The following is a 210000-nucleotide window of genomic DNA, read 5'->3' on the forward strand; positions in this document are numbered from 1 at the left end:
AACACCTCAGTATTTGGAGGTAAGTTGTAGTGGTTTTCCGTAGACTCTGGAATTTGCACATCTGGTCCCCAGTTGGCAGTGCTGTCTGGAGAGGTTGAGGGGTGTAGTCTTGCTGTAGGAAGTAGTCACTAGTGGTTGGGGCTTTGAGGTTTCAAAATGTGATACTACCCCCAATTTTCTCTCTCACTGCTATCATGGACCTCTCTGGAACCAGAAGCCAAAATAAACTCTTTTCATTCAATTGTCTTGGTCACAGTGTTTTATCACAGCAACAGAAAAATGACCAATACACATGTGCTTTTTTTTTCCTTGTTTTTTTTCCCCTATGCCTCTTTGTGAGCTCCTTCAGTGGAGGGATATTACAGGAATTCTTTCCCTGAAGAGATGTAAACAACTGTCTACTCTGGCCTTAGAGAATACAAATGACAAACCAAAGTATGAACCAACCAGAGTCCAGCTGGTTGAACCTTTGAGTTTACTGGGCTTATTTACAGAGCATGGGTGATAAGTTACAGGAGTGTGGGTGACCCCAAAGCAGCCACACGACTAAAACATCTCACCCTGGTACTGATGATGATGTCCTTTTAGCCATAAAATGGGGTCCTCGTGTCAGTTAATCTTTTTACAGTATGTTCTAGTACCTTCAGAGATCACAAGACCAAAAGCAGAGCTATGTGCAGCTGGCTGGGAGGTGCAGGAGAAAGTGGTTAGGGATTGGTAAGGGTCCAGGGACTCTCCCCACCAGCCCTCTTACACTGGGAATGTCAACAGTCTCCTGCAAGCACTCATGGATGCTCTGATGAAGATACTGTCTGCTGTGCTGACAGAACAAGTGTCCAACAAGAGGCCAGCGTCATGCAGGAATCCTAAAATCAGCATAACCTGAGAGCATGAACAGGTGAGCAGGTCAGGGCACCAGCCAAGCACTGCAGGAACCATAGGGACAAGAAACATCCGTTCAACTGTCCTCCTTGCCAGCCATGGAAAGACAGGCTACAGGGGAATTTTTGCCTCTAGGAGTTGGTCCCAAGAGGATAGAGTCATTCTGCCTTTAAATTAAGAAACAGGAGACAGCAAGGTGGAAATTTACAAGTGCACCTCTTTAAAGGGTTCAGTGCTCATCTGGGCTGCTGTCTGGGGATGAGCCCAGGGAATGCGGCTTTCTCTCCCTCTCTTCTCTTTCTCTGAGACAGGGCCTCACTCTGTAGGCCAAACATCTCTCAAACTCATGGCGGTCCTCCTGCCTCAGCCTGAGTTCTGGGATTACAAGTGTGAACCACCAGTCATCGATTTTGAATTTCACCCACCCTGGGTTTTTGTTTGTTTTGTTTTTAGTTTTGAAACCTGGTCTTGTTATACAACCTTACCAGACCTTGAGCCCACTATGTAACCAAAGCTAAACTTGACCTTACAGAAACACCCGAGTTCCTTAAGTGCTGGAACTACAAGTGTGTATTTATAAGCCCAGCTGTGTGTGCTTCTCTCAAGCATGGGTTTGTCTTATGGATAAAAGCTGCTGTGAGACCCTGTGTGGCTCAGGCTCTTCTGGTGTGTAGAGAAGGATTAGCTCTGCAGGGTGTAAGGAGAAGCAAGGGGGGACCACTTTGCTCCTTCTTGGCTTCTGTACCCCCTTTGGGGGTGCACATAGGGGCCAGGTCCTGTGCTTAGCCCCACAGCAAGACGTCCCACAAGCTTCAGCTCAAACAAGGTAAGGTCTCCTTTCAAGGATGAAGCTAGGCATTTTTTTTCTAGGTCTCCAGATTTCTTCTCCCTATAGCTGCCTCCTACCCCAGTTAAGAATAGAGGGGCCAAGAACCCACGCTTAGGACTAGATTCTGTTGTCCCATCTTCTTGAGGTTTAGTCTAATGGCCTGAAGGGATGGGCTGTGTATTTCTGACCACTTACTAGAGGCACTTTGAAATTAAGAGAAAGAGAGGAAGCAAAGATCCAGGTAACTTTCTGAGGTTTCCTTGCAAGCTTCTCTAGAGAGGCTGGGCCTGTAGCCGAGAGAACCTGTAGCTGGTCATTGTGGAAGCAGAAGGCTTGAGATGGACGTGGAATGTGGCTATAGGCCTTGTGAAGCTTACTAGTGACTGTCAACTTGACAGTCTGGAATCCCTTAGGAGACAAAGCTCTGGGTATGTCTGTCTGTCAGGGAGATCAGGTTAACTGAACTGGGAAGGTCACCCTAAGTGTGGACTGTACCATGTCATGGGCTGGGGTCCTGGGCTAAATAAAAAAGAGAAAGTTCCTGACTGAGGGTGCAATGTGACCAGCCACCTCAACCTTCTGACTCCAGGGCTTCTCCACCATGATGGACTCTATCCTCAAACCATGAGCCAAAGTAAACCCTTCCTTCTTAAATGGCGTTCATCAGGTACTTGTCATAGCAACAAGACAAGTAACCAATGGAATGCTCAACCTCATTCAAAGATTCCACAATCTCCCCAAACACAGCACCAGCAGGGGACCAAAAGTTTCACTGTTTGAGTCTACAAGGTCATTTCATATTCAAACCATAGCATTTCCCTTCATCCTTAATGGGCTTTTCTAGATCTATTCTAATGTTAGAAAAGTGATGGCAGCAGGTGGCTTTGTAATTCAAATGACATGGAAATGATATGGTCACCAAGCAGATGACAGTATGTGGCCATCTCAGGAGCGGTGCTGATCCTGGCCAGTCTTAGGTGGCTCAGCTGTGATACAGCTTTGCAGGTCCATCAGCTTCCAGCCACCTTGCAGCCTAAACCATTTTCCCTTTGCTTGTCTAGCTTGCCTCGTTTTTTATACTGATGTTTGCCTGTAGCCTGAGGCGGTTGTCCCTTTCTAGCGACCATTAAACTCTTCTTGTTCTTTTATTTCTCTGCTTTTAAGGCTTCCACCACCTTCTGCCTGGAAATCTTTTGTTCATTTAGCAAGACCCAGGCTTAGGGGTTGTCAAAACATCTCCGGGGTTAAAAGCACTTGTTGCTAAGACTCAGGACTTTGACTTTCATCTCTGAGACTCACAGGATAGAGAAAACTAGTTCTCACAAGAACTGATTGTCTCTGAACTCCACACTCATGCCATGGCACATGTGTACCCACATATATACATGTATGCACACTAAAAATAAATAAGTAGATAGATGGACAGGCAGGCAGGCAGACAGACAGACAGACAGAGTCCTGGGTCAAGGCAGTCTCCACAGTCCTAGGCACCAGCACTGATGTTAGCCATCTTGGAATCTGGCAGAAATATCCCTTCTCACAGATGAGCAGATTCTCATGTACAGGGCTGAGTGGCTGTTGCACATATAGCTAACACCCATGGAAAGGCTTGGGTAAGCTTACATGCTTCTCACTCCTCACAAGAGCCTCACACACCACAAAACAACAACAAAACCCAAACACTTCCCGTTTCTGCCACCCATCACACCTTAGGAGTGCAAGGATTATAGTAGTATGTTTCTGTGCCCAGCTTCGCATGGGTTCTGGGGATTTGAACGGAGGTCCTCATGCTTGTGTGCAAGTGCTTTATCCACAGAGCTACCTCCACAGCCTCTTCAGACAAGGTCTTTCATTGGTCCGGAACCTTTCCAATTAGACTAGACTGGCCAGTCAGCAAGCCTTAGGGATCCTCCTGTCTCTGCCTCCCCAGCTCTGAGATGACAAAGTTATACCATCATGTTTAGTTTTTTATTTTTAAGTGTGTATGAGTGTTTGCCCACATGATTTGTATAAACCATGTAGATACAGAATCCACAGAAATCAGAAGAGAGAGTCAAATCCTCTGGAACTGGAATTACAGACAGCTATGAGCTGCCATGTGGTTGCTGGGAATTGAGACCAGGCCATCTGGAAGAGCAGCCAGTGCTCTTAACCACTGAGCCATCTCTCCAGTCCCAATGCTCAGCTTCTTACATGGATGCTGGAGACTGAACTCAAATCTTCGAGTTTACATGGGAAACACTATTTACTGAACAGCACAAAGAACTCAGAATTCAACTAACTTCCTTGTAAACTGACCAGGCATACACGCCATGAAAACTAGAACATTTTATCCTGGAAAGAGGTGGGAGGCTCCTAATACTCAGAAAGTTCCAGATGCTGATCATGCTGTACCAAGATTAAATAAGATCTCAGTAAGCGCTGGGGAGAAGAGATGCCTTTGTGAAACTACCTGCAACCCGTGCTCTAGGAAGGAAGAGCTTTAAGTCATTGGTTCACCAAGCTAGACTTGGATGGAAAGGGTTTCTTCGATCTTACCCTTACTGAGATGATGCTTTACTTAGAGTAAACAAACGTTTTGCTCATGTTTCCCCGGAAAAAGTCACAACAGAGGCAGGAGGACGACCCCACAGAAGTGGATGCACCTGGCTGTGATTCATGGTTAGAGTGGACTTCAGAACCCTTTGGGAAGATTATTGATAATATAGCTAGAAGAATGGCTGTCTTAGTCAGCTGATTATGGAGAAAAGATGTCCAGGTGGGAATACTGTGTCCTATGACCCCGACTCTGTGGGAGAGGACATTAAGAATAGGAAGTGGTTCTCCCAGCTCTCAAGTTTTTCAGCCACCTCCTAGGACCACCTGCATTTGCTGTTGAGCACCTCAGAGAATGTTTGTTTCTGCAGGATGCCACGGTGTTGAGCCTGCCCCTTGTAAGGCTCCTTCCTCCCACTCTACACCCACCATTGTCCCCTAGCCTCCTCTGGACAACGTTTCTAAAGAAGAGGGAAAAAGGGTCACTGATTAGAAATCAGAAATCATGGTCCTGCAGATAACAAGTCGGGGGGGCTTCTAGCGCCACCTGGCGGTCAAGGTGCGCGAGTCTCCGTCTCCCTCCCCCACTCCCTGAAGAAGGAAGGGATTCAGAGGCCAGGCTAGGGCAGCCAGGATGGTGATGAGGTTTCCAGCTCTTGAGGCTCCAGCCAGCCTACCCTCACCTCTTCGCCTTTTCTGTCTTTGTATCTATCTTCGTCACCAGGTCTCAATTTCACCTCCTGCCTCCTTTAAAATGCCTTCTATTGATCTTGTGTTTCTCTTTCCCCTGCCCTGGCCTCACTCCCACAGCAAGAAGGGGCACTGTTCTTCACTGGTGGCACTCTGACTCCCTTCTTTTTCAAGACATGGAGGTTGTCCATGTGGCCAGAGTATCCCCAGAGCTGAGTGAGAGTCCTCCAGAAACTGTTGGCTGTGTGGCCCACTGGGCTCCTGGAGCATCAGGCTGCAATGGATAGCCTTCAAAATGGTGGCTGTTTGCAGCTGCTCAGGCACTGATGGTAAGTATCCCTTTTCTGAGTCTCTGGGGATTAGTGGACAGAGACATAACTGTCCTTGAGAGTACAACACTGACCATCTGAGCCACGTACCCTGTTTCCATCAGCACCTGTCCCACACCCTTCAACTCTCTATTTCCAGGGCACTTTCAAGTGTCTACAAGGACCTGGCATCTCAGGGGGACAAGCCAGAGAAACATGAAGGACAATGCCAGAGCAGAGAGGGGAGCCAGGCCATGTGGGAGTGAGCAATAGGGTGTGCACATATGTGTGGCTGAGGTAGGTGAGGGGTCTCCCACATGCCTGTGCAACTGTGGTACGTGATTAGTCCTCATATACTGTGTAGGTATTGTACATAAAGGGGCCATATATGTATGCATGTATGCAGTTCATGTACATGTATGAGTATGGATATAGGCACAAAAGTATGTGTTGTGAATACAGACAAATGTAGTGGAGCATGAGTGTACAGTTGTGTGAATGTGTGGTATGTGTGTGGTTATGTAGCACACACATATCTGTTTTGTGTGCACATACATGAATGTGCAGTCCATAATGGGCGTATGTGGGCACATAGGCATGCAGTTCTCAGAGTGTAGTTGTTTGTATGTGTGTAGGTGTAAGTGTGTAGGTGTACGTGCACACATGTATAGGTGGGGGGTGGTTCTGATTCAGTGTATGGGACTCTTTTTTTTTTCCAGAGGAAAACTTGGCTAATGACACCCACCTACCAAGAGAGTGGTAGGCACTGAACCCAGGTGCTATGAGGACTCACAAAGCAATAACACAGCAATCGTGTGTGTGTGTGTGTGTGTGTGTGTGTGTGTGTGCTGGCATCACACCATGACTGTCCCAAATACTGTTAAGTAATTGTCCCTCAGGGGAATGGTTACCCCACCTGGGTGGACTAAAGGGGGTCACTTCAGATGTTGATAGAAGTACTTTTGGTGCATGATAAGTTAGGAAGGGTAGTTACCTGAAAATAGATGTGGAATGTAAAATGTGCAACCCACCCCTGAGATGAGGGGAAACAAAGTTCCACCGATACAATGAGGACTATGTCTTAGTTATTTTTATTCTTGAGACAAAATGCCATGACCAAGGCAACTTATAAAAGGAAGCATCTAATTTGGCTCACTGTTTCACAGGGTTACAGTCCATGACGGTGGAGCAAAGAAACAGCTAAGAGCTCACATTTTGATCATAACCATGAGGCAGGGAGAGAGGATTGAGTCTTCAAAACCTGTTCCCAGTGACATATCTCCTCCACTACACCGGCACTTCCTAATCCTTCCCAAACTGTTCTACCAACTGGAGATCAAGTATCCAAATACAGGAAGGAACCTCTGGGAGCCATTCTATTTTAAACCACCACATCTGGAGAAGGAAGTTTGGGACTGCTCAGCAGGTGGCAGGAGTGGATGGGAGTACTGGGGATCACAGAAGTGTCCAGGTCTCAGTCTCTACTGAAAGTCTTCCAGATTTGAGCGTGTTGGGAAGGGGGCCAGAGCCAACATACCACTTACAGTAGACACAATAGAAAATGAACACCAAAACAAGAAGGAGAAAACAGAGGTTAGGCAGCCAGCCAAGAAGACAAACAGAAAACAACTGTGCTTATAAATACCTACAATAGATGCTCATTTAAATGGTTAGGCATGGAGCTAGCAAGATGGTTTAGTGGTTAAGAGCACTGTTTGTTCTTCTAGAGGACCTGGGTTCAGGTTCCAGCACCCATACCAACTGTAATTCCAGTTCCAGGGGATCTGATGCCCTCCTGTAACCTCTGTGGGCAATGGACACGCTTACATACATTCAGGCAAAACATCCAAACGTATTAAAGGAAATACATATATTTTAAATGTTGGGTGTGGGCTGGCTCACAGCCACAGATAGCTCATCAGGTAAACAAGCTTGCTGGCAAACCTGACAGCCTGAATTTGACTAGAACCCATGTGGTTGAAGGAGAGACTTGACTCTTGCAGATCATTGTTTGACCTCAGCAGATAAGCCATGACATGAGTGAGTGTGTGTGTGTGTGTGTGTGTGTGTGTGTACACAGAAAGACACACAGGTACACACAAAATGTAATAACATTTTTTTCTAAAATATTAAGCCAGATGTGGTACTGTGTACCAGTAACCCTGGTCAAAGGAGCAGAATTGTGAATTCAAAACCATCTGGACTATATTGTGAGCCCCTGTCTCAACAAAATAAACAAATGTGGACACCGTCCCAGTCCCAAACCATAAATAAACTGAAAGTGAAAACTCAGCACGTATAGAGAAAGGAAAGGACGAGTGTTACAGACATTTTATTACTTATGCCAATAAATGTGCAACTATTGAAATGATCAATTTGTAGGTCAGAATATTTGGAGTCAGAACAAGTTCATTCACTAAACTCATTCCCAAATGTTCTGTGAGGTCATCCTAGGAGCCAGGCCAACCAGAGTAGGGACAGGGAGTAGATAAACATGGACCCCTGCCCCTGAGCCTCCAACTTTGTAACAAGACCCAGAGAGGCAGACAGCCAGGCTGAAGGTGACTGAGAGAGTGGAGGGTAGTGACTTTTGCCCAACATTGACAAGGTGGGGGGCTGACAATAGGCTCAGTGAATAGTCAAGTTGTATATTTGTCCAAATGTGAACATAGTGTCCCTAAAGCTGCAGACAGCTCTCTCGGTCCTGGCTCCTGCACAGTCTCAGACTAGACGGGGAAGCGCATATAGACATACACAGATATGTACACAGACAATCCACTGGTCACACACACATACACACACACACAACATACACAGAGATACACAGAGAGTCCACATGTCACACTCACACCTAGACACACATTTACACAGCTCAGTCTCACACACAAGCCCAAAGAAACACAGACATATAGACATAGACATGCATACACACATACACATAGACTTGCATACAGACAGCCTATATGTCACACATCCATAGACACACACACACACACACACACACACTCACTCACACCAAGAAAGAAATACACCAAAAGAGAAAGCCACAGGACAATACCTCAGAGGAGGCAGACACAAAGACTCCAAGAAAGTTCACTCTTCAGTATATGTTAGTCCCTGTGCCACATACCCAGGAGGTGTCCCTGTCCCATGGCTATCTCCTATGACCTGTCCCCAGCCCCTCCCAAGATAAATGGTTTTCCAGGTTTGGAACTGTGGATTCTCTACACTTGTGGAAACGCTCAGAGCTGCCTTTGTGCTTCCTAAATAAGACACTAGGAACGGGAGGATGAAAATAGCAGCTAGTCCTGGTGGGAAGCGGGTTATCTCGGCGCGAGGGCGGCAACAGTAGGAAGTCTATTATTGCACCCAGCTCGGCGCACAGAGCGGAAAGTGCATCAGGAATAGAAATCACTGCCTTAGCAGCCCAGGATGTGGCTGAGAGCCCCCTCGCCCCCAACAATGATCCCTGACTTCTCCCATGTCAGATGGACAGGACATTCCTTATGTCTGAAATGAAACACAAAGGAGAATTTGGAGAGATTCAACATGTTCAGTTCCAAGTTTTTGGCCCATGGCTGAGGCATTTTTCTCTGCTTTTGGTTATGAATTAAATTCTCTCAGACTGTCACGATTTCTGTGCAGTTCTCTGACACATCCCTTGCTGGGTTTACTCACGGGTGTTTGATATTTAGGAGGTATTATGAACATCGTCTCCACTTAACCATGGTTTGATGCTGGCATGAGAACAATTTGGTTTGGTTTTGTTCTAGCTTTGGTTTGAGTCCAGTTTCTGTTGCTGAGGTGGCTGCTGGCTTGTTTGTTTTTGCTTTAGACATAATCTAACTAGTTGAGGATGACCTGTACCTCCAAGTATTGAGAGGACATGTGTACAACACCCGACATGGCTCACAACTCATTTCTTGGACTGTTTTTTTTTTTTTTCTTTTTTCTTAGTAGTTCCTGCATATGTATGTATGGTAGGTCTGTGTGTCTGCATGTGTGCTGGTGTATATGTGTATGACTGTGTGTCCATGTGACAGCCCAAGGCTGATGTCAGGAGTCTTCCTTGAGCTTGCTTCTGTCTTCTCTTTGAATTCTTAGATTTGACTAGTCTTCTCACTAGCCAGCTTGCTCCGGGAATCCCGTCTCTGCCTTCCAAGGCTGTAGTTATAATAGGGGGGTTGCTGTGCTTCTTTCCCACTTGTGTGGCTTCTGGGGATCCGAACTCTAGTCCTCTCACATGAATGGAAAGTGCTTTACCTGCTGAGTCCTCTTCTCAGCTTACATTAATTTTTTTTTTAAAAAAAGAATTATTTATTTTTTTATGTCTACTGTAGCTGTCTTCAGACACACTAGAAGAGGGCATCAGATCCCATTACAGATGGTTGTGAGCCACCATGTGGTTGCTGGGAATTGAACTCAGGAGCTCTGGAGGAGCAGTCAGTGCTCTTAACCTCTGAGCTACCTCGCCATCCCCCTTACATTAATTTTTTAGTGAAGCAAAATACATCCGATGTTAAATGTTCCACCTTAACAATTGTACATGCATACACAGCTTGGCAGCAATAAGTTCCTCACTCTATTGTGTGGCTGTTCCTCTCCAGACCTTCTACTTCTCAAACTAAAACTACCTCCTCTGTGTTGATTTCACAGTTTGCCTCAGCCAGTGTCCCAAGGAGCCATGGACCAACTGCTTGCATAGAAATTCAGTTTCTCATAGCTTTAGAGACTGAAAGTCAGAGATGAGGGTGTCACAGGGCAGATTCCTCCAAGGTATAGAGATATCCTGGTTTGAGATAGTATCTTCTGTCTTTATGTGGTTGTCCTCTGGCTGTGTGTGCCCTGAAATGCCTTCTGTTCATGTGTCTGTCTGTTTCTGTGTACACACATTCACATGTGTGGGTACAGTCATATATGTGGAGGTCAGAGAACAGCCTTGGATACAAGCCTTGCATCCTATCTTGTCACTTATTCTCTGTTGTATACAGTAGGCTAGTCAGTCTGCATACAGTCTTCCAGGGTATTCTTGTATCTCTGCCTCCCATCCTGCCATGGAGCACTGGGATTACAGATGCATGCTCCCACACCCAGCTTTATGTGAGTTCTGGGGATTTAAATTCAAGTTCTTATGCTTGTATGGCAAGCACTTAACCCACTGAGCCATCTCCCCCAGCCTCTTCTTCTTAAATGTGTTTTATTAGCATAGAACAATTGTGCAATTATGCATAAGTGGATTTTGTTGACATTCATGTATATAACTTACTTTGATCATAGTCATCTCTCACTGTTGTCTATTGCCCCTCCCCCACTCCCACCAGTTCCCTTCCTATTCACAACTAATACATCTTCTACTTTCATATCTTTATTTTTTTCCTGGTGACCCAGTGAGTTTCATTAGGGTGGATTATAGGAGAATGCGCACCTTGAAATCCTTTTCTTCTAAGGACCCTAGTTCTATGGGTCAGGACCAATCCTGGTGACTTCTCTAAAACTTTGTTACTCCCTACCTGGCCCCATCATAGGGTCACAGTGTGCAATACTGGGGCTGGAGGCTGGATTCTCCATGTGTCCAACTGTGTCTCATGTGAGGGTAGCACTCTGCTTTTTCTCTGTGTTCTCCAGAGTCCAGGGTTTAAGGCAGTTTCCCACAAGCCCGAGCTCCATTCATAATGTCAAGGATGGCTTGTGTGACTCACCAGGGTGCTTGAAGACATTTTCTCTGTTCTTAGTTGGCTGCTTTTTAAAAAAATTATTATGAATGAATGTTAGGTCTTATTGAAAACATTACCAGCATCTATTGAGAAAAGCCAACAGTTTCTTCCTTCTTTCTGTTCACATGCAGGCTTTGCTGATGAGTCCTCCAAAGGTCCTTTGTCCCTGGTATCCCATGTACTGTAAATCCCAGGCACATGTTCACTTGCTGTCTTCTCTGAAGTTCATCTGCCGTATCACAATTATCACTTCAGTTTTGCTAAAGTGATGGGCTTCTGGGCCCCCTTTAGGGCTCAAGCAAGGTTGGGGTTTCTCCCATGGGCACAGAGATATAGAGAGGAAGTGATGGGTCTAGGGCTGGGTTTCCTGGAAGTTCTTACATAAATTAGAACAGCAACATGGGTGCCAGTCACTTAAAACCTCCCTTGGATGACAGTGGCAGCTGCCATGAGCCATACTGCAGATCTAAGACCTATGGGGGGGGGGGCCACCTTTAGATGCCCAGTAGGGTATATAAGTCACCTAGTGAGTGAAGGAAGTATCTCCTACTTGTGATCAGAGGACCCGTCCCATGCTGATGTCAGCTCTCCCCATGTTAATCTGGGCAATTCTGGTGAAGATTCAGGACCCAAGTAGTAGAATCAGACACATTGACCCCAAGGTTCTGGCAAAGAACCCAAAACTCCTATATCAGAACAACCAGGGCAGAAAACTTACAAGGGAGGCTTGACAAAGTGGCTCAGCAGGGAAAGGCACCTTTTGTCAAGCCTGATGGCCTGTGTTCAATCCCCAGGGTCCATATGATGGAGGGAAAGAACAGATTTCCATGTTGTTCTTTGACTTCCACATCCATGCCATGCCACACACGCATACGTGCACATGCAAATACAATACAATAAAATTAGAGACAGAAAAACTTGAAAAGGAACCAGATGGCACAGACTGGGAAACTTGCTGCAAACCTCTGGGAAGGATGCATCCCAGATGTTTATGACAAGGAAATGCTCCCAGTCACAAACAGAGATATGTTAAAATAACCCTCTGCCTTCAAAAGAGAGTGCAGACCTAATCCAGAGGGTGCTAGGCTATGAGGCTGTGTGGGGCAGGCAGGGCCCTCAGGAGCAGATGCTCTGCACGCTGGGCATCAAGAGGTGCTAGGAAGAGGATGATACTTTGAATCTGTGACAGATTCTTCCATGAGAAGGATGAGAAGGGAAAACACTGCTTTTAAGTGGATGCTTGTGCAGGTCAGACACTGCTCTGGTCTCAGCCTCTCTCTCAGATTGTCCTTCTGATCCAAACTTTTACAAATGTCTGTCTGTCTATCTATCTATCTATCTATCTATCTATCTATCTATCTATCTATCTATCTATCCATCTATCTATCCATCTATTTTTCTATTCATCCATCCATCTATTCATATGCATGTATCTGTATGAGTTTATGCATACCACTTGCACACAGGTGCTCATGGAGGTCATCAGAGAGCGTCAGCTCCCCTGGAACTGGAATTGTAGGAGGTTGCAAGCCACCCTGTGGGTGCTGGGAACTGAACCCAGGTCCTCTGCAAGACCAGAAAGTACGCTTAAGCCACTTTCTGCACACTGAGCCATCTCTCCAGCCCCCAAATAAATCTTGCTTATTGATTAAATATGAGTTTCCAGGGGAGACTGGACCCAGGATGGTAAAGATAACAACTCTGCTCTGTAGGTAAAAACAGTTTGATGCTTCCATAGGACATATAATCTTCCTGTGTGCCTGAGTTCTGAAGACTGAAAACCCACACAAGCAGTGGGCTGGGATACTTTTGTTTTGTTTGTTTGTTTGTTTTTTGTAATAGTTCTCTCTTTCCTTCTCCTTCTGTCTCTCTTCCTCCTCAACACACACACACACACACACACACACACACACACACACACACACACACACATCATAGAGACTCACTTGGTAATACCTATCAGTCTCCAATCTGTAATTCTCCTGTCTCAGCCTTCTCATGCTGGGATCACAGACATAGGGTATCATACCAGTTTAATAGTTGAGGGAAGATCATCCATGCTCGACACAGGTGGAATCATTTTTCTATGCTTGGTTGACCTTTGGGTGCAGGGTGTGCCTGCAGAGGTGGACAACAGTCACGTGTGTCTCCTTGACTCTGGAGAGCTAGACCTTTTATTTATTTTTCTTCAAAATGTCAGGTATAATTCTTAGGTCATGGAATTATGCTCCAAACTTAATTAAGGATATTCATTACGGGGCCAGTGAGATAGGTAAAGGTACTTGTCACTAAGCCTGATGCCTGAGTGTGGCCTCCAGAACTCACATGGTGAACAGAAAGAACCAACTCCTACAAGATGTTCTCTGATCTCCACGTGTGCACCAGGTAGAACCATGCGAGCATGCACACTATAAATTATTAATACATGTAATTTTTAAATTATTTAAAAGATTTATCATTTTTTAACTCACTCAAGGCGTGATGATGTGAGTCTTTAATTCCAGCACTTAGGTGGATCTCTGTGAATTTAAGGCCGACCTAATGTATGTAGTGAGTTCAGGGCCATAGCTGAGACTTTGTCAATTAAATCAACACACACTGATGCCAGTGGCAGGTCTGCCATTTAACTATCTTGAAAACATTAGCTGTTGCCAGTTTGATGACAGTTACCAAAAAGTACCGTTAACCTCCAAAACTCTGTCACTGGCTGGCTTCTAGCCAGCCTCAGCACACACTCTCCAGAGCCTTTCAGAGGACCCTTCCTCACCCTCTTCTTTAAGGAGAAAACCAGCGAGGAACCTTCTCAGTAGATCTCCCTCGCTCTTAACATCTTTGATTGGGGCACAGGGCCTGACCCAGATTCTGCCTTTCTGCCTTGTAGTAAATAAATTTGCTTTTGTTTTTGTCTTTTTTTTTTTTTTTTTTCAGAATAGGATTGCAGATGTTTCTATAGTCTTCGGGAATCTCTCCTACAAACCCTATCCCCTTCACACCACTCTCCACAGCATTTCAAACTCATCCTGCTTCTCCTACTCATGGGGTTCCAAAGCCTAGGCCTGGATTCTTCCTGTCTGTGCATATAGGCACAGATGTGTGGCCCTGTTGGGGTCTCAGTGAGTGCCAGGCAGTAATATCCCAGCCAAGGCATAGACAAGGGCTCAATGTGGGACGACACCACACCCATTTGGAAAGAGGCATCTATAATTCCTCGTACATAGGGTCAGCTGATGGCAGAAAAAAAATTGCTTCAGATGCATTAGGGCCCAGGAGAACTCGGTCCTCGCCAAGCAGGGCTGGCCAGGGTCCAAGAAGACCCCTCTACAGGCAGGCAGGGGCTGTTTGCAGTTCCTTCTGTGGCAGGTGGTCCAATCTGAGTGGATCTCCAGGAAAGCCAGGGATGGGGGGCACTCACACTCTGTTCTCTGGAAAGCAGCCTCTCATCCCAGCTCTGTGAGGCCCTGGGACCCTGGCTGGTGGATCAGCTGCTCCATGTAGTCTCCACCCCCTTTCTCATTAGAATGCAGATGAGGGACCTTCAGGTTGATGATGGATGATGTATATCAGGCCCCAGGCTGACAGCACAAAGCCCCAGTCCCGGTGGTGGCCTGCACCTGCTCCGTCTGGTCTGACACTGGGAGATAGGCTGCCTGCTGTGGGGGCAGGCTCAGTGTCCAGCTGCTGGCCTTCTTTCCCTTTGTCTCTCATTCACAGGCTGTGGGCTTCTACTCCTCAGGGGAGGGGTCTGGCCAGGAAGATGGGGTCTGATCAAGAACTGGGTGGCAAGGTTTTTCTAGTAGAATCACTTGCCTCTAACCTTCATGACCTGCCCTGCAGCAGCCTCTATGTTCTTTGGGTCAGTGGTTTTGGCTTCTATAATCTTCTGCCTTGTTCCTTGTCTCCCTATTGGTCTGGGAGCTCCCAGGACATTTTAAGATCCTGGCAGGCCAGTCTGTCACTCACACCCAGGGTAAAACTGACCATCTGTTTTCCTCCTGCACTGACCCACAGCCTCTGGAAAGAAAGGTTCTGTCCCAAGAGGGCAATAACTCCCAGGCAGCTCCAGGATGACCATGGTAGCATTGCTGCACTAACTTGGAAGGAAGGTCTAGGAAGCTGGAGAAAGGGACCTCTCATAGCCCCTGGGCCCGTGGGAGCAGATATCACCTTAAGCCTCAGTCTGAAGTCATGGAGAGCTTCAGAACCCCCTCTGTCATGGTTGCTATGCATCCTCTCCCTTTGCAGAAAGCAAGTGTGATGTTGTTAGTCAGGGCTCTGCCAGGGTTCAACTTAGGCCTTCACCTGGGTGTAACAGACCTAGTTAGAGCATCTGCTCCTTAGGGTGGCTCTTTCATAGCCAACAACACTCAGCTTGATATTGGGCTCACATCCTTCTGGCTTCTGGAAAGGTCCATGGCCTGGGTGTTCCTTAGCATAGGGCTTCCAGGATCATGTTTTTCCAACCCACATATGTTATTCTGGACCCAGCCTCATTCTTCACTCCTTGGGAAAGGGCCACTACTCTCACAGGCATAACAGGTTTGGGCCCCTATCCAGGAATCGGGGTCCCTTGCTTTTATAATCATTTGGGTGGACACCATAGGGTTGTACGAGTTGGAGTGGGCTATGTAGAGGTCCAGAAGATCCACTTATGTCCAGTCCACAGCCTCTATGAGGGCATCTGAATGACAGAAGGACCTTTGATCATCCACATGTTTTTATGTTGGTGTTTTGGAGACAGTGTCTGGGCCCACACGCTGGCGTGGCAAGCATTTTACTGACTGAGCCACTTTCCAGCTGTATTAGTTAATTTTCTGTCACTGTGATAAAGCACCATGGCCAAAAGCAACTTATAGAAGAGTTTATTTTGGATAATCGAGTGGGGGGAGCTACGGATGACACCATCCTGGATTAGGATGGCCCTGGTACAATGTGCTAATAAAAGAGATCAGAGAGGAATGGACAAAAAGAAGTGGGGCCATGAGAATTCAGAGACAGGCTGAAGTGAAGCAGATACAGTCAAGGAATACCAAGGGGAGACAGGAAAGACACTGCCCAGGCTCAGATGCATCTTTCGTGCCTCTGGCCCTGGGCCAGGAGCAGTTGGAATAGTTTCTCAACCTCTCAATCTCTCTCTCTCTCTCTCTCTCTCTCTCTCTCTCTCTCTCTCTCTCTCTGTGTGTGTGTGTGTTCTCTCTCCTCTATGTGTGTGTGCCTGTGTTGCTGTCATGTATGCTCTCTGTGTATGCACATGCACACACACTCATGAGTATTACTGTTTGTTTGTAAATGCTCATGTGCGTGTGAATACACGTTGAAGGTCGCAGGTTAACTTTGAGTATTTTTCCTCAGGCCCTGTGTGCCTTATTTTTTGAGACTTGGCCTGGGACCTGCCAATTAGGCTATGTGGGCTGGTGAGAGAGCCTGGGGATCTTCCTGTCTCTATATCCCCAGTACAAAGCACTTTGATCATCCACATGTTTTTATGTTGGTGTTTTGGAGACGGTGTCTGGGCCCACACGCTGGCGTGGCAAGCATTTTACTGACTGAGCCACTTTCCAGCTGTATTAGTTAATTTTCTGTCACTGTGATAAAGCACCATGGCCAAAAGCAACTTATAGAAGAGTTTATTTTGGGTTACCGGTCTAGAGGGAAAGTGCATAATGGCAGAGGAGGCTTGGCAGCAGGAAGCTGAGAGATCCATCTTCAACCACATGCAAAAAGCAGAAAAAGTAAACTGGAAGTGGGAGTGAGATTTTAAAGTCTCTGAGCCCGCCCCCAGTGACACACTTCTTAGAGCAAGAGTCCACCTCCTAAAGGTTCCATAAATTCCCAAACAACTTCATGAGCTGGAGCCATGTTTTCAAATACTGAGCTATGGGGGACTTTTCTCACTCTAACCCCCATACCAGCCAAGGTTGCTTCTGTCTTATTTTGAGCCCTTATCCTATGAACATAGCACTTTGAAACTCAGGAGGCATGATGGGAACCCTTGCCCGCTTGCACCTGTGCACAAGGCTCTTCTCCAGCAGTGACACTGATGTTTCTGGGGTTCCTCCCATGGGATTCAGAAGAATGCTGGCTTAGGCAAGCTGGTGACCAGGTACATGAGGTCTGAACAGTTGTCCAGTCCCTCCTGTGTTCTGATGAGGCGGTCTGCCCACATCACAGGTAAAATGTGTGAGGAGCCGCATTCGCCATTAAAAGATGGTGCAGGCTTCTGCTTCCTGGTTCTTCACGGAAGCTTTACTTGAGAATGCGCCTGCGCATGGCGCGAAAACCGAGTATGACAATTGGATGAGAGATTTGAGCCAATGAGGGATCTGCACGTCTCCCAAAGCTCTATTTAAGCAGCGGGCTTTCTGAGCTCGGTGTCCTTCCCCTTTTCACCATCTTGAAGAGCTGTTCAATAAATGCTGTCAGAAGAATCCTGAGTGTGGCATTCTCCTTATCGGCGAGGCTGTGCGCTACAAAAATGTAATCAGACTTTCAGAGGAGGCTCTGACACATGCACGCTACAGCATGGATGGACCTAGGTGAACAGGCACAACAAAATAAGCCATAAACAAAAGACTCAAGAATCTACTCACAGGATGTCCTCAAAGTCACAGAAACAGAAGCAGAAAGTAGGACGGGCTCCTAGGGGCTGGGGAGGGGTGGGAAGAAAATGTTTCATGGGGACAGAATTTCACTTGGAAGGATGGAAAGTTCAGAGGTGGATGGTAAAGGACGCTTTGTGCTGTTGATCTGTGTACTTGAAAATGGCTGAGAAATTTTATCTGTATTTGACTAATTTTTATTTCATGTATGGGCAAGGCATGAGTGTCTGGTGCCTGTGGAGGCCAGAAGAGAACATCAGATCCTCTGGAACTGGAGTTACAGATGGTTGGGAGCTGTCATGTGGGTTCTGGGAACTGAACCAAGGTCCTTTGCAGAAAAGAGAAAGTTCTTTTAAGTGCTGAACTCCAGCCTCTATTTTTTAATTTTTATTATATTTATTTATTTTATGCCTGTGTGTATGTGCATGAAAAGAAAAACACGGAGTACATGTGGAGGTAAGAGGTCAGCTTGTGAGAGTTTACCTCTCCTCTACCATGTTGGTCCCAGGGATTGAACTCAGGTTCTCAAGCTTAGTGGTAGGTACCTCTATCCCCTGAGTCATATATTACCAGTCACTAAGGAGGCTTTTGATCTGGTATCTAGGATGTTCTTCAGCTCCTCTAGGATGAAGCACTGAGCAGGAGGGTATGTGCCTCAGTGACTTCACCAGAAATACTGGCATTCCATTGGTTGTAATGGTTTCTTCTCATTTTAAGGAAAGCCAGTGATCAGTTGTGGTGTCATGCCTGCAATCCCAGCCTTGGGAAGCAGAGACAGGAGAATCATGAGTTTGAGGTCATCCTTTACTTAGTGAATTGAAGTCAAGCCAGGGCTACATGACGTTTTGCCCCCCCAACTCCAAAGGAAAGAAAGGAAGGAAGAAAGGAAGGAAGAAAAAGAAAGAAAAGATAGAAGAAAGGGGGGAAGGAGAAGAAAGAAAGGAAGAAAGAAAAAGATGAGAAGGAAGAGGAGGATAGACAGAAAGGAAAACCAATGCACTCAATGGAAAGCCAGGGAATCTCTATCTGTTACCGGGACCCTCTTTCTTCTGTAAACAATAACGGGTGATGCAACAAGAAGCCAGTGCAGTAATCGCGCAGGAGTGTGAATGCACCACAAATGCACTTCTTCCTAGAAACACCACCCTCAGAGGCCCCTTTTCAGGCATCAAGTGGATTTTCTGCTTAATACCCAGTGCTGAGGTGCACATGGAAAGCATCAGTGAGGAGGGAGGTTGGCAGCTGGCAGAGTTATCCATACAGTTTGGATCTGAGCGCTGCAGCTCAGGAAGCAGAACATGACTAGGAAACATGACACACACACTCTCTGCAGCTGTTCAGATGTGTACCCCAGCCCTTCTCCTTTGCTCCCCAGGCTGCATCAGGTCCCCACCTGACCCATTTCCTGGAATCTTTTCTACTCCATTAGAAAGCGCTGTGAGGGATGGGGTGGAGGATTGTGCCTGTGCAGATCCACCAGCCCTGAGAACTCTTTCCTTTGGCTTTCAGACAAGTCCCTGGGTCCCTCTAGGTCAGCATCTTCCTCCATAGTCTCTCTGTTCAGTAAGACACATATTACCCGGACACATATTACCTGAGCCCCATCTCTCTCACCTATGTCCCTGGGAATAATGGAAAACATCTTGCAGGGCTATTTGTTGAATGAGGCAATGTAGGTAAACCTGTTTGAGACTTCTGTTCACAGCATACAGTTAGATCCACAAATGTCAAACTAAAGTGATGGGTCCTTCACATCCTGGCATTTATGCTGGTGACAAAGAGATGTGTTCAAATTAATTTAACAGATGAAATGACTACAGAGTGTGTAGAGAGGGGTCTGGAGAGTTAGGTGGGGCTCACTGAGAAACTAGCTTGCTGCAGGGTCCCGATCCCTTACTGGGAGCCTACGGCTTTGGGTTCAGCCCAGAAGACCCTGCTTAGAGGGTATGGACCCAGCCCAAGGCTCCCCTTCTGGGATTGGCTGAAAGAAGGCACATGGGAGAACTGGGATGGCATGGGAAGACAGTCAAGTCAGTAGTGGAGTCAGGGTGGGGTGGGACAGGGCTGCTCAGTATGCTTTATGCCTAGACTTTAAGGTATCAGGACAGGGAGATGCTGTGAGTCCTCAGAACACAGGGCTTGGGAGGTCAGCAAGAAGTACAGGGGTAGGCTCAGGTAGTCCTTCTGAATGGGAAGAGTGATTGCACGAGAACCTGATGCTCGTGTTGCATACTGCACACAGTCTGAGAATGGCCACAACACCACTCTTAGTTCTAGTATCCTCCTGAAGTCAGTACTGCCCATCAAGAGATGGTGACTACCACCCGTGAGCCTTTGAGCATCGTGTAAAAAGATTTCAAATCGACTGACAGCCCCAAACAACTTCTGGAGACAATGTGAGGCAGAGGAAATGATTCAACTTTTGCCTGTGGTATTTGGTTAAGTGTATTGTTAAATACAGTTAAACCCCTGTCAGTGATAAACCTTCATTTTAAACATTATTTTTAATGTTTATCTTTAAATAATTAAGATGTAAGGGGCTGGGTGATTTGGCTACCTAGTTGTTAGACCCTTCCTGGAGACCCTAGTTCCTTTGAGCAGAAACTATCAACAAAGTGTCAAGGCTGGACTGTTCCTGTGGTAGTCTGGGTGCTTGGAAACTACTGCTTTGAGGAAGCTGCATAGCAACCACAGCTGCTTGCTGCTGAAACACAACTCAGGCTCCAGAAGATACCATCCCAGCTATGGACAAGACTTGCTTATTTTAGACTTTTCCCATTACAAACCTCTCTAGGATCCACCTTCATCCAGGCCAGAGGAGAACCACTTCCAGCTGCCCAGCAAGAAGGTCTGTGATTGTTGTAAACACAACTTTATTTGTAGGAAGGATACGCTATGCTTGGTGCAAAGATCTTTGCCACATTCTCTTCTGTCCCTAGATATACAAGCAAGATGACTGGCTCACTTCTCTAGTCTTGTAGGAGACACCCTCAAGTGCTATCCCATGGTTTTGCAACATTAGTCACTGTCCTAGTTTACTTTCTAATGCTGTGATAAAAACCATAACCAAAGTAACTTGGGGGAGGGAAGGATTTATTTCACCTTGCAGGTTACAGTCTATCATCAAAGGATAAAGCAGGAATTTAGAGGCAGGAACTGTATGTAGTAGAGGCTGTGGAGACATGCTGGCTACGGGCTTGCTCTCTGTGGCTTGCTTAGCCTGCTTTCTTTCACAAAACGCAGCATCACTTGACCAAGAGTGAGTCTACCGGCAGTGATCTAGGCCCTCCTACATCAATGAAGAAAACGCCCCCACAGACTTGCCTAACCTGCCAATATGATGGAGGCAACTCTTCAATTGGTGTTTGCTCTTCCTAGAATCTAGGACCTAGATGACCCTAGCTTGTGTCAAGTGGATAAAAGCTAACAAGCACCGGCATAATATAAGGTGTCACTGGAGAGGACTTCTCTTACTGACTTTTGATCTTTATCATTGGTAGAGTTGGAGATTCTGGTAACATGGGGAGACAAGGGCGGCGCCTTTTGAAATGGCAGCAGCAGGGCAGTAACAATGGTGAAGGTGGCGGCTGTTATCCTGGTGGTGGGAGTGACAGTGGTGGAACAGAAATGAGAAGGTGCCTGAAGAGTTCCAAATTGCAGAGCAAATTATGGGTGGCAGGGGCCGGGGAAGGAGAGGCAGCAAAGGTGAGGCATGGCAGAAGTGGAAGGGGAAGGGAAGAAGGGAAGGAGGGAGGGAGACACACAGGCAGGCAGGCAGGCAGACAGACAGACAGAGAGACAGACATAGACAGAGAGACAGAAACAGAGAAAGCATACATTGAGTTGATTCAGCCGATAAAGGTGCTTGCTATCTTGGGACCCTTGTGGTGGAAGGAAGCAACTGGTTTCTAAGAATTGTCCTCTGACTTCCACATGTATGTTATGATACATATTCCAGCATGTGCATCCAAAAAAAAAAAAAGAGCAAAATATTTAAAGTTTTATTTTATTATTGTATGCATATGTGTGCATTCTTGAGTGTATGTTTATATACAGTGTGCAGCAGGAGCCCATGGGGGGGGGGGCAGAAGAGTGCGAAGCAGAACTGAAGTTACAAGTAATTACACACTGCCTGATGTGGGTGCTGGGAGCTTAACCCCAGTCCTCTGCAAGAGCAGCAGTTGCTCATAACTCCTGAGTCGTCTCTCCAGCCCCTGAAATTTATTTTAAAAGAAAGGCGAAGCTGAAGATGAGAAACTAGCTTTGGTTGCTAGGAAAATGTTCCAGGGACCTGCTAAGCCACAGGGGCCAACCAAAGGCCTCAGACCCCATAGGCCCAAGAGCTGTAACTCTGCTGCTATTAACAGTGGAAGGATTCCTCCCTTCCTTCATTCTGTCTTCTTGTTTATTCTCTCTAGGGCTGACACCTGTAACACTGACCACTGTGGCAGCTCAGGGTCACCTATAGGTCATTTAAGGTCAACACTAGGCCTGCTTCTGCCTTCTGCAACTCACTGCTACTGCTCATTGAAGATGGAGGTTGGGGATTATATAGCTGCTAAGTGCTGGGGCCACTGAAGGTCAAAGTGCAGAGTAATTAGACTGTGTACTAAGAGCACTAAGTCTCTGGCTTCTAAAACTTTGAACAGTAAGCCTTCAGTTCTCAGGACTTGAGTTGTACACTTGGGTATTTTGCCAGCCCACCCTAGGTCTTGGGCACTCAGGAGCCAGGGATTGCCTGCATTAGAGGAGTTTTTCTTTACCTGCCCACCAATTTCTATTCTTAAGGACTCCAGGCAAATGATTAAAGGTGCAGTATGAGAACACACTTTCCTATGACAGGGCCAGCCCTTTGTCTCCCAGTTGGGCCTGCTGGGCCAATCTTCATACCCTTAGCGTCATAAACAAGTTTTTTGTGCCACTATTTGGGAGATCTGCTTCACAGCATGGCCGACTAGATTTTGAAGACACACACTCACAAATAACCATTGGCCACTTCCTGCCACAGTGCCCTCTCCACAACACTTCATTCTGGGTCCCCTGTGCTGGGACTGTCTAGCCAGTTAGGACTAAGGTCCTAAACTGCACTTCATCCTGATTTTAGGGTCTGTCTTGCTGTCCAGGAAACCAGATTCTGAGTTTAAGAGAGACTGTTTTGTGTTTGTTTGTTGTTTTTAAAATTTATGTATTCACTTTACATTCCACTATCAACCCCCTCCTCCCAATACCCCCTCATGTAGATTCCATTCCCCTCCCCTTCTCTCCTGCTCTCTCTCTTTCTGTCTCTCTCTCTGTCTCTCTCTGTCTCTCTGTCTCTCTGTCTCTCTCTCTCTCTCTCTCTCTCTCTCTCTCTCTCTCTCTCTCTCACACACACACACACACACACACAGAGTGGACACATCAAGTCACTGCAGGACTAGGCACATCTTCTCTCACCGAGGCCAGACAAGACAGCCCAGTTAGGGCAACAGGATTCACAGGCGTGTAACAGATTCAAGGGCAGAACCTGCGCCAGTTGTTGGAGACCAGCATGAAGAGCAAGCTGCACATCTGCTGACATGTGTGTGGCGGGGGACGAGGTCCAGCCCATACTCAGTTCTTTGGTTGGTGGTTCAGTCTCTGGGATGCCCCAAGGGTCCAGGTTTAACTGATTCTGTTGGTCTTCTTGTGGAGTCCCTGTCCTCTTCGGGTCCCTTAATCCTTCCCTCAACTCTTCCACAAGACTCCCTGAGCTCCATCTATTGTTTGGCTGTGGGTCTCTGTATCTCTTTCCATTGGTTGCTGGGTGGAGTCTCAGAGGACAGTTATGCTAGGATCCTGTCTGCAAGCATAACAGAGTATCATTAATAGTGTCAGGGATGGTGCTTGCCCATGGGATGAGTCTCAGTTTGGTCCAGTCATTGGTTGGCCATTCTCTCCATCCCTGCTTTATCTTTGTCTCTGCATATCTTGTAGCCAGGACACATTTTGGGTTGAAGGTTTTGTGGGTGGTTTGCTGATCTTATCCCTCTACTGGGAATCCTGCCTGGCTACAGGAAGTGGCCACTTCAGGATTGATATCCCCCACTGCTAGGAGTTCTCAGCTAGTCACCCTTATAGGCACGCTGGGGCCTCCCCTCATCTCAAGTCTCTGGCATGTCCTAGAGATTGCTCCCCACCCTGCCCCCCACCCCGATAATTTCCCTTCAAGAGAGGTTTGTTTGTTTGCTTTAGTTTTAGTTTTTGAAATCAGGGGTGGGACAGGGGAATCTTTTCCCCCTTGTGGTGGTCGTTGGTTCTTAATTGGGAGCAGCTGACTAGCTCACTGTGCATCCCAGCCTTGGCTCTACACACACCCCAGCCTTGAGGAACCTTGTGAAGAATTAACTGGCTTATTTTATGGAAACTGAGGCACCAATAGGCATGACGGTCCAAGCCTCATAGCCAAAGATAGACAGTAATGAAGTGGCTATTACACCCTAGGCCCAGCCTCCACAACAGGCTTTTTGCCAGGAGACATAATCTGCAGGGTGAGGAGGTAGGATGTCAGTAACACCTGTCTCCTGAGATCTGCTGTGAGCTCAGAAATCCTGTGGCCCCAGGAGTCCCTATGGGCACCTGATGGGCAGCTCCTCTATTCCCATGCCTGTTCTTTGCTGTATCCCTGGACCCCCTGACTAGTCACTGGCAGGCACCCATATGCAGCAATGTCTGCAGCTCTCAACTATGGGTGGATGGCAAAGCTATGCAGAAATCTACAATCAATAGGAGTCATAGTGTCAGTTACAGTGGTGAATGAATGCCCCTAACACTAGGCCACACCAGCTTCATAGGGAAATGGAGTGGCCTCTGAAAAGTGTCAGCTCCTAGCAACTTCAGAGAGCTCTCAACCAATAGGGGGTTGAGCCATTCCTGCCTCTACACACAGCTGATGCCAGCAGAGATGACCTGGCTTCAAGCCCAGCACAGCGATTAGGAAAACACAATTCTTAATATCCGATATGTTTTAATGAAAATAAAATGCTCTCAATTTTCCTTCTGGTCTGCTGTTTGTCTTTGTCGAAGGGAGATCAGATGTTTTTGCTGCTTCTAGTCACTGAGGCTGAAAGACTCAGGGAAATGGGCTGTGGGAAATCAAAATAGGCAGAACTTCCAAGGAGCACTGGATTCTTATCTGGAGAGTGGCCTGAGGTCACCAGGCTGGGGTAGGAAGGGTGGCAAGAACCTAGTCTGTCACAAAGACAAAGTCTGGCACAACCAACAACAACCTTGGGCTTAGAATTGTGCAGTACAACCATGCATGCAGTCAAAGCAGGTGTGCAGGACAGTTGAGCTGTGGCTTAGTAGTGTGACTCCAGACTACAGCTTCGAGTTCCTCTTCCTGTGCCACACTGGGAGAAGCTACCTGAGACCTCTTCTCCTTATAGCCATGACAGAAGCACAAAGGTCTGTCAGGTGCAAGTCTGTGATCACTCTGTGTACACTACACTAACCAAGCAGGTCTGTTGGTTATGTCAGCACTGGTCCAGAGCTGGTTCTGTGAGGGGGCCTTGGGGAAAGCCAGCATCCCTTCCACAGGCCTGCATCTGGGCCCTGGGTTTGCAAGGATCTAGACACGATTGCTTAGGAGGTACTCACAGTGTGCTTGGCATCTACCCCAACACTGGAACATTCCAGTCCTGGGGAAGGACTGGAGAAAGGCTCAGAGAATAGGGGGCTCAGAGTGAGTTGAGGAGAGACTAAGTGGTGATCATGGATGTACAGAGGCAAGCAGCTGTAAAGATACGGAGGCACTGTGCAGATCCAAGGCTTCCCAGGGGGTCAAAGAGGGATGGTGGCCTCAACAATGAGTAAATCCCTGATCTTTGCTCTTAAGGTGAAGATGGCGGGTAGACCCTAGAGGATGTGGGAGACCCTCAACTGGCTTGCTGTTGCCATTATACCTGAATGAATACTGAATACCACTGAGGAGTTGAGGGGCAATGAGTTCTGAGCAGAAGGTGGGACAAGGGTGGAGAGGAAAGTTCAAACCCTAGGGAACTGAGGGCCAGCGACACCCTCTCCCTGAGTATCAGGGTACCCGCAGTTACCCTTTGCAAAGAGAGCCCTGTAAGACCAGTACCCTTATAACCACCTGGACCACAGCTTCTCTGCAGAGGTCCCATATCTGAGAGGGCGGCCTGTGGTTTCCATATGAAACCCCACAACCGTACCCAGCCATAAAAGGTTTGATGTCGTGGTGGACAGAGATGAACCACCCATGTTGGAACCATTCCAGGGAACTGAGGCGGGTGCACCTAGCTTCAGGGATGTGGTGGGACTACAGCTCACAACTCGAATTTGTTTCTACCTTGGACCTTGCGGAAAGGAGTCAGGAAGACAGGGCTCTGTGGCTTCTTCATAGAAGATGTTGGAGGTCCAAGGACCACACTGCTGGAGAGAAACAGGATTCACATTCCTCCATGTTTGAGCAGGTATGGGGCAGTGTGATGCACTCTGTAGCCATGACAACCATAGGCAGCCCCTTACCCTTCTGCATCACTTGGGAAATGGTCAGGTCAAGACCAAGAGGACCGCCGTACTAGAGGTTCCTGAGAAAGGCAGGAAAGCAACCTTTATTAAATGCAAATTTCATGAGAGACATTAAATTTGCAAAAAAAAAAAAAAAATGAAACTCACCAATTATTTGGGTATAGAGAATTGACATCCAGGGTTACCTAGCAATAAAAGAGGTGTGCAGGAAATTGACTCAGTGTGCTGAGATGTTGACTTTCTCACCGTTCACCAGGAATGTGATGCTCTTCTTCCCTAGCAGCCGAGGAACGAGGCGGAAGAAGCCTTGATGTACACCCCCAAACTCTGAAAAGCAAACAGCAGTAATAATAAAAACTAAATTGAAACCATAAATAGTCTCATTACAGGCAAGAGCAGGCGGGATGAGAATGCAAGGCAGGGGCACCTCTCCTGGCTGGGACCTCACCCCTGCCTCAGAAAGCATCTCATTAAATGAGACAATACAAAAAGGGTCAAGCTAAAAAAAAAAAAAAAAAAAAAAAAAAAAAAAAAAAAAAATCCACGGTGGCAGAAGGTACAGCTTACTGTTCCATCTTGATTCAACCGTTACCAATGGGCTGGGAAGACTCCATGCAGAGAGCATGCTGCTCAATTGCCTCGGACACAGTTTCTCTGGGCATCAATTCTTTGCGGCTTGCTCCCGAGGAGTGGAGGGAAGAGGAAATAAGCATGCTCCTGGCAACTGCAGTACTTGCATTTACTGCATTTGCTTAGTACTGCCACTGCAAACCTCCTTCCTCTCTCCTCCTTCCTGGGTGTGGGTGCACACTCCCAGCCTGCCTTCCACTGTGCTTTGCCATACTGTACGCACAACACAGTAAGGAGCCAGGATGAGGGCCCCCTGGTGCTGTCTCCTAGGGAATGCATTCAGGAGCCTGGGTTGTTTCCCAGGAAATGGATTAATGCTCTAAACCGATCCAGGAAGCCTTGGAAACAATGTCTCCTTTCCTTGTTCTCCATAATCCTGCCTCTGGCTCTGGCTTTTGGAGCCCCGGCTGTGTGTGTGGGGGGGGGGGGGGGGGGGGGCAGACTCTGTACAACATCCCATGTGCCAGACAGTAAAGGAGGTAAGACACAAAAGCCCCGATTTTAAGATTCGCCCCTCCAGCCTGCTTTCGATTCTTTAAAGCGTGGGAAACTGCACACAGCACACAGTATCTGTGGTCCTTCTCAGAGGTATCCACACCTCGGTCTCTTATCCACATTTGGAGTGCTGTGCAACCCTTCCCAAGGCCAGGGCTGTGTTTGCTTAGCCTCATTTCCCTCGTGGACAAATGTGAATGGAATAGCAGGCAGCGTGGAGGAACCACTGAAGGTAAGTGGAGGCACGACTTTCTAACTGCACCCGGTGTGGCCCTGCAGGTTGGCTGCCTAACATTCCAAAGTCCCACAAATGTATCAGCCCCCTCCCAAGTCCAGGCCGCACGGCTGAATTTCTGTAAAAGCAGTCCCCAAGTAGTGGCCTTTGTCCTGGGACCTATACATCTTGGTCTTGGTCTTGGGTTATCTAGCCCCATTGCATTCCCTAGATCAGCCCAGGCTAACTAGAAGCAGGCCTGGTCTGCAGGCATCCTGAGTCCCTTCTTGTTTCTTGGTCTCCCTCCTAGCTGTTCCCCTAAATGCTCTGTAGCTCTCTCCCTGGGCAGGCAGAAACAGGCATGGCAGCATATGTCTGTAATCCCAGCGCTTGGAAGGCCAAGAAAGAAGGATTATGGCAAACTTGAGGCCAGCCTGGGCTACATAAGTGAATTTAAGGCCAGTTTAGATATAGTACATAGAAAGAGCCTGGCTCGGAACAAAACCAAAAAGAAGCAGGTGGAGAAGGCTGAGGAACTAAAGTGGGACCTCAGGCTAGTGCTCTGGGACCATCCAGACACTAAGTGGGCTAACAGGAAAAACATTTTTTAAACGATGTGTAGTATAGTTTCTTTCTGGCCCAATGACCTAACTTACTAAAATTAGTTTAAAACATTAACTGGGCATTCCTGGACAAAAGCCCTACAGGTTCCCATGATTTCTTACCACGTATCACTGGCATCAATTTGCTGACACTCTGTTAAGGATTTTTGTTACTAGGTCCTTGGTTTCCACTTCCTTCTTTGTTTATTTGTTTGTTTGGTTTGTTTGGGTTTTTTTTTTTTTTACCTGTCTTTATCCGGTGTTGGTCCTGAGTTATGTTAAGCAATTCTGAAAGTACTGGTGTAGTGGGAGGCTGATCTGCCAGAGGGGCCTCTTGGTTTGCATAAGGAGTTCCCTTTGGAACTCTGGAGCAGGTCAGTTTGCTCAGAAGCACCAGACTGTCACATCTCCTGTCCCCAAGATACAATGAGACAAAGGGTCCGCACTAGCCATGGTCACAATGCCTCTTAGCCGACCATTGTCCTTCAGTGTCAGACCTACTAAACCTGGATGCTTGCAGACTGGCCAAAGAGTTTGTGTTTGTGATTTTACAAAGATGGGGACAGGGGATGTGGCAGCTGTTATAAAGCTGTAGAATCTGAGGATTTCTGGGACAGATTTGGCTGGGACCTGGGCTCCAGGTGGTCCTGGCGATGGAGATTCACTAGGCTATTGAACCAAAGCTGTAGGTGGGGTGGGGACACAGCTGCTCCTGGAGGGAGGGCTGCACATCCAAGGGAAGAGATACCACACCTGACCCTGGTGACCTGCTGATTGGTGCTAGTTAGATGAACACACAAAAATGGGCATCCAGAGAGAGGGGAAGAGACAAAGAGGTAGGCTGTAGACTGCAGGTAGGGAGAAAGCAGAGGCTTGAATATAAAAGTTTTAGGAACCAGATGAAGATAGCCACAGACCAAATGCTGCCAAAGAAAGGTGGGAAGGTAGGCAGGGCAACCAGGTGACAGGTAGCAGGTACAGGAATGCACCTGACATCTCTTTTCTTCTCTTATGTGGATCATTGGCCAGTACTTGGGCACCAATGCTCTACTGATCGCCCCTGGCCAAATCCCATTGAATACTCCACTCCAACGTCCCAAATACTCTTACATGCAGCTGAGAAACCACCACTGCCCCTAGTGGTGTGGGCATCGGCCTCAGGAGCTCCCTCTGTGACTGCCTGTGTGTCCCCATAAACAGAAGACAGTACTGCTCATTCTAGAACAACACTTAGTACCTAGTGACCCTAAATCTACCACTTCTAATGCTCAGACCTGCTCTTTGGAGGAGAAGCTGTTCCGAAGGCTAGTTCTTTCTTACATTGGAAATATGAACAGACCACAATGTCCTCACTCTCCATTGACCTTCCCAGATAGTGCTGGAAAGAGTGGGGACCTCCTTAAGTTCACACTGTGACACCTAGGCTGAGTAAGGGCAAGCAGGTGGCTGAAGGTGAAGGTGACACTTCATACCCAGGGATTTGTTTACCTAGCACATTGCTGACTGACATAGCTTCCACTGAGGTACACCTGGCCCCCCTCTCTCCTCTTCCACCACCTTCCACAGCACATCTTAAGGAAACACAAGGGTTTCATGCAAGAAAAAAGAGGGTCCCTGTAGGTCTGACTGCCTCCACCACCGGCCTTAAGGCCATACTCTTCTCAGAGGCTTCTCTGGACCTTAAGTACCATGAATCCCTTGGCTTACTGCGTCTCCTGAATATAGAAGGGTCTGCAGCTAACGTCTTGGAGGCACCAGAGAGCCTGCTGCAGAGTACCTCTGCTAGAGTTCATTGATCCTGCTGTACTGGTGTCTAAAACGCTGTCCCCTTCTTCCCACGGGAACTGAAACAACGGGTGGAGAATGGTGGCTTCCAGGGCACTTTGGGCATTGCAGTGTACAGCTCTCTCGCCTGGCATAAAACATTATCCCTCATATGCAGATCACTACTTGTATTCGGATCTCTAGCCTTCACATAGCACCCACGCTAAAAGCAGCTCCCCAATCTAAAAGCAGTTTCTCCACCCCGCCTGCAGAACCCGGCCTGCATGCCATATCTTCACCACTGCTCAATATCCCCACCCTGCAGGGAGCACCTGTGCCTGGTGACCAGCACTCCAAATCGACTGCAGCACCCTGCAACGATCCACTGGCCCTGTTTTATATGAAAAACGCTCGCGAGGCGCGGAAAACTCCTTCCAAAACCCAGGGGTGTAGGGAGAAACCCCTAGACCAAGGCGACCACATGTACGTCTTCTCAAGGCCTGCTGCCTGCACCGCCCGGTATTCGTTTTAATGGCAAGGCACCAGGCAGCTAAAGCACGGTCCGAAGGCTCCTGGTCCTGGCCTGGACTCCCCTTCGCCCCCGCCCCAAAGACAGACACCCCAATCTCGCTTTTCCTGGCCCAGCGGCCCAGCGCGCTCTTAGAGACTGGCGGGGCGGTCCAGGCGGACGGCGCTGATTGGGCCATGCCTCTGATTGACAGCTGCAAGCACCAGTTGTCACGGTAGCTGCAGCCGGCAGCGCTCGCTCGGGCTCGGCTCGGGCTCGGCGGCACTCGAAGCGGCTCGGCTGCTCGTCTGGGCTCGGCTGAGTGGCTCGGTTCGGTTGCTCGGCGGGGCTCGGCTGCACGGCCGCGGACGGGCGTGCGCTGGGGGGCGCGGGGCGCGGACCTCGGAGGTGGCGGCGGAAGCCTGGTGCCCCCGCCCGCCGGGTCCTCTCCTCAGAGAGGCAGAGAGGCATCCCCGTGGCGCGGCTTCGCACGGGTGCGGCGGGCGCGGCGTGGGGGGCGGCGGGGACGCGGGGCAGCGCGGCCCGCCCGGGGGCGCCGCGGGCCGGGTCAGCGCGGACGGCGCTCGGCGGACTCGGACGCACGGCTGGCCGGCCCCTCCCTGCCCGCGCGCCCGGGCGCCCACTCGCCGGCGCAGGGCCCGGGAGCGATGACATCGACGGGGAAGGACGGCGGCGGGGCGCAGCACGCGCAGTATGTGGGGCCCTACCGGCTGGAGAAGACGCTGGGCAAGGGGCAGACAGGTGCGTGCGCGCCGGCGGCTGGGGGCGCGGGCGGGGCCGGGGTGCAGGGCGGGCGCGCGGCCGTGGGGCCGGGGAGACCGTGCTGGCCGGCCGGGTGGGGCCGAGGGAGGCCGCAGAGCAGGGATGCTGCAGGCTGGGCCCGGCGGCCGCGAACAATGGGCGGCGGTGCGCCGGCGTCCGCCGCACTCCTGGGTCCCGCGGAGCCTCTCAACCCACCGGTTGCGGAGGGCGGGCGCAGCCCAAGGACATGCAGCTCGGCCTGGAGCGCACGGCGACTGGGGCAGCTTGGGCTGGGCCTGGCGGCTCCCGGCAGTCCCGCTGCAGGTGCGCGGCCCGGGGCCCGCATTGTGCGCCCGAGCGAGCGCCGGGCCCATTGTGCCGCGGGAGGAGGGGGACGAGCGGGCGCCCATCTGCCGTCTGCCGCGTTAATAGGCGTGCTGCCTGAGCAGCTGCGTCCCGGCCGCATGACCCCCACCTCCAGGCAGCGGCCACCGCCCGGCAGGTCCTGGCCTGGCTTTTCTAACCTGGACCTCCTATTCTGGTGGGGGTGACAGCTCAGGGACCTAAGGAAAGCTGGACAGCGCCTTCTTCTGCACCCAGTCTCAAGCAAACCTGAGCGGCTGCGACATTGGGCTTCCCTGGGGAGGTAGAGGGTGATGGTTCCTGGGCTCGGGCCATACATCACCGCCTGGCGGTTGAAACAGACCTGGGCCTACAGCAGAAATGAACCTCCCCAAGAGTCCTCACTGTTTTCCCTGGGCAGGTTCCATTTCTGAACAGCTTTCCCATAGACCAGCAGTGAACTCGATTACCTTACATTTGGCCAGCTTTCTGGGGCGGGCTAGGTTTAGTCAGCCCCCTCATCTGGTCAGCGAGGCACATTCACACAGTCGTCTTTGTGGGAGGCTGGGACTCAGCCATTTTCTTTCTTCTCTCAGGACTGGCCTGTCTTCCGGCTGCCCAAAGGTCCGATTGGCACTGCCCACATCTCCTTTTCCTTTGGAAAAAGTTCCCCAGAGCCAGTGCAGGCTGGGGAGTGAAGAACAGTGGGAAGGTGCAGTGTGGTTCAGGTGGGGGTTTGGGAGCCTTCTACAAGCACCCCTGGGGCTTCAGGGAGGCAGTGGTAGAAGGTGATTTTGAGAAGATGGGCCAGGCTGAGTTCCCTTGGAGGCTCGTAACTGTAATGTCACCGAGCCAAAGGCGGATTTTTTTTTTAAGCCCCAGGGCTACATCTTCCTACCCTGGAGTCAACCCCTGAGCTGAGCAGTCAACACCAAGGCACTGAGCAAGGGGCTCGGGACTGAGAGGAAGGCATAGGCAGTTGGTGTTCTCTTGAGTTCTGGATGTGCATGTTTCCTGGGATGGGCAACTGTAGTTTGTGAGGGAAGAGCCTGGAGCAGCAGAATGCAGGAGGCAGTGAAATAATCTAATTATCCTACAAATAAAACGCTGTTATAAGAAGCCCTGGGTGTGTAAGTGATGAGAGCAGTGAATGATGCATGGTGCCTTGTGGACTCTGGGTAGGGGCTGGTCTCCTTGTTTTCTCTGTGGCATTACATGGTCGTATAGTTAATGACACAGTGACAGTGGATGATATAGAAGGACCCTAGCAATCATGCTCCTGGGCCTTTGGATGCACCCTCTCTCCAGACTGCTGACTGTCAGAGGGGTGCAGATGTGCAGCTCAGGAGACTGTTCATCCTGTGTGTCTTCCCCCTCTACTATTGAAGGGTCATTCTGGTGGATGTAGGTAGATCCTGACTGTATTTGCTGGGCCTGGCCACTTAGCACCAGATGTCAGCAGAATTGCTGTATCTTAACCTTATGTGTTACACCAGAATCAGACAGAGGCAGACTTCTTGCCAGGAAAGCTTGATGAGGGAGTGTAGGCCAGACCTCTGTCCACTTGCTGCCCTGCTGACATGCTGATCTGAGGGCTTCTGCTGGCATGACCACATGTCTTTGGAATACACACACACACAGATGGCTTTCGGTTCCTACCCACCTGCTCATTTCAACAATAACCCTTGTTCCATTTTGCTTGTGTCTGTCTACCCACATATAAGCTGCTTCCTTGGGGCTGTGGATGGGCATAGTCTGGTGGCAGTGAGCCTTGTGGAGTAGTGTAAACCCATCACCTGTGGGAAGGTGGACCTCAAGCTGTTGCTTCCATAGAGTTAGATGGGGTAGGAGGTCTGTGGCTTCTCTATGCTTTCTAGAGCATCCAATGTTCTTGGATTACCCATTGGGCAGTATCTCACCTTGCATGAGTTGTTTGGACCCAGTGAGTTTCTCTTATCACTTTTGCTGGTGTTTGGCCTCTGCTTCTGGCTGCTGTGGCTGTGGTCATGCAGTCTTGGCTCTTCCCTGTGTGTGCCTGTAAGGCTACTCTTAGAGGCCTTGAGTATGTCCTTTGATGATTTGTCCACCTGCATCCAGGTGCTGAGTGACACTTGGAAGACTGGCCAACAGAGGCTGTTCAGGAGTTGGTGGCTCACCATGGCCAAGTGTTCCTGGGCTGGGCTGGGCTGGGAATTCACTGGCAAAGGCTCCAGCAGAACTTTCCCCTGATCTGAGATGTGTTTTTTTTTCCAGTTTCCTCCAGACTTGGCCTCTGCAGAGATGGGAGACAATCCCTACCTTTGAAGGCACCCCTAGAGAGCGAATTGGGAAGAGGAATGGGAGATGTTTCAAAACTAGGTGGTGTCAGGACCAGAGGGGAGGGTTGAATAGGTTCTGTAGCCTCACTGCTCTGCCTGTCAGCAGCAGAGCAGGGCACTTTTCTGTCCATGCTGGAACTCTGCCTTTGTGGGCACACAGCCCAGGAGGGCCAAAGGACCCTGTCTTTGTTAGGATTTCTATAGTTGTGCTAAAACACCATAACCAAAATGAACTTGGGGAGCGAAGAGTTCTTTCAGCTTACACATCGCAGTCCATCTTAGAAGGAAGTCATGGCAGGAACTTAAGGCAAGGAAGGAATCTGGAAGCAGGAACTGAGGCAGGGGGCTTGGAGGAATGCTGCTTGCTAACTTGCTCTCATGATTTGTTCAGCCTGCTTTCTCATGCAACTCCAGGACTACCTACCCAAGAGGTACCACTCACAATGGAATGGGTCCTCCTGAATCAATCATTAATCATGACAATGTGCTGTAGGCTTGTCTACAGGCCAATCTGGTGGGGTCATTTTTTCCTCAATTGATCTTCTCTTCCCAAATGACTCTAGCCTGTGTTGATATAAAAGAAGAAGAGGAGGAGGAGGAGGAGGAGGAGGAGGAGGAGGAGGAGGAGGAGGAGGAGGAGAAAAGAAAAGAAAAGAAAAGAAAAGAAAAGAAAAGAAAAGAAAAGAACCTACCAGCATAGATCTACTATAGGGGTGATGACAGGGCCCACTACTCTGCTAGAAGTGGTCAGTCAGGCCAAAAGAAGGGGATGAAGGGGCAGGACAGCCTTCCATCTTAATTGACTGGGCTCACAGGTCAGTGGATGGGCTGCCACAGCGAGAGACGAATCATCCATTTCACACTTCCACGCGGCCACTAAGAGGTTGGACAAGAGCTCTGATGACTGCCAGGCTGCAGATGAATGAATCATGGGGTAGAAGCCTGTGAGGGTGAGACAGGTGGGATGAGGGAGAGATGGTAAGAGAGACAGGCAATTGGGGAGATGGGTCAAGGAGATTCAGGTGAGGTGAAGAGTCCAGTCATGGAGAGACAAGACAGAGGAGAGACGGGCAAGGGAGAAGTGTGGAGGGGCAGATCAGAGGACAGGCGAAAGAAGAAAAAAAGATGAGAGAAGAAAGAGACGAGAGAAAAGTGACTGGGAAGAGATGGGTGAGAAAGGAGACAGGTGTAGAGGAAGACAGGTGAGAAGCATGTAGCACATGTGTGGCTGTGCGTGAGAAGGGAGACAGGTGTAGAGGAAGACAGGTGAGAAGCATGTAGCACACGTGTGGCTGTGCAAGACCTGGGACGTTGGCGCTCATGGGTGGAGAGCGACAGAATGAGCAGAAGCAGGAGGGAAGGTGGCTGTTAGACCAGGAAGCTTTGTGACTGTCAGGAAGGAAGTAGCAAGTGTCTTCTGTTTCAGTCCCTGTAGACAGGCCAGGCTGGTGAGGCGCTGAGTCAGAAACTGCGTGGGGCCAAGGCCCAGAGCCCCTAACATGTGTGAAAGGGCCTGGTGGCCTCCGCGGCAATGAAGGTGGGTGGCATGCAGTGTCTGGTGATCACTACTCACCACGCTCCTCTGGTCCCTGCTGTGAGTCCCTCATGGGATTACACAGCTGTCTTCCCACATCTGGCTCTGGCCATCTGACCTAGTTGTACAGGTGAGGGTGCTGTGGCGTCAAGCCTCTGTTAGAGTTGTGCTTTCAGGGAACGGAGAAAATGATTTGCTGCCTGCCCAGGGCCTCGTTCAGAGCTCATGTCAGGTGACATGCAGATATCCTGCCTCTCTTCTGCCCTTTTCTGCTTCTCTCCATGGCTAAGCCTGGGCACTGCCAGCCCTCCTCCCACAGTTCACACTTGCTCAGGAGTTCCTATTCTCTCCCAGAGCTGTTTCTGCAGGCAGTAGGGCACAGAGGCTAGGGAAGAGGAGGTGTGCTTAAAGAATAAGTGTTCTTGATAGAAGTGGGGGACCCCAGGACTCCATCCTGTCCCAGCCCATTGAGGTGGCTCAGAATGCATCTGTGTCCCTGTGCACATGGGTCTCTCTGCCTTGTTATAAGCAGTGATGAAGACCAGGGAGGCCTTGTCATGAATCCATGAACTTCCCGCCATGGAATGGGGGTGTGCATGCATTGGAAAGGAGAAAGGATGTTCACTCAGGTGTGGTATGTGCCCACATAGAGCCTCCCTTGGTGTGCCCACTGGCCTGACCTATATGGACTTTGCCCAGGGCCTGACTACACATCAGAGCCTTGGTGTAATAGGTCTACTATGCAGGGCAAGCTTCCAGAGTGGGCTATGTCTAGGCCTCTGCCCTGCCATAAGGAGGACACAAGGGAGAACTGCATCTAGAAGCAGTGGAGTGAGCTATTCTGCACACCTGCATTGAAGTAGGTTCAGGGCTAGCCCTTACAGTGGCTCAAAGCAGAATCAGCTCTTGCAGCTGCTCCCCAGGTTTTGTTTCTGACAGATCATCAGGCAGTCTCAGAGCTGAATGTCACTTGGCTATCCATAGCCACTGTAGCAGTGTGTGGTGGTGGGCTGAGGCTCTGTGGGGTGCCAGGTCCCACCATGTCCCTGTCTTCCTGAGATAGCCAGAGCCTTTCCTTTCTCTGAAAGTGGTCAGATATTGTCTGTGTCAACTAGTATATAGACGCCCCCTTAACTTGCTGTGCACTGCTCTCTTCCCTGGCTAGTGACATGAATAGTAGTGTAAGGCTGGCAAGGCCTTACCATCCCCTGTTAGAAGCACCAGACAGACCTACTCCTGGACACAGCCTGACAAGTGTGTCCTGACCATCTGCCCTAGATTCTTCCCTGCTGTTTATGGAGTGGGCCAGGGGAGAGCATTCATTTTCACCCCTTCCTATCTTGGTACCCAGTTTCTATGTCACACAGAGGACAGTGGGTTCTCCCGAGGACAGCCACCAGTTATCACTAAGGGTGGTGCAAGTCACTAGGAAGTCTAGTTGTCTGACCTCTGGCAAAGTGTTGCGGAGGACACCTTCACAATGACCTAGTTGGGTATTTCTTTTGTAGTGTCCCTAGGGTAGGTTAACACCTGGTTGTGCAGGCTGTCCTTTGTGGGCCAGGCCTGGGAGTCCTGTGCCCACTTGGAACCTAGTGGAGGCAAGGCTATGCTGCTGAATGGGGTTTTCTTGGGACTTTGTGAAGCCCCAAACTGAATGTCTGGTAGGAGAAAGTAAGCTTTATGTCATGGCCCTTCTTGGGAATACTGTGGAAGAGATATGGACTTCTCTGTTTGATGGGGCTCCTTGTTTTGTCCTACTCCGTAGGGAGTTCATAGGTCCACGAGAGAGCCTCCTGTCCTGAAGAAGTAAGACCTGAGCACACCTGCATGGTAGCTAATGTGCCCAGCAACTCAGGTCCCAGCCTAACATGACCAGGCTGCCCACAGGCCTCCATCAGGCCTTGCCTAGAGATGCCGTTGAGTCAGGCTGCCCAGGGTTCTGAACAGGATGGAGGCTGGGCCTCGGCTGCAGCTTCAGGGACAAAGCAGGGATTGTGCCAGGGTGGCCACCACTCAGGGCCCAGCCCGCTTGGTCCAGGCCTTGTTCTGTTGCCTCTGAAGGGCCAGTGTTCTGAATCCCAGCAGCTGGGAGCCAGCCCCGCCTGCTGGACAATATCCTGAAAGTCCATCTGTTTGATAAGAAACCTCCCCATTTTTGAGGGTGGCTTCTGGCATGCTGGTCATAGCCTGGGTCTGGGATCTTGCCCCAGGGATAGTTTGACAGCATCTTCCTGAGTGACTGATCAGTTCATGTAGAGTGGAGTAGTGCCCTCACTTCCTAACTGTATGGAAGGACATAGCTACCTTCTCTGGGTAGACACAGCATCCTTGTGAACCTGACTAGGGATGAATGGATAATTTTGGGCCCCGTGGTTCTGGGAGGGCTAGAAGAGGGCACAGAGTTGGTCTTGGGGCCAGTGGGACTCCAAGGTTCCTCAGAGGGGCTCTGGCATAGAAATTCTTTAGCTTTCTTGGGGACAGAAGTGCTGTAGGAACATTCACACTGTCATTGCCCACAGAACAGAGCTGACCTTTCTGGCCTTTGAGCAGAGGCTTGAGAGCAGCCTGGACAGCTGCCTCAGGGCTCGTGACGCAAGTGGGGCAGCTACACGTCAGCTGAGGCTCAGAGCCGTGGGCGGTTTGCGCAGGGAGACTGTGAATGTGCCCGTTGAGGAACGGCTGGGCCTGGGAGTCCCAGTCACCCTAGCTGCCTACAGCCCGTGCAAAGGTGACAGTATCAGGGTGGGAGTTGGGGAGAAAGTGTCCAGTGAGCCCTCAGTGCTCATGTTTCAGCAGGGCTGCTAGATGGAGTCACATGGCTATGGGTGCCTGAGAACCTGTTCCAGGAACCTGTGGCCAGAGTGAAACCAGCTTCGTAGGATTACTACTGCATGGGCTAGCTTTCTACAAGCTCTCCTGGGCTCTTGGGCGCCTGGATGCTAGTTTTCTCAGCACAGGGCCTTTATCCTGGACTGAGAGTTTCCTCGACCTGACCAGAAGTCCTTGCCCGAGGAAGGTATTGGCCAGAGTGGCTATCTTGAGGATTATTGATGCTGGGGTTGGGATGGCTGTCTTTAAGATAGAGTTGTTCATGTTCTGGGCCTGGAGTCCATTGGCCAGGTAAGGGTTTGTTCAGCTTCTTGTTGTGTAGCCAGGTGAAGTCCCTCCCTCAGGTCAGTGAGCTTCAGGACCCACCCTCAACCTTATTCTCAAACATAGCCGCTGGTTTGTCTTGGTGTTATCAGCTAGCCCTTGGCATAGCCTAGGTGCTGAGGATACGTATACTCAGTGTGGCCCAAATACACAGAATGCCAACCCTTCTCATTTTAGACCATATTGAGGGACACAGAGTTTTGCTGGCTTTTGGGAGCAGCTAGATCTCATACACACAATCATCAAGCCAGGTTTCTGGCCTTTGGAGTCACATTGTGCCATCTTCCATTGGACTTTTGAGGTTGTAGGCATGACCCCTCTGACCTGGTTCCCACCAAAGGCAAATCATCCCACTAGGAGCTGGGTAAGCCCCATCCCATGGTACAGCAAGTAGTGTTTGCAACTGTCTGGAGGCTCTGGGGTCATGGCTGTCCTACGGCATAGTTTGTGTACCATGTCTCTGGGTAGGTCTATCTCTACAAGTAGAGACCAGAGTGCAATAGGGAATTCCCTCTTCTCCATGTCTTAGTTTCCCCATCTACATGTCAGTGGGGGCATGAAACTGAGTTGATGCCAGGGGAATACTCTTACATGAGACTGAGCTGTACCTCCTGCTGTGCCCAGCGACAACCATGGAATCAGGCTAAGAGGCCTGAGGCATGAAGAGAAACCCTTCTACTTGCTCACCCCTTCCACCAAGGGAATTTTCCTGGAGCTCTTGTTTGTGTAGCAGGCAGTGAGAGGCGATAGGATTGCGGTCACCTTTACTAAACAAGAGGATGCTACATGGGCCCAGCCTCTTGAGGCTCAGAATGGCACCTCTATCATTTTCACAGTCTCTGGACTAGTGAGTGGGCTGAATCTGTCTCTAGTCACGTGCTCATAGAGCCTCAAGCAAATCCCTGGGTTCCTACTGAATTGAGTGCACCCCACTCTGGCTCTGGCTTCAACCTGGTGGGCATGGAGGAAGGGGACTTATGGCAGTAAGCCAGCTGTGGGTCTCCAGCTTAAAGAACATCCTCCCAGACTCAGCCCTGGGGGATTTCTGTGGATTGTGGGCTGTTATGGAAACTGTGTGCCCAGTGCTGAGTCTGACCTGGATTATGGCATTTCCAGATAGGATGTAGAGGAGTCTCTGAATCACAGCACTCCCTCCCTGACATGCTCAGCTCCAGCCATCAGCACTGTTCACCCAGTTTTGCTTCAACTCTATTTATTTGGAAACAAATCCTACCTGGTAATAAACAAAAAAGACAGTGACTCTGCAGATCCCAGAGCTGTTACCAACCCATAGATAACTCTGACTTCTAGAGCAAAAGCTGATCCAGTACTGAGAGTGAAGAGCTTTCCTGGGCCTGGACCTCTTCCACTGGCTGCCTCCATCTGCTGATCTGTTACTTAGAAAGCCTGGATAGGGTGGGCCTCTCAAGGGAGAGTATTGGGATTGGCCTAGACCCTGCCATCTGTCCTGAGCCTTTCAGCAGCTGAGGGTAGAGGTGGGGCTAGAAGGATGGCATCCCGGCTCAGGTCACGTCTCAGACTCCTGTGGAATTGTATGTCAGAGTTGCTTCTCAGAGCGAACTTTCTTGTATTCCAGGCAGGGCAGCAGTCTCCCTCCCTGCCCAAATGGCTCCTGATACAGCTTCCACCCCTAGGGAGGAGGACTTCCGTCCAGTCAGAGTGTGAAGGTTTTGTGAGAATCTCTAGGTATACTACATTTCCAGCAGATAGACAGTGGAGTGAGTACAGTAGGCATAGAGTTCAGTTAAGTGAATCAGCTTGCCCAGGCTTCTTGCTCCAAACCCCACATCCTAGCACCTCTCTTAATGGAGCTCCTATTCTAACACACTAACTTATGACCTCTGTGTGGCCTCAGAGGCTGTGCTAGGAGCTGGGAACCAGTGAGCAATGACAGGCATTGTCACATCGCCTGACATCTAGCAGATGCTGGGAAACTGGCATGGGGAGGATCCCTGGAGAATATGTGTGTTTCCATTGGAGTTGGATCTGCTGTTGTAGAGGATAAGCTTAGTGCCTATGAGCTGGGGTTCATTCTAGAACACAAGAATCTTGGGTATGCATGCAACCGTAGCAACTTAGAAGAGTATACCTTTCTTAGGCTTGAAAGTCCTTGGAACTATTACCCTGTAAAGTAGTCCCAGACCCATGCCCACTCTGAACTGAGAGCCCTTGTCTGATGGGTGCCAACATCTAGTGACCCCCTGCCCACCCTATTTTATGGAGAGAGCCTTTGGCAAGCCCAAGTGGTGCAGAGGCCTCAAGTCCCCGTGTCCTTCTTGGGGGAGAGTCTCAGACAGGAGACCCTGTCTAAATCAAGCCTTTGCTCCTGGCTAGCTGGGAGCTGTCCAGCAAGACTGTCCTGAAGTCCTCAACTTCTGCCAGGTGAGGCTAGGAGAAGGGTGCTTCTGATAGCTGCTGGCCCTCAGTCTCCAGCTTTAGCTGTACCAAGCTATGTGAAGAACTCAGAGGTCTTTGGTGAATTTCCATATTTGTCTCCCAGGTATAGTTGGGTTTTGTGATGGCCTAGGGTCGCTGTTAGGACATGAACCTGGCTATGGGCTAGTGGAAACTTATGCACACTGGGCCTCATGTTGCTGATCCTGACCTGGCCTACATACTCAAGGGTGCTAGGTGCAGGCCTCCAACTGACTCTGGAGGAAAATGTTTCTCATTGATACAGACTCTAACATTGACCTCTTGGTGGTAGATCCTCCCATGAGTGGCTCTGACAGCAGAAGTATGAAGACATGGCCTTTCATGTGGGTATCTTAGGATATGGACAGACCTCTTACTGTTGATGCAGCCTTTCCTGTCCTCACTCCTTGGTTCCCCTTGTTTCATAGTTCTAAGGGTGGGTGGCATTCAGGAATGTGATAGCTTTGGGTAGCTGTTGTGGCATGAACTGGGGAGAGGCTGGCTATAGGCCAGGCTGATCCCTGCACCCTACCCCTAGGAGGTGAGAGGTTGCTGATGCTCACCTCTGGCTTCTCAAACCTTCATTTCCTCAGGGCTTGATTCTAGGCCAACCCTGCTGGTTCCCTAAACACAGAGTCCATCTTTCCTGTCCCCCCCTCGGGCTAACTGGGAGATGGTAATGACTGGAAATAGTGATGTTTGGAATAAGGAGAGGCCTTGGCGGCTCTGAAGAGGCTACTAGCTAGAAGATTAGTGTGGGAATAGCTGCTGGGGTATTTAAAAGGAAGCAGGCTCATCTCAGATTGGAGGATTGTGGGTACCAAACCCCAAATCTCAGAGGATTTACAGCTAGCTATTAGTGTCACCAACAGTATATAGCAGATGCCACAGGATGATAAGGTAGGCATAGCTCTGTCCAGTGAGTGAGCTCACAAGTCCAGTGTCCTGTCCCATTCCTGAAAGGACACATTGAGGACCATCCCAGTCCGCAAGTTGAAACACTATTCAATGACATCAGGACCCAATGTCTCTGGGGGAAAGAGGTCATGCTACAGGCCTGGCATAGGCCCTTGGTAGTCCCATTGTCCCATAGAGCTTGGCCTACTGTCCTAGACACACAAGCACATACAGGCAGTATGTTTGCAGCAGTACCCTGGCCCAACCTCTCTCTTGTGTCACATGCACTCCCTGATACACACTTCTGGGGCCTATGCACTATCTGATATACCCTAGTAGCATCTGGAGGAGAGGAACACAGCACCTGATTAGGTCAGTTTGGGGTCAGCATCAGTTGTTCTCAGGCCCAAGAAGGCAGGCTGATGGCTGTCACCCCTGGTTACATTGTCTTTGGCTCATAGGCCACTGTGGGGACCTCTGCCTTGGATCTTTTGGTGTGGTACTGGGGTGACAGTCTCATCAGGGAGAATTCTTGTGGGTCCTGAGATGATGGGGTGCCACTTTCCATAGTACAGAATTGCTGGTGTGTCATGTGCTGATCTGATATTTGTGAAGCTGGTCTCTTGCTGGTAGATCCCTGGATTGGGTGGAGGTATCTCTACAAGGGAATGCCAGTCTCCAGGCCCACTTTTGTTGCCAAGTCTGGGTTTGGCTGCCCAGTGTGGTTTGACCTACTCTCCAGGTGGAAACTTCCAGAGCTAGTGCTCTTCCCCAGCCCTTCAGAAGCACCTGCATTTCCTATAGCATTTCCAGCCAAGCTTCAGCTACCCTGGGAGCTGAATGCCTGGGAGGCATGCCAGGGTCAGATGGTTTGCCTCCTGATTTCCAGTATCCCAAAGCCTTCGGGGCTATGGGACCTGAGGTACCAGGGTCAGCTCTTTTGGGCAGACCTCACTTCTCCATGCCCACTCCTTTCTCTGTCTCCTCTTGCCAGCTCTGTTCCCATCCACAATGCCATACACTCCCTGACCCTTTCTCCTCTGTCACAGCTTCTCCTTGGGGGCTCCTTCCTAGAGCCATGGTCTTCATAGTTGATATACAAGGACATATATAGCCAGATGGCCCTACCTGGAACCCAGGAGTCAGAAGTGGGAATAGAGACCCCACTGCACAGTACCAGGCCTTCTGACTTCAAGTTCTGGTATCCATTGGGGACTGGAATGAAGGCAGGCAGAGCTTTGGGACAAGGCAACCCCCATCCTGAGTGCCAGCCTGAAGAGGAAGAGGTGGCTGAGGCAGACCAATTCCAGGTTTCTCAGTTGGACAGTAGCTCAATGGTACTTAGAGACAGATGCTGCTGTTTGGAAGCACCAGGGTGTGGGCCGGCAAGCTCTGCTTCTCTCCTCTCCCTGTCCTTCCTGCCTGCTGCCCACTAAGCAGATTCTATTATTACCTTACTGCAGATTACTGGCCTCCTGCTTGAGGATGGATGGGCAGGCACTGGCACAGGGGTGGAGCCAGTGTTTCTGTCCCTGACAGCAGGTGACTGCAGGGTTCAGTGTGATTCCCCTCTCTGACTGGGGCCTCCCATTGGCATGATAGACTAGGCATGGGTCCATCTGTCTGTCTATCTGATTATCTGAGCAGCATTTCCCCTTGGGGCTGCGGAGTGGGGTCCCTGAACTGTGTATGATTCCTCCAGGAAGGTTGCTTCCCTGGGCATGAGAATAGAACTGGCCAGACTGCTTTCTTTTCCTTGGCTATAAGAACACATAGGCTACAGCTGGACTCCTCAGTTTTCTCTTAGTTAAAGCTTCTGTCCTAGTTGCTCACTGCAGTGGATTCCTACAACAGGGTTGGTGCAGGGCAGGCATGGGGTCCCACTTGCATGGAGAGAGCAGATTTGCCTATGCTGGCCTATTGGTGCTCATAGCTGCCAATTATAATGGGCAACTGTGTCCCTAAAAGACTAAGGATGGATGTCTTTTCTACCATTGAATTCTTCAAGGTGATATTGGGGCTCTGCCGGTAAAAAGGTCCAGATACCTACCAGATCACCACATGCCTATGGAGGATGTTGCTAAGGGGATGTTGCTAACTGATGGTGGTTGTGAAAGTGGAATTGGGACATCACTGGGTCTTTCAAGTTGTCCCTAGTACTGGCTGTGTTTCTGGGAGGATATTGGGGTGGCCCATTGCTGGACTGTCAGAGGCCCCAAGTGAGAAGACTCCAGGATGCCCAGATGGGAAGCCTGGAGCTTTTCTGCTTTGGGATGGGATTTGAGGGTGCATGCAGATCTACAGGCCTGTATCACAGTGTGCAGGTGTGTGTGTGTGTGTGTGTGTGTGAGTGTGCAGGTGTGTGTGTGTGTGTGTGTGTGTGTGTGTGCGCGCGTGCGCATATACCCACATTTGTATAGGGCTGGTGTGTCTGTGAAGGTCTGAACTCCCATGTCTGCTTGTGTGTGGGATGATAGAGACTCCCTAGGGCTTCCCAAGGAAGGCATCCCCAACCTCATCACCATGGCAACTTCATTGCCCATCCCTTGGGCACTGAAGGGGTGGGGCCTGGCAGGTACAAAGCAGGAGATAGCAACTACAGGATTCAGAGTTTGGCCAGCACATGGGAGCATGGGAGCATGGGAGCATGGGAGCATGGGAGCATGGGAGCATGGGAGCATGGGAGCATGGGAGCATGGGAGCATGGGAGCATGGGAGCATGGGAGCATGGGAGCATGGGAGCATGGGAGCATGGGAGCATGGGAGCAGGTGTCTGTCTGGACCTCACAGTTAGGTCTACAGGCTGTAGTGGCTCCTTCCATGTCCCCACCTTCCTGGAGCCCCACACTGTAATCTTGTCATCTCTGCCCTGCCCTGCCCTGCCTGTACCTCAGAAGCTGGACAGCTGCTGGTCAGAGCACTGCCACTAGCTGTGTCTCCTTTGCATACCATGGTATGCATCCAGAAGGTGGGGAAGATGTTGGGGTGCCCCAACCTCATGGAAGCCAGTGGGAATTCCTAGTGTTGGATCTCTAGGTGTTGGTGTCAGCCCCTTTTCACCTTTCCACCTTTATTCTAAGCATGCCTTCCAGGACAGTGCTACTCCCTCAGAACCTTCTCCTTCTGGGGTCTCCAGACCTGTCACTCTGAAAGTGGCTCAGTGGCCTAATCACCTGCTTCCATTCCCTAGGTCCTGCACCAGAGGAGGTAGGAAGAGCAAGGCTTCCTTAACTAGGACACCAGCTTAGACAAATGGTTCCCTCAATTGAATTACCAAACAGATAAGGGATTCATCAAAAATACCTCATTGGGATAATTTTACAGTATTGAATTGCAGAGACCAGTTAATAGAAATGTAATGTGATCACCTAGCACTGCAGGGATTGGAGTGGGGGGTCCCCACTCTCCTCTACGGATATGTCTCAGTAAGAAGGGAGTTCCCAGAACTGGCTGAGGCTCCAGCACAGATATTGGGAGTATCCTGCTAGGTTCCTTGCACGCCGTATAAATTTCAGCACTTGTGGCCCCAGATAAGGGAGCTAGGGGAAGGCTGTCCTACACACGGGACTATAAGATGTCCATTGTGCTCCCTAGGGGAGGCTGGGGCCTCCTGTGTGGGGTCTTGGACAACTCTTCCTGCTGGTGGGCTTCTCGGGATATAACTGTCAGCTAACGCCTTGCTGGGACTCTAGCTGTGGGTGGGGCTTCACTGACATCACACCAAGGTTGTCTCTGAGATGCCTCTTCAGGGGCTGGGGCAGCAGCTACCAGGCTGTGATGACCAAGAGAAAAGGATTTTTTTTTTTTTTTTTTTTTTTTTTTTTTTTTTTTTTTTTTTTTTTTTTTTTTTTTTTTTGCTGTAGGTACTTGGATCCTCTCCCTCCACGAATGGAAGACATGGGACTATCCCAAGGCCCCATCCCTCACTGTGGGGTATTCATGGTAGATCTTGGAGTGTGCCAGAGACCTGGGCCCTTTGGCTGTAGAGTCCATCTCAGGATCCTTCTAACATAGCCTCCCAAACCCTCTACTCCTAGGACACCCAGCCTGGAACCTGTTCCCTCTTGCTAGCATGGAGAATCTGTGATACTCACTTCACGGCCTTGGGATCATAGCTCTAGCCTAGCTTCCCCTAAGCCTACCCCTCAGTGGGACTTACAGTCTGCTACAGGAGCACTTCCTCTAGTACTTGGTCCCCATTCCTGTACATGTTTATGCTCTGCCCTTGGGGAGGTCACCCATCCATCCTCAATCCTGGCTTTAAGGGGTTGGAGTTCAGTGCCTATGCCACATGCCATTTTTAACACTAGGGACCTGGTCACCAGGGCATAGATAGCTATTGAAACAACTTTAGAGGACTCATGTCTTCCTTGTCTCTTAGCTTGAATAAATCCTTCCTGCCAGACCTATGAGTGCTAAGCCAGTTAGCAAGGTTGGGGGGTTGGGTCTCAGGCAGAGACACCCACGTCACCAGTCCAGTATTGGCTCTAAATCTACCTGCAGACATTAACCTGGCCACAGAGTTAGGGCCAAGTCAAATCACTTCACCTGCCTCCCATGCTGATCCTGGGAACAAGGCAACCTTTGGGTGAGCTAGACTGGTCACCCAGCCCCTAGGGAGGTGTCCCTGCCAAGGCTATAGGTATAGTATCAGGGTTTTCCTTATTCCTCTGTCCCTTTATGTCTTCATTGACATAAAGGTTTCCCCTTTCTCAGGAAGTTGTCCCTTAGCCTGAGGAACTGACATGGTCTTGGTACATTCCAAACACTCTAGGCTCCTGTTATGGCCGTGCTGGCAGATGAGGACAGTTTCTCCAGGATTGCCTGGTCCTTTATTGGCATGGCACGTGGAGCCCCTTAGCTCAGTTGTCCAGTCATCAATGTCTCCTTGGAGAATCACTTGTCATACCCTGAAGGGTACTGGTGATACCCCTAGTGAGCCAGAGCTCTTTGGATACAACAGGCCTCATATCTGCATTCATACTAGCCTGTCACTCTGGGATGCATTTGGATTGTAGAAGTCACTTAGTTGATGTCAGGGTCAGTGTGGTGTCCCAAGGGCTGGGGTAATAATGTACCATGTGAACGGATTCATGAGGTTGCAGAAGGCAGATCATGACAGTGATGGAAGTGGGCCATGGTTGCGGAGAACACAAGGACACTTTGGGGGTGAAGGCTATATAGGCTCTCCTGATTGGCTGATGACTTAGCACATGTGTGCTGAATCCAAGACCAAATAAATGTTTGAAATTCTTGTAGCTGTTGTCAGTCAAGTCTACTGAGATTGCTATAGGATGTCACTGAGGTGGGAATGCTGGACAGCAAGTGTCAGGGGACCCATTGACAATTCAAAACAGAAGATAGGAACTGTGAAGGCCCTGGGGATGGGTCCATATCCCTTTCCCAACTTGCCACTTATTTTTTTATGTGGCCCTTCTGTCATGCAGCCTAGTTTCTAAGGCTCAGGTATCTTATAGTAGGAATGTCCTAGCATTCTGCTCTGTGGAGTGGGAAGAACTTCAGATGGTGCTGAGAAGACCTCCATGCAGCACACTGGACAGCCAGTCTCAGGCGGCCTCTTCTGATGGCTGCTCTGGGTCCTGGGCAGCTCTGAGTCCCCAGTTTTAAGCAAAGGTGGGTGCTGGGTGCTGGATGTCTCTTCTGCTCTTTGGGCCCTTGGAAATTTTGTGGGTAGTAGACACAGAAAGAAGAAGCCATATTCTCTGACTCTGGAGGCTGGTTACCCACACAGGAATAATCCACGGACCCTAGCCAGGATGTCCTTGTGCACCCCTTCTTTGGACTGTCAGCAAGTGAGGGCAGAGCAAGGAAGCTGGCTCAGTGACCAGGGAAGTGACTGGGGCACAGTTGGGGTCAGAACCTAGCCCCAACTAAAGGAGGCAAGAAGTAAAGTGAGACTTGGATGCTCCTGTCTTATCTGCTCCTGTCACCATGGCAACAGATGGAGGTTTGAAAGAAAAGAAGGAGGACTCTATATAAGGTGACTGAGGTTTGGAAGTAGGGATCTTTCAAAGATCATTCAAGGGGGAGGGTTATAGCATCAGACCCTCTTCCCAGGCCATTGATCCCCAAGACTTGTGAGTGGGCTTTGGAATATGGCCAAGTCTCCTTTTTAAGACCCCTCAGCCTGGCTGCTGTGGTAGAATGGCAGATTGGATGGGAAGGGTTTCATGTCCCCAGCTGAATATCTGATGGGTTGAAGTAAACAGCAGGAGGGAGAGCTGGACGTTGGACATGGCTCTGTCTCCCCCAACATGAAGCCAGGGAAAAGACCTTGATGGGACACCAATCTCACCACATTGATGGGCATGCCCAAGATGTCCTTGAACCCTTTCTCCCCTCTTCCCCAGAGGGCTTTCTGGTCTGACCTGGCAGGTAGAACTAGGCTATGGAGTTCCACCTGGCTGCACTCTCAGGCTCAGCCTTCACTCAGTACTCTGATCTCTTCAAAGGCAGTCTGAGAGTAGGTCTGTAGGTTCAGCAACCCTGTGTGGGACATTAAAGCCTGTGCTAGTTCATATTGGTTCATGAGGAGATAAGAGAGGAACTTGGCTTTCTTAGTAGGCCTAGGCAAACGCCTGTGAAAACAGTGGAGACTTTCCCCATGGGGAGGAGAGCCGCCTTAGCCAGCTGTTGCATTCCCATACTGTGGGAGCTTGGCACTTGGGCTGAGGCCTTGGGCCTGCATCACCCACTGTGGGGGAGATTATCATTGACTATAAGCCTGGCCTTGGTACCCAGGAACAACTTGCCAACCTGGCCTGGCTTTAGGAACCCCTACCCGCCTTTCCTCAGGAGTGCAGCCTTTAGTCCTCAGGAAGCCAACCCTGCTGCAGCTTCCCGCCCCATGGCAAGGGAGTAGTCACCTCAGTGACCTCAGTCAGTACTTAGGCAGGTGGGAGGGAATAAAGAGGAAGGGGCTGGTGTAGGTGGGAAGTCCTTTCCTCAGTTGGAGACAACGGTAGGGATCCCAGGGAAAAGGGGGCAACTGAGAACTACAGGAAACTCAAAAGCCTTGAGAACACAGTAGGTTTCCTGTAGTTCTAAGTTGCCCCCTTTTCCCTTTTGGTGGCATTGTTTACTTTTTATAAGCTTGATTTTATAAACTCCATTTTCATGCAAGTGTCCCCTGCTCCATTGCCTGTGTTGGAAGGCCTCTTAGGTGCAATCTCCTTCCTGTAGCTTTTCTGTGACTTGATGGGTAAAATGCCTCTGTGGCCACTCCTGGCCAAAAGTGACATTCTCTCCTATCTGTTCAAAGCCTATGGCAGCCTGTCCCTGGAGGCCTGGTACTCAGTATCTAAGTTCCCCAAGGCTGCCTTTGGGCATTGGGGATGACTCATGGCTTGACCCCTTCCTGGGCCTCTTTCTTATGAGCTCCTAGCCACCTTTCAGTGGGGGGTGAGATGAACAAGTTCAGAGTTACTGGCACTTCAAATGTGGAGTCTTCATATTTGATGTTAACCGCTAGGAAAGGAAAGCAGGAGACGCTCCCCACTTCCAACAAGGCTGGAGGGACTTAGGTTCTTCTAGACCAGGTAATAATAGAACCAAGTTCCCAGTCCTCCTTGTCCTTCCCTGGGATGCATAAATGACTTCACTCTGTCTGGTAAGAGACTTGGGATACAGGATAGCAAGGTCACTTGAGGATGATGCTCTCTCCTTCTACATCCCTTCCCTTTCTGGGTCAGAGACTCCTTTAGTGGGCACTGACCTGGGGCTACATTTGCAGAACAGGAGGTACCAGCCCCCTATTTGTGTGAAAGGCAGGGGAGGGTCGGGTGCACAGAGGCAGCCAAAGGGCTGCAGGCATGTGAAATATTTCAGGGCTTAATTAATTTAATTTGAGAGATTCCTTTTTGGAGTGTGAACAGTTGTCTCCCCAGAGGCGTGCGCCTTCCCTGGTGCACTGGTGGGCGTCCTCAGGATCTTTGTGGAGGAGATTTGCCTGTACCCTGTCGTTAGCTTCCCCCAGCATTGGGGAATCCTGACTACAGCCATGCCTTGGAAACATGAATGCCTGAGCTGTGGGGGTGAAGGCTGAGACGTGAGTGGCTGGGGAGGCCACTGCAGCACCCACAGCTGTGTGCTGCTGAGAACACGAACACTTTGATGTCTGCAACTTCAAAGTCTCCACAACCCAGCTGAGGGAGAAGCATGCTCCCAGCCAGTCTGCCTTTAAAGCTACCCACTGGGTCTGAGCATCCCCAACCCGGGAGCCAAATCCCCTCCCCTGTGTGTGCCCCTAGGCATTCTGATTCCTCTGCCCACCAGCCTTGATTTCCAGCCTGATGGGATCAGAATCAGAATCAGGAGAAAAAGGGCCAGTCAGGGCTTGGGGGAAGGAAATCCAAGGGCCTTTCTGGGTCAGAAGCCAGGATCTCTCTCCAGAGCATTCTCAACAGGCCAAGGGAGAATCAGCTTCTAAAGATCTGGAACCTGAAGCCCCACCAGACTTGGGCTCTGGAGGCTTAGAGGCTTCTGGTGACTTGGGAACACTGGCAACCAGCTTCCAAGGACACCCACCCCCCGAGCTAAGCTCCGAGCAAGACTGCTCTCCCAAGCTGCTCAGCTTTGTGTGGTAGGAGGCCCCTCCACCTGGCAGTTGCACTGGGCTGTGTTGTTGGTAGCTGCCGGGGTGCCAAAGAGCTCTCATGACCCCAAGATTCTTGAGACTCTTATGTTCCCCGTCCCTGGACTATCTTGCCCAGTGTGGTTGACTATAGATAGACAGCATGATCCCCTCTGGCTTCTCTCAGTTTGATTATCCATTCGTTCAGGCATGATAGACACCCTGAGCTTGGACTGAGAGGTAATGCTCGTGACACCACCCAGCTGGAAGCCTTGACTGCTGGCGCTGGTGTAGGAGAATGCAGCCTGAAGCCTTGTGAACCCAGATTCCAGACCATGTGACCCCAGGCCTTGAGTCCGATTCCCCTTCTAAGAAAAAGAGCAGAGACTTGTGATTACTGAGGAAGGCGGATATGAGCCTCATTCTGGTCATACAGTGGCCTTGCCAGGACACCTGCTCAAACTATTCTGTCCTCTATGCCCAAGGATGCTGATGGACCCCAGTGCCTCTGGCCAGTATAGGTTGTGTTTGCTGGTGGCAGTTATGGTGCAATGAGCAAGGAGGTCTTTGTGAACAAACCTTTGTGGAGACATGACAAGTCTGTGATGAAGAACATTCCTGTGTGTGTGAGCTGAAATGTCATGTGTTAGCTCCTTGGGCCTCCAGACAGAAGTCAATATGAGAGGATGTGTAATCTCACACTGCAGGGTGGTAGTCTCTGAGGTTATGGGAAATTCCTTCTGGCTTCTTTTCAGTGTTGGGGGATTGCTGGTAGTCTTTGGTACCCCTAGATCCAGCTGACCTCACACTGGGATATTTAACTGATTAATCACATGCAAAGGCCCTTTACAAAGTAGGTCATCATCTATTCCCTATGTGTCCCATTTGAGGCTTGGCGCCCAAGATGGGTGTAGGTATCAGCAATAAATACATGACAACTCCGTCTATACTAAATCTATCACCTCCATACCGCTGGGTTGCCTCCCACCCTGGGTTCCCCAGCACTAGGGGAGTCTCAGTGTAGGTCAAGAGTAGGGAGGATTAGGTGGGGAGGAGGTACTTCTGGGGGTAGCCTCCAGCTCACCCTCAGGACACTGCCTTCCAAGGAGGTAATGGAGGAGCCATGGAGTCTTCTCCTGAGATGTGGTAGGATGGGGAGCCCATTGACTAGAGTGGGAATCCAGCAGTGGGAACTTTGCCAGCATGTAAACAGAGAGAGGGATACAGAATCCCCAGAATCTGAGACTTCTTGGTATCTAGCAAGGGCAAGAAATAGCTAAGACCCTGCTGCCTTGCCCTTCTCCAGTGTCCATGCTGACTGCCTGCATCCCTCTTCCTCTGCCCACTACCCTTGGCCCTCTGTCCTGGCCTGAGAAGCCCAAGCTTTGGACCTGCTGGGATTAGCAAGCAGTGTGCACCCTTGCTACACTGGGGGTGCTTTGGCTATGGGACTTTCATCAGGAAGGATTCCGGGGTTATGGTCAGGGCTAGGGATGTGATATGGAGCTAAGCAGGCTGATGCCTTTGAGTCTTGCCTTCTGTTGCTCAAGAAGAGCTCAGCCTTGTCCTCCTCAGCCTGAGAAGGGGAGGAGGTGAAGCAATTTAGCGATCACATGGTAAGTGGGATTGGATCTGGCCAAGGTACTGCTGCATAGGTAACCCCTATGCCTGTCTGTCTGTCCTAGCATCTTCTGGAGGCCTTTAGGGACTGAGCATTCAAATCACTGTTGTATGACTTGTTGAATGGCCTAGGGAGGCAAGCACCATCATCTTCTGATTTTTAGTGTCAGGAACTTGGGGTAGCTTAGCAGTGGCTTGGCTTAGCAGTGGCTTGGCTTAGCTATGGTTATGGCTTAGTACTGGCCTTGGCTTAGCTGCAGTCCCAGCTTGACTGCAGTCATGGCTTAGCTGTGGCCCCGCCTTGGCTCTGATCCTAGCTTAGCTGTGGACCTGCTTTAGCTATAGTCCTTGCTCATGGACTGATGAGGTTTAGCTGGGATGCTTTTGGGAGATGAAGGCCACTCCCTCCATTGTTCAGGGTCAGAGAGCTGCTGTACAAAAACTTCATTCCTTTGCAGGAGGCTTTTCACAGAGCGTCACCCTAACAGTGCCCATGTTTCTGGGTCAGGAAAGGGGCCTGTATAGAGTGTGGCTCCAACAGGCTGGCTTGTGGGGGCCTTGGGGAAGTCTTCTGGAACAGTGACTGAGAAGTTGGAAGAGCTAATGCCAGGAAAGTTAGCCCACAGGGCAGTTGTGGCTACTATGCCCAAGGGTCCTGCCTCCTCATCCTGTCTTACCAGCATGGTGAACCAGGAACTAGACAGTTGCTGCCTCCTGGCCTTTCTCCCCAATTCTGGGGTCAGCTGTTTTTTAGGAACTCATGGGAACCCAACCAGCTTTGTGCACCAGTGGTCTCCGGCCTCCCCTTACCTCTTGCCCCCCCCGCCCCCGTGTGTGTGTGTGTGTGTGTGTGTGTGTGCGCGCGCGCGCGCGCGCACGCGCGCGCATGCATTTGTTGGGGATGTGATCTGTAGTGACAGCTGAAACCACTGTAAGGCTATTGATGGCAGCTCTCTGGGCAGAGCTTGCAAAGTTCTGTTAGGACATTAAAGGACAGCTGTGGGTTGGCAGGTATGGTTTTATCTACTCTCTGCTCTCAATGAGACTCTGTGTCTGATGTAGAACATATGCCCCCTTGTGGCGAGGGTGGGGAACTCCGTTTCTCAGGTGTCTGCCCTGCATCTTACCAGATACTTCCTCAAGGACTATCCTGCTGCTATCATGGGCAGTCTGGCCAGGGCAAGTTGGGCTCTGAGTTGTGCTCTATTTTCCCAGGATGGGGCCACCTCCTGCCAAGCCCACACAGGCTGGCTGTGAGTCCCATCTGTCACCTCAGTGAAATGGGAGCCACTGCCCCTTCACACACCCACAGTGCTGCCTACAGAGAACTGGAAGAAAATAGGTCATTGTGTGCTACAGTGGTTGCCCTGGAAGCTGAGCCATCCAGGGTAGAGGCAGGAGTCTTTGGATAAGATACACTTGGTTCTAAAAGCAGACTGGTCACTTATGGGGGAAGTACGGGTTACCCTTGAAGCATTTTTGAGCACTAGTCTCAAGCCAGGTGCCCCCTGCTGGGCTCAACAGGAACTGGGGGGGGGTGCTCATCAGCTGACTGTGGCCAGTATTCAGGTGCATCCTTCCTGGTGATAAGCCTTCCTTCTCAAAAGCCACAGAGGAGGCTGCTGCCAGCCACTCACACACTGCACCCAAGCACTAGCTGACTGTGCAGGACCCTGCCCCGCAAAGATGCCACAGGCCAAGCCCCAATGCCCCAGCCTACTGCATTCAGCACCAAGGACAGCAGTCCCAGCGCAGATACAGCATCTCAGGCATGGCCTGCTCTTTCCATCCTCTGTTTTAGTACTGCGTCTGACCACTGGCACTCTGCCCTAGGCAGAACTGACTCCCTTCCATTCTCTGGACCAACTCTGGATAGGACATGAGTTGGAAAAAAACAAATGGGTCCCGAGGGTGACCTCTAGGCAGATGAGCAACCTCATGGGCAGTAGTGGCAGGGCAGATGCACATAAATATGTACAGACAGGTCACAAATGAAATGACCCTCATACCCGGATATTCCTGAATTCCAGTGGAGAGCTGAGCACACCATGATAAGGCTCAGGAGAGGCCAAGGAGGAGCCTAGGCAGATTATCCACTGAACTCTCTGTGAGGACTGGAAAGGGGTGAACCTAAGAGTGGTTGGCTAGAGATGGCTTAGGAGAGGATACGTGGTCCAGGTCTCATTGGACCTGGCTCTTGGGAGCCCCTGACTAAGGTGCTGCCTTTCCTTTGTCTTGGTTTCATAGTTGTGGGACAGGGCTCATGGGGACAACCTAATTTAGGCAGCTACTACAACATTGCTGGCTTCTGTATAACCATTCCCAACCTGAGTACCACTGAACAGGGTTCTAAGAAGTCTCTATCATGTGGAGTGACCTGGGAGTCTGTGGGAGTCGTTCCTCTCTGTCCAGCCTGGTTTTGGACCATGACAGCAAGTGGCCCACATGCATATGCATCTGTTACACTTGGGAATTTAGATTCTGGGCTTCATGAACTCTGGGTTCCCATCTGCACAGGGTAGGCAGTATTGTAACTTAGTCAGGACTGTACTGAGGTCTATATGCAGTGAACACATAGGGCCTGTCTGCTTGTCGTGTATTGGCAGGAGGGGAGGTAGAGGGAATGAGTGGGAAGGCCTGGGATGACTGTGTAGGAAGGGTTGGTGGTCACTGTTCCTCTCAGGATGCTGCAGATAGGCCATATCTTGGCTTTGTAAGAAGAGTGACTTGGAGAGACTAGTGTCCTTCATTGAGGGGAGCTGGGGCTGGTGAGCTTAGTCCTGAGCATGGATCAGTTGAGGGCTTGGTACACCAGGAGACCCTGGGACACTGGAGGCCATTTTCAGGTCCTGAAAAATGTGAGTGCAAGTGGATATAGCCCACACCTCCCTGTTAAGAATCCTGGGGGTGTCCACATTCTTGGGAGGTGGCACTGGGTGATGTGGGACACCCTGGCCAGGTGCGGAAAGACCGAGGGAAGGAACTGGCAACAGGAGGTTATACATGGATTGCGGTCTCCCAATTGACCTGATGCATCTGCAGAAACATTGTGCTTGGAATCCAGTGGGGTGTCTGGTGCAGCCCCGAGTTCTGTCTGATAATCACTTTGAGCCGGACAACAGCTGTGAGACATGCAAGCATATGCTGCCTCTATGGCTGGTGCTCTCACCCAAGTGGACACTCGGTGTATCTCAGGATAGGACATCTCTGGAGTGCCACCTCTACTCCTCCAATCCATGCTCATGGCCTGTGGTGCTGGGGGCTACAAAAGGCCCTCCTCAATGCTGGTATTGTCACCTAACTAGGGTATACTGCCCAAACCACAGAACAGCACCAGACCATCCTGTGTGTTGTCAATGGACAGTGGGAACAGAGCTTTCTGACCTTTGCACTCATGATCCCAGGGCTCAAAGAACCCCAGCTAGGGTGTTCAGAGGTTATTACCTCTAAGATAGGCCAGCAATGGCAAGCAGGAGGGAAGAGGCACTGGCTCCTAGTCTGTGTCTAGTGCCCAAGGGCACTTGGTCATCAGCCAAGGACTCCTGCAAGTTCACAGGGAGCCAAATCTGCCTCTCAGGTGGTGGCTCTGTCCTCTTGCATCCCCACTGCCCAAAGTTATCCCTGGGGTATCCTTGGAGATCACCTGGCTTGATCCAGTTAGGCTTACTCCTTCCTCTTCCTGACTGAGGCAGTAATCCCTTGGGGTCACTAGTGTCCACAGGGCAGAGCAGTGTGCTAAGCTACTACACCACACCCCCTAGAAAGTGCCCAGCCCACATGGCACTACCTGCCCCAGTTCTGTTTAGCTGGGTGGAGGACAGGTGTTATTTGGAAGGTCATTCTGTTGCTCTCACTCTGGTATGCTATTCAGTCTCTACCTCTAGTGAGGGTCAGTATTGCTCAGAATCCAGATATCCTATGCTCTCTGGGCAGGTGAGTGTCCAGTCAGCACCAGCCTGATGCCTGAGTTAGCCAGCTATAGTTGCTCACCTGCCTACCACCTCTGATTTTCTAGTCAGGCTCAGAAGCTCCAGTGCTTGTAGGTGGGAGTAGCCCTGGAAGGGCCTGGTACTGTCACACTCATGTAAGTCACCTCCGGGAGCATGGGGGCTCTCCTTAGAGGCGTAGAAGCCCCAGTACCTTTGAGCCTGCTGCTGCCCCATACAGAAGCAGTACACAGTTGGAGCTGGTGGCTCCTCATGCTTCCAGCTCAGCCCCGCCCTGGCAGGGCCCCATGTAATTATCTGTGACATGGTATACTTTCCCCTTCTATGTGAGGCTGCATCTGTGTGAAGACAATAATTAGAGATAAAATCACAATTGGAAAATAAGCCCCAACGAGTTAGAGGGCTGGGTAATAAGGGGTGACAGTGGGCTTCCCGCCAGAAAGCCGCCTGTCCCTGAGGCTGCAGGGCAAGTCGCAGGTCTCCATAGGGCACACTCTCCACTCCCTGTCAAACAGAATAGGCAGAATCAGAGGACCCCCATTGTGCCCTATTCCTGAGGCAGGATCCCATTTTATCGCATGGAGTAGGGAAGGAGTGGCTTAGACTATTAGGAGAACTTTACCAAGGAGAAGTATTGCCATGCTGGGCTATGTAAGGTATGTAGGAGTGTTCAAGGTATGTTGATGGGAAATGGGCCATCTGTGCATACCAGAAACAAGTGGCAGAAGGTGAAGGGAGGGGTTCAAGTGGCTCCCTTGCACTTTAGCCATGCTGTGTCTAGAGCCACTCATTTCCTTGAACAGGGGTCATGATCCTCTATTCCCAGGAAGCCTCTAGAGAAGGCTTGTGCTCATGGTCCCTTGTTCTGGTGGCCCTCTGTCTTCTTGGCTTTTTAGAAGCCAGATAGGTAGATGTCATAACCCCAGTTTCCCCTCACCTCTAAGGTGGGGCACAAGGCAATGCCTGATACACAGCTATGCTACAGACTTTGGAAGTCACACTGGATGGAGAGGACAGCATTGTCTTCTGAATATTTGATGTCTGGGAAATTGTCCCATTGCTACTTGTAGCCTACCCCATTTTCGTACCATTTACTCTCAGTTCCTGAGGCAGGACATTTTTTCTATGTGCCTTTTATGCCTGAGACCATGTACAGCCTGCAGAGTACACATGAGAATGAATACATACATGCATGTGGGACTGAGTGGGGAGTATGTGTACACATTCATGAGAGGGTGAGTGCATGGGGCATGCACATAGGTGAGATGTGTTTTGATGTATGTGCACATACATGTGAGGTTGAATGTGTATGTCACTGGTTTGTGAGAGTGAGTACCTAGGCCTGCAGATAGTATGTGAATGGATATGCATATGTGCATCGTGGGGATATGGGTATGCACACAGCCATATAAAGGTGAGTATGACTAAAGTGTGAACATAAGAGAGGACATGAGACATGTACCATCTCTGCCAGGGCCCTGCATGTCCTGGGAGGTCAGTCAGCAAGCAGCTTGTGGTTTGGCTGCACTGTTGGTTTAATGGCTACAAGGTATGCTTGCCTGCTGAACTGTGATGACATATGGAACTCTTCATGTTCCTGCCAAGGAACTCCAGTGTTCCTTGTTCCTCACGTGCTGAGACATACAGTCAGCTGAAAGGCTGGGCCTTCCTGCCTGGAACACATTTGAGGATGCTCGCCATGCCTCTTCCTACTTGCCAGCCCTGCTCTTATGCCATCCCTGGGAAGAACCTGGGCTTTTGCTCTTTGGAATCTCTTGAGGGGACACATTGTTTCTGGGTGCTCTCATCCTTATGTAACTGGATCTTATAGGTGTGTAGGAGCCCCTCCTCCTGGACCAGAGGCTCCTATCACTTGTCATTCTGTCCTTCCCCATTTATTTTGTACCTACAGTCTCATAAACTGGATGGTTTTACCAACTCCTGTGAGCCATCTGACCAAGTGCAGATGAACTGGTGTCTTAGTGCCAATGCCACAACCCATGTGGTTACTGAATTATGGATTGTAGATTACCAGTACCCTTGCCCTCCTGGCTAGTTCTCTTTTTCCTGGTCTGAGCAGGAATCACAACATTCATGCTGCATCAAAGACAGCCAGCAAGAGGTACCAGTGCCTGTGCCAGGCCTCAAAGATTGCTTCTCTGGCTAAGATGCCCCACCATGGCTACATCTCAGCTGGGGCTCTCACATGGCAGGCAGCCTGGACTTTCCTCATCATGAAAACTCAGTTTTGCACTTAGTTACCCAGGTCCCAGCTCCAACTGGGTTCTGAAACCACATCTCTCTTGTGATCTTAATCAAAATGTGCACTGTCTTCCCACACATTTATCTCCTTTATGTTCATTTTTTTGGCCAATTTGTATAATACTGTCATTTGCATGTATATGTACATACACATACACACATGTCTGTGTATGTTTGTGTGAGAGTGTGTACATGCATGTATGTGTTTTCTTTTTGAGCTACAATATCTCTTTGATTTACTTGGTGAATGGATCTTTTGTGGAGGAGGGAAGTAATGTCCCATGTGGGAAATGCTTCTTTTAGTCCCACTCCACTTTTCCACTGATTTTGCCCTGCACTGTTCTCGTGTCTTCTGTTGTGCCTCATTCTGCTGGGACAATATCTGGGCCCACCCTGAGTTGGAAAGAGCAGTGTCTGCCTCATGGCTAGTGATCTTGGGCTAGCTTTGCTTCCTGCTTGTCATCATGGATCCCAGAGAGGACCTCTGCTACCTCCTCCAGCCTGCCTAGCACCCATATGCTTCATGATGGACACTAGAGCCTCCTCCAGCTTCAGGCACCAGCCTCAAGCTAGACTCCTCCATGTGGGGCGTGTTCAGGGGCTGGGAATAAGAGGGTGCTGGGGTACAGAAGACAACCCTTGTAGAGGTCTGCAGCTGAAGGGTCTTGAGTAAGATTGTGTGGGAGGGCAGAGGGGCTCTGGACCCAGAGCATGTTGCTTCTTCAACTGGAGATGCACTTGGCTTGGAGGAAGGGCTCTGGTTACCTGGGAGAGGGGCAAGGGTAAGTGAAGACCTCATGTTTCAGGAGGGATCTGGTTTTGGTGCAGCAAGCCACTCTTCCATGGACCCATTCTGATCAGTGAGCAAGGTGGTTATTGGCCAGGGTCTGAATAGCTTGGGAACTGCAAGTCAAGATGCAGAGCTCCCAAGTGAGGATGAGGTCCCTGCTATCTAGGGTGGTATCTTGGGGTTTTATTGCTCTGAAGAGACATGATGATCAAGGCAATTCTTATAAAATTTAATTGAGGCTGCCTCACAGTTTCAGAAGTTTAGTCCATTATCATTGTGGTGGAAAGCATGGCAGCATGCAGGCAGACTCAGTACTAGAGGAGCCAAGAGTTCTACATCTTGATCCGGAGGCAACCAGGAGAAGTCTGTCTCCTACAGGCAGCCAGGAGGAGGGTCTTGTCTACACTGGGAGGAGCCTAAACATAGGAGCCTAAACATAAAACCCACCTCCACAGTGATACACTTCCTTCAACAAGGCCACATGACTCCCCATGGGCCAAGCATTCAAACACATGAGTCTATGGGGGCCAAACATATTCAGACCACCATAGGTGGTCATGATATAGTGCTGGGGCTGAGTCTGGACTCTCTTCTACAGGCTTGGTAAAGCTGGGAATCCACTGTGTCACCTGCCAGAAGGTCGCCATCAAAATCGTCAACCGTGAGAAGCTCAGTGAGTCGGTGCTGATGAAGGTGAGGCAGTGGGCTGAGGTTGGAAGGGTCACCACCTGGAGGGATGGATACACGGGACTAACATGGATAGCCTCTCTCCTACCTCTAACCCCAGTTGAACCCATGAAGTCCTGTCTATTCCTGCTGGAGTAATACCAGCATGGCTTCTGGTATATTCCATCCTCAGGAAGGGTCCCATGTGCCTTGACCCTGCTAGCCTGGGGAACAGGCCCACAATGGACAGTGGTGTTACTGCGACCAACATGGTCTGATTAGAATAAGGAAGTGCCCCTGACCTCTGAGAACCTTCTTGTCAGGACCAGGCTGCCCTGAAGAGGGATGGATAGGCTCCAGCTCCTGATGTGATGAAACTCAGAGACTTAAGTGGGTGGCAACTGTACGGAAGATAACAGCTTGGGTGAAGTGGAGAACTTTTGGCACTGGTGGACTGACCAGTTTTGAACTGGAGACAGATTGGCTGGATATATTCCATGGTACAGTGTCCCTGAGATATAGGGTAGGCTTTTAGTACTGTGGGCATTGTACTAAATGGGACCATATGTGGGTAACATATGGGCCAACAATGGAAAGGGCTTCTCTGGAGGAAGATCTGGAGTCTAGGGCAGTAGTAGTTATTCCCCCCCAATACTGACCCCTACTGAGTATGAGTAGTCCCTCTGTGGGACTACATCAGTCTCTCAAGTCCCACTGCCCAATAAGGCCCAGTCTCAGTGACACCATATGGGAAGAGGGTAGAGCTATGGCTTTGGGGCTTTAGGGACAGAGAGACCTATGAATGGTTAGTACCTACCACAGAATAGTGGCTTCTCCTTGCCAGTACCTGTGGGGCCAAGGTGGCTATGAACAAAGCTAGGTTCATCAGAGTTCTAGACTTAAACTCAAAAACAGACCTGGGGATGGAGGGGGAACTAGAACAGACTCCATATTTCCTTTCAAGAATGGTGATAGCCTGTAGCCTGTAGAAGAGGAGCCTGTGCTCTTGCATAGGACTGTCACACAGTTCCATACCCTGCATGTTCACATGCAGCCCCTACACATGTACACAGAGCAGCAAGCACACTCACCTCTAGCTCTATCCTGGTCCCTACTGCCAACTCATGCAGAACTCCCGCCCAAAGCATTTGTCCTGACATTGCCTCTTCCCTGGCCTCCTGGGACAGTGAGGTCCAAGCTGCAGATATCCCTTCTATGCAGCTCAGCCTCAAATGCAGTGCCACAACCATAGAGACAATGCAGGTAGCCTATGCAAGGCCTGTCTGGGTGGGCTGGGATTGGCTGCAGGCAGTGACATGGTTTCTCTGCAGGTGGAGCGAGAGATTGCCATCTTGAAGCTCATCGAGCATCCACATGTACTGAAGCTGCATGACGTCTATGAAAACAAAAAATATTTGTAGGTATTGCTGGGCCTGGAGAGCGGGGGAGGCCGGGTGGGGGCTGTAGAGGCCCAGGCCACACTTTGGGGAGCTGGCTGTGTTAGTGTTGCCATCCAGCTGAGGGGCTCTCAGACCTGTGGCTGGTGTTCCTGGGGATCTCCAGGCTGTTAACTTGAGGCCAAGAAAAGAAAGGGCTTCCTGGAATAAGATCTGGAGTCTAGGGCAGTAGTACTTGTTTCCTCCTAATACTGACCCCTACTGAGTAGTCCCTCTGTGGGACTACATCAGTCTCTCAACTCCCACTGCCCAATAAGACCAAGGCTCAGAGAGACAGTCTGGAAAGAGGTTAGATCTATAGCTTTCCAGGGCCATTAGGAGGCCAGGGAGTGGGGTCATGAGTGAGGTAGCTTGGTCACTGCCTAGAGGGCAAGTCTGGCTGCTGTATTAGTTACTGTGACCAAATATCTGACAGGAAACAGCTTGAAGGAAGAGTCGATTTTTGCCCTTTTGAGAGCCAAGGATGTGTGGTGGGAGTAGGGATCAATGAGTGAGGCACCAGCCTCCATGAGTCTGGGGGGCTGGGCATTGATAATCCTAGACCTCTGCGATGGTCAGAAGAGAACTGGGGAGGGGCTCTACTGAGGCAGTGCTGTGTCCTCTCCCACTGGATCCCCACTGTTGGTCCCAGTGTGGTTCCTCTGTAGGATCTGCTTTGGCTCCCTAATTTTTACTAGATCCCACAAGGCTTAATCACTGGGCTTGGGACCCCAGGTCAGCTGACTACTGTCAGTAGGATTCAACCCAGCCTGGATCTCTGGATAGTACTACTGATCCCTGTTACCAAATGAGATGGCTCCTGACTATGTCACTAGCTGCCCTTTGTTCTTTCTCAGAGGCCTTACCTATCTTGAGCAAGTTTGTTCAGTCTGAGCTCATCAGACTGTAGCCTACATATCCCCTTGGTCACCCACCACTTGAGTCCTATTATACAGCTGAGTTCCCAGGGGGGCTGCACTTCCCCTATAAACCAGTCCCCTCCGGTTCTGCTGTATAGCAAAGACCCTAAGGGACTGATGTAAAACTGGGCAGGAACGAGATGGCAGGCTCTGCTGGATCAGCTTCACTCCATTCTGTGGTTTCTTGACTCACTGCCCAGCTACAGGGGGTTCATATGATCTTCACTGGGACCTAACTGCCTGGTGTGAGAGCCACTAGGAGCCACAGCAGGTGGGCCCTCTTTGGGGCCTTACTCTGGGTCCTGTATGAGGCTTCTCTGGCAGTCATGATGTTGGCACTGATGTCTCCTGCCCCATTCCACAGATACCTGGTGCTAGAACATGTGTCTGGGGGAGAGCTGTTCGACTACCTGGTGAAGAAGGGCCGGCTGACTCCCAAGGAGGCCCGCAAGTTCTTCCGGCAGATCATCTCTGCACTGGACTTCTGTCACAGCCACTCCATATGGTGCGAGCCAGGCCAGGCTGGGTCAGGCCTGCATCTCAAGGGTGGTGGGCTTCTTATGGGCTTTGTCTAGGCCTTGAAAGGCAACCAGGAGCCCATGTTGGCTTCATCCCTGTCAAGGGCAGGACGACACCACATCCCTGTCACCAAGGCCAGGAAGACCACTTAGTGTTAGCTGCCTCTATATTGTATGCTTAGGTTGTTACAGGCCTGCCCCTGTGACAGGAGTTTGGAAAAGGGAGCAGTCTTCATCAGCGTGGGAGTGGGTGCCGGCTGCATTTAGGCTCATCTGGCCCTTACTCCCCAGCCATAGAGACTTGAAGCCAGAGAACCTGCTGCTGGATGAGAGGAACAACATCCGGATTGCAGACTTTGGCATGGCATCCCTGCAGGTGGGAGACAGCCTGTTGGAGACGAGCTGCGGGTGAGTGAGTAGTGCCCCACAGGCCCATGACATGGCCCTGGGGGTATAGATACCATAGCCACTTCTGCCCAGACTGGACAAGCTTTGAGACTGGTGGCCTGTGGCTGAAAAGCTATAGGACATTCAAGCCCAGGTAGTTGCTCTCGCAGCACTAGGGCTAGACTGAGGGCAGAAGGCAGGACTTCTGTCCTGATAGTAGCATATGGAGATGCTTTGTTTGGCATAAGCATCTTCTTTCCATGGTGGGAGTCAGGAGACTGTTTCATTGAGCCTTCTCTCCTGGGTCTGAATAGATGGGCAGCCAGGTCTAAGTAAAGCAGTCCCCAGGCTCCAGACCTCCATCCCTATCAGAAAAGAATAGGGCATTTAGGTTGTGAGGACTTAGTCTCAAAACCATTCAGCCTCCTGGAGCCAGCCCAGCAGTAGGCTTAGGTTGTCACAGGCCTGCCCCTGTGACAGGAGTTTGGAAAATGGAGCAGTCTTCATCAGCGTGGGAGTAGGAAAGTGGGTGTTGGCTGCATTTAGGTTCATCTGGTCCTAAATAAATTCATCAGTGCCCATGCAGGCTTCCTAGGGCAGAGCTCTTGTGGAGAAAGCCTTAGGGAGGGTATAAGGGTCTGGGCTGTGTACCCAGGCCTCCTGCCCCCTGACCTTCTGTTTTTCCCTTAGATCTCCACACTATGCCTGTCCGGAAGTGATTCGGGTAAGCAACCACTGGGGTCCCTGTGGTGGAAGGGCCCCTCATCCTGTACCACTGGGCTAGACACAGCTCAGCTGCCTTCCCTCAGACCCACTCCCCCACTAGATACCCCTACCCTGCACACTGCCAACATCAGGCATTGCCCTCCTCCCACAGGGCGAGAAGTATGATGGCCGCAAGGCAGATGTGTGGAGCTGTGGTGTGATCCTGTTCGCCTTGCTGGTGGTGAGCCCCACCCGCCTCACCTTTCTGTTCCATTCCCCTCTCTCTCCACATCTTCTCCCCCTTCCCTCCTCTTCTGCTGCGACCCATGATGAGTGCTGTCCTGCCTACCCACAGGGGGCCCTGCCTTTTGATGATGACAACCTGCGGCAGTTGCTGGAGAAGGTCAAGCGTGGTGTGTTCCACATGCCACACTTTATCCCGCCAGACTGCCAGAGTCTCCTGCGTGGCATGATTGAGGTGGACGCAGCTCGGCGCCTCACGGTGCGTCCTGTCCGCCCCTCTGCTCTACTCAGAACTCGAGTGCCCATGGGGAGCCAGTCCCTTGTGCATTTTTGTTGTCCCTTCACACCATCTCCTGGACCTGTCCTCCTCAGACAGTCCTGTACTGGTGGAATCTTAAGCATCCATCTCTGGCACTTGCTCCCGGGCACTTTAGGGGGAAAATGTCCCTAAGGGTGGGGCTTCCAACCTGTGTCTGAGTGTGTGCTGTAGACATAGCACATGCATATCGATGTGAGTCTGTGTTGTACCAGATGGATAAGCTCAAGTGTGGGTCTGTGTATGCTACCATGTGTGCCCAAGTATGTGTGGGGAGAGTATGTACCCAACTGTGGGAAAAATTACACAACTGAGCAACATGTGTGTGGTACCTATGCATATGTGTGTGTGTGTGTGTGTGTGTGTGTGTGTGTGTCTCAGAGGCTGTGGCCAGCTGCTATGAGGAATAGTATATGCTCAGCTTGGGAAGCATGTCCTCAGCTGTGTGTAGGGGGAGTCCTCGGGTGTGTCTCACCTATACACAGCAGTATGTGGATGCAGATGTGCATAGTGTGTGTGTGTGGCTGTACACAGCTGCATGTCAGTACCTCTGTGTGTGTGTGTGTGTGAGAGAGAGAGAGAGAGAGAGAGAGAGAGAGAGAGAGACAGAGAGAGAGAGACAGAGAGAGAGACAGAGAGAGAGAGACAGAGAGAGAGACAGAGAGAGACAGAGAGAGATCTGTACATAACTGTGCATAGGGGCCCTGTGCCCAAATCTTAGGGGTACAAGTATAGTAGGTAGCAGCCCCGAACCTACGAGTGCTTGGCTCAGGTGAGTCCTGGAGGGTTTGCCCTCCTTTGCTGCCATCTTGCCCCTCTGCCATCCTTGTGGTATGCCTCTTGGCAATGTGAGCCTCACAGCTCCATCAGTGTGGGGTAGACAAAGGTGTGAGGGAAGCCCCAGCAGCTTGTTTTGAGCACACAGCATCTGCCCATGTAAAAGAAGCAAGATGCCTGGTGGGCTGGCCTTTTCTAGAAGAGGTATCATCTGCTCTCTCCCACAAAGCAAGTTATCCCTGTCTCTGAGTAAGGATTGGAGAGAAAGATGTAATGGGTTACCCCAGCCTCCTGCCCGCACCTGCACCCAGCCCCTCCCAGCCGCCTGGCTTTGCTTCCTGGACTGGTTCCTCACATAAAGCCCTCTGATCTATGAGGGTCCAATCAGGCAGGACAGGTGCCCCCAGGGCGCTGCTTGCTTCCTTGCCTCTCTTTTCCGTGGACCCATGTCCCCCAGCCTCTCCTTCCCTGGCTTTATTTCCTTTGCATCTGGGGTCGGGGCAGGAGTAGGGGTGCTGGCCTGGGCCTCTGAGAATGCAGCCCCTGCCCTGCCTTCTCCTATTCTCCCACTCTGGCCCCCTACCTCCTAACGTGGGCTCCCCCTGGTACTAACCCCCTGTTTCTCTTTCCTTGTAGCTAGAGCACATTCAGAAACACATATGGTATATGTAAGTAGCTTCTCTGCCCACTAACGCCTGCTTTGCCTGTTGCTGTGGCCTGCAGGGCCTGCTAGGAAGGGGGGAGGGTGCCAGCCAGCTCTGGGCTGCCCTAGCCTCACTCTCCACCTCCCTGAGCGGCTGTTGCAGGATGCAGGAGGTTTGCAGGGCAGGGTGCAGGGACAGCATCAGGACTTGGGCTAATGTAAGGGTGGTTCTCCCACCCTCCTGGCCACCTCAGGGTGGGTGGAATGGTTTCAAGATGGGCCAGAAATGAGTGACTGCTGCTGGGTGCCCTGTCCTCCACAGAGGTGGCAAGAATGAGCCAGAGCCAGAACAGCCCATCCCACGAAAGGTGCAGATCCGCTCACTGCCCAGCCTGGAAGACATTGACCCTGATGTGCTGGACAGCATGCACTCACTGGGCTGCTTCCGAGACCGCAACAAGCTGCTGCAGGACCTGCTATCTGAGGAGTATGTTGGGGTTGGGTAGGGGTGCTTTAGTCACTAGGCTCCATGTCCCAAGGTCTAGCTGCTGTAGGGGGCATCCTTGTTGGTTCCTGTGGATCCTCTAAGGTAGGTGGCCATAGCCAGAGTAGAGTCCCTGCAAGGCCATCATCAGGTACCCCATGTCACCAAATATCCATCCTTAGCACCTCTTACCTGCTGCAGGGAGAATCAGGAAAAGATGATTTATTTCCTCCTCTTGGACCGGAAAGAACGGTACCCCAGCCATGAGGATGAGGACCTGCCCCCCAGGAATGAGATAGGTACAAAACTTCCACCCTACCCCATCTCCCGTTTCTGGCTCTTACCCCAGTCTGACCCCAGTCTTCACACAGACCCTCCCCGGAAGCGCGTGGACTCCCCAATGCTGAACCGGCATGGCAAGCGGCGACCTGAGCGCAAGTCCATGGAAGTGCTCAGTGTGACAGATGGTGGCTCCCCAGTACCTGCACGGAGAGCCATAGAGATGGCCCAGCATGGCCAGAGGTATGTGCCTGCCCTGAGGGCCCAAGCCTCTCCTGTTGCCCAGGCCAGGGCAGCATCAGGTTCTTAGCCTACTGCTCTTAGTCTGGCCTTGCTTGTCTCTGCCCACTCTCCCTGGGATCTGGACTGAGGCCCCTGGACTGGGCTGGCGTTCAGTATGCTAAGCATGTTGGCTGGCTGCATGGGCTGAGCTGGGCTGCACTGAACTGAGCTGACTGAGCTGGGCGGGGTAGGGGGACTTGACTGGATTGGGCTGGGTTGGGCTAAGCTGGATGGTACTTAACTGACTTGGGGTTGGCTGGACTTGACTAGTTGTACTGGGCTGAGCTGTGCTGGCTGGACAGAACTGGAGTGGACTGGGGTGAGCTGGAATGGACTAGACTGAGCTGTGCCGGCCTGGATTAACCTAGGCTTGGCTAGACTGAACTATTCTTGTGTGGTCTGGCTGGACTGTCCTAGATTAAACTGGGCTGGATGATCTTATCTGGGCTAGCTCTACTTATCTAGCTGCACTAGACTGGAATGAACTGGTCTGTGCTGAGCTTGCCTGGACTGAGCTGGTACGGCCTGGACTTTATAAACTGGGCTGTCCTGGGCTGGGCTAACTTGGGCAGGACTGAACTAGACTGGACTGGACCAAATAAAACTAGGCTGAACTGAAGTAGGAAGGACTGGACTAGGCTGGGCTGAGCTATGCCTGGCTGCTCTGTTCTTGGTTGAGCTGGGCTGTGTTATGGTGCAGCTGTGTTCAGAGCCCCTTGCTCATCAGGCTTGTCCCTCCCTGGTGCTTGGCTATCTTTGATCTGGATTGAGCTGGACTATGGTATGGTACAGCTTTGTTCAGAGACCCCTGCCCAGCAAGCTCACCCATCCCTGGTGCTTGGGCATCTCCAGGTGTCCAGTAGCAGTACTGTGGGCAAGATGTACAATTCAGGAGAGTGCTGAGTAGGACACTTAGAACCTGCAAAGCCTGCCCTGGCAGAGTGGAGCTCCCTAACAGGCAAGGGTCTTGGTCATCTGTAAACAGACCTGAGCTGGGAGATCCCACAGGCCTTGCCAGCAGTCAGCATTGTACTCTGCACACAGCACCCACTACCCATTCTTCCTGCTGGGAGCTTGGGTGCCAAAGCCAGCTAGGTCTGCCCCTGAATTTGTCAGTAACTGGAAGCCATGTCATGGCTAGGTAGTCATCAAGATAGCATTTCCTCTGCCTTGACTTTTAGTGTGCTGATATTTCAGACCTACTAGATCCTCCCCATGGATCCAGGCTAGCTCATATTTCAGCCTCAAAGTTTCACTCCTTGAGAAACTTCTAACTTTCTAGCAAGCCATGGCTCACAATCCCTTGGCCTCTGGCAACAAGGTAGGACAGCAAGGGTCCCTCTTAGCCATGTTACCTAACCCTTCTCCTGGATTCTGCTTCTTGTGGCTATGCTTCACCTCAGCAGAACTCTCCCAGTAGCTCTAGTATACACCATGTACTCAAGAGATGGTTTGCTTTCCTTGGCCTCTCTTGAATCCCAAAGGGTAGCGAAGGATCCGTGCTCAGCTCTGAGCTTTCTGGCTTTTCATCCAGCTTCTAGGCCAAGGTACTGCAGGGTGGGCCCATCTGTGGGATAGTGGCTGTCTCCAGGGAATCTGGAAGGCACTTTGTCCTAGCACATCTAGCCTACTTCTGCTCTGGTTTTGCCACTTGACACTGAGCTCTGATGGGACCACTGGTGGGGACAAGGGATTCTGTGGCTGGTGGTGAGTCTAGACATCTCTAAGCTTGGCTACCTCCCTACCTGGAAGGTCACCCAGGGCAGGCTGTGCTGTGGCTTCTGTCCCCTTCCTCTCTCTTCATCTCTGTACCCTGGCCTGGGGTTGGTGGGCCATGCTTGGAGGGCTTGCTTGGTGTGGCCAGGCAGCACATGGCCCAGCAGCTGACCTGCATGCGTGTGGCCAGGGCAGTAACTCTCTTTTCTCGCTTTGTTCCTGCTGTAGTAAAGCAGTGTTCAGTAAAAGCCTGGATATCGCTGAAGCCCATCCCCAATTCAGCAAAGAAGACAGGTATACACCCTGCCCATCCAATTCGTCCTCCCAGCCCTAGATGCAGGACTCCTGCCTGAGCCGGGCAGACAGAGGCGGGCCTGGAGGCAGTGCTTACTGACAGACACTTTCACCTCTCCTTTCTGGAAATGGAACTACCTAGGAGTTCAGGGGAAAGAACCTGGCCTGGGCAGCTATAAGGATGCAAGGAGGGGTGGGGTTGCTGGGGCAAGGCCCATGGCCAGCCCAAGCCAGAGGCCCACATACTCAAGGCTTGCATAGGCCCAGGGTGGTAACCCTGCACCCTGCACAGACCTGTCTTATGGCTGCAGACCTGCCACCTCCTGCCATTCTTTTATCCAGATGGCTGTCTAGTTTAGATGAAGTGGCTAATATGTCCTATGCCCCTGGCAGGTGGCAGTAGGCCAGTAACAGCTGTTGCCCACTTGTGTTGCTGATTGGCTGGACCACATCCTGTTGAGCTGCATACTGCCCCTACCTGCTTGTGCCCCTTCCTGCTTGCCTCTTGCCTACTTGGCTTCCCTCAGGGCTGGGGTCATCTTTCCTACTTTGGACAAATTGAAGCTCAGTTCCAGCATGCTAGACAGAGAGGTTGATGTGGCTTCCATGCTTAGGTCTCAGCTTCCCTTCTTCTTCCCTTGTGCCCAGCAATGTGTTCCTGTCTGGCATGGTGGGATCAAAGGTCTAGTCTAGGCTTCACTGCTTGTGGCTGTGTCCCCTCTCTCCTGGCTCCTGGTATCCTCCCCATCTCCATCTTCTCAGGGACTGGCTCCTAGCTGTACGCCTGGACCTTTGTTTCAGTGGGGAGCCCTGGTACCACTCTAAGGCATGCTGCCTTGGCCACGGGTCTCCATTGTTCTTCAGGTTCCTTTAGCAGTAAGTGGAAAAACTTGGAAGTCATGGACACAGGGCTCTGGTTACAGGTGTTCTAGGAGCTGGCAAGGAGCCAGATATTGGCTTGCCTAGGTAGAACCAGAAACCCCTTGTCTGTAGTCTAGTTAGTGGTGGGTAGGCCAAGGTAGTGCAAGCTGGTCTAATGCTCTTTCATCCTCTTTTGTCCTGTGGCTGCACCCTACCCCCATTTTTCCCCATTGTAGAATGGCAGGTCCCATAGCCAGGGGTGAATCTGTGTTTTTGTGTCCATTCTCATGGTGAGCTGGATGGAAAGCCTGCTCTCTGATCTGCAGGGCAGCTAGCTGTTCATCATGGTGTAATGGACACACAGGGCTAGTACCTGCTCCCAGCTACTTGCAGGCTCAGTCTTCAGCCCAGTGGACAGTAGTGGGTTAAGATGAAGGCTGTGGGCTGGCCCTGGGCTTCTCTTGTAAGTAGCTGTGTCTATGAAAGGACTGGGCAAGCACCCATGTGTGAACCATATACTAAACACTGGCAGGTACAGCCCTGGAGAGGCAGGAAACAGTGCCAGGGTCATGGAATGCACGAGGTTGGATCTAGCTCACAGGACTCCCCCACAGCGTGTCCTTGCATCTCTGTCCACAGTGTCTGTGGACTTCTGTTGAGAGCCCCTTAGTACCTTTTCCTGTGCCTTGTCTGGGGTTGACACAGCTCCTCTGTGTATGAAGGAGCCCCAGGGACCCTAGATACATACTGGGTGGTAACAGCCAAGGTCAGCAGGATGGCCCTGGACACAGCTCTGCCTCTAGAGACCTTCCTGGGCATGGTAGAAGCCTTGGAGCGCCGGGTCAGGACCCCAGGCTTACTGGAAAGGCCAGCTAGGGGACGGGAGCCTGGAGCCCTCTCCTGCTGAACTGACAGACGCTCTGCTTTGTCCCCCAGATCTCGATCCATCAGTGGTGCCTCCTCAGGCCTGTCTACAAGCCCACTCAGCAGTCCTCGGGTGAGTGACTACCCCTCCTAAGCCTTAGGTTACAGGGCTAGCCTCAGGAAATAAAAAGGGATCACAGAGTGCCCAGGGGTGGGGAGCAGGGCCTCCACAGACTGGGAAAAAGCCCCATCTCTGCTTTGCACAGAGGCCTCCTTTGTGGGCACCCTCCTGGCTGCTGCTCTGCTGCTGGGCTCTGGCTAACTGCATGTTCTTTTGTTTTGTGTTGTCCGTTTTCTTGTATGTCACTTGTTTTGTTTTTGTTGTTGTTGTTTTGGTTTTACTTTTTATTTTTTGTGGCAAACCTTTCCCTTGTCTGTCCCCTCCCTCTGGTCCTGCTTGGGTTTCCTGCTTGAATGCTATTGCTGATCCTGGTTGCTATGTGTGCATGTGGGTGGGGTGGGCATGGGCTCCACTTCGCGGCCACCCCTCCTGACGTCACTCTGCGTCACTGTAGCCTGTTAGGAAGTTTGTCCTGCCCCCTCTGCCCCCTGAGCTCCCCTATGTGGCTTGTCCCCTGGCCACCTCCTCGGAGCCTGAAGCTTGTCGGAGCACCTCTCGGCCAGGACACATCCTCTCTCCACAGGCCGCCCTGCGGCCCAACCCCAAGACTCAGACCTTGCCGTGCAAGGCCAAGCTGACAGACAAGCCGCTGCAGGGCACCAAGTCCAACCCGCTCCCAGCCTGCACCCAGACCCAGCCTCCTGGAGCCAGCCTTGGCACTCCACTGGCCCTGTCCCCTGGGCCACCCACCCTGCCGGCCCCTGCCCAGCTCCTGCCAACTGGGACTGAACCAAACACCAAATCTGTCCCCACCATACAGGTGACCCCTCACCCCTCACCAAGGGGTAGTCCCCTTCCTACCCCCAAAGGGACGCCTGTCCACACGCCAAAGGAGAGCCCAGCTGGCACACCCAACCCCACACCACCATCCAGCCCTAGTGTTGGAGGAGTGCCCTGGCGGACACGACTCAACTCCATCAAGAACAGCTTCCTGGGCTCACCTCGCTTCCACCGCAGGAAACTGCAAGGTTAGCACTGATGTGGGGCTGGGTAGGTGGTGGAATCTGCATAGGGGGTCTTGTACTGCTCAGATGGAACATGCCAACAGCTGGCATCTGTGGGCCTCTCCACAAGCACTGGCCTCCCAGTCTAGCCTGTACCCTCTTGTCCCAGAATTTTTCTATCATCTTTTAGGCAGCAGCTATGTTCAGCAAGGCCTGTTGGGTACTCAGGAAGCCTACGGGTCTTGGGCTGTGCTGGGGCCTGGAAAAACACAATGGGGTTTCAGCACCAGAGTATGGACAGCACCATGAGTAGGGGTGGGGGCTGACAGTCATGGTCCTGAGACTCAGACCTGCAGCACTTACCATCCTTGCCTTTGTCCTTTCCTGTGCACAGTTCCCACGCCAGAGGAGATGTCCAACCTGACCCCAGAATCCTCTCCAGAGTAAGTGGCTTTGCTTGAACTGGTGAGAGAGGGACCTAGGATCTTTGCCATCAAGCAGGGAATAATCACCTGAGGGCTTTTGGTCCCTGGCCTGAACCTCTTGGGCCTGACCCTGCCCATGAGTCTTTCTGAACTTTAGGTACTGTCCACATGAGAAATGCTAGTAGTGGGAACATGTCCTAACTCTGCTCAGAGGACTTTCGAGTTGGCTGGGGACAAGTGGGTGTGCTCTGGGTTTCCCTGGAGTCTAAGGGATGACAGGGAGGGTTTGGACATGAGGAGAAACAGGGTTGTATTGAGAAGGAAGGACAGCTACAAGATACAGGGTCCAGGGAGAGCACCAGGGTTATTGGCAGAAGCCTGAAAAAGACAGTGTACCCCTAGCCTTTAGCTGGAGGGAAGGGAATGTAGGGCCCAGTGTACCCACCCTACAGACAGAGTACCTGTATAGTGTGGCTTCTCTGTATCTTTCACAGTGGCCTTTCAGTAGTTACTTCCTTGGTAGCTACTGGAGTGAAAGTAGGAAAATGTATGACTGGGGTAGGGGTTAGGGGAAAGCACTGGCAAAGACCATTATATCATTGTAGCTGTGTGACCTCACACAGTGGCCAGACAAGAGGAAAGGCCTCGGCTGGATTGGCAGCTCTCAGTAAGGACCTGTGGGCAGTTGCTTGCTCTGTGCTAGCAACTAACAGTAGCAGAGGTACTTGCTGTGCTTTTTGTCCAGGTGGAAGTCAGAGGCCTAAGCTCACCATTGGCTATCCTAAGGCTCTGGGAGCACAGGACCATTTTTGACTAGATTAGGCCTTTATGTTGCTCTGTTAAAAGGGTTTGGAGATCTCTTTATATATTTTAGAAAAGTAGGAAATTTGTGACCATAGCTTGAGAAAGACCTTTGGCTTCCACCACCTCCTCCTTGATCAAGACTGTACTCCCCAAGCCCTGCATACTGGCCCAGGAAAGCTCTGCACCCTCATCTTCTATCATGAGCTTCTCATTGGCCATAACCTCCACAGAACCATAACCAGGAAAGAGAGGTAGCTCAGTAACTGGCTCCCTTGGTTGTCCATTGTCAGGCCAGCTGGCTAGAAGCCATGGGAACTATAGCAGTCTGTAGAGTTCACCACCCTCCTTTCTCTCTAGTGCCTTCAGCCGGTTAGCTAGGGCCCATCAAGCTGAACATTTTTTGTCTACTGACCTAGGCCCTTCTCTCATGTACCTTTATGGCTCACACCAAAAATTCTGTGTGCCCAGGCTACTACCAGGGCCCGGCAATATGGATACCAGAGCTCTAGCATGGGCTGTGTTACCCTGCACCACACAATCTCCTCTCATTATCCAGCTTCTTTCAGCCTTGGCCATGTCTCACATGCTGTACCAGCCAAGCTTGCACTTGTGATTTTCAGCCAGAAACTCTGTTTTCTAGAACCAGTTGTCTGCTTCAAAATATCTTGAACACTGCTGGTCTCCAGGTTCAGGCATGGGCTTTGGGTACAGGTGGGACAAGGGCCTATACCGGGGCCTATACACACAGCACTGGACAGAGCTGACAACATGAGCACAGAAGGGCTGGGGTCTGTCTGTCACAGAGGCAAAAGAACCATCCCAGACATGAATAAGAAGGGGGAAGTCACAACCATGAAGCCCTTCACATAGCCTAGATTAACAGTGCCTTCATGCTGCCCAGCAGATACTCTCATTCATGCTGGCCACATGCCAACCCTATCCCTGAACACCACTGTGGCTGCTGTCCCACTTCCCTCAGTTTCTAGCCTGAGTCCCTGGTACAGGGATGCATCTGACTGAGGGGCTGGCTGTGGCCCACTGTACTTACACCAAGCAGCTAGGAGTCTGCCTGGCCATGTTGACTAGGAGCTTCCATGAAACAGCCTGCAGCTTAGCCTCCCCTAGGGTCTCTGGAACAGACATCTAGCTATGACTTCACTGGGCATTCTGCTTTGTGGTCCCCAGGGCTAGGAAAGAATCTACCAATTGCCAAGCTATCATGGAAAGGAAACTAGCCCTGTAGTTGGGCTGGGCTAGGGTATCTGCAGCTATTTGGGAATCCTGTCAGCAAAGTGGCAACAACTCCAGCTATGAAGAAGTCTAGAAGGAAATGGGTGGGACCCCACAAGTGAGGCTGGGAAGCCTGATATCTGCCTTCTATCCCCTTGGACTAGCAGAAGATTATACTTAAGAGTAAAGTACCCACACCTCAGGAGATGGTGTATGCAGCGATTGCGTTGCAGTGGAGCTGGGGTTGTACTTGTGTAAGCTGGCCAGACAGCTGAGGCCAGCTAGGCAGCATGAGTAGTGACCAAGCATGATGTCAAGCTTTCATGGGAAGAAAACTAGTCTTGTAGTTGGGTGGGCAGGGTGTGCCAGACCTGGATGAGGCTGTGGCTGTTGGAGCTCTGGGCAGGCCCTTCCCTAACCTGAGGGTCTACCAGGGATCTTAAAAGCTAAGGTATGGAGTCACATAATCTTTACTTGATATCAGAGAGCCCCACCAGACTCTGTAGCATGTATAAGCTTCTGAGAGTCTGGGGATATTTCTTCCAGGAAGGTATAGAGTGAGCTTGCCCAAAATGTAGGGACTGAAATAGAGGCTGAGACTTAGATACTCTCTTCTGTCCCCTGTCCTACACAGTGGACTGTCTAGCAAGTGCCACTCAGATATCCTGTGGGAATCAAGGACTTGTAGTTGGGTATATGGTAAAGTAAAATTAATTGTTAAGGACATAGGATGGGGATTAGGGTTGTAGGGTGAAAGTTGGGGTAAGGTGTTCATGTTACAGACATGGGGTATGGGTTAGTGACATGGGGTTCATGCTGGGGATATAGGTATAGGTGTATGGATGTTGTGGTAAGGTTAGGGGTTATGGTTAGGGTTAAGCCTTTTGGTTCATTGTTACAATAAGAGTTCAGTTAGGTTTTATCTTGTTTGTGAGGCAAGTTTAGAGTTGGGGATTGCCCTTAGTGTTGAACTGTGGAGTTAGGGGAGTGTGTGTGGTCAGGTTACCATAAAGGCCGCATGGCTGGTCTGGGATGTGGGAACACTGCTCTGTAGTAAGGGCTCTACAGTCCCAGCCCCTATGGAGATAACAGAAGTGGACCAGGCATCATATTCCCATCATGACAGCCTCTGCTCTGTCTAGGCTGGCCAAGAAATCGTGGTTTGGAAACTTCATCAACCTGGAGAAGGAAGAACAGATCTTTGTGGTGATCAAGGACAAGCCCCTGAGCTCCATCAAGGCTGACATCGTTCATGCCTTCCTGTCGGTGAGGCCATGGCAGAGCCAGGTGGACACTTGCATCCATGAGCCCAGCCTCCAGGCAGACCACAGGACCTCTCCTTCACACAGACTGTGTAACCCCTCCAGGCAGACCACAGGACCTTTCATTCACACAGACTGTGTACACCTAACCCACCCTTTTGTTCTTCTGCCTGGACCACCACTGTCTACCTAGGCCTGCATCCTGCTGGGAGCTGCCTGTGGCTGGGGTGTACTGGTTGCCAGGTGAAACCTCCCCAGACTGAGGGTGAAATACAGGTGGCCACATGAATTAAGAAGAGTCTGTGACCCTGAGGGTTCTGATAACACCCACTTAATGGCTTGAAGGCCAGAGTCTATTTCCTATGCTATGTCATTATTTGAAATCTTTGACTTCCTGTGGGCCCCCAGCTTGCCTGTAGAGGCTGATGTTCTCAGAGTGTGGAGGCATCTCTAGGTCCAGAGAAGCAGAAAGGCACATAAAGACTGGAGATGAGATTTTACAGCCAGGATATGAACTCCCAGAGTCCTCTCAGAATTGACCCTATCCCTTGTGACTCTTGTGTAGGATTGCCTTATGCTGGCCAGGCATCTCTGGGACTTTCCTCAGCATGTGCCTCCCACCCAGGGCCTCAGTGGTGACTTTGAGTCATCTCTCTCATGAGTATTTATTTGAAGGTACCTGCTCCAGGGTGTCGTTGCCTCATTAGACATTCTGTCTTGGAGTCCTTTAAGTTTCCTAGCTGAAGGATTTCCTTGGTGCCCTGGGGACAGCTGAGAATGTCTGTTAGAAGCTTCAGACCAGGGAAGGCCACTTCTGATAGAGTGGTTGTATTTGAGATTGGCCAGACTCTGGGCCTCCTTAGCATTCCTAACCTTTGATGTGAGCCTGTCTCCTCACTCCCATTGAATCCATCCCTTCACAAGGCCCCTGGGTTACCAGATCAGCCTGGGCCTCCCATCTACTTCCCCATGCTGGCTAGTCCTGTAAGCTAAGGTGACCCTATCTAACTGCTTTCGTTTTGCTCTTGCTACTGTCACATCAATATGACCAGAGTTCAGTGCTGTGAATTCACACATCTCATAGCTTCCCTGGTCACTGCTGTGATTCTCCTTCATTCCTGCCCCTGACTCAGGATTGTAAGGCCATCTAGCCCTTCCAGTTTAGGGTTTTTCTAGCGTGTACCCTGGCTGGCTGAGCAAGGGGGCTCTGAAGTAAGTTTCTTGCCAACTGTTAGTTTTCTGTGTCATGCTTGGTTCTTAAGACTGGAGATGGTTTGGAGGGCTGGGTTTGTGTCTGGTGCCCACATAGTGCTGGCATTTCTGATGACACCTCTGCAGAAGGCCAGGAGTGGGCTAGTGGGCCTGCTGGTAGGCTGCTCTCACGTCCAACCTGTACACACTGCAGATCCCCAGCCTCAGCCACAGCGTTATTTCCCAGACGAGCTTCAGGGCTGAATACAAGGCCACAGGGGGCCCAGCAGTGTTCCAGAAGCCGGTCAAGTTCCAGGTGGACATTACCTACACTGAGGGTGGAGAGGCCCAGAAGGAGAATGGCATCTACTCAGTCACATTCACTTTACTCTCAGGTAAGCCAGCCGACTTGGTGACTGTGTTTCACTCTCACTGGTGCTTGCAGTGTCCTGACAGCCAGTCTTCCCCCAGGCCCCAGTCGCCGCTTCAAGAGGGTGGTGGAGACCATCCAGGCCCAGCTGCTGAGCACACATGAACAGCCCTCAGCCCAGCACCTGTCAGGTGAGGCAGGGGTTCAGCACAGCGCCTGTGGCTAGTGCTGCTTGGATGGGAGGTATGAGAGCTGACATGGTCTCCTACTCTGACGGATGCCCACCTCCCTGCCCCGAGCAGTGCTGCACCCCTCAGGGAGCAGGGCCCCTCCCCGGGCATGGTGGGCTGCATCACACTGAAAGGCGCCTCTTGTCCACCGTAGAACCACCCCCGCCAGCGCCAGGACTAAGCTGGGGTGCTGGGCTTAAGGGCCAGAAGGTGGCCACCAGCTACGAGAGTAGCCTCTGACGCTGGCAGGTAAGGTGTCCGGCCTGCTGCCGGGGAGGGGAGGGGCTGCGGGCAGGGCCTCCTGCAAGAGCCAGTCTTGTCCTAAGAGGGGCACCCTGTGCCCACTCATCTGGCCTGGCTCCAGACAGGCCTATAGGGTCAGCACCTAGGCAGCTAGACACGAGGGCAGCCTGAGCAGGCTCTGGGAGTAGGGCCCAAGGCCCTGATCCTTGGGGCTCCCCTTGTAGCACCCTACAAGGGCTGGGGCTGCCTTCCTCCATGCCATTGACCACCAAAGTTCTGCCTTAAGCAGGATGGGGTCTGAGGCTTTAGTCCCAGTAGGGTGCTCAAGAAAGGTACCTGGGCTGCTGGTATTTATGGGAGGAAGCAGTACCTGTGTGTCTGGCCCTATGCATAGGTACATACATGGGATCCATCCGTATGTCAGAGCAACAGCTAGGATATAGTCTATATAGCAATGGGACAGGCTGACAGTATATGGAATGGGACTGCTTAGGCACTTGAGAAGTCTAGAAGAGATGGGGTGTGGCTCATGGCCACATCTTTGAGCCCTATACCCAACATACTGTCTCCACAGCTGGGGCTGTTAGGGTCACTTGTGTTTATGTAGGTCCTTCCCACCTGTTCTTCATCCCATTCCATCCTCATTTCATTGCCTGTAGATGTGCTCTCACCATGGGCCTCATCATCCCCTGGCAGGTGGGGCTGGAGCTCTCAGCAGCCCTGGGCTCATCCAGCTACCCTACTCTTCTTGGAAGAAAGTGAACAAGCAGGGCCAGGTGCCCCTGGGGGCACTGTACTTCTACCTTTCCTTTCTGGGGCTTTAGGCCTCCATCTTGGAAAGAGGAAAACAGGATGGGGAACAGCAGCAGTAGTGGAAAACTGAGGACAAGGAATTACAGGCAGAGGCAGAGGCAGGCCAGGACTATTAATGCAAGTAAAGCCAAGGTCTCTAGCACACTGCTGGGGTTCTGCTCATGGTGACCAATCAGACACTGCAGCCCTCCTGTACTCCCGAATATTGGACAGCTCTCCATGCCCTATCCTATGAATTGGTCTATCATTCCCCTCACCCAGTGCCATGTCCCAGGCATTGCAGGAAATATGGTGGGTGTGGCCTGTACACAGGATCCACCCACCAGTTCTACTCAGTCAACCTTGTCAGTGCTGGAGCCTACCCTTCAGACTGTTGGGCATCCACCCATTCTGGGATCTCAGCCTGTCCCCCTGATCCCCTCCCATTGTATCCCTGTGTCCTGGGCCCAATGAGCTTGGCTCCAAAGACCCTGCTGGAGGTAGGCAGAAGTATGGACTTCCAGGATACCTGAGGCCATCCAGACAGGGATCCTACTCAGGGAGAGGAGTCTGGGCGCCTCCCATGAGTAGGCCCATTGGACATGCCCCACCCAGGTCTCCTGATGCCAGCAGGCCCAGCATAGTGGGAGAGACAGGGGTATATGGAAGCCAGTGGGTAATGAGGTACAGGCACAGTACATGTGGCCTGTTAAAACTATGCCAAAGCAAGAGTGTCCAGCCCAGGGAAGACAGGCCTACCAGGAAACAAGGTCAATCCAGGCTTCTGGCTTTGGCTATTCGAGGGTGACCTTTCACTATCTACCTTGCCCTCACCCAGCTGTAGTCATAGGCTTCTTCTGACTTAGACCCTAGCTCTCAGCTCTGCCCCTTCCAAACTCTAACTTCCCTGGGCCTGCCTGTGACTCTACAAATTCAGCTCCTTTTTCAGCCAGTTAATATTCTTGGGCCCTGCCTACTCCTAGCCCTTCTCCTCTATATGAGCTCCAACCCCTCTGGACTCTGTCCACTCCTGGATCCAGCTTTCTCAGGACCCTGCCCCCTTCCCATCCTGGCTGGCTACAGGTTGCCAGCTAGCCCCATGTAGCAGGTGGGCAACCTGTTCACTCTCTCCCTCCCTCTTTCCATTCTGTGCTCCAGACACCACTAACTGTATGGAAGTGATGACGGGGCGGCTTTCCAAATGTGGTAAGAACTCCTCATGCTCACTTGGCCCCTAGCTTGCCACCTCCACTGTGTGCCCCCACAGCCTACCCTGACCAGTGCTATCCCTGGGCTGTCCTGGGTCCCCTGTGTCTGCACAGGCATTGGACTACCCACCACCCCTGGGCCCCATCTTCTGCCAAGTAGTCTTAACCACTCACTTCCTGCTCCCCATTTCTACAGTCAAGATAGGTAAAGGAAGGACTAAAATTCTCAGAGCAGGAAAAGGTCCTTGTGCTCAAAGCCAATAAAGGTTCTACATGTAGCACTGCCCTGGAGGGCAAGGTGGACACCTGTCTATAGACCATGCCAGTCAGAAGAGGAGAGGGACGCAGCACTGGGCTTAGACTGAGGTCAGGTGAGGGAACAGAATTGAACTATCCAATTGGCCCAGCTGGGTAGTAAGCACAGGCCCAGGAGGGTGGAGGGTCACCCATTACATCTGCCCTCTGGGACCAGAAATCCAGCTCTGGCTGCCTGTCCCCAGCTCCCTGCCTGTCTACCCACCATTAATCCTGTCTGTCTGCTGCTGAACTGTCTGTGCTAGCCAGGGCAGGCGTCTCCCTGTATGCTGCTGGTCACTGGCTCTGGCCACCCTTTCCAAGAGCAATCATTACCCATAAAGCAGCAGCCAACCCCAGGGTCCGGCAACTCAGGCCTCATCTTTCTATTGTTCTTTCTACACCTCGGGTTGGCCAGCTCATGTGACCCTGACACTTGGGAAGGGAGGCTCAGGACTTTTGGGGCCACACTGGGTGAGGGAGGAATCTCACTACCTGTCCTGGGCCCCAGTTCTCAGAAGCCCCCCCTCAGGTCCCATACCACTTTGGAGGTATGGAGGTCCAAGGGTCTATCCCACAGCAGCAGCCCCTCCCACTGCATTGCTCCTGGCACTAGGGACCCCACTGGCCACCTGCCCACCCTGCTTGCTACCTGCCTGTCCTTGCTCTGCCATTCCATCTGACTTCATCTCGTTGGGTTTTTCTTTTTCTTGTCAAGGCTCCTTCGTTCATTTGTTTGTTCTTTCTCTCCTTTTCTCCCTGTCTCCCCTTGCCCCCCCTCTTTTTCTTTTCTCTCTTTTTGTCTTCTGTTCTGTGTACCCAGGCACCCCATTGAGTAACTTCTTTGACGTAATTAAACAACTTTTTTCAGACGAGAAGAACGGGCAGGCGGCCCAGGCCCCCAGCACACCCGCCAAGCGGAGTGCCCACGGCCCCCTGGGTGACTCCGCGGCCGCTGGCCCTGGAGGGGACACCGAGTACCCGATGGGCAAGGACATGGCCAAGATGGGGCCGCCCGCCGCCCGCCGTGAGCAGCCTTAGACACTAGTCCCTCCCCAGCACAGCACAGCACAGCACAACACAGCACTGACTGTGGCCTTCTACCGCCCTGTGTGGACCAGGCCCCACCTGCCTGCCCAGACCTTGTCTCAAGCCTGGGAGGAAAGGAGAGTGGCCAGGGCGCGGCCCGCAGGCTGGGCTGCTGGGCTTGCTCTCTTTTCTCTCTTGCGGTCTCTGTCTCTGCCTGTCTCTGACAGCATCGCTTGTTTCCGCTCTGATACCAGGAATTATCCCGAAAAGTTAACATGTCACCTCCACGAGGCCATCCTCTGTGCTGCGTGTGGACACTGGCTGACCGAAGGCAGCTGCTGCGGATCACCCTCCTCCTCCTCCTGCTGCTGCTGCTGCTACTGCTGCTGCTGCTGGGCAGAGAGGCTAGCCCACTGTCCACCATCTCTGCCTGTTCCCTGGCAGCTCCGCATGGCCCAAGGGAGGAGGGCCTGCCGCCCATGGGATTCCTCTTCTAGCCCAGCCACCCTGGATTCCCAGTGACCAGATCCTCAGCAGGGACAACCTGTCCACCATCTTCCAGGGTAGGGGACCATGGTGGGTGAAACAGTGGGAATAGATTGTCCTCCACGCCGCATCTGGAGGCCTCCTGGGCCACTCACCTCGCCTTTTCCACACGTTGGCCTCACCAGGGCCACCTCCTGTCATCTGCATCCATTGCTCCACCTTGCCAGGCTGCAGAGCTCCAGCTGTGGTGGTTCTCATGGGCTGAAGTGGAGATAAAAGACCTGGGTGCTCCAACGCTGCCAGGGAGCTGGGCTGAGACCAGTATTATTTATTTGCTGTTTTAATTTATTGAGTTTCTTTATGTCTCTGTTCTCTGTTCAGGGAAGGGGGGAGTAGCAGCAGCACCCCCCTGCCATCTGTCTGTCTGTTTGTTCTGTCTTTCTGACTTGGGCAGGGTGGGTCCAGAGCCCAGGTTCCCTCTGAGGACAGAGCCGTTGTGGGGCTGGGGACAGTGGGGAGCCAGCCAGTGGATGCAGCACTGGCAAGCTACTGTAAACTTTAAAAGAATTCCTGCAAGATATTTTTATAAACTTTCTTTTCTTGGTTGTTTTTGGAAAAGGGTGTGGGGTGGGGCCGCTGGGGCAGAGCTAGATTTGTGTTTCGGCTCCTTGCTCTTGGCTATTTCTATACACATATACATATATATATATATATATATATTTAAAGAACGATGTGGTTAGCTCTGTCCCGGGTTGTTTTATTATTACTTAGCAGCAGCTCCAGTTCCACACGAGGGCTCAGGGTATAGGGCGTCAGCCTGCACTGGTCAGCTGTGCCTGCTACCCAGAAGCACTGCCCAGTACTTCTCTGCTGCACCAGGCTGAGGGTGATCTTGGTTTGGTGTCTGATTGAGAAGGGGTAGAAGGCCCCGAGCTGGCACCCTACTCACACACAGGATGGCAGCGGTACCTCGGGTTTTTTTTTTTTTTTTAAATTAAAATTTTAAAAGTTTAAAAAAAAAAAATCAAAGCCAGAAATGGAGTTAGCAGAGTGCTCTGCAGTGGGTTCCTCTTGGAGGTGGCGAGGGCAATGGGCCCACACCACTGCCTGCTGCCCACCAAAGCCCACCTCACTTCCCTCATCTCCAGCTTTTGTCTGTGTTCCGTTCTGTCTGGCTGAGCCAGTCCCTCCCAGCTGGCCCAAGGTGCCCGGCGTAGCAGCAGGAGGGGCTGGAGGCAGGTTTCATGCATGCCTTTGCTCTTCCCCTCATGTACAGATTTTAATGCTTCTATTACATGCAACCACCACAGCTGGGATTTCTATACATAGGACAAAATCAAACACCTGTAACAACAGCAAAGCCACGCAGTACAAGTGGGAAGGGGCATATCTACGGTGTCAGGATACTGAAAGCAATACCTCTCGTTAGCCTTCCTCTTTTGTACTTTGGACACATGCGGATTCGCAGACATCACAAAAATGGACAAGCCCCATCTGGTGTAACCCCTGTCAAATAACTGTGAGCAACTGCAGTTCTGGAACAATAAATTCCTTCCATAAAGACACATGATGCAAGGTTTCCGTCCGGGCCGGCCGGGTATGGGAAATGGCACAGGATATCCAGAAGTGGCTCTTGTCACCAACTGTACCTGTCTGGGCTGTGCTAAGGGAAGAGGTCTACCCTGGATGAGGATCCATGTGTTAGGGTCAGTTAATCAGGCTGGGGTGTGTTTCTCTAGGCAGTCTTTCACCAGGAGTGGGCTGCTCATGAGAACCAGGGCTAAAGAAAGAACAGTCTAGAGACCCTGGCTCGGAGAGAGCTCTGCTAAGATAAGAATGAGTGTGCTGTTTTCTTCATGGCAGTTCTATCACCCCAGATATGCTTGGGGTCACCTAGCACTTGGACTTTCTCCAGAAGAGTCCCTACTATACTACATGACTAGCCAGGGCTGCCATGGCCTTATCAGTACCTCTTTGCTGCTATTACATGGAAGATAAGCCTAGGACAGATCTAGTATTATATCTTGAATGCCCAAGAGTCTGAGGCTGAACAATCCTTAGGAGTCTGATCAAAGTGCCCAGTCTGTGAAGCTGTGCATTTGGCACAGGTGCCACACTGCTTGGTGGCAGTGCTCTACTAGATGGCACATTGACAGTGGGAGGGTGATGGTTCTCTATGGTGAATACTGACTTGCATTGTGGGAGTTCACAGAACCCCTGGCCTCTGCATAGTAGATGCCAGCTGTCTTCTACCAGTTGGAGCAGCCAGGTGCTGACTGACACTACCATGTGTCTCCTGAGAGTAGCCTCAAATGCAGTCCTGCTCTGGAGCTAAAGCCTAGCTAACACAATCTTGCCAGAGAAGCCTAAGAGCCTTTTCTTGCCTAGCTTCGTTGTGAGCTAAGGGGGGTAGCTCTGCAGACTCAAGCTCAAAACAAGAGGCAATGCGCTAGGGTTACCCTTTGCTAAATTCTAAATGTCACTGTGCCCTCCAGGAAGTGGGATACCCAGAAGGCACTTAGCGTGGACAAGGGACCAAGCTCCTATTTCAGCTTTTCAGTTAACTGCAGCTTGAAATACAGGTTTAGGCAAGGATTTGGTCCAAAGGTGCCTGATTATCTGGGTCTGGGGCTCAGGATGCTAAGATATCTTCCTGTAGTCCTGCATCTGCTTTGCTGAGTACAGCAACCCACCCACTCCCACCCTGTCTGCCTCCAGCTGGCCCACTGGCTATTTAGTCTACAATCAGGCTTAGTGGACACTAAGGAGACCAGCTTACTTCACAGACTCAGCAGCGTCCCACCTGCACACTACTGCACCCCCAGGGCTCAAAAGGGATCCATCCACAATCCCACTCCTGACACTAAGCTATCTTGACTGTACATAAGTCAAAGCAATCTCAGCCTCTGTTATTCATATAAAACATAAACAGGAAGAGATGATGTACCAGACATCATTGCTGTGCTGTTCACACTGAGTATTAAACCCAGTGGTCTGCACATTAGTCTAATGCAATGAGGACTACTAAAAAATAAGTCCTCTAGAGGCTAGGAATAAACCTGATTGGCCTAGCAGTAAGTATGTGGGCAGGAACAGAGGGATACTCTAATGGATGCTTCTTACCCTGGGGGGGGGGGGGGGGTAAAGCACAGTCTGGTACGTTCAGATGCTAAAAAACTCAACCTCTACCATGGTAAGCCATCCCAGGCCTCATGTTACCTTTCTGAGAGCAGAATGGCACACTTCCTTGGAGGGTGGTGCCTTAAAACCCTTCGGGTCAGCTTTAGGGTTGGCCCTTGTATACCCCTACCAACACCTTAATTCTGGCTATGGACAGCCAACCTGGCTGATGGATCCTTGCCAAGTGTCTCATTCTCCCAAGGCTCAATGCCTATCCTCCGCTGACACCACTATCCACTAGCCCAAGCCTCCTGGTGAAGTTTAATATTAAAAAAAAAAAAAAAAAAAAAAAAAAAGGCAGAGGATGGCTGTGGTCACCAAGGGTGTGGAACCCTCAGAAAGATGAGGGAGGAGTGTTCCTACCTGGGGAGGCCATCCTGGAGCTCCTGAGGTTCCTGAGGCCCCACTATCCCTTTGCTCATAGCCTCACTCCTGCCTTCCAAACAGAAGCTCCAGGCTGTGTTGTTGTTTTTAGTCCTACTGGCTGCTGCCTCACCCACTGTTATGGACATTGTCCACTAAGGACCTGGGTCACTTCCATGTCCATATCAGCTATTACAACCTTCATTCTACCTGTAACTTTATGTCCTGTCAGTGCTAAGTAACATTAACAGCTTCCAGAGTGTGGACCTGGACATGTTTGATATGAGAGGCATTACTCTATCTCAGTCTGCCCATGGACCCCATCCCATATGTAAAATACTCATCCCCCCAAAAAATCCCAAAGTCTCAACATAGCATAATATCAAGCCAGGCCTCATACCACACCTTGTTAGCTCAGAAGCCTCAAATTGCATCCTCCAAGTCAAAGAAGGTGTGATCCATCATAGAAGTACTCTTTCTACACTGGTAGGCCAATGAGCCAGACAAGGTCATATGCTTCCAGCCACAGGACCAATAGGAAGCCAGTGGCAGGCATCCTCTATGGCTCAGGGAATCTAGCCCTGTGCCCTGCCCTGTTTGTAGGAAAAGTAGCATTCACCACTGCTCTAGTTAGCTTTCCACCTGAAACCTCCCTGGCTCAATATTGTTTTGTTTCATCCTACCTCAGGGCTTCTGGTGAGATGCACTGTTCTCAAGAGCCTTATCCAACTCCTCTATCTCTCAAAGGATTCAATCCCTAAGACAAAAGCCTTGGCTACAAGTCCTTCACACATAATCTATGCTCTACTTCCAGCTTGTAGTTAGCTGAAAAAGGTAACTGCTGAACAGGCCAGGCTAATCTTTCTGCCTTGCTAAGGTCCAAATAAAGGACTGCACAGGTTCATCTGGTCTCTTATCTCTGGAGCACATTTTCCTGGCAGCAAAACTTTGTCATTCATACAACCTGCGTGCTCCCCAGTCATTAAGTGTTAGCTCCCTGATGGTCTATAGATCTTCATGGACCTACTCCATGTACAGACAAGAACACCACTGCAGGGACAAGGAGCCAGTAAGGAGCCATTCACATGGTGGGGAGCATGCACAACTGCATGTATACCTTGGCACATAGAAGCTGGGCCCCAGCACACAGCCTGGCAGGTGGTAGCCCTAACTAAGTATCTACCCCTACATGGATGGCTTTCTGAGCTCTGATACCACCATATGCTTAGAGGTCCTACCACTCTTTCCTATGAGACCAAACATACCAGATGCAGCAGCAGCAGTAGCAGTAGCAGTAGCAGTAGCAGCAGCACCACCACCACCACCCCTAACCACCAAGGAGAGGTGGAGACATACCACTTCACTTAGATTGTCTCAGGCTCCAAACAGGAGCTCGAGCTAGAAATCCATCTTCCCAGCAGCTAGCCATGGCCTCTGCACTGGGCACCCTCCCCTCTACTAGGTGGCCAGACTATGGTAGCTGTTCTCTGAGGGGTTCTGCCTAGAATCCAGCTCCCTGTACTTGGGAGCTGAGAAGGCAGTATTGCTGAACTAAGCTGTCCCTTTGCTAGATATCTGTAACTTTGTTCCTGCTGTCCCTTGCTCCCAGGACTCCCCACTGGCACCTCTAGCCAGCTGAGGTCCCACCACAGGCTCCTATAGCAGTCCCAGACATACAGTTCCACAGGCATCCTTGGCTTCTACTTAAGGGAAGAGGCTCAGGCAGTCTGGTGGGTTCCAGTCCCAGGAACTGAGACAAAAAGTTTAGAGTTGGCCCAGGGAGGGTTTTGTTTGTTTGACAAGAGTTCTCTGTATAGCCCTAGGCTGGCCTCAAACTCACAATCTTCTGTCTCAGTTTCAGAAGGACTCCTATGTATTCAGAAGGAGCAGTAAGACCAGGCTGAGAAGACTCCATGTACCCTGGAATTTTCTAGTAAATTAGACAGGGGCAAATGGCCACGGAGAATGTCAGAAGGCAGGTAGGGTTGGCCCAGGTGTTAACAGAAAAGCCTCCAGCCCCAAATTCATCCTCACAGGGGCATCTGATGGTACAGTAAGTTAAAGGGGGTGTGTGGGGGGTGCAGTAGTCACAAATGCATTGTACAGGATAAGCCAGAAGGCCAGGCAAACACCAAACCTTCTAGGAGGGTCCCAAAATTTAAAGGGAACCTATCAGGGAATGCTGAGCATCCCAGGATCAACCACCAGAGCCTCTGGTGCCAGCTGGATGGCATAGCAAGAAGGTTGCTAGGATCCAAAGATCTGAGTTTGCTCTCTGTGAAGACCAAGCCATAACCATGTCTCATTCCATTCTTTCCCGGCTTGGGCACCAGGCCATCTCCAGGCTTGGGCTTAGGTCCCATTCCCACCTAAGCAGCAGGTTGCCTGCTCTTAGGCTCCCAATGTTGAGCCAATTCTACAGGTCTGAAGACCTCCATCTTCACTCAAGGAGGTAGAGCCAGTGAAGATAAGATTAAGGTGCTGCACCCTTCCCTAGGAACCCTAGGTTCCCAGGAACCTCAGGGAAGATTCAGAACAATATGAAACAAAAGGCTGAGAGGACACAGGCTCTGACCTGAGAGAATTTTTATTATGTCTGAACAGATGAACTAAAGCAGATTCTGCCTTTCACTGACAGCCCTGTCTCCACACAGGGCCTCAGCCAGGTCCTGGGCTGCCCTGGCCCCTACGCACAAATGGGGCCTCCTTGGGCACTGAGGAGGCAGCAAGAAGGGGTAATAGGAGCAAGCAGCAGGTGTTGGCCATCCTGGGTCACCCCAGGCAGGCCTCTCTACCCCAGGGACTCTGAGCCAAGATCCAGGCAAGGGCTAGGGAGGAAAGCTGCAGGGCAGGCCTCTGTAAAAGCCCATCCCCAAAGCACAGCAGAACTCCAGATCTGCAGGGCAAGCCCCGTAAGAGGGAGACACCTCTCACAAGGTGCTCCTTTCATAGCCGCAGAGCCTCCCCCCCCTGGGGGGGGGGGGGGCAAGAGCCACATGGAAGACCCAAGAAAGGAAAACCCCACAGAAGAAAAATCAAAACATCAGTCCAATAAATGTTTGTTGAATGAATGACTGACTCCAAAGGCTCTTCACTACAAACAGCACTCATCCATCCAACAGGGAAGTCAGGAAACACGCCTTGACTCCAGCGGCATCCATGGAGCCCACACTCTGAGCAGCCCGGGGCCCTCAGACCTTGCCACCAGCACGCCTGGGCATGTGTGCGCACACACAGACACACAGTTGTCTTTTTGCACATGTGCACCCATCTGGCCCTGGAGACTCATCTCTCCTTCACGTGGTTCTGTGCTCCAGAAGCTCCACTGCTGGCCCCATCCCCAGTGGCACTACTGTTACCCGGGCTGCTGCACAGCACCTCAGTGAGGTCGTCCATGACAGCCGTTTCTTTGGGGTCAAGCAGGTTGAACTCTCTGGCAAAGAGGATGAAATGCACGTACAGTGTGTTCAAGTGTCCATGCAGCTCAAGGGCCAGGGTCTCCTTGAAGTGGGCCCAGTAGATGTGGCCCAACACGTGAAACAGATACTTGCAGATCTTCTTCACCAAGGACTCGAAGGAGCTGGGGAATTCTCTGCCTAGGGGGAGGCCACATGTCACAGACCTGCAAGGAGGCCAGACTCCTACAACTAGGCTTCTCTGGATGGGCCTCAAGAGCTCACAATTACTACCACTCCTCCACAGAGTTCCCAGCAACCTGTCCCCCAGAGTGGCATCTGCCCAGAGTAACAGGTGCTGGCTGAGCCATGCTGGGTCACCTGCACAGCAAAGAGTATGTGGTGGGCACTCAGGCTCCGTGCGCTTCTTCCAGCAGACACCCAGGGTATCTGTAGACCAGGTAGGGAGTAGTAACAAGTACATGGGAATCCCTATAAGCCAGTGCTGGCCCCTTTACTGTTCAGGATGAGTTTTTAGCCCCCATCAGGACCTTCACAGGTCTGCAAATACCAACCCCAGGAAGATGGACTGTGATGGCCTCATTGTGCAGAGCTGGTAGCAGAGCCAAAGGAGGCCAAGTGGTGGGCCTTAGAGTGTATGTGGGCATTTGTCCCCACATGGGCAGAACTCTGCATGGGAACCTTCTTCCCTCCTTAGCCCAGGTCCCCTGCATGGAGCAGGAGCTAGAATCATAAAACTATAGCCCTTCTAGACCCCACTTGCAATCATACCTACCCCAGAGACACTCTAGCCCAGTGCTAAAGAACTCGCTGTTTTTGCATAAGGATTTGAGTGCAAGCTACAAAAGACATACCGTATTTTGTGGGGAACACATCTTCATCAGTTACCAGCTTCTGCACAGAGCTCATGACAAAGTCAACATACTGGGGGGCGGTGCACTTGACCTTCTTCCCCCGCTCGTCATACCAGTAGTATTGTCTGTAGGGACAGAGATTTTGGTCAGGGTGTCAACCCTGCCAAATACCCGCCCCAGTATAGGCTCCCACACATACAACAAAAATTCAAAGGCAGTGGGAGCTGGGTGTGGTGAGCTATATACAACTGTTCCAATGGGACAAAGTGTTCAGAACAGCATCTGAGGAGAGTAAGGGCCTCATGTACAGGTAGCCCAATGTGACACATTCATTTTACCTACTTCTGAAGATTTTATTTCTTTTAAATACCTTATATAATCAATTGGGTACAGGTTATCTGTCTAGGAGGTAGCCTGAGACTAGTCAGAGCCTAGAACCTTGGTAGTATCCTATTCCCAGAATTAGAAGCCACACTCTTCCCCTGGGGAATAGATGCCTGCGGTCAAGTGACTTGACCCCTAGAGGCCCACCCCAAACTCTTTAGCCTATGTATGAAGTAGCCAGTTCTTGTGATTGCCAGTTCTGAAAGACCAGCATCAAGGATGGGGAGATACTAGATGTATAGAGCTCCTGGGTCTTAACCATGTACAGTATCACAGTTACTCTGTGTCTGTCAAAAGGAGCAAGTGCTGCCCTTAATGCACTGCCTGCTGCTCCCTTAGGCATCTCCTTGGGAGATCTTAGATAAAGCAATCATGGGGCCTCTCACAAACCTCTAGTATCTGGACATGCTGTGGCGATGTCACACCACATAGGTATTCTAGACTTAGGGCACAGTATGCTCCCCAAGTTCCTGCTGAGGGCCTGTGATTTTTTTTTTCCAATTGTGGACAATTATGGACCATGCTGTTACATTTGTACCCATTGGGGGATTGGGGGTGTTCTATGTTAACACAAGTTTTCAGTCTCTAAAGCAAAGCCAAGGATAGATTATGGTCACAGCGGGTCTGTGCATCATTTCATAAAAACATGTCAAAGTTATCCTGTATGCTGTCCCACCTGTATCTCACTAGCATGCCATGTGCTCCCCAGTACCTAGTGTTCTGCAGTACCAATGTGGGCTTCATTTTTCTTTAAAACCCCAGTGTTATCTTTATAGTGGCTCACTGCCATACTGTCACTGCAGCAACTGGTCCTTCCCCATTCTTGTTGGTCAAGTCACTGCTTGCATGCTGCTGCACTGAGTTCTCTGTATGTTCTGGATACTAGTTCTTGTGCAACACGTGCCTTCCAGAGGTTTCCACGTAGTTTGTGTTTGTTCTTTCATCTCACAGTTATCTTTCTTAGAGAAGAAGTTCTGAATCGTAAAGTCCAGTTGGCTGAGTTATGCTCATCAGTGAGCCACTCCTTTTGTGTAATGTCCATCAGCCTAGTACTAGGTCACGAAGATCTCCTCCTGTCCCCTAAAGCCACTGTATTTTCCCATTTCTGTATCAGGTGCAAGACTTAAGGTACTTTTCCTTTTATAGAAGCAGTTGTTGGGAAACAAAATCAAACCATCCTTTTCTGCTCTCAGTTTCATTGGCCACTTCATCAGAAATCAAAGGACTGTGCTTCAGGACTTCCTTCTGGACTGCTCTAACCCACAACTTCTGTCTCACATTTGGCCAATACCACACTTCTTGTCATTATGTTTAACAGTACATCTTCAAACTGTGGCCTCTTCCAGCTGTACTGTTGTTGTGGCTACTCCTGCTACCCATTCGATGTAATAGCTCTGATGGAGTTTTTAACTGAGAACATACTAAACCACAGATTCACTCAGTGTAGATTTATATGTTAAGCTGTTTTCTTCAATCCATGAACACAGTGTGGCTATTTGTGTGCTGTCTTTGACTCTCCTCTATCCTAGGTGTCTGTGAAACAGACCCTGTGAATGTTGTTTATAACTAAACATTTTGTTGCCTCTAGAGCTATTGTAAATGGTTCTGATTTATTAGTTAGGTTTTCAATCACACAGTTAGCACACAAACCTTTGACGGTTTCTGTGTGCTGATCTTGCAGAATTTTATTTTGTTGTTGGACTCCTTCAGCATTTCACAGTTACATTTCTGTAAAGAGGGATAGCTGATTTTTTTCTTTTCTGATAAGGACTTTTCCTCCCTCTCCCTTGTAAGTTTTCTTCTCCAAAGAACAGCTGATTTCATGCTAGCTGTGTAACACTTAGAGAGGATCCTGCAGTTTCCTAACTACCTCTGGAACATCTGTTAGGAGTCATAGGGAACTGTCACACTCTCTTATGTTCATAATTCCTACCTCTGTTTCATCTTTGTGTCTTGCTAAGGCTTTATCAACTTTATTGTTCTTTCAAAGCAAGCACATATTTCCCTTAACAATTTCTGGAACTCAACGTGAGTGACTTCCACTTGTTTTATTGTTTCCTTTCTTATGTCTACTTAGGTTGGTTTTACTCTTGCTCTGTCTGAGGTCTCCATCTAAAATGTGTACTTGGATTGTAAACTGCTCTCACCAGCTTGCTGTAACTACGGACTTCTTCTTTTTCTCCCCCCCCCCTTTCTTTCTCCCCCATTTTCTTAGGCAGGTTTTCTCTGTAGTCAGGACTGGCCTCAAATTCACAGCAATTCTCCTGCCTCAACTTCCCAAATGTTGGGATTACAGATGTGAACCACCAACTACTACTTGGCTGTATCTCACAAACTTTGAAACTTTTCATTTCTACTTATGTTTAGTTCAACAAGCTTCTCATTGCCCTTGAGATTATTTTCCCCTGTGCTGGTTCCAAAGTGTTTGAAAATTTGTTATTTCTCTGACACTGATTCCCAGTCTAACTCCGTGATGATCGGATAAATTACTTACTGTGACTTCAACTATGTAAAGGTTGTCAAGGGCTCTTCTGGGAGCTGGGACAGCATCTTGTTTGGTGAGCACTCCTTGTGAAGTTGAAAATAAGGTCCATTTTGCTACTGGGATGGAATGTCCTTAACGGGCACCTCAGCCTCTTTCCCCTTCCCCTTCCCCCTGCAGCTGCTGGTTTGCTCTGTGAAGCGCTGCCATCTGGCACACAGGCACTGAGGAACACCACTGGCCTTATGAACAGCTCTTCCCAATTCACTACTTCCTTCTGCAACCTGGCTGATTCTGAGTCTCTGTTGCTATGAACACAGCTACTTCAGCTTTCAGTTAGTAGTGTTTCCTAGGTTAGTCATTTTTCTGCTGTTAACTTTCCCACTTTATAGCATTTAAAGTGCCACTGGGAGCCAGGAGCAGGTAGGCAGGGTATACCTGTGATAATCAGCTACCTGGCAGATAAAGACAGGAAGGTGGGTGCCAGCTCTAGGTCAGCTTGGACAACATGGCAGAATTCTGTCTCTTCTTTTTTGTTTTTTAAAGATTTACTTTATGAGTACATGGTCGCTGTCTTCCGACACACCAGAAGAGGGCATCAGATCCCATTACAGATGGTCGTGAGCCACCATGCAGTTGCTGGGAATTGAACTCAGGACATCTGGAAGGGCATTCAGTGCTCTTAACCACTGAGCCATCTCTCCAGCCCGCAGAATTCTGTCTCTTATAACTTTAAACAGGGCAGGCCATATGGCTTGGCAGCAAAGCACATGTTAGCATGCATAACGCTCAGAGCTTCAGCATAAATCAATCAGTCAACCAACCTATCAATCAAAGTAAACACTTTGGTGTATCTAAGTCCCTAAGACCCCTAAAATGGATCCTTACAAGGTCATGGTATTAGTAAGTGGGCTTCTGGAGGTGATTAGGCCACAAGGGCAGTACTCCCTTGACCAGTATTCATGCCTTTCAAAAAGAGCTGCTGAAATGAACCAAAAAGCTCTCTCAGATTCCAAACTTGGATCTCAACTTGCAGTCTGTGAGAAATATACCAGTGCTGTTCAGAAGCCTCCATCATGGGCATTACGGCAGTCCAGACAGACAACAGTTGAGTGTGTTTCTCATAGGGAAGCTCAGATTTAGTTCTATAAGAATATTTTCATAAAAATCTCTTGGAAACTCTCATGTTCACATTGTGGCAGTCACTGCTGTATTTATAGCCCCATTGTTGGTTTTCTGCTTGTTCTGGTTTTTTAGTCTTTATGCTTCTATGGTCTTGCTGTATTTGGGACTATATCCTCCCCACCTTTTTTAAACTATTCCATTTCAATTTACCCATTATGGTTCTGACCGTATGTTTTTGTGTCATTTTTAAAATTGCTTAAAGAATTTCAAAGAACATATTTGGCTCTTCACGCTCAAGACTTCACTCTGAGTTTGGCATCAGCTGAGGAAAGTCAGTCAGCAACAGGAAGTAGGCACCTCTCCCCTCTCATCACCAGTGCTCACATGTCCCTTCTCTGAACCCTGACAATGTGTCAGATCATAATCCATTCACTCTTAAACTACTTCTGAGAGCTCCAAAGAAGAGTCTGTGTTTCTCATGTTGCTGTGACTCTTATTTTGTGCTGTCACACAGCTGAAGAATTGGTTGGAACTCTCCTGTAGTAAGTAGGTCAGACAGCTTGCAGTGGTCCACTCAATTGTGCTCCTAAAGGGCATGGCTGCTGGGTGTGGAATGTGGAGTAATACTTTTTCCCTGTAGCACCTGAGACACGAGGGTGCTTCCCCATGGCTCACAGCTCTGCCCTGGATACCATGGGGCCTTACAATGCTTGGCATCTGTGCTTTTTCACAGATCAATCCCTAAGGGTTCACTCAGCTCTACCAATGTAAAGGGATGTCTCTGGGGGACCTCTTTGGACATGTTTCTAAATATATCTTGGCCCCCTGGATCCCAGTGCTGGCTTTTTGAGGTTATCCTGCAGAAGCTGCAAGGATGGAAATGAGACCTAACCTAGTGCAGACCCTCCCTAACCTAGGCAAACCTCCAGGGCTGGTGTATAGAAAGGAGTTCTGTGGATTCCTTACTAACCCCCTTTTTCTTTTAAACTAGTTTTGAGTTTCCCTTGGTTGCACATGACTCCTGCAAGGGGATTATAGTAGAAATTATTAAGTGATACCATAAAGTGAGTGAAAGGCTTAGATGCCCAGGCTCTCCAGCACACACCATATGCAGATCTATACAACACTAGCACCTATGCTCTTGAGAAAGCTTCTCCCAAACAAAGTCAGCACTCAAAGGCATATGGGAGAAGCCAGAGAGGGTGCCATGCTGTTTGACGTTGTCTAGACTGTGCACACACTCTCAAATGCCACCTCAAAACCTGTCATGGTTCCTTCAGGGGCCATACCTCTGTCCTACACCCAAGCTTGTTTCCAAAAGCCTACCCACTTTCTCTGGAAATGCTTAGATGATACTTGACCTTCCTGGAGGAACAGAGCCAGCGCTCTGTTCCCCCTACATTGACAGAAACTGAGCTGTGACCACTACAGCTATATGAGCAGACCTAGCTAGCTGAGGCAGAAAGACTCCTGTCACCTGCTCTATCAGGACTTACAATGGACTCATTTTTTGTCTGGGGAGAACTACATCTACACGGAGGACTGCTTGAGTGTACACTATACTACACTACACTACACACACACACACACACACACACACACTTCCACGCACCCATAGAATCTTGATGACAAGGAGCCATCATGAAGATCTTTCATCTCCTTGGCCACATCCAGCCTTCTGCCTGCACCAGCATGGTCACTTCTATCATCAACTCAGTGCTGCTGGCAAACATGTGCCACTCAATGGCAGTGAGGGTCCTTGGAGCCCCTGAAAATATCTGCATACTATAGCTCTGAATGTACACATAATACATCAGAAGACAGCTGTCAGCACTAGACCTGTTCAGAAGTCCCCAGCTCCTTAGGACACTGGGCACTCTCCAGGCTCAGGGACCATGTAGTCATAGCCTGCCTTTGGCCTCTGATGGCACCCAGCAGACACTCAAACTGAGCACCTGGCCTCTCTGGTACAGAAAGACTTTGCTTAGCCCGAGATTGTTCAGGGAATCCAGGTAAAAATGTAGTCTGAGAAACTAGAAGCCCAAACAGCAAGGTCAACCACAGCCCATCCCACACTCCCAACAGGTGCTATGGCCAGGCTGTTACTCACGTGTTGCACACAGCCATTGTCTGACACGTCTCTCCTGTGCAAAATTCTGAGATTGTGCTATACTGCAGGTTGATGTGGTGAAAAAATGTTGTTGCTGGAAGAGAAGCAAAGAGCCTGGTGAGTAATCTTCCCTGCTCCAGCTGGGGTGACAGGGAGTTCATCTGAGTTCAGCCTGTCCATTACCACTGCTCTAGGGGTACTTGGACATGGGAGACGCTCCCTGCCCTGCGCTGCTGTGCCCGCCTCCCCACCCGCACGCACTGTTGCTGGCCAGCCACTCGTTGAGGTCGATCTCCCGGGGCAGCACTACCAGCTCCTTGAATTCAAAGTCAGTGATCCTGGACTTGGTGTGCTCCGGCTCCAGGTACACCTTCTTCTCCTCTGCAGCAGGTTTCTTGCCGTTTGGCTTAGCTTTAGACTTCCTGCCAAGAAAGAAAGGATGGCATGGTCATCATGTGTCCCGCTTGGGCCTAAACCACAGGGTTCTAAGCAAGGATTCTTGCACACTGGGATAATTAAGTCAGATGCAGGCAAGGAGAGGGGCCACCAAAGGCCAGACTTCTCTGGGCAATTGGGTGGCTATGCTACCACAGGCCAATCCGAATGGTTATGACTCTATAGAGATCCTGATGGATAACGCTGTGGACCTGTGCTGTGACACATGTGTGACAGCAGGGGGCAGCACTTGATGCCTGAAACATAAACCTCTTTCAAAAAGCTTAAGTAAGTTCTGAGGGCCTAAAAGAGTACATAAAGTTCTGAGGATGTAAAAGCTTAAAGTTCTGAAGGTCTAAGAAAGTGAGTTAAGGTAATAAAAAAAAAATTATGATTTCTTTTCCCTTCTATGCTATTGTTATACTAAGATGTCAAAGGTTCAGGAAACCTCTACTCAATGGTTTAACTCATGTGGTAGGGTCTGAAATTGCTTACCAGCAGGTTGTCAAAAGGAAATACTTATCCCTATAACACCCATATCCATTTCTAAGACACCTGTCCCCTATGCTTACTTTCTCTATGATCAAACTAGAGATTACTGTCAATGCTGGCAAGAGACTTATTAGCTTTATAAGAGACATGGTGCATATTCCAGGAAAGTGTTCTGCCTTTTATGCAGAATGGGGGATCTTTATATCCTAATTAAGGACCCATGGCAGACCAGATAGCAGACAAGGTCACTGGTAAACCTTACTATAGCATTTTTCACAGCCACCCATCAGGCACAGTCAAAATACAGAGGGTACACATCCCACTCTCTCAACCCTTAGGCATAGACACAGTAGAAGAAGTGGTCCGCAGCTCCTCAGAGGTCCTAACTGCTAATATTACCCCGTTTAAATGATATTAATCCCACCTTCCTGTTACATCATCTTGTTTTAGACTGTACCTCCACACATCAGCTATTGAATAATGTTCTGCCTGACTGCTTTGAACAATGTTGGTTGTGTGTCCTTCTTGAGTCAAACTTAAGTCCACCATTTGTGGCCTTGTCCATTGGCTTATTAAAACTCTCTCACCTAGCTGCTCATTAATTGCTCTAAACTAAGTATCACTACCACCCTTCTCTCTCCCACAAATCTCCCCACCCCCTCTCTCTTCAGTATCACGAACTCTTTTAATTCCTTAGAAACATGCTTTGGGGGCACATTGGATTCTGCAGACTACAACATACCTCTGTACAATACCCAGCCGCTGTGTACAAACATTCACAATGCCTCAAATCTCTTCAGCATTCAAGTTTACTGTTGCCTATCCACTGGCTGGTCTGGGACTTGTGCTCTGGTATTCCTTTTTCCAAAACTACAGATGGTACTCAGTGAAGAGCCCTTGCCAGTTCCCATCACAGGAGTGATTCAGGTCCTACCCTTTCTTGCAGCCCTGGGCATAACCACTGAGTGGTGGGACTGACCAATTCTCCAGCTATTTGCCAGCAGTCTTCCTCTAAGTTCATCCAGGATCTCCAACAGGTGACTCAGACCATCCTCACCCTCCAGGGCCAAACACACTCACTGGCTGCCACAGTGCTGCAAGATCAGCGAGGATCAGATCTACTGACAGCAGAGAGAGGTTTCCCCAGGGAGGAAAGTTGCTTTTATGTCAGCTAGTTGGGTAGAGTAAAACATGAGACCCAACAACCCCAGACAGATCTCTAAAACATAAGAAGCAGCTTCATGCCTCTGGCCAGTGGATCACTGAGAGTCCAGTATGGAATTAAACACTTCTCACCCTTCTCACCCCACCTCCTTTTCTTAACACTATTGTCACATCCTGCCTTATGAACATCTTGTCTAGATTTTTTCAACAACGGATCCAAGATTTCTAACCAGACTTTTAATCAGCTGCTCTTACAGGACTACTGGCTCCTAGCTAGGAAGACAGAGGCCTGCAACTCCTGACTCGTACCCTGACACTGAAGATCAAACTTGCCCTAAAAACTTCAATGCCCCATTCAACAGGAAGTAGTCTAATGATTACATCACTCCTTTCTTGACCCTGATTGTTTAGCAATAGTAAACAAAAAAGAGAGAATGTAAACCCCTAAAGGGGCTCAAGTTGCCAGGCCCGATCCCTGAGAATCTCCAACTGACAGGCTTTGCTCACAGAACACTCTAATGGCCATAATGGCCTAACCCAGCCCCTAGAGACACAGGTGGCCAAGCTCAGGGCTTAAAATTCTGCCAATCCCTGAGCTCACCCTAAGTTCAGGACATGAAATCTCACCATTTCCTGTCCTGGAAATCCATACCCTGGGGAGCTCCACCTCCAAAAAGCCCTGTATCAGCAGTTCTCAACCCTCCTAATGCTGTAACCCTTTAATACAGTTCCCCAACCATAAAATAACGTCATTGCTACTTTACAACTATTACTTCATAACTATAATTTTGCTACTGTTATGAACTGTAATGTAAATATTTGATAGTAACCCCTGTGGTTGCAACCCACAGGTTAAGAACCACTACTTTATATAAAGCCTGCCTCCTGCTCAGTTTTTTGCTGCTTCTCATCTGAGCAGATGCACTCACCCTTTGGTTTCTTCCCCCAATAAATCTCTTGTGTGAGGTTTGTTGTGTGGTGTGACTTTGTGGTATTCCTTGGCTCCCAACTGCCAGGATACCTTCCCCCTCAGAGCTGTAATACTTGCACAAGGACATTCCTGAGCAGAGGCCGGCCCCACAGGCCACACCAAGGCTCTTCCTTCCAGGCAGGCCAGTTCAGAAAGGTACACAGCTACCATGAAAGCTTCAGAGGAAGGACCACCCATGGGAGGTACCAAGTTGCCAACCCACAGAGGGCACCCCAAGAACTATCTTCCCCAGTAGAGAGCTAGCTCGTCCTTTATGTTTTGCTAATGTGCTCTACCACCAAGCAGCATACTCTCACTGGAGTGTAAGAGCACCTGACCAGGGTATATCACTCCCACCTTGTTATCCTTTGTGGAGTGAATGCAAGAGAAAACAACCCCTAAGGTTCTGCCTCAGCAGGCAGACTCCCCCTTCTAGTTCCCACATAAAGGCAGAGGCAATAAGAGAACCCAGGCTCCTCATACTCCAGATTGCACAGGACTGTTTGCTAAGTTTCTACCTTGTTTTGAAACATTTTTTTAAAAATAAAATTATGTTGTTCTGTTAACAGAAAGTGAGCTTATTAAGTGTATTTTAAACATCAAATATATGTCTTTAAAATGTATTGTTTTCACTTGAATAGAGATCCTAAATTTATGGAGCAGCATACCCCAATCTCACACATGCTCAATTCCTCCAGTCCAGGTACTCCTCAAACACTGGTGGCAGCACTGAGCCTTTGGTTCTTGGAGAACAAGCTTCTAGGCAGCCACTGAGATGAGATGTGACCCTTATGAGACCTACAATGCCCAACTGCCAGCGATTACCTGGCTTGAGTTTTCTGTGAGGTGCTAGCTCACCAGAACAAATGATTCTGCTGAAGTCTCTGTCAAGTAGTTAAGTCTGTAAGTGGTTAGAAAGATCTGTTGACCTGAAGTGTCCCTGGTAAGCTCCTTGAAGTAGTCAAGTGAAGTAGTCTACAGATGTTCCTGGCTGGGCATGTCAGACCAGCACACTGCATAGCAGCCCCTTGTAGGCACTGACCACACAATGCTAAACAAAGAAGCCTCTACCAATCTCTGAACTGCTGGCATCCACAGGTCTGACATGGTCAGGCTTCAGGATGAGGGTACTGGGTGAGAAGTCTGAGAAGCACAAAGAATGTTCCCATAGCAAAGCTGAGTCTTGTCCTCACATAATCAAATTAATTCTTCAGTAGTGAACTTTCTGACTTTTAAAATATAAGAGGTAAATTAATACTGGCATGAAGCCTTGTGACCAGAAAAGGATGTTTTCTGATCAGAAACTCTTAATATGACATTCTGTGAGAAGTGCTGGACAGTTGGAGGTCCAAGGAAAGAAACACAGTTTGGCCTTTTCTAGTAAGGCAACCAATTGCAAGGAGCACCAGCTATTCAGAGCCTACAAAAGACCAGGAGAGTGAGGAAAGGAGCAGATCCAGCAGAGGGGTCCTCTGTTCAGAAGCAGTCTCCTTGTACCAATCCTGCTCCATGGGGGTGAGAAACAGCTAGACCACCCAGCAGGGAAGAACAGTATATTAAAGGAATGACTTCTAGGGTCTTGGAATCCTTGCAATCAGGAGGATGGAAGTGGTGGGGCAGGAGGTAGTCTTTGACTCAGATTCTCACCATGCCCTCTCCAGGTTTCTAGACATGCCCTGCCTGTCTAGAAAAAGCAAAATGTAGGCTCTCAGGCCAGAGTACCAGCTAGATACCTGTCTTTTTGTCCTGAGAACATAGGCAATTGTGCCAGCTACTATGCATGGCATCAGGAGGCAGCCTGGCTTGGCTCTGAGTCCTGTGTTCCACAGCTCTGAGAGGCTACATGGGGGTAAGGGTGAAAGGTCTTTCTGACTGTGACCTATTTTTTCCTTTCTTGTGCTTTAAAAGGTTGCTGATGGTTTATTTAAGAGAAAGAGGATAGAAGAATGTTCCCTGAATGCCAGGGAAATGTTTTCCTTTCGGCTTCTCATGGCAGAGCTTAGCCTTAAAAGGCAATGTGTGCTTGTCTTCCAAGGCAGGGCCAAAAGCAGCCAAACCAGGCAGAGGACAGGGTAGGGTTCAACCCAGCCTTTAGGCTCCTGGCACATCTCAGGCTCTACGAGAAACAGCACGGAAATCTGTTAGGGCTAAAGCACAGGTGTGGATGTACCATATAGAAAAAGAACACTTTAAGGCCTTCTGGCATGAACCCAGCAGTGTAGGCTTTAGCCTCTCTAGGAGTTGTAGATAAGTTCCAGGAGGGACTCTGCCAATGACTTTGGGACACATCCACTACAGAGCAGGAAGCTAGTAAGGGCCAAGCTGCCAAGCCATTTCCATGTTCTGTGGCTTGGGATGTTCACCTGCAAGCTAAAGGAAGTAAAGACAGGACAACTAGGAAGGTGGCTGGTAGGAACCAGCCATCACCATGAGTCCTGAGCACAGTTGAGGACCCATTCAAGGAGGGTATCCTATGAACAGCATCCTACTCTTACTCCCACTCATAGTTACAAGGGAGGAGATAGTTCCTCTGGGCAGAAGCTACTCCCCAACTACTCCCCAACCTAGTGGGGACAGGAGTTCCCTGTAAGGCCTGTCTCCCTCTATAATGGGCCACAGGAGCTTAGGGTAAAGTCAAAAGGCAGCAAGTAGATGCCATGCTAGATAGACATCAGCATGTGCATACAAAGCCCCAAGCCTTTCCTGATTCAGTCATATCCCCATTTAGCTGCTGTCCCCCATCACATAGGGCCAACCTGGACCCTAGAATACTCTGGGACACTCTCCTGCCAATCTAAGTTTCTCTGTCCTAGTCACAGAGCCTTCATTCCAGCAAGAGGAACAAGAGGTACCACAGGGCCCACACTTGCTTGAGAAGAATATGGTAGTTGCTAATAGAAAGGCCTCTTGAAGGACATCAAAAGGCTTACTCCAATTTCTTTCCCTGAGGGGGATTTAGCCAGGGCAATAGAATCATCTAGAGGACCAGTTTTAGCTCCTTTACCAGTGTCTCTGTTTTCATATGGTAGGTTGAGCAAACAAAGATCTCCCAGGTTCTGAGGCAAGCTGGAAAGGCCATGGCATCAGTGGCTGGCCATACCTGCACACTTGCCTGAGGTCTCAGGTTCTCCCAGCTTCCTTATACCACTCACCACCTTATACCTTAGACCCATGTGGAGGGAGAACTATGCAGACAAAGCCTTGAGTGAGCAGCAGAGAGACTGTACTATAGGGACAAGGGAGTGGGTGCCACACGTCAGTATACCCACAAAACTGCTATGAGCTCCTAGGAAAACATCCCCAAAACAAAGCTCCCAACAGTGAAGGTGAGGCTGGCCCCCAATGAACATTTTACTTAAGTAAAATACCTACTTTAGAGGTATCCATGTTCTACCAGAATCACCTTCTTCTTGTCTCCCACACATCTACCTGGCCTTAGATTCCTTCTCTCTGCTTCAATGTCTCTGTAGCCACAGTACTCTGCACACCCTGCCCATATGCAAACTCCCCTAGTCCTCTAAGAGCCCAACTATGAAATGTCACATCCTCTATTCTAGCTGGCCACATTCTACAACACTGAACCCTTTGGCATCCCCAGCACCAGGTGTGAGCCAATCCTTATTGCAAATCTGACCTCTGAGGAGCAAAAGAAACTTGCAGAGTTAATAAAAAGAATCTTTATGACAATACGGTGTCAAGCATGAGGCTGGGATGGCTCCGATATTGTTGGTGAAAAGTAGGCTAGCAGCATCTTGCCAGGACCAAGATGATAAGATGCTATGCTGCCATCTGCTCTTGCCCTGCAGTGAGGCTTAGCCTGTATCCTCCCACAAAGCCCCGTTTGGAGCTCCACCTTAACTTCTCCAGCCTCTGACCCAACACAGATGCTTACAAAGCAACGTACTCTAGGAGAGGAATGCTCTGACTTGGGGGACGTATACATGGCAAGTCATGAGGATAAAGGACTTAAGAACACTAAGGTCTGAGGAGGGTGGGGAAGGCATCCAAGAGTCTTGAGACAAAGTACATCACTCCAAAGAAGTAAGGAACATTGAGTATGGATATCTTATGCCTCTAAATAAACAGAATGTTTGCTTCCCACACTGCCACCTGAACAGCCCCAGCTAGGTTAACAGTGAGGGGCCAGATAGAGTGGAAATTTAGCAATGAGGGACTAGAAGTTAACCTCTAGAGGCCTGGGGTTAACCTTAAGAAAGCAGATGCTAATACTAAGGGGTTAATGGCAGGTGAGTGCCATTCCTTGGCCTCCTTGGAGCTGATTTGGTATCTGTTAACCACACATATGCAGAAATACAAACGTTAACATGTGTGTGGTCCTGTACTACTACCATCAATCACATTCCAAATTGGGGCAGATGACACCACCACCTTGCTGACATAACAGTCAAGGATGACTATTAATGAACAGGGAGTATGGCAAGCAGGCAGGGGCATGAAGATCTTAAAGACACAAGCCCTCCCAGGCCAGGTCTGTGAAATACTACTATTCAGGTAGAGCACAGCTAAAAGCTAAGAGGACAGTGCTATGAGTTATTCTACTGGAGACTCCCATAGTCCTGGTCAGAGAAAGTATCCATGATTCAGCCTACTCAAAGAACTAACTCTTCCCATCACTGTAGGGGCCCCTTTGACAACAGGGCACAAGCTAGCATGATCCTCATAGCCCAGCCAAATACTCCCAGGCTATCCTCAACCCCTCAATAGCTGGTCCCCCACTGCTAGACTGTGAGTATACTCACTCCTAGTTACGATCTCTTCTGCAGCAATTATCAGGGCTTAGGTCTCCATGATGCCCGGAAAGTCCAGTTCTAATACTGAAAGCCCATATCTGGACCAAGTCCTCACTAACTCCACTGCCTGATGCCTGGCTTCAAGGGCCAAGATAGGAAGATGCTCCGAGTCCTATCTTATCCTTCAGCACTACCATACTACACAGGTTGGGCTGGTCAGAAACAGTAAAGAGGGTCACTGGAGGTCTCTCAAGAGTATCTGTGCCCCTATCCAGAAAAGTTAGTACCCCCAGACAAGGCACACTTTCACTAATGTCCCTGACTCAGTAAAGGACTCACTCACCTGGAGAACAAGGCAGTAAAGAGACAGACACATTAGGGCTGAGGCATGCTTAGACAGTACCCACTTATCCTCACTGAACTCAGTGTGATCCTCAGGAAGGCCAGGCTAAAGGTATCTCCCAATAGGACTTCCCTCAGTATAGGTAGCCAGGAGTCGCTGGCAGGTGAGTGCCATTCCTTGGCCTCCTTGGAGCTGATTTGGTATCTGTTAACCACACATATGCAGAAATATAAACGTTAACATGTGTGTGGTCCTCTACTACTACCATCAATCACATTCCAAATTAGGGCAGATGACACCACCACCTTGCTGACATTCTTCTAAAACATTACATCTTCACATTGAAACCGACAGCAGTTCTTGGTTCCTGCTTGCATCCCCTGTGGACGCTCCCTGTCTAGATGCTCAGGTAATGATGAGGTGGCAATGGCCTAGAGGAGCAGGAAGGGGCAGAGGTGACCAGGGACAGGTAGGTGCACAGAAGCATGTTCCAGAACTCACCAGCCAACTGCAAGGGGCTATCACAGACAGATTTGTGTCAAGGCCTCACCAAGAGTTCTATACTTTGGGAGTTCACAGTTAAACAAGGCACTGGAAAAGCAAATGCTATTTACTTTCATTTTAAATAATATTGGTCTTGCTGGGCATGGTGGTATACAATTTTTTAACCTTAACACTCAGTAGACAAAGGCAAACAGATCTCTGTGAGTTCAAAGCCAGGCTAGTCTACATAGTGAGTTTCAGGATAACCAAGGCTATACAGTGAGACCATGTCTCAAAAAACAGAAAGGATGAAAGGGAGGGAGGACAGGAGAGGATGGGACAGGACGGAAAGGGAAAAGAAAAGATGGATGCCAGTGGCTCATTTTTTTAAAGAGACAAACACAAGATTCCTACATGGAAGGGAAAACTGACTGGAGTCCAAAAGGCAGTGCCTCTTCCCTCCTGGCTGGGGAGTATAGCCCCAAATTGACTTGAAACTGTCACCCCACCAGCAGGTCATTCATACTCCCCCCTCCCCCATCCACTTCCATTCCACACACACCCCAGACTTGGAGAAAGAACCCCACTGCAAATCAGAAAAGTCTGAAAAGCTCTCCTGGCAACACTCCAGTAGTAACACATCAAGCACCTGGTATATAACATGTCACTTCTCTGGACACTAAAGGACAGGCTCCAGGGCATTCTTGCCTTGGGCAGCCAAAGTTCATGCCAAAGAGAGACAGCCATTGGTCAAAAAACATGAGCCCAGACAAACTTGCTGGTGATAAAGGCTACTCACTATCCAGCGGTTTCCAGAGGGAGCAGAGTAGGACTCCTGTCTGACAATCAAGAACTTATGTAAGCAAAGGTCCAGTGCGGGTGGCTGTGCTCCTGAGTAGCAGGCAATGAGCTTCGTTGCCAGACTGGCTAAGCTGCACCACTTACCCCAGCACCAAAGGTGGCACGCCCACCCCAGCACAGCAGGCAGCTTTACTGAGAAGGCAATTAGGGCTACAGCCAACCACCTCCCAGGCAGACTGCATTTGGGCAGGCTGTTACCTGAGCACTTTGCTGACGGCCTGAAGCACCATTTTACACCGAAGTCCAGTTTTGGGGGGATGGCTGAGCAGAGTTCGCTCTGAAGGGAGACTGCAATGTTCTCCAACCATGATGTGGAGATTGCAGAGCTAGTGAGGGAAAGTGGGGTCCAGGCAATGTAGCTCTGGGTTCCCTCCCTCGGAAGTGCCCTCCGCCCTTGCTCTAGGCCAATGAGGACCACAGCAGAGACAAACAGCTGCTCCTTTTACATAGTAAGAGCCGCCCAGGCTGGTGAAATAGGGGAGTGTCTGAACTGCTTTTGCAAAGTGAAGAGCTGGCTGGGCAGGGTGGAATCAGCAAAGCCAAAAGGGAGGAGATAAGGTGGACCCAGCAGGTCCTGTCAGAAAGATCCAAGTCACACCTGAAGGCCTTCCCTGGCCACCCAGTCCTAGGCTGAACACAGCCTTGATGAGGGAAGCCTAGAAACAGCAGGTAGGCAGGGATCAACAGGCCACTAGGGTCCCTGCAGAGTGGGCACTAGCTCCTAGTACTCTGCAGGATGGTGTCAGACAAGCTTTTTGAAAAGGGTCAACAGGCTTCTGGAGAATCTGGGAGACACAAAGCTGGTTCTGGACAATGCTGTTCCTCAGGTCTGCCAGTCAGGATCACTACCACTATAAGCCATAGGAAGCAAGAATATCTGGAACACCTCATGGGCACCCAAATTGTGTAGACAAGGCCTTGTTTATGGGAGCCTTAGAAATCAGATACTTGGGAGTGGTCACTCTCACCCTATCTCATCCTGGGCTCCACTGCAGTGTCAGAATAGTCAACATGGGCTGACAGGGAGGTATTGCCCCCAAGCTCCACTATGGTTTGGGTGGGAGTCAAGCTCCCATTCTCCTGCCAATCAAGAGATGGACACTGCAGAACTTTTCCACAGAGGTAACAGGTATGAAGCAAGCTTGGGTGTTTCTTACATTTTTTTCCCCCAAAGTTAGCTAGAGGCTATGGGATGAAAAAAGGAAAATGATCTTCCCTTAACCTCCCACTAAGGGGTCCCCATATGACTTGTCTCTGAGCCAGGAGCCCCGGCTCTCCTGCTAGGCTGTTGGTAAGGTCTCCACTGTACAGTGTTCTCTCCTCTCAGGAAGAAAAAGAAAAGGCTTATTCAGCCACAAGTGAGTAGGTGAGTGCTGAAAAGCTTGGCCCTACCTCCTGGAGGGTGGTCTGGTTACAAGAAGCTGAGCCTTTGAATAATATACTTCCTGGTAGTAGTATATTAAAAAAGTGCTAGATGTGTGAAAAAGCAAACAAACAAAAACCAGAAAAATGCAAACTATGACCAGGAGAGAAAGCTGGTGCAAACAGATTCTGAGAGGACAATGATCCTGAGTAACTGAACCCCATAAGCAGGTATGTGTCAACTTTTAGAAGTTAAAAACAGTACCCAAATGAACAACACACCAACATGTAAGTCAAACTGTCACACTGTGAAATGAGACCCTAGTGACAGGAGAAGGCAGGGCAAGCCAACTAGCTGGCTAAAGAGCAGATAGGAGGCAAGAACCTGCAAATTTCATGATGGATGGAACTAGAAAATATCATCCTGAATGAGGTAACCCAGACACAAAAGAACACATATGGTATGTACTCGCTGATAAGTGGATATTAGCCCAAAAGCTCAGAATAACCATGATTCAACTCACAGAAGCTTAAGAAGAAGAAGCTTAAGAAGAAGGAAGACCAAAGTATGGATGCTTCAATTCTACTTACAAGGGAGAACAAAATAATCAAGGGAGGTAGAGGGAGGGAGGGATCTGGGAGGGAAAGAGGAGGGGGAGGGAAATGGGGAAGGGCAGGATCATGTATGGGAAGAGAGAAGAGAGAACTACAGAGGGTCAGGAAAATGAATAAAAATATGTATCAGTGGGAGGTGGGGAACTGGGGGTAGCCACTAGAAAGTCCCAGACGTCAGGGAAACAAGAGGTTCCCAGGACCCAGTTGAGGAATGAGGCCACCCATCCATCCATCTCAAAATTATTAACCCAGAATTGCTCCCATCTAAAAGAAATGCAGGGACAAAAATGGAGCAGAGACTATACGAAAGGCCATCCAGAGACTATTCCATCTAGGGATCCATCCCATCTGCAGATACCAAACCCCAACATTATTGCTGATGTCAAGAAGCGCTTGCTGACAGGAGCCTGGTATAGCTGTCCCCTGAGAGGCTCTGCCAGCATCTGACCAATCCAGATGCAGATATTCACAGCCAACCAATGGACAGAGCCCAGGGACCCCAATGGAAGAGTTAAGGGAAGTAATGATGTAGCTGAAGGGGACTGCAACCCCATAAGAAGAACAATATCAACTAACCAGACCCCCCAGAGCTCCCAGGGACTAAACCACTAACGAAAGAGTATACATGAAGGGATCTATGGCTCCAGCTACATATGTAGCAGAGGATGGCCTTATCTGGCATCAGTGGGAGGGGAGGTCCTTGGTTCTGTGGAGGCTTGATGCCCCAGTGTAGGGGGATGCTAGAGTGGTGAGGTGGAAGTGGGCAGGTGGGTAGGAGAACACACTCATAGAGGCATGGGGGGGAGAGATGGGATGGGGAGTTTGCAGAGTGGAAACCAGGAAGAAGGATGACATTTGAAATGTAAATAAATAAAATAACCAATAAAATAAATAAAATAAAATTTGAAAAAAAGAAGGCAAGAACCGAAAAGGTAAGTCAGTGCTCTGTAAACACAGACAGAGGCTGGCCAAACAGTATAAGACCCAAAGTCCAGGAAGGGATCAGGACAGAAAACCATCCAAAGTTTTATTCAGGACAGTGGCATGATTCAATTTATGTTCTTACAGGTTTTGCTGGTTGTGGTAGGTGCTAATGGGGATGGGGCAAGAAATCTGGGCCAGTAGCTTCTCCAGGCATTGAGGTACCTGGGGTGGGAAAAAGCACTTGCCCAACATGCTCTGCAGACAGCACCATGACCTGATGGTGAGCTTGGTATGGATGATGGAAAAGATGGCATTCAATATAGCTTATAGCTACTCCATACCTGCATCACTTTATTCTGTCTTACTATTAAGACTAACCTGAAGCTGGGGAATCTTAAAGAGAGGGCTTATTTAGCTTACAATTCTGAAGTTCAGGGGCCCCCATCTGGCAACTGTCAAAACTAAAACCAACCAACCAACCAACCACCACCAACAACAACAACAAACCTCAAATATTCCCTTTTATTTTTATTACTTTATGTGTATGGGTGTTTGTCTGCATATATATCTATACATGTGTGTCTGGTACAAATGGAGGCCAGAAGTCAACACAGGATTCCTTGGAACTAGAGTCACAGATAGTTGTGAGCTGCCATATAGGTGCTGAGAATCAAACTTCCAGACTTCTGGAAGATCAATCAATGCTCAGAATCACTGAGCCACCTCTCCAGCTTCATATCAACTGCCTTTTGCTGACTAAATTCCAAGGTGTCATATGAACGATTTCTCTAACCCTAATCACCTACTGAAGCTCTTGCCTCTGAACATCATGATAGGATCAGTCTCTACTGATAAATGTCTCATACTGGAGATTAAAATCAGCATATAGGTTGGGGGTGAGAGGGAGCATATGTAAACCATATTCAGACCACAACAGCTGTAAGATGAAAAAAAAAAAAAAAAAAAAAACTCTTTACTCCCTAAGTTGTTTTGTTACAGTATTTTATCACAGCATAAAAGCCCTAACTAATAGATACCATGGCTCAGTGGTTAAGAGCACTGACTGCTCTTCTAGAGGTCCTGAGTTCAATTCCCAGCAACCACATGGTGGTTCACCACCATCTATAATGAGATCTGGTGCCCTCCTCTGGCGTGCAGGTATATAAGCAGGCAGATACTATACATAATAAATAAATTGAAAGAAAGAAAGAAAGAAAGAAAGAAAGAAAGAAAGAAAGAAAGAAAGAAAGAAAAGAAAAGAAAAGAAAAGAAGGAAAGAAAGAAAGGTTAAAAAAAAAAAAAAAAGCCATAAGCCACAGGCTACTATGCATAAGAGAGTGCTTAGCAGGGATGGTTGCTGGGAAGTACATGTTCTATGCCCTAACCAGCCCCCCCCCCCCCCCCACACACACACACATCTTCACTTCCTGCTACCTGAGAATGGCTCAAGCCAAACAGCATGCAAATACATTACAAGGTGGGTGAAGGAGGGGAGCAGCCAGAGAAGGAATACAACAATGGTGGGGACAGGAAATGGGATGACTAATTTGGCAAACAGTTGGTAGTTTAGAATTTCAAAGTTATACCAAGACAGTAATTTTACAGCTAAACACTAACCCAAGAGAAAACAGAAATGTCTGTTTTATATAAAGATTTAGGAAAGAACATGACAGCAGTTAGAAAGCAAAAGCCTTACTCTAAAAGGGGGAGAAGCCTGCTCTTGGATGGCACTGCCCAATGACCAGTAGGGTTCCCAGTAGGGTTCAGCTGGAAAACTGGTGCAAACAAGCTACAGGTAGTATGATTTGAGCATGTGACTAGGAAGTGTAGCAGACATGCAGCTGTAGTTATGGGAGTGCTCCAGTACCTCTGCACTGGATTGCCACTGGAAACATAATCTCGAAGAGAACTCTTCTGGTGTCAAGATCCAGCTTTTCTCTGCCATCAAACAGCTCAGCGTGTCCACATCAAAGAAAGCAAGGGCCTAGCACCATACCACTGACCCTGTCTGATGTCAGAAGCTGCACAGGGTCAGATATGGAGATGGTCAGATGGTAGAGAACAAAGTACTCCACAGCTACAGGAAGTAAAACAATGAAAACTTCAGTTTTCTGGATGTGCACACCTGAGATTCTAGTTAAGCAAGATCAGTTAAGAAACTCAAGAACTAAGGAGCTACAAGTATAGCCAAGTACATCTTTCAAACCAAAGTTTGCAGAAGGAAGCCAGTCAACAAAATAATCAACCACCAGTCAAAATATGAGACTTAACATTTTTAAGACAATGAACAGACTCTAAGGACAATGATTCTTTACAAACAACCAGGGACCCTCTGCACCCCCACCTGCTATATGACAGACTCTGTCCAGAGGTGGCATGATAGAACTCCAGTAGACTGAGGAGTTGAGGCAACCAAAATCTGGGCAAGACAGAGGATATTCCCTGGAGGATAGTGTCAAAGCCCTCAAACACCTGAGAGGAGAAGGCTTCCAAAAGCTCCACTAAGGCCTAACCATGAACTGACCAAGGCATGTATATATAAGTACTACAAGGTAAGAACTACCTGGGTCTAAGGGACATCCTAGAAGCTCAGTCATCTACTGGGTGTCTAGTAAAGCACAATGAAGGTTTAGAAGAAGAATCACTTCCATGTTCTCAGTCCACAGGGCCTGCACTCTATCCTTATAGTTCCTGATGGCATCCAGAACAGTGTTCAGGGAGCCTTATGGCTAACATACTCAGGAACAAAATTCTAATTACAAGCTCATGAGGGAAGAATGGGAAAAGGACAGGCCTTTTTCAAGACAGTAACCTCTATGACATATGCAGCTGCCTGGACTGGGATGCCCACAGTGACCCAGCTGAAGGGAACTACATCCCCTAACTGGCCATACTGGTATCTAGTTTGCCTTCCCAAACACACACCTGGATGCCACAGCTTGGCTCTTCAATCATAAACACTTCCCCAGTGAACCTCTTCTGTAATTTGTCTCTGACCTCATAGTGCCTGCCATGTTGACAGATTAATTCTGTGCTCCCTTCCAGAATCACCAGGATATCACTAAGTTGTATTACTGATACCTGTATCAGTGATTCAGCAAAGACACCAGAACTGAACTCTATCACTGATGGCAACTGTGGTTAATAACAGGGAAATGAGAGACTCGTGGTGCTCAGCTTACAGCTCCAGCCATTCATTCTTGTTCTTCTTCACTCCTTCATTGCATACATGCAAACACACACACACACACCTATCTCTCTGGACAAGCACTGAAGCTGTTATGGTCTGGAGTGGAGCATTGAAGCTCTGTTTTCCAAAGCAAAATCCCTGGAGCAGGCTAGATACACCCCATAAACCAAAAATCTCAGTCAAAACTATGAAGCAAATGAATCTCCTGCCACTTTTCAGGGATCCATCATAAATATAGGAGGGTACTTAGTACACATGGGAGCTGAAATGTTTTTTTCAAAGGCAGGCAAGCAAATGAAACAGAAAACATGGAAATGTCTTTTTGTTGTGGCCACCCTAGAAAACACTTCCATGATTCTACTGTCAGGCTACTGTAGCTGGCAGACACATGGCTCTACAGTCAGCCAAGACCCTCAGACTCAGGGTATAAACACCCATTCCATAGACTCAGGCTGTTCTCTGGTCCCACAAGCAAGAGCAGGGTTTGAATAAAAAGTGTCTAGTGGTCAGCACTGGGATCAGTTCCAAAGTAAAAAGCTAGCATCACAAAGAATCTGAAGAGCCTGACATTCAGAGTGTCTTGCTAGCCACCTTGGGGTAAAAGGCCTTTCACGGGCTGCTGCCTTTGGAGTTCCAAAACATCTGAGCTCCTAGAGATGCTTCCAGAAATGAGTTTGTGCCATGGAACAGCACTAGTCCAGCCAGAGAACTCCAACTAGTAATCCCTAGTACCCAAGTACATCAGGCAGGAGGACAGCACATAGACTAACGGAGGGCCTTGCATCATAGATATAAAATCCTTTATGTGAGACATCTGGCTTTATACGCTGTGACCAGGTACCAGGCCCTTTCTTCAAAAGCTTACCAAAGCCCAGCCAAGTCTGATAAGACTGGGCAATCAATCTATATCGAGGGTTCAATTCTGCCAGGCTTTGAAACAGGCAACTGGGAAAAGATCAGGGAAAAGAGTCTTGAGGTAGGAGCTCAGGTGGTAAGGAAGAATAGTCAGTGGAAGGTTAAAGGGAAGAGTACACACACACACACACACACACACACACACACACACACACACATATATATATATATATAATGAGGGATGAAACTTCTAGGGACTGAAGTGAGGTCTAAGGACCAGAAAAGCCCCTGTAGGATTTAATTAAGAGAGCAGGACTTAATTAGGAGAGTAGATTTCACTGGCACCATGGAGCAAAGCAGAAAGATCAGTACACACTCAGACATCCTACATAACCACTGTTACCTTGGTGACATCCAAATGTAGAGGCATCAGCCTTGGCTTCAGCCTTGTTGTCCCATACCCCCACAAGAGATGGAGATAGACTTTCCCCAGCATGCTGAACAATTCCTCTAGAGAGCTTCCTCCTAAGACTCAGGGCTCAGCATCCAGATGATTGCAGTTCACACTCATGAATGACCAACAAGTTGGTATCATCATGAAGTATTCCTACACTGCAGATTCAGATGCAGCAGATACCCACACAGGATCACCTACCCACAGAAGGGGTGCACTTAATCAATCACCCTCATGCATACATCTGCCTTTAGCTTGCATACCTGAGGCAAATTCCTGATTGAGAAACTCCAGGGTCCACAGACCCATTCTAGCCAGGAACATAGATCCCATAACAAAGTAGTCATCTCAGTGCCCTACTGTCCCCAAGCAAAGTAAGTGTGTCCTCCAGACATATATTGGACAGTCTAGTTAACTGCTCCAGGTTAAGTAAATAATGCTCCTTAGTCACCCTACAAAAAGCAAAGGCATACCAGGTCCCAGTCCACTGGGAACATACTTGATCAAGACTATAGGAATTCCTTCCTTACAAGCCGCATGCCTGTGGAAAAAACTCCCTGAACGAAATCTACAGTGACCAACTGCAGTATCCTATTATCCTATGCTACCTGGTCTGCCCTGAGTTATGGAGAGCCTGAAGAATCAGAGGTAACTCCCAGGCAGTATAGCCAAAGAGCCAAGGCTGGGCAGAAGGAGCACTGTATGCTCACTGCCAGAGAGCAAGAGCTCCTGGGGTGAAGATTCCTTTGTCCTAGACTCCTGGCAATCCCTCCTCCAGAGCTCAGGAACCACAAGCAATAAGTGTGCGCATATTCTTTTCCTGGTGCGACAGGTTCAAAACTATGGTGCTGGGCTGTACCTTTCCAGCTGGGGAAGGAAGGCTCCCTAAGACCCTTCATCCTTCTCCATGAAGGCCTCCTGCATACAAGTGCCTTATCCACCCTATGAGGCTACACCAAGAGATTCTGGATGGCAGGAAATGATCCCATTCAGTTCCCTTCAGGGGAATGAGTGCCTGAGTAAATGGAAGGGTAGAGGTAGCCAAAATGACTGTAGCAGCAGCTACAGACTCCCTTCTGACCATAGGACTTCCACACCTGCTAGGTGGCATCCTTTACTTGTTGCCAATCCCAGAGTAATTTCAGGCTAGACTAGGTAGAAAGGGATACCCTGTGCAGGAGTCAGACAAGGACATCAAGCAGTTGCTTTCTGACAACTATACCAAACTACAGGCTGAAATTCCAGGAAAGGAGAAGAAAGTCACTCCTTGAGAAACCTCTATGTGCCAGGCAGCACAAAAACTGGCACAAGGCTAAAGGGATGGCTCAGAAGTTAAGAGCACTTGTACTTACAGAGATTCTGAGTTCAATTCCTAAGACCCACATGGTAGCTCACAGTTACCTATAACTCCAGTCCTGGGGCTATTCAATGCCCTCTGCTGACCTCCATGGGCACCAAGTGTATACACTGTACATTGTGAGAAAAAAGTGATATACATAGAATAAAATAAATAAATATTAAAAATCAGTTAAATCCCATTAAAGGAAAGAAAGAGAGAGAGAAAGAAAGAAAGAAAGAAGAAAGAAAGAAGAAAGAAAGAAATTGGCACAGAAGTAATTTAAGAAAAGCTTCAACTTTTCACTAACATCCTAGCAGACACAAGAAAAGGAGCTGCCATGAAGGCTGGAGACACATGGAGAGCTTTCAGAACCAGCATCATGCACCCAGAGGAGAGGGAACTAAGGTAGAGGCTGGTAGCCGAGGCAGGCCCTCCCTTGCCGTGGGGTCTGACCCAGTCCTTATACCTCAAGGCTATTCCATGTGGTTTCCTGTACTGGCAGCCCAGCCCTGGAGCCTTTATCCTTGACCACCTCCAAGAGTACAAGTACACAGGGAAAGGAGGCAACCATATTTACACCCATGTGGTGATGCTCCTGTGCCAGACTCCATGGCCCTTCACCAAGAATCTTGTGCTTGGTTCAGGAGACAAATCCACTCCTACTCAAGATGAGGTATCCCACTCCTTTTCAGGGTTGCAGAGGAAAAGCTGATGTGAGCTCTACCCCTATACCCACCATTGCTCCCACAAGCCAGCCAGGGATATTTGAACTCAGTACCTATCTCTTCACATGATGAACTGAGAAGTCAAGGACAGAAACATGCTTTCCCATTAGGAGGAGCCTCCCTTCCACAGCTGTCAACCTGGACAGGACAGGCCAATGTAAAATGTAGAAAGATGTAGGCAGAGTGCCAGAGTACCCCAGCTACAAGAAGAAGCCAAGTGAAACCTTGTGTCTTGCAAACTCACAACTCAGCTACAAGAAGTTAACAAGAGCCCCACCTCCAAGGCAGCAAGCAGAGGACTTACAGGCCACACAGCAGGGCAAACATCCTCCTAAAGTAAAGGTTAGGCACTGGTTGTGAGGAAGTAGCAGCAAGGTAAGACTGGAAAGAAAGTGCTGCCTGGTACAAACAAGAGGGAAAAGGAGGAAGGCAAGAATTCCAGAACAAATTTAGAAGGCAAAGAAATATACCACCATTCCACCCAAATCCTTTGGTTCCAAGCTCATCCCACCAGAAACTGAACAATTAAAGAGGCTGTTGGAGCCTATACAGTCACCCTGCCTGGCCCAGCTCCTGTACCAACAGGAGGGCAGGGGTGTTAAAGGGCCTCAGCGTCACTTCCTTTCAGACGTCCTATGCTCACGGGATCTCACACATAGCAAATGGGAAGGAGGTCTAGGGAGGAAGACTTGTATTTATAGCTAAGGCATACCCTGTACTAGAGAGACATAGAACCAGTTCTAGGCTCATCTGTAATCACAGGTGTGGCCTACACCCACCAAGTAGACTGCTCACTATTCCCAAGAGCTTGTAGGTTCCAAAGCCAAGTCCATTCATAGCAGGAAGACTGTGACATCCTGTCTGTCACACACCCTTGGCATGTTACCAAGCTGTACAGGCCCTGAATACAAGCAGCCAGGAAAGGGCGATGGCCAGCCCTGCCAAGCTGCCCCTCCCTGCCTGGTGGTATAAAAACCTCAGCTGCAAAATATAGCCCAGCTCAGTCCACAGGGAGGAGGCAGGGAGCCCTACAAAAGAGGGAGGCAGCAGTTCTGACAGGCTGGCTGGCTAGATAGAGCAAAGCTGCTCTGAACTTGCTGAGTGCCTCTGTTCTCTGAGTGTTGGGCTCCAATCCTGCCCATCCATGTAATATACTAGGAAAGGAATCCTACAGAGACCTTACTGCAGTACTCTAACAAAAAAACAAAACTAAACTAAACTAAAAATCAGTTGGGTTTAGGTGGGGTTTTCCCTGCTAAAAGAAAAGCCTGAAATTCAGAAACAGAGAAGTAAGACATTCAAAGAAAAAAAAAAATACAGAGAAACTGTCTCTCTGAGGAAAATGAAAGGGAACCTCTATGGAAGGATAGAAGGCATCTCCAGAAGACAGTGCAGAGGATTCCAATGCAGCTAGCTCCACTGAGGACTGGCCCCAGCTCATCAGGAACACCGCCTGTTACAGGTGGGAAAGCCTAGGCCCACTGCCACAGAAGTGCAACTTCAACCACACACCATGTCGTACTCCCCTCCAGGACTGTATCTGGCCCTCGGCTCTAAGGAGAAGGAGTCAGAAACCAAGTGGACTCTTAAGATCTGAGAGGTCAGTGAAGTACCTGGTATTGTCCTGGTTTGTTGTGTCACAAATACCAGGTGAGGGAAGTGCCAGGCCTTGTCAGGGCTCTGTCAGTCTTTGTCATTTTGTATAAGAAAAGGCTGTGGGTAGAACAGCAGGAGGCTGGCACTCCAAAGAAACACAGGGCACTGTTTCAACAGCTTCAGGTCACCAGGCAGGCAGACAGGCAGGCTGTCCCCTCAAAGGCACATTCCTCTCTAATTGAAAATGCTTTTGTCTTTAAAGACAGAGGGGAGGCATTAGATGTGGGAGTGACCTGTGTTCTGAAAATGAGAGAACAGCCAAGCAGGTGCCAGGGACCATCCTTCACATCCTTCAAGGAGGCAGCAACTGAGAGGCTTCTGGAGAAGACACACACCACCTGCGGGAAAAGCCTCACAACACTGCCTGCCACATCACTAGACGGTCATGGCAGGGTAGTTTACCTTTCAGCACCTTGCTAACCCTGGCCCAACATTGGCCCTTGGCCAAAGAAAGCCTTCTCAAAGCCAAGCTTGCTCAAATCATTCTTGGATCCAAGTCTCCAATACCCATCTTGACCCATTTCCTGCTGATGTAACATAGTAACACCCGGGGGGTGGGGGTGGGGAGAATTTATAATAGGCTCATTTAGTTCTCCATTCCTAAGTCCAAGAAGCTGGTATCTGGTGAAGGTGTCTGTGCTATAGCATTCATAGCAGAAAGCAGAAGGGTAAAAAAGGCAAAGAACAAACAGGAATATTGCCTATGTATAATACTAGCATTAGCACACTTAAACCAGAGAGCAGTGCTTGTTTTGCTCTGACTTCTCAGACTCACAGGGTCTCTACGGCCTCCCATGACCTACAGGTGCTAGCATATACAGCCCTTCTTCAAACCCCAGCATTTGCCCTCTGCCCACAGGTTCTCAATGCTCCCAAAGATCTTCGTGAATCTTCCCAAGGTTACTCAGGAGCACTGTCCTCCTTGTTGTTGACATCTGAATCAGCAGAGGTTCAAGTGTTTACAAATCAACCTCAAGGAGATGTCTGCTCTACACCCCCCAAAAAAAAACCCAATAATAAATGGCAAGGAAGAAAATATACACAATAGGTGTGGGAGAACAAAAGGCCAACAAACAAAAGGAAAAAAAAAACCAAACAACTAAAGACAATGACTGTCACTATCTTCCATCATAGCAGGCCAGGTATGCTCTGCCCAGAGTCCACCTCACAAGAATGCTTCAGCGAGCAAAACATGAACACCCATGGACCGGAAAGTTTGATTTTTTTTTTTTTTTAGCAATTTATCACAAACATCCAAACCCAAAATAACTTACAAATAATGAGGTTGAATGAAGCACTAATTATAGAATGACACATCAGAAAGAGCAAGATGGCCCTTACCCTCATGAAGGCTATAAGACTGCTTTTCTACAAATACACCAGCTGGTGAAGTAAGGGGTCCATGTAGTAGGAGGTCTGGGCATGTCAGGGACATCCATCCCCTCTCTGGTAGACTCTAGGGCATCCAGAGGAAGCCTGTAATGCAGATTCCCATGCATGACAGATGGGTTGGCTCCACACCTACCCTACTTCTTAATCAGCAAGCAGGCCTAAGACAGAGCCTTTGCTCCACACCTATCCTGTAAGTGTCACTATTGTGACCCTGAAGGTCAGGGACTGCACCTTATCCAAGTCCATGAACAGCCCCTAGCTTAAGGCTTCAGAACTGATGGACTTAGGCTGGGGATACAGCTCAGTAATAGGATACTTCCTTAACATGAACAGGGGCATGGGTTCCAACGTCACCCCCCCCCCCAGCCTCCCACCCCCTGCCCAGCACCAAAGGGGAAAAAAAGAAACTAAGAAAACAAAACCATAATAAAACCCTAATGTACTGTTTCCAAGGTGATTAGTTCCAATGACTAAATGACACCCAGCTATGTTCTCTATCTCCTGGGTAGAGCTGTCAATCATTGTCTCACTAACGTATACAGGGAAGGATGCAGCAAACCAGGTCACTGGAGATGAGGCACATAAACTCATCACAGCTTAACACTGTATGCCTACTTCCTGTCCATCACACACAAAATTCTATAACCACTTTTAGATGGTCTTGTGGTTCAGAAGCTCCCTCTCCCTCTGGTGCAGAGTCACCAGCCCCAAACCTGGCAGTGACATGACCCCCAAACCCAGGGCAATCTGTGAGAGGGGACAATAGCAGACCATAATCTTTAAGCAGGGTTGCTATCTAAATAGGGTCAATGATGTAATAAATTGCAAGCCCTTCCTCAGGACATCCCTTCCAAAAAACAAAACAAACAAACAAACAAACAAAAAACCCCTACATGTCATTCCCATAAAGAGCCAAGAGAACCAGACATAAACAGAACAGACATGTTCCCATGGCTATCATTACTGCTCTTGAGATGTAGGAGTGGTCAAAGGCAACCTAAAACCATTAAAACAAAATTATCAGTAATGAGGATGGTGGGTCAAAATAAACAGGGTTAAAGGTTACCCAGTTGGAACAATCTCTCACTTACGGGATTGTCAGAGATGAAAATGCTAGTGTCTCCCTAAGTGACACAGATGAGCACTCGGATTCTCCCACTACTCCTGGGACAAGGCACCACTGGTCTTAGGGCATGGCTCCTGGGTCACATGTGCATGTGTACAGACACACCTAAGGGTGGTAGGCTGCTAGGCACTAGCCCCAATGCCAGCTCTACACTTGGTATTGGATATACTCTCACTATGCAGAGCTTCCTCCAGCCTTCTCTCATTAACCCTACAGCAACTCAGGACAGTCCATCAACCACATAGTAAAATCACAAAAGAGTTACTGTTCTTGTACTATGAACAGGATCACTTCGGGGCCCTACGTGGTTAAGAGTGCCCTCTAGTGGAAACAAGGCCTAGCCAAGCATGCATGCAGTTACATCCTGGTGTTGAGGTAGGATGACACATAAAAGGATGGGACATACTAACATGCGGATAAATAGCCAGTTCTCAATCAGCTTTGGTGGGTTCCTCATGGGCCACATTGGTCTGGGCCAGCAGGTTACAGACCTACAATCCTTTGAGGTCTTCAGAAAACTAGAGAGCACAGGCACTGCTACACAGTGGTTGCAAGTTCCTGAAGAAGTAATAATCTCTTGGACACTGCCTGAATGCTCCACAGAAGCCCTCCACATGCAGGCCAAGTGGGCTCTGCAGAACCAGACTTTCTGGGCTCATCAACCTCTGTAATTCACCTTCCTACTTGTGAAGTGAAAATAATGGCTCAGGTGTGTTCAAGTGAGCAGAGTACAGCATTTTTCTAGAAATCTGGCAATAGCCCAGGACACCCTTGGCTGGAACTGGACCTGGAAATAGAAAGGTCATCAATACTTTTAGAATGTCTGGACAGACTGAGGTAGTGTTTCAAATCTAACAGAACACTAGCAGAGGGGACTTGTCTAGGCAGCTTGCTGTGAACATGAAGAGAAATTTTCTAGCTGCCAGAGAGATGATGCTGAATACTAGCTGTATTGACAGGGCCATCCCTAATGGACAAGCCTAATCCAACAAGCCACCTCTGTATCAGTACCCAGCTCTTCTGCTTGCAGAGATACACACCTACAGTTCACCCGCTGTCTCTCATCATCTGTCCCTACTCCTACTCCTGACCATGCAGGCCTTGTATCCCACTTTTCTGTGCTCCTTCTTTACTTCACCCTTAATTATCTTACTATTGCCTTAGGGCCTGGCTAGACCTATCCTATGCTCACTGCCCATCTGACATCTCTCTGCCTAAGTATCTCATTCCACAATGAGAGGCTGCCTCTACAGTAGTTGTATGGGATGTGATCATAGCTCCAACAAGCCATACTTATGAGACAGAATCCTCCCTGCATCATCATAGTGCTCTTGCAAAAACGCAAATATAGTCATACTGAACCCATGAAGGCTGCTGCTTTAGTGCCTGCAAGGTATCTGAACCCTCTACAAGTGGACTTCATTTGTCTTGGAAAACTGTATCTAGTTTGCCCCCCACCCCTCTATACCTCCCAAGTTTCTCTGATTCAGGCTTCCATTTTCAGGGAGAGTTTAAGTGATGATGTCCATCTAGTTATCTATTACCATTACCTGCACCCTGCAGCAAGAGACAAGGCTTAAGAAACACTGGGTTCACTTTGCAGATTGCAGACAGCAGCAAAGAGCCTGGGCAGAGCAAGGGACACATACATGAGGGGTCCAGTAGATACCAGAGCTGAGCAGACCACAAACCTGGCTCAAGATGGAACATGATGCTCATAAGTATAGTGAAAGCCATAACAAGTGACAGACCTTTAATCCAAAAGTGCTTACAGATATATGAATCTTAAACTGGCACTTCTGAAAGACAACTAGGGTTGGCTTCTTCATTTTGAGAGCTGGCAAACTGGGGAAAAAGACAAGCATATACCCTGACTTTTGTGGGTGTGCCATGCAGGCACGAGAGATACTTCTTCACAGACACCTACCTAGTGAGAAAAGCAGACAAGGGAAATATCCTGCAGTGTCCAGAGGCATCCAAAGACTTCATGGATCCTGCCAACAACCAGTAGCTGACAGCACCACTGTAACTGAGAAAGCACCTACACTGGTAAAGAAGCCTAGGCCTTTGCCAAGGTACGTATGGACAGTTAGCCCAAGCACAAATATTGTGAAAGACAGTCTAGATGCAAAACCTGTTTCTTCAACAGAAAAGTACAGAGAAGGTGCTCTTATAGCTCAGATGGCATCTGGCAACACCAACAGAGCCACTCATGGGATTTCTCTGGGTCTCAGATGGGAGGGAGGAATAAGTAAAGGGAAAGAAAAAGGAGTGAAAAGCTCAAAGAGGAACAGGTATGTGGGGGTTTCTTAGGAAAATATGAACATTGAGAGAAGACTTCCTGTGACTACAGTGCTGCAACAGATCTACAATCCCAGCACTTAGAAGGCAGAGGCAAGAGGATTGGGAGATATAGGCCAAGCTGGGTGACAAAATGAGATCCTATCTCAAACAAAACAAAACAAACAAACAAAAAACCCTACTCCATCTTTCAGAGATGTACAATGAAATACTTCCAAGAGATACTACTGAAAGAAGACTTCAATATGTTTGGGCAGAGTGATGCAAGCATGGTAAAGCACCTACCCATCTTGTATGAGGCCCTGAGTTTGCTCCCCAGCACCATGTATAGAAATAAAGCTCAGCAAATGCTTGGTCAGGAAGGGAAAGGAACAGAAGAGAACAGGAATTTGGCCACAAGTCGATGCTATCAACACCATTCTCTGATTCTGTGGCCTGGGCAACATTCTACATCAAGGGCTGTGCCCTTCAGCCTTTTGGGCTCCATCAGAGACCCACACAGCCCTAATTGTGGCATGATTAGAAAGGATGGCACTGCATCAAGGGAAGAAAGGAGAAGGGGAAAAGGAAGACAGGCTCAGAACTCTCTCGGTTTCACCCTTCCACTGTACCATATACCCTGAAACAGCTTTTTTAAACTCGGGATACCCATGTAGTGACTCTTGTGTCAGCACAATTAGCTCATTACAGACCCGAAAGCCTGGCCTGGTCTGTCCTAAGGTCCAGCCTTGTGATGAGGTCACAGATACTTCCTTCCTCAAAAGCAGTTTCCACAGAAGAAATAGCCCTTCTGAGTCCTCCCTTACCAACCTCAGGACACAACTTAACATAACCAGCCACATCCACCAGACTTCCTGAACAACAGCTGTGGAACCATTTATCATGGGGACATGCAGAGGATGCCAAATCTAGAAACAGCAATTTCTTGCATTAATGTATTCACACCCACACCCATATCACTAGAGCCACTAGAACTCCCACTAGAAAAAGGTAGCAACCAAAGACCCCAAAGTAAACCTGGGTCCTGGGTAAAGTATGGTGCTGGCAACTGGCTCAAGACTTATAGGTTCTTGCTTCTGAAAAGCTCTCAGATACCTCTCTGGCTCTTTCAATATCTCTTGGCGGAAAGAGCTTCCTACAGGGGATGTAACACAGCAAACAGGTACACATTTGCCTAGACACAGCAAGTTCCCTTTAGTTTCCTCCCAGGCTCTAGTCTGTGCACATACCTGCCCTAAAATGAAGTCCTAATGGCTCAGGGTAATGTGTGAGTGAAGGCAGGAGTCAAGAGAGTTGAGGAGGTATGGCAAAACAGTTCAGGTGTGCAACCCCTACCCAGGAAAGGAGAAAGAATCAAGACGTGTAGAACCAAGATCAGCCTCAGGTTCCTCCTGGACTAGACCCTAAGTACCCTGATCAGACCATGGAACTTGTAGTCAAGTCCCAACTTCTACATAGAAAGATGTAGAAGGTGAAAGATGCACCTGCTTGTTATCTGAACACAGAGCAGACCAGAAACAGTTAAAGAGAACTCAAGTCTAACTCTGACCTGGCAGGTAAGTTGGTTATATTCCCAATGGAGCTGTCTTTCCACACTAGCCACTGCAAAAACTTGCCATAGCTTGTCCTAACACATATATGGACAGAGACCCTCAGAATGAAGGAAGAGGAGGTAGTCAAAGTAGTGATCTGTCTGTCTGTTCTGCCCCAAGGCTGTAAGTTTGCACACCAGGCAGTGTGCAATGAGCTACAACAATGGGCTGTGCTAACAAGGAAAGATGCAGGGCCCTAAGGTACCCATGAACTACAGATGGGAAAAGTGTTTGTATACCATACCCACCACAGGTAGCAGAATCTCTTATAACCTGGTGGGTTTAATGCCCTGGGACCTATTTATAGTTAACCTCTAAAGTGGACTGATATTTGCCCAAGCCATTCAAGAAGGTCCCTAACTCTCATTCACAAGGATTTATAAAGAAAGCAGCCAAAAATTACATGTTCAGAGTCTAGCTACCAGAAGTCATCATAGCTTTCTTGAGTCCCTTGATGAGCCCTCTAAAACAGATGGCAAGGCTCTGTCCTCCCAGAAACCCTCTACAAGCTACATGCACGGGAAGGGCCCTTTTGCCTCTCTAGAATGCCAGCCAGAAGCTGGGCAATGGCAACAGAGAGAGTATTGATGCACAGTGTCTTTCCCAGGCCAGTGTCATGAGACCATAGCACAAAGAACCCAAAAATTAACTGTTCCATCCAGTTTCTAGGGGAAGGCTAGCACATGAAGTCTACAGGAAGAGATATTACTAGTAAAGGCTCCACTGTTAGGGAGAGAATCTCAGCACACAATGGATGGAAGCATGGACCTGGATCATTTCTGGATAGTCTCCGGTAGTAAAGATAGATTATGGCATTGGCCAGTGACACAGGACAAAGGTCAGAGAGTAAGCTGCAACTGAACATAAGTTTCTGAAAGCTGAAAGGTATTCTGGATTGTTGCCAGGCTGAGAAACACCAATAAGATTAGTATAGGCATTAGGAGTGCATGTATGCCACAGATTTTTATAAAAGTTACTTATGTTACACATTCCTGTAATCCTAGCACTCAAGGGGCAGAGGCATGATTAGGTGATTCTGTCTCAAAATAATAATAAATGTTTGCTACATTAGGCCCAAATGAGGCTTATACCTGTAATCTCAGCACTAGGGAAGCAAAGGTAGGACCAGAAGACCACTTTGTCACAAAAAAAAAAAAAAGTTACACTAGGCCATATGTGTACAGTCATAAGCCTATAATCATAGTACCAAGGAGGTGGAAGCAAGAGGATCAGGAGCTCAAAGCCAGCTTCAACTACATACCAAGTCTGGACTATATGAGATGCTGTTTCAAAGAAAAACAAACAAACAAGAAAGGTCTCACCAAAACCAGGACTTCAGGCCAGGTATAATGGCGCACATGCCTTTAATCCCAGACAGAGGCAGATGAATCTCTGTCAGTTTGAGGCCAGCTAAGCATACAAAGAGACCTCCTCTAGGAGACCTAAGTTATAGCAGTTACATAACAGATATATTGATTTAAGAACTGCTTGCTGATTTTGAATCTTGTTCTGCACAGAACTGGGATCAGCATCCTGTACATCCTGTCTTTTTCCTCCCTTCTATTCTATTCACTTTTGCTGTCACCAGAGAAGAGATAGGTCTCCAAGGTCTCAGATACTAGTGTGTGAATATACTTCAACATTAGTGTAGCTTTTAGGGGGCAGCTATGCTTTTCCTTTAGTCACTACAGTTGGTGTACTCTGAGGCAACAGTCCATAGGTCCCACTGGCTCCTTCCATTCCCAAGGGACCCTGCTCTATAACTGTGCGTGTGCGTGTGCCCCCCCCACACACACACACAGAGACAGAGACAGAGAGACAGATAGAGACAGAGAGATAGATTATTCCACAACAACAAATACAAACATACTGGGGCTACTGCCCTACCCTAATACCATATCTAGCATCAGCTGTAAGCCTTCATTTTCCTCTACTGCTCATTAAAAATGACTGTAGATCAAATTCAAAGCCATTCTGAGTTATCTAGTCAGGGGTCAGGGGTGAGTTGTATTGAACAAGGAAAAAGACTCTGATCCCTTAAGTAAGCCCTTCATTGTCATGGCCCTCAGTCATTTGCACACCAGTACACAAGTTAATTACACGCTGGGCAAATAAGCAAATCACTCTCAAGCTTAGGGAGGAAAAGGGTGTTTATGTGTGTACGTGTATATCTATGTATATGTGCACTCCAGACTCCTTGACAGCTGAGTCAACATCAATGCTAAAGCCAGGAGACAACAGACTGACATTAGAGCAGGCTAAAAGAACACCATGCACGGACTGTAGCTTTCAAGACTGAAATACTGAGGAAGGCTCACCAGCATAGGGTCATCTGAAAGGAATGGAAGGCTTGCTGAAGGCAGAGAGACTGGTCAGAGGAAATGGAGACACACCAGAAAGCCCAGGAAGAGAGATTCCAGGATATTCACATAAATGCTAGAGAAACTAAACAACTATAACATCTTGGGGGGGGGGGGACCTGCAAATGCACAAGCTTTTGTTGTTTTAATTTTTTTGAGATTATAATATAATTACATCATTTCTCCCTTCTTCTTCCTCCCTACAAGCCCTCCCGTATACTCTTTGTTTTCTTTCAAATTCACGACCTGTTTCATCATTGTTATTACATGTATATATGTATATTCTCTCTCTCTTTCTCTCCCACCCCCCAAATATAATCTGAATCTATATATCCCTGGCTGTCCCCAAACTTATAATATATAGACCAGGCCTCAAACTCACAATTTCTTTCTCTCTTCCTTTGCCTCCCAAGTGCTAGGATCAAAGATGTGTACCATTACCCTCAATTCACCCATAGGTTTTTAAAACATCTATTCCAATTTCCAGGAAGCAATAGTGCCCGAGTATGCTCTCCTGTGCCAGAAGCCACAGGGAGGTAGATATCTGGCCCTTGTAGGTTCAGGATGCATGGTCAGGTGGCTGAAAAAAAGACAGGGAAGTGCAAAACTGCAAAAAGTAATAGGGCTTAGGAAGAAGGGTAATTTAAAAAGAGAATCAACTCAGAGACTGGAGAGATGGCTCAGCAGTTAAAAGCACCAACTGCTCTTTCAGGGGACCCTGGTTCAATTCTCAGCACCCACATGGTGGTTCATAACTATTTCTAACTCCAGTCCCAGATGAAACATGTCACTGTGGGGGTGGGTTTAAGAGACCCTGCGCCTAGCTTTCTGGAGACAGTCTTCTCCTAGCAGCCTTCAGATCAAGATTTGGAACTCTCAGCTCCTCCCCAGTCCTGCCTGCCTGGACACTGCCATGTTCCTGCATTGATGATAATGTACTGAATCTGAACCTGTGAGCCAGCCCCAATTAGATGTTGTTCTTTATAAGAACTACCTTGGTCATGGTGTCTGTTCACAGCATTAAAACTCTAAGACAGAAGTTGGGACTGGGGGTGCAGTATTGCTGTGATAGGCCTGACCATGCTTTTGTTTGGAGGAATGTGGGTTTGGGGACTTTGGAATACTTTAAGTGGGGCTTAATGGACCACTCTAGTAGGAATATGGAAGACACTGGTGCTGAGGGTGATTTGAACTTTGTAGACCTGGCCCCAAGAGGTTTCAGTGGAGAAGAATTCCAGTATGTAGCCTAGAGTCTGTTTTTGTAGTATTTTGGTGAAGAATGTGGCTGCTTTTGCCACTATTGTCTGAAAAGTCTACCTGAGGCTAAAGCAAAGAGATTTATATTAATTGCATTGACAAAGGAAGTCTCAAAAGGCTCAGCAGAGACTTTGTTCTCTAGTTTACTCTCATGAAGAACATTTTGATCAGTTGTAGCAAGGTTCAAAAGGAAAAGTACCAAATATATGGTTCATGTTTTAAAGGGCACCAAGAAGTGCAATGGAGCTAAATCCTGTGTTTGAGGAGATAAACATATTAAGGGAGTGGTGACTTTGGGGCAAGATCCCACCCAGATAAGCCAAATCTCGAATTTGCCGTTGAACAAGGAATAGTTATATCCCTAGGCATTATTATTATCTGGTTATCTGTGGGACCACCAGACAAAAGAACTGGTAAGGTAGTAGTAAAGTTCAGAACCCCAATAAAACTAAGTGGTAATGGCAGGAGTTCGAACTAGCTCCCAACCATGGTAGTTAGCTGGAGCTAAGAAATTAGCAGTGATTAAGAAGAGACCAGCATCATCACTGTGGTAGAAAGTGTTTTCTGAAAGCACAAAGCTATGTTCTAGAGAGAGCCAGTGTTGTACCTCGTGCTGCAGCTGGACTTGATAATGTAATCACCCAGGTGGTACTGGTTTTGAAGGTATGAAGGTGTTATGAAGAGCAGCTGAGGTTTGGCACTGTGAGAGGCCAGGAAACATATTGGTGAAGATGTAGCCTCAGTTGCAGTTGATGGCCCAGGACTGAGGAGGTCATGCTAAGGAGCTGAGGCTTGACACCATGAAGAAAACCTATGAGAGGCTATTGGTGAAGCCTAGTTGCAGCAGCAGACCAGTGAATTAGAGAAGCCAGTACCATGAGATGACCACCAAGAACAGCAGCAGCCGTAGAGTGGAGTCAACTAAACCCTGGAGTGCTACAGAAGGCAGAGCTAGAGATGTGACCCAATGTCTGGTTCCCAGACATGGGAACAAGAAGCTGTACTGTTGATGTTGCCTTGGAGACTCCAAGATGCCAGAGCTGGGGACATCTGCTAAGGAAAGCTGCTAACAGGGAATGGAAACAGCCAAAGCAAGAATTGTGCTACAATCAACAAAGCAGAAAGGAGTTGGACATAAGACATGCAGATGTGGAATTTGAAGTTTGTCCAACTGCCTTTTCATCTTGCTTTTATCCAGGATTTCCTCACTATGTCGTTTTGGAATGATAATGTATAACCTGTGATGTTGGAGGTATGCAATCTGCTTTTGATGTTCATTTTATAGGAGATTACAGTTAAGAGATTGCATGAATCTCTGAAGTGACTTTGAACTTTGGACATTTAAACACTGATGAGACTGTAATAGACTATGGGGATTTTTGAAGTTGAATAAAATATATTTTGCATTATGCTATGGGTAGGTATGACACCCCCATAGTCTCATATGTTTGAACAAACCTATGGGGACAATAGGGAGTGGAATGTGATGATTTGAATATGCTTTGCCCAGGGAGTGGCACTATTAGGAGGAGGTGTGGCCTTGTTGGATTAAGTGTGGCCTTGTTGGAGGAAACATGTCACTGTGGAGGTGGAGGTGGAGGTGGGCTTGGAGACCCTCCTCCTAGCTTCCTGGAGACAGTCTTCTAGCAGCCTTCAGATCAAAATGTAGAACTCTCAGCTCCTCCCCAGCCTGGGATGCTACTATGTTCCTGCACTAATGATAATGGACTGAAACTCTGAACCTGTAAGCTAGCCCCAAGTAAATGTTGTCCTTATAAGAGTTGCCTTGGTCATGGTGTCTTTATTTAAAAAAAAAAAAAAAAAAAAAAAAAAGGAACTGTTGAAGTTTGATCTCAATTGCTATGTACTGTATTGTATCCCAAGATCTAGTTGCCTCAAGACAAGTGAATTCTCACATATGCCAGCTTTTGTTGTGCAAACCTTGCTCCACAAGGAGAGGGGAGAAAGAAGATGGCACCATGAGGAGGTGTTTCATGAGCACATGCACATGACCAGGAGGGTTGGCCTGTTGGAGTAGGAGCAGACCAGGTGGAACATGGCAAGTGATAGCTTGGAGTTACTGATAGTGAAGTAGACAAACTAGTGTAAAAAGTTGATATCTCCCCAGCTCTAATGCTTTAAGGCTTATTATAAATATAAAGGTTTTCTGCCTTTTACTTGAGAACTAAATGCTCTAAGGTAGGATAGAAACCACCTCCCCCCCCAAATATTTACTGAAACAAGAAGAGTGTAAACACATATGAACCAATTGACTGTAGCATTTAGTCAGAGTGTGGTGGCCTGGGAAGTCCATGACAGTCACATGGCACATCAGACATTACTGATTTTCCCATGACCCCCACTGCAGCTGTGAGTGGTAGAGACAGATGCCCTCAGCCTAACCTACTGTTAGTATCTATCTGCCTTGGTGTTCATCTGTCTCTTAAAAATCAACTGAAATCTTAATACTCAGGACTAATACCCTGACCTGCTCTATCTCATGCCTGGAGATAGAGCAGAACTCAAGGTACCAAGCAACACTTCAACCAAGACAGAAGACATTCTCACAGCAGAACATATTGGAAAATAAGATTTTGTGATCTTCCTGTTGACAGTGTCATTTCCAGAAAGGCCCTGGCCTCCAGTGATGGATAAAAAGATGTTGCCATCAGTGTTATTGCATTTCCAAGGCATAAAAGAAGACAAGTCTCCTGCCTATAACTCAATACAGTCCTGCTACTTATCATCAGGAGGAGAAGGCAGGCAGAGGGACTCAACCAGCACCACTCCCAGTCTACCCTGTCTTCCTGAGTGAGAAAGAAGTAAAAGATCAGAGTAAAGAGAAAACAAGTATGTAGAAGACATTTTATCGAGGCAAGGATGGCACAAGGAAAGGACATTACAAACAATACTGCTGTTACAGAGGGGAGATGCTGCTCTTAGGAGACAGAGCTGCTGCTAGTATGAGTCCTCAGCCAAGTATGGAGAGGTAGCTAGAAAGCCCCAATTCAGAAGATCCCACGACCTGGGCCACCATGCTGTTTACCTGGGGCATAGAAGGAAAATCACTGGGTGATAAATGCCCAACAATCTATGGCAAGAAGTGGGTATTTCTGGCAGACCACTGGGGGAATACCCAGGCCTATATCCCCATTTTGTACCCCATAAGCACAAAAAGACAAACAGGAGGATGTTTGTGTGCCATCCAAGGCCCTGAAGGTTTCTTGTCCCTTCTACTGTTCCACTATCACCTCCAGTAGCTAAGAGGTGGACGGGGACAAAAGACTAGAAAGAGACAAACCCTACCCTGGGATGGGAATAAGTATCAGGTAAGCAAAACAGGTGACATAAGTCCGGAGGAGGGAGCCATGGGTTAGAATCAACCTTGGTTGTCATTCAGAATGGCTCAGAGCCCTACCACTGTCTACTAAACTTCTTAGACTTATCCAGGGCCTCCTATACTCACATGGTCATTTCAGTTGGCAAGTGTTCCCTGAGAGACAATTTGAGGAACTGCTGTATGCCTTCCACAATGTCCTGTACTCAGTGCTTTCCCAAAACTCCCTGCAGCCTCAGCACTGAACACATAAGGATAATGTGGTGCTAAGAGTCAATGAGTCTTGAATTCCTAACTAACGAATTAAACAGCTGGAGGGAGAGGAACAGGCTATAAAGAAGGTAAGATATAATAAGTACAAGAGCACCCCTCAAGGGTCAGCAAAGGCAAGGGCAGGCACAGAGCCCAACAGATGCCAGGTATGCCATGACCTATCTCTGCTCCATCCACCACTGCCTGGCCCCATGTACCTCTGCCCTCCTGTCTAGATCCTCTGCCTCACTGCAGCTCAGAGTAATATAGATGCTTTGGCCCTATTCTGCCTCACGGTGTCTGCCTTGGCTTTCTCTTGTCTCTAGGAGCCTACTCAAGGCTAAATCCTAATACTCAAGACCTTCTCCATAGACAGAACTCTGCCCATCAAATGAAAACAAAACCAATCAAGGTAAAGAAGGAAAAGCAGGCAATCACAAAAGAAAATCACATGGTCCCAGTGCCACTCGATGACACTGTTCTGCCTAATGTTACCAGGAAAGGTGGGATAACCATGAACCAGTGGAATATGCCAGCAGCCACTCAAGAATTCCACCCATGGAAGCATCAGGTATAGCAGATTGGACATTTAAAGGCACAATCTGGTCTGGAAACATCATAAATGCCCAGAAAAGGGGACAGAGTGTGACAGCTTGAACCACCTGATTGAAAGGATAATTAACTTTTGTTTTCTGGTTTTTGCTGTGATTCATCCTTCTACAACAAACACATAATACCAAGTTCTACAAGTGCAGGAAACCTGCTCCCTCTCCCATGCAAGGCATCAAAGCACATACAAGGCTTCAAAGCACACTCATTAGAATTCTATAAGCTCTGGAAAGACAGGACTGTGAATCCAACAGAGGATTCTAAACATGCCTATGTACCCAGTTCCCAGACATGACATAACTTCAGAGCAAAGAAACCAATAATCATTGTGAACACCCACCAGGCCCAGTCTCATCAAAACCCCAAGGCAGCACCATGGACCTTTTTTTTTAAAAAAAAAAAAAAAAAAAAAACTTTGTATGAAGGTGTGTCTCTGTCTTTTCAATTGTTAATTCTGAACCAGCAGAGAACAGCAGGATTCTGGTATTGTCATTTCTATCTAGCATCCCTGGGTTTTCTATTTTGTAAATATTCATCCTTCCTCACCTGCCTAAAGGCAATCTAGAATTGTATCAGAGGTTGTCTTGCTGCTGATTGGTTGTAATAAAGAGCTGATGACCAATAGCTAGGCAGGAAGTAGGAAGCAGAACTTCTGGGCAGAGAGGATTCAGGGGAAAGAGAGAGATTAAGAGCTGACAAGGAAAGGAACAGACACAGACAGACAACAAGGGAACAGAGAAAAGTATAGGGTATAGAGCTAGCCACATTTCAGGTTGTAGGCTAGATAGTGGGGTTAAGTTATATGAGCTCGCTGGGAGACTGCCCAAACAAAAAGCCCAAGCTTTAAACTTTATTAGCAGTCTCTATGTCATTTTTATACTGCTGGCAGTCCAACACAGTCCTGCTATACCTCAAGATGTAGGGCAACACTTTCTCCAACACAGGCTTCATGTGAAATGCACAATGAAGGAGTCCCTGAGATAGGCTCAATCCTGAGGAGGCCTGTGGTTCCAGTGGCACCTCCATCTGACATGTGGTCTGATCATAATGTGAGTTATTTCCTTTTAGAGTGTAGACCGGAGAGCAGTGGGTACACTAGTTACTCATGGCCTCACTCCCTTACCCTGGTATTGCAGCCACAAGAACCTTGAGGGAAACTAGAGAGGAGAAGAAAAGAGGGAAGAAATAAGAGGCAGGAAAGGCAAGTGGCCACATCCTGCCTGGATAGGGGAAAAGGAAGGGGCAGAGAGAGGCAAGCCAGGTACCTGGAACAAGCCATCCTGGGTAAACCAAGCAAGACAGAAGAAAAGAAGTCTATCTGCACTGAGATAAGAAGCTAAGTTGAGGGAAGTAGCAAGATCCCAAAAGAAGGCACCAGGAGGCAATGCTCCTGGCAAGAGAACAGAATGATTCCATATAGGAATACATTTATATATAGGTAGGAGATTAATATAAGTAGATTCCATATAGGAAATATTCCCACAAAAAGACCAGAGCAGGTCATCATGCAGAAGTTGTCATACAAATGGAGGACAATATTTTTAAAGCATTCCACTAAAGACTGGAGAGATAGCTCAGCAATTAAGAGTACTGGCTACTTTTCCAGAGGACACAGCACCCTAGTGGCTCACAACTATCTTTAACTCCAGTTCCAGAGGATAAGATGCCCTCTTCTGGCCTCCACAGCATCAGGCACAGTATGCATGTGGTACACATACAAACATGCAGGAAAAAATATTCATACGAATAGAATAAGAAATAATAATTTAAAAATTGTTAAACAACAGGAGGTAGTGGCACATGTCTTTAATCCCAGCACAGGGGAGGCAGAAGTAGGTGGATCTCTGTGAGCACAAGGTCAGCCTGGTATACACTGCTAGTTCCAGGACAGCCAGGACTATACAAAGAAACCCTGTCTCAAAAACAAAACTAAACAAAACAAAAAGCTAAACATTTTACTAAGAAATAACCATTTTGATAAAAAGCAAAGCCCAGCACAGGCAGGCTAGGACAGAGCAGACTCCCATTCTCTGGTCAACATAGCTGCTTCTATGTTTTCTCTTGACAGCTACCAAGAGCACTGGCCTTTGAGTACTAGGGTCCATCACATCTTGTGATGGCATACAAAGACAGTTCACAAAGAAGGTTACAGAAAAAAAAGACACAGTAAGGGCAGTGGTGGTGCACACCTTTAATCCCAGCACTTGAGAGGCAGAGGCAAGTGGATTTCTGAGTTCGAGGCCAGCCTGGTCTACAGAGTGAATTCCTGAACAGCCAAGGCTATATAGAGAAACCCTGTCTCAAAAAACAAACAAAAAAAAAAAAACAAAAACAAAAAACAATAACAAACAAAACAAAACAAAAAAAGTGGACCAAGGGAAAAACCCAGTCACAGTACTGAGGACAAACTAGTATGAAAGTTTATTCCTTCTATCCCAGTAGTGAGGTGTCAGGCCTCGATAGCTCTCCATTGTTTACAGCAGAAGTGACCCTACAGACTGCAACTGCAGGCACAAACCAGAAAGTAATAATCACTTAGGGGTGGGCTTAGGTAGCAGGATATAGGTAGAAGTCTATCTCACTCTGTCTGAAGGTCAACTTGAAGCTACACTGGCAAAGAACTCCACCTACCTGCTAAGAAAAAAGATGTCACCCTGGTAATGTTTAGTACCTTACCCTTTGCCCAGCTTTCTATTAGGAATAGAACCAAGGGCTAACATGACCAACAATAATCTCACTTCACCCAGAGACCAGCTTTTCCTCCCACTCCTTCCCATTTATCCAAGTAGCTGTAATGTTGACCAACAGAAGCTGACAAAAACACTGCTCTCCCCTTCCACCTACTTCCCTTGCGGTGGGAAGCTCCCTGAAGGAGAACTCCTGAGCTAGAGCTCAGAGTAGGGTCCAGACCTACAAGTTGGCCAAAAATCCCTTGATCTCCCTCATCCTATTAGTGTTCAATGCAGCTCTGCATAGGCTTAGTAAAGGCCAAATCCCAGCAGAACCAATACCAAGCCACCTTAAAACCCAGCTCCAGGGGTGGTGAAATGCAAGGCTGTTCTTGTCAGCTTTTCCACTATGAAAAACAGTTTTCAGTTTTAAAATGTTATTTATGCTAAACTATATTTAGTCCTTACCCTTTTTAAGTGGTGAGAGATATTTCTGTTTAACATCTAAAATGGTAAATACTGATACCTACAACTAACACAAATCCAGTTAAAACTCTGAGTGTAGGGAGCAAAAAGTTTGAGAATGTTCTAGGCCAAGGAGGAAACTTCATATATGAAAGGTTATATTGGGGAAACACGCTCTGATAGACAACCAGTATCAAGAAACTCAAGAAAGCAAGACCCTCTTGGGCCTCCCTGAATAGCCACCAATGGAGGTAGCATATGTAACCTGGAAGAACTAAGGGAGGTTAGGTAGAAAAAAACAAAAAACAAACAACAACAAAAACAAAAACCTTTTGTCTGAAGCACAAAGGTTCAGAAGCAACAAGCAGCAGCAAGAGATAAGCAGCTCCCAAGCCTTGCCCCATCTGGGGCTGCTAAGGCACCATCACAGTCAAAGGTACAGAGGCAGATTCCCACTTGCCCCAGGAGCTGTCATAAGATATACACATACGCTTGCTGAGTGTCCCTGTCATAGCTGTGTACAGAAATAGTGAGCACAATGAGTAGACAGCTGTGTTCTCTGCTAAGAACCAAGGTTGCTTCAAAAAGACATGGCAAAGAATAAAGGAGGGCTCTGGATAGGACTTTTCTTGCCATTGGTTTTATCAAAGTACCAGAATAGTCAAGGCCAACCCATAATGTTCCTCATATACAACCAAAGTCTAAAGCATAGCACAATACAGTGATCTGTAGGATCCATGATTCACCCAAACAAGGGTCAAAAAAAAAATTTTTTTTTTTAAATTGTATCTGGAAGGGGCTAGAAAGATGGCTCAGTAGTCAAGAATACAAACTGTTCTTGCAGAGGACTGGAGTTTGATTCCCAGCACCCACATCAAGTGCCTCACAACCTAATATAACTATAGCTTTGGGGAGATTTAACTCCTTTAGCCTCTGTGGGCATCTACATTCATGTATACATAGACACACATGAACACACACACACCATTAATAATAATATTTTAGAAGTGTATCTGGGGTTGGGGATGTGCTACAACATTTGTCACACTTGTCTAGCATGCATGAAGTTCTCCCTCATCCCCCGTAGGATATAAACCATGTGTGGTGGTACATACCCATAATCTTAGCACTCAAGAGGTAGTAGTATGTTGTAGACCAGCCCTGTTTCAAATCAACTGAAACGGAACATAGTATCTGGGCTGAGCAGGTGACAAACATTGTTATTATTCTCTAAATAATACAAATTTGCAACTGTTCATACAGCAATTGGACCTGTAATGTGTTAGAAGAAAATAATAGAGGTGATTTGCAGTACATAGGAGGGTGGCCATGTTCCATATAAACCTACCACTTACATAAGGGACATGAGCAATTGAGCACTTGGTACTTGAGAAGTGGTCCAGGGACCACTCCCCTCAGTATACCGAGGAACATCTGTACAGAACTGCAAGTTTATAGTAACTCCAATGAAACATTATAGGGGTTTTGTTAATTTATTATATTTTCTATTTTGTTTTGTTCCTGCCCCCGTGCCCCCCCCCCCAAAAAAAAACTTAGTTCTAAAGCCAGGCATGGTCTCAGACACTTTCAATTCTACTACTCATAGATAAACTAGGGCAGGTTGAAACAAAACTTTGACTCTTAAAAAACAAAAGGGAAGGGTGGGGGGAGGGGGTGAGGAAGCCAACTTATTTCCTGATAACACTTACATATATATGGTTGCTTTAAGCCACAATGCTCAAAAGACAGTTGCCAAATCATGAGTCAAAATAGCTTTGCCATAACCCCCAAGCACAGGGGTTTTCAGCCTTCCTAATGTTACAACCTTTTAATACAGTTTCTTATGTTGTGACCCCAACCATTACTTTCACTGCTACTTCATAGCTATAATTTTGCTAGTTATAAATCATAATGTAAATATCTGAAGTATGACCCCTGTGAAAGGGTCATTTGATCTCCCAAAGGGGTCAATCCACAGGTTGAGAACTACCTCCCTAGAGTGAAATTCAGATCCCCCATCTCCCAGCCACTTCTCCCAACTCCTTTCCCATTCAAGAGGTAAAGAGTCAATTCAAAAGTATTTCCACTAGCTAAACTTGGAGCAAGTCACTCATCAAAATAAAAAAGAATAAAAGTAATAAATAATAGACTATGCTTGACTGTATAAAACTGAACAAGTCTATGGTAGCCTAGGAAACATAACACGGGCAGCCCTTCTGTGTAGATGTCTACCATGTCAGCCCTCCTTAAGTCCAGTCATCTTCATAGCACCTTCTCAAACTCCAGGATCTTTACTAAAACTACTTTCCTGCTCCTACATACACCATGACCCAATTTCCTTATTGTCCCCCTAAGCAGCAGAGAGTGGCCACGAAAGGCAGGCCACTTACGTCTCTGTTCATATAGCACCCACCTTTGGCAGTTCCTTGATTCCACCATAGTCCCTGGTCCACACTGTTTCTTACAATACCAGAACTCACATAAACTGCTTTGTCACATATGGCACCAAAAGAACAGGCTAAGGAGGAGAAAGGCAAGTATGCTATGTGGCAGAGTAGCTCCCACTGACTTATAGAAGCTCTACAGAGGACCCTGAGACAGACCTGCGGACCTGACCAGGACTTCATATGGCAAGGTCCCAAGCTGTGTGTCATACCATGTCTAAGCTAATTTTACAATCCTGAACGTAGTCCCAAGGCCAGCCTCAGGCTCAGACATCACTTCCTTGGGGCCACTTGGCACTGTCAGGCCTTTTCAAAGACCAAGACACAGCCCCACAAGGTGAGAGCTGGGACCTTCATCAGGGACACTGCAGTTCAAGCCCTTCAAGGGCTCTTAAGACTGTATCCCTTCTGCTAGCTCAACAGTTCTCACCTGTGGGTTGCCTTTCACAGGGGTCACCTAAGGCCAGCAGAAAACACAGATGTTTACATAACAATTCATAACTGTAGCAAAAATTACAGTTATGAAGTAGCAACAAAAATAATGTTATAGTTGGGGGCTACCATAACATGATTCAGAAGGCTGAGAATAAATATGCTAGCTCAAGAACAAAAGGAAAGGAGTGCCAGTGGAAGAGCAACTGTGAGAAAATACCTAACCCTGAGAAAGCCACAGGCAAAAGGCTGAGGTCAGGCCTTCCCTCCTGTTTCCACCTGTCAACCATCTGTAACCTATAGGGGCAAACTCACAAACAAAAGTGAGCACCTATGCCGTCCTGACACACATCAATGAAGTATTTCAGCCAAAATCACTGCTGCCTGAAGCAGACTACAACATAACTGTATGGACTTAACTATAAAACAGCCTCATAACCCTGTCAGGGTTGTGCCCACTAAAGATTATAAGACCAACTGGATGAAAATTGCAACCCAGACGGTCATGCACTCTGGCAAAGGGAACCTTCAACAAGAAGAAAACCAGTAGGTATGGTCATGGTTCATGGCACAGACAGTGACAATGCCAAGTGGAGAGGCCATGGGCCACATGTGGCTTTGATGCTCTGTTGAATAACCTCTTCCTCCTCTCTTTAATCTTTTGTTTTTATTCCAATTGTTTTTACTTCCGTGTTCCAAGGCACCATCTCATGGAGCTACAGTGAACACGAGCGGGTGTGCCCCAGCTGAGAAATCCTGTGCAGAAAGAAAAATAAACAGGAGGTAGGCATAGAACGGAGGAACTTCTGGCAAGGCAGCCAGGAGTAGCTCACACCTTCTTCTGCCAGACTAGCCTACAACAAGCAGGATGCACTAAAATCCCCAGCAGGAAATGGCTAACCACCTCGCCCTAGCATATTTTAGTTCTCCAGCAGAGCACCAGAGAGCAAATGGTGCCCACCAGGATATGGGTCTGCCCACCCTGCCAACCCTTCAGGCTGAGCTTCCCTCAGGGTTGCACAGCATGTCTACACAAACACAGGAAGTGGGGTTTGAGTGTTTCTGTTTCCATGGACACTGCAAGGAAGATACAGGAAATGTTGGGCTACCAGGACAACTGCTATGAGAGTTCCCCAGGGAGCTGGCCTTCCATACCTTGCTATACCAGATGAGAGGAAGTCTTGCAAGTAAGCACATTTTCAACTGTCATCCCACAGGCAAAAATGATAGCAAGTTCTGGAGGCAGCCTGGAAAGATGCCTTGCTGAGCAGGTACAGAGTATGGAAGCACCAAATGACAGCTGGACTGAGAACCCACTAAGGATACTAACTACTAGCCTTACACTATGCTCAGGCACACCTTTATAGGGAAGCATAGGAGTACCACCCAACTGTCCCCGGTTAACAGGGCTCTTGTGCAATACATCACTGGCCTCACCCTGCTCACTGCCGGCCAGCTTGGCAGTGCTTGCATGAACTCCTAGGGGTCACTTTAAGCAAACAAGAGAAATGAAGTGTTGTTCAGAGTGTCCTGAAATACACAGCATTCATGACCACTACTTTCTTTAAAGGGAATGGGAACACAAGAGACTCAAGCAGACACCTTTGCAAACCCAACCCAGATGACCACCTGGGCAGCCTCTCATGGAAGGAGGCTATCATGAGATTATTCCTAGAATCACATCTTGCAGAGGGGCCTTCCACTGGAGAGCCTGGCTGCAAGAGACAGCACCTTTATCATGCCTCTAGGCCTCTTGCAGGTACCTCACCACTTATGCCACAATCCTTTAAGAAGATCCCTATACTCTACTTCATATCCCACACTCACTCACTCAGATCTTTGATACTTCCATTGTGCTTGTCCTATCCTCCTCTGCCAGCCTTTGCCCTCAAAGCACTGACCTTGACGCACTCTGAAGCCTTATCCTCAGCATAGATGGGCTCAGAATCCTTGGCTGGGGAAGTAGTAAAATTCAGTTTTAAAAGACTGGGTTACAGCATCATCAGTCATGCCTGCAAGTTTTCCACAACCACCTCTACCCATAAGTAAAGGGGAAACAGAATATGCAGGTCTCACAATGCCCAGTGGAGCAACAAATGAACACCACTGCTGACACTCACCACTGAATCCAGATCTAATGACTTCATTTAAACATAATGATGGAATGGAACAGACTGATGCTGCCTGTCATGGAGGTGGGCACTTGCAGCAACCAGAGGGCTCTTCAAAGAGTAATGGTAATGTTCCATTGAGCTGAGAAGGTGGCTCCATGGTCAGGGGCTTGCCCAACATGCTTAAGGCCCTGGGTTCCACCCCTAGCAACATACACACACACACACACACACACACACATACTTACTTTAAACTAAATTAAATCATGGCCAAAGAAACAAAAGTTTATAATTTTATTAAAAATTACCCAATCATATACTTACAACAAGCAAACTTAGTGGTATGTAAATGATACCATATGAAACTGTTCAAACAAAACCTACAGACTCTTACAAGCCCAGTCAGGTGTCATTCACCACAAATATTTTCCCAGAAGATAAAGCCTTTCACTACCATGCCAACCTTGCAAACACCTGCACACAACTGCTCGGGAGTACAGGACTGCTAAAGAATACTCCAGACAGGCTGGAAAGGCCTGAGGCTATTTAACTTTAATCTGTTAGCTGAGCAAAAGTAGACCTTCAAATATACACTGTATCAAATGGCCAAAACCAGGTTTCATCTTCTTCTACCTGCACTGGAGAGATCTAAAGGCTCCACAAGAGTCAGGTACACCCAGAAAGGGAGCCACAGAAGCAGGCTGCAGAGAGACCACTAGAGAGGGCAGAGGTTCAGTAAAGGTGGCCAGGCAAGAGGGACAATTCATTATCATCAGTGGCAAGAGGAAAAAAATGTATTCTTTTGACTCCAAGGGGCTTCTGGACTGTGCTTTTTTGCCAGATAAGATTCAAACTACACTCAAACCTCCTGGTTAAATGCTTGCCCCAGAAAAGATTCAAATGTTGCCCAAAGTATCCCACAGCCTGTTTGAGGTTCCCTCTTCCAAATCCTGAGCAGCTTCCCCTTGGGTGTTACCCTGCTCTTGGTTGTCCAGAACAGAACAAAGACCCACTACACAAAAGTTTTAACCCTTTCTAATAAAGAATGAAGGCAGTCTGACTATATACACTGCTTAACAACAAGCTCGAAGCTTCTCCAAGCAGAGGAAACCTACAAGACAAGAAGTGGCTAAGAGCCACACCTACAACATTCTCCAGAAAAGTCCCAGCAGGTTTACCACCAAGTCCCAACGTGCCAAATTCTGCTCTGGTTATCCGAAGCATGCTTCCCTGCAGGGCCTCCCTTCCTCCTGAGCAGCTCAAACACAAAAGATAAGGCTGTGAGATGCTCAAAGTCCCAGTGTGATCTTCACCTAACTAAGAGAAAGATGTAGTTTTCCACTTATACTTTTGTAGACCTCTCTTCTCACTCTAACAATTACTGTAAGAGAACACTACTCCTGAGTTCACCTAACATGAAGTAATTTAACAAAACCTTTACCATAAGCAAGCAAACAAACCAACCTTGAAACATGAGCATGACATTCCAAACTCCTCATTGATTTTGAATGGTCTGAATTAAGAAAAAGACCAAGACACAATAAAAGATGATACATTTGTCCAATTCTTCCAGACAAAAAACTACTTAAGTGGTTAACTGCAGATGAAGTTTCAGCCCTGAGCAAACAGTGGGTACTCTGAAGCAAAAAATGACTCCCCACCACCACCACCACCACCACCACCACCAACACACACACACACACACACACACACACACACACACACACACACACACTGTCTACCTTCCAGCTCTCACTGGGGATCAGAAGACAAAGTGGAGTAGATCTGGTGGGGGGAGGGGAGGTGTCTTTGAAGGCTCACTCTGCAACTTTCACTCTTCCTACTTTTATAGCAACACTATAAAAGAGGGAAGAGGAATACTGGAGCAACTTGCCTTTATCTTCCAAAGATACCAAGGAGGAACTGTACCTGATCACTGGGGGGGGGGGGGGGGGGGGGGGGAGGATTTTAGGCAAGGAACTGTTAAAGAACTTATGACTACCAATATCCAACATGCAGTCTGTGACACTTAAAAACACAGACACAATGATAATTACCCTGCAGCCAGATCCCTATTTAAAAATCTCTACTGTCCTTTGTAACTACATCTCTATTCTTAAAGTGAGTCAGATATATCTTCCTTTCCAATGGTCCCAGAAGCAGAAGCATCTCTCAGCTATAATCTAGGGACCTGGATTGACCCCCATCCTAAAGTAAGAGATAAGGGTTCCGCTGTCCTTTCCCACAGATCTCCTTGTTACCAGGGCCTTGACAAGGGTCACAAGAATCAGTGCCTCCAAAGGCTGATGATGGTTAATGTCTACATATTTGCAATGATGACTCAGTCCACAAAACACAGTCCTCAGTCAGTTTAAAGACTGGCTTCTGGTCAGTCTCCAGGCAAAAAGCACCTGCCACTGATAGGCATGAGCCTGTAAAAATTACACATACAACAGTGGGCAGCTTCCTCAGTCACCAAGCTGACAGATCCAGTTCTCTTGCAGTGAAACCTTATTGGCAGGTAGGCCAAGTTATAGTCACAAATGCACAAAAGAATGTTTTGGAATAGGTTGGATACAGATACGTGTCCTATACTTAAAACCCCTAGCCTTCAGAGACCTTGTAAATGACCAGGACATATCATCTGCCAAGCTTACCGTATGCAAAGCATGTGCTGGCCCTTACCTCAGTTAACCCTTCAGTAAGCCTGTACTGTGGATGTCACAGCTTCCATCTGACAGGCAATCCTTTAAAACAAGTCTAGAGAGGACCGCACAGCTAGAAAGCAGAGGGGAGTCAGTGACAGGGCTGCCTCTTTAAGAAACAAGATGGGCCTCCGCTTGGTCCCCTGTGTCACCCACACTTAATGCCCTAAGTGGCACTATGTGACTCCCAGCCTCCCCGAGTTTCCTGATTATCGCTGGGACTGCTCCCTTAGTCCGCCCTCTCCCTAGGTTGCAGCACTGGGAGGTCAAAACCCTTCTCCATCGCCTCAGACGTCCTGACAGTACCACCACTACACTTTCCTCCGCCTTCCCCGGCTTCTATCTCCAGAGTCCCGTATAGTCCTCGCACTGCCGATTTCGAAGGCCGGCATCTCTGGGGCCCAGCAGGATTATACTGACCCTACAGCAGGGCCGCGGGCACCGCCACAGGGTCGAGAACCGAGACGCCGGGAGAGCGCGCGCGGCTAGGAGCGCCCGCCTCTCACTCTCCTCAAAAGTAAATTGGAAGAAAGTCACTTGGGCGGAAGAACTTTCGCAGGCCCCGAGAAGACTGACGACCGACAGTGCGGGGTGCCCGACTCGCAGCCCGTCAATCCGCGGCGAGGGACTGCGGCCTCTCGGGACAGCGCCTCGGGGACCGGGCCTCGCTCCCGCCGGCCGGCCGACCGCCCGCCTGCCTGCCCGGCCTCCCGGCACCCCGCAGCGGCTGGAGGTCCTCCGGAGCCCCAGCCCCTCCTGGAACCCGCCGCCCGCCGCCCTACGCTCCCTGCGTTTGCCACCGCCCCGCGCAGCGCCGCGCTACGCCGGCCGCCGCCACTCACCCCATGAGCCAGTCCATGGCTGCGCGGAACCCGCGCCTCGCTCGGCCTCAGCCCCGCCGGCGGCCGGAAGTAAACACTCGATGGCTCCCGCCCGCTGCCGGAAGTGACGCGCGCACGGCTTGCTGGGACGCGTAGTCCCAGCGGCCCCTGCGGCGATGTCCCTGGTACCTGTTCTGTAGTGCCAAGACTTAGCCCTATCGCGAACCTAGGAGCTCCGGGACCCAGGCGCATCCTGTACCTGAATACTGTCCGGAGTTTCCTGATCCCCAGAGTGCGAATAACTTCAAAGCACCCCAGAAGCCCAGACGCCTGGAACTCTGGGGTGCCTCGGACTCGAAAAGTGCCTGTAATAACGCAGTGCCCTGGATCCTAGAGTGTCGGACCCCGGTGTTGCACACCTCGTGTGCCAGGACTTCAGAGTGTCCCCAGGAGTAAACCTTACTTCCAGAGTACCTGAATCTGCGGAATGCACAGACCCGTGGGAGTCTGAAGTTCCTAGGACCTAAGTATCACCGACCCCAGTATCCTAAACCTGAGAGTACCCAGACTCAGAAGTGCCTGGAACCCAAGAGTGACCCCAACCCTATATCCCAGATCCGGGAATACCTGGAACCTCCAGGCTGGAACATCGGAGTGCCTCTGCCCTGTAGGATATGCTCCTTTCCTCTGCAGTGCCTCACCCCTTGCAGTTTACATCCCTCCTGGTGTCCACCTTAACCCTGTTTCATCTTTTGCCCACACCTAGTGCCTCTGCCAGGACTATTCTGACCACACTGCCTCTTCTGTCCCCTCGCTTTGCTGGCTGTTTATTTGCATCCCAGCTGCCCACTGCTGTTCCCTGGCTGTATGAACTGTACCCTCTGGCTCCTGGTGACTCTCTATCATCCAAGATACTTTTCTCTAGCAAGTAAGTCTCTTCATGATCCAGGGTATCTAACCTATTGTCTGCTTTTTCCAGAGCCTGACCAGTACTAGGAATTCATTGAATACCTTCAAAAAGGCTGACTCTTCATTTTCTTTCTTCACTGGAGAGATGCTTCCAGGAGCACACATTTGAACAGAGGAATCACAACAACCTTACTCACTAGTATCTTCAATGGGGTGTTATGAATAGCAGGCACAAGACATATAACACCTTCGAGCCAGCTGTAATACAGCTGTCATATACTTGAAAATGGGATTCACTCTTCCCAAAAGAACCATTTCAGGATGCTGTGAAATGTCCAGTCCATTCCTTCTTTATAGCATGAACTGTCAGGCAACCAGCGTGGGTCAAGTGGCAGTTTTATCACCAAAAAAATACCTGAGATGAAACTGAAGAATGAAAGAGCTGGGGAGGGGAAAGTCACCAAACCAAGATTATAACAGGAGGAGAAAACCAGGCCTGTGCTCTCCTCCATTTCTATTCCCACAGATGCCCAGTCATACTGGATGACTCCCCCGCCCCAGAACCACTTTACTTTAGTCAACCATCAGCAATGCCTTGCAGTGTGGACTTGTCCACTGCTTTCCAAGGAGCATCAGTCGTTAGTTGAGCCAGTCTGCTTTTGACTGCCACCATCTGCCATCAGCTGTTGCCCTAGATTGGGTGTCATAAGATGTGCTAGCCTCGTCCAGTTTCTAATATGGGACAGTTGGATGAGCTGTTTCATGGCCTGTGCCTCCATCTCTTTTCTTATATGTATAAAAAAGGGGTATGTGCGTGTGTATGTGGGTATGAGTGTAAGTGTGTATATATACCATGTGTGTTTGGTACCTGCAGAAGCCAGAAGAGATCACCAAATTCCTGGAGCTAGAATTACAAGTAGTTGTGAGCTACCCAATGTGGATACTGGGAATTGAACTCCAGTCTTCTAGAAGAGCAGCGAGCAAGTCCTGTTAACTCTGGGCATCTCTCTAGCCCTCAATTTTCTTTTTCTTTCTTTTTTGTTTTCATTGTTGTTGTTTTGTTGTTTTTGCTTTTTGAGACAGCGTTTCTCTGTATAATGGCTCTGGCTGTTCTGGAACTTGCTTTGTAGACCAGGCTGGCCTTAGAACTCAAGGAGATCTGCCTGCCTCTGCCTCCTGAGTGCTAGAGTTAAAGGCATGCACTGCCATTTGTGGCCCATTTTCTTTTTATTGTAATGAAAATAATGATTTGGTCATGTGTTGCTTCGTGATGGACATATAATCTGAGAACTTCCTGGTTAGACCATTTTGTCACACAAATGTTCTAAAGTCAACATGCACAGACCTAGATGGTATGGCCTTTTGCACATAGGCTACATAATGCAGATTGTTATTCCTGAGTTACAAATATGTACGTTTGTTACTGCACCATAGGTAACTGGAACATGGTGGGATCTGGGTATCTAAATAGATCATTTGTACCAGCACCACCACAAACAGAAGTAATGGATTATTTAAGATGCTGTAACATCAGTAGGAATTTTTAGCTCCATTAAAGTATTATGGGACCACCATTATCTATTCATTTCACCTGTTACCACAACATATATCACATAAACATCTTACAAATGTCTACAAAATATGGCATAAGTAATCCTTTATGAAGTCATTGTGTAGGTGGAAAATAGGGGAGAGTGAGGTGTAACTGAGCATACTGGAACTGTGGTCCACAGGCTGGTACAGCATGCATGCCCAGTTTCAAGCTTGGCCTTCATTCCATGGATGATACCGCATTAAAGGCCATATCCAATGCTCAGTTCAAAGGGGGCAGTTTCAGATCATATGCTTTGTGATGCCCCAGGACTTTACAAACCTTCTGATTGAGAGCCCTATGTACTAGTGGTGGGATGTTTAACATGCAACATTCATGTTTGCAGCACTAGAAACTGAACCCAAAGTCTTGTTCGTGCTTGGCAAGTACTGTACCCTGGGGCTATATCCCCAGACATCTTTATTTTCAGACAGAGCTTCAGTGAGTTGACAAGGCTGGCTTTGAACCCATTCTGTAAATCGTGCCAGCATTGAACTTTTTGTCTTCTTGCTTCAGCCTCCCAAGTAGCTGAGGTTAAAAGCCTGCACTACTTTAAAGATGGCTTATATTTCTCTATGGAGGTAATGTTGTGTGTTTGCTTGCTTGCCTTTTGTGAATGTGCATTCATGTGTGGTTTTTCTTTAAAATAATGTTTTATTCTTTGATAATTTCTTACACCTAAATTTTATCTTCATATTCAACTAAAAATCCCCATCCATATCCCTTAGAGGCCCCCAATACTTCTCCCTCTCACCTTCATGTCGTCTTCTTAAAAAAAAATACACTGAGTGCTGGGTACATGCAGGTGTGTGCCCATCCACTGGAGCATGGGCGACCTACCAGCAGCCATACTCTCAAAGAAAGGTGAGTCTTCCTCCTCCAGCAGTTACCAGTTGCCAGTTGCTCCTCGGTGAGGGATAGAGCCTCATGAACCCCTCTCCTATCCATACTGGAATGTTCACTGGCTTGATCTAGTGCTGAATGTTCATAATTACAATGACTCTGGCACATCCAGAAAACATTATGTGTTTGAGACAGGGTCTCACTCTGTAGCCAGGCAAACCTGGAATTCATTTCATAGCCCAAGCTGGACACAGCATCTCAGCAATCCTCTTACCTTAGCCTTTATGGCCAGGAGCCACCACCACACTTGGAGCTGATGTCTTGGCAATCCCAGACCACAGGAGCCTTAAAGTGCCACCAATATCTGAGTTATTAAACTTTCTTGGGGTATGTGGCGGTTTGGATAAGAATGGCCCTAATGGGCTCATATATTTGAATATTTAGTCATCAGAGTAGAACTCTTTGAACAGATTAGCAGGATTAGGAAAAGTGGCCTTGTTGGAATAGATGTGACCTTATTGAAGTATGTCATTGGTGGTGGGCCTTGATGTTTCAAAAGCCCATGCCAGTCCTGGGTTCTTTCTCTCTGCCTACAAATCAGGATACAGCTCCAGCATCTATCTGCCTGCCTCCATACTCCCTGCCAGGATGATAATGAACTTAACTTATAGACTTATAACTAAACTTATAAACTAAACTTAATACTGTAACAAGTTCCCAATTAAATGCTTTCTTTTTTAAAGAGTTGCCTTGGTCGTGGTGTTTCTTCACAGCAACAGTGACTAAGACAGTGTAGAGCCCTTTGGCAAGGATATATGTTATTTTGGCATGTAGTCTTTCACTAGTACCTGAGCTCCAGGGTCTACCCATGGAACATTGTCTATGCAGTGGAATGCCGTGACAACCTGAATGTGCTGGGACATGTCTGTGTAGACTTAACTTGAAGGGAACCACATTTGAACTGATTAACTTTTTGAGGCAAGATGGTCGAGGTAAGTTCATCTTTCCAAGAGACAGCATGCTTTCTGGCATTCTCTGTTTACTGAGGTGGTGTGGAAATGTTAGAAACTTAGTTCCCAGTATGGTAGGGGAGGTCAGAACCTTTATGAGCCATTTGGTGGAGGGGGTAGTCCTTTGGCCCTGCTCTGAAAAATATTAAGGTAATTCTTGTAGTTGTTCAAAGGTAATTGTTATAAAAGAAGCAAAGCTGGCCCTTCCCAGCACTCTCTGCCACTGGGTTTGGGATTCGGTCACTTGTTCCTACGCATGTTCCCACCATTGTTATATATTGTGAGGAACTATATCCAAGAGAAGTGTCCATACCAGAGCCTGCGCCATGCTGTTCACACAGAACTGAGCTAAACAAGTCTCCTTACTATACAAAGTTAGTTTGAGCCCAATATTTTATTATAGTGAATTAACGCTCATTGGTACATTGATGGATTGCTGGGTAAATAACTTTTGATATACCTATATGAATGGTCCTCACTTCCAGAGAAATAGCTACAACTGGACTCATGTCTTCCAACTTATGACAATCCAGTTTATTAATGACACTCCTTGTTCTGTGCAAGGATGAAACACAGGAATAAAATTGCAATACTAGAAGCCCTTCCTTCATGTCTGTTAGAATTGAAAGAATGATAACAACCTCTGGGTTTCTCTGGAGATGAAGTTATAGTTTTAGTATACCATTTTCCTCGAAGGTAGAGATCAGAGAGCTTTCCATGTAGCCCTTCATTCTTTGCATCCACCCATTCATCCATTAACGAGTGCAGAGTGCCAACCATGCACTAGGCATAAATTAGGTGCTTGGAAAACAGAAATGAAAAATACACATAAATCTCCCTTAGAAGAACAGTTGGTTGGCAAGAGTACTTAATAATTGATTTAAAAAGAAGGGATATACGTGTCAGAAAGTAATGGGCATGCTGGAGAATAAAGCCACTGATTACAGGGAGCAGAGAATGCCAGTTTTTGAAAATTGATACATGCCACCAAAATACATACATACATACATACATACATACATACATACATACATTGTGAATCCCTCACCCCCAGGACCTCAGCACATGACCCTATATGAAACAGGCATTGGCGGTATAATCACTAAAGGTGAGGTCACTGTGGATTAGGAGCCTGATCCAGTAGATCATGGCCTTACATAAAGGGGGAGGAAAGGCTATGATAACACAGCCACCCACAAGGCATAGATGAACCCAGTGCAGGTACTCCTCGCAGCTCTAAGGAGGAGCCATTTCTGAGACAGCCATTTCTGAGACACTGAAGACAGGACTTCAAGCCTTCAGAGCTAAGACAGCACATACCTGCACTTCTAAACCACTTAGTTGGTGGCACATTATGATAGCAGCCTTGGAGACTAAGACACAGGTCCTAAATCCCACCTTTGATACCACGTTCTGTCCCTCTGACTGGTTTTGAGAAGTCTCTGAGTCATGTAGTGAGGGTGTAGATTTCCCTAGCTATCTAGTAGCTAGTCTCCACCTCAGACTAGGTAGCCTTCAAGTCAGAACCTGTGGGACTCTCACTCCTACCTTGGTAGCTGTTCCCTTATGGAGTGAAAGACTGAGGCCTTCAGGACAACACCAACCAACTGGCCAAGTTTTCAGAGGATAACAATACCCTCACCCCAGTCAGACTCTGCTTTGGAAATACATGAGTTTGCTGGGCCCTCTTCTCTCACCACTTGGGTCTGACTATTCTTGGAGTTCTCCTGCTGCCCTGCCTCACCCCCAACCAAAGGTACAGCCAGTGTGGGGTGGCAAGCATCTCTCCCCTTCCTCACTGCCCATCTCATAGATGGGGGCTTGGCACAGGGTAAGCTGTGCAATACAAATTCTAGTGCCTTTGGGAAAATGGGAACAATGACTCCATCTCACTACAGGAGCTGGCTCTGTACTTTGGACTGTCCTAAGTGAAGCTGAGGACACCCACAGCTTCTAGAGCCTGCTGGACAGGAGAGAGGGCCTCTCTCTCCTCACCATCCATGAAGGACAGTATTTACTTCATCTCCTGTAAGTCCATGTATTTGTTTGGGGGAAGAGTTGTGGCGAGTCAGACCTCTGTGGGCTTCAGTAGTCTGACCTCCCCGCCCCCAAGCCCTGCCAGGCTTCAGTGAACATCTCACATGTCCCCCTTGTAGCTCATTCTGTGTCTCCATTGCATTCTCAAGCTGTTCAAGGAGGATTCCCGGGGAACAGAGACTTACCTAAAGTCACTAAGGCAGGAAGCTGTAATCTCCAACCTTGTGCTCTCATCTTTGTAAGCCATCCTGTTCTCCAGAGGAGCTCTCCTCTTCAGGTCCAAGAGGACAGTTGAAGTGGTTACAGGCTGGACAGCAAGATCTCCGCCCAGTGGCAGAGGAAGGCTGCAGTGTCTTTAGAGCCTCCCGTGTCACCCTCTACAGAGCACGAGAAGCTCCCTTTGGCTCACTGGACATGGTGCTCTGTTCCTGGGGTGGCCAGAGCTCTGGGTGGGGGATGTGATGCTTATGAGTAGGGATCATTTCCAGGACTCGACAAGAGCTTGGTGAATGCATCACAAGCAGCCCCTGGGGCACCTGGCACTATACTCCAGGTAGATGCAGCCAAGATAGCTAGCCAAGGTGGCACAGTGGGAAGTTGCTCCCAGGCTGAAGCATAACACTGTGTGTTATACTGCCTAGGATCTCAGAAGCAGAAGTCTGCATTCTGGGCTGTACCTGTTCCTATTTACCTTGGGCTTGCCTGGCATCTACAGGGAACCGTATCAAGCTCATTACAGTTCCTGCCAGTCAAAGTCCAAATGAGACAGCACACTAGTTAGGATCTCACTGCTTCCCTAAAGGCATCATGTCCATTTAACTTAGGCCTGCAGTCATCAGAAGAGGGAGTAGGCCCCTGAAAAGCATGTCACACATCAGGTGTTCTGTTCCCAAAGGCTTGTTATAGTTCAACTTCAGAGTCTGTCACTTGTGAGATATGCTGGGTTGGAGAAACCCTAAAGTGATTGGTAGGGGATTGTGAGTTTTCTTAGGGATGCCCTAGTAATGACCACAAACTTGTTGACTTCAAACAACAGAAGTGGATTCTCTGTCAATTCTGGAAGCCAGAAGCATAAGATCAATGCACTACAGGCCTTAGGGAAAGACCCTTATGACATCTTCCCAGCTCCACTGGCTCCTGGTGTTCCTCTACTACACACACATAGCTCAGCCTCTGCCTCTGTCTTCATACGATGCTGAGGCTTAGAGGCTCTATTAAATAGAACTGATAGAATAAATATGTATTACAAAGGGGATTTATTTGATTAGCTTATATAATCCAGACTGGGTAGTCCAATAGTGGCTAGGCTAAGACCCCTGTAGATGCTTAATCCACAGGGCTGTATGCCTGAATCTGGTGCTGAAGGCCTGGAGGATTCCTGGAGAGATTTCAACCATCATTGGAAGGGCAAAGAAACTTGGCTCTGATAATCTGCAAAGAATGTTTGCTGCAGTGGCAGCAGTGACATCAGCAACATAATAGAGTCTCTAAGCCTCAGTGGTGTATGGAGACAGAGGCAGAGGCTGAGCTATGTGTGTGCAGCAGAGAAACACCAGGAGCCAGTGAAGCTGGAAAGAGGCCATTTACAGGCATTCTCTGGAAAGGAGGACATGGGAATCCACAGGGCCACATGGTCACTCACTATGGCTTTCTCTAATCAACCAACCTCTTGCCTACAGTTTCCATCAGGGCTAGTGGCAGTTCAGGAGGTCCAGGTGGCTTTTGTGACTATAGCCCCAGAATGTGCATGCTGCCACCTTCCAGTGCTTATTATTGGTTGGGTTGTATCCCCCTAGATTCATTTTTGAGTCTAATACCCTAGATCTCAGAATGTAATCTTATTGAACCTGTATCTTTATCCACATAACTTAGATGAGGTCACTTTGAAATATGTGGGGATGCTGATCCAAAGTGATTGGTGATCTTAAAAAAGGGTTCTAGGAGACCATTGCAGCTGAGGATGAGGCCCAGATGGGTTTTCTTTCTCATTAATGAGAAGGAGCCCACTCCTTTATCTACTTGGCAACAACTGATTTCCATCTTCAAGCCAGAATTCAGAGAGAAACTCCAGTTGTTTAAACCACCCTGTTCCTGAGGGTTGTTTACTGAAGCCCCGGGAAATACATAGTACCTTAAAGAGAAATTTTAATACCAGGCAGACGCTACCGGATATGATGGCTAGAACTGACTCCCACCCCAAGACTTGAACGTTTGTCCACTCAACATAGAGGGGTTTAAATGAAGCCTTGAACCTGGCAGCAGCTTGGTAGGGGTGCCAGCCTGGTGCATGCACAGGCTGGAGGCAGGCCAAGAAGACAGACGCCTTCTGGGAGGAATTGTAGATAATCTGGGAGGGGTGGCTGGGCAAATAGAGGGATGGTGATAAAACCATCCAGGTGAGCTTGGCATTTCCAGGTCTGAAAGTACAGGAAAAAAATCTGGTTGAAGGAACAATTGGGTCAATTGATGGTTGAAACCATGGGTGTGGCTGACCTTTCTGAGGAACGCCAAAAAGCCAACAGCAGGTGCAGGTGCAAGATGCCAACACAGTTATAACTGCAGACAAGCCAAGGGGAGAGCCTCAGAGGGAAGGTGAGAAGGCTGTGGGGCTGTAGACCTCAGTCTGGGTCAAGTCCTCCTTTCAGCTTGAGGAGAACCAAATCAATGGAAATCAAATAGAATGGTTATCATTCACGGACAGACTCCAGCCCTTGTCCCGCTCAGACTTGAACAGCAGGTGGCACTAGTGGGCTGCTCTCAACCTTCCCAGCTGCCGCCCCAGGTCGGAGCCAGGAGATAAGTGACAGGTCTCACTCTATGCACAATACAATCCTATTCAAAATGGTTGTGCCAGGAGAGACTCAGACAACCATTTGACCACCCAGTGCAAAGATCTTGAGCTGCGATGGATATAGATCTGAGTGAGCAGATGTTCACTGCACATCTGCTCCTCTGCCTCTGGGCTGTAGGAGTGCTGGTGAAGCTCTCCTGCACTGCTTAGGAGGACCCTGCGGAGAATGGGAGGCACTTGCTTTACCCAGCCTTCTAGCCCCAGACGAGTCACTGTGCTCTCGGTTGTGCACCAGCCAGTGGCTGCGATGTCCAGCAAGATTTGCCCACTCCCACTGCTACAGCAGTGCGCCCCCTCCCCCGCCCCCGCCCTAGCTCTACCCACATCAGGATGCAGAAGTTGGGGAGGGGCGCTACCAGTAGTCATGGGCCAAGGAAAGTGTGGGGCCCAAATGTTCCCTCCTCTTCCCAATTGGTCAAACTATCCAAAATCCTGTGATTCAGGTTAGCAGGGGGTTATGTCTTACTAGCCAGAACCTTCTCTCCTCACAAGTGACCATCGGCAGAGAGCGAAGAGCTGGGTAGCTGGGTGGGGAATCCAGGAAGAGCATGTCTCAGTGGGAACCTAGACTGAAGCCACTGACTGGCTGTAGAGTTCTCTCTTTAACTTCCCAGACTTGACCTACTTTGGCCACTTGATGCTGGGTGCCTGCTGGTACTTGGCCTGGGCCTAGGTGTACAATGCTTAGGTGGGTGGACAAGAGAAGCGAGGGAGCCTGGGCAAGGAGGGCAGGCACCTGCATCCTAAAGTTTTTGCCAGGCTTCCCATTAGACGTAGTGTTTTCTTGAACATGTGAGCTGTCTCACCCAGACTCCTCTCTTGGATCCACCTTTAACCTGGAGTAGGCTCTGATGGAGAAGATCAAGGCATTTAAGGAGGACCATTGACTGGCCAGACTCAGGGCAAGTGGAGTATCAATCCATCTGGACCTTTCTGGGTGTGTCTATGAGGTGTGGGAGGGGTCAAGTTCAAGGACCTGATTAGAAAAAGACAGAAAGAGGCAGGGTAGTTTATCCCCTTTCTACTTAGTTTATTAGTCCTCAAGGGGAGGGGCTGCTTCCAGGAAAGAATCTGGAGCCCAAGGCCAGGAGCTTCTGTGGAAAAGGTGCTTTGAAGGACACAGGTTCCCATCTCCCTGACCCTCCCCAATTCCAGAGTGGTGCTGTGAGTTATCATCCTAGAATGAATGGGAAGACATTACCTTCTTCCCAGAAACATTCCGGGTAGAGACTAGTTGGACTGAGAGGCTGTGGGAGATTGAGGACCCAGAACTGGTTTTGTTGCCTCTTCTGGAGTCAGGCACTCAGGTCCAATCTCCTCCCCGCCAGCCTTTTTGGGGGCTCACTCCACCCCTTCTATTTAAAACTTTCTTTAGCTATTTATAGTCATGTCCACTAATTGCATCAGCCTGAGTCTGGCTTCTTCCACAGATGCCAATGGTGCCACTGACCCCATACCTTGGTGTGATTCCTGGTGAGAAAAGGGTAAGAGGAAACTTCAGCTTTGGCTGCCAGCACTTCCCTTGGCTGGTGCTCTAGTTTCTGGTGTGGTGCTTGCAAATATGTAGAGACATAACTCTAGGTCACACCTGCAGTTTCCATAGCACCCTTCTACTTAGGGAAAGTCTCCCAAGTTTTCTGTCTCAAATCTTCCCCTTTCTGAGACCACCTCCATTACAAGGGCTCCTGGAGAAGGAAGAGGTACATTGACAGACGCTTAAGCCAGACAAGCCTTGTTCTACTTGGAAAGGCTAGAGGGAGCTCACATCTGCCTGAACTTTGGCAACAAGCCTGTCCTTACAGCACCCTTCTCTGTGGCACAGGATAGTAGAAGAGAGAGCACGTTTATGCTTCCCAACCCTTCAGGACAGCCTTGGAAATTGTCCCAGGTAGCCTCCTCTTTCCTTCTTCTTTGTTCTAGATCCCGGAGGTTGGGGGGGGGGGGGGGCAGGCAATCCTTTCATAAAGATACTTTCACTTCAAGGTGCTTGCTTCTATTTCCAGGAAGTACCTTACATCTAGATAGAGACCAGTGCTTGGGGGTCTAGAATAAGCCTGAAGCTGATCTCTGCCTCCCTAGTCTACCTTTCATGTTTTCTATACAGGATTTGATTTCTCTGGAGAGATTGTTCCCACCCGCCTGCCACCAGCCAGAGATGAACCACCTTTCTCTACCCTACTTGCTCTTCAGAGCCAGGTAAGTCCTGTAGTGAAAATTTTGGTTTCTTTGAAAAAAATGCAGAAATATTGAATATGTTTTAATCCCAGATGTGGGACATGGGGCTGCTTCAGATTGTCCACAGCAGTTGACTATGATTTGCCATATGCTCTAGCAGGGGGATGATTTTGCCAGTGGCCGACACTTTCTGTGATTGTATGATATTTAGAATTCTGGGGACTTTTCAGAGGGCATATAAATACTAGGGCTCTGAAATGAGGTGTGGGTTGTTGCTAGTGGGTTGGTGGTTGGTTGCTGTTGATCACAGTTTGTTAAGTAGTTATGCTCGAAGAAGAAATAAGAGAAAGAAGAAATTAGATATTCTGACAGAAAAGATCAAAGCTGTCCCAAGGAACTCAATGCCCCTAATCAGCAGGAAGTAGTCTGATGATAACATCACCGCCTTTCCCCTCTGTTCTTTCTTCTCTCCTACCTAGTGTTAGGGGGTTGAAACGGTGGAGTATGGGTGGAGAAGGGTGGAAGAAAGAAGAATCCACAAAGTAACCATAAGTCCAGTAACAAGGTTCCGTCCATCACCCTGCATGGACAGAGGCTTCCAGCATCTCTGTGGCTCCCAGCTGTGTATCCTCTGTCCTTTCTCCTGTCTGGTGACCCTCTGCAATGCCCCCTACCTCTCTATGGCCCAGAGTCTCCCAACCACTAAGCCTTTGGAAGCTAAATGCTGTTGCAAACTGACCTCGCACATTGTTTCCCAAGTTCCTCCAATCCTGAACAGTGAAGTGCTTTGACAAACTCACCCAGGGCAGCACAGGTCACATAATACCAACAACAACCCCCTAGGACAGCTTCAGGGATTCTTCACAGGGTCTTGCAAGGATTGACAACAGAGCAAATGGGCACCATGCTTGAGTGCACTTTGCTCTTGACTTGCTGAGGGATGTTGGACACAATTGCTCCTCTTTCTGGGCCTGGGAGAGAAACTGGACTCTATGGTAGTGTGCAGCCCTAGAACTGCTAATGTGTGGCTTAGTCAAAAGGCATTCACTGGATGTACTCTATGTTTAAGGCAAGTCTGCCTATAGCTCAAAGTAGAATGGGAAGAGGCATATACACCTTCATCATCATTGTTGTCATTTGCTTTTCACACTTATTTATGTGTGACCTGCATATTTGTGTCCATGACACAGCTTCCATATGGGACTCAGAAGACAACTTACAGGAGTCGATTCTTTCCTTCCACCATGTGGGTCCCAGATATGGAACTGGATCATTAGGCTTGACAGTAAGTGCCCTAACTTGCTAAACCCATCTGCCTGGCCCCTATTTGATTGTTTTTAAACAATATTTCATGTAGCTCAGGTTGGCCTTCAACCCCAAGCAATCCTCTACCTCAGCTGAGGGTGGGAATTACAGACTTGCACCACCATGCATTGCTGAACTCACTGCTTTAATATAAGACAGAAGGGCTCCATTGCAATAGAGCAGTATTTACCCATGCATGCTTTCACCATCCCTCTCTTAGCCATCCAGCCACCTCTTATCTACCCAACCATCTGCCTGTCTACTCATATGTACATCCATTCATCCATCTGCCCCGCCCACCATCCATCCATTGATCATCCTTCTTATCCATCATCTATCTATTCTGTTCATTCATCTCACATACCCAGCTGTCTACCCTTTGTCTGAGGCTAGTCTTGAGGCTATGTTGGCTATGTGTTATACCCTGTCTCCAAAGGCTTAGGCCTGGGGAGGGCGTTGTAAGCTGGAGTCAGGTCTTTTGCAGAGGCAATGTACTTGGGTATGACAGTATAGGAGTTGAACACTAGGCCCCCCTGAACAGTTTACTCTTATGCAGTCTTTGACTGAGATGACCTCTAGAAGTCTTGGTGGGTTGGTAAATGGCACCTCCTTCACTTCCATGTGGTGTTTTACATTGCCTCCAGGGTCCTGAAGCCAATGCTACCAGCTGGCCTCCCAGGAGAAACATTGTCACTCACCTTCTGCAATTGCAGGTGCTCCTGTGCACTGAGGGTGGAAGGAGTATCAGGTCTACTTGAGACAACCATCAGCTTTTTCCAGTCCTTGGTTTTATTGACTCCTAGGGGCTGCCAGAGCTATAAATAGATGTTCTTGAGCTAAAAATAACCTTGCTAGAGGCAGACTATACTGCTAGCTTTCAGCTTCTTTGAGGGCTCTTGAGGATGCAGAATTCAAGATCCTCTGGAAGAGGGGTTAGCCACATCCTTTTCCCCTCCTCTCCTGATTCTTCCTCTTCCATCTCCTGGCCTACACACACACACGCGCGCACACACACACACACACACACACACACACACAAACACATCTACCTATTCATATGAGTGGCCAATGTCACTGTCTGCCTGAAAGCAAAAAAAAAAAAAAGTGTCTGGAATAGGATGGCCAATCTGGAGAATGTCAAATTAGCCGGGGGCAGAGACAAGAATAAAAATCCTCCAAGAAGCCCACTTAGAAATTCCCACATGGTATCCAGGGTAGTCCATATTGAGTATTCCACACAGAGACAGTTAGGATGAGAACTAAATGTTGAGGTGGCCCAGAAAAGCCACATCTGGAAGTCTGTAATATAAAATGGTACATGTATGCCCATGGCCACATAACTTGTAATAACATATGGGAGATAAGCCTGGACACTGTCCAGTCTGCACTGGTGTATGGGTCATCTGTCCAGAGGGAAAGGAGCCCTGTGTCTAGAGATAAGAATGGGGTCACATCAGACACTATGGTATGCTTTTGCTTAGTGTCTTTTGTTGTTGTTGTTGTTGTTACAAAAACAAACTTTAAAAAAATGAAGGTTATAGAAACTGGGCCAACACCCAACTTTGCTTCCATTTCCACCTGTCCAAAGATCTGCAGTGGGGATGAGAATGAGCAAGGGGAAAGGAGCAGAAGAGGAGTTCATGGTCCCGGTGGGGGTAAGGGGAAAGATGACTGTTGAGACACTCATGACCTAAGGTCTGGGCCTTACTCCCTTTCACATTCCAGAAGTGATGGGGGAAAGGAATGAGGCAGAGGGGCTAATAGTCACGGCAAGAGCACTTCCTCTGGGGCATCAGAAACAGTGGGCTACATCAGGGATCATTTAGTAGATGTACCAGGTTGTCTCAAAAAAAAAAAAAAATAGAATCCATCATGAATCTATGTGTCATCCTTGCACAAAAGTCATGCTGATCTTCTCTGTACTATTGCAGTTTTAGTATGTGTGCTGCAGAAGCCAGCACCTCTGGTATCTTTTTGGTCCTTGTGCTGCATAAAAGAATATATGTAAACCCTGTGTCTGCTGGAAAGGCAGTGGTGAGGTGTGTGTATGTGCAAAGACAAGTCTGCAGGAATGAGCTGTGTTACAGTAGGATTGTGTAGTGATGGGAGTTGACAAGTGAACTGAGCTCTTGTGTATGTGTGAACTTGTGTATGCAGAGTACACGTGCATGTGTACAGAGGCCAGAGGTCAACAACCTCAGGTGTCATTCCTCAGAAGCTGTCTATGGTGGTTTGAATATGCTTAGCCTAGAAAGTAGCACTATTAGGTGTGGCCTTGTTGGAGTAGGTGTGGCCTTGTTGGAGTAAGTGTGGCCTTGTTGGAGTAGGTGTGGCCTTGCTGGAGGAAATGTGTCACTGTGGGAGTGGGCTTTGAGACCCTCCTTCTAGCTGCCTATGAGACAGTTTTTCCTGGCTGCAGTTAGATCAAGATGTAGAACTCTCGGTTCCTCCAGCATCATGTCTGCCTGCACACTGCCATGCTTCCTACCATGATGATAATGGACTGTCTTTTCACAGCAATGAAAACCCAACTAAAACACCATCGAACTTGTTTTGAAACCCATACAAGTTGGCCTGGGGCATCAAGTAGGCTAGGTTGCCTGGCCATAAAGCATCAAGACCCTGCCACTGAGATACCTGGCCACCATACCTGGGTTCTGGTTATCCAACTCAAGTACTCATACTTGCCCAGCAAATACTGACTGAAGCATCTCCCCAGCCTGCAAACTGATATTTAAAGTTATCTAGTTTTCAGTTATTTTAATAATAGATAAGAAAAAATGGGTATTTTACATCCTAGGGGTGCACATAAGATCCTGTGCCCCTCCTCTATATCTGGTCTACCAGAAATAAGCCTCAGATTCTTCCCTCTGCCCACTTAGTAAGTAGACTTTGCAGCCACAACCTACCAGGCCCTTGTCTCTGGAAGCCTCCAGACTGCCCCCAACCCCAGTGCCCAACCTCTCCGACCACCAGCCCTAAGAACGAGTCAGCAGAGGCCTGGGGAAAACATCCGTCTCATGATTTATTACAACACATTGTTTCAAATACAAAAGGAGGGACAGGAAAGTGCGGCCTCATGGGGCAAGGTCCCAAGGGGGAAGCTGGCACCCTGGTCCTCAGGGACCGGAAGCCTTGGGCAAAGGACCTCTCCTGTACTGGACAACAGGAGGAGGCCAGGTGCATTCTGGGCCATTCCAGTGCCGGCAGTGACCAAGTAGGAGGGGTGGGAGAGCAAGAGAGAACTCTATACCCTCCACACCTTGGACAGTGGGTGAAAAGCCACCAGGGAAAGCCTGTGCTCCACCTCCCCCAACACAAAGGAGGGGGGAGCTGAGACCTCCTCCACCTTGTCTGCTCACTTTGTGGAGACCAGGGTCATGCGTGAGAACAAAGACAGACTGAGGCTACTAGGCCCCGTGTGTCCAGGATAGAAGTCATATCTCCATCAAGAGAGGGGAGGGACCAGACCCAAGGGGGAGCTTTAGGGTCCAACTGGTGGCCCCATACCACTGTCTCCTGGACAGCAGTAGAGTGGGGGCATGGAGGGGAAGCCAGTGCATCCTCCATACCCAGGGTCACCTCAGAAATCCAATGACAGGAGGCAAATTTACATAATAATAATTATAATAATAATTAACCAATAATAATAAATACTTAAACCTCTAATCCATAGATTGCAAATACAACAATAGCTTATTTTCTCAGGGATCAGGATGGGTGGGATCAAGAGAACTGGGACAGGACTTTTGCTTAAGAAGGAGGGTGACAGGAACATAGGGAACAGGTCAAAAGAAGACAGAAGGACACAGCAAGAGAGGTGGGGTAGAAAGGCCACCCTAGGTCTTCTCCAAGACTCTGTCCTGCCCCAGCTACCTGTTAACAAGCCCCTGACTTCTTCCTCAAAGGACAGACCCACTCCAAGACTTGAAGACATCTGAGGGCAAGAACCCCTATTCTGCCTCAAAACTTTGGGTCCCCAATAGTCCAAGAGGATATTCAGCAAGGGTGGCTGGCACTTTTCTCCTTGTCCTTCTCGTAGATTGGCTCTGAGCCTAAAAAAGCCACCTTGGGTGGAGGCTAGCATATTGTCTTGAAGACACTGGTAAAGTACTCTGCCTGGGAGGGAGCACACAGAGGGACTCTCTCCTGAGAAGCCCTTGTGGGGATGGAGCAGTCATGGAGGACTTCCCCAGCATCTGTACTTAGGTGGGGTCTTTTGGAGACAGTTCTCCTAAAGCTGAGGATTTCTGCTTCCTGGAAGCCTAAGGGCTTGGTAGGTGCTCTACTTCCACCTGCTTCAGGGGTCCCTCAGCCTGCAAGTGCAGTAGAATCCCAGGTCCTACCTGTGGCAGGAAGAGCCCAGAATGAGAGCTTAAATCTACCCCCATTCTTACCGGGCCTAGAGCTCCCCTCTGACCAGCAGAGATGGCCCCTGCCAGCCCCAGCTAGCTTAGCTCCTCCTGCTGGCATTGGACACTGCCCCAGTACATTCCCGGGGGAATCTACTGGGCATGGGGCATCTGCAATGAAAATCGAGACAAGACACTTCCTCTGAATGGCCTCCTGGGCCCTTCTAAGAAACTGGGCCTCACTCTCACAGGAGTGAGGTTCTCCATCCTTGCCTTTGGAGCTTACCTCATCTGGCTTTCAGGAACCCCCTTGTCCAAGTCTCCCTGAAAACTCTGGTCCACTGGGCCTACTGTCCACCAACACCTGCCAGGTAACCGCCCTGGGGTGAAGAGCAGAGAAAGTATCCCTGTGCCACTAAGACGTGGCAATTTGAGGTGTGGGGACACTGCTGGTGGGCCTTCTGCAGGGACACTAGGGTTTTCCCCTCCCCTTACCTATGGCTTTGCTGCAGAGCCCAAGACAGGAGAGACAGGAGAGACAGGAGACACAGGAGAGACAGGGAGAGGAGGAAAAGGAAAGGGGAGGGGTCTGCGGCTCAGTTTGTGGCAAGTAAGGGTTTGGGTTTTTTGTTTTTTTGTTTTTGTTTTTTTTTCATTTTCCCCCTTTTTCTTATGTAAAAAGTGCAGGAAAGCTGGGCAGCTCTTTGAAAGGTCAGTAATGTTTCCAGAGGGGAAGGGCAAGGAGGGGCCCAGGCCTGTCAACCCAGCTTGGAATTGAAGGTGGCCTCATATTGCTTAGAAACCTGTTTCAGTTTAAATACCAGACAGTAAAAACAGAGCTTTAGGGCCGCCCCGCACAGTTGCCAGATCACTAGCTTAAATAAATAAAAAAATCGAAATATTTACTTCTTGATAAAAATTGCAGTAAAACCATTTACCTTTTCTGTGTGTTTTATACATAATATATATTTATACCTGGCCTGGCTGGAGCAAGGGCACAAGGACTCCTGAAGGGTCACGATACTTCGATGACCTCCACACTGCCAGAGAAGCTGGTTTGCTTGCCCAGGGCTGCCAGCTCCTCGCCACGTGCCCGCCCCTCCACCATGCCCTCTTCGAACTCCATCTGGCAGCTGCGCCTCTTGAACTGTGAATCTGCAGCAGGCTCCTCGGGCCAGCCGGTCCGCACATCCCGCCGCCGCAGGTCGCTGCTGCTGCTACTGCTGCTGCCGCCACCGCCGCCACCTCCGCTGCTGCTGCTGCTCCCGGGTCCAGGTGCGCCTGCGTTCGCCCGGCCAAAGGCGGAGAACACAGCGCCTGGACCCTGCGCGCCCTCGGGGCTGAAGCACCAGGGTCCGTCGGGCGACGGTGTGCCTGGAGAGTCCAGTGGGGGCGCCCAGACCCCGGGGCCAGCCGGCTGGCCAGGGCCAGGCAGCCCGGGCGCCGACAGGGCCGAGAGGCCGTGCCGCGGAGTCTGCCGGGCCGTGTCTCCAAAGTTCAGGCCCAGGCCGTGCGCGGGGGAGCGGGCAGGAGAACTGGCCGGGGGACGTCGCCGGCGAGGTCGTGGGCGACACTCTGGAACGGAGTCCGGGCTGTCCGGGCTGGGCGAGGGCAGGCCCAGCGTGCCCCCAGACGGGCTGTCCAGCTTGCAGAGCTTCGGGGCTTCTCCGGGGTCGGGTGGGCCGGGAAAGTCGGGCCTCCTGCTGGGCGCATAGGCCGACTTGATGTCCAGGGAGAAGGAGCGCTTGAGGCGGTTGGTGTCCTGGAGGCGGTCAGAGGAGAGGTGTAGGCCACGAAGGCCCTGCTGCAGTGCGCTGGTAGCTGGAGCTGTGCTGGGGATCAGAGCATCCCCTCCAGCACTCGGGCTGCCCTCCTTGGCTGCGGTGGCTGCCTCGCTCCCGGTGGCAGCGCTCTCTGAGGTAGATGGTGGCAGCCGGGGCAGTGGGATGCCTGCTGCCGGGCCCATGAGGGGCTCAGGGGTCCCCAAGTGAGGTCCATCACTCTGCAGGGCAGCCAGCAGCTTCAGACTCCTCTCATACTCCAGCAACTGGCCCAGGAAGTTGAAATTGGGCGAGATGGAGGGACGCCGATCCTTCACAAACCTAAACAAGTAAGAGGCATTTCTGTCAGAACAGGCTTGTCCCTGATTTCCCCTCTGTTCAGCACTCAGGGCAAACCTTTAAGTACCCAAGCTCTGTGTCAGGCTCATGCTTTCCCTCCCCGCCAGAATAGTAATTTGTACAATCCACGTGGGTGGAGAGAGGAAAGAGGGGGAAATGCTGTTAGCCATTGGTTGTGGTGTTCTAGGTCCCTGGGGCCCAGGAGAATACCTGTATGCATCGTCAGAAGACATGCCCATGGTTTTCATGATGTACGCGATGGCGATGGTGGCAGAGCGAGAGATGCCAGCCAGACAGTGAACAATGACTTGGCAGCTGGACAGCTTGGCTTTATCTGGGGGCAGGTGGATGGTGGGGGATCAGGTGAGGGCTGAGATTGCACTGTTCCTCCCTACTCAAGGTAGTCCCCAACCCTCCCCATGGCAGACAGTGCTGGTGACTTCTCAGAGCTGGGTGGCCCTCCCAGTCCTCCCCTCCACCTCTGTCTAGTCTTCCTCTAGCCAGCTCTTCCACCCTATAGAGACACACACGCCCTCCCTTGCTCTCACCAATAAACTCAATGGACTTGTCCAGCCAGGGCAGCAGCTTTTCACAGTAGTTGTCGTTGATGGGGATACGCATGAAACGGCTCTCACAGATGAAGTCCGGTTTAGGGCAGGAGTTGCTGGCATTGAGGACATAGCTTATTCCGTTTTGGGTCATCAGATCCTGGAGGGATAGGAAGATGGGTCAGAATAGGGTAGCAGAGAAAAGCAAAGACCCCCAGTGGAAGAAGAACAAACTCCCCTCCTCCCTCCTCCTTTCCCCACCCCCACCCCAGAATAGAAGGACTCTAAAGTGTTGTGATGCCCCTGAGCCTCAGATTTTTTTCAAGTTCTTGCCATGTGGAAAAAGACTGGGTCCAGAAACCCTTTCTCATCTCAACCTTGGAGCCCACAGGATGGGTACAGGAAGGATGGCTTCTGCAAGCCACACCCACAGCCAGCATTGGGCTCCCAGGAATTTTATGGTTGCCTGGGCGGTGCCTTCATCCTTTTCCCTCCTCACCATTTTTAAAACACGGGATTCTTTCAGAGCTGGCCAGGGGCCCAGTGACAGAAGCAGTTTGGCATGCAGGCTTCCAGCCCCACCACAGAAGAGACTGGGAGCCTGCCTTTCCATTAGCCTTGCTGTGTTCCTGCCTGAGCCATGCTGTAGGTCAGTGGGTGGGAAGGCTCTGGTCCTCCTGTGCTCCCAGCTCAGACTCATTTTATCTTCCTCTCAGACCACCCTAGGACCTAAATCCTGAGTCACCCACCCCCTCCTCCCATTCAGTGACCCCCTGTGTACTCACCTTGTTCAAGACATCTTTCTGAGAACCCAGGTAGAGGTGAGGCAGGATTCGGGTCAGGCCAACACTGGGCACAGGCAGGCAGGGCTGAGAGAGGCTCATGGATGGTAGGGTGGCAGGTTTGCCCTCACAGAGGCCAGGAAAGCAGGAGGAAAAGGTGGCAAAGCCTCCTGTGGGAGGAGACACAGAAGGCTCTTCAGGAGGCTGGCCAGCTGGGGCAGGAGATTTCCTCTGAGCTTAGCCACACCCTGCAGACCCCAAGCACAGTCTGCTTCTGGCCTAGCACCTGGACTCCTGCTGGCAGGCTACTTGCTCTTCTCTGCAGCACTGGGGGTGTGCTGCTGCCCATTTAGAGCAGGCACCTACGCCCACATTCCTCCTCAAGCTAATTAGGGACTGGCTCAGGGGCACTGCTTTGATGCCCATAAATGTGGGGTCAAGGTGGCCTGTCAGCATGGCACATGGGAGCCAGGCAGAAGATGGCTTAGACCTCACCAGGGGTCTCTTATTCCCCAGGTATGATGTGGTAAGTCCTTCTTCAGCCCCTGGCCTGGGGCCAGGCTGGCATTTAGCCTCTTTCCTTGCTGATGCAATCCTTCCCTGACTCCAGCTGGCTGGAAGCCACAGGCCCGGGCTCCAGTGCCAGGTCTGGGAGGAAAGGGCTTCTGAGGTGGGGCCTCTTTGGGCATGACATCATCCACTGGAATTGCCATTGCCCACAGGGCATTTGTGGTTTGGTCATGGCTCCAGTCTACCCAGCAGATGACAGAGAAGCAGAGTAGAGTCTGCACACAGGGCACACACAGCCTGCTCATTGTCATTGTCTAGATACATCCAAGACCTGGACTCTGGGCTGGGGAAAGAAACCTTCCACCAGTTTGGGACACCCAAGGTGGCTCCTCTGGTATGTCTGACTCAGTGACCATAGGCAAGGCATGCCTCTGGCCTCAGTTTCCTTATTTTCCTGCCACACAGCATTGTTAAGAGGCTCAAAGAAAACAATTGTAAAGATATGATAATAACCCAGCCACATCTAGCCTGACTGGGGTTCATCCAGAAAGTGCTCAGCATCTCAGTGGTGGACACAGCTCTCAGCATGGTGAGGTGAGTTCAGTAGAATGGAACTTTCTATATTCCACAATGACAAGCTCTGACAAGCAAGTGGCTTCAGTTTCTAGTCTCAATCATACACACTCCCCCCGCCCCAAACACACACTGCTTTTTCCCTGGCTTGGAGAGAAGCAGGTACAAAGGACCCAGGGATTTGGGGGGCTATCCAAGGCTATGCGGTGGGTGAAAATGGGGATACCAAGGTTGAATGAGTGAGCCTTGGTTAGTTGTTAAGTGTCTTTGAGGCCTAGGAAATACTCTGGCCATCCCTGAAGCTCATTCTCCTATAGAACATTCTCATACACTACCCCTATCCACTGTGTCTGGGAGGCAAGAGACCATGCCCTTATTGTGATGTTTACAAGGAAGCATATACAGAAACATGCATTTGTTTGTGCAATGGACTTGGTACAGCTCAGGTTACTGATCACCAGGCTGGCTCTGTTCTCATTACAGCCACCTACCCACAAGGGTCTGGGGCATGTCAGCATCTCCAAGCCTGTTGGTTGGACTGCAGCGACTGTCTCACAGCTGTGACATCACTGGCCCACATTTCAGAGTGACAGTACAACCCATAGGCTGCACTAACTCCTGGCTAAATGTATGCCTGCCTTCTGTTTAAAAAGCTAAAGCCCCCCTTTCCTCCCCTTTTCTATAGTAATGCATACTGTGATTGTTACTGTTGTCAACTTGACAGAATCTAAAACCACTTGTCTATGGGGGATTATCTTGAGTATGTTAATTGATATGGAAAGACCCACCCTAATTGTGGACAGAAACATTCCCTGGGCAGGGCATCCTGGGCAGTACAAAATGCAGACACTGAGTTCAGCAGCATCCCACCCACATGCACTCTTCTGTTCCTGATTGTGGATGTGATGTGATCAGCTACTTCAGGCTCCTGCCATCTTAACTGCCCCACCATGGTGTCTGTGAGCCAGATAAATCCTCCCTCCTGGAAGTTGCTTTTGACTAGGCATTTGATCACAGCAGCAGAAATGTAGCCAAAGCATACTGACATCTAGCTTAAAGCTCTCTACCTAGCACCCCCCCCCCTTTATTATATTAAAGGCAGGTTTATTGGGAAGCTGCTCTCAGGCAAATTTACTGACCCCATGGATTGAGGTCAGGGAAGTCGTCGTGGGGAAGGGGATTGGGAAGGAGAAAGAAAAAGGAGCGACATCACCGTGGGGGCATTGCTTGAGTTCCCTCTCCTGATTCCCTTCACTGGCCATCCCCATCTCCTTGAGTTTCCTGTGGGCACCAGCCAGAGGGTGATATATAAAGGCCTTGCCTCTGATGTATTTGGCTAGGAGGCCAAGGAGCTCTGTGTGCACTGTGAAAACATCCCCGGCCCCTGATCTACTTCTGACTGCGCACTAGCTCAGCAGGAGCTGGCCAATGTGGTATCATTTTGAGCCTGTCTCGCACTGCATTGACCAGGAGGACTCTCTAGCTCAGTATTTGGACAAAGGAGGACAAGGACTCATAGTTGACGGGGCAGATAACTAGAACTGCAGGGAGATAACTAGAGCACAACCAGGTCCAAATGAACCCTCTGGGAGGATCCCAGCCCAGGGCAGTCTCCACTTGTCCTTGCCCCTTGCCTCTTATCCTTTACCCCTAAGAGACAGGCACTGTCAGGTTTGGGGTTGTCCTGCTAGGGCCAGGAAGGGTGCAGTTTTGGAGCCCTTTGTATTTTCAGAAGAACCTTGTTCTTCTATTGATGACTAGGGTGGTGAGTTGGGCGCTGGAGGGGTTCCTATAGGCTTAGTGGGCTTATGAAAAGGCCCAAACTCCTCTTTCTTCCAAACTAAGCCTGGAGGCTGGAGCTAGGGTACAGCTATGTGGTTTCTGGTTCCAAGAATTTACACATGCACAATGTCATGAGTCCTACTCAGACAGGCTCAGCATCTGTACAAATATCAGAGGTCAGGTGCATGCACATATGTATGTGGCTGACACCAGAGGCTCAGGGCACATAGACATGCAGATATGCTTGGATCATACTGGCCCAGAGTGTGGTGGGACATAACTCATATCCAAATGTATACAAAGACACTGGCCATACCCATGATTCTGTCTCCAAACTACCTCAGAGTACCTCAGACTGGATTCATCTCCCTAGCATTTACCTAGCAGTTTAACTAAAGCAGCCTAGGCCCTCCCAGGTTGGGCTTGATGCCATGGTACTCATGGGATTCTGGTGCCATTGAACTGGACTGACCACCCACTCACTTATTCCACTCCATATGCAGTGGGTGTGGAGGACATTCCATCAGCTACAGGCTATGCATGGCCTACCAGCATGGGCAGAGGGCAACAGCAAAGGCCCCGGATTCCAGCTATCTGAGCAGGCATCCTAGAACAAGCCCACTCGAGCAGCTATTCAGGAATCTAGGCTGCCTCCCTCCCAGGGAGGTAGAGTCTACAAAAGCCCTTTCAGCCATGGCCTGAGGGTGAGTGTGCCTAAGCACATGGTAGCGAGTGGGAACATGAACCATGAGTCAGTGTGTGTGTGTGTGTGTGTGTGTGTGTGTGTCTGTCTGTCTGTCTGTCTGTCTGCCTGCCTGCCTGCCTGCCTGAGTAGGGCTTGGAGGCCAGCTGGCCAGGCTGCTTTTGGAGCACAGGTAGCCCAGAGAGATACTTGCTGGTCCATTGGGTAGCGGCCATGATGGAGTAGGCTGTTGTGACATAATCTGTGGCCAGCTGACACCTTCTCTGGATAAAGTCCCTGCTGTATTACCAGTTCTGGGATAGACAGAGGTAAAGCCTTTACTTCCTCTCCTTGACACATAGATAGTTTGTTGCCTGGGGACCCGGCCCCCTCTCTACCAAAACTTGGCTTGGAGAACTCCTGCTTGTCCACCTCTCCTGCTGTTGCCAGTAGAAGTGAGTTTTGAGACGTCCAGAGGTACTGGGAATCCCTCTGCCATCCCAATAGTGGCGGGACAATACTTTTCTTCTTAGACTCCTAGTCCTAGCCAAGTACATGGGGAGGGGTTCTTGGAAGAGAAGGTATCCCACAGCCCTGGCCCATCCCTGGAGTTCACCTGTGAGGATGGCCACGCTGTCGAAGCAGCCGTCCAGCTTGCTGAGCAGGATGGACAGGAAGCTGTCTGCTGCCAGCACGCTGGCATCTCGTGTGCTCTGGTCATACACCACCACATCCTGTGGTTCTGTGGCATCCACCTGGGGACCATAAGGGCAGAAGTTAGGCTGCTTGGAAGAACAAGAGGACAGGAGAGACAGAGGTCTGCTGTCATCCTCCCTCCCACTTCATCTGCTAGGTGCACAGGTATGTGCACACTTGGAGGGGCAGAAAAACCCATGGCTCCACTAACAGGCTTCGCACAAGTGAGGGACTAGGGGTCGGGTGACTTGAGTTGCCCTTCACTGGCAAAAGCGCCAGAACCAGAAGTGTTAAGGAGGCATAGAGGAGTCTAATGAGGCCTCAGAGAGCACACACACATAGCCTGAGCTGGCTCCTAGGTTTCCTGGTAGGCCAGTACCTTTCTTCTTATTTACTCTCCCCCAGCTCCTAATGGAGAAACTGAGGTTGCAGTAGGATCCCCTTCCCAAATACCACCAGGTCAGGAGGTGAAGCTGGAAGCTGGGGTTCCTCCTGCCCTTTTCTCCCATTGTAGTGGCCTAAGGGCCAGATGTTGAGGGGCTTTTGCTCAAACAGACTGATGTCCCCGCCTCCCAAGCACACTCAGTCTTTAAGCCAGCTGAGCTGTCAACCCCAGGCTGGATGATGTCATCAGCAGCCAATAGAATTGCACTCTGGCTGGAGTCCTCGCTGGGGGTGATTAATCACTGGATTCCCTTCATTGGCACCACAGGGAGCTGGTTCTGGCCTTGGAGTGGGGGACTCCCGACAAGCGGCATCCCACCTGGGTTTTCTCACATCATAGCTTGGGAGTCAGGCAGTTCGAAACTGAAATCTTTCTAAAGCCCCTAGTCTGTTGGTATGCCCCCTCTAACCCAAAAGAGGTAGATGAAGGTTTGGTAATTGGTAGCCTGTCTCAGGCCACAAATGCTCCGCAATAGGCTTAGTCCCTCCCCAGCTGCTGCAATGGATAGTCCCTGGGAAGAAATCTGTCCCTCCATGAAACGATTATCCTTGCTGGGGGGCACAGAGAACATTCTGGGTCACTGAAGACTCCAAGAGGTGGGAAGAGAAAATGGGGAGATAGTGAAATGGTCTGCCTACTATAATCCCCTTAGTCTTCTCCTCCTGGCCTCACCACAGTCAGGGTGGCCAGACCCAGCTGTCCTTGTCCTCAGCATGCACCACCCGCTGCATCTACCCCGGTCTACCCTCCTTGCAACCCCATTTCCCTTATCCATTCAGGACTCTTCCCTCTGAATCTGCCTTGTATATGGGGAGACAAAGGGACTCCCCAGGATTTCTAGAGGAAGGCCTCACTAGGGGGGACTACCCTACAGCACTCCCAGCTGTGACCCCAAAGAACCCAGTTTGGAGCAGAGAAGGATAAATGCCTGATCAGAGGACTCTTGGCACCAGGCCTAGGAGCTCCCCTGTCTCTTTTAGAGGTGACATATACATGCTTTCTCAGGACTAGTCAGCCCTAGAGATGTATGCAAGGGTGGGACACAGGTACCTGGCTTCGAGTAGCAGGCTGGATAAGCTCAGCAATGGTCACTTTTCCCTGCTGAAGACGCCGCTTCACCAGCTTTGAACAGCAGATATTCACAGAGCTCAGCACGTGGCAGCTGTTATACTCCACGAAGGATCGACTGTCGATGACCAAGGGGCCCCCAGGTCCTCCACGCAGCAGGCTGGCCAGTTTCTTTGCATCCATCACCTTCCTCGGGAGACGATCCCCAGCCATGGTGGGGTGGTAGGCAGTGGGGAGAGTGACCCCTGAAGTGAGGAGGGCGTGGCCTTGCAGCGTTCTAGGTACCCTAGTGCATGGTGCCAGACCTGAGGGAAAGGTGAATGGTCAGCAGATAGTGGGATCTGGGTAGCTACAGCTGGCTTCCAGGCAGACCCTGTGTTTGGTACCTAGCATGTCCTTTGAGCCCTGCCTCCTGAATGGATGAACCTGACCCAGTGAGGTGAGTACACAGAAGAGACCTTGACCACCCTCGGCTCTGCCTGGGTTCTATTATAAGGCAGAGGACAAATGAGGACCCAAAAGTGGGGTCCTTATTATGGGCTCTGGGGTATAGCTATACCTGTATTTTCCTCAACCTCTGTCCTGTTGATCTCTGCATTTTTGTCTTCTCAGGACCCTAGAGTACAAAGTTTGACTGTTCTTTTCCCAGGCAGGGGCTCTCAAACCTCTCTCCCTTACTTGGCACAGTGCTGCATGGCCAATTCCCAAAATCCATCTCCAGAAAAGGTTCTCTAAGCTCGTAATCTTGATGTTAGTAGATAGAAGAGCAGGACCAGCAGGACTGCCCACCCTGCCCCCACTTCTGCTCATGGGCTCCTAGAAACTGAAGGCCAGGTACTAGGGAGCTCCTGTTTTACTGTTCCTGATGGATGCCTTAGGCTGAGGTTGGTGTACTCCACCCATTGTACAAGGGATAGAGTTTGTCAGCCCTAGAATGAAGGTTGTGGTACCTAGGATGCTTGGGGCTGCTGGACCTTCTGTATGGTCCCAGAAGCTCTTGAACTGAAGAATATGTGGAGGGACTGGAAATGGCTAGCATCAGGGGACCTAGAAGCCCTGTTCTTTGGGTTTGATGACTCTCATCTGTCAGGTGCTGTCTCCCTTGGAGCTCCCAGGACAAATGCAGTGTCAGGACAATGAGGCTTGAGGCAGAGGAAGGTAAAATAGGGCAGGTACAATATCCCCCTCATCTATCCTTACAAATGTGGTGAGGTAGGAAGGAACTCAGCTCTCTAGACACTCACTTGAGCCCCTTCCTGTCCTGGCCCATCCCCACTCCTCTACTGCAGTCATGTGGGCACCAACATGGTGCTACCATGCTGGTACAAGACCACAGCTTCCAGTGCACAGTCACTGGGGGGCTTTGGGTGCTAATTCCTGACATCTATGTGTGTCTCAGGCCTTTCTGCAAGCCCTCCACTGGGGAGTCAGGCCTGGGTCAGTCACACTGAGGAATCTCAATAGCGCTAGACTACCTGTGCAAGGGGCCTTCTATGTGCTGAAAACATTCTGACTTCATGCTTATCTTAGACGTTCAGGGACATTTCCCTGACTTCTAACTCGAATATTGCATGAGGGAACAACAGGCTAGCGGTTAGGCCACAGGAAGGAGTGGGCTTTCCTACTAGCAGAGCTGGACAATGGGACTAAAAGTTCAGGCCTCGGAGAGGGTCACAGTGCAGGATGCTGGGGTACAGAAGGGCGTTTTCTGAGTCTGAGACCTGTCACCGAGCAGTGTCCACCTCCTCCCAGGTGAGCAAGATGGGTTAACTGCATCAAGGGAAGCTTGATACCAGTATAGGGAGCTAGAAGGTGCAGCCCCACCCTCTCTGCAGCAGCCCTTGAACTACCTGGTGGGAAGTTTTGCTACAGTTGCCCCATCTGAAGATTCTCATCACAACCCCACAAGGAGCTGCAGCTGAGGATGGCAGGGAAGGGAGATCCAGAGGAAAGGGCAGAGGAGAGCAGGTTGGTTGCAAGTGGAAATGGGGGCAGCTAGACTCAGGCCTGATACCTGTCCCTTCCTCTATCTCTGAGGAAACCCTGAGAACTGGAGCTGGGCTCTATTAACCGGTACAGTATTGTTATTTGCAGCGGAGGGGGACTCATTAGCAAGTTAGCACCTCCGATGTTGCCATGGCAACAGCAGAGGTGCCAGGCAACGGCTGCTCCTACTGCAGCAGCCAGGAAGCAAGCTGCTCTGCAGATTAGGCAGGTCTCCCTCCTCTATGCTCCCACTCCTCCATGGCAGGTGCCCAGTCGCTCTGGCCTATAACTCAAAGACAGCAATGAAGCCCCTTACTTTAACCCTGCCCTACTTGGCCCTAATTCCCAGGACCCAGTCCTCACTGGCCATCTGTATACTGCGCTGCAAAGATTTGGATGAGCCCCCTCGCATAAGAAATTTTGCACTATGCTGGTCTTCAGTAGCACATCCTAACAGCACCTCTTTGTACATAACAGCACCACTCCTGGCTTCCTCAGTGTTGAGCGCCAGGCCTAGACCTGGATAGAATTCACTGGGGCTTGAAATAGATATGTAGGGTTAGTTTCGAGAAGGTCAGCAGGGCACAGACAGACCGTGCAAAATCTTAGCAAAGCATGTATTCTCAAGCACTCCCTGACCAGTCCTTCCCAGGGAGAATAGCTAACAGCCCGTTCTTCGGGAGGCTTGAATGGGGTTGAGGGTGGTCAAGACCCTTTATGCAGAAGCTGAAGGCCTTCATCAAAGTGTTTTGAGCCAGGAGACAAGCATTCCTAAATTCAAAGTCAAGAGGAAGCCTTTCCCAGGCCACACCCCTCAGGGAGGTCCCAGACAGCCCCCTTTGCTGGAGGCCAGGCCCACAGCTCAGCCCTTGTGGCACTGTTCTCTGGGCACAGGAACACTCCCCTTTGTACATTGGCAGATGCATGCCTTAATGACAATCAATCTTGTCCATGAGTGCAATTACACATGTGTCCATCTTCACACACATAAGACATTACTGTCTCCTGGAGAGCAAGACTGAAATATACGGTTGCACAGACATCCTTGCCTTCTGCATACCAAAGCCCCTGGTGCTCACATACTAAGTGCCAGTCCATTACCCTGGGGTTCCTACACAACATGTTCTGGTCCCTGAGTCCTTATATGACCAATAAAAGCCGGAGTCCTGGGTGGCATCCTCACTAATCTACTCCTGCTCAGTGCCTAGTGAGAAGAAGCTCCCTACTTCTAGAAATGGCTGCCAGGACCATTAGCCACTGTAAGACTGGGTCCTTTCTCACAATGGTCTGACCTGGGCATCCCTGCTCACAGTCAGGTGAGCTCTCAGGAAAGAGCCAGAAGTTGGGGGCTCAAGAAGCTGAGATGCCAGCTCACTGTCACACTGGGCACTTCTGAAGACTGGCAGAGACTATCTCCTAGAGGGAGGGGCTCAAATGTTCCTGCATGGCAACTGAGCCCTTGGCTTCTCTGGCCAAGCTACCCTGCACCCTTGCTCCTGGAGAGGGAACAGAAACATTGTCTCAGTCAGGCAAATGGCCAGGCCAAAAAGAGGCTGTGGAGACCAGAGGGAGCTGTGGTCCTGAGAGGTCCAGTCAGGTTCTTTGACTCACACATTTCTTAGGACCACTGCATAACTATCTCTCTTGTGGGTTCAGCCTCTGTCCCTGCTTCCTCTGTGAGCTGCATATCCGACTCTATCAACCCAAGAAGAAAGATGTTGGCAGGAGTCCTATACACATTGACTTGAAGCATCTTTTTGCATCTGTATTCAGTGCTAAGTCCCCAGAGGCACCCTCATGTCTCCCCAAGGGCACAGGGCAGGAGGGAAAAAGAACCTGCCCAGCAACTCTCCTGAGGTCCCTAAGCTGACTGCAGCAGTCAGACATAAAGATGAACCTACAGCTCCTGGTCACATGACCTGCTCATCTGTAGCAGGTGCCTGTTAACCAAGAAGTGAATGCACGGGACTCTAACCTCCCAGGGAAGAGCCTGGCACTGTAAGCTACCCTCACCCACCCAGCTACCCTAGGTGCAAGCAAATGTGAGGGTGGGTCTACAGTTCACTGGATTTCCATTCTGAATTCATGCATACAGTGAAAGAAGCCGTGCCCCTGACCTGAAGCACCCCCACCCCCACCCCATGCTGCACAACAGAGCATTGCAGATGCCACACTGGTCCCCCACCCCCATCACTGCACCATCAAGGCCCCCAATCTCTCTGCTGCAGAGGCAGCACACCCTGTCAACAAGGAATCAGAGACAAATTTATTCCAAGAGGTCTGATCTAATGGGAGCTGAGCCTGTTCTTGCTCCTCCACTTGCAAGGTTTGGCACACGGGTACCAGTGGCATCTGACTGGCCGCTCCCTCCCAAGGTAGGCAGATAGGCCAGGGAGACAGGCTGCAGGAGGCAGCCGTGCCGGCCCCTCCCCCAGCATCGCGCCTACTGCCTCTGCGTCTGGTAAGGTTGTTCTTTATCCGCAGAGGCGAGTGGAGCACCATGAAGTAGGGGTAACGGGACAGCCATGCAAGCCAAAGAGTGGGGGCTCGAAATAAGGAGCCTACCGCGGGCCGGAGCCGACCCTTCAGCGTCAGAGGTTTCGCATCCCCCTGCCCGCTGCAGCCGCGGGCGACCTTCTCCAAATCTGGCTGCCAGCGGGGCCGCCTCGCAAGGACTCTCACCGGTCTGTGCTGGATCTCAGCCCTCCCCCGCGAATCCCTAGGTCTCTTATGTATGTCCCTCCAGATAAGAAGGAATATGCAGAGAAAGACAGCTCACTGCGGGCGCGGATCTGCAGCGCGCACTGCTCGCGGGGCAGTCATCTATTCCTCCGTGCCCTAAAGAGCTTCTTTCAGGGCGCACACCGGGAGAAACCTCCGCACGACCCCGGCCCACACCCGGCTTAGGACTCGACCGGTGTCAGCGCCTGGCTCACCTGGCTCTCGCTTGCCCTGGGGTTGCCCCCGACGCCGGTGCCGCGCTCAGGGCGTCCGCTCCGTTCTGCCACCCATGGGCCCGTCGGGGGCCCGCGTAGCCGGGGCAAGGGCCGGAGAGGCGCGCGGGGCGCGTCGCCGCCGCCGCCGTCGTCGTCTCCGCCACCGCGGGGAGCGCTCGCTCGGGACAGAGCGCGCGTACTGCGGTCGGGCACGCGCGCTCACGGCGCGCATCCCAGCCCGCGACTTGGCGGGCGCGGCCGGCGGCTCCGGCCCGGCTCAGCGTCCGGCGTCCGGCGTCCGGCGTCCGGGTGGGGCGGGGGTCCGCGGAGCCGGCTCGGCCACCGGGGGAGCCGCGAGTGACAGGCCCGGGGCGGAGGGCGGGGCTGCCGGTGGGGATGAGGTCATGCAGAGCGAAAAAGCCCCTGACGTCACCTGCAGCCAATCAGAGTAAGCCGCTCCGGGGCAGGTGACGTCAGCGGAGCGGGTGCTGGGTGCGGAGCCCTGGCGGCGGCCGTGGGTCTCTCTCTGCCACCGCCCTCCGTCCCCCGCTCCCCAAGCTTCTTGGACATCGATTCTTAAAGGGGCCATGCACGCCGCGGCTCCCCACCTCCAGGAAGCCTTCCCAGCCCAGGGTTCCCGGTATCCCCAAGAACCCTCAACCTCGCGGCACTCTAACCCGCGCCTACTGTCCCAGTATGCAAGGGTCCTCCTCCCTAGGCCCTCCTGGACTGGACCTGTCGCGGGTTTCTCTCCTTCCCTTAGTCTTTGTTCGCGTGAGGACGCCCTGCCAGAACGCGCCTCCCCTGCCCCAGTGCGGCCCGGGGACACGGACAGCCGCGCCCGCAAAGGGCCTTACCTGCGGCTTCCACGTCTGTCCTCTCCACGACCCCTGGAGCTGGGAATCCAGCTCTCCGCTTTGCACGAGAAGCTCCTAGGTGATGTGGTTTGCCTCAGGTCACTCATCTCGGGAACTCGGGGGAGGGGGGCGGGGTTCCAGACCCATCGGTGTGCTCCCCAGAGCGGCGCTGTGCCCCCCTACCTATGACATCCAGCTCTTGACGCTTCCAATGAAAAGCTGCCTAGAAACAGACCTCTACTCCCACCCTGACGTCTCCCCTGCCCGCTGGGGACTGTCGGCCCCATCCCACTGTGCGAACACAACCACGTGAGCACTCAGAACAAAACATGGGTAATTACAACTAGGGCAGAAATACACAGGGGTCAGGCACATCTAAGGGGAAGGGGAGTCTTGTGCCAAAGTGGTCCACTTGCAAACATAAGCCATGGTTCCCTTAGGTTTTCCCCTCCTTGGGAACACACTATACAACCCAGGTTGGCAGAAAACTCTTTATTGTATCCCAGGCCGGTCTCAGCCTTCTGAGTGCTGAGATTATAAGCATCCACCATGATACCAGACCACCTCAGACACTTCAAAAAAGTGACTCTGACGAGGCTGCTGGGTGGACAGTAAGGTGACCAGATAACATGGATAACATGAGTATTGTGTGTGTGTGTGTGTGTGTGTGTGTGTGTGCGCTCTCGCATGTGGGGTGGAGTGTCCTGAACTTCCCTCGAAGTACAGATGGCTGGTTGAAGGAAGGGTCACAGAAAGTGAAGCAGGCACAAAAGAACACTCCTATGCTACTGTAGGTTACAGGAAGAATACTACAGACCACAGTAAGTGCTGGGCAAGACTCTGCAGGGACCTTCTCCTTTACCCTACTGTATCCTGCTTGGCTTGGTTCATTATAAGTGTTTAGAAACTTGCAGAAATCTCTCTTTGTAGCCCAAGGGGAGTCTGGGAGTCTAGCCTGGGATTAATGCAGGTTGGAGGGAAGAAGTGTCTCTGGCTCAGAAATAGCACAAAATAAACAAACAACTTGGGAGTGCTGCCAGGAAGGAAGCATGGGTAGCCCCAGGGATGTTTAGGGTTGGCTCTGGGTTCAGATCTTTGTCTCCCTGACTCAGGCTGGACCCTGAACAGAGGCATCCTGCTGAAGGTAGCCCTTGAGGCTGAAGATGGCCAGCTCTACTGGATGCTTACTTACTCAGGTCAATGTCGGGATGGCTGATGTGCTGGCTTCCTGCCCAGTCTGAGCCCAAGAAATGGGGAGTTTGGGGTCTGGGAAGGGGAAGTAACGTAAGCTGAGACCTGAACAGGTTCAGGCAACAGGGTCAGGTAGGATTCTGGAGGAGGTAGCAGCAGCCCTGAAAGAGTTTGGGGCCTGAAGGAGTGGAGGCTGACAAAGGAGTTGTCGTGCGTGTGTGTGTGTGTGTGTGTGTGTGTGTGTGTGTGTGTGTGTGTGTGAGAGAGAGAGAGAGAGAGAGAGAGAGAGAGAGAGAGAGAGAGAGAGAGAATGCTTTGCTTTTCACTCTACCAGGCTCAAGAGGAGCCCAATGGGGACCCCTAAGAGGGTATCCAGGTGAGGAAGAATGTGGCAGGGTATGGTCTGATACTCTGGGAATGCCCAATTAGATCTTGGTTATGCTGGGTGGCAGATTCTTGTCAGGTTCAAGCAGCAGGGTACAGGTGACCTGGAGGTCCTTCCGGAAACCCCAGGTAGATGGGCTTACCCAGTAACCTGTCCCCACACTTTTGAGACTGGAACACAATATTGTATACGATATAATCCAGTTGCAAAAACAAAACCTCAAAGTATTTCAAGTAACCTTATGGGTTTGTGTCAGGACATACTTATGGTTATACACATATGATTTGTGGCTAGACAAGCTAGACTCTACTATACAGATGATACTAGATATGGGTCATTCCAGCACTATCTACTTTACAGACCTGTGCCTTCTCAATGGGTGCTGGGCTCTCCCCATCTCCTTCATTTTGTTCCCTCATACCCCAAGGAGTGAGGCAGTCTGGAGAGTGGATGAGAAGGATCTGGGGCTGACAAAGCAGTCTCAGGGTGCTGGTTTCTTTGGAGCTGAATCCAGTCAGCGGCATCTGTGCCAAGGGAGGACAAGATCCAACCTCTGGCAGTCTTTCTGCACCACATCGGCCCCAGACCTGAGAACGCCTTTTGGGGGTCTTTTGTGTTGACAGAACCCTACAAGTGCTAGAGGCTTGTGGAGACGGAGGCGGTATCAGCTGCTGCGGAGTGCGGAGTGCGGAGCCTAGATGTTCACTCAGGTCTAGCAGGTGCCGAGAGCTTGGGTCTATCTGCTCTGTCCACACGCGCCCTCTGCCGCTCACAACAGTATGCTGCACGGGCTGGCCGCCTGAGGTACAGCTAGGAGGTCACCCCAGAGGCTGGCAAAGAGAAGTGAATTTCAGCTCTCCGCTTCAGTTTATGAGGCATGAGAACAACCCGTGCCCTTGGGCTGCCCAGTCTGACTTCTAAGGCACAGTAGATACAATGCTAATGCACCAGACGACCCTTTCCTGATTAAAAAAAAAAAAATTTACCATTATCATCACCAGTGTGGCAGTGCTAGGGTTCTAACCCAGTTCCTTATGGATGCTAGGCAACTACTTTGTCACAGAGCCACACCGTCAGTTCTTATTTTTTAAATTATATTTTATAGTCAAATACACATCTACACTTTCTTTTTTTAACTGTGAAATGAATGTTTACTTGAATTTTTTAGATTAGTTGTATAACTAATTCATGACAAATTACCACATGGATTTTATATGTTCCTCAGGACTGGGGTTTATTGATGACTTCAAATTTGGGATTTTCAAATTTGAAGGTAGGAAATGTATCCATCTCTCCTTTACTAAACATTTTTTAAGCTTAAAAATCTCTCTGTCCATATCTTGCTGATATTCTGGGCCAATATCAACAGGTCCTCCAGATGTCTGTCTCTTTGATTTGTACTCTCTTATCTTGTCCACAAAGAGTTTCTGTACAGGATCGAGTTCCTTATTCAAGTTCTTCCTCAAATGCAGAGACTGCTGACAGGAGGACAGAGGAGAGCCTGAAGATCCTCTGAAGAATCTTAGTTGAGTCTCTGGTACTTGCACTGAGTTCCAAACTGCCAGAGTCACTGCTGCCACCACCATTCTACACATTTACACTTTCTTTCCTTCCTTCTTTCTTTCTAAAAAAGATTTTATTTATTTTATGTATATATGAGTACACTGTCACTGTCTTCAGACACACCAGAAGAGGACATTAGATCCCATAACAGATGGTTGTGAGTCACATGTGGCTGCTGGGAATTGAACTCATGACCTTTGGAAGAGCAGCCAGTGCTCTTAACCGCTGACCCATCTCTCCAGCCCCCACATCTATACTTTCTTTTTTTTAAATATTATTTATTCATTTTTATATGAGTACACTGTAGCTGTCTTCAGACACACACCAGATGAGGGCATCAGATCCCATTACAGATGGTTGTGAGCCACCATGTGGTTGCTGGGAATTAAACTCAGGACCTCTGGAAGAGCAGTCAGTGCTCTTAACCACTGAACCATCTCTCCAGCCCCACATCTATACTTTCAACGTTGAAGAGTACAACCCAGAAGCCTTGAGAATATTCACCACCATCCATCTGTAGAACTCTGTCTTCCTACAGAACTGAACATTGGTCCCTGCTAGAGTTTATCTTCCTCAGCTCCATGTACCACTGTTTAAACTGATTTTTTTTTAACTTTAAAAAAAGATGTTTATTCTTACAGTTTATTATTTTTAACAGTGAAGTGGCTTTTATTTATTTATATTTAATGTCTATAAACATTTGCCTGCATGTATGGATGAGCCCATGTATGTGTATACAGTGCCCTCAGAAGCCAGAAGAGGAAGTCAGATGCCCTGGAACTGGGTTTACAGACTGTTTTGAGTGATGGGAACTGAACCTGGGTCCTCTGCAAGAGCAGCAAGTGGTTTTTGTTTTGGTTTTGGTTTTTTGAGACAGGGCTTCTCTGTGTAGCCCTGGCTGTCCTAGAACTCACTCTGTAGACCAGGCTGACCTTGAACTCAGAAATCTGCCTGCCTCTGCCTCCCAAGTGCTGGGATTAAAGGCGTGTGCCACCACTTCCCAGCCAGCAAGTGTTCTTAACTGCTCTTTTTTTAACTTTTCTCTAGTCTTCCTGGTACTATCCACTCCTTTAAAATACAAAGTTAGCATGCAGAGTTATGGGTTTCATCCTAGTACTACACACACACACACACACACACACACACACACACACACACACACACTGCTCTCTACCATCCCCATGCCTCTCTCTTTTTGGCAACACCTGAGCCATCTCTCCAACCTTTACTTCTAGATTCATGTCCTGTACCCCTTACCACCACCACCATCACCACCACCACCACCACCACCAAAAATGTCTACATTCTTTTTTACAAGAGAAAACACATAGTATTTGTCTTTCTGAGCCTTGATGTGTTTCACTTAGTGTTGTAGTTGTGTCTGATTTTGTGTGTACTTTCTCTAGCCTTTCATCTGTTGATGGACATCTAGGGTCATTCCCTTTCCTGCTTAGTTAAGCAGCAAATGTGGATGTGCAAGTATCTCTGTGGAATGTGGACCTAGTCCATTGGGTCTATGGCCCTGAATACTACTAGTAGTTGGGCTATATGGTAGTTCTATTTTTATCTGCTTCAAAAACATGCTTACGTCAGGGAAATGTTAATTAAAACCTGTCTGAAATTCCATCTCAGCCCCATCAGAACAAAAGCAACAGATGCTAATGAGAATGAGGGGGAAAGTGAAACCTCTTCTCTGCTGGAGGGGATGTAGACCGTAGACCGGTGGCCACTATGGCAGACTGTGGTTGACAACTGCATGCATACATTTAAGAAAATAGACGCCCCTTGAGCCCATTACTTGTTCTGATGGGTGAATGCTGTCAGTACTCAGACACAGATATGGAAACAGGCTGTGGGCTCTGCTGCTGTGCTTCTCCAAGCCGGAGGAAAAAGTTTCCTTATTGTTGCTCTCCCACAATCAGTCTCTGTGTTGCTGTTTTTTCAGGAGGCTTGCAGTGCTATTTTAATTAGTATTTATCCCACCCCTAGCTCTTTTCTGAGATAAGCTGTTGCTCTGTAACCCCCTGGCCTTGAACTCACTATATAGTATAGGATGGATTTGAGTTCAGGGTAATTCCACTGCCTCAGCCTCCTGGGTGCTGGAATTACAGGTTTCTGACACCATAGGTACTACACATAGGGACTGATGTGTAACAGGTATGTAATTGTAGGACAACTACAAACACAGTGTAGGAGGCCACCGACAGACCTGGTGCTTTAGTTCCTGTCAACGTGACAAATACTCAAAAACAATGTTGGGGGAGAAAAGGTTTATTTGGCTTACGATTCTGGGTCATCTATTTTAAAAATTGTTTTTTCTTAATACATGTGTATGTATAGTTGTTTGAATGTCTGTAGCTGCAGGCACATGTATATGTGGGTGTGCATACATGTGTGTGGAAGTTAGAGGTTATTATCTGGTGTCTTCTTCAATTGTTCGCCACCTTACATTAGGCTAGGGTCTCCCATTTGAACACAAAGCTCACTGTCTTGGCTAGTTTAACCAACTGGCTTATTCCAGGGATCTCTTATCTCTGTATCCTGAGCACTGGGATTACAAGCCTGCCTTGCATTTATGTAGATGCTGGGGATTTGAACTCAGGGCCTCAGGTTTGCACAGCAAGCGATTTACTCACTGAGCCACCCCCTAGGCCCCTCTTATTTTTATTTCATTTTTTTATATAGTAGATTATTTTCATACTTTGGCTAGTATAAACAGCATGGTGGGTGTTGTTCTTTCATGTGTTCTTAGTACACATTTCAGACTATTTTGATTTTAAATTACGACACAATTAAACTTACGAAGAAACATGGGAGGGGGGAGGACACAATATAACAAGCATCTAGCTGCCACACGAAGCAATTTCAACACTCTCCTGTTTTGTCCTTGTTGTTTCAGATTAGAAAAGCAACAGGAAGTATCCCATTCTCTCCACTTCCCACTACCCCAGTCTCCTGGGCTCAGTGGCAGTTGCTACCTACGTGTCCTGGTTATCTTTACCTGTCAACTTGATACAGTCTAGAGTCATCTGAGAAGAAGGCCTCAACTGAAGAACTGCTTGGATCAGATTGGTCTATGGGCATAGGTGGGAGGGACTATTTTGATTGTTTATTTATGTAGGAAGGCCTGCCCCACTGTGTAGTGAAACCATACCTAAGCCCATGGTCCTGAACTGTGTAAAAGAGCTAGGAAGCATGAACCTGCCTGCCTGCTAGCCAGCAAGCTATTCCTCTATAGTTCTTGCCATGATTCTTTGACTGTAAAGTGAATTCCTTGGTCGTAGGTAATGCTGTGTAGGAGAGCAAGCAGACCTATGTTCAAATTCTTGCCTCAGGTTCCTGACTTAATTTTTCTCAGTGATCTGGAATTGGAATCCAAATAAACCCTTTCTCCCTCTAAGACATTTTGGGTCAGGGTATTTGTGATATTTGTCACACCAGCAGAAAAGAAATTAGAATACCAGGTTTGTAAGCATCCTCCTGTATTGTGTGTACAGCTTTATAACATCTGTAGGTCCCTATGTACAGGTAGTTTTATTTTGTTGTATTCTTTGGAGTTAAACTTTCTTAAAACTGGTGACTGGAGAGATTTTGGAGCACTGGCCACCCCTCTAGAGGACCTGGGTTCAGTTTCTAGCACCCACGTGGTAGCTTATAACCATCCAATACTCCAATTCCTAAGAGACCTAGTGCCACCATCTTGCCTCTGTAAACCCCAGGCACACATACAATACACATACAGGTAAGATACTCATACATAAAAAAAAAATCTTAAAAAGTTCTTTAAAAGTTCTTAAAAAGTTTTGTGTGAATGTGTGTGGACGGGAGGGTCTGGCATTTGCCTTGGTGCATATGTAGAGGTCAGAGGAAGAATAGGAATCACGTCTCTCCTTCCACTATGTGGGTATTAAACTCTGAGTGTAGAGCTTGCCACCCGCTGCTTCTACTTGTTGAGCCAAGATGCCAGCCCAGTCAGACCTCCAGTTCTTTGCTATTTTTCCTTTGGCAATAATGAGGACAGAACCTGTGGTCTCACTCACGCTGAGTAAGCACTCTACCTCTGAGCCACATCCCTAGTCAGGAAATGTTTACAGATAAGGAAGGCTTGTTGTCTCTATTCTTAGGCCTCTTGATTTTGCTTTTTTCTTCTGGTCTGTGAGTTACTATTGATATGAGTCTCTGTGTAGGGTTCCCTTTAGAAAAGCATCATGGGTGAACTTCTACAACACTATGATCCAAACCAGTCACCAAGGACACAATGCTGCATGATTCTGTTCACATGGCCACTGATGGATACTTAGCTTTCATAGACAATCTCCTGTTCCCTGGCTACCTGTTTTCTATTGCCAGGGCCCTGCAAGCCAAGATCTATGTTGTAGCAAGTCCATATGTGTACACACGTTCAACATTTTACTTTCACTTTTGCATACTTCTCTTTAATCCTTTTGACATTATTATATAGAAAAGTTGACTGCTAGTATTTAAATTTTGTGGTTAAAATATATACAAAATGGAAGTGTATATGTGTACATATTTGTGTTTGTGCTTTCTTGCCATTGTGTGCACAATGGTGGAGGTCAGAGAACAACTCTCAGGTGCTGGTTTTCTCCTTCCTCAATGTGATCTTAGAGATTAAACTCAGGACATCAGACTTGGCGGCAGCAGGTGTTTTACCCACTGAACTATCTTACTGACCCAATAATACCTCCAACTTTATTATCATTACTCTTATTTTACTTTGTAGTACTCAGGATGGACCTCACAGCCTTGCAAACACTAGTTAAGCACTGTACTGCTGAGCCACATGCCCAGTTAGAACTGAGTCTCCAAAGGATGTGGTTTTACTTGCAGAACCATTTTGCAGTTCTAAAAGTCTCCATCTAAAGCATGTCTAAGTGCACAATAGCTCAGCAGCGCAAAGTCCTTCCATGTTGACCCCCACCATCCACCTCCAGACCTTTCCATGTTTCTAAACTGAAGCTCTGCCATCCTCACTAAATGCTGACTCCCCTCTCTTCCCCAGCCCTTGGCTTCCCTATCTAGTTTTCTGTCTCTATGGGGTTGAATACAGGGACTTCCTATGAGTACAGTTGCAAAGCATTTGTCCACTTTTGTCTAGCTTGTTTCACACAGTATAGTGTTCTCAAGGCCCATCCATGTTGTAACACATGTGTTCTTCCTTCTCATGTCAATGGACACTTGATGGCTTTGTTCCTAGAATTACTAAAAACAGAGCCTCTGCTCTGGCATCTCCAACAAACCAGGCTTGCCTGTTCATTCTTAATAAGCCAATTAAAAGAGCCAAATAAGGGGCTGGAGAAATGGCTCATGCTGCAGCCAGTACCCAGGTCAGAAAGCTCACAACCATCTGTAACCCCAGCTCCAGGGGGTCTGACACCCTTCTTTAGCCTCTGTGAGTACCCAAATACATGTGGCATGCACACACATAGACACATACACATAAAAATAAATCTTTTTTTTTTTTTTTTTTTTTTTTTTTTTTTTTTTGAGAGCCAGAGATGGAGAGATAGTCAGTAGTTAAGAGCACTGGCTACTCTTTTAGGACCTAAGTTCTATTCCCAACACCCTCTTCTGGCCTACTTGAGTGCTGCACAGATGTGGTACAAAGACATACATGCAGGTTTTTTGAGACAAGGTTTCTCTGTGTAGCCCAAGCTGTCCTGGACTTACTCTGTAGATCAGGCTGACCTAGAACTCACAGAAACCTACTTGCTTCTGCCTCCTGAGTGCTGAGATTAAAGGCATGCATCACCACTACCTGGACACACACACACACACACACACACACACACACACACACACACACACACACACAACATTATATATATTATATATCATATAAATTTTAAGAGCCAGATTAATAGCAAAAGGCAGAACAAAGAGATTTATCCAATATGTCCACATTAGAAAGACAGATAAAGAAATCTAATGACTACCATATGCATCTTTGGAATCCTAGAATGAGGGGTGAGGTTATGTGTAACATAAAGAATGCTGAAGTTCACTGTGACATTTTTCACACACAGGTATCACTATACTGTGCTCTTAGTCTGCAGTGTCTTCCCCAGTCTCTAGCATCCCCTCTAATTGGTCCTCTCTTTCTCTCAAGTAGGGCGTCCTGCTTTCTTGTGGTGTATTGTTCATTAACCTCTTCTGTTCTCCCTCCCCATAGTTCCTGTGCTGGTCAGTTTTGCCAACCCCACACAGACTAGAGTCACCTGAAGAGGAACCTCAGTTGAAGATCTGCCTCTATCAGATTGGTCTATGGGAATAGCTGTCAGGTATTGTCGAGATTAATGATTGATGTTCAGCCCTCTATGGGTGGTCCAGCCCTGGGAAAGTGATCTTAGGTTATAAAAGAAGGCAAGTGGAGTGAGCCATGAAAAGCTAGTAATAGCATTCTTCCATAGCCTCTGTTTCAGTCTCTACCTCAAGATTCCTGCTCTGACTTCCTGCCTTGACTTCCTTTTATTACTGTAAGCTACATTGAATAAATCTTTGTCTTGCGTTTTACCATTAATTTAGCTCATTAAACAAACAAACCAAAAACCTCTGCCCTATACCAAGTTGGCCTTTGCCAGTGTTTTACCACATAGACATAAAGCAAACTACAATAGTCCCCTTTTTGCTGTCCTTTGAAATTTTGTAAAGACTTTGAATTTTAAAGATACTAAATTTATGTGTTTGAAATTTTAAATACTGTGGAACTTGTAATACTTGGAATGTCTATATTATAATGATATTAATGTATAATCTTGGGGAAGAGCAAGAAAGAAAAGATTATTGTTTAACAGTGATATGTTTGTGTGTCAAGTTGATAAGGGGTTAATTGTGCTGGCTAGTTTCATGTCAACTTGACACAAGCTAGAGTCATCTAAGAGGAAGAAGCCTTAATTGAGAAAATGCCTCAGTAATATTAAGCTGTAGGCAAGCCTGTAGGGCATTTTCTTAAATAGTGATTAATAGGGTAGGACTTAGTCCATTGTGGGTGAGGCTAGCCCTGGGTTGATAGTCCTGGGTTCTATAAGAAAGCAGGCTGAGCATGCCATGGAGAAAGCAAATAAGCAGCACCCTTCCACAGCCCCCTCATCAGGCTTTACCTCCAGGGTCCTGCCCTGTTTTGAGTTCCTGTCTTGACTTCCTTCAGTGATGAACAATGATGATGAAGCATAAGCCAAGTAAACCCTTTCCTTTCTAAGCTGCTTTGGTCATGATGTTTCATCACTGCAATAGTAACCCTGCCTAGGACACAATATAATTATATCATTCATCACTGCAATAGTAACCCTGTCTGGGACACAATGTAATTAAATCATTCTCCTTCCCTTTCCTCTAACCAAACCCTCCTATGCACTCCCCTTATTCTCTTTCAAATTCACCACACACACACACACACACACACACACACACACACACACACACACGTATATTTTTCTATAAATACAACCTGGTCATTCAGTATAATGTTACTTGCATGCATGTTTTCAGGACTGAGCATTTGTTATTGGATAACCAATTGTTGGGTTCTTCCCTAAGGAAGAACATTTGTCCCACTCTCAGTGTTCCATAGTTGCCTGTAGTTCTTTGTTTTTGTCCAGGGTTCAGGCCTTATATGCTAGCTTGTCTGTTGGTGTTGTCCTTATTCAAGTCATGTCATCTTTATTTGGGTCATGTTTGGGCAGCCATGTTGGTGAGACTCCATGGGTGTGGCTTCTTAGATTTCTAGGGGACACAATTTCACAGTAAACTGTTTCTCCGGCCTTACAATTTTACTGACCCCTTTCCTCAATGATCCTGGAGTCTTAGGTACAGAGTTGTGTTGTAGGTGTATCAGTTGGGACTGGACTCCACAACTCTGCATTTTGATTGATTGTGGGTTTTAGTAATGATCTCTATCTGTTGCAAAGAGAAGTTTCCTTGATGAGGGATGAGGACTATGCTTTTCTGTGGGTATAAAGGACAGATATTTAGATTGTAGTTAGGCATTATGTTGGCAATTGATAGTAAATTGGTGGTTATAGGTTGTCTTCAAGATCCATATCTTCCCTAGCCATAGGTAAGTTGACTGGGTTCCCAGTTCCAGGCATGATTTCCTTTTTGTGAAGTGAGTCTTAAGTTTACTTAGCTGCTGATTGCTGACAAGTAATGCATGACATTGCATCCTTAGGGTTATCCTGCCATGCTGGTCATTGTAGTTCATAGGTGTTATTATATCTGAGTAGAGCTATTGGTTACTTTTCTCCTTTGGAAGTTGCCTCCTGGTATCTACCATAAAACTAGTCCTTAGGAAGGAGGGTCTCAGGTCAATTCCATCTAAAAAGCTTCTGAGCCCATTGTCCAAAGTGCATGGTGTTTTCAGCAATAGGGACTTATTTTCTATCTATGGAGGCAATCAAATGTAATAGCAATGTCCTATAATGTTTTGGGAGTCTCTTGGATAACTCCCACACCAACAGCACAAAAGAGGGCTTCTCATGCCTGGTGCGAAAGGTTTTTTAGATAGTCTATGACTTTTGGTGGAGTAATGTCAACCCAGATAAAGTTTCACTTAAACTATATATTTTATTTATACACTGAATTATGTGCACTCTAGGTGGTTTTAGTATAAAGCTAATAATATGGTTCCATATGGCTTTTTCAGACATCCTTACTGTTGTTTTACACTCCTTCCTTCTTTTGTATTCATCTTCTTCCCCTCCTTAATTAGAGCCCCATTTTTCCATCCCTCTTTACAGGTCATTTGGTTCCTTCTCTAGTTCTCTCTGGAGAAGGGTGAGCAGGATCTGGTGGAGTGGAGAGTTTGAGTATTGTTAGGTATTTTTATTTTATATTTTGACGCTACTGTGAGTGGAATTTTGCCCAACTTCATTCTCAGACTGTCTATTATTGGTATGCAGGAAGTTACAGAGTTTTGTATGTTGCTACTCTGCTGAAATTATTTGTCAGAGCCGAGAGTTTCCTTGTAAAGTCTTTAAGTACAGAATCACACTGTTGACAAACGGGTAATCTGACTTCTTTTGCTTCTTCAGTTTGTCTTACTGCTCTAGGCAAGACTTTGAAAACTGTATTGCATCAGGTGGAAAGTGGGCATCCTCACCTCCTTACTGATTTTAGAGGAAATACTTTTGTTTCCCCTTACCCCACCCTGCTCCCCTTCATACAATATTGGCTACAAACTTGTTACATGTAGTCCTTATTATGTTTAGAGCATTCTTAGTTTCTTTGGGATTTTTATCATTAAAAGAGTTTTAACTAAGTCAAAGGGAACTCAAAATCCTTTTTGTGTCTATTGGAATGATCACGTGATTTCTGTCTTTCTTTTATATGTCATTTAACCAACCATGCATTCCTGGTGTGAAGCTAACTTGGTGCCATGGTGCATGATTTTAAGGTGTTCTCTTTTTTGTTTTGTTCTCTGAGACACGATTTGTCTGTGTAGTCGTGGCTATCTGTAGACCAGGCTGGCCTGGAACTCAGAGGTCAGCCTGCTTCTGTGTCCTGAGTGCTGGGATTAAAGGCATGAGCCACCACTGCCTAAATAAGATATTTTCTTTTCTATTGATTAAATATTCTTTATTTTTAGATAATTCACATGAAATGTTTTGTTTTTGGAATTAATGCCTCTGTTGTAAGTAAATCCTGGTCAAAATAAAAGAGCTCAAGATGACATCAATTCTGTTTATGTCGTGACACTGTATATATGACAAGCAATAGCCAGTTATGATGACAAATGATACAACAGAATTGCCTGATTTGTTAACATCCTTTCATGCTTAAACTATCATCAGACTCAGCCATTTGTAATTATTTATTCATTCATTTATTTATTTATTCTTGAGACAGGCTTTCTCTTTATAGTCTATGCTATCCTGGAACTCATTCTGTGAGAACAAAATTTGAAAGCAGCATTGTAACAATAACAAAAATTCATGGTCAGCAAAGACCACCTACAATTTGTTAAATATAGTCATAATAAAAATATTAAGCCCCTGCAGGGGCAGGGTGACAAAAAAATAAAGGCATGCAAGGGCGTGCCCAGACAAGTCCAAACAAGCCCAAGTGAGTAATGGGCTATCTGGTGTTTACTTCTCTCTCCCTCCCTTTTCTGGGAGGTCGGAGTTTCTACAAGTTCTGCCAGTTCTGCAAGTTGCTGATGTTTGAAATATCCAATCATATGTAACTGCGCCAAAATTTCCCGCTCTCCCCAACCCCTACCGATAAATATCCCAAGTTCCCTGGGTCCAGGGCCGGAACCTCTATCTCCTGTGTGAGATATGTTCCAGCCCAAGGGCCCTCGTCATTAAACCTCCTCTGCAATTGCATCAAGAAGGTCTCTCATGTGTCCTTGGGGCGCGCAGGTCCGGACTTGGGTGAGGGTCCCCTTGCGGGGAGGGGGGGGGGGGTCTTACATTTCTATAAAACAGACTGATCTTCAACTCAGAGATCCATCTACCTCAGCCACCATGAATGCTGGTATTAAAGGTGTGTACCACCACACCAGACTTACGTTTTCTTCAACTAAAAACAAATAAACAAACAAATAAACCCCCTGGTAGGTAGGCTGGTATGCTTTTTTTTTTTTTTTTTTTTTGGTTTTTCCAGACAGGGTTTCTCTGTATAGCCTTGGCTGTCCTGGAACTCACTCGGTAGACCAGGCTGGCCTCGAACTCAGAAGTCCGCCTGTCTCTGCCTCCCAAGTGCTGGGATTAAAGGCGTGTGCCACCACTGCCCGGCACTGGGCACTGGTATGCTTTTCATTACATCACTCAGAAGTCAGATCTCTATGTATTCCAGCCCAGCCAAGCCTGAATAATGAGACCCTGTCTCACAAAACAAAAACATCAGTGGGAAGAGCAGATTTTTGAAGCTGACCTCCAGAAAATCTGATTTCAGTGGCACTAAGTCTGTGCAGGTTGAGGTAATCTTGGGCAAGTGACTGTTAGTGAATAAAAATGGGCTCAGTAAGGAAACCACAATAGTGATCTGTGAAGCTACAGGGAAAACATTTCCAGGGTTAAATGGGAATTGGAGAAAGGAGGCTTGTGAGCTGGGGTGGGGGAGGGAGGCACTTTTATGAGGGGAGAGGATGAGAAAGCCTATGGGCTAGCATTGTCCATTGACGTGTTAAACGACCCTACAGCCATATGCTAATGAAAGAGCCACGGGGGTGGGGGTGAGGGGTGGGGGTGGAGGTGGGGGGGTGTCCTCTTGCCAGAGATAAGGAGAATGATTGTGTTTTGTTGTTGTTGTTGCTTGTTTTGTTAAAATTAGCAAGCAGGACTTTTCTTCAAGCCCTTGAGGGGATAGTGGCTTTTGGGTAAATGCTAGACCTTGGGAAAAACGAATTTCTTCCATGCCCACCATGGCAGAAGCAAGATTAAGCCTGGTGTACCCAGAGGGCAGAAAGTGGAAACTGGAACCAAGAGTGGTAACCAGTTGTCCAACCTTACAACAAGAGGTGAGGCTGGGGTGGCTGACTGTGAGATTGGGGGTTCCCTGGGCCATGGAGCTGAGGCTTGCAGGTAAGGCAGGTAGATAGAGAGTGTGTCAGTTACTTTTTTCGATGCAATGGCAAAGTGCCTAACAGAAACAACTTAAGAAGGGAAAGATTTATTTAGGCTCATGATTTCAGAAGGCTCAGACCACAGAGGAGAAGGCAGAGCAGAGCAGCCCATTGTGGAGTGATGGGCACAGGACAACTTGGTCCCATGACTACAGACAGGAGCAAAGACAGCAGTTGAAAGTGTATGTGTGTGTGTGTGTGTGTGTGTGTGTGTGTGTGTGTGTGTGTGTGTGAGAGAGAGAGAGAGAGAGAGAGAGAGAGAGAGAGAGAGAGAGAGAACTCAAGGAGCTCAGGCCCTACTGTTTTGTTTTTGAAGGCAGCTTTTCCCTCTGTAGAGCTGAGGCTGTCCTGGAACTTGCTTTGTAGATCATTCTGGCTTCAAACTCACAGGGATCCTCCTGCCTTCCCTCCTGAGCACTGGGATTAAAGGTATGCACCACCATGCCCAGTCAGGTCCAACTTCTTAAAGGCTCTACCACTTTCAAATCAATGTCACTAGCTAGGGACCTTGCACACAAAACAGCCTGTGGGAGACACTTCAAATGCAAACTGCATAGCTGGGAGGAGCTCTGAAGAGATTAAGGAGTCCTCAGCTCTGTTGTGTTTTATATAAAAAACAGAGACCAAGATAGGTTTGATAGAAACGCGGCATGGTGAGGTGGGAAGGTAGGCACATGCTGAGGTACCCTTCCTCCTGAGGTACCAGCCATATGACGGATTGTTGTATGGAATAGAGTTTAGGGCATGGGAAGGGAAGTTGAAAAGGGATTAGAGACAGAGAAGGAGATTGAGAGAGAGAGAGAGAGAGAGAGAGAGAGAGAGAGAGAGAGAGAGAGAGCACGAGAGCAGCCAGGAACTTGTAGAGAGAGGGGGGAGGGGGATAGGGAAGGAGGGAGAAAGGGGTAAGGGAAAGAGTCAGAGAGAATTCTTGAGAGAGGGGTGGGGTGGGGTAGAGTGGGGTGAGGAACAGCCCCTTTTATAGTAAGCCAGGCCTGCCTGGCTATTGCCAGGTAACTGCCTGGAGGAGCTTAAAAGGAATGCTAACAAGCTCTGTGTCAAAGATGCAAATAGGCCCAACCTAGTTCTTCCTCAGACCTGTGTGGGTCCACCAATCATAGAAAAACACCAGCTGTCTGTGGGCCAGGCTACTCTTGCTCTCTGCCTTCCCTTCCTCCCCAAGTCACTCCTACTGGTCATCTCAGAATGGATACAGGTCTTTTGGTTGAATTGGTCCCATATCCTGCCCCAGGGCTGACACATTAGACCCTTTTCTCCAATGGACCCAGAATGTCTCCATTAGCAACTGGCTCCTGTACTTGGCTGAGTCCTGTGCCCACCTAATGTCCTACCCACTCCATGAGGTAAGGCAGGAAGGGCCACCCTCAGACAACTGTCTGCATTGGGGTGAGCATGGACCTCATGCAGCTCTGCTAGCCCTAAGACCAGTGCTTCTCAAACTTCTTAATGATGCTGCAACCCTTTAATACAGTTCCTCATGTTGTGGTGATCCCCAACTATAAAATTATTTTGTTGCTACTTCGTAACCTTAATTTTGCTACTGTTATGGCCATAAATTCAGAGCCTCCTCCATGGGGTTTACTGCACTTACATAAGATGTCCCATGGGGCTGGGGAGATAGCTTGGTCAGTAAAGTACTTGCTGCACAAGCGTAAGATCCTGAGTTCAATTCTCAGCAATCACATAGAAGCCAAGAGTAGTAGCTGTATGTAACATCCATAATTTCAGCACTGGGGTATGGAATATGAAAGAAAATGGCTCCTATAGACTCACAGGGAGCATCAAGGTTGGAGTTGTGGTCTTGTTGAAGGAAGCATGTCATGGGGGACGTACTTTGTGGTTTCTGGATACTCAAACCAGACCCAGTTTCTCTCTCTCTTCCTGCTACCTGTTGATCGAAATGTAGAACTCTCAGCTTCTTCTCCAGCATCATGTCTGCATGTATGCTACCTTACATCCCACCATAAGGATAACAGACAGAACCTCTGAACTGTAAGCCAACCCTAATTATTATAAGAGTTGCTGTGGTCATGGTGTCTCTTCACAGCAATAGAGACTCTAACTAAGACATTGGGTGTGGATCTCTGGGGCTCACTGCCCAGCCTAGCAGAATTGGTGAGCTCCAGATTCAGGGAGAGATATCCTGTCTTAAGAGATAAATAGGAGAGAAACCAAGGAAGACACCTAGCAATGGCCTCTGGCCTCTGCATATACATACACCTGCATGTGCACATGTAGTCAGGCACATGTGTCACACACACACACACACACACACACACACACACACACACACACAAAGACAGACTTAAGAGCACTAATTCTGCCACATTTGAACTAGGCCCAGCCCATATTTGAGAAGAATTGCTTCTATTGTTGATAAGCCTCTGCATCTGTGGCATTTTGTGGTAGCAGCCTTACCTGAGACGATCAGCAAAGAAGATGATGATGTGCTCCCTTAATTTTCTCTGCTTTCTTCAGATGCATGGGCAGGGGGAGTTGCACAGCAAGGGCTGAGTGGCTGTCATTGATGCTTCTGCCTGTCAGCCATAGTGTTTGGTGGAGTTGAGTCAAGTAGGGCACTCTGCCCATTGGTCTATGATCTACTGGAAATGCAGTGTAGCCACAGGTACTATCCCAATGTACCCTTCCCCAACCAGAGGAAAGCAGACAAACACAATAGGATGTTGGCTAGTGGCTTTATTAAATGTCTAAAAGGCAGCGATCAAGGTTCCTAGTGGCTGCAGATTGAGTGGGTTGAAGAGGGCCCTTACTCCAGGGATAGCCCTGTGTTAGAAATGGCCAGGGATGATTTACAGAGGTGGCAGGGGAGTCCTGGAAGTTATTCTTCTTGAGGCCAAGGCCCATATCAACTAGACTTGTAAGAGCTGGCCAGGTACCCTGATAAGAGCCAAAGCTATACTTTTAGCAGTTGGACCAACAAGAAGCCAGAAGAAAATTTTCATGCTTGTGAAGGAAGAAGAATGAGAAAGACAGAGCTAGTAGTGGAGGAGACTGGCTTAGTGTTCTGGGAAACACAAGCAAAGTCTGGGCTAGAATTTCTAACAGGAGTTGTACCTATCTGGTTATGGCCCTACAAAGTCAAAAATTAGATCTTACATTGACAGCACACTAGGGCATAGCAGCTTGACTGGCAACAGCAGAGTTTGTAATATCTGAACTAGCAGCATCAGGGCTTTTAACAGCTGGACTGACAAGAGCAGGGCTTGCAGCAGCTGGACTCACAGCAACTGGACTTGCAGCCCCCACAGGAGCCACAGCCTCCTTTGCAGCCCCCACAGCTGGAGCAGGAACAGACAGGCACACAGCAGCACACAGGTTTGCAGCAGCTGGATCCACAGCCCCCACAACTGGAGCCACAGCCCCCACAGCTGGAGCCACAGCCTCCACAGCTGGAACAAGAATAGGTAGGGACACAGCAGCACACAGGCTTACAGCAACACACAGGCTGGCAGCAGCTGGAGCCACAGCCCCCACAGCTGGAGCCACAGCCTCCACAGCTGGAACAAGAACAGGTAGGTACACAGCAGCACACAGGCTTACAGCAGCAAACAGGTTTGCAACAGCTGGAGCCACAGTCCCCACAGCTGGAGCCACAGCCTCCACAGCTGGAACAAGAACAGGTAGGGACACAGCAGCACACAGGCTGGCAGCAGCTGGAGCCACAGTCCCCACAGCTGGAGCCACAGCCTCCACAGCTGGAACAAGAACAGGTAGGTACACAGCAGCACACAGGCTTACAGCAGCAAACAGGTTTGCAACAGCTGGAGCCACAGCCCCCACAGCCTGAGCCACAGCCCCCACAGCTGGAGCCACAGCCTCCTGAACAGCCACAGCAGCTCATGGTTCTGGTTTTGGTGGAGGATGGAGGAGGTCAGAGGAGAAGGTGGAGAGGAAGTGTGCAGGTGTGGAGTCTCCTGAGCCTGGGCCTTTATAGCCCTGTCCAGGTCAGGTGCAAGGCTGGCATGTGATTACTTCCTGGTTCCTGTTTGTGCCATTTTTAGGGCTACTTTCTCTTGTTTTCCTGCAGTTATCATCCCCTCATGCATCACCCATTGATCTTTGGCTCTTAGTTGCCTGATAAGTTCAACTTTGGTGCTGAATTTGTGTCCAGAGTGGATCAAGGCTCCCAAAGGTCCAGCTCATTTAAATAAAGTACATACTTATATTTGTCTGCATTTAAGTAATTAATTTTTTTGCTTGTATTTGTGCATGCAATGTCTATATATGTATATATGTATGTATGCATGCATGCACATATGTATATATGTGTACATGTGTGCAAATGCATTCAGGTGTGTACATGCTTGTGATGGCCAGAAGCTACTCACAGGTGTTGTTCTTGATTACACTACTGCATATACCAATGTTTCCTGAAGCAACCAGAGTCTGCTATTCTGGCCAACGCGTCTAGCCAGCTTGCTGGACATTCTCTGTCTGCCTCTGGCATGCTGGACTATAGGTGGATGGCCGTGCTCACCCTGTAAAGTTCTCTCTGTCTTTCTGCCTCTCTCTCTGTGTATCTCCTCCACCTCTCCTGTGTGTGTATGTGTGTGTGTATGAAGGTGTGTGTGTGTGTGTGTGTGTGTGTGTGTGTGTGTGTATGCACACGTATGTGGAAGCCAGAGGTCAATCTGGGTATTGTTCATCAGGAGCTGTCCACCTTGTTTATGAGGCAGGGTCTCCCACTGGCCTGGGACTCTCCTGTTAAGCTAGGCTAGTTGAATGATATCTTGCTGCCTCTGCCTTTCCAGTGCTATAGTTAAATGTCACCATGCCAGGCTTTTAGGGTGGCTTGGGGGAATAAACTTGGGTCCTCATGCCTGTGCAGTGAGTACTTCACCAACAGAGTTGTCTCTAAAATTCCAAGTTCTATTTTTAATTCTAACAACTAACTGTAGAGTCTCTTTGTTTTTCCACTGACACTTATTTTTAAGTGAAACTTTGAAAGCACTCCTTCTTTTTTAATCTTTGTAGCACTTGTTTGTGGTTGACATGCACAGTGTCCCATTTGCACAGTGGCAGCTTTGCCTTATTCCTGACTTTGCAGGTAATATGCCTAACATTTACTAGGTGAAAAGGTACTAGGTATTAGGTTTTAGGTGAAAAGGTACTAGGTACTAGGTGTACCTTATGGGTGGGACATTTTATTAGTTTAAGGAAGGTCCCTTTTGCCTCTAACTTGATGACCATTTTCCTTTGTTCTCAAAGGGTGAGAACTTCACCATGTGGCTTTCTGTACACTGGGATCCCCTTTTACTCTGTATGGTGAACTACTGATTTTAAAATGTGTATAACCCTTGTCCTACTGAGGCACATGGTCCATAAATGAATTTTTTGGGGGGTTGAGATAAGATCTTCCTAAATAGCTTAGGCTTGCTATTCACAACTTGTGAGTCACACTTGTGAGTCGCTTGCCCCACCTCCTGAGTGCTGGGGTTACCTGTGTGTAGCATGTCCAGCTTGTTTTGCTTCATACATGTCAAGCTGGCTTTGCTGACATGTAACTTTAGAATAGCCAACTGCATCAGACTGGTCTGTGACTCTGTTCTCTCCTGCTGCTCCTGGCACTCTCAGTATCCACTGCACACAGTCCCCAGCCTCTCTCAAACTGTCTATTTCTGGAAAAGTTTGTACAGGGCAGAACTTACTCAGTCCCGGGTTGTTTTGGAGAACTTGCTCTTGGGTGTTGAGTATAGCAGTGCTTCTGGTGGGGGTGATGCTCAGCCTTTAGTAGCAGCAAATCTCTTCTTCTTTTGCTCTCTGTCTCTCTCTGGTGCACATGTGTGCACATGTGTGCATATGTGCCTGTGGAGGCCAGGGGACGATCTTAGGTGCTGTCCCTCAGGTACCACTTACCTTTTATTGTTTCTTGTTCTTTCTTTTTTCTTTTATACTAGGTGCCTCAGCAGGACAAGGGTTATCCACACTTTAAAGTCTATCTATAGTTCCTGGAATTTGCTCTGTAGACCATTCTGGCCTCAAACTCAGAGATTCTCCTGCCTCTGCCTCCTGAGTGCTGGGACTAAAGGTATGTGCCACCACAGCCTGCCCCCCTCTTTAAAAAAAATTTTTTTTGAGACAGCATCTCTCACAGTCTTGGGGCTGGATGATTAGGTTAGGCTGGCCAGCCAGTGAACTACAGGGACCCAACCATCTCCAACCCACCAGCAGCAGGATTGCAGGAACATAATGTGTGCTTGTCTTTTGTATGTGGTTTCTGGAAATAAAACTCAGATCCTCATGCTTGTGTACTGAGTACTTTACCAATTACTGAGTCATCTCCTCGCCTCCTCTGCTTTTTTATCTTTTCTTTTTTAAGGTTTTGTTTTGAAAGATCATGTATTTTATGTGTATGAGTGTTTTGCCTGTGTATTAGGTTTTTCTAGAAACACAGAACTGATAGAATGAATCTATATATAGTGGTTTGACAACGGCTATCTCCTGACAGGAAGTCCAGGAATCCAGTATTTGCTCAGTCCACAAGGCTGAATGTCTCAGCTGGTCTTTAGTCTATGTCAGAATCTTGAAGAAGTAGGCTCTAGTACCAGTGAAGGAATGGACTTGCCATTGAGAGCAAGGACCAATAGGCAAAGAGCAAATGCTTCCTTCCTCCATGTCCTTTATATAGGCTGCCACCAGCAGATGTGTCCCCAGATTTAACTTGGATCTTGCCACCTCAAAACCATCTACATTTAGGGTGGGTCTTCCCACCTCAAATGATTCAATCAAGAAAACTCCCTCACAGATGTACCTGATTGCTTGAATTTTAGTTTATTCCAGATGTAGTCAGATTGACAACCAAGAATAGCCATCACAGCCTACATGTGTGTATGTGTACAATGTGTGTGCCTTGTGCCTGCAGAGTTCAGAAGAGGGTAGCTGATCTCCTGGATCTGGAGTTAGAGATGGTTGTGGTCTACCACAGTAGGTTCTGGGAACTGAACTGAACTGGGTCTTCTGCAAGAGCAGCAAGTGCTCTTAACTTCTGAGCCATCACGGCAACCACCTGATCTGTTTCTTTTAAAGATGAGATACTATTTGTTTTCATTTTCTTTCCTTTCCTATTTTTATTACATTGTGTGCCTGTGGTGTGTGTGTGTGTGTGTGTGTGTGTGTGTGTCACAGCACATTATGTGGAGGGGTGGAAGGAACAATTTGCAGGGAGCTGGTGGTTACTTGTCCCAGCAGTGGTAAAAAAAAAAAAAAAAAAAAAAAAAAAAAAAAAAAAAAAAAAAACCCAGCTATCTCAGGGCCTGGAGAGATGGCTCAAATTTTAAGCGCACTTGCTGCAGTGAGGCGGTAGTGATTCACACTTTTAATCTCAGTGTAAGAGGCAGAGGCAGGCAGAGATCTCTGTGAGTTCAAGGCCAACCTGGTCTACAGAGCTAGTTCCATGACAGCCAGAGCTACAGAGAGAAACCTGTACTTGAACAACCAAACCAAATCAAATACAAGATAAATAACAACAAACAAACAGACAAAAACCTCAACACTTGGTGCTCTTGAAGAGGACTCTTGCAGAGTTCAGTTTCCCCCACCAATGTCAGGTGCTCACATCTGCTTGTAACTCCAGCTCTAGGGGATTTGACATCTTCTGGCCACTAAAGGCAATTACACACACACACAGATTACACACACAAACACACACACACTAAATCTTAAAAAAAAAAAAAAAAAGAGGCTTCAGTCAGAGGACACTGAGTTCAAGGCTCGCCTGAACCACATAGCAAGATCCTGTTATATAAAATGAACAAATTTTATTTTAATTCTGGAATTTAAGGCTCCATTTATAGGTACACATAAATAGTATAATCCTCCTTCCAGGTGATTCCTGTAGCTTTATCCACACCTCCTTCCAGAAGCTGCCTTGATTGGTAGATGCATTTTGTCAAGCTATGGTGTTCTGTCCCATCCCCCTCATCTTCCTTCCTGGGTCCTGTTTTTCCTCAGCTGACTGAGTCTGAGTTGCTGTGTAAAATCCATCCCCACTCCCTCCACCCCCAGTTTAGGCCTCTGCTGTTTACCAGGTGAGCTGAATTATTCAAACTTGTTCTTACAGTCATTTGAATTTAACTGTCTTATTTCAATATCGACCCCTCTTTGTTTTCTTCCCTTACCCCTTCCCCCCACCCCATCTCTCTACTCTCTCTTCTGGATCTAATATGTCCTAGGCTTTGACTTTGCTGTGTAGTGGAGGATGACCTTGACCCAGTTAATGAGGTGCTGGGGATTGAACCCAGAGTTTCATGTATGAGGAGCCAATACTCTACCATGGGGCTATCATCAGATCTCCTAGAACTCAAGTTATTGTGCCAGGAAGTATTTGTGAACCCCAAAAAGACCACCAAGGAGCCAATTCTGATGCAGTCACATTAGGGTCTCTTTATTTAGACTTGATCTTGGGCTCCCCACCAACCCTGAGCAGGAAGTTGGAGCCCTGAGCCTAGTTTTAGACAAGCATCTATAGAGGCAAGAAGGGGACATCTAGCCTGATACACATCTGATTGTGTGTGTGTGTGTGTGTGTGTGTGTGTGTGTGTGTGTGTGTGTGTGCTGACTATGGCCTTTAACATAATTGGCTGGTGCTGGGAGTCAAACCATAAACTTAACTTCTGTTTTCCTTCTGATTGGTAGTTGTTAGGAAGCGAAGTATCAGGGGCAGGCTTGTAACCTAAAAGTGTAGAATTTGTTGGGGAATAACCTGGAAACTGGTGCTAGACACAGGTCTTGGGGGTGGGTAGCCTGGAAACTGGTGCTAGGTACCCACCTGTTAGTTAACTTGAGTTCAACCTTAGGTCAGGGTTCTCTAAGATGGAATCTGAACTCCCAAAATTTGGTCTTTCAATTATAGTTACAGGCAATTGTGAGCTGCTCAGGGTGGGTGCTAAGAACCAAACCTGGGTTCTTGGGGAAAAGCAGTAGGCACTCAATCATTGAGCCATTTCTTCAGGATCTCCACCTCCTTTCTGTGTTTTTCAAGACAGAGTCCTCTTGCCCTGTAGCCCAGGGTACCTTTAAACTCATGTGTTACTACAGTCAAATTTCCCATTCTCTTAGATCTTAGATGGAATTTTCAGAGTTAGTTAGTTAGTTAGTTAGTTAGTTTGTTTGTTTGAAGCAGGGTTTCTCTGTGTAACCTGGCCGGCCTTGACTCATGGATCACTGCCTCTGCCTCTGGAGAGCGGTGGGAATAAAGTCATGCACCACCATACCTGGTGAGATTTTAATTTTTTTCAGGGGAGGTCTTGTTTTTCTGTGATTCATTCAGAAGTTACACACACAAACACACACATACACACACACACACACACACACACACACACACACACACACACACGCAGTTTCCTCTTCCTCTCCCATTTTACTTTATTGTGCTTGGTATGGAATCCAGTGCTGTATCCTGAGCAAATAACTAAGTCCCACAGTCCCCCTCATTAGCAGCCCTCCATACTTGTAAACACAGCACTGTGCCTGTCCACCATCTCTAGCTTTCCCACCTGAGGGCGTGGTCAGAGTTGGACGCTGCTCTAGCCCAGCCCAGCCACCATTGTGATATGGATGTTTCCCTCCTGATTTTCTTTAAGATCCTTGTTTATTGATTCACTCACATGCTCCCGAGGATTCCACCCCTGCTGCTCCCACACTGCCAGTCCTTCCCATGGGGCTTAGCTTCTTTTTTTCCTGCATCATGTGCTCAATCCCAGAACCTGCTAGGAAATATCCCAGCTTTGTTGGGAAATAGAATGGTGCTCTGGCTGGGGCTACCTCTCCTCGGGAATGGTTGTTTTCCTTAAGAGCTTCCAGGCATTACCCTGGTAGTTTGCTCTTTTTGGGGGGAGCGGGCGGTGTCAGTTGACTTGTCCCCTAGAGAGGCCATGTGCCTTTCTGTGTTTGTTCTGAATCTATGTGTGTTGATTCACAGTGTCTGTTGAATCTGGGGTTCTTGCTCATTTCCCCCATGACTGTCCCATTGTACCTGCTTATTCTAGTTTTGTTTCTGCTGTTGTGACGAATTACCCTAAAAAAAATGCAACTTAGGGGATACAAGGGTTTATTTCAGCTGACAGTTCCAAGTTACAGTTGATCATTTTGGAGAATTCAAGGTAGGAATGTGAAACAGCCTGTTACATCACATCTACAGTCAAGAGCAGAAGGCTATGAATGTGTGCTTGCATGCTTGCTTGCGCTTGGCTCCTTTTCTATACTCTTACTTAATTCAGGACCCTTTGCCTAAGGAATGGTTCTACCCTTGGAACTGACCAGTCAGTATTTCCTCTTCATTGCCCATATTGCATTTACTCATTCGCTGGTTGATAAACATTGGGGGTCTTTCCAGTTTGTTTTGTATAAGGAAGATGGCTACATGGTAGTACCCACGTTTTCTATGTGACTGTATGTCAGACAGACACCAGGAAGTGGATTTGTCAGCTACGTGGCATCTCTTGAGTGACCTGTAGCTGTCTACAGACACAGGAACTGATATTTCAGTCACTGTCTTCTTCTCTCAAGACTGAGTTTTAGCTTTTTTTTTTTTTTTTTTTTTTTTTTTTTGGTTTTTCGAGACAGGGTTTCTCTGTGTAGTCCTGGCTGTCCTGGAACCTGGAACTCACTCTGTAGACCAGGCTGGCCTCTTGATTTATCTTTAGTTTCTTTTGAGCTGCAACCATTTTAGTGATTTTGACAAGACTTTTCAGAGGTTCTCAGTCTACTGTTCCCCAAATGTGCCTGATCTTCTGTTACATGGAAATATTTTGATACCATTGCAGTTTTTAAGTTTCTGAGCTCTCTAGTGTTTTGCGTTCCTGTGTGTGTGTGTGTGTGTGTGTGTGTGTGTGTGTGTGTGTGTGTGTGTGTGTTGGAGGCCAGCATACAGCTTGGCTTTCCTTTTTTTTTCTTTTTCTTTTTCTTTTTTTTTTGGTTTTTCGAGACAGGGTTTCTCTGTATAGCCCTGGCTGTCCTGGAACTCACTCTGTAGACCAGGCTGGCCTTGAACTCAGAAATCCACCTGCCTCTGCCTCCCAAGTGCTGGGATTAAAGGCGTGCGCCACCACTGCCCGGCAACAGCTTGGCTTTCATGTATCTAGTTCTTTCTATTTTGTTTCATTGGACACTGTCTCTCATTGACCTGGAACAGGTTAAGTAGGCTCCACACCCCCAGATCTGCCTGGCTCCACGCCCCCAGCATGTTTATCCATATCCACGATGATTCTATATCTTGTTCTGTTTCTCACTTAGCAAAGTTGGCATCTTTGAAATTTATCTATATTGTTCTATAGAAGAAGATGGTGGGATGTTTCTAAGTGCAGACAAGCATTCCACTTTACACCCACTACTTCAGTCAAACCCCATCACCCTGCTGGGGGCTCTTTGTCACCACACAATAAGTGGTGATGAGCCACTTGTTTCTAGTGGCTGCTGTACTCAAGATGGAGTCTGTGTGTTGGAAGCTGTGCACAGGATTGCTTTTCTTCAATGAGACTGCAAGGTCAATAAAAGCACTTTGTGTTCATCTGATTTATTCACATCCATGTAACATTGAGAACTTCTTTGTGTTCTAACTAACCATTAGTGATTGATCACTTTCCTATCAGGCAGAGACCGGAGGACTCTTGGAGCTCAGGGGCCAAATAGTTTAGCCTAATTAGAGAGTCCCAGGTCCCAGCCAGTGGGAACCCTGCCTCGAAATAAAAGGTGAATGGCTGTCTTTCCTGTCACAATGACAAAATATCCCAGCAAAAACAGCTTGAGGGAGAAAGGGTTTATTTGGGCTTACAGATCAAGAGTGTACTCCATCATGGCAGGGAAGCCAGGGGAGCCCCTGTCACACTCCTTTAACCATAAGAAAGCAGAGAGGGGTGGATGAAGGGGAAGTGACGTTCAGCTCATTTCTCCATTTTATACAGTCTAGAACACGCTGCACGTAGAGTAGCTACCCCACCCCCAATTAAGGTGTGTCTTCCCACATTAATTAAAGCATCAAAGGCAAGCCCTCATAGACATTTGCAGAGGTTAACCACCATCCAGATAATCCCTTACAAGTGTGAGGCCTGGCTTCTAAGTTATTCCAAATTCTGTCAAGCTGACAACAACTAATCACCACAATGGCCACTGAGGAATGGCAACCAAGATTGACCTGTGGCTTCCACCTCACACCTTCACACACTCACACTGCCTCTTTAAAACACGGACACACACACAAGAGAAATTTGTTTGTCGCTTTATTTATTTAAGCAGGTGAAGTAGGAGGCAACAGGAAGTTCCTAGAAAATAAGCCATGGGGGCGGGGGGTGGGGGAGGAAATGGCTTGGAATAATCAGGGTCCGGAAGGTTAAGAATCCACTGAAGACAGTCCCTCATGGGTCAGAAGCACAGACTGTGTGGGTCAAACTCTGGATCTCAACATCCTCAAAGGGGCAGACAGTGACACCCTGTGGCCATCAGAGGGTAGCTACCTTTACATGGGCTTATGAAGTACATTATTCCAGAGGGAGGGTAGAGATAAGACCCAGCTGGAGAGTTGTGCCAGGGAAGGAGATTAATACATGGCTGAAAGGTAGAGATGAATTACAAGTATCGGGAGGAGAGTCTGTGGAGAGGAACTAATCCAGGAGCACTAGATATGGCATGGAGCATTGAGAGAACTGAAGGACTAAGGTCAGAGGTTTAGATCTTACACTGGCAGCACACAGGGGCACAGCAGCTGGATTGGCAGCAGCAGGGCTTGCAGCAGCTGGACTGGCAGCAGCAGGGCTTGCAGCAGCTGGATTGGCAGCAGCAGGGCTTGCAGCAGCTGGATTGGCAGCAGCAGGGCTTGCAGCAGCTGGATTGGCAGCAGCAGGGCTTGCAGCAGCTGGACTGACAGCAGGAAGACCCACAGCCTGAGGAGCAGCAGGGCTTGCAGCAGCTGGATTGGCAGCAGGAAGACCCACAGCCTGAAGAGCAGCAAGGTTTGCAACAGCTGGACTGACAGCAGCTGGACTGGCAGCAGCAAGGCTTGCAACAGCTGGATTGGCAGCAGCTAGATTTGCAGCCCCCACAGGAACCACAGCCTCCCTTGCAGCCCCCACAGGAACCACAGCCTCCCTTGCAGTCCCCACAGGAACCACAGCCCCCACAGCTGGAACAAGAACAGGTAGGGACACAGCAGCACACAGGCTTGCAGCAGCAGCTGGAGCCACAGCCCCCACAGCTGGAGCCACAGCCCCCACAGCTGGAGCCACAGCCCCCACAGCTGGAGCCACAGCCTCCTGAACAGCCACAGCAGGTCATGGTTCTGGTGTTTGGTTGAGGATGGAGGAGGTCAGAGGAGCAGGTGGAGAGGAAGTGTGCAGGTGTGGAGTCTCCTGAGCCCGGCCTTTATATCTCTGTCCAGGGTCAGGTGCGAGGCTGTCTGCAGTCACTTCCTTGTGACTATTTCTGTGGGTCCTCCAGATTTTCATGTTTTCCCATGGAATGGCTTCCTGCTGGATCAGCTGAGCTTCCCTCTCTTTGTTTTTTTTTTTTTTTTTATATTGATGTTCCTGTTTTTTATTTTTTTTTTTTGTCCCCTGTCTGTTGTTGGAGCCTGGACTCCAGGTAATGAGGAATGTCCCCAAGAGGCCAGTGTCATGGTCATCTGCTGTCACTGTTGACATTGTGACCCATAAGAACACCATCTTGGTCACATGTACATACTTTCACTGTTAACTGCTCCCTGGTGACATTTGTATTCTAATTTTTCAAGTCACCCATGATGTTTTATTGGAAACACTAAAGAAGAAAGCAAATGAGTCATTGCCTCATTCCTAGGGATGACACTTGGTTGCTCTCTGTAAGCACGGCATACACAAATTAAATAGATATCCCTGGGCCTATTCTACTTCAGTTTCCTTATGCCTATATCAGCCTCTTGGGGTGGCCTTTCCAGTATTCTGTGGTTGCAAACTCACCCCATTCTCACACCTACAATGGGATCCCTTTTCCTGCCAAGCCTGTGTGCACACTCAGTCACTGGCATTTTCTCCGCTCAGTGCCCACTCCTCTGTGGCTGCTGCCAGTCAGAGTCTGCCTTTCTGTTCAACTGGGTTTTATGGGGCAGAGGTCCTTTCTGCTGAAAACTGGCTGTGTCTCCAAATTCAGGTGCTGGGAACGACTCCCGAGCAGTTGTGCTGAGATGGCCCCAGGGGTGGTGTCGTCTCCACTCTCATAAGTGGATCCTTGTTGCCGGGAAAAGGGCTAGCAGGTGTGGCACGGTGGTTTCTGCCTTCCTATCACTAGAAAAAAAAAAAAAAACAGCCAAATGGGGTGTTCTCCAGGTGTGGGTGGCTTTCAATTTCATCCATGAATATACTGCTTTTACCCCTTCCCATTCTCTCTGGAATTCTTCATCCCAACATGCTTCTGTATTTCCTTATAATTATTTTGTGTGTGTGTGTGTGTGTGTGTGTGTGTGTGTGTGTGTGTAGGTCAGTGGATGTCTAGTAAGAGTTAGTTATCTCCTTCCACAGGGCAGGTAGCTGAGGTCCTAGGTCCTGTTATCAGGGGTGGTAGCAGCAGCAGCAGCCTAGCTAGCCAGGCAGGTCCAATATCCAGCAATGAACACTTTGGGAGAGAGAACTCTTCCTCAAATGTTATAGCCCAGTAAAAACAGCCACTCTAAAGTGAGTCTCAGTGTAATAGCTTGTGTGCTTTATTCCACGTGGGCAGGGACTATATAAACATTGGGGAGTAGGGTAAGATTTAGGAGTGGGTGTTTCCTATTAGTTTAGTTTGAAGTTAGTGATGCTCTGTTTGCATGGGGAAGGACTCCAGGTATTTTCCTTATGTGACTGACTGCTCACGGTACTCTCAATGGGGTGTCATGGTTACATATCCAGAAGGCAGTTCCAGAGCAGGTACAGAAGTGGGTAGGGAGTATCTCAACTCCTGCCAATCTGAAGCCTCTGAGGTTCCAGGGTCTAAGCTCATTCAACCTTTGGCACAGTCCACTTGCCCCACAGATCTTGTCCTGTCAATCATGAGTTCATGAGTACAATATCCCTGTTTTGTCCAGAAGGCAGTTTCTCAGCACTCCTCCCATCCTCCTGCTCTGCGGTTCTTTCTGTCCCCTCTTCTGTGATGGTCCCTGTGTCTTGTGGGGGAAGGAGGTTTGATATGGATTTCCCTTTTAGAGCTGACTATTTAACAGTCACTTAGTCTCAAAACTTTGACCAGTTAAGAGTATCTGCACTAACCATTGCCCACCACAAAAAGAAAATTCTCTTACTAAGGTTGAGAGTGCCACTAATCTATGTGTATGAACACAATGTTCAGCAGACAGTTTAAGAACATATTCATCTACCAAAACAACAGTAATAAGCTCCCCAACTTGGGCCTATCCCTAGCATGGACTTCAGGCCAGGTTTATTGCACCAAGAATAAACTCCCTCTTGTGAGGCAGGCCTTTAATCTAACCAGAGAGCAATTGGTTACCCCATAACATTCATACCACTATGGCACCAGTGGGTGCACCTTACCTGAAGCATGCAGCCCCTGTCCCAACTTCTGTCTTTCATCAGAGTCACAATGTTGCCCTGACTTGCCTCAACTTCCTGCACTCAGAGGATCCTCCTATCTTAATCTCCTGAGTAGTTTAGACTGGAAGTGCTTGTTACCAGGCCCAGCTATGGGATCCCAGCTGTGACATCTGGGGCTTCCCAGCCTAAAGAATGGTGAGAGGGTTTTTCTCCATTCGTTGTAGTTTACTCCTCTCTGACATTCTGTTCTGGAGGTAGAAAACTGACATGTTCTAATCACTAAACCTTTGGAGATATGTGCTTCCGCATTCAGCGTGGTATCCTCCAGGCTCATTCTCAGTGTCACATATAGGACAGGATATTTGAGGTGTAAGTTCATTTTCCTATATGCAGAAACTGTATCTTCCTTATTCATTTGTGTTTGGTAGACACTGAGGCTGTTTCCACTTCTTGGCTATTGTGAATGGTGCTAATGTGGTCCTAACCTGTCATGAGCAAGGAGAATTTCATAAGTGAAGAAATGTCATATAGGACTTTCATTGTACCTAAGTACTGTGTTGCATGTTGCATGCAGTTTTTCCGCTATCCCGCCTATGCTACAGGAATGTGCTGCACTACCAGCCCCTATCCAGCTTCCCTTGAATCCACAGATAAAAGACACAGACACACAATTGTTCAATTTAAACTTGCCTACTTGGCACAACTGCTGGGCACTACTATCTCCTGCTTGGAAAATGTACCCTTATCATTACTCTTAGCTTCATTTCTCCTACCTGCCCTAACTTTAGTTGGTCAGTTGAATCTAGTCTCTGCTAAACATCTCCGACCACCTGCTTATAGGAGCTGCCACAGCCCAACACTCCTCTTGAGACCTCACATGGTTGTTTGGTTCTTCTCTCTCCAAAGCATGGTGAACTCTCTTCTCCCTTGCATCTGCCTCCTTTTCCTCTAGGGACCCAGAAGTCCTGCCTGTACCTTCTGCCCAGCAATTAGCCCATGGCTTTATTTACTGACAGATCAAGAACCAATTGGGAAACAGGACCTTAGCATCAGAACCACCCCTACAGTACTTCCCCAAATTCCTACGAGCAGTGACCCAGATTCCATCTTCTTGCCAACACTGGTTAGGCAGGTGTGGGGTACAGGTGTGGGTGTGGTTTTGATCTCTCTTTCCCTCTGTCTGTGACACACACATATGTACACATGTACTCACACACATACAGGCATGCACATGTATGTAGAGGCAAGAGGCTGATATCAGGTGTCTTTCTCAATCAAGCCCCATATTATAGAGAAAGGTCTCTCACTGAAGCTCACAAGTTAGGCCAATCTGGCTAGCCAGCAGGCTCCAAGCATCTTGTTTCTGCTTCTCCAGCTTTTAAGGTACACATCACTGTACCCAGCTTTCATATGGGGGCCGGGGATCCACCTCAGGACTTCATGTTGTGAGGTAAGCCCTTCCTGCCTGTGCCATCCCCCCAGCCCATGCTTCCTTTTTGATTATTTTTTTGAGACAGAGTCTCACAGTATAACTCTGGTGGGCCTAAAACACACTATGTAGCTCAAGATGGCTTTGCACTCCTAGCAATCCTCCTGCCTCAGTCTTCTGGGATTGATTTGCATTTTTCTGATGCTTTATTCCAGTCCACCCCTTACTGGAGTCACATTTTGAAGCTGCTGGCCCTCTGCTCACAGCTGTGGTCTCTGATTCTGTCCTCACTAAGCTGGTGGACCTCAGGTTAGCAGAAGTGAGTCTGTTCTTGGTGTTGCATCCTATGAGCTTTGGACCATGGTGACCATCCACAGTGACCTACTGTGTCACCTTGCTCAGCGTCCTCCCTTGTTTATAAAACACCCTCTCCAGTTCACCCCACTTCTTCAAAAGCTTTATCTGTTTATTGTCTTTAAGGAACTAAGCCTCACTGATTCTTGGACCTGTGAAAGTTTTCTTCTTGGACATCCTAAAGTCTTCCTGGCAATTTTGGCTCCATGGTAGGACATTTTATTTTTATCATCATTGCCAGTTCACAATGGTTTTCAGAGCCCTGGAGACCTGGACAAGGAATGTAGCATCTTCCATTTCTCTGCTGAGATATGTCAAGGGTCACAGGACTCCAAGGAAGAGGTCAGTTTTAAGTTGAGAAGGGCTGGTCATAGCCTTCCACAAAGAGTCCGAATCCATCCTTTGAAGCTCTCAGAGACTGAATCACCAACCAAACAAAATACACAGGCTGGATCTAGGCTTCCTTGCACATATGTAGCAGATGTGCTGCTTGGTCTTCATATGGGTCTGGAACAACTGGAGCAGGGGCTATCCCAAAAGCTATTGCCTATATCTGGGATATGTTCTTCCAGCTGGGCTGCCTTGTCTAGCCTCAATGGGAGAGGATGCACCTAGCCTCAAAGAATTGATATGCCAGGGCGGGGGATGCCAAGGAGGGCCCCACTTGCTTGGAAGAGAAGGGGAGGGGACAGTGGGGGGAAGGATTCTGGGAGGGGTGACTGACAGTGAACAGTGAATGGGATGTAAAAGAGAGAGAGAGAGAGAGAGAGAGAGAGAGAGAGAGAGAGAGAGGCTGAATCCATTCTCTTGCACCTCCCTTGTAAAATGTTCTAGAGCAACTAACAGAGCTTCTTGTGAGCTGTCACATCTTTGGTGGTCTGCAAGTGTCTATAAGGTTTCTAAAGGTCAACAGAGGAAGCCATGGTTAGGCCCAGCTACAGAATAGTCCACAGTGACAGTGACATGCAGTGCAAGATGGGTGTTCTCTTCATGTAAGTAGAAACCACACAAATACTTGTGAGAAGGAACAAGAGAAGGAAACACAAGGCCAGTGAGAAAGAACAAGAAGTGTTGGGTGTCACACTGGGGCCACCCACAGAGTCACACTGGTCACATTCCATGTGCAGCAGTGGTATCAAGACAAAGTGGCCATAGGTGAAGCTCAGGAAGCAATTTGTAGCAACCAGTCTCATCTATAGGAAGACAGAAGGACATGGCAGAGTCAGATGATGGGGTACCTATGATGTGGACAAGGATGTCTGTGCCAGAGAGGGGAGAGGATGCAGGGACAGTGTTGACTGCTGATAGAAGCCAGGGATTTTAGACCCACTAGGCAGGGGAAATGCTTCATGAAGTGTATGAAGACAAGAGCCAAGCCAGAAGGCAGTGCTGCAATGTTGTGCTGCAGTGCTGCAGAAGAAAGGGAAGATTAGAGGGGACTAATAACAGTCACATGAAGGAAGTGGTGGAGGAGACACTTTTTTTGAAGGCCAGAAACTAGAGTACAGTCACCCTTTCCTTCAGTCTAGTAGGTGTCCAACTGGCATGAGCACAACACTCTCCTGGGAAGCAAGCCAGGGTGGGTGTGTTGGTTAGCTTTAATTGTCTCCTTGTCACAGCCTAGAATCACACAGCAAGACAGTCTCAATGAGGAATTATCTAGATCAGATCGGCCTGTGGACATGTGCCTACAGGGAATTGCCTTGATTGTTAACTGATGTAGGAAGACTCAGCCCATTGTGGGTGGCACCATTCCCTAGGGTGGTCCCTGAATTGTATAAGAGTGAAGAAAACTAGCTAGCAGGAAGGCAGGCAGGCAGGCAAGCAAGCAAGCAGCCTGGTGCTCTTTCTCTCTTCTCTCGAGTGGTAATTAGCACTTCAAGTTCCTGCCTTGACTTCTCAATGACCGATTGTAACATGGTATCATAAGATAAACAAACCCTTTCCTCTCCCACCTTTCTATTGTTCAGTGTGTCTTTATCACAGCAATAGAAGTGTGACTAGAACAGAAATCATCGCAAGAGATAGCTGCTCACAGATGGTGTTCCTTTAGAGAACAGTCTAGCACATTTTGTGTTTCAGGCACCAGTGTAACTGTGTGTAGTAGCTTGATGGAGGTAGAGCCTAGGTTCAGACCTCTGTGTCTGTGAATAACACAACATGACATTAGTCACCAGGGTAATGCCTATTGGGGAGATTGGGTCATGATACCTTTGCAATACAGAGAGCAGGGCTGAAGTTACAGCAGCTGTAAATCTTAATGGCTCCCTTGTCAGTGTCCTGTGATGTTTACAGTCCTCATGTGACCTGGCCTGAGGGGTAGCATTAACTTATAACACTGACCACACTTCAGATGATATTCTGTCTTGAAGTTCCTCTGTCAAATTGTATGTGTGTGTGCGTGCGTTCGTGCGTGTGTGTGTAGTCTCTCTCTCTCTCTCTCTCTCTCTCTCTCTCTCTCTCTCTCTCTCTCTCTCTCTCTCTCTGTGTGTGTGTGTTGCTTGAGATGAAACCCAAGGTTTCATGAGTGCTAGGCTACCTCTATGGCATTTCTTTAAAAAGGAAAAAGAAAAAGGAAAAGAAAAACAAAAAGGGATACAGCATGCCTATGTCTGGAAAACTTGAATGAGGTCAAATTCACAAGCAATGAACTCGTTAGGCAGAGGAAATATTAAGACAGTTACCTTGGGAAAGCTGGCTGAAAAATTAAATCAGCAACACAAAAAATGTATTTGGTCAGGTTTACAGAATTGAGGCAAAAAGCAATAAAGTGAGCCAGGGGGTAGCCCACAAGACTCAGACCCTGTGGACACACAAGCCCACAAGACTCAGACCCTGTGGACACACAAGCCCACAAGACTCAGACCCTGTGGACACACAAGCCCACAAGACTCAGACCCTGTGGACACACAAGCCCACAAGACTCAGACCCTGTGGACACAACAAGCCCACAAGACTCAGACCCTGTGGACACAACAAGCCCACAAGACTCATACCCTGTGGACACACAAGCCCACAAGACTCAGACCCTGTGGACACACAAGCCCACAAGACTCAGACCCTATGGACACAGAACATCTAGGTGAGCAGATTTGATGGACATCAGGACATCTAGGGTGAGCAGGCTTGCTGTCGTCTAGAAGCCCTGAAGAGGGGAGAACAGAGATGTTCTACTGACTGTGATAGAATCACTTCATGCTAGGCCTGGAGCAGAGAATGCAGCGTTTCCAATTTTAGGCCTGCTGCTTCACCTGACTTCAGGGCATCTTTCTGGAGATTGCCTTAAATTGTAGAGCATCAGATATTGTTTCTGTCCTCTCTTGCTGGTATCTTTGTCCTCTTTTGCTGTTATCACATTATCAGTTTCCTAAGAAAGAGATGAAAATCAAAGAGGCTACATAGACATTAGCTTTTTTTTTTTTTTTTTTTTTTTTTTAAAGACTTATTCGCCGGGCAGTGGTGGCACACACCTTTAATCCCAGCACTTGGGAGGCAGAGGCAGGTGGATTTCTGAGTTCGAGGCCAGCCTGGTCTACAGAGTGAGTTCCAGGACAGCCAGAGCTACACAGAGAAACCCTATCTCAAAAAAAAAAAAAAACAAAAAAAACAAAAAAAACAAAAAAAACAAAAAAAAAACAAAAAACCCCAAAAAACCCAACCCCCCCCAAACCCTCCCCCAAAAGACTTATTCATTTGTTTTATGTATGTACACCATACTGTCTTCAGACACACCAGAAGAGGGCATCAGATTCCATTACAGATGATTGTGACCCACCATGTGGTTGCTGAAGATTTGAACTCAGTACCTCTGGAAGAGCAGTCAGTGCTCTTAACTGTTGAGCCATCTCTCCAGCTCCAGACATTAGGTTTTAAGGGAAGTAACAAGCAATTTGAAGACAAAAGTGGAAAAGGACAAGCTCACTTGAATTAAAGCGATTCAGAGTATGAATACACACCCAGGTGTCCAGGTCTGTAACCAAGTCAGCCTTGGGGTGCAGGTGCACACCTGGGGCAGCCCCTCTCATTAGAGGGAGTTGTTATCTACGTCTCTCTGGGCTTGAGTTTCCTCCTAAAGTCAACAAAGATGAAATCCACACTCAGCAGTCTTCACGGATTTGCACATTTACGCTTCCCCAGTGTACTGGACTGCAAGCTGTGAAAGCCGAGTCTCCTAAGTAGTTTGTTTTGTTTGCTTTGCGGTTTTCTGTTTGCTTCTGCAGGAAGAATTTTCAAATCTGCTCCTCCATCAAGGGAAGACTTAGTCCCAGAGGTGAAGCAGTTTGGTTACATTCTCTCTGTCATAGAAATAGTCAGAACATCTGGGATGAAAATCCAAAGATGTCAGCTTTCCTCTCCCATCTTCTAACCCCCACAATCATTCAAGTCAGTTCCTTCAGGCCATTGCTCTTTTAACCTCCAGAGTAAATCCTCACTAATGCAGAGGAAGAAGACCTGATTGAACAAGATATCCCCTTGCTTTCTTTC

The 210000-nt window shown here is 48.6% G+C and overlaps 3 protein-coding genes, 2 long non-coding RNA genes and 1 other non-coding gene across 31 annotated transcripts; 2 read left to right on the forward strand and 4 right to left on the reverse strand.

Annotated features, from left to right (window-relative positions):
• Positions 1–20580: 20580 nt before the first annotated feature.
• On the reverse strand, positions 20581–31981 carry LOC143434574 (uncharacterized). 2 transcript variants are annotated; one of them, XR_013104188.1, is made up of 4 exons: positions 31853–31981; positions 26213–26392; positions 25884–26124; positions 20581–23375 (listed from the first exon to the last, which is right to left on the reverse strand). It is a non-coding gene; the product is annotated as an uncharacterized LOC143434574 (long non-coding RNA). The 2 variants fall into 2 exon arrangements; XR_013104187.1 differs by lacking the exon at positions 31853–31981 and adding an exon at positions 31565–31679.
• On the forward strand, positions 30851–82577 carry Brsk2 (BR serine/threonine kinase 2). Of its 20 annotated transcripts, none has more exons than XR_013104168.1 (22): positions 30854–31040; positions 59531–59625; positions 60930–61015; positions 62319–62459; positions 62764–62880; positions 63550–63583; positions 63737–63805; positions 63920–64066; positions 65537–65568; positions 65866–66030; positions 66229–66326; positions 66399–66549; positions 68533–68598; positions 70396–70456; positions 71265–71472; positions 71843–71891; positions 75050–75173; positions 76575–76755; positions 76832–76921; positions 77115–77209; positions 79154–79201; positions 80781–82577. XR_013104168.1 is itself a non-coding variant. In XM_034504375.2 (21 exons), exons 1-21 carry the CDS (start codon positions 30947–30949, stop codon positions 80798–80800), a joined length of 2442 nt encoding a protein of 813 aa, XP_034360266.1. In that variant the 5' UTR covers positions 30851–30946; the 3' UTR covers positions 80801–82577. The 20 variants fall into 20 exon arrangements, 17 of the variants coding, with proteins under 17 accessions (XP_034360266.1, XP_076769755.1, XP_034360289.1 ...); XR_004607028.2 differs by lacking the exon at positions 80781–82577 and adding an exon at positions 80369–80456; XR_013104170.1 differs by lacking the exon at positions 80781–82577 and adding an exon at positions 80321–80337.
• Positions 82578–87124: 4547 nt separating this feature from the next.
• Mob2 (MOB kinase activator 2) lies at positions 87125–141534 on the reverse strand. 5 transcript variants are annotated; one of them, XM_034483703.2, is made up of 5 exons: positions 141440–141534; positions 95188–95348; positions 94927–95020; positions 88826–88950; positions 87125–88151 (listed from the first exon to the last, which is right to left on the reverse strand). In XM_034483703.2, exons 1-5 carry the CDS (start codon positions 141454–141456, stop codon positions 87841–87843), a joined length of 708 nt encoding a protein of 235 aa, XP_034339594.1. In that variant the 5' UTR covers positions 141457–141534; the 3' UTR covers positions 87125–87840. The 5 variants fall into 5 exon arrangements, with proteins under 5 accessions (XP_034339594.1, XP_076769835.1, XP_034339585.1 ...); XM_076913720.1 differs by lacking the exon at positions 141440–141534 and adding an exon at positions 141018–141039; XM_034483694.2 differs by lacking the exon at positions 141440–141534 and adding an exon at positions 104624–104784.
• A 51-nt stretch (positions 141535–141585) lies between these two features.
• On the forward strand, positions 141586–145505 carry LOC143434575 (uncharacterized). Its single transcript, XR_013104189.1, has 2 exons — positions 141586–142085; positions 142398–145505. It is a non-coding gene; the product is annotated as an uncharacterized LOC143434575 (long non-coding RNA).
• Positions 145506–155993: 10488 nt separating this feature from the next.
• LOC117699402 (U6 spliceosomal RNA) lies at positions 155994–156100 on the reverse strand. The gene has a single exon (XR_004605173.1). It is a non-coding gene; the product is annotated as a U6 spliceosomal RNA (small nuclear RNA).
• Positions 156101–159151: 3051 nt separating this feature from the next.
• Dusp8 (dual specificity phosphatase 8) lies at positions 159152–172790 on the reverse strand. Of its 2 annotated transcripts, none has more exons than XM_034510376.2 (7): positions 172620–172790; positions 167680–168002; positions 166105–166243; positions 161945–162111; positions 161160–161319; positions 160822–160945; positions 159152–160593 (listed from the first exon to the last, which is right to left on the reverse strand). In XM_034510376.2, the coding sequence occupies exons 2-7, from the start codon at positions 167908–167910 to the stop codon at positions 159507–159509; spliced, it is 1908 nt and encodes a 635-aa protein (XP_034366267.1). In that variant the 5' UTR covers positions 167911–168002; positions 172620–172790; the 3' UTR covers positions 159152–159506. The 2 variants fall into 2 exon arrangements, with proteins under 2 accessions (XP_034366267.1, XP_076769836.1); XM_076913721.1 differs by lacking the exon at positions 172620–172790 and adding an exon at positions 172249–172272 and having other exon boundaries at positions 159364–160593.
• Between the last annotated feature and the right edge of the window lie 37210 nt (positions 172791–210000).

This window comes from Arvicanthis niloticus, chromosome 1 (genome assembly GCF_011762505.2).
Source record: "Arvicanthis niloticus isolate mArvNil1 chromosome 1, mArvNil1.pat.X, whole genome shotgun sequence".
Taxonomy (NCBI): domain Eukaryota; kingdom Metazoa; phylum Chordata; class Mammalia; order Rodentia; family Muridae; genus Arvicanthis; species Arvicanthis niloticus.

Excerpts from the sequence above, each read along its gene's own strand:
- Brsk2 (XM_034504375.2), top strand. The coding sequence starts at position 30,947 with ATGACATCGACGGGGAAGGACGGCGGCGGGGCGCAGCACGCGCAGTAT. Across the intron at positions 71,892-75,049 it reads ACCCCAGAATCCTCTCCAGA|GCTGGCCAAGAAATCGTGGT; the intron begins GTAAGTGGCTTT and ends TGCTCTGTCTAG. Across the intron at positions 76,756-76,831 it reads CACATTCACTTTACTCTCAG|GCCCCAGTCGCCGCTTCAAG; the intron begins GTAAGCCAGCCG and ends GTCTTCCCCCAG.
- Mob2 (XM_034483694.2), bottom strand. The coding sequence starts at position 104,733 with ATGGTTGGAGAACATTGCAGTCTCCCTTCAGAGCGAACTCTGCTCAGC. Across the intron at positions 95,349-104,623 it reads GCCGTCAGCAAAGTGCTCAG|GAAGTCTAAAGCTAAGCCAA; the intron begins GTAACAGCCTGC and ends CTTTCTTGGCAG. Across the intron at positions 88,951-94,926 it reads ACAATGGCTGTGTGCAACAC|ACAATACTACTGGTATGACG; the intron begins GTGAGTAACAGC and ends CTGTCCCTACAG.
- Dusp8 (XM_034510376.2), bottom strand. The coding sequence starts at position 167,910 with ATGGCTGGGGATCGTCTCCCGAGGAAGGTGATGGATGCAAAGAAACTG. Across the intron at positions 162,112-166,104 it reads CAGCGTGGCCATCCTCACAG|GAGGCTTTGCCACCTTTTCC; the intron begins GTGAACTCCAGG and ends CTCCTCCCACAG. Across the intron at positions 160,594-160,821 it reads TCTTCTGACGATGCATACAG|GTTTGTGAAGGATCGGCGTC; the intron begins GTATTCTCCTGG and ends TTACTTGTTTAG.